We start from the raw sequence: 288,358 nt of genomic DNA, 5'->3' as shown, positions 1-288,358 counted from the left end.
AATCCTCCAGGTTACAGTTATTCCTTTTAGCCTACACCTAGTTGCAGAACCTACCACCTGTGAACAGAAACCATGCAAAGCCGCTAAAAATGTGCCTCTTCTCTGCAGCAAAAACCTGCTAGTAGAAGTAAGAACATAGCTGAGATTGCACACCTCCCTATGGCGGCTTTCGTTGTAATCACCCAATAGAGTCTAGTGTGTTCCTTCAAGCTGAGTGGGGTGGAGCAAACTGTTCCTCACCTTTATGGCCGGGCCTGTTACCTAGCTAGGGTTTTTTTTTTTTCCTTTCATTCATTAAAAAAAAAAAAACAGCATCTTTACCTGTGCTAATGGTGCCACTGAATATGAAGTACTATGATTACTGTATAGGTAACACATTGTTTGAATTGATCCAACTGTGTTTAGGAGGGAGAATTAAATGAATTGAACTTTCACGTGGGTAAGGTATACTTCAGAAGACCGTAGACTATAGGAGTCCGGCAGAAAACATTACGAGCATCTTATATTCTGATACTGAAGTGGGGATATCTTTGGATGCTTACATCTAGTGTCTGGAGCTGTGGACAAGCAGGATCAATTTTTCTACAAACCTCCAAAGGGTCCCAGGTTTGTATAAACATGTGAAATGTAATCTGGTGACTGGAGCTGTGAATAAACAAGGCAGATCTTTCTACAAACCTAAAAAAAGGCCCCAGGTTTGCTGAACAATGTGAACTCTGGAAAAAAAATACACCAGGTAGTTTAAAAAAAATCTATACATGATAAAAGGAGCATCTATGCCTATCTTTAAACAACACATTCTCTCAGTGGCTGTTGCTAGGCAACCACACTATTCCAGAGTTCAGTTTCTATGAGTGAAAAGGTGATGAAGAGTTTCTTTCCAGCCCTGTTTTGACCTCTGGGGGAGAGGTCTCTGTGGTAGAAACTGAAGAGGACAGGGGAATCATAAGAGATGGAGAGAGGAGTACCATTATAATGTGATTATTACTTGTTCTCATTACTTACTCATAGGTAGAACATATTAAATGTGGGTTCTTTGACAGAACTATACTTCCTTCTCCACAAACTGGAAAAGACATATTTCTCATGATATAAGAGAAATACTGTACAAATTTCTATACTAACTCTTCATTGTCAACAAGATGTATTCTTTAAATATAATTTACATGCAATTTTGGCTTTTAGAAATATGCATGTATTTATATAAATAATAGCTGCAGTAAAGAATTGTTTAATAATTTCTCAAATCATAATGATGAAGATTTTCAAGAAATAACATTTCCACAACAATACAGCTATAATGCTGAGATAGATTATTTGTAATAAAATTATTTTTGAAATTCTGCAGCAAGAACTAAGAGTAAAGAGACAGCAGTTGCTGCTAGCTGATTTGAATAGTATAGGTTTTCCTACCTCCATTCAGAGCACTTTCTCTAGTAAGGGGGGGGGGTTATAAAATTAATAATGTGGTGGAGAGAGTTGACAAAATTAAATTTTTCTCTCTCTCCCAGAATACTAGAATTTGAGGGCATTAAATGAAGTTGATGAACAGAATGTTCAGGCTGGAAAAAAGGAAATTTTACTTTACACGGAGAGCAATTAAAATGTGGAATTTGCTGCCAGAGGATGTAGTGAGGCTGCAGAAATAAACAGTTTTTAAAGAGGCTTAGATAGATTCATGGAGTTTGTTGGTAGCTACTAGCCACGGTGACTGGGGGGGACTTCCATATTCAGAGACACTACGCCTTTAAAACCCAGAGCCAGGATGCAACATCAGGTGAAGTCCTTGGCCTCCGTGTCCTGTTGTTTGCTTTCCAGAGGAACTGGATGGCCACTGTGAGACAGAATGCTGGACTAGATGGACTATTGGTCTTGCCCCCCCCCCCCCCAAAAAAAAGTTCTATATACTTCTTACCTAAAATTAAAAAATCCCTTTATTGCAGATTATAAACTAGTGACTGTCATGGCTGAGACAGTAAACACCTTGGACAAATTAGGAATTTCATGTCATCACATCTGTGAAAGTGATGTTTGCTTGCAAAGAAGTCAGTATCAAGTAATCAAACAAATATATAAAGGGGAGGGAGACAGAAGAAGAATACCCAGTTGACAATTTGCCATACCTGTCCAGGAACACCTAACATGTATCTTGATGAATCCAAGGCAGTTAGGGGGGGAGAGGGAGGTAAGTATGTAAATCTTTATTAATGGTCATTTAGACAAGGGGGAGATAAAAGTGTTTTACTTGCATTTATCCGTGGGGGGGGGGGACCAGTTTGGCTGATCAGACCTCTGTCATTCATTCCTTGTGCCAGCTTTGGATACAGGGCTATGCTGACAAAATGTGCAGACCGTGCCACACTATATTGCTAGTGCAGAGGTGGAAATCATGCTGGTCACATTCCTTAAACTAACAAAACAGAATTAATGACAGATACTAATGTAAAGAAGGCACTGCTCATTATTTCTGTTTGTAAGCCTTATTAGCATTATTAGCACTAATTGCATTTGTGATAAATGCAAAGCTATATCCCTGATCCACATTAAAGCAGGCAAGCTTTTGATTGGTATTCTGTGCAAAAGCAGTTTCATTGTGATAAATGAACCAGTCAACAAGAGATCAACAAAACAGTACGCTCTAAAAAGCCTTTATTAACTACAGAAATGAGAATTCCCCTCCCCAGTTAGAAAGTGTTGGGTTTTCACCTTGGGCAGGCATATCCGGTTATAGAAGACACTTTCATTGTCTCTACAGACCTTTTAGAATCACTTGATTTTCACTAGATCAAAACCTTGTTCCTAATTGGTAAACCTTATAGACAATGATGTGTTTCCAGAGGGTTGCCTTTAGCAATAGTTCATTTATCAAAGGAGAGGGAAAGGAATGGCTGAGCAGTTCCTCTCAAATAACTGCCTATTTTCCTGCTTTTTGTGAATCTGGTTTTGCAGTTATTTACTCAGCACTTTGCTCACAAGCTTATGGGCTGCCCTGAAGTTAAAATCAAGAGGTTTGCAGAATGTGAATTCTGTTGCAGGGAAGAAAACAGCCATGAGAGTGTCTTTTAGACTCTGATTCCAAGAGTATGGCTGAGATTGACTTGCCCTCAAGTCTTTACAGTAATATACTAAGCCAACTGTTTCTGTGCCATCCTAAACACAGCTACGCCATTTGGTGGCCACTGAAATCTGTGGCTTATAAAAGTGACTCCATGTTTAAGAAAGCAGAGATAATTCATATATTTGTTTTTAATGTCTGCCTCTCTGGCTAAGGCTCAAGGTAGATTACAAAATGAAAACAATGCAATAAGAACACTACAAATTCTCTCTCTCTCTCTCTCTCTCTCTCTCTCTCTGCTATCCCTTCTGTGAAGTGCAGGGCTGAGCACAGCAGTGGGATTGTTCCTGGATCTGGAGGAAGATAAACAGGTGGGAAGTCAAGTGCTGTCAACTGACCCAGTTCCCTCCTTTGTGAACAGGAGTCTGATCTCTTTCTTTTTTTATTTCCTTAGCACAATGGAGCTTAATGGTGGTACTTGTACCTCCTCTTCAAAACAAATTTTATTTGATCTGACCTTAAGAAAAGAAACACCCTCCATTGAAAATCATATGCTACATATTTGTGCCATTATTATGACTTCCAAAATCGGTGGCATGCAATTTTTTGTCCATATTTAAGTACTACTTTTAGAAGTTTCCTTAACCTGAGGGTAAATCAATTTCATGACTATGGGAGATTTGAGGACTTATCTTTTCTTTAATATTTTCATTTGAAACTTTTAGGATTATACTGCAGAGTGTAAAGATTTTAATTTCTGCTGTGCGGTTTGCCTCAGGGACAAGATGATTTCTTTTTCAAGTTCTCTTGCTTCTCTATTTTTATAATAACCAAAAATCATGAGGGTTTTTTTTTTAATTCGTTTGATCCTCTTTCTTTATATTTCATGTCATTTAGTATATTAAGCCATCTTTCTTCTCACCTATTTTAGGTAAAAGAAATTTTGAAAGTGCAATAAATACAATGCATTACTACAGCATATATGAAACTCTGTGAGGCTTTCAAAATACAAGTAAACATCTCTGCACTGCAAATAAATCATTAATTCCCACTGTACATCTATTGATTTAAGCAGTGAAATGATAGTTATAACCTTTTACTGATAAAGGAAGCCTGTTAGTAGTGACTGGCAGACCCATTGCCCAGTAATGTTCCAAAGTAAACTCACCTAGTGCCTCAATGTTTTGCAGTATGTAGGACAAAAATCAGTGGCTGCTGAGGAATAAAATTATATACCAGCAAAAAGAAACAGTATAAAATATGTTCTAATCTGGGGAGCTGGATTTGATTTTCCGCTCCCGGACATGGGGTGTTCAGTGCAAGAGATATTTAGAATCATAGAGTTGGAAGGGGCCATACAGGCCATCTAGTTCAACCCCCTGCTCAACGCAGGATCAGCCCAAAGCATCCAAGAAAAGTGTGTATCCAACCTTTGCTTGAAGACTGCCAGTGAGGGGAAGCTCACCACCTCCTTAGGCAGCCTATTCCACTGCTGAACTACTCTGACTGTGAAAAAAGTTTTCCTGATATCTAGCCTATATCGTTGTACTTGTAGTTTAAACCCATTACTGCGTGTCCTTTCCTCTGCAGCCGATGGGAACAGCATCCTGCCCTCCTCCAAATGACAACCTTTCAAATACTTAAAGGGGGCTATCATGTCCCCTCTCAACTTCCTTTTCTCCAGGCTGAACATTCCCAAGTCCCTCAACCTATCTTCATAGGGCTTGGTCCCTTGGCCCCAGGTCATCCTCGTCGCTCTCCTCTGTACCCTTTCAATTTTATCTACGTCCTTCTTGAAGTGAGGCTTCCAGAACTGCACACAGTACTCCAGGTGTGGTCTGACCTGTGCCATATACAATGGGACTATGACATCTTGTGATTTTGATATGATGCCCCTGTTGATACAGCCCAAAATGGCATTTGCCTTTTTTACCGCTGCATCACACTGCCTGCTCATGTTTAGTTTACAATCCACAAGTACCCCAAGGTCTCATTCACACACAGTGTTACCTAGAAGTGTATCCCCCATCCAGTAGGTATGCTTTTCATTTTTCTGACCCAGATGCAGAACTTTACACTTATCTTTATTAAATTGCATCTTGTTCTCATTTGCCCATTTTTCCATTGTGTTTAGATCTCATTGAACTCTGTCTCTATCTTCTGGAGTATTTGCCAGTCCTCCCAATTTGGTGTCATCCACAAACTTGATGAGTAGTCCCTCCACCCCCTCATCTAGATCATTAATAAATATGTTAAAAAGTACCGGGTCGAGCACCGAGCCCTGAGGTACCCTCCCTCCAGTCTGATGAAACACCATTGACAACAACTTTTTGAGTGCGGTTCTCTAACCAATTCCCTATCCACCTAACTATCTGAAAATCCAGATTGCAGTCTTTCAATTTATCCATCAGAACATCATGGGGAACCTTATCAAAACTTTACTAAAATCCAAGTAAATGACATCAACCGAATTTCCACGATCCAACAAACCTGTCACTTCGTCAAAAAAGGAAACCAGGTTGGTCTGACAGGACCTGTTGGAGACAAATCCATGCTGATATTCTTGGATCACCAAATTGTTCTCCAGATGTTTGCAGATCGCTCCCTTTAATATCTGCTCCATTATCTTACCCACAACAGAGGTCAGACTCACTGGTTTGTAGTTTCCCAGGTCATCCTTCCTCCCTTTTTTGAAGATCGGAATAACGTTTGCTCTCTTCCAGTCCTCCGGGACATCTCCAGTCCTTAAAGAGGTCCCAAAGATGATGACCAAGGGTTGTGCAAGTTCTCTGGAAAGTTCTTTGAGCACTCTCAGGTGCATTTCATCCGGCCCAGGGGATTTGAACTCATCCAGTGCAGCTAAATGCCTCTCAACAACCTCTCTGTCCCTGTCAACCTGCCACCCAGACACTATCTCTTGGCTACTGCCATCTCTAAAAAGGTAAAGGTATCCCCTGTGCAAGCACCGAGTCATGTCTGACCCTTGGGGTGACGCCCTCCAGCGTTTTCATGGCAGACTCAATACGGGGTGGTTTGCCAGTGCCTTCCCCAGTCATTACCATTTACCCCCCAGCAATCTGGGTACTCATTTTACCGACCTCGGAAGGATGGAAGGCTGAGTCGACCTTGAGCCGGCTGCTGGGATTGAACTCCCAGCCTCATGGGCAAAGCTTTCAGACGGCTGCCTTACCACTCTGCGCCACAAGAGGCTCTACTGCCATCTCTAGATGTGCCTAAACCCTTTGACCTGTGGGAAAAAACAGATGTAAAATAGGCACTGAGCCTTTCTGCTTTCTCTGCATCCAACAGTGGGCCTATTGCCTCCTTTACTTTATGTTTTCTCCTCACATAACTGAAAAATCTTTTCTTGTTACAGTGGGCTTCTCTGGCTAATCTTAGCTCACTCTCAGCTTTGGCCTTTCTGATGATTGATCTACAGTGCCTAGTAACCTGTAGGTACTCTTCTTTAGAGCTCTGCCCTTCCCTCCATTTCCTGAACATTTCCCTTTTCTTTCTTAGTTCCTCTTGAAGTTCTCTGTTCATCCAAATAGGCTTCTTAGAGCTCCTGCACTGTTTTGGTCTTTCTGTGATAGTCATTGATTGAGTATGGAATAGCTCTTGTTGGAGTAGTGCCCACCCTTCACATGCTCCCTTCCCCATTTAGAGATGGTTTGTCATTGCTTGTATCTGTGTGATGGTGCTGTTTCTTGGAAGTCTCTCAGGAACCAGGGCAGACCCTGCTTAGCCTCTGAAATCCATCAATATTGGGCTAGCCTGGACCATTCAGGTCAGAGAACCAAAAGGAAACTGAAACCGGTTTATATTCTGGTGTATTCATAGGTAAACCAACAAATGGACATTTTTTTTTATATTGGCAGATAGAAATACATTAAAAAGTTCCACTCAAAGGTTAGCAATAATATGGAGCTAGTCTTTAACTCTGGAGTTCAAAGAATTATAGTCACGATTTTCTCTGTCCCAATCATTCTACTTTTAAAAGCTTTGAGAATTAACAAAAGAATATTGCTTGATTTAAATGCTAGTAAAACTATATTCCTTCTTTCAAGTAAAGTTTTAAAAAATTAGTTGGCATTCAAGAAAAAAATCCTGGAAGGTCAGTGCTAAAACAAATTCACAATCAGCAATGAGGTAGACATCAAGTAAGAAGATTAACTGACTTATCAAGATGAAGAGTAACAAAAATACAGCTGGGCTTTTTAAGAATCTAGATTATTGAAAAATGTGATGTCTGGTTATTTGCGTTTTTATTGATTTAAGATTATGTCAATGTACTATTATACATGCTGTGTAACTGGGCTTGGCTTCTGAATTCAAGCTACAATGCAGTGGGTAATTCTCTTCTAGACTGACCATATTTGCAAACATTTAATACTGATAATTCTCAATTAGGCTTAATGAAATCACTGTCTTGTCTAACACTCTTTATGACTCTTGAAAATGAGCTTTAGATAATCTTGAAGTGCCACAGTTAATCTTTCCTCTTTCTTGTAGCACTGTAATTAAGTTTGGCTGTTGACACTTTTTCACCTACTTTTAGGCTTGACAAATCTCTATATTTAGGTCACCTATAATTCCTTTGCTTCTGTGCTTGCATTTATATCGCTTAAAACAGAAACATTAATAACTGCTAAATACACACACGATAGTTACAAACGAATATTTAAATTTAATCCACTTTACAATCATCTATTGTTTTAGATCCCTTGATGCAAATAATTAACTTTCACTAGAAATTTATAACTAGCATTTATATAGTACTTTCAGTGTTCCAAATCTTTATGAGGATTGCAGTCCTTACAAGAATTCTATAAAGCAGGCTGGTATTACCATTAACTGATTTGTAATGGGGACTGATGCTGGCAGAGACTGACTTGAATAAAGCCACTTAGTGGATTTATGACCAAGATGAGACCTCCAGGATCATATATTCTCAGCCATTATGTTTATCAAAGTACATCAGGCATCTTTAATTCATAAAAAGTCTAATTATGAAGAACATTGTTTATGAAAACAGCACGGAATCTTAAACACTAAAAACTTTATTATCCCATCGCCTTTCATGAGCCAGAGCCCACTAAGTCTGATGCATACAGTGCTACATTCAGTTGACATATTTCTATCCATAGCCATTTTCACATGGGTTTTCTACCTCTGCCTAGGGAAGCCACATGTCATGCTCAAGTGCATCACTATGCAATGAGGAAGCCGGAGGAGGGGGTGGAATTCCCAACAACATTGGGGCTGGCATGTGGAAATGACTAGTATCCCCAGTTTACCTCTGATCTTTCTGAAACCTTATTTGCTATGAAGATTTGAGAAAGATTGCCTTGATAGCTACCATGTGGGTGGGAATGTTCATGTTTTCTTGTTTCCAGGACAGCCAACATGGGGATAGCATCAAGAAAAATGGTTGTCATGTGGGCCAGAAAATCCAAACTTTGTTATAGAATCTTCACCCATAACATTCCTCAAGACTGCGTAGAGACGAATCTACAAGAGAAAACTGATTATTTTAAAGGAGGCAATGCTATGGATAGGCATTTAGTTTCTTTTTCATTCACACTTGTGAGAATTTTCATTTTGCTCAATTTGTTATTTTCTTTTGTTTTCTCTAATGCCATTTCCCCCACCATGTAATGTGCTTTATAAAGGGGGGGGGGACACATTTTTCTTGGACTTTGGGTATTGGTTGTTTATCTTCTTTTGATACGAATGTATGGATTTTGGTATGTATTTTAAATAATGTTACATAAAAAATATTATAAACAAGATAAAATATATATTTACAATCAGTTCCTGAACAATGACCTATGATGTACTATGACAGTAAGGGAATTCCATTAGCACATTAATAACTGCTGTCGGGTCACAACTGAAAGTCACAAGTGACCCAAGGTAACCTAGGCCCATTGGGTTTTCAAGGCAAGAGATGAGCAAAAGGGGCTTGCCATTGTCTTCCTCTGCACTGTCACCCCAGTCTTCCTTGGTTGTCTTCCATGCAAGAATTGACCATGGTCAATTTGACCCTGCTTACCTTCTAAACTGATGAGATCAGCCTAGTCAGGGCTATTCAAGCTGTTAATTAACATATTAGTGGTTCCAAAAATTCAAGTGTACACCTTGAATTGCCCTTATCCATATACATTTCTGAATTTCTGTGACAACAGCAATAAGTACATATACATATAAGAATTCAGATCTCTAGGATTCCATCTTCTGTAATAGGATTGTGAAATTAACTGTATGGCTCATGCTGTATTTATTTTAAACTCTATGTGTAGTGATAAATATTTTCATTATGGTCTGCTGAATCACCTTCTCACTTTTTTCAAGTTACTCTACGAACATTATTTTTTTTTAAAAAACATGGTTTCAGTTGACTGGAGAAGAGGTGGTATACAGAATAGATCACACTTCATTTTTAATGAAGAGATATTTTTAGTGTTTAACATGAATGAAAATGTTTATTTTTAGTGTTTAACATGAATGAAAATGTTTATGCAGTTAATTCTTGCCCACGTGGATTCTTCTTAATCTAGATCATTCAGCAAGAGAGGGCCCTAATAAAAGAACAGGAAGAGCATGAGTTCTTCCTACTATACATTAAAAAAAAGCATAAGAGATTCTATTAATGTATTACCAGATGCTTAGGTATTTGAAGAATGTAGCTGTCTGTGTCAAATGCAGTCTGTAAAATGCCTGGTCCTTGGAGCACAGAAAGTGTCTTCATCTGTGTATATTGCCAAAGACACTGTCAGAATTCGTGGGTAATAAATGATAATCCTTTCTTAGTTTACCATTTACATGCTGAGAGTACATGTCCTACTGCCAACAATAATAGGAAAGTTTGCATTTGAGAGACTCTAGAGAATACCCTTAGGGGTTTCTTAATGTCAGGAAGTTTGTTGAGAGACTGTCTAGTTACAAGCAGTTGATATTCATAGGTCTTAAGTCTGCAGAAGTAAATTTTCATCAACTGGCTTTGCTAAAGGCACAATAGAAATCAGCAAGGACTTATGATAGATATTTCATATGGGTAAAAAAATGGGAGTCAAGCCATCTTGAAAAGATACTCCACTATAGATAAAAATTTTATTTTGTTTCTATATCATGTCTAAGGCCTATGTCCTCTCTTTTCATTTTCTACCACATATACAACCACTTATTGATGTATGTTAGGCACAGCTCTAGGCATTTACTAGTCCATTAGGGCATCTGTGATAAACTTGGTCAAAGAGTGATATTGCTTCAGTGAATAATATTGCTTTAGAGCAAACAGCTGGGAAGGGAGAAGGAGAAAGTGCCTGCTTGGGAGCTACTGGTGAGTGTTGCTTTCTTTCTCGCAGTGTGTGAGGATATATAGGTTGAAGGAGAGTGTGGGCTCTTTGCATGCTGTTGTTTATTTCTTTTCTTTTTTTTTTTGTCTGTACAGTTAATCACATTAGATAATTTGCATTAGTTGGCAGTTTTATCTGGGACCAACTTCTAGCTCCACCCTCTGCCTTTGTACTGGGCTCTTGCTCACCAGAGGTGCGCACCAAAGGGCAAGAGCTAAAAGGACCTTGGATTATGGATCAAGCTGGGGGACTTTATAACTGTTCCAGAGTTTTCTGAAGGGGTTTGGTTCTTCCAATAATGGATCAAATAGCATAGCTGGTGATGGACATGAGGCTGTGACATGCACTGTCTGTGGCATGCTTGTATTTTTACATCAGGGTAACTTTAAATACACCTGCACCAAGTGCAAGTTAGTAACACTCCTGGAGGAGAAGGTACAGAAGCTAGAAGAATGCCTGTCCATGCTTTGTTTTATAAAGCAGGGTGAAGAGTTCTTAGAAGGAACTCATGGATCACTTTTGGGGGGGGATTGGGAGAGGTGGGAAAGGTGTCTCACCAATTAAAAGAGAACTAGAGGTGTCAAAAATATGGAAATGTTCTGTCCCTCTGATTCTCAGAAATCATTTCCAGGATCTGCCTGTAAATAGCATCTCTGGACCACAGGAACAAGGCCTATTCCCCAAACTCCCCTGAAGCTTAGAACATGTTTCAGAGGATGAGAGGATTAGCTCTTCTGCTCCCAGTGTATTAGGATAATTGGAGATTCACTATTGAGAGGAGTAGAATCCAAAGGATGTTGACCAGACTTGTTGTCTCGAGAGGTATGATGTGAATCTGGCACAATAATTAAGGATGTCACAGAAAGGGTGCAAAGACCTGTAATGCCCGAGGACAAATATCCCTTGCTGCTCATTCATGTGGAAACAGATGATACTGCAGGATGAACTAGAAGTCCTAATAAACAAAGTCCTAATAAGCAAACTAGAAGTCCTAAAAGGCATTACAGAAACCTGGTGGGATAACACTCACAACAGGAATAATAAGATTGAGGGGTACAACTTATTTAAAAAGTACAGAAAAATGAAGGGGGGGAGAAGTAGCACTATATGTTAATAATGTATATACTCATGAGGAAAAAGATGTGTCTGAGCATGCGAGTTCAGCTGAAAGCCTTTGGGTAAAAATAAAAGGAGTAGGAAATAATAGTGGTATTATGGTGGGGGCCTGCTATTGACCACCAGGCCAGGCAGAGGACTAGGATGAGATGCTCCTAGTCCAGATTACAAAGTTCTCAGATAGATGGGACCTAGTTGTCATGGGAGATTTCAATTACCCAGATATCTGTTGGAAGACCAGCTCTGCTAAAAATGGTAAGTCCAATATATTGACTTGTCTTGCTGATAACTTCATTTCCCAGAAAGTAGAAGGGGTAACCAGGGGGGTCTGCTATTTTAGACTTGATTCTCACCAATGTGGAAGAACAATGTGACAAGGTAAAGGTTTTGGGAGTGCTTGGTAGTCCTGACCATGTGATTTTGGACTTTATGATCTTCGGGAAGATAAAAGCTGTAGGTAGTCACAAATGCAGGCTGGAGTTTTGGAGAGCAAATTTTAACAACCTTAAAGTTATGTTGGGTGGAATCCTGTGGTCTGAAAAACTTAAGGAGATGGAAGTCCAAGAATGTTGGGAGTTTCTCAAAAGTGAAATACTGAAGGCACAATAGCAGACAATTCCCTTGAGAAGAAAAACTAGGAATAGCCTAAAGAAATCAAGGTTTCCAAAAGAAATTAGTAAAAAAAGGGACTCATTTAGGAAATGGAAGAAGAACCTTATAACCAAGGAGGAATATAAACAGATAACCAATGCATGTAGAGAGAGTGCTACAAAAGCTAAAGTTCAGCATGAGCTTAAACTGTCAAGAAATGCAAAACAACAAAAAATCATTCTTTAGTCATATTCAAAGAAAGAAAAAGAATAGGGACATGTTAGGACCACTGTGGAGACAAATAAGTGACCTGCCCTCGGATTGCTGAGCTACAGTGATCCACAAAACAGTCACCTCCAGAGTAGACTACTGTAACTCCCTCTACACAGGCCTATCCTTGTCTGTAACCCAAAAATTACCCTCACTTGGGCCCATTATGCACGGCCGCCGAAACGGCGATTTTGGGTCACATGGAAAATGCAGAGGGGGAAGACGCGACACACACCAGTTATGCATGGGGCGGGGCGCGGCGGCGGCAAAACCCAGAGTAACTGATTATGCACGCGGCGATCTGGGTGCCGCTTCTGGTTGCGCCCCGGTCACCCGGAAGCTGCGCTTTCGTCCGCGTTTCACTGACGCGGCTTTTTCGGCGGCATGCACCGAAGCTGCGGCCAGTTGCAGCCGGCTCCGTGCGTTATCAGTGATTTTAGTCGCCGCCATTCCACCCTGAATGTGCATTATTTCCCCCGTGCATAATGGGTCTCGGAGGGTCAATATCCATCCTGTGTTGAGGCAGCTCCATTGGTTGCCAATTGTGGCCCAGATCAGATTAACTTTTAAGGCCATCCATGGATTGGACCCTACCTATCTGAAGAACCATTTGTCTCCTTATGCCACCTACAGGGCTCTTCTCTCTACGGGTGCTAATCTGTGTGTAGGCAGGTAGTTGTGAGTTCTTGCATTGTGCAGGGGGTTGGACTAGATTAACTTGGAGCTCCCTTCCACCTCTATGATTCTATGAGAGTTGCAGGAGCTTGGGCAGCCCAGAGATTATCATGCAGTTAAATTCAGTGCTGCTCGCTATGTAAACATCAAGGAGTAACTTGGGTCATTTTGCATGGCTGTCCTGGATTAATAATTAGCATATACTTCTTTTCATGTTTCTATTACTTATTCTGGCAGCACCCTGAAAGTGGAATAGCAAAAGAAAGTATTCTTTCTTCAGAAGCCTTTGTTTAATTTTCTGTGAAGGAGGATAAGGAGTCTGGCACAGGAATGCGATCTGCTTTTGAACAAAGGCCTGGCAGAGGATCCAGCAGATCTTCTGAAGCAGTGACATTTTGCTACAGAATTTAAGAAGCTACAGAAAAGGAATCTTTCAGATGCTTTGGCAAATGTAACCTGTTTTTCCGGCTAACATAGCCAGAAAAGCTAACGTCTTGTGCTGAAATGATCTGAGGATTTCAGCTTGAATCCTTAAGGACCATCCCCTATTGATTCTTATTCAACAGGTAATGCTTTTATTTACTATTTCATCTGCCTTTCTTGCTGAGGCATCATGGAAAATTGTTTCCTCTTCTGAAGCAGCTCTTCCAAGTCATGGATAATCAATGAACCAATGGAATGGATTCAACTCAAAAAGCAATTTTATCCTCCTACCAAAGTCCTGCCCCAGTAGTGTTAACCTTTTCATCTCAGAAGAAAAATGTATTTTAAAATAGACAATCCACTCTTCAGTTTAGATACCTATATACATGTGGCTTCACCACTCATGTTGCCTATTTGCATTCTAAATTCATCTCCCCCCTCCCGACCTTTGTAGTACAATGTATTTGTTCCAGCTGAATCAATACACTAGTTACAGTTCGGTTTTACTGCTAAAGAGCATTGCTTGTAACCTACCATGGATTACTTGGAGACTTCTTTGATCTGTCATGCCACTTCCACTTCAAACCTCTACTCGGTTCTCTTGGGTTCCTCTTCCACTGCTTCAAAAATAGATAATTGAAGCTGAGTGACTGTTGCAGCTCAGACCTGTTCCCCCCCCCCCGCAAAAAAAAGGTAGTTCATCATTAAAAAGCTTCTTGAAGAAGCTTAGTATAAAGAATAGATGAAACTGAATAAATGGAAGAAAAGGAGGAAGAAACAGACTCTTAGTATAGTTTCTTCCTCCTTGCATTTGGTGAATGTTTAATACTAGCTGTCATAGTGACAGATCTGAAACATTAGTCTGTCATAGCATGTTACTCATGTGAGTGGCATGACATCTAGATAGGGACTCATGCCTATTATGTATTGTCTGCTTACTTTTGTCTTTAGATTCATTTCTGTGATACTGTCCTGACTCTTAGTGCCTCACTGTTCTTAGGCTGGACTAATGTAAAAAGTGACCTCAGAGCATCACAGTGCCACCCTGAATGGAGCACTGGGCTGTATCACTTCCATTTCAGGCACCTGGCCATTGTTCTTTGTTAACTTCCTAGTGCACTAAATACATCTGTGCTAAAGGCAGAGGAAACAGCAGGCTGGCAGGCCAAAATTGAAGATGGAGGACTCAGTCCCTAGAATGCTCATGTGACAGGTTAATTACAAAGGCAGGCTTGCAAAAGAACATGCTACCAGCCTTCATTTTAATAAGATGACAGTCTCCTGCTTTTTAGGTGGTCGGTAGCTTTTTCATTGTAGAATAAGAATTAAAACTATAAATGTAAAAAAAAATCAACAAATCAGAACACACAGAGAGCATGAGGCTATATTCACCCTGGCTCTCTGGAATGCCAGCTATACTGCTCTTTATGATACTTGAGGCTGAACAGGGTTTGTTTCTCCCAAATATCTGAAGAAGGTTTGAATAAAGCCATGTTGTTTGTAATGTGTTCTCTCCTGCTTACTTTAGCCTCCGATAAACAGGCTTTGTAAGCATTTCTGTTGGGTCTTGCTGATAGATAATAGTTTGGCAAAAGGTCCTCTCAAATCACTTTTGGCTCTCTTAATTATCTGCCTCTGACCTTATTTACAAATGTTTATACTAGCTAAAGACCAAGTCATATGAATGCAACTAAGCTTTCTGCTACAATGATAAGACCGTCAGAATGGATGCAAGGGATGAGATAAGCATGGTATCATTAGAAAGTAAATCTGCATTCTAATGCTGCAGCATTTTGTTTTTAACAGACCCAGTTATTTGGGGTTTAAAATTAAGTTGGGACAAGGATCTGGTTACAAATTATATGCAGAAAAAACAAACTTTCTTTTTGAGGCTGAAAAGAAAACTAATTCCAAAAAATTACTATTTAGAAATTTATATTAATAAAAAGATTAGGAAACCATTAAAATATAGTTTTACCCCTTTAATATCAGATATCGGAGACAAACTTGATGGCTGACTTACTCCTTGGAAAGAGTAATGCTTTACAAATGTCTGGTCTTCATAAAGTTAATTATATGACTGCTGATGTTCCTATATTAATCCATATGGAGGAAAAAAGATGAAAGAATTGTAGTAAATAGTTTTGTATGAAATAGGAACTAAGAATAATTTTTACAACCTATCAAGATCAATGGGTGAACAATGGTCTTAGCTTTCCAAATGTATATACTTCTTACAATATGGCTTGTATACTATGAATAAATCATAAGAGGAGCCCTGTGGGATAAGACCAGTAGTCTCTCTAAGTCTAGCATACTCTCACACAGTGGCCAACCAGTTCCTATGGAGGACCAACAACAGGGTATAGAGGCCATGACCTTCCCCTGATGTTGCCTCCTAGCTCTGGGATTCTGAGGTTTAGTGCCTCTAAACATGATGGTTGCTTCAGTCACACACAATGGCTAATAGCTATTGATAGACCTATCCCCCAATAAACTGCCTAATCCTATTTTCAAACTGTTTATTCCTGCGGCCTTTAATACATGTTGTGGCAGCGAATTCCACATTTAATCTCTCTCTATGTGAAGAAATGTGTAATGATAGCAACTATTTTTCCTTAAGCAATGACTCATTATAGGTATTGATGATAGATAACAGTTTATTAGAATTCCCACTAAATATACAGATATGGTTAAATTTGGTTAAGAAAAAATATAAGGAAGAAATATTATGTGGGAGAGAACTACATTAAGGTTTCTGGGGATAGCTGTACTGACATGCAGTAGTACAGCTAGAGTCCAGTCCAGGAGTTCCTTAGAGACCAAAAAGATATTGAAGCCTATGAGCATTCAAGTTTCTAATGAAGGAAGTTTGACTCTCAAAAATTCATATATCCCAAAATCTTGTTGGTCCCCGATATGTTGCTGGACTGGATTTTAACTATATTATAGATTTTTGATTGTGTGTATTTATTTGGTTGTTATACAATCACAGAATGACACCACTGAGATTTCCACAGTGATCAGAAATAAGCAATTTAAATTGCGAATTGAATTTAACACATTTAAAGAATAGAAAATTGCAGTATGTGCCAGATGTCATGAATGCATTTCCAGCAATAACACAATGCTCAATGAAGACTTTCTAGAACAAGGAGGCAAAAATCTTTCTCTTTTTCAGTATTTATCAGTGGTTTATGTCACTTAGCCAACTGGCCAAGATTTATAATTTACCTGGAAATCATTGACAATGTAGTGGTAATACCTATTTCTCCCACCTTTTGTAGCAATGTCCCTGGGACACTGTTTTGTATAATGTTCTGGAGTAGGAGGTAAACTATTTCTCCTAACAAAGAGGAATGGTTTAAGAAGCTAAATGATCTGCTTCATACCATAAAGTTAATTGCTTATTTAACAAGGACATCAGTAAAGAAAATTGAAGTTTGGTATTACATGATTCAGAAGATGGACCATTAAAAGGAAATAACATTTGATGTTGGTTATTGGATAAAAATATAATTTATGTATGGCTGTAAATAATATGTTGTATATTAATTGCAATTTTAATTAAAAAAATAGAAAGACATTGGCATATTCATCTTCTTAAAAGAAGCCATCATTTTTCAGGAGTTATGATACCAGGACACTGAATGTCTGGCTGCTTTTTTATTTTTATTTTAAACTCCACTATGGCAGGTTCTTTGATTGTGTGACAATGACAATCATAAGAACATGCTGCAAAAATGTTTATCCCAACTTTTATATAAATCAAGGTAGAATTATGATTATTTTAGGCCTCCTCTAGTTGTAGCTTTCAACAAAGTATAATGTATGTTGTGAGGTAAATTCTTTTGTCTATCATCATCTGTGTAGTCTTCATAGAGAACCTTGTCATGGTAGATAAGTACGTAGGTACTTCCTACTCTTTATTTATTGACTTTATATGTATGTCTTTCTCGCTAATACACAGTGTGGATTAAAGCTGTGCATTCAGCGGAAGACAACCAAGGAACCATGCAATAGGATTAGAATTACACAACAATGTGAACAACAAACTAAAGCAAAAGGAATAAAAGGAAGTGAATTACAAGGTGGAAGACAATGTAGTAAAATGTAGTAAAATCAGGTGATATCTACAAATAATTATTACAGAAGACTACAATCATAATCCATTATTAAAAGTGTCTTCCTGGACAGTTCCATTAGACTGTAGTTTTAATATTTTAAATGTCCTTTTAACCAAATGTTTTGCACATTTTGTGGACTGAAAGAAGCTTGGAAGCTTTCCTAACCTCCTCAGGCTGGCCATTCTACAGCACAGATACATAATCTCTAAAAGGGTGTGGGTATTTGCAAGGACAGCAGAGAAGAACCACCAACAATATACTCTGTCCACCAGTATCCAATGCCCATTGCTGCCCACCGAGGCCAACAGCAGTGTTTACCCACAACATTAGAAACCATTTACTCTGGAAAGGCCTTAGAAATATAATAATTTGGGGGGGGGCACCAGAATAGAAAATCAAAAGTTAATCCCCACATACAGAGAGAAACCAAAAGAGTGAGGGGAAAAAAGTGAGGGGAATGCTTAAAATATAGTGAAATGCTTACCTTACATAGACATTATATTCCGGCCCCTCTATAAGTGGATTCCCCAACCTATTTAACTCTAGATAAGGGAGAGCAACCAGCAGGCAACCAGCAGAGGGAAGGTATGGAAGCTCAAATGCGCTAAAGGTGCCTGCCTTGTCCCACCCTTGCACCAAGGACAGGAATGGATTTTTTTAAGGGCTAACATCCTGGAACAATGAATAGGTGGACAAGCATGCAGGTGATGCCAGAAATATTTTTCCCAAAGTTGTGTCACAAAGCATGCCTCTCTAAAGTCACCCCTCCCCAATGAGGAATGAGATTAATTTTTAAAAGTATCTAAACTTTTTAAAAGTCTACCCCGGAGGGAAGGACCAGAACAAATGGGATGAAATTAATTTAAAAAAATTCTGTCTAAACATCAGGAAGAAGTTCCTAACAAAGTAGTTTCTCAGTGGAACAGGCTTCCTTGGGAGGTGGTGGGTTCTCCATCTTTGGACATTTTTAAACAGAGGCTCGATAGCCATATGATGGAGAGGCTGATTCTGTGAAGGCTTAAGGGGTGGCAGGTTACAGTGGATGAGCAATAGGGTTGTGATTGTCCTGCATAGTGCAGGGGGCTGGACCATGTGGTCCCTTCCAACTCTATTATTCTATGATTCTAAGACTCATGATTCCATAAGGGTGGCCTTCAAAAAGCACTATACATCTATGATTAGATGCACAGGCATTTAAACAGAGAAGTATGAATTTAAAAAAAAATCAACAGACATCACAGGACCTTTAAAGCATGGAGAAAAGTGATTGGTTGCCTTGATTGATTGACAAGTGGAAGAGAGTCATGTTTAAAGCACGTTGCTTTCTTCCACCATTTCCAGCAGCAGTTGTGGAGGGTGAGAAGTGCGAGAAGGTGGCAGATGAAAACAACACAGCAAAAAGGTGAGGAGAGGCTTGGAGGCACAAAATATTTAGCAGTACACCATTCTGCTGGCATAACACTATTTTTACCGATGTGCAGAAATGCCCTAAGCTTTAAAATAAAACAAGGAGAAGAAGAGAAAATATTAAGTTTTTCAGAGATTTCTTCCAGCTAAACTACAGCAGTCACTAGACACAGAACCTGATTTGGGGCCGGGGGTGGGGGGCTGATTTATGCCCGAATCAAGGGTGATTTGGATATTTTTTTGCTAGATTGAATCAAACTGCATGTCTACTCACAACATGCTAGGAATCTACAAACACGTTAGTTAATATGCTGGACTCAGAACTACTACATGGGACATTAACAAGCAACAAGATGGCAAATAATGATTCCCTAAAAATGAAATTCTGGAAAAAAGGGAATCTCATGCTTTACACAAGCACCTGAAAAAAAGTGTTTTTCAACAAAGAAGATAACAGTGGAGAAGAATTCGCTAAAAAATAAAATCTCTAGTGTACATATAATGAAAGTGAATATTAAAAGCCATGTGGGTTTATAATCAAAACAAATTGAACTTCTTTGAATGTAGAGTGGTTAGGTTATAGGTAAAGGTAAAGGTATCCCCTGTGCAAGCACCGAGTCATGTCTGACCCTTGGGGTGACGCCCTCCAGCGTTTTCATGGCAGACTCAATACGGGGTGGTTTGCCAGTGCCTTCCCCAGTCATCACCGTTTACCCCCCAGCAAGCTGGGTACTCATTTTACCGACCTCGGAAGGATGGAAGGCTGAGTCAACCTTGAGCCGGCTGCTGGGATTGAACTCCCAACCTCATGGGCAAAGCTTTCAGACGGCTGCCTTATCACTCTGCGCCACAAGAGGTTAGGTTATGAGTTACTGTAAAAAGGCAAATATTATCTTCATCAGTTTGAGAAATACAAACACACTGGTGCTTGATTTAAGGAGACATGGCTCTGTTCCTTTTCTTCTGAATTACCAATGCACATACATAATGTGGTTATGCAGTGTTGAATCCTTTGATTTTTTTTTTCAAAACAAGCTGAAAACTACTGGCACACATCATAATTTTTGGCAATGTGTTCTCAGCATTAGATAAGGTTGGGAAAACACTGGTAAAGTTGTATAGCAGTAAAGAGATTAAGAGCTATGACATGTGCAATATCTGGTCTGCAAGCAAGCAATAGAATCAATTCATTTTTTAAAATGCACGCATAGCATAGTGCATGTAGATCTCATTGTGTATTCAGAGGCGGTGGGGCATCAGCTGGTGTTCACTTCATTGACGGTGCTTTTTATGCTGACATGTTGAGGATAGAAAATCTTTGCCTGAAAACAGGGAGTGCTTACTTTGTGTCTGCATGCTATTCCTATTGTCTTGAATGTGCACCCATTACAGATATGAATGTACACTGGTATCTTTTTTTCTCAAATTAGAGAATAAGAGCAAAGTTCAATTACAGTGGTAATACATCCATTCTTCGCAATAGAATTTGAATGGGAGTTGCTGATCTGGCAATCATAACAACTTTTGAAAATTACTATTCAAGACAGCAGTGATGGTGGTAGATGGCTTAAGATATTCCATAAACCATATCCCTGTAAAACCAGGCAGTTAGGTCTGAGGCATAATTGACAACTATTCTTTACTAGACCATCTGGAAGGAGAGATAGGATAGGGATCATTTCATTTTTGTTGCTTTAAAGCATTCTCGCATGACATTCAATGTCCTTGATATATTCCATCCTTTCTATTAGTGATGAATTGCACCATCCACTGCTTGCTTCCCCTTGACTGGTTTCAGTAGATCTTTTATTCAAAAAGCATTTTCTCATTACCTGTTCTTTACCACCCCACACATATGCACACACCAATTTGCTTTCATTAAGTTTACGTCATGTAGGCATATGAGTGAAAGAGGTCTTCTTTCCTGTTTTTGCTTCAATTGTGCTTCAGTTTTGCTTCAACTGTGCAGAATTTATGGTGACAAAGCGTGAATAGTACATATCTGAGGAACTGTGGGAAATTGTTTGGAGAAACCTTAGCTTTTTCCAGATCGTTTTCAGGACAGATTTTATGTGAATATTTTTGGACCAGAAGATAAAGTATCATCTCCCTCCACTAAGCTGACATTTTGGAGGCCATCTACTGCTACCTCATCTCTTTTATAGGTTTTCTCCTCTCTTTTTGGAACTCTAAAGTCGATTATGAAATGGAGTAGCCTTAACATTTCTCTTCTTTCCCATTGGAGCTGACTGGTTAAGGACCAGAGAGAAAATTCAGCAGATTGCTCACATATCAGAATGGCATCATTGGATTCAAACCGTTGGCCTCAATCATAGCCTTATTATCTGTAGATACAATGATGTGAAGTATTTTGAGTACTTCATGAAAGCATCATATAAATCATAAGCGTGATTATGAATGGCAGGCAGACTGGAGGAACTAGTCACATATATTTGCATGAATTTATGCAACTGTGCTTTCTCATATAAGTTAACTTTCTGATTTTCCTTGGAGTAAATATCCAAAAATTCCTGGGAAAGATTTTATGTTTCGGGGGAAACTTGCCAAGTCATTAAAATGTGGTATCAGCCAAAAAGGACAGCTATCTGTTCTTAATGATGATATTTTTTTTGCAATTACAGTCGTATGTTTACAATTAATTGATTTGAAACATCTGGCAAACACTTATCAAGACAGCATTTGGGGAGCTAGTGGTGCTAAACTCGAGAGAATCAATTTTATTAACACTCGTCCGATACAAGAATAATCTGAATGAAAGACAAACAGCTTTGTTATGAGATCCTGGAGAAAGTGATCGGGGCTATTTGCATTGGATGCTAAGGCACATTCCCAGCCCTGGTCACCTAATCGAGGGACAGCTTTCTGAGCTAGATGGGCTTCTTTTCTAGTCTCCAGGTTAAATACTACAGAAAAACTAAGTTAAATACATGAAACGGCTGATGTGCCAATTATTAAAAAAAGAGAATTGCTATGGATCCTGGTAGAGGCTCTGTCAGTGGTGATAACTGACAAAGTTAGCAAGGTTTGTCATATGTGACAAAGAACCTATATCAATAACTAGTCTCCAGGCTAGGAACAATGGCTGTAGCTAAATGCACACTTCATATCTAGAAGGTCCATAGGTTTAATCCTTGATATCCCCCATTAAAAGAGTCATCAGCAGCTAGACTTTTTTTGAGGACAATGCTGATGTGAAAAGGATGTATGTGAATCTGTGTGACTGGAGATTCCATATGGTAAAACTGGAATGATATTACTTGTATAACGTGTGTAGCACTTAATTACTGTGAAGCGCTGTTATAGTAGCTGCATTGTTATGTAAATTGGTTATCAGTAAGGAAATGTATACAAAGAGCAACCACAGTGCAATGGATAAGAGAACAAACTGTGTGATTACCGTGTCAGATTTCATCTGTGTTATGAATCCATTGTCACTGACTTGGACCCAAGAACTTTCTTCTGCTAAGTGAGGCTTCTTCCTCTGTCAGAAAAAGATTCCTTAAATGTTAAAAAGGAGTAATTGGCTCCAATCACTTATCTCAGTCACAGCCATTGTATCAGTATAGGGACAGTAACACTAGCCTGGTGACAGTATTTTAAAGCATGTTGGGTATTTAGGAATATCACTATAGAAACACAAAGCATTGTTATTATCAATTGCAGACAGACTGGCAAAACTAGTCACATCTATGCTTACAGAGAAAATTACTCAAAAGATGTAGCCTCTAAAAAACCATAAGCTTAAAACCAGTTCTGAGCATGAGTGTCTGTCAACCTACTAATCCAAATTTGGGAGACTACATTTGGGAGGGTGGGATTTATCTGGAATTATGCTCACATTTCTTGGAAAGCCTCTCTGCCAACAAGTAGAACTCAGACTAGATGTCTTCTTTCCTTGACATGCTCAGGTGCTCTGAGATATAATTATTTATCATTGAAGCAATTATCATAATCTTTATACAGCTAATATTGTATGCCAAATCTACTCTTAGTCTAGCCTTGTTATTTCTGGCAGTAGTTGCCATGTAAGACAGTGAGGATTAAGTAGTTTATTCATAAATTAGTGTTTAAACTCAAACTATATACACTTCAATATATATATATATATTCACTTCAAGTCTAAACATTCAGTGAAAAACAGAATGAAGCAGATCTTATTGAAGAATAGCAATACATACTTTACCTTTATTTGGTCCTTTGACATTACAGATTGGAATCTGTTAATTGTCACTACCTCCAAACAAAGGTTTTGAAAAGGACAAGCCAGTCTTGAAAAATAACATATGGAAAATTGTAATGAGAATAGTGAAACCTCCACAAAGGCCAGGGATTCTAAGGATTAAGTGCAGTATGCCATGCATGCACTGGGTCTTTTTATTTTTCTCCCATCTAACTCAATGCTGCTTCTGAAGCCTGTGTGGAGACAGATGAGGCTAACAACAGATCTCTTTCAATTACTTTTTTTTTGCTAGGAAAGCATCTAACATTAATAGTAACCTTAACATTTTTATTCCCCTTATGTTTTTGTGAATGGCAATTGAACCCAAAAGACAAGATATTATGCTGCATATTTGTGGGATATCTTCATGATGGTGTTCACTAATTTCCTATTGTGTGCATTTTACATTTAATTGAAATGGCCTATGACCAATCAATGAGCCTCTTGTGGCACAGAGTGGTAAGGCAGCAGAAATGTTGTCTGAAAGCTCTGCCCATGACGTTGGGAGTTCAATCCCAGCAGCCGGCTCAAGGTTGACTCAGCCTTCCATCCTTCCAAGGTCGGTAAAATGAGTACCCAGCTTGCTGGGGGGTAAAACAGTAATGACTGGGGAAGGCACTGGCAAACCACCCCATATTGAGTCTGCCATGAAAACACTGGAGGGCGTCACCGCAAGGGTCAGACATGACCTGGTGCTTGCACAGGAGATACCTTTACCTTTATGACCAATCAATAAACTGAATACTAATTTCCTGCTAAGTTATTCTGTCCTTGTACCTGCACTCAGATGAGTCCTATTTCATTGTCTGAGGAAGTGTGCACGCACACAAAAGCTCACACCTACAATAAAATTTCGTTGGTCTTAGAGGTGCCACTGGTCTCAAATTGTGCATAGCTGTAAGTGATGCAGTAAAGCAGTGGAGGAATGTTGATTCATGAAGGTCCTTTCCGGTAATACATTGTTCTCCCTTCTTCATGACTATGGGAGGAGATTGTCTCAAGCTCCTGCTTTTAGCATTCATACTTCATCTTTTTGAGTAAGTGCAGAAAAAGAGAGAGAAAACTTAAGTATACACCAAAAAATAATATGTGAATGCCCTTTATATCCCACATATTAAAGCACCATTCTATTTTAAAGCAGTGGTGTGGCTGAGTCAAAAAAGGGAAAAGAACTAGTTCTGGAGGGGGGGGGGATAATCCACAATGAGTTAAAAGTTCTAAAAAAAGGTGGGGGTTCTAGAAGGCCAAGGTACTTGTACCTATCCTCTTTTTACATAATATCAAGTATGAAAATATAGGAGAAATTGTATGTATGTGTGTTAATGAAAACAATGGATACCAGGCTTTATATTACATGGAGTCATCTAGTTGCTGAGAAAGTGTTAATCCTGAATGGCACAACAAAGACAAAGTCATTTATCATCAGAGGATGCACGATATGAGCCCAAGGAAGTAAGGTGAACTTTTTAAAAGTCTGAGGCTGCTAAACGTGAGTTTTATGCAATCTCTATTGCAGCCGCTAGCTCATGCCTGGCACAATTATTTGGGGTAGTTTGGTCTCTTAGTGCCCTCAAGGATGGGTGCTCAAATAGAAGTCAGTTGTAAACCAGCTGTGAGGAATTTGTGAGCTACTTTGTGGATAAAGTCTTGTTGCTCTGCTGCAACCTACCACAAGCACTTGATACAGTTAGAGAATGGAGGTCCCTTGGCTGCCTTTGAAGATTCTGTTTGATGGATCGGACAACTCTCCTTAATTGAAGTCAATAGGTTACTAACTTCATTGAAGTCGACTATTTGCCCACTCAGTCCCTGTCCATCTTGGCTACTCAAGTGACGAGAGCATTAGAGCCACCCTTTGAGAAATTATTAATCTCTCCCTGTCTACCAGGGTGTTCTCAAGGGAGCTGAAAGAGGCTGTGGTATGAAGAAACCATTATTGGATCCACAGGACCCAGCCAAATGCAGCCCCATCTCGCATCTTGTGTCTCTGGGAAAGATTTTTGAAAATGATGCCATGGACCAACTTTGGCCTTTGACTCATTTCAGTCTAGCTTCCGAGATGGACACTGGGTGGAGATGGTTCTGGTCACCCTGATGGATGACCTCCATTGCCAGCTGGACTGAGGCAGGTCAGTGCTGCTTTCACAGCAGCATTCAACATGGAGATTCATGAGCTCTTGACTCGCCGCCTTGCCAATTCAAGAATACAGGGACAGCCTTATAATGGATCATCTCCTTCCTCTGTGGCCGGGGAGAGAGGGTTGCCATGGGAGATAATCCATCATGTTTCCACAAACTCCCTTGTGTAGTTCTGCAGGGGTTAGTTTTCTCTCACTCTTTTTAACATCTTTATGCACCCTCTAGCCCAGCTGGTCTGGAGATTTGGGCTGGGGTGCCATCGCAATGCTGAAAAAGGACTAGTAAGGAGTAAAAACTGGTATAAAGCACATGACTGGGTAGACAGGGGAGCTCACACATCGACCCAAAGCCTGTATAGAATCATAGAATCATAGAATCATAGAGATGGAAGGGGCCATACAGGCCATCTAGTCCAACTCCCTGCTCAACACAGGATCAGCCCAAAACATCCTAAAGCATCCAAGAAAAGTGTGTATCCAACCTTTGCTTGAAGACTGCCAGTGAGAGGGAACTCACCACCTCCTTAGGCAGCCTATTCCACTGCTGAACTACTCTGACGGAGAAAATTCTTTTCCTGATATCTAGCCTATATCGTTGTACTTGTAGTTTAAACCCATTACTGCATGTCCTTTCCTCTGCAGCCGATGGGAACAGCATCCTGCCCTCCTCCAAATGACAACTTTTCAAATACTTAAAGAGGGCTATCATGTCCCCTCTCAACCTCCTTTTCTCCAGGCTGAACATTCCCAAGTCCCTCAACCTATCTTTATAGGGCTTGGTCCCTTGGCCCCAGATCATCCTCGTCACTCTTCTCTGTACCCTTTCAATTTTATCAACGTCCTTCTTGAAGTGAGGCCTCCAGAACTGCACACAGTACTCCAGGTGTGGTCTGACCAGTGCCGTATAAAATGGAACTATGACATCTTGTGATTTTGATGTGATGCCCCTGTTGATACAGCCCAAAACTAATATAACTAGAGAAGTATTCTGTCTCAAGTACCACATGAACTGATTTTGGGAGTAACTTCTAGACTCTCAGCTGAGCACTTCTAAAATAAAGTACATGGCATATTCATGCAGAAATAACCACATTGAAGCTCCTTGAACTCAAACATTTTAAGGCTTTAAAGCCCTTTGAATTGTGCTTGGAAGCAAATTGGTAAGATACATTCCTCACAGCTTACACAATGCAGCAACCTTGCTACTAAACTAAATCTTCAAAACAGGTCCCCGCATCATAGAGCACATTGTAGTCATTTGAACTGGAGGTGATCAGTGTGATCAGAATGGTGCACCAACCTCAACTGAAGGAAAGCGTTCAGTGTCCATCTGTTAAAACAGGCCTAATAATAGTCCAGGCCCTGGAGGATGCAAGATATCTAATAGAAAATTAGATGTTATTCTGAAGTCCTCTTACCTCAGGCTCTCCCAGCAGTTTCATGTAGAAGTTAGAATGGAACTCTGCAGAACCCTGGTTTTTTACAGGAATCATTTATAACCAGGGATGAGTTCTCAAGGAGTATATTTTGCAGCTGCCTACTTCAAAGTGATTAACATTCCCTTTTTCTCTATCAAAACATTGTCTATTCTCTTGACCCTCTACAGCTAGATGTAATAGGCATTAAATAGCAGGGGTTGATCATTGATGACATGGGAGGTATTCCTCCAGAGATGCAGCCAACTTCTCTATTTTTCTTCTTTTTTACAGTAAAAACACAACTTGGAAAAAAGTATTATTTTAAAATCACATTATTTTAGCTATTCCCTCCCTTCAGACTTTTCAACATTTTTGGAACAGTATTCCTTTACTGACTAGTGCTCTCTGTCCCATCATTCATGATTATAGCCCAGTTACAATAATTAGAGTTTTTAATCAATTTCCAACCACATTGTTCAGTAAGCTGTGAAGTACAGCTAGCATGTGAAGAGAAAGGCTGTCCTGAAAAATTACCATACCTAACTGTTTGTTGTTGCAAAAGGTGGATGGGCTTGCTAAATGGAATGAGTGAGATCACCTTCTTATCGGGCTTGAACACCTTCCTACAGGGCTTTTAAATTCTTTCAGAATGACAGTAAAATAACTGTAAGCAACTCATTTGACAAACTGGAACACAAATTCTCAGCTGAAAATGGTAAACAAAGCAGTAACAGAAACACTCTTAGCATTCAGAAGGGAAATATCACCTACTAAATGGGATCCCCCCCCCAAACAAAGTAAATGGTACAAAATTTCCTTTTCAAAAAGTGTCTGTTATTTGATCATGTGACTTTGCCTTGCATCTCTTAGAAACACTGGCTTTGAAATAACTTGGTTACTTAAGTGTACAACTCAGTATTTGAGTATAAGACATCAAAGCACTGGAGCTCTTGTTCGGAGAAATAAATCTAGTCTACTGTCTTGAGATTTGGCTTGATCTAAGGCTGCTGCGTTGATATTGTCATTTTGGGTACAGTCTTAACTGGGATCAGTGCTAGAAGGTATTGTAGAGAATGCAATGGAATAAAGAGGATGGCAGCTGAAAATTAAACTTTGTCCCATTCTGATCCTTGATGACTGGAAACTCTGGCTGGTCACCAATGGCTTTTCCTTTAAATAGTGAGCCTGATAGCCTGAATCTGTACTTCTCTAGACTCTTTGGACTCTTTCCATATGGAGAAGTGCCAACACTGATTACCCCAAAAATATTCAGCCAATTGCAAACTTTCCCTTTCTGATGCAGGTTGGTTGTGTTTCAAGCACAGATTCACCTATATGCAATCACAGTCCTACGCTGCCTGCCATTCTACCTTTTGCAGCTGAATATGCACCATCTGAGCTTCTGTGGTGCAGAGTGGTAAGGCAGCAGACATGCAGTCTGAAACTCTGCCTGTGAGGCTGGGAGTTCAATCCCAGCAGCTGGCTCAAGGTTGACTCAGTCTTCCATCCTTCCAAGGTCGGTAAAATGAGTACCCAGCTTGCTGGGGGGTAAACGGTAATGACTGGGGAAGGCAATGGCAAACCACCTCATATTGAGTCTGCTATGAAAATGCTAGAGGGCATCACCCCAAGGGTCGGACATGACCTGGTGCTTGCACAGGGGATACCTTTACCTATGTAAAATCTATTCCTACAGTCAAAAAAATCTTAAACTATTTCATGAAATTTAGTCTGCCCATTACAAGTTTCTGTCATAATTACAAGACTTATGGGTTGATGGTAGAGCATGCAAGTGTTGCCCTCAACTCCACCACCTCCTGGGAGATGGCAGCAGAACATGCATCTGCCATGGGATATGTCATCTAGATGGAGATGTCCACTCTGAACTGAACTGATTCTTTTGGTTCTGCTTGGAAATGCTTCCAGGCTCTCATGGCCAAAGCTGTTCCTTACAAGTGGGTGGTGAAAGATGGTCTGCCCAGAGTTGAGACTGTCATGTGGCCAATGAAACTACCCAAGGTGGTGGGAGGCTGTGGTGTTGAGATGCTGTTTTGTGAGTGTCATTGACACTGCTACCACTCTGGCTGTGGGGCCTGGGACCTACCAGCTGCTTCCACCTACCATCTTTGCTATATACTGATGGGCTTCCATCCTGCAGGCAACTTGGGGTGGGGATGCTGTCATGAGCAGGCAACTCTAATGTCTGCTATGAGGGCCAATGACGCAGGAGGCTCAGGGGAGGGGGGATCCTGGTTGGCTTTGACAAATTGTAAACCGCCCTGAGACCTATTGGGAGAAGGGCAGTCTAAAAATTAAATAATAATAATAATAAAAAATAATTGGATAGGACACCTCCAAGGAATACTGGAGTGATGACACAGAGGCAGGAAAATGGAAAATCACCTCCAAAGGTCTCTGGCCTTGAAAATCTCATGGGATCAGCTATGATTTGATGGCACTTTTCCCTAATGCAACCAGCTCAGGTCCTTGAATCTGATAACCTTGGGATTATTTCAGGTATACATAATTTCTTGGCTCTTTGTATGTCTCCAAGGGGGAAAAAACCTTGTTTTATTAAGCATTAATGCATTTTAATTAATTCCATATCATTTCTTCTGTTACCAGCATTTACTTTGACTTTAATAGCTTGCATTACAGCCCAGGAATTATTGAGTTCTAGTTAAGCCAATTATGCTGACATTCACCTCTCTTTAAAATATAGTCATTCATAGCTTGTATAATATTTCATTCTCTCTTACCCACTACAGACTTTGGGAAGGAGATTATCGGGCCCAAATGCTATGCCAATTTTCTGACTACAAAATCTGCAGAATAAGTATTGTGTTTTGTACAACACAATGCCCTGAGCCAACAGATGGCAATAGCATATGCTGCTACCGAATTTGTGTATAGCACAGCAGTTGGTGGGATATTTTTAACTAAAGTGTGTGGAATATGAAATGAATATTCAGGTCTCTAATCTATAGCCTATTCTTTAATATATGCTTTTGGAATACATTTGAAGCTGGTTTTGTTGTAATCAGTTGTTTATTCCAATTCTGTCTAATGATGGTAACAAAATATGTTGGGTCTCTCAACATTACAGCTGGTGCTTAAATAAATGGATAACTATATGCTAAAGAATCTGTCTTCGGTCTAGAGCTGGATTCCTGTGACATTCTATTTTCTGAATGCCCAGTTGGAACCTCAGCAGACCTTAAACAAAATCACTGAACATTTCAGCCAAGCGGAGGGCTATGTGGGGGTCTGCACAACTCAATGCACAGACTACGGATCTCCTGGATCTATTAACCTAGTGGATGTGCTTACTTCTGGTGGAGGACAACAACAACAACAAGCCTTTAATAGCATATAAAAGTACAATATAAGAAGGAAAAGTGCAAAAGGATCCACTGCTAGTGAAAACAAAGGCAAAGATCATGTAAGATATAATACATTCACGATTTCTCATGACAAGATATAAAAACTTTGCAACTGGTTCAATTATACCAGGGTTCTGGGATGTCAAAAGAAACTGAGTCTTATGTACATCCAACTGCAGTTCTCTTTTACACAGCAGTGAGTTAAGAAATTTAGCTTGGATCGAGGAATAAAATGGACAATGGAAGAAAATGTGTGTAATTGATTTTATACAGCATTGTCCACATGGGCACAACCTAGCTGAATACGGGATCTGTTGAAATCTCCCATATAGAACAGCAGAAGGTAGAGCATTAGTTCTAGCTCTATGCTGTTGTGGGATGATTAGATGGTAGAAGTACTCAGCTAGGGGCTGAGAGCTTGGTGAGATCCCCAAGCTCAATGGCGAGCAAACATTTCTAGCTTTACTACTAAGTTCCTGCAGTTCTATGTCTAATAGTCTGCATTTAATTGAATTAAATGCAGTTTTTTCAGATATCAGATACAAGGAGTCTAAAGAGATTCCTATAGATTTAATTTTTCCCTTAATGTATCTTAACCAAGTAGATGACTCATGTTCAGATAGCATAAGGGAAATTAGACTATTGGGGTCAGATCTAAAATGAATGCGAAGCCAGAACTTGATTGTTAACAACCATGCTCTGGTTTCCAATAGTCTTTGGCTGGTTTCTAGACACAGGACTGCGTAAGAGCCACAGTTCGGGGTCCCAAGGATTTTATGAAGGAAGACAGATTGGGGACTTTCGACTGCTTGGTTAAAAGCGTTGATCCAAATAGGGTTGCCAGAGAGCAGTTGGGCACTTAGTTTCCCATTGAATGCTTTGAGGGCTGCTGGCACGTACTGGTTACCACTGGTGTAGAAGAAATGTGTAATAGCCAGGGCACTAGTTTTTGCAGATGTGATTGCATATTTCCTCTGTGTAGCCCAATCTGCATTATGGTGAAAAAATATTCCCAAGTATTTGAAGCATTTAACTTGTTCAGTGTTGTTACCTCTTACATTCCATTTAAGAGGCTTCCAAGGATTTCCAAAACCCACAATTTTTGACTTCTCAAAGTTCAGAGCAAGTTTGTTTACTTCACAGAAGTCCAGGAATTGAACCAGTAAGCTTTTTAAGACAATTTGTGAATGGGACAGCACTACTGCATCATCTGTGTATAAAAGCAGTGGGATGTGAAGAGAACCAATTTTTGGGCTATGGCCAGTATTGGGGGATAGGGACGGAGCAAGGTCATTTATAAAAAGGTTAAATAGGAGGGGAGCCAAAATGCATCCTTGTTTTACCCCTTTGTTGATTGGTATTTTAGGAGTAAGGCTCCCAAGGGGGGTGAGTTTGACTTGGCAACAAGTAGAAGAATGGAGTTTCCTTATAAGATATAGGAGCCTTTTATCTTTCTTCATCTTTAACAGCTTATTCCAGAGAAGATATCTAGGGATAGGATCAAAGGCCCCCTTAAGGTCCAGAAAAGCTGCAAAGAGCTTTGTACCCTCTTTCTTACTATATTTGTTGACAAGGTGGGCAAGGATGGTGCAATGATCAAGGGAGGATTTCCCTTGATAGAATCCAACCTGCTCAAGGCCTAGAATCTTTTCCTTAGTCAACCACAAGGTAAGTTTATTTGATAGGAGTTTGGCATATAGCTTCACAACAATAGAGAGAAGGCTGATGGGTCTATAAATGGTTGGGAGCGAGCAGTCACCCTTTTAAAATACTGGAACAAGGATTGCATTTGTCCATGAGTCAGGCATTAAGCCTGTTTTGTTAATTACATTAAAGAGAGCAGCCAAAAGAGGAGCCCGCCAGTCTGGGAAGGTTTTAAGCAGCTCATGAGGGATCGCATCAGGTCCTGGCACTTTTCTAGGCTTTAGTTGATCAATACAAGCCGTGGTGGAAGACGCTTTCTCTGCTGGAAGTTGGCAGATGAGTTTCCTCCATTTTGCATCAGAAGAAGCCTCCTTTTGCCAAATCAAAGTGCAAAATGCTTCCATTAGCAGAAAAGATCCATGGGATCCACCCCATACTTTTTCCACTGGAAAAAAAAATCAACTTATTAAATTTCTAACAAGTGAACTGACTACTATTATATATAACAGATGCCCTTGTATGACTATTATTACTTGGATAACACAATGATATGTTGTATTAATTGTATCTGTATATTTAGCAGTATGAATGTATTGTCTGGAGAGCCAGCTTGCTGTAGTTGTTAGGAGTGCGGACTTCTAATCTGGCGAGCCAGGTTTAATTCCCCACTCTGCACGCATGCAACCTTGGGCTCATCACAGCACTGATAAAGCTGTTTTGACCGAACAGTAATATCAGGGATCTCTCAGCCTCACCTACCTTACAGGGTGTCTGTTGTGAGGACAGGAAAGGGAAGACGAATGTAAGCTACTTTGAGACTCCTTCAGGTAGAAAAAAGCAGCAAATAAAAAACAACTCCTCTTGAAAGATGTCATCCTGAGAGGGTGGCAGGGCATCTGCTCTGCTATCTCTGAAGCCTGACAGGGGTCAATTGCGCAAGCAATTGGCAGAAAAGAGGAGGGGTACGCAAACCCCACCTCACCTTTCTACCCAGGAAGTTCTTGGGGCCGTCTCCAATCCTTTAGGGAGTATATCTCCCTGGATTATAGGCTGTCAGCGTTCCAGGTCCAGAGGACGACTGCCATTTTCTATCTCGGACTTTCTTTTCTTTCTTTAATCTTAAAGTATCTGCTTCAACCCTACACGATGATTTACCACAAATGAACGTTTTGAACTGAGGGGAGGACATCGGCTGTGTTCCAAAACATCATTTACCGCAAGTATCTCTCGTTTTTTTTTCTCCGTCTCTCTTCCTGCATCAAAGCCCTTTGTTTCCCCCCTCCTCTTACTCTGCTCTGCCCGAAGCCACCTCGTTATGAGGCAGGCTAATTCTCCTAACTAAGCAGAAGAAGGACTCAAATCAACTCGAATTAATTGGCAAAAGCTCTTATTGTAATTGTTTTGGTTTTCAGAGATAAGAGATAAGAGCTGTGAATGGGAAGATCTCACGAGAACTCTGTGCCAGCACGAGAATATCTGCCTTAACTGACTTCAATACGTCACATGCCAGAGGATAAAACAGAGGACCTCTACTGGCCACTTGTAAAATTGTTTGAGGCCGTTTTTTTTAAAAGTCAAAAACATGTCTATGTTAAAAAGATTGGCTCACCTAATAGAGATACAAACCCAAGATTTCAAAGTATTTATAGATGGATTGGTCAAAAATATCTCCAAGGAGATCCAAGATGGCAAGGAAGAAGTCTCCAATAGGAATGATGGATCAATAACAGTGGCTGATGACAGCTTTAAACAAGGTGGAAAACCAACAGCAGAAGAGAAATCTGAAATTCATATCTTCAAGGAGATCCAAGATGCCAAGGAAGAAGTCTTTAACAGGAATGATGGATCAATAACAGTGGCTGATGACAGCTCTAAACAAGGTGGAAAACCAACAGTAGAATTGAAATCTGAAATTCTGGAGACGGAAAATGGGATGCCGGAGTTCTGCAGCCCAGATAAGGACACCCTTTTTAAAAAGACATACAGCCATCTCAAAGCAACAGTGTACAAAAATCAATCAAAAGAAATATGGATCTGCAGTGAAAGTAACCGATTTAAAGGAGCTCTTTGGGGAAAAAATTGTATTGATACTGGAGTCCAGGAGGTGCAACGGCCTCAAGATTTATCGATGCATATTCTGCGGGAAAGAGTACAACTGCACTTTCTACGCCAAAGGCCAATGGGACAGAATATAAGTCTACGGGAACGACAAGATGTAGCAAGCCTCGAGATGAGACCCCCTTAAGAAGACCGAAAGCTCATATTGTTTTATGTTTAATGTTATACTGTATTCTATATTTCTATTTTTATGAAAAAGGGGAAGCAGTGTCTCTTTCTCTCTTGTTTCTTGTTTCTTTTCCTTTGTAGGCATATAGGTAATATAATCATTAGTGTTGGAAATATAAAATGGGGTTCTCCCCCCTTATTTTTTCTTTCTTCTATTAGTGTATTGTTCTAGGGCCAAAGCCTACACTGACCTGTAGAAAATGTTTAATGTTAAGCTTTCAACTTAAATCTGAAAATATACCTGTCAGGATGGCTCTTAGAATGGGTCAAGTATAAATTGTTTTGTAGATGTATCAGAATTAAGGATAAGGAGAAGCTATAGAAGACTGAAAGCTTATATTGTTCTATGTTTAATGTTAAGCATTTAATCTAAACCTGGAAATCTTATTATTCTCTGTATTAACAACATATATTGTATCCTACATTGCTATTTTTATGAAAAAGGGGAAGCAGTGCCTTTTTTCTCTCTTGTTTCTTTTCCTTAGTAGGCATATAGGTAATATAATCATTAGTGTTGGAAATATAAAATGGGGCTTTCCCCCCTTATTTTTTTTATTGGTGTATTGTTATAGGGCCAAAGCTCATATTGATCTGTAGAAAATGCAAAGCTCTCAACTTATACCTTTCAGGATGGCTCTTAGAATGGGTCAAGTATAAATGGTTTTGTAGATGTATCTGTATTAAGGATAAGGAGAAATTATGAAATCCTTTTGTAATTTTTTTTTCTTTGTACATCTTTAAGGCAAAGCCCTACTTTCCTCTCCCTTCATCAGGGTATTGATACAGGGCCAAAACTCATACTGTTCTATAAGAAATGTTTAATGTTAAGCATCTAACTTAAACCTAGAAATATCTGCCAGGATAGCTCTTAGATTGTATCAAGCAGTTAACGTGAGGTCTACGATCTCTCAAGTAAGTTGATTAATAATAACTTTTCTTTTGTATATCTAAACAGGCCTTTTTTTAATGTAGTGGAAATGTGGATGGCTCTTAGACTCATGGCTCTTAGAGTTTTGGGCAAAAGTTTATATTACTGTGGAGTCAATGTGGGGTCGTATATACTGCTTTTTGTATCAATAACTCATGTTGCATCCTATATTTCTATCTTTATGAAAATAAAAAAATCATTACAATAAAAAAAACTCCTCTTCTTATTCTAAGACCAGTAAAACAAGCACCAAGCAGAGCTACTGTGGCTTGGGCAAACTCTGGCTATCATATTCATTAATTTAAAAATGTACCAGTGCTGTGTCTTAAACTTCTGTCTAGTGAAACTGGACATTTTGAATTTGAAGGAAGATTGTGATGTAAAAGCAGTCTTAGTCTCATAACCAAAGACCTCCTTTAAGACATCAAGCAGTCAGAGAGGATCCTGCTGGCAGTAAAGGATAGGACCTGCAGTAATAGCTTTAAACTATATGTAGAACAGTACTGGTTCGATCTCAGGTTATTTCCAGGCAACAGAGATCACTCCCCCTGGAGAAATGGGCTACTCGGGAGGGGAAACTCTCTGGCTTTAGATCCCATGGAGGTGGAAGGATGCCAGGCTCCTGGTGGGAAACAAAGAAATGCTATGTGGCAATAATTTCTAATAACAATAAACATCATCAATTAATTCATAAACTTGTCACTGTTCCTTCTTTCAATGAAAATATTTAATTGATTGCAAAATTTGCTTGAAGAACTGAAAACCTTTCGGTCTGTATGTTCTTCAGTTCAGTTCAATATCAAAGTAAATCAAAAACAGTTGTATGTTACAACCAAACATGAAAATATTGGTTGGCAAAGAACTTATAGAGGGCTTCTAAATTACTGACCCTGTCAGCTTTTCTCGACTTTTTTACTTTTGAGAAACCCCTGAAATAGTCTTCAGGCTTTGAGAAACCCAAAAGTGGTATCTTCAGGTCCTGGCTGAAAACTAGGATCCCTGCCACTGTTCAGGGATCCCAGCCTCCAGGTGGGACCTGGAGAACCCCCAGAATGAAAGCTCCTCTCCAGACTGCAGAGATCAGTTCCCCTAGAGGAAAGGGCTGATTGGGTAAGGAGATCTCTGTGGCACTGTGCTGCAGGGAGGATCAGAGATCCTTGGAGGAAAGAGCTGCTTGGGACAGGGTTTGGGGGGGGGGCTGTGTAGCACTCCTCACCAAACAAACAAACAGAGAGAGAGAGAGAGAGAGAGAGAGAGAGAGAGAACACAGAAAACAAAAGCATTCCTCCTTTCTCAAATTGCAAACCACACAATTGCCTCTCCATTTGAATTGCTCTGAGAAGCCATTGGTTCAAATTTAAAGGAAAAAGAATCCCATAACAATTGATGAATAAATAAAAAAAGACTTACACCTTCCTCCTACAACAGCTTCTTCTGCCTGTGCTCTAGCTACATCTCTTCAAGGCAATGACAATTTGTACAGCTTGGTGTAGTGGTTAAGAGCAGCAACTTCTAATCTGGCAAGCTGTTTTTGATTCCCCAGTCCTCCATATGAAGCCAGCTGGGTGACCTTGGGCTAGTCACAGTCCTGAGAGTGCTATACACACAGAGCATTCCCATTAGAGTGCTCTCAGCCCCACCTACCTCAAAGTATGTCTGTTGTAGGAAGGGAAGGCAATTGTAAGCTGTTTTGAGACTCCTGGTTGTAAAAAGTGTGGTTAAAAAAACAACTCTTCTCCTTTTCCTTCTTTTTCCTCCTCTGCCTTTATCTATTTCCATGAGAACTGTGGATATGTATAGCTTATTTTTATTTATTTATTTATTTATATTTCTATACCGCCCATTTCTTTGCAGCTATGGGTGGTTTACACAGAACATTATAACTTACATGCAACATTATGCAGGCTATAACATCAAAACAACTTTCAATAAAACATCAAAATCTACAATTATAATATATAACAATTAACAGTAACTTTGGGAGAGTCATGGGCAGGCGTCTGGGAGGACCAACAGGTGTTCTGAGTCGGTCGGCCTCAAGCAAATGCCAGGTGGAAGAGCTCCCTCTTGCTTGTCTCCAAAAATGATTTATTGGATGAACTCTATGTTCCTCCCTTACAAAGATCCAATTTGAAGGAAGAAATTGCTCAAGAAGTCAATCGGATTAAGAGAAAACATGAGACCATACAGTCATTCTCCTCTTTACCCTCTCAATTTTGTCCACATCCTTTTGGAAGTGAGGCCTCCAACACTGCACAAAGTACTCCAGGTGGGATCTGACCAATGCAGTATACAGCAGGACTACTACATCTTGCAATTTTGATGTGACACCTCTGTTGATTCTGCCCAAGACTGCATTTGCCTTCTTTCCTGCTGCGTCACACCATCTGCTCATGTTTAGCTTATAGTTCACAAGTACCTCAAGATCTCATTCACACCACTGCTACCCAGAAATGTATCTACCATCCAGTGTGCATGCTTCTCATTTTTGTAGAATTCTGCACATCCTGATTGAATCACATCTTGTTCGCTTTTGCCCACTTTGCCAGCATGTTCAGATCTCATTGAACTCAATCTTCTGGGTGTTTGCTACTCCTTCCAATTTGATGTCATCTGCAGACTTAATGAGGAATTCCTCCACCACCTCATCCAGATAATTGATAAAAATGTTGCAAAGAACTAGAGCCAGTATTGAGCTCTGTGGCACCCCACTGCTCACTGCCCTCCAGTCTCATGAAAGTCAATTTGTTTTCCCACAAGGGATCTGGCTTTCCCATATTGTTTCACCCAGGGCAGAAAAGTAGCTGGTGGAGAAGAGATGGTTTTGAGGAGCTTCCATGGGCTTCCTCTGTGTGTACATGAACAAACATGAGCCTGAGCAAATCTATGCCTGTAGATTTTAAAGCTACCAACACATGTCCCAAAGTTCTTGTTCTGCAGTTCCTAATGGGAAACATTATGACGTACATATCAAAAGTAACCTAAAAGCTTCTTAAATTCCATATCCCCTGAGAATTTGCTGCCAAACAGTCCCATTATATAACTTTCTGGTCAAAAAAACATGAGGTATGATCTGGGGCCAAGGGACCAAGCCCTATGAAGATAGGTTGAGCATGGGGAAAAGGAGGTTAAGAGGGGACATGATAGCCCTCTTTAAGTATTTGAAAGGTTGTCACTTGGAGGAGGGCAGGATGCTGTTTCCATTGGCTGCAGATGAAAGGATGCGCAGTAATGGGTTTAAACTACAAGTACAATGATATAGGCTAGATATCAGGAAAAAAATGTCACAGTCAGAGTAGTTCAGCAGTGGAATAGGCTGCCTAAGGAGATGGTGAGCTCCCCCTCACTGGCAGTCTTCGAGCAAAGGTTGGATACACACTTTTCTTGGATGCTTTGGGCTGATCCTGCTTTGAGCAGGGGGTTCAACTAGATGGCTTGTGTGGCCCCTTCCAACTCTATGATTCTAGGTACAAACATTTTCACAGATCTGAGTAATTTTAGACCAAAACTTCAGGTTCATAGAATACCTAGGATAATTACTCTTATTTATTTGTGACACAATTTTTCCTTTAAAGATATAGGTTTTATTACAAAACATTTTTTTATGAATTGAATGTTAATATAAAAATGTGTATTTTCTTATGGCTTTTTGTGATCTTCTAGAAGTATAGGGAATGTTTATGCATACAATTATATTGGAAACAAATGAGTGCTTTTTTAAAACCTTTATTATAATGGCAAACAATAAGTGCAATGTATTTTCTATTAGTCTGGAATAGTAGTGGTTGAAGTAGCACAATGAAATTTCCTGAAGTATACAAGGAAATTAATACAGTGCAATCTATTGTTTCTTTTCTTGATGGAAAACAGCTCTTTGGCTTTTCTGGTTTGCATTGTCTTTGTAAAGGCATCAGTCCAGCAAACACTGAAGCATATTCTTCTAGACTCCCACAAATGCATGCATTCCAGCTTCCCTTTGTACTGTGGTGGTTAATATTTGTATGTTCTGCATTAAATGATGGGGAATACTTGGTGCCAGGAAGACTGAGTTATCACTGGTTTGGAATTTATAACAAAACTCACTGTTGGCAGGGAAAAATATACTCAGACTGCATCCCTGGTCCCTTCAAGTCCCATGTTGTTTCAGCATGTGAAGAAAGTCCAATTAAAGATGTAATATATATTCACAAGGAAGTACATGGAAGTTGACTGACTGGAGTACCTGTGTTGGCATTGGGAACTCTAACTCACCGGTTTGTCATAGTTGCATGGCACCAGTCTACTGCTTTCAGCTGTTAGCAAGTGCATGGCTTGTCATCTTAGGAAGTGGTGACAGTTCTAGGAGAATGGATAGGCAGCTATTTTGTGCTTCCCTGGTGGTCTGTCCTCACAAGGGTTGCTCTAGAGTAGTCTGTGCTACTGTGGTGCTGATGTTATAGTCCAATCGGGGGGAAACAGTCATTGTAGTAAATCAATTTCTGTTTCTTAAAAACACACTGAACACAAGCTAGAACAGTTTCAGAATCAAAATCACTTCAGTGACAGAATCCACTTCTTCCACTGTTTTTTCTTAAAGAAGCATTACCATATAAGCAATAAAATGCAAAAATTACAACTGTTGCTACTTTTCAGACTCAGGAGCTCAGCAGAATTCATAGCAGAGATATTGTTGCAGCAGAATATATCTCACTCCTGACCAACATCAACTTTACTCCAGGAAGGAATACTCTCAGGGCAAGGTCTCACCTGAAGGTCTTATAGTTAAAGTTTAAGGAGTTGCTACCCTATCATTTAAAGATCTTTACATTATGCCTGTGGCATGGAGGGAAAGTTGAACGAAACCATCTTTACAAGATTTCAATTCTAAGTAGAACTTAAGCACAGGAACACCTGCCTGCTAAGATGACATCTACAGCACATCTTGTTAGTGCCACCCTATGATCTGGATTGGATCTGGTCAAAGGACTACACTGTTCTCATTAGTAATTCTTGCCCTCTATAACTTCCTGTAGAAGTAAGGATAACTTTGTTCGGAGAGCCAATCAGTTCAAATTGCACTCTGCCAGTGATGGCCAATCAGCTCAACATGCATGCAGACAACTCACTCCCTACCTGATTGGCCCCCCTGGAAATATTCCCCCAATAGGAGACGGCCCTCACCCAAGAATGGCCCGCCCTGGTAGTTTAGCCCCAATCAGGAGAGAGCTCTCAGTCAGTGTCGAGAACGACTAGTTTGGGCAGCGCGGGGGGTCTGGAGAAGGAGCGTGCGGACAGGAGCGGAAACCTAAGAAAGGGAGATACAGAGGAAGAGATCCCGACAGACCCTCTTTGGATACGAAACTTACATAAAGTGATGTGGGGAATCAGTTCACCAGGGGTGGGGGAAATGGTAGCACGGGGGCAGTCAGTACCAGCGGGGAGAGCAAGGGAGAAACCCAGGGCGGGTCGGTGGCGGAGAGACGCGGAGTCCTGGAAGGGCGAGGTCCGCCGGAGAAGCCCGGAGGGTGGAGACAGGGGCTAGAGAGGCTACTTAAGGAAGCGTCAATGAGGAGACGGGGTTGGAGGCATAGTGAAGGAACTAACCTGAACCCAGGAGCGGGAGAGAGAAAACCGACTCCATTCTGAGACGCTGTTTCCTAACGATAAAGCCGTCTAGTCCCGGGTCTCCCTCACCGAACAACGTGGCGGACCCGAAGCGTGGCAAAGACCCGGCGTACCCTGACAGTCAGGAAAACCTAATAATGGGTCAGCTCTCTGCCTCCAGCTTCCTGCCAGTTTCAGAAGTTTGCTGGGTAGAAGAGGGGCTTGTTTAAGAGCATGGCCTGCTGTCAGTAAGTTCCCCTGGCCTCTTTCAACTTGGAGAACATGGGTGGGGAATGAGCTGCCACCTGGAGCACCTTCTGCAGGGAGGGCTGTGGGAGTTATTGTCAATGGTGTTTCATCAGGCTAGAGGGAGGTGAGTAGCAGGGTACCTCAGGGCTCTGTGCTTGGCCCGGTACTTTTTAACATATTTATTAATGATCTAGATGAACGGGAGGAGGGACTACTCATCAAGTTTGCAGATGATTTGCAAATTGGGAGGACTGGCAAATACTCCGGAAGATAGAGACAGAGTTCAACGAGATCTGAACACAATGGAAAAATGGGCAAATGAGAACAAGATGCAATTTAATAAAGATAAGTGTAAAGTTCTGCATCTGGGTCAGAAAAATGAAAACCATGGCTACTGGATGCGGGATACGCTTCTAGGTAATACTGTGTGTGAAAGAGACCTTGGGGTACTTGTGGATTGTAAACTAAACATGAGCAGGCAGTGTGATGCAGCGGTAAAAAAGGCAAATGTCATTTAGGACTGTATCGTCAGGGGCATCACATCAAAATCACAAGATGTCATAGTCCCATTGTATACGGCACTGGTCAGACCACACATGGAGTACTGTGTGCAGTTCTGGAGGCCTCACTTCAAGGAGGACGTAGATAAAATTGAAAGGGTACAGAGGAGAGCGAAGAGGATGATCTGGGGCCAAGGGACCAAGCCCTATGAAGATAGGTTGAGGGACATGGGCATGTTCAGCCTGGAGAAAAGAAGGTTGAGAGGGGACATGATAGCCCTCTTTAAGTATTTGAAAGGTTGTCACTTGGAGGAGGGCAGGATGCTGTTTCCATTGGCTGAAGAGAAGACGACATGCAGTAATGGGTTTAAACTACAAGTACAACGATATAGGCAAGGTATCAGGAAAACCTTTTTCACAGTCAGAGTAGTTCAGCAGTGGAATAGGCTGCCTGAGGTGGTGAGCTCCCCCTCACTGGCAGTCTTCAAGCAAAGGTTGGATACACACTTTTCTTGGATGCTTTAGGATGCTTTGGGCTGATCCTGCATTGAGCAGGGGGTTGGGCTAGATGGCCTGTATGGCGCCATCCAACTCTATGATTCTATAATTCTAGGCTCAGAAATGGCCCACTGCTGGCCCTCTTGGACCCAGGGCAGCAAGGAAAACTTGTGCCCTGGGGATGTTTACTCATAAGTAAGTCATGTGAGGCTTGCAATTTGCAATCTGAGAAGGTAAGAATGCTTTGGGGGTAGGCATTACAGGGAATTGCAGCAGGGAAAATTATGCTGATGTGGGTGGCACTGGGGAGACGTAGACTTTCCATATGGATACCAGCTTGTTCTTGCTCCAGTCTTCCCAAGACCATCTGAACAAAACAAATTTGAGACCAATCGCATGGAGGATGGGGAAACTGAAGAGGGGACACAGAAGCACCATGAAACCATGGGGGCATGTGGAGGGGGGGGGAAATATTGCTGGAAATAGTGTGAACCGGAATGGTATCCATGCTCTTTGTGTCACAGGCTTGTTTATCAAAATTTACTGGAAGTTTCTTTAAACATGGAAGAAGACACTGTTTAAAATTATTCATTAAAAAAGGCTCAACTTTGGCTTTCTTCCAGTTTAATCTTTCTCTTCAAGTCATATGTAAAGCTCTGAATAGCTTCAAACATTTATATATTCCAAAATATTCTGTCCAATTTTTATCCATGTATCAATTGTGTAGCACTTTTAGGATGCAATTGTGACCTTTTTGTTGGTTTTAGGAGAGCTTAATCTAATTTAAATTAGCAGCCTGGAAGTGTAGCGTAACACCTTGAAAATGTGTGGAAATCGAAGTATAACTTTAAAATGCTTAATATGAAATTATTAAAAAGAAACACTTGACAGCAATTGTTTAGCTCCACAGAATGCACCGTGTGCAGGAGAAAAGCCAGGAGAAACTAGCAAGAACTCAGGTGCCTGAAAAACAAGAAAAGGTCTATACAGGAAATAATAAAGAAATATACTATGGTAAGGGAAAGTCTTTTAGGCAGCCTTTCTCAACTTTTTTGCCAATGAGAAACTGCTGAAACATTCTTCAGGCTCCAAGAAACCCCAGAAGCGGTACAATCATACAGAATATGATAGGAAGCATAGCTGTGTACATGCTCACCTGGGGCCCCTCCCCTTGCTTCTCAGTCCACAGCCATCATTGGCTATTTGGAGGGGGCAGGTTGACTTAACCCCATATATGGTCATATCATCAAATAAATTTTTAATACACATACACATATATTTAAATATAAAGAATTAATTAACTCCCATCCATTCCCTTTCAGGGCCATCAAGAAATCCGAGTTTCATGAATCCTGGTTGAGAAAGCCTGCTTTAAGCAATGGGTCAGGGAAAGAAGAAACATTTAACATATGGATTCTTGCTTCATCATTTTTGCACCCCTCCCTGTTGTAACTATGGGTCTTTTGTTAGTCTAATAATAAAGACAACTACTAAGTCACTTCTGGATGCTAACAAACAGAAAGCAAAATATACTGTTTCTTAGAACAAAAGGGAGCCCTGACATGTTCCTATATCAAGAAATGACCAAAAACAGTGCAGAGCTACTAGGGATAACGTTGATGGCTGTATTTGTCCACAGAAAATCCAAAACCCAAATCTATGCAATACATTATATTAAGACCAACTAAAATAAAAAGTATTACAGATTTGGGGTTTTTAAAGTTTTTACTATTATCTCAGAACTATTTTTAAGTGTTGTATAAGTTAAATCTCTCACATTCAATGACATTCCACAATCCTTTTGTCGGCTTCAGATGGTGAGCAAGAATATATAAAAAGTTGAATGACAGAAAGTCATTCCTTCATATTGGGTGGAAGGGTAGCAATAAAATGTTTTATATAAAGAGATTTTAATCCAGTAGCACTTTAGAGACCAACAATATTTTCAGGGTAGAGCGTTCAAGAATCAAAACTACATTAGGCAACTTTCCTCATACCTCAAAAATCTTGCTGCTATCTCAGGTGCTGCTGGATTCCCACTGCAGTTACCCTGTGAAATTAAAATAAAATTAATGTTGCCACTTAACTTTATGATAGCCAGTTTGGTGTAGTGATTAGGAATGCGGACTTCTAATCTGGCATGCCAGGTTCGATTCTGCACTCCCCCACATACAGCCAAGCTGGATGACTTTGGACTTGGCACGGCACTGATAAAGCTGTTCTGACTGAGCAGTGATATCAGGGCTCTCTCATCCTCACCCACCTCACAGGGTGTCTGTTGTGGGGAGAGGAAAGGGAAGGCGACAGTAAGCCACTTTGAGACTTCTTCAGGTAGAGAAAAGTGGCATATAAGAACCAACTCTTCTTCTTCTTCTTCTTCTTCTTCTTCTTCTTCTTCTTCTTTTAAAGTAATATTCAGAAAGCAATCAGACATAACATACAACCCCATAGAGTACCTATATTATCCAACAATGTCATGTGAATTACAGGAAGGGCTGATTCACATATTGGTTGATGGCCAGACCATTAAATGATTAATCCCATGTGTGGAACAGCCCACCGAAACAAAACATTGGAGCCAAAGTTTTCATATGAGCTCTGACTCAGTATTTTTCAGGAAGCAATTCATATATTCAGGTGCAAATCAGTGAGTGACAGGTCACTGATTAATGCTGTAGTAAGAGATGGACATGTGCTTGCATGAATCATCCATGAGAACTACAAATCACAAGACACAGTTATAGAAATTGAGAAAACAACTGGGAAAGAGGCTTTAAAAAAAACCTGGCTCAAATGTAAAAACTGACACACCAGGGAGAACATTTAGGAAATAACATGCTACGTTTAGGTGAATAATTTAACAACTAAAGCTTATGTTACTTTTTACAGTGGAATTCATTATAATTCAAATACTTCTCCAAATACTACCTACCCATATTAACTTCCCTGAAATTTCTCTACTTTATAATTCATTGTTGGTTTTCTAAGTCTGGCTGCAATGGAATTTTCGAACTTAGCCACTCTCTCCAAAAACCCAATTATCATACTTAATGATACACTGATGAGTCCATGAATGAATCAGGGGTGGGGGGGGGGGAGGCTACTGCAGTCAACTCAGATTAAGAAAATTGATGTGTCATGATGAGCCCATGCTTTTCTGCAGGGGTTAATTTTCACTGCAGTAAGCAAAACAAAATGTCAGTGTTCCCTGATTTTGAGATGATCTTTCAAGTATCCTTTTTATTGCATGAATCAAAAGGCACAGAGCATAAATAGCCATGTCTGGTCTTGTATTTAAACTGAAGGAACCTGCACAGTCTCTTGTGATTTGAGGAACCAAGTATGTTTTGAACTGTAAACCTTTCCCCTCAGTTACAAGATGATCTTAGGGTAGCAAACATAAAGGCTGACAGTTCAAGTTAAATCAAAATCAATTTGAATTGAGAAAATAAATCTAGAACAAGGACTACATAATTTGCTCTGTCCACAAGGACATGAAAAATCAAGAAAAGAAGTTCACCCAATAAGAGTAAGCCTCCTGAAAATTTGGAAAAGGTATAAAGTAAGACTAACCTCCAGAACCTCCCTAATGAAATCTTCAGTGGATGCATACATGGAGCAGAGCCAACAACAGAAGCTGGAAGCATTGAAGTATATAGATTTAATAACTACCCAAGGACAAATAAAGAGTCATTCACAGATAGTACAAGAAAACAAGAACTTAGACTGGCTTACGCATCAACAACTAATTTCAAGATTAAAATCAGAAATGGGGGACTTAAAAAATCCACTGAGGAAACTTGCTGAATTTGAAACACTAATTAAAATGCAAAAACCCCATTAGTTAGTCCGGATCTACAAATATTTGCTAAAAATGGAAACAGAAAACGAACAAATTAAAGTCTGCATGATTAAGTGGATGCAGAACTTTGGCTAAAATATAACTCTAGAGAAATGGGAACAACTCTGGAGATGAAACATCAAGATAACAAAGAGTCAATCATTAAGGGAGGAGTGGTTTAAGATGTTTTATAGGTGGTATATCACCCCTAAAGTGCTGGGTAAAATGAAGCCAAATGCAGATAGCAGATGCCGGAGGTGTAAAAAAACAGTAGGATTGTATTATCATATGTGGTGGAGGTGTGAAGTTTCTGGGTGTGAAAAATTCTGGGTGAATGTACACCAGGTGATGCAAAAAATGATGAAATATATGTTTCCTATGAATGCAAAATATATGTTGTTATGTTTCCTCCCTCCCAACCTACCGAAGCAGCTACAAGAAATATTCTTTTATGCAACAGCTGCTGCAAGACTAATTGTGGCGATCAGATGGAGACAACCATCTCTACCAGGACCAGAAGAATGGACAGACAAACTGAATACATTGATATCAACAGCGAAATTCATGAGCATTTTAAACGAAGAATCCTCAGAGGAATTTGAGCACCGCTGGGAATGTCTACTAAAGTGTTAAGATTCATAATGTGGTGTAACTTAAGGTGAGACTGTAAAGAGAAAAAAAACTCATGAACTCCCCCATCCATATTTGATATTTTATCCCTGTACCCCTTACTTTCTTTGTATATAAAAAAATAAAATAAATATATATATATATATATATTTAAAAAATCAATTTGAATTTATATAGGATTAAGAATGTAACAAAATGACAGCACACACAAAGTATTTGTTATCAATCATTTATTACTGAAAACAAATTGAATTTTCGTATCTGGCACAAGCAATCATGTCTACAAAAAGGAAAGCCTACAAATCTTGATAATTTATACAAATAACAGTTTTCTCAAAAAATAAAAATTTAATTTAGTAAACTTGTGCTCTTATTTTTAAGCACTGTCTGCAATATCCACCACAGATCCCTGAGCAGAGACAACATTTTAACATATTCCAAAACTGTAAGTTATAAAGCCCAGCCCTATAGTGAAATGGATGGAGGAACATTCTTCTTTTAAAACTTCCATTTGTCATTTTTGCTTTAAAAGAGACAGTCTTCAATTCTACCATGAAATTGTGCTGTGTGTCAATCTACATTGTGCAATGAATAGAAAGTTAATAAAGAACACACACATGAAACAATGAATGAAATAACAACAGGGCAATGATACCTGCATTGGATAGCTGAATCAATTTAAGGATACCACATTTATACATATTAGTCTTTGATTAATACATAGGTAATTTTTACAGGTGTTCAGAAAGATGGTGTGCTATGGTAGATAGAATTGAGTTATCACACGTCTTAACGTGGAATACAAAAAACACTGTATTTCAAGTCTTTAAAAGTCCTTTCCCCCCATATCTAAATAAAACAACTTTGAGGGCTATTCTATGGGCATAGTAAAAAGGTTGTGGGTCTTGCATGAATATCAATTAAAATGTGATGCGGAAGGGTTATGAAATCAGAACAGTTAGGATGTAGTGTTCATGACATCCATGTTTACTGAAAACATGCCAGTAATAAGGGTAAAAACAAAATGTATCCAGGCTTTGACTTTTACAAACTTTACCTATGTGACAATGTGCCAATATGATGGATTGTTGTATTTTAAGTTTCCTCAGCAGGTATACATTTACATAGGAGGTATATAGCCAGATGATTTACAAAGCACAGAATAATCTCCCCTTAAACATCAATACACAGCCTAAACATTTAAAACAGTGCATGAAAAGGAAACTAGAAGGCTGGCAACAGTTGTGAAACATTAGCTAATAATTTTGTGTGATTTTTCAAGCAGTACAAAGCAATCAAACAATATTCAATAGGAATAAAAATGTAACATACAAAGAATAAGTGAATAGGAAAAAATGATTCAAGGTGCTCCATGATATGAGGCCAGTAACCAAAAAGGTACATGATTTCTTTCTCAAAGGGCAGTCTCATCACCATTTTCATTGTAAATTACTTTTGAAAATGAGTTTCAATAGCTATTTGTGACATGGTACAAAAATCATGGGGGCATATGAGATGAACCCTTGGACATGTTTGCAGTAGCTCTTTGGAACATGGAAAAATATGCAATCACTACTTCCCAAATGAATGTTGCAATAGGTAATTAAATCGGTTTTTAGAAACCACTTTTCTACCCATAAAAGAACTCAGTAAACGCTCTGAAAGAGCACGGTGCAGGCCTAACATATTCTGTAAAATAGTATTATTTTTAATGTGGCAAATGACGCCATAACTATGCCAAATAAGCTGAAATGTTAAGGGTTTTTTTTTTTTAGTTGTTGCTACTTATCAGTGAAAATACAGAGCTGTAATATTTGGTTAAATGCTGTACCACCTTTTTAAATGCTAAAAATGCAAACCTAATTGGCAACTACTGTCAGAAACAATCTGTTTTGGTCTAATACCTTTTTCTTGAGATGCTAAGAACATTAAATCATTGTTTCTTGCTGGCTGGGTAGCATACGACAAAATCAGATACATTGCTAGCACTGCAAATACATATTCATCAACTTCACCCTTCTAATTTTTTCCAATGACATGTCACTCTTTTGAAGGCAGAAATGAAACTAAATACAAACATTATCTCTTACAGACCATCTGCCCTGTCATTTGGAATAGGCTTATGCATCCATTAGCAACTAATGTACAACTCGACCCTAGGACCCATGACACTTTGCAGCTCTAACCTAATGAATCTATACTGTGGATATATATAATCAAAGGTCAATGCCTCTGCAGCATCAGGGCCAGGTGCAATGGAAGCAGCCACATTGGTTCTTCAGGTCTACCCTGTAAAGCAGTCCGACAAGGAAGGGATCGCTGAATCCATTCCCTTCCACCACCCACACCTTTAGCTACGAGACTCCTAGTCCAGATCCAATACTGGGGCTCCATTTACTTAAGAATGCAAATTGATAGACTGTATGAGATAGGAACAAGGCAGAGATGTGAACTAGCAAATATGCGGACTCCATCATCCCTAGTTTTGCCTAAGTAGTTTATGATCATCCCTTCTGCTTCCCGTAACAATGACAAAAAAGGAAGAAGGTGCAGGATGACTTACCTTGAATTCAATCAAGCAGTGCAAAATTCAGGCTAAAAAGAGGGCTTAAAAAAAAAAAGCTAGTGTGTCAATTGTAATTCTTGGGTACATTTCTGCTTATTAGTCTCATGACAACCTGCAGCCAAGAAGATAGCTGAGAAAAAGCTTTAAAAGTATGTGCACTTTATAATGAAAGATTGCAAAATCTTAGCTAAAGTGACAAGTTTTTCAAATAGTTTTGGAAGTCTGTGAAACAGATAAGCAGTGAGTTCTAATGACACACAACATTAATACAATTTGAAAAAACATTGGGTTTAGTATACATTTTAATGAAAGAGAGCCTCAGGAAATAACCTAAATAAGTCTTTATCCTTTTCTAACTCCCATGCTGGCCAGTTGGATGCTATAAGGCATCCCCTACCAGCAATCGCTTTGAAATGAGCAATGTGAGAATGATAGATGATTTGGTGAACATGCTGAAAGGGCTCCTTCCAAATGTTCCAGTTTTAAATTTATTTCACTTTTGTACTTGTGATGGTAACTATTAAGTCCATCATGAAGCTCCTTAAGAGGGTTTCCATCTCCCTCATATTGTCAAAATTTCACACCAGAACGAAGCCCTGTAGGTTCTCCTAGCAGCAATTACATCCTTGGACAACTGCAGTCCAGTCTAATGTGAGCATCCTAGAAGTTCTTCTGAATTGCATTCCCCTTTACAAAAGTAGAAAGGGTCTAAAGACTTTCCCTCCTATGTCATGTCTTGGATGTTCTTAAGCCTTGTTTTTCCATAATATTCCAGAGTTTGCGTAGATTTGACTGTGTGATGACATCATCTGGTTTAAGACGAAGGGCATGGAGATAGTTCGCTTCAGCCTCTAGGAGTTTGCCATTAAGATGCAGAATTGCTCCCAGATTCATTAGGGCAGCTGGATACTGGAACAACAAACACACAAAACAAAACAAAACAAAAGGAAAGGAAAATAATTAAAGACATATTTTTGGGTGGGAGGTCCCATGTTATTTCTTCTGATGATATCCTTCATCCATGACACAAAATCATTCTCTTGCATTTTTTGCAGCCTGTTTTCATGGAAGCAATTTAGCAACTGGAACAAACATGGAGAGATAAGAAAGGAGAGTGTTTGCTGCACTTTGCACTTCGAAGACAGCAGGCCATAGCATTGAAAAGGAGATTCCCTGCCTTTTTTAATGAGCGTAACATAAGGCTTTATAAACTGCAACATGGCTATTCCCATTGAGATTACCAGGGGAAACTTAAGGTTGATGAGAGATGTTGTCTTTTAAACCATTCCTTTACCAATAAAGATTTTATAAACCATGAAAATAATCTTTACACTCTACTTTCTGAAGATACCAAGTTATGTTCACTTTAGGTTTCTTTTACTGGCTGATATAACACTGAACAACAAAATAGGGAACAAAATAACTCAACCTGCATACACAAGTTAGAAACCTTAGAGGTTGAGCAGCAGAATAAGCTAAATATTAAAATTCAAATATTTGTCATATTAATGCGCACATTTATAAATGTAAAAACATCAACATTAATCTCATACTGCTACACAGATCCAGAGCATACTGACCCACATATAAATGACCTGATACAAAATAAAAGCCCAATGTGCTTCAACCTCTCTTGGGGTCTTCCCCAGTGGTCTAATATTTAAATATACTCATGTAATTTAGTAAGGTGGACTATAAGGTGGTACAAAAATATAAAGAAAGAAACTCCCCCACTTGTAAGACAACACCAGCATAACCAGTGAAAGTTTGGTGTGTTAAAAAGCTATGTTTATACCAGACAATGACAAAAAAGAGAGAAAGCCTGGCAACTTGTACTAGAAGATCATACCAGCGCTCCTGAGTTGAGCAATTACCCTACAGGGCCAACAAGCAGGATACAGAGGCTTTCCCATGATAGTCCTGGTGCTCAGAGTTTTACTGTGCCAAATGTGCAGGTTCCCTTTTCTTACCATGGCAAAGGGAGAGAACTCTTACATGAATCTGTTTCATTTCATTTTAAAACAAGCCATGTGTCATCACAGTGTCCTCATGCAGCAGAAACGAGTGCTATTTACACTTCCAATTTAACACTTCCAATTTAATCCCCTTTAAACATTGCTACTGAGGAACAGGCTTGTCAGTGTCAATGTCATGTGACATTCTTTCTGTTTTTAATCAAAATATTTTGATAAGCCTCCATCATCAAGAGCCTAAACTTGAAAATGACTGGCTAAAAATATAACAACCATGGAAGAGATAAATAAAATTATAAAGTGAAAATCACTCTGAAATTTTACATGCAGTCTTTCTTTTCTGCTGCCTAACTGGTTGTTTACTTGCCTGCAAACACTAGAGGAATTACACTTTCATGGACTGAACGGGCTTCTATGGAGCTGCTCTAGGCCTGGCCACAGCTGCAGAATATGCTGGGAAAGGCTCTGGGCCCACCTGTAGTGGTGGGGAATACTGGGAGATGCTCTGTGCTTGGCTGTGGTGCTGGAGGGTGCTCTGGGCCCAGATGCAACATTGGGAATGCTGGAAGGCACTCCAGAACTGGCCACCACAGTGAGGGGAAATGGGGGGGGGGGAAGCAGCGGACAAGGCTGTCAGGGAGGGGGAGAGGCAGAAAGAGAGGGCTAGAGATTATCTGAGAAAGAAGGAGAGGAATGGGAGCAAGGGGGAGGGGATAGGATGCATCCTGCCTGCAAATTTCTTGTGGGTCCCCACTTGTGCAAATTATTTTTCAGTATTGTCAGTGTGTCAATCTAGTGTAGTAAAACAATCTTGACATAAGATGAACTAATATATGAATGCAGAAAACATCTTGATTCCAATATTGTACAGAATATCCTAAATACCATACTGCTGGCTCTGAAGCAATGTTGTTTGTAGGCAGCAAAAAATCATGTTATTTCCTTATCTGTTTAGGAAGGCTACCACAATCGAATCTTGGCTATCTCAGATTATTTTTTAGATATTATACTGGCTGACAATCGAAAGCCATTTTCTCTGTCAATGTGACCAATTAACGAGCTGCTTTTGTTGGTGATGACAGAAACATCATCCAGTTAAAGCTTGCTGATCTAATTCAGATAATCCATACATCAAGCCATGGCCACAATGCATATGATTAACTTAAATGTAATACTGTCACATAAAAGAGAAATGGATGTGGTGTTTTAAAAATAGAACTGCACCTTACGAATGGTACAGTGGTTACAGTACTGGTCTAGGAAGAGGGAAATCTGTACTCAAACCCCCACTCTGCCATAAAGCTCACTTGGTGACGGTGATCCTCTCATTCTATCCTACCTCAAACTTTTTTGTGAGAGTGGAGGCAGCAATACAGAGCTGTTATTCAGCTCTGCCTCTCTCTCTCAATCCGGGGAACCTGCTGATGGTCTCATCAGTTCCTGTAGTCAGTAATGGCCTGGATAATGACAGACAAAATTTACTCCTGAGGGACAGAGGTGCTCTGGGCTAGTAGAACCACTAGGCCCTTGAAATCTCTCCTGTCTTGGATGGCATTGCAGCCTCTCTGAAAAAAAATGATTTGCCGCTCAGTAGGGCTGCTCAAAACAGCAGTCGCCTTAGAAAATCAGGTAGCTGCTTTGGTTTGGAGTAATTTTGTCCAGCTTTGCTGGTGTGCCAGCTTTGGCCACTCCTGGCCACAGTGATCTATGTTTTAGTTACATCTAAATTTCAATCAGCTCCTGAGGCCAGTCCCTATGTGGCATGGGATATCTGAAGGACCATCTTCTCGTGTATGGTCTTATCCCACAACAAAGGCACTCCAGATTGCCCCATTGACCAAAGAAGTTTGGCAGGTGTATACGTGAGATGGGGCCTTCCCCTGGGAGCCCCATGATTATGGAACAACTTCCCCAGGAAGGTATGCCTTACCCCCTCACTCACAATCTTTGAGGCAACTGAAGACATTTTCATTCACGGCAACATTTAATTAGTTCATTACTCTTCTGTCTACTGGCAGTTTTTAATTTTTGGTTTTAACTAGTGGTTTTTATGTATTTTATTCTGCTTTGGTATTATTGACGTTGTAAGGTGTTTTCCATTTCTGTAAGAGAGAAAAGCAGCTAATAGTTTAAAAAAAATGAATCCCTGAAGAAACCTAAATTTGTAACTGATAGATATCTCATACTGGTAAAACAAAAAGGGATTTAATAGAACAGATAACTTTGGGTAATTCAAATAAATTACCTTAATCACTATAATTCACTATAGAGAGCAATATGAAAAAAGGAAAAGTGCCAGAAAATTTACACTGATGACAATCAATTCATAGTCACTTTTATTTGTCAACATGAACCTTTTCAGGTTTCTAACGGATCTTGCATTTTGGACCAGTTTCTACTTCAGGGTGAAACAACTGCTGCCACTGTGAAGTCACAAACCAGAGACATGATTTGTGTTATTCTAGTAAACACATTGAGCCTCTTGTGGCGCAGTGTGGTAAGGCAACAGAAATGCTGTCTGAAGCTGTCTGCCAATGAGGCTGGGAGTTCAATCCCAGCAGCCAGCTCAAGGTCGGTAAAATGAGTACCTAGCTTGCTGGGGGGTGGGGGGGTAAACGGTAATGACTGGGGAAGGTACTGGCAAACCACCCCGTATTGAGTCTGCCATGAAAACGCTAGAGGGTGTCACCCCTAGGGTCAGACATAACTCGGTGCTTGCACAGGGGATACCTTTACCTTTACCTTTTAGTAACCACATTATTCTGCTATTGTTAAAACAGATACCCCAGTGCAAACCTGGCTTCATTCTACATTTGGAATATTTTTCATAATATAAGGCAACTCTTAGTTTGCTCGTATGCAGCAAAACCAATCCAAACAGCCTTCCAGACAGATATTTTGTTAGCCAAATAGAAAAAGCAATGTTCAGGTTGTTTTTCACTTACCTTTTTTCTCTGCCTGCCTAGATCTGTTTGCCTCATTATAGTGAAAATGTAATTTCCCCACAGTTGCAAAAAAACACACCATACTGAAAGTCAGAAATGGGAAACAACATAGTATCTCTCCGAATACAGAATAGTTGTTTGCCTATTATATGGCTAATATTATGTATTAAACACTTTACCCAGCTTGAACATAAGGTATTATCACAGCTGAAGTGAAAGTCCAAATGACACCTTCTCCAATCAGAATACCCTGACACTGAGACTGAAGGTAGGAAAATGGCACCCCATCTGGAATCAGCTGCCCAGTTGACTGCTTAGTGGATACAGTCCAGGTTGGTGCTCTATAGCTATGGATTAGAAACAACACAGGAATGCAATGCACCTATCTGCTTATGACTCAGTGCCATCATGCCCTGTCACCTGACATACACAGAGCCTCAGCCACAACTGGTAGACTTTTTCCTACCACACATATCACCTTTTATGTAAGACAGCTGATGAAGCTTTTCAACACAGAATGCCAGTCAGCAGCCAACAGCCCAATAAAGTAGAACTCCTAAAGCCACTGAACAAATGATTCCCCCTACCACATAAAAGGGACGTCAGCGTCTTCACTCATTTCCTTTCGGAGATAGAGGCTTTATATCAAAAAGAGCCAGCTGGCAGTTCTATTGGAGCTTTATAGAATGTCTTCTATGGTTTACCAGGAATTATACACTTAATACAGAATTTCTGCATAATCACTTGCTTAGCCTTTGGGTATTGCTTTACTCCAAAGTGTCGCTCAACTTTCAAATCCATGCTCAGTGCAGGGTACAATGGTTATTGCTGAGGCGTAATCTCACCTACCAGGGTATTTCTCCTGCACTGAAGGCTCAGCAAACAAGCAAATGGCAGCAAGTAACAGATGTTTGCAATCCAAATGAATTGTCTCAGTGGTGAAACAGAACTGCAAGAGTTTTGAGACAAAGGAGAATATAAAGTAACAAGAACAGAAACAAAATGATCAATCAACTGGATGTTCAAGAACTCCTATCTTGCATGGTAGGCAGGGAGAATCAGGCAATGTGGTTTCGCTAGCCTCTTTGTCAGTGTGATGGCGAATGATGGCCAGGGAGGCTGCTTCAGCTACCCAGGCTCCCCCCTGCTTCTTCACCCAGCCTGCCAATCAGGTGCACCCTAGCATGTCCAGCACACAGGTCTTGGCTGGCAGACCTGGCAGATGGAGTTTTTCCTCAAGTCAGCCCATCAGGGATAAAGGAGGCCCTGCTGTGCTGCCTGGCCATACAATCTTGTGGCTTCACCCACTCAACCCCACCGTTATCATTATTGCTATGGTTATTCTTTTGTTCTTCTTTGCTTACATTGCTACAACTGTGTTGGCAAATCTGTGTTGACAATGGGGTCAAATCTATTTTGCAAGAAATACAGGCTGCTTCCCTCATTTTGGGGATCCCCTTAAGGGATTTTGCAGCGAGGGCTTGCAAGGAACATGGCCATCTCAGGGGCTGTCAAGGTGCCCTCACTTTCAAGTGGCAGGAAAAGACCACGCAGTGCCCCGCACCTATCTGTAATCCTGCATCCCATGGCATCCCCCTGGCAGACAAGCAGGAGGTGGTTTGTATATCAGCTGGCAGGAGGGCTGGTAAGTCCCCTGATTTGTTGCCTGCTTCTGCACCAAAACTCTTTTGGCTGTAGCCAATAAAAGTCTTGCCTGTATTCTTGCACATTTACTGGGTCTGTCTTATCGTCTTCCTGCCCCCCCCCCCCCCCAAGCTGGGTCTACAATCAAATTTGTGCACTGCAGCTACTGTTGAGTTCTAGAGATAGTGTCACATCCTGGAAATGCCTCATTTCCTATGTTGTTCTGGTGATCTGTCCCCCCCCCCCACAGCTTTTTGGCCTTCCATCTTCATTATTGATATTTTTTCTGTATTGTGTAATTGGCAGTATCTTGTACATTTTAGACTATCTCATAGTTTGTCTCCTTCTTTTTGCTCTTGGACTGTGCTAAAAAACATGGCTTCTCTTCATTCTCTTTGTAAAACATTCCTATAGTTACTTATACTACAACCAAAGTCCCTTGGAAACATAACATGGCTATTCCACTCTTCACCTCTACCAAGAGTAGTCTCTATTATAAGCAACAAGTTACTGGCACATGGGCATTCAACTTCTTGAGCATTTTTTGACAAGTGCAACACGTACCAATGTTAGTGTATTCCAGGTTTGCTGGTCAAAGTTTGTTCTCTCTCTTGTGTGTGTGCATATGCCCATGGGCACAAAATACTGCTTCCATTTATACCTGTCATGTTGAGTATTTGCTTTCAGTGCCCATTCCATACTCCCTGTCCTTTCTTAACTTATTAATGTGTAAGTTTTTCCAGTATATAGAATCTCATTCACCCACACATTTTGAACAGTGCATGATTATTTGCTGGATGATGCAATCAGCATGGCTTGGAGGGGGGAAGGAAAGCAAAAGAAAGGTAATTTCTTTGAGGTCAAAGAGGAGTAATAAAATCTCTCCAACTCTTTTAGATTGAATGCACTTACTTCATATCAGGCATGCATAGTCAGGTAGTTCATGGTGTTTTTAAAGGACAAACAACTGCTATGGCTTAGCTGCTGAATGGAATTTAATGGTCTGAAAAACACGATGATTAAATATTTTAGCTGTACCATTATGATGCTGTTCTCTTCCAAACGTAAAGAACGACTGAAGTATTTGGAGCTTTCAGTGTGCTAATTGAAAACATGCACAGAGGCTTGATAAAGAGCAATGAAGTAATAAAAGAGAAAATGAAAATAGATTTATCAGTAGGCTGCACTGCTAAGCATGAAAACTACTCATGGTGGCCCTACTTCATCATGCCAATGACCATGTTATAATGCGCTGTCAGGCCTTTTGATCCTCCTGTGGTGATGGGAAGAATTTTCACTTGAACTTTATTACTGGAGTCCCTGGCATTCTTCAGCGTGCTATTTTCTGAAGCAATCAAAATGTCAACAGCTTCTTTTTTATTGCTAAAAAGAACTGCGCCCAGCTGAATCATTTCTGAAGTGGCATTAATTTTTGACAGACCCCCAAAGTGTTACTTATAGGGTTAAATTTGGACACAGAGGTGGCCCTTGAAGGTTTTGGTGATGCCACTGTTAAAGCAGGATCTGATCTCTATCAAGCACTATCAATATGTAAATTCAGTGTTTGTGAGAGAAACATCCCATTAAAAAAAACCCAACAACCCAAAACAGGAAACCACAGAAGACAAAAAAGCTGTTCTCATGGCAGATGTAAGCTGTGCAACACTGAATGAAACAGTCTTAGTTTTGGAACAGTCTCCTTTCAATGAGTGATGAAACAGGATACCTGCTTCTAAGCTTGGATTTTCAACATGTCACAGTATTCTGTATTAGATACACTTTCTTCATAACATCAACAGAAGCTGTTTTTGCTGTTTGCAGTTGTTTTAATAGGTAGATGAATTAACAGAAAGGGAATGAATAAGTGCAAAGTGAAATCAAACACTATCATAGCAGGCCCTTAAACTTCAAATACAACAACAAAAATTTAGTCCAACAGGACCTTTAAGGCCAACAAAGATTTATTCAAGGTGTGAGCTTTCGAGTGCAAGCATACAGATATAAGGCAAAAGTAAATTGTGGCAAATTAGTAAACTGTCATAATAACCAAATTAAGCCAAATGATCATTCTTTGTTAAAAAGCTAATCAACAAATCTTTGTTTGTCTTAAAGTTGCTATTGGATTCCATTTTTGTGCTAATTCAGACCAATATGGCTACCCACTTGAATCTATCTTCAAATAAAAGTACTTCTGTTTTGAATGCTTCTGATGCACCAGTTCAGAGCATCTAATTCTTGTATTTTCTATTGACATAGCTGTAGAAACCAAACAGTGGCATCTGCATTCAAAAATAAACATTTCCCACTGTGTCTGCCTTTTAAGATTTTGACTGGGTTACACATTTTGGCTGTTGTGTGCTTCTCATATCACATTTCCAGAAGCATTGGATCTGCTTCTCTAATGCCAGTGATGTTTAAGGAACTCTAACTTCTTGACTCTTTCACAGATTCACAGAGCGGCATATGAAATGTCAGAAGGCAAATACTATCCACTTTGTTAGAAGGGAGGTGAGGTCTACATTCAACCGTCCCTTCCCCAGATGACTGATAGTGTCAAGGCAGCCAATCATCTATTCAATGCTCTATGGCCCAAATTCAACAACAAAAAACAATAGTTACGAGAACTGAAGATGGCGCCATAAAGAAAGCTGGACTTCTGTTCAGCTCTTAAGCCATGCCGAGGGTCAGGGGCTTCTGCACCTGGCTGACCTGAACAGATACGCAAATCTGCTCACCGGTCGCCCCAGGAACCGGGAACGGTGACCTGAGGGTCCTACAGATCCGTAGGGAGATAGCAAGACCTCCCTGGATTAATAGCGGCTTGTGCTCAAGGTCACGATGGCGTCTTTGTCGCAAACAACTTTACAAGCTTGAAACGACCAGCCGACCTCACATTCTTCCCAGACCATCATTTACCAGATCGACAGGAGCAAAAGCTGACAGAAGCTGGAACCTACAACAGTAAGAATTGAAAGCTTTCTGGCTTTTCTCTCTCTTCTCCCACAAGCTCTTCCCTCCCCCCCCTCAACCAATTCACAAGCGAATTCCTTCTTTCCCCAAGTGAGAGACTCCCAGCTAATTATACCCATTAACCAAACAAAGAGAGTGCTTTGAAGATTTATGGGTGAAGGTTCAGTGGGGGAATTTGACTTGATACGGAGATCGACAAACTGATAATTTGGGATCGCTCGTGCTCCCGCGAGACCTTACGAGACTTTCTGTTTACAGTTTGTGACTGCCTAGAACTATGGAAGAATTAACTAAGGCACAGCTTTTCCATTTGTTATGCAAAGGAAACTCAGAGATACTGAAAGCAGTCAATAAGCTGGAAAAGGAAATTCGTGGGACTAAGGGGGAGCTTTTGGATGGAGCCCAAGGTCCGGAGAGACCAGCTGATGACGCAGCTCAGCTAACAGTAAATCAAGTGAAACTTCAATGTCTGGAAGCTAATCAACTGGAGGGAGAGAGTGCCAGAGATGTAAAAACCCAAAGTATCTTTAAAGAACCTGGGAAAACAGATTCACAGAAGGAAAGTACCAAAAACCTGGAAGTCTATTCAGAGCAGGAAATGACTTGGATCAGCAAAATAAAAAGAGTCTATTCAAAAGCGACAGCAACTAGGAAGCTATCAGGAGATATTTCTGTGCGACCAGAGGAAGAGATCCAGATTGACAAAGGATTCAGAGCCCCCTCAAAGGCGATTACAAGCAAGAATCAAGTAAGAGATTTCTCTGGCCCTGACAGAAGGACAATCAGAAACACTCTACTATGGAAAAAAACACAATTTCATTTTCTGCGACCACCTGAAAGATGAGCTGAACAATGGAGTATTCTCCTGGCTTCCTGGGAGAAAAATAGCAGTAGCAACCTTTAGGACAGGTCCAATATATGAAGGGAACTGACTTTATATCATTTAAGACAATAATAGAATATATCCTTATAATAGATTATACTCTCCTATGTATCAACAACTACTTTGTTAAGAAAGATGGTAATAACTCCTAGATCAGGATTAATATGCGATGGGAATTGAATATGTATGTTAATATGTATGCCAAAAGAGGATGACAAACCATATTTTATAGGCATTAACAAGACAACAGTAGTAATTCTTGGGTCAGGGCCAATTTATGAAGGAGACTGACCTAATATCATTTAAGATAATAACAGAATGTATTCCTATAACAGATCTCATATGTATTAACAATCACTTGGCTAAGAAAAATGGTAAAAACTTCTAGACTAGGAATAATATGTGATGAGAACTAAATATCTATGTTAAAAGAGATGGCAAACCATATCAACTGGTCGCTTTTTCTTTACAACTTCTCTGTAAATGCTTTATATAATAATAAACAATAAAATTATTATTAAAAAAAACAATAGTTACATTCAAATATCACAATCCATGGTTTGATGAAAATGAACTCAAAAGTCTTCGGCCTGTACTCTCTTCTTTCCTCTACAAGTCAATGATTATGCCAAGACTGAAAATGCCTCAGCTTAGAACTAACTACATTGTTGGGATGCACAAATCAGTTGCATTTAGAAATTAGTGGAAAATAAAATGCTAACTGTTAAGAAACAAAACGCCATACATTGAATTGTTCAACTACTTCACCATTACCAGTTATGATCAGCTCTAAACCAGGAAGTCTTCAATGTCTATGTACTGCATGACAGGAGAGGGATATGGATGGATGCAATCAGTCTTCAAAGGCCCTTAGACTAAATAAAGTATTGTTTGGTTTGTTGTCTACATAAATCCAAAGATCTAGATTCAAGGAATCTGGAAAAAGTTTTTTATATACAGTAGTTATTAGCACTTGAAATTGTGATTGTATATGAATCCTACATCTACATGCCTCTAGTTCTTGCTAAATTGAAGCACATCTTCTTAAATATATAAGGCACAATATATTAACCCAAATCTTGGCTCCATGAGTATTGGCATAAATTACATCACTAAGTTCAGTAGGGTCAAAAATTCACCCATAGACTTAAATGCCCAAAAAGCCTATATTCACCTTTAATGAAGTAAATGAAAACAAATTTTGAACACATAAATGTGTGCCAGATCTTGTTCAGAGTTATGGCATCAGTCCTATTAATTGTGAGATGGAGAACTTGGCATGACCTTTAAAACAGTATATTGCTTATCTTGTTTTTTTGGGAGGACAATATTCTACCATAATGCAATGAAACCTCAGTTTTATAGAATGCCATCCACTAAACGTTTCTACCTTTATTTAGCACCTTTATGATGGGAATTGTGAGGGGAAAAAACACAAAACACTTTAAATAGGTTTAGTTGGTAACAGATATATCCTGTTTACATACTGGCAATACTTAATGCAAAACTTTAAAAGAATTACATATTACATGGCAGCCTGAAAAACTCAAGAGAACCTGTACAGTAGGAGCAAGTCTTTCCAATAAGTTTTTCCAATAGCTATGCATTGAATTCTGTGATACAGTTTTTAAAATGTCTCTCAGCAATTATTCTTTCAATCCATATGGAAACCAACTGCATGCTTCAAAATATTATTTTATTAGTATAATAAAATGAACTAAATAGTGACACACATTATAATTTTTTTAATACTGTAGTTATATATATAGATATTTAAAAGTAAAACACTAACGTATGTGTTACAGACCTCACAAAGTGCTCATAATTAAACTCCTCTGGATTTCTAACCCAAATACTTTCAGATTGTGCAGCATATAATTACTGCCTTCAATTGTTCAACCATTTAGAGTTAAATACAACTTCATTTGAAGTTAAATGAATTTTTGTTTATAGAAATCAAGCTGTGTTTTCATTCCAAGGCCTGCAATTTGGTCATTTTCTCATCTAGCAATCTGTTGGATTTATCATACAGAAGCCCTTTTCTACTTACTGTTGGCATATCTGTATAATCAAAGAAGCAATATGAATGAATGCCAGTCTTGCTACTTTTGGCATATTTGACATTTGACAACACAAGTTCCATGATTTGTCATGTATCGGTATATAACTGCAATCAGGACATGTTAATCAGGTCAAGTGATCATCCACAATTTTATTTTGGACACTTTTTCTTTACATAAGCTGTTGTTATAATGCTTCAGTTTTAGAGCTTTGTAACATGCCTTAAAGGAAAAGCTAGTCATTGAACCAAGTAAATGAACTTATGCACGTGACATTAACGTGTTCAATAGCAGTCTGGGTACATTCAAACTATTCTTACCAACTACTGTGACAGTCTCAACAGGAGTATTCCCAACAAGATTTTGGTTTACCATCGCTAATACTTTCTCCAAAACCGAAACAGTCAAAACACACGTTTGCAGTACGATAAATGGTAAAAACATGTACATGGGAAATGGGCCGGAAAATGGCTTGTAATTCAATTTATTTAAACCTTACTAATTAGCCTTTCTTTAGATTCAAGTGGGTAGCTGTGTTGGTCTGAAGCATCCCAACAATTTTTTAGTCCAATAGCTATTGGATTCAAATTTTGTTGTAGCCTTTCTTTTCTTCATGATGAATCTATTGTGGGGGACATAATTCAGCCAGGCCCATATAGTCTGTCCCTGTGTTCTCAGTAAGAAACAAAGGACACAGCTCAGACATAACACACAAACAAGCCTGAGGAATCATAGTATCTTCACCATGATTTAGATTTTTGATTCTGAATTGCAAACCTTCATAGTGCAGACATAGTGTGAAGGTACAGTCTGCTGTGAATTTAGAACATTCTTTTTTAACTGGGCATGCACAGAGAGAAAACATACAAGGCTAAAAATCCCATAATAGCTAAACTATGGTTATGTCTGAACCATGTCTAACATGAGAAGTTACAAGGTCATGATCAGAGCCTGCATCTCCACAGAGCCAACTATTTTAATAATGTGATCATAAAGAAGGTAAGTTGGCAAGCTCATGATACTTCACAGGGCATCAGAACAAATTTTATGAAGAAATGCAATTTGATTGGAATAAGCATCAACTTTGTGCCGAGAATGTAGCTTTATTTGAGATATATGCTGGACTAGGTGCACTCCCACCAGCGACAGCGTTTTTGAAAAAATTCAGAAACAGGAAAGCACAAAACTGAAACACAACTACCATTAGTTTGGTGACGTTAAATTGGCTGTGATCACTTATTTACAAATTAACAACTGATAAAAGTAAATTAAGAAAAATGTTCATTTACCTGCTATGGAATCTCAGCATTGGAAACTTTAATAAGGTACAGGCTGACATAATACTTTTTGATGAATTGGGTCTGAGGACTCACATTCAATGCAGTGTCACAGAGCAGCTGCAGGCAAAGGCATTTTTGAAACCTGAAGGATCCTAATTCAGCTGAGGACCCCGGGGGGGGGGGCGGAAGCTCCTGTCTCCCTTCTGCACTATTTTATCAAGCCAAAACAGACCCACGTGGAATTGTTTTCCTCTTTTAGAGCTGTATAGGCACCAAAGAATGCACATGCAATTCCAAAGTGGAGCAAATAATCCCCTCATCAGGAAAATAGTGGAGCCCCTTCTCTCCCTGCACCTCACATCAAATCAGCCCCTGCAGACTTCCAAAAATGTCTTTCCCTGCAGCCACTGTGTACATTTAAAAACTGGATCATGTAGTTTGGACCTAAGGCTTCATTTAGATGTAAGAAATAAATGCTAGAATGATTTTGTTTTGTTTGTTTTAATGACATGAAGCGACTCAGGCTTAATGAAAGAAAGTCTCAGTTATAGTTTTCCATGGGTAGCAAGCCTTGCTGGCTATTGAAAACAAATGCACAAGCTCTTCTCTTTTTAAAGAAAGCCCCCCCCCTCCCTTCACCTAGAGAGAGAACATGTGCACTCATGTTTACATTGTTTCAGCATGGTAGACAGACTAATAGCTGAGTCTGCTTTTGTTATTGATGGAGCCCTATGTTTTAGGAAAGAAAACAGAACTGTTCTATTTTGAATTTTCAGTTTAACCACAAACTCCACACACTGATGAGCATAGAACATCAGCATCCTGGGCTGATTCTACACTTTATTCCGTTGAGGATTCTGCTGAATTCAGATCGATTCAGATCGTCTTCCTCTAGGTAGGGTCACCTCGAATCAATCATGCTTGTTGTAGAGCACCCAAAGTCAAAATGTAAATCAAATTCAGTTTAGACAGGAGGGATTCATTCGAACTGGGTCTGGGTAAGAAGCTCCATTCAGACTATACCCTGCTGAAGAATCAGTGAAGGATTTCCTCTCATCTACCAACCATTTCCTCCTCTCTTGTAACCCATCTGCTTTTTGCAGATGACTGTGGGTAAAACACTTAATGGGTTATAGGCCAAAATACTTTTTACTGCTTGCCTGCTTCCAAAAAATCCACAAAACAAAACTCTGACAATTTGTACTTTTGTCTTTCTGAGTTAACTTTCCCACTAGTCATTGCTTTAAGTTCATCCTTATCCATGGTTCTCCTAGATATATTTGTGAAACTGCCCGGGGGGGTGGAGTGTGTCCAGTCCCTGGACAGTGTCTGAGCTCAAATCCAGCCCAATCAGTGTGAAGCTGGCTGCACCCTGATTGTGCCGGCCTCTATACAGGCAGCCCTCCCCAGAGCCATCGGTCGCTGCAGTAAGGCAGCAGCAGTGGGAAGGAGCTGGCCCAGAAAATGCAGCAGTAGCAGTGTTGGCAAGAGGCTGCCAATGAAGAAGCTGTCAGCGGCACAAGGGAGCCTGTGCCGGCAAAGAAGCGGTGCCGCTGATAAGGAGACCATGCAGTCGGTGAGGACGCTGCAGTGGCCATTATGAGGTGCCATTGTGAGGAAGACGGCGGTGGTAAGAGCCAGCCCATGGCAGCGCCGTGGAGACACCGTGAACAGGCACTGTTGTGAGGAAGCCAGCAGCGGTGGTGACGCCCCCATACTCAAAAGGCATAGCTGCACTGCTGGAAGGCAGTACAGGCAGCAGCATGGAGCATGGAGAGCAGCCTGCACTGCTGACAGAGCACTGGAGCCAGCAGAGGTGGAGGCTGGTCAGCCATGGCTGGCCTGGGGCCTGCCAACACCACGCCCTGCACGCCCTCAACCTGTGGCCTTCGGAAGGGCCGCTGGCTGAGCAGCTGGCAGCCTCCTCTGTGCCCCCCCCCCCGGGCCTGCTTCCCTCCCCTACCTGCCTCCCACTAGCACCCGCTGCATTTCTGCATGCATGCAACAGGCCTTGCAACTAGTATTATAATAAAGATATCTAGAGTGGAGGGGGGGGGCAACCTAGCCCTGTCTCATGCATGCAGGCAGTCCCACATTCAAAGAGATTATTCACCTAAAATTCCATGCACGGTTGCAATTTTTTTGGTGTAAGTTCTAAAAGTTAGCTCTTTTAGCATATCTTATTGCAACTGTTCTGTTGTTTATATATCTCCAGTTGTTTAACTTTTTCTCACTTATACGCTGTAATGCTATGGAATACAGATAATGCCTGTACAGATACAGCCAATACAGAGAATGAATGAATGAATGATTTGTAACTGGCAATGGCAAACCCCCTCTGAACCTCCCTTGCCTCAAACATCGTATGGGGATGGCTCTGACTTGATTGAAAAAATACCTCTTATTTGTGTCAGAGAAATTACTGAATATATTTATGGGGTCCCAAGACTGAGCAGGTAAAGGTATTTTTGCACTTGCTCCACAGAAATATGTGGGCTTATAACAGATTTGAGGCCTCTTTAAGACTATGTCATGGTTCTTCACAACTGTGCAGTTTACCCTACTGAATTTAACTGGCATGTTCAAGTGTGTGACAAGTACTCCCAACTGGGTACAAAGAAAACTAGGCATACAAATGTAGGCTGGAAAAGTTAAATGAGATATTAATTATGAATTAGCAAAGGAATTGAAAGTATATTTTGGTCTATGCTTTGATTCTCGGCACAAGCAGTGCTCAACTATACAGGTGTATAGTGCCAGCTCAAAACAGTGTTCAGCAGACACCCAAAGTGCTTGCCAGAGACCAAGCCTATAAACTGAAAGGCGAGAAAGAGAGAAGAGCTACCGAGCATGATATTTTTCCAAGCATAACACTAGAATATTCCAGTGCTATTTTAAGACCATATATTTGGTATGCAATTACAATACACACACACAGGTGGAGTTAAGCTCCAGGTCATCAGCTTTTGAACTAATTTCTTTTCCATGTAATAAGATCACATGGAGGATCTAATGTGGATTTCCAATTATATTTTTCAATTGTGGCTGATTTGACCCTTTGCTTTGTTTAAGGCAGTAATTATTTTTAATTGACCAGTTGCCTAATGCCAGAGCAGCAGGCAAATCACAATGCACTATGAAATCAAGCTTATCTATTGCATGGCTGAAGATAGTTGCATAGACAGTAAAAGGACTGACATAGCTGCCTATTTTCTATTGCAAGAAAAAAAATTGGTGGTAACATTGTCACACATAAAAAAGGGGGACAGATAATCTGTTCCTGGCTGCTAGAGCTAGTCAAAGCTCAGACCTGTTGTCATCCATGGCAGCACTAGGATTCTTGCAGTATGTTGCCAGCCCCACCCAATAAGCAGGCCACATCCTGGATCTGATCTTTGATTCAGGGGTGGAAATTAATCTGGTGATACTAAATGAAGTGTCACTGTCAGATTATTATGCCCTGAAGGCCTGGCTATGCATACCAAACCCATCCTGTGTAGGCGGGGGTTGATTTATACCCACTTTCAGAAACTTAAGTATCCAAATGGATTCTTGAATGCTCTGTAGCTATGAACAAGATCACTCCCCAATCCCTCTCAACCCCTGAACTAAGATGGCCCCCTGGTACACCAGGGAGCTGTGTAAAAGGAAACAGGAGCTGAGATGACTACAGCAAGTTTAAGGGCTGAATTGGGACCTAGCATCAATAACATCTTATAGGACACATATGAAAGCCTATGAAATGGCAGCGAGAGTCACAAAGAGTGACATCCATTGCATTTGTTAGCTCGCACCCAGCACAATTGTTTAGAGTAATCCAGTCTCTTACAGTCCTAGAAGGTCACAAAAACAATAGTCAATTGTATATTAGTTATGAGGGTTTTGCAAGTTTTGCACATGGAGTCTTGATGTTCTGCCACAATCTGCCCCAAGTCTACTCAGCAGAGAGGTGGGATATAAAACCAATAATAAAATAAATTGCCAGGAAAGTTTTGTTATATATGCCTAAATGCTCAAAAAAAAATCTTCATTATGAAGCTACAAAACTCATGGTTATCACCTTATTTAGAGTTCTTCAGCAAGGATTAGGCCTCAGAGATCAGGATGTCTTTCAGCCGCAAACACATGGTGATACTTCTGCTTACTCAACCATACACAGCTGCCAATTACAGCTTGGGAAATTACTGGAGTAGAAAAGAGCAAGAGTCTGGTAGCACCTTAAAGACTGACAAAATTTGTGGTGGGAAAGAGCTTTTGTGAGCCACTGCCCACTTCTTCAGATACAGCTGGACTGTGAGTCCATTTGTCCTTTTTCTCTTTCTAATTTCCCTTCAAAATTCTTCTTTAAGATCATGGAAGTACATTAGTTAATGAGTGGATACACTTCTAGGTAACACTGTGTGAACGAGACCTTGGGGTACTTGTGGATTGTAAGCTAAACATGAGCAGGCAGTGTGATGCAGCGGTAAAAAAAGGCAAATGCCATTTTGGGCTGTATCAACAGGGGTATCATATCAAAATCACAAGATGTCATAGTCCCATTGTATACGGCACTGGTCAGACCACACCTGGAGTACTGTGTGAAGTTCTGGAGGCCTCACTTCAAGAAGGATGTGGATAAAATCGAAAGGGTACAGAGGAGAGCGACGAGGATGATCTGGGGCCAAGGGACCAAGCCCTATGAAGATAGGTTGAGGGACTTGGGAATGTTCAGCCTGGAGAAAAGGAGGTTGAGAGGGGACATGATAGCCCTCTAAGTATTTGAAAGGTTGTCATTTGGAGGAGGGCAGGATGCTGTTTCCATTGGCTGCAGAGGAAAGGACGAGCAGTAATGGGTTTAAACTACAACTACAATGATATAGGCTAGATATCAGGAAAAAAATTTTCACAGTCAGAGTAGTTCAGCAGTGGAATAGGCTGCCTAAGGAGGTGGTGAGCTCCCCCTAACTGGCAGTCTTCAAACAAAGGTTGGATACACACTTTTCTTTGATGCTTTAGGAAGCTTTGGGCTGATCTTGTGTTGAAGATTGAACTAGATGGCCTGTGTGGCCCCTTCCAATTCTATAATTCTATGGAAGTATTGTCTAAGCCGGGCTTTCTCAACCAGGGTCTCATGAAACCCTGGGGTTTCCTGTAAGCCCTGGAAGGGTTTCCAAAATGGGTGGTAGTTAATTAATTTTTAAAATTTATTAAATATTTATCAGGTGATATGACCCTATAATAAGACCCTCTTGTGGCGCAGAGTGGTAAGGCAGCCATCTGAAAGCTTTGCCCATGAGGCTGGGAATTCAATCCCAGCAGCCGGCTCAAGGTTGACTCAGCCTTCCATCCTTCTGTGGTTGGTAAAATGAGTACCCAGCTTACTGGGGGGTAAACGGTAATGACTGGGGAAGGCACTGGCAAACCACCCCATATTGAGTCTGCCAAGAAAACCCTAGAGGGTGTCACCCCAAGGGTCAGACATGACTCGGTGCTTGCACAGGGGATACCTTTACCTTTTTATGACCCTATATGGTCATGTTGACCCCCCCTTCCAATGGCCAGGGATGGTTCTGAAGGGGGTGGGAATGGGAAGGGTATGTGTACAACTATGATTTCCAACCATATTCTGTATAGTCATGCCACTTCTGGGGTTTCTTGAAGTCTGAAGAATGCTTCAGGGGTTTCTCAATGGTAAAGAAGTTGCTGGTCTAAGCATTAAAAACTCCCCACATTTATCATCTGTTCTAATTGAATACAAAATCATGGGACTTCTGAAGGGTGATTTAAATCCTCTACAAAGGGTAAAAACCTTTCTGGACTCTTTTTAAATTGTGTTCAAACAGATGGTTTCATTTCTGAAATAATAGGCTGCAGAGAATCCTGTATTTCACTGCACTTTACTTTTGATTGACTTTAAGGAGTCCATTCAAAAGGCAAAAACAATGGCAGCTCAGGAGAGAACAAGATGTAGGCAGTTCTATATCCAGTGCTATGTTACTGTAGGACTAACAGAAGAGAACAAAAGCACAGATATGTGTCTATTATGTATACAACTGCTACTCAAGTATCCTGGCTTAATCCATGGATTTTAAAATAAAATGCACTACAAAATAATCACATGCTACTAGCCTAAGACCCTGGCAATTCTGTATAACTGCACTTCCAAGTACGCAAGAGAGCATAAGTTATTTTCTCTGAAGAACATGATTTGCAAGTATATGTAAAATAAAATTGTAAGAAATAATATCCGCACAATATTCAACTGTATATGTTTTTAATATAAACTGGCTATTTCTATAATGTAAGAAATAGGACAAAACCATAATTGTTGGGAGTTACAACTACATGTTATTATGGCAGGACTATAATAGCATGCAAATGTTTTGCAGGAAATGGAGTGCGTGAGAATGGAACATTGGACTTAACCTGAAGGTTTCTTCTCTTCAGTGGAGTATAGTCAACCAAGGTGGCTAGGTTATACCCCCTCTTGCTCCAGGCAGGGCTATGTAAATTTTGTATGGCAGAGTGAGACCACTTCTCCAGTCATAGCCTAGCTCCATTTATGTTTTTAGTCTTCCCATTAATGGTTGTAGACTACTTCTACTACTTTCTTTTCCTTCTGCTTTTGGATGGTTAGTGGATGACTTCATCCCACTGAAGAGAAGGAACTGCCAATGTTTCATTCTCCTTCAGTGAGGGGAAGTCATGCAAAAGCTAACTGACAGAGTGGGATGCATTTGATGTGGTATTCTCCTGTCTCATCCCACTACTTGCAGTAATGGCTTTCTTCCAGAGGCCACCTTAATGGAGTTCTGCTGGCCAATCCTATAATGTCCAACAAAGGTAGAAAAGGATGGCCAGGTGGCTGTCCTACAGATCTTCTCCTGTGGTATGGTTTAAACTGCACCACAGGAGAAGCTGTCCCCAGAGTTCTCTCTCCACTACATGAAGACATAACTGGGAGAACTTCTGGTGCGGCATGATTTAAATCACACGGCAGCAGAAGGTGTCTCCAGGAGAAATAAAAGGTTACTGGTTTAATAGAAGGTTATGGTTTAAACTGTGCCATATCAGAAGCTGTTCCCAGGATCTGAGCACACCTAGCTGGGATAAATTCTCCTTCAACACAGTTTAAATTGTGCCATGGGAGAAGATCTTCTTGCCTTATGCAGACCTCGTTGGGGGGGCTTCTGCGGCAGAACAATTTAAATTGTACAATAGCAGAAGCTATCTCCAGGACCCACGTGAGGTAGAGAGGTTTCTTGCTAAAACATGCATACCCAAGAGGATGAGCTGGGTAGCAGGAGCTAAGAACTCTCAGCTCCCACTGTTACAGCTGATCGATATAGCTGAATATCTCTGGATAAAAGCCCCCCCCCCCCAATCCAGCTGTTATTTGTGCTCAGCTATGCTACTAGGCAGTCTGATCAGAGGATCTGTAATCAGCTTAAATTATACCTGAATAACACCAATAAGGTATTTTTTATTCAGTTTAGCTAGTGGGCATCAGTTCAACTGTCCCAAGGGCTAGAAGGTGCTCTACTGCTTCCTGTAGCAGTCCATGCTTTTAATTCAATCCGGGAACTTCAATCATGCAGTCAGGTGGTGGCTCTTTTTGCTGGGCTGGCTCTGTTTGTTCTCGAACCCTGGTAAGTAAAGCCATTGTTGCTCCTGAAATGCTTGCCTTCCCATCTTCTGTCATGGGGTCTTAATCTATAAACGGATCCAGAGGTCCCCCCTTTTGTTGTCTTCTTCCCTTGAGGCAGGGATAGCTGGCACAACTTTTTGTTGTTGTTTCTACTAGAGCTTTGTCTAAGGTTCCTTCCCAAAAGGGCAGCCTACTGGAAAATTTCTCCATGGATATACTGGTCTTCAATAAAGAGTCCCACCTTCAAGAGTTTTAACCACAGATTTCTTCTACAATGTTTTCTGCCTGCACCACTGCTCAGAAGTAGAGTTGGGCGCTTTGGCCACCGAAGCGGCTGTTCTCGCTCAAAGCAGCCAGAGCCACGGTGCCCCTCCCCCCATGTCGCGGTGCTGGCTGTTTCAGGCACAAATGGCCGCTTCTGTGGCCGAAGTGCCCAACCGTACTCAGAACTACATAGCATGCTGGGATGCATAAGCAGCAAATTCTGCTACTTTTAATCTTTAGAGACGATCAGGTTCCGTGTCCTGAAACAGATTGTTGACCCAGATAATTATGGCTCCGGTAAAGTTTACAGGACCACTGACACCTTGATTGTGAGAGAGGATGTCTCATGCAATTTCTTGAGTGCCATCTCATCCTTCCTGTCCACTGAGTCTCTCAGGGCATTATCTCCATCTTTTGAAAGGAAGTATCCAAAAGGAAAGCAACTACTGAAGCTTCCACTAGGGCTGAATAATACAGGTCCTCCATGATTGCCTCTGGTAAGGCATAGAATTTTTTGCAATGGTCTTTAGTGAAGAACCCAAACCAGGGACAATCCATTCTCTCCTCAAGACTTCATCACAAAACTATGGGAATGGGCAAACTTATGGTCTCTTAAAACCCTCTCATGGAGCTTGGCCAATAAAAATAATTCTGGACTGTCCATCTGGTAATTCAGAGTAGATATAATCTTCTTTAGGAGTCTCCAAAAATGATCAGCTTGGGACAACCTAGATGAACTTGCTTGGGTATCAGAATCTTCTCCTGACTACTCTCATTCCTCTGTTTCCAACTTTTGCAAAGTGGCATTCCTCAACCTCAGTCGGAGTCCTCTGTGTTTCAGGGCTGGTTCCTGTTTAGAAGTGGCTCTCCCCCTCCCCCCCCAAAAAAATCCATTATGGCTGAAAAATGATCCCCTTCATCATCTGCCTCCGCCATATAGCTATTGTGTCCCCTTTTCCTACAATACCTGTGCTTAAGGAAGGGGGGCTGATGAAGATCTGGGGGCAGGGGACCTCCTAATGCATTCTTGTTGCTTCCACAATTGTTTATTGGCTGCCTCTCCATTCCCATGCTGTCCCCTGCCCTGGGTGGCTGGTTCTTGGGGAGTTTCAATGGTGGAAGTGTGGGCTGAAAGGGAGATCCCAAGCTGATCCACACCAGATTAAAAAAACAGGAAAAATGGCATGGCCACCATATTGGAGCTTTCCGCCAGTGAACCTAAGGCCTGTACAGCCTAGGGAAAAGGGCACTGCACTGTTGTCCCTGACTCCCACCACTGCCACACTCGTGTCTGGTCTAAGATGATCCTTGGAGGGTGTCACTTACTTTCCTCACTGACAAGCATGCTTCCTGCCAATCCCAAAGCTTCAAGGTCCCGTTGAATGATTTTAGACATGGTCTGCTCCATGTGGGCCACTGAATTCAACTGGCATTCTCATGCAGCATCTGGCAGCAACATGGCAAATGTGAGCTCTAAAGCTTTGGAACATCTTGCCCTGCCCATAGTAGCAGCTTCCAGCACTGGATTTCTTTCTGGTTCCTCTCCTGTGACTGGATAATTGGGTTGGAGAGGTTTTTCCCTCATTGTGGTCTCCTTCTTCTTTAATCTTGCATTGGGAGCCTTCTTGGAGGTTCAGTCTTCATCCATGTCTGTTGTTGTTTATTTTAGGCATGGAACCTAGGCTGAAATGTCCTGCTTGGAGGTGCAAGGCTATCCAAATTGAAGAGGTTTTCTCATTCTGCCCTAGGACAGTAGTAAAAAAATTACATTGTCCTTCCAGGAGCAAGAGTAGATGACCTAACCAGCTTGGATGATCTCCCCCCTACTGAAGGAGAAAATAAATTTGATTTAAGATTGGCTAAGAAAAGGCTCCCTTGTCCATCTGCTCATATAATCAAATTTCTTACCTTCTAATGAACAATCTCTCACAGAAGTCTGGATCCAGTGTACCACTTCTGTAAAAACTGCCATGGCTACACTTACATGAACCCATGATTTGGGGATCAAGGTAAAAGCACGCCTATGACATTATTAGGATTCTCTATACAGACAATGATGGAAAAATGCTTTAAAAATAGGAAGATGAAAACAATCCTTGGGATTCTTCTTCTTGAAGTTTGCAAATTTTGACTGAAGATTGTTGAACTGAATTACCAGTTGTAGAAGAAATTAAATCCTAAAGGGGATGGAATGATGGGGAATCTAATGAAGCATAATTTAACTGTATTCCCATATAGGGAGATGAGATTTGTGCCAGGACAGAAGAAAGCAATGTCAGGTTTCAAGTCTTTAGATTTAAAATGCAATAGAATATGGCATAGGTTATAAAGATAGATGATCAGTGTTGGGAGGTATTTAACTGGTGTTTCAAATTTAAACAGAACCATTTTCTGGTAATATATTCTGGAAGAAAGTTAATTTTCTTCATTAGGCAATTCCCTATAGAGAACTTTATTTTATAAACCTTCCTTTTTGAAATGTAGATTTGCCTCCTCTGAAGGTCCTTAAATAACACTTGGTTCATAAGACTCATATAATTAACTACTGCAAATACACTGGCCATATACTTGTCACACTTCCAGAAATCCTAGAGTTAAAGAATTGCTTTTCAATTCCCATCCATTTACCAGGGCTGTAAAGTAAAATCTATAATTTTCTGGCCTAAAGGTGCTGTGCTCCCATCCCCTCTTCTTTGTGTATTTGTGTGCATGTGTGGGTTGTTACGCTCTTTAAACCAAAGCTTTTTGAAGTGCTGAAGTGGAAACAGCTGTATCTGACAAGGTGCTGAAGATATAGGGTTTAGAGCTGTCAAAAGCCACTGATTGCAAGTGGGTTGATACAAGACTGGGATGGCAGCTACAGGCCATGGGATCTTCATAAGGAATGTACCAAGGTTGCAGGCTAAAAAGCCCAATATCTGGTATGCTTTTATTTGATACATCAGAGACTAGACATCAAAGTGACCTTCCTTTTTAAGAGCAGATGTGTGGGTAATTTTAGTAGCCCTCTTGTGAGATCACTTCTTAAAAACTTCAGACATTTAAAAAGAAATAGGTTCTGAAGTATTGCATCTCTCCATAAATACTGTTTCTTCCAACACAGAGACAGAATTTAATTTGAAAGAAACAAGTCATATATTGAAAAAGGTCATCAAATTGAGTTAATTTGATTCTTTCTCAGTGAAGCTAGCCTGAAATGCACTTTTAAATTAACTCCTTTCTCAGTTTCTGTGCATAACACAGCAATTACTAGTAATGTATTATTTCTGAGAGAAGAACCTTCAGAAATATTATCAAGTTGTAGTAACATAACTGCTCCAGTAAGTTTTCTTTGGGAGGCTTCTGCTGTTATCACACAGAATTAATACCTTGTCTATCCAATATATTCTGGTAACACTAAACTTTCTAGGGAAGAGGAAAATACACCTTTCTGCCGAGAGAAGCCATGAAAGTGTGATGGAATGTATTCATTTCAACCTGCTAGGACTCTAGACTTCAGCATCCATTAATTTGAAGGTGCTCAGCATGCTTTCTGAATGGCTGAACTGGAGGAATTAGCTACCATTGTCATACAGACAAATTTAGATTTCTACCAAGTGTAAACCAAGCAGGAAAATACAGTATGATACAGGGATTTCCAACATTGTGTTTGTTCTATATTATAGGTGTATATTGAAAGCAGTACAATTCTATGCTGAATTACTCTAGTCCGTCCATTCATTAAAGTGGGTTTAGACTTTAATAGTCCATGCAAATGTTTATACTATGCATCGCCTACACTATAAAGATTTGTATTTTCCCCAACTTGGCCAGAAATTAGTTTTTATATGCTGATCCCTCATAGTTTTACATGAATTCTGAAAACTTTTCTACAGTTTCTAAGACACACAAAGCAAAACTGAACATCAACGCATTTGTGCTACAGCAAAATATTTGATGGAAAAAATTTCTGGAGAATTACATTAACTGTAATGAATAATATTAACAGATTAACAGTTACTAGCAAGGTAGGAGGGAAACCTCACACCACTCACAACCTCACAAGGAATGCCATTTACCAACATGATCACTAGAGATAAGAATATTGTTATTTATTTATTTGTAGCCCGCTGCTCTTTGAAGACTTGTGGTGGGTTACACATACGCATAAACCCCCCCATAAAACCGACCAACCCCTTCTATAACAAGCATAAGATAGGCTGCCCTTACTCAACAACCAAACAGCCGACTGCTTCAGAGTATGGGGTTCACATGTTACAGCATAGCATGAGGAGAGGTTCCTAGCCCTGATCTCAACCAAGAACTCAGCAGAAGAGCTCCATTTTGCAGGCCCTGAAGAACTTTGACAGCTCCGTCAGGGCCCTCAGCTCTCCCATGAACTTATTCCACCAGGTTGGGGCCAGGACCAAAAAGGCCCTGGCCTGGGTCAAGGCAGGCGCACTTCCATACGCTAATTTGTTAAATTAGCATCTGACAAGCAAAGAGCCTAACAAGGGACATAAGGAGATAAATGGTCCTCGAGATAGGTAGGGCCCAAGTTGTGGATGGCCTTAAAGGTTAATACCAAAACTGAGCCACAACTGGCAACCAATGCAGCTGCACTTCACAGCAATTCATGCTAACTGGCAAAGAACCTCAAATACCTCAAAATACTATTTATATATAAAATATCCATTCCCACATTGAAGTGTTAGACCAAACCTATGCACTGGGCCTAGACTGGAGTAACTCCTCATAGGATTGCACTGTTAATTTTGGGTAAATAATGTAAGCACATTACTTTAACTTGTGAATATCTCCAGGAAAATACTTACATTAGGTCTCAATTCAGCTGCCATTTTATAGTACTTTTCAGCTGCTTCGTTGAGACTAGCTTGTCTATTGGAACAGAGAGAAAAAATTGCACATATGAACTTTCTCTGAGAACAGAGTCTGCAGATAAAGAATAACAAATTATTTGTTCAGACCATTAATAAGAATTAACAGTAATACATTTTAATTAGGTATGAGGGGAAGTCAAAAAGTATTGCTACTAGGATTCCAGCTCAATCATGCATGAGTTTATTCCAAACAAATCTATTTTCTTGAAGGAAACAGGACAATCACGGGGGCTTATTATGAAGAGTTTTAAGATAAATGAAAACAGCACTGGTAAGAAAAAGGTCAGGAAAGTTGCTGTGAGGAATTTTTTCCCATCACAACAATGTAGCTACTCATTCTCTGAGAGTAGCAAAGGCTTTTGGGAAACCATCGACCCTACAGCCCTGATCTTGCTCCTTCAGATTTCTTCTTGTTTCCAAAACTCAAAGCTTTAAAAGGAACATTATTTGAGTCCCTTGCAGATGCCAAAACTGATGTTTTGATATGGTGTAAACTGAAGAGTGCAGATTTCTTCAGAGAAGAGCTGTTTTTTTATACCCTACTTTCCACTACCAAAAGGAGTCTCAAAATGGCTTACAGACACTTTTCCCTTCCTGTCCCTATAACAGATCTCCTATGAGGTAGGTGAGGCTGAAAAACTACAATTAGTCCAAGGTCACCCAGCTGGCTGCCTGTGAAGGAGAGAGGAATCAAACCTATTGCTCCAGAACACAGTCCATCGTTCTTTAACCACTATACTACACCAGCTCTCAGGGGTTAAAGAGAAGGAAATATTGTCTTCAGAAGTGTATAGACCTAAGGATATGTTGAGAAACAGTAGCATCACACTTTGATATTTTTGTTTAATAAAGGCTTCTATGATTTTATAGCTATACTTTTTGATCTAACGTATAAATAAAACCACCTAAACATTAAACAATTCATGTGAATCCCTTTCACTATTCAGGTTTTTGACGTTAATTTACATTCTGAACTTCCACTTGACTTTTTGACAAGGTGAAAAGTAGATCCACAGCACATTCCAAACAACTGATACAAATTTGTATAATATATATCAGTCTCACAACTGAACTTTAGCTTCTTGTACAAACAAGCTGAAGTCATCACCCTCCACCCAAAGTAGTAAATTATTCATGCAAGAAATACACAAGGGTGTTTTTTCCTTGTTGTTGTTGTTAGGTGCAAAGTCATGTCCGACCCATCGCGACCCCATGGACAATGATCCTCCAGGTTTTCCTGTCCTCTGCCATTCCCCGGAGTCCATTTAAGTTTGCACCTACTGCTTCAGTGATTCCATCCAGCAATCTCATTCTCTGTCGTCCCCTTCTTCTTTTGCCCTCAATCGCTCCCAGCATTAGGCTCTTCTCCAGGGAGTCCTTCCTTATCATGAGGTGGCCAAAGTATTCAAGCTTCATCTTCAGGATCTGGCTTTCTAGAGAGCAGTCAGGGCTGATCTCTAGGACTGACCAGTTTGTTCGCCTTGCAGTCCAAGGGACTCGCAAGAGTCTTCTCTTTGTAATACATTATAAATAGACTTTTACTAGGTTTTTGACACGAATTTTCAGAATGAGACACTGATGATATTGACAGTTTATTAAGCTGATATAACAATGCAAACAAACTACACAAATCTGCAGAAAGGGTACAGCAGGGTGGCCAAATTGTGGCTGTTCAGATGTCTATGGACTATAATTCCAATGAGCCCCTGCCGGTGCTGGAGAGCCACAATTAAGCCACCCCTGGAACACAGTATGCTCACTGAGAAATCCCAGTGTCCATTTTCATGACCAAGACAAAACTACTCACAATATTTTCAGTGTCATTTTGGTGTTGGCTGAAAAATGTGTGACTGGCTGCTAGAAACAATGACTGTTTATTTGTTCCGAAGCTATATTCTACACACTTATTAGAGAAACTATTAAAGTGGATGTCTGTTTTATTCTATTTGTTCAGGAATTCAAGTGTTCCCCATTAGATCACCTGATCCATGTGGTGAAGCAACTTAAGAGCATGTGAACAAATAAATAATTTGAACCTTCTTATGAAGTTTGTGTCTTCTTTTTTCCTTCCGAGATGCCCCTTGTTTAAGAGACCTGTGGAATGCAGTCAAGGATGCCTCAATATATGCTCTATGGTACTCATCTAATGCACTAGGAAGAAAAATATTCTTTAGCCTAGACTGTTAGGAGACATCAACTGCAGAGAATGCCAACTTCCTCTTCCTCTTGTTACTCTCATTACATCTTCTACCTCAGTTAATCACAATGCAAATCTCAAGCTGTGTAGATAATTAGGTTTAACTATGAGATTGTAATGAGGATAAACAAAATCAGTAACTAGTGACAGTGGTGCTTCCTAGATAGTCACATGGATGATCCCAACAAATTAGGGATCACATAGTGAATTACATGATGTCACAATCCTGCAAATCAGATTGGCTGTTTGTGAGCATCACTGCACATGAACCTTGGCTTCCTTTCTAAATAGTTCTTTATCTGTTTTTTTTTTTAATATCATTGCCAACTTGCTGTCAAAGGAAGAAATGTTTTCAATGATGCTGTAAGTGTTTGGAGATAAACACTTCCGTTTTGGCTTTGACTTAGTTTGCACACACCTGACAATTCAAAGAAAATTATATCCAAGAACTGCAACCGGTTACTCAAATCCTGATTCCTGAATGCTGTGGTCCCAATCCAAATTGAGCCCCCAGGAACATGTTTTATCCTAGTGGAGGTTATGAGTGGACTTTAGAATGTGTGAATCAACTTTAAGACACCCAAACACATAACATACCTGAGCATGTGGGCTGCATTGAAAACTACATCAAACTCTGTGTTATCCAACTCCGCAGCTTTCTTTGCCATCTCTGCTGCTTCTATCAAGCGCGATTCTTCCAGCAGAAACTGACCTGAAAGACAGGACTAATCTGAACTCAAGATGCAAAGCACACAAGACACTTAATGTAAAACAGGGTCAAAAAGAAGTATTAATTGAAAAGAAAACACTATCAAAACCATGCTATGTTGGGTTTTTGGAAGTTAATTTTTAATTAATTTCTATATAACTACCGGAGACTCACCATTTATTTTATTATTTACATATTGAAATTTTCATTATATATATTTTGTCATAATCTAGTGTGAGGGTTCAGCAAAAACTAAGTCACAGAACTGAAAAACCTTGGATGTTTCATCAGCCATACTGCAAGCTGCCAAAAAAGAAGAAAATAAAACTCCCCCCCATTAGTAAGCATTTTAGTATTTCATTTCCCATCCCCACCCTTTTGCATTATTTTGTAAATTTTATATACATATACATATATAAAGTAGTGGTCAATTTAGATGCATTGAAAAGAAAACTGAAATTTATACAATTTGTGAAATTAACAAAATAAAATATTCTTATAATTCTTTTCTTCTATCCTTTCTACTGCTCTATTCTGCAATTATCAAAGGAGATGCCTATAATCACTACTAATACTGTGGATGTGAACTGCACAATTTAATTAATGCTGCATGGAAAAATCTGAACTATCACCCATCAAACCTTTATCTTGTGACCCTAAGTTCTAGTATTATGAGAGCAAAATAAATTTATTATCGACATCATATTTATTTATTTATTTATTTATTTTTTTATTTGATTTGTATGACCGCCGCTCTCGGAAACCGGCTCGCGGCGGTTCACAATGTTTTAATACAAATACAATATATTAACCATTAAAATTCCCCATTAAAACCCCATTAAAATAATGACTGAGTCACAATGATGGCGATTAAAAAACTATTCCCGTACAGGCCCACTGGATGAGCAGAAGGGAACGGATGGATAATTGGGCATAGGGTGGAACAATCTGGGGAACCAGGTCAGTCTAGTACTGGCCTCCCTCCTCCGGGGAGAGGGGTCCGATCTTAGCCCCGGGCCATCACCCGGCCTTAGACAAACGCCTGGCGGAAGAGCTCCGTTTTGCAGGCTCTGCGGAACTCACAGAGCTCCGACAGGGCCCGCAGCTCTTCAGGGAGCTCGTTCCACCAGGTAGGGGCCAGGACCGAAAAGGCCCTGGCCCTTGTCGAGGCCAGGCGTGCCTCCCGGGGTCCTGGGATCATCAGCAGATTCTTACCCGCAGAGCGAAGTACCCTGCGGGGGGCATAAGGAGATAGGCGGTCCCTCAAGTATGCAGGACCCAAGCCGCGTATAGTCTTAAAGGTTAATACCAAAACCTTGAACCTAATCCGGAAACAAACTGGCAACCAGTGCAGCTGCTTCAGCAGAGGCTGAACATGGGACCTCCAAAATGATTTAGTGAGGACCCATGCAGCTGCATTCTGTACCAGCTGTAACTTCCGGGTTAGAGACAAGGGTAGGCCCGCGTAGAGCGAGTTACAGAAGTCTAATCTAGAAGTAACCGTTGCATGGATCACAGTGGCCAGGTGTTCCGGGGGCAGGTAGGGCGCTAGTAGCCGAGCTTGGCGTAGATGGAGAAACGCCGTCCGAGCTACCTTAGTGACCTGGGCCTCCATGGAAAGTGAGGTATCCAGAATCACTCCCAAATTCCTGGCTTGGGGCACAGATGACAATTGTACCCCGTCCAGGCAGGGAAGACGCGCTTCCTGTTCCTGCTCCCTTCGGCCTAGCCAAAGGACCTCCGTCTTGGAGGGGTTGAGTCTCAGGCGGCTCCTCCTGATCCATCCAGCCACTGCTTCCAAACAACTGGCGAATTTTTCTGGGGGGAGATCTGGCCGGCCATCCATCAAGAGATAGAGCTGGGTATCATCAGCGTACTGATGACACCCAAGCCCATAACTCCGTACCAGCTGAGCCAGGGGACGCATATAGATGTTAAATAACGTGGGGGAGAGCACCGCTCCCTGTGGCACCCCACATGGGAGTGCAAAGGAGTCGGATAACTCCTCCCCCACAGCGACCCTCTGTGACCTGTTCTCTAGAAAGGAGGATAGCCATTTAAGAGCCACCCTTCCAATCCCAGTATCAGCGAGGCGGTGAACCAAGAGCTCGTGGTCAACCACATCAAATGCGGCTGACAGGTCTAATAACACGAGAATGGCCGACCCGCCCCGGTCTAGCTGGCACCGGAGATCATCTGTCAGGGTGACCAGCACGGTCTCCACCCCATGGCCAGGACGGAAGCCAGACTGGTATGGATCAAGGGCCGAAGTTTCCTCCAAAAATGCTAGGAGCTGGTCCGCGGCGGCCCTCTCAACCACCTTGCCCAGGAATGCAAGATGCGATACCGGGCGGTAGCTGGCGGGGTCCCGCGGATTCAGCGATGGTTTTTTCAGAAGAGGGCGAACCACTGCCTCCTTGAGCCGCTGAGGGAATTCTCCCGATGTAAGGGAGAGGTTTATAATCTCCCTCAGGGGAACACCTATCCGTGGGTCGCTGGTCTTAAGCAACCACGACGGACAGGGATCAAGGGGGCAAGTGGTCGCCCTCACTGACCCTAGCAATTTGTCCACTTCGGATAAAGAGAGCCACCTGAAGCCATCAAACCTGATCCCCCGTAACGGCCACGGAGCTTCTAGTTCACAAACTGTATCAACTGTGGCAGTAAGGTCACGACGGAGCGACAAGATCTTATCCGCAAAATAGCTCGCAAAAGCCTCGCAGCCAAGTTCCAATTGTCTACTATTTTGGTGCCCTCCTTCGAGGGCAGTAAGAGTCCGAACTACCCTAAATAATTGGGCTGGGCGAGAGCTAGCGGACGCGATTTCCGCAGCAAAGTAGTCACACTTTGCCGCTTTCACCGCCATCTCATACGCCCTCATAAGCGTGCGATGAGATGTTCTTGTAGCTTCGTCGCGGGTCTTCCGCCACACTCGCTCTAGCCGTCTCACCTCCCTCTTCCTCTCCCGAAGCTCCGCGGTAAACCACGGAGCCTGCTTGAGGCGAGGGCGGAGAGGGCGCTCAGGGGCTATCTCGTCAATGGCGGCCAACAGGCGGGACTGCCAGTCCTCTACCAAGGCCTCCAACGAGACACCGGAGGGCATCGGGTCCCGCAGAGCATTCAGGAATCCTTCGGATTCCATAAGTCTCCGTGGGCGGACTAAAATGCGTCCGTCACCCAAACAGGGGAGGGGTGGCATCCGTAGGCGAGCCTTCAGGGTATGGTGGTCAGACCACGGAACGATGTTGTTAGCCACCAGATCGATCTCAACACCAGCACCAAAGATCAAATCCAGGGTGTGGCCAGCCTGATGAGTGGGACCAGCAACAAACTGCGAGAACCCCAGTGTCGCCATGGCCGACACCAGGTCCAGGCCAAGTCCTGGAGCCGACGAATCCGCATGGACATTAAAGTCCCCCAAAATTAATAATTTGGGGAACTGCAATGTCCAGGCGGCCGCCACCTCCAGCAGGCCCAGCAGGGCATCGGGCGGGGCAGTGGGTGAACGGTACACCGCCCAGATGGCCACGTTCTCGACCGATTCCCACGTCAGGCCGACACATTCAACTCCTGGGATCGATGGTGCTGGGAGAGCCCTGAAGGCATAGCTGTCCCGGACTAGGATCGCCACCCCACCCCCCCTACCATGGAGCCGGGGCTGATGGAGGACCGAGAAGCCGGTCCTCCATCAGTCCTATTATGCTGCTTGACCACAACATATATCAATTTATAAACCATTTGCATGTTGCAAGTTAAGTAGCTCTAGTCTTGATAGAGCTTCCTAGGATCCTACTTTCCACAGCTTACTTGCTTCTGTTGAGGGAATGATCCATCAAGAGTTTCTTGTTGCTTAACTCATTACTAATCTATCAGCAAATTTATCCCACAATTACTAGGTCTTTGGGGGAGAGACTTTGTCAAACCCTTTCACAAGTTCAAATAGAAACAAGTTCTGATATTCTCTCTTTGGTTGCCTCTCTGATCTGTTTTCATATCTCAGATCTCCTGCATAATTTTGGTCAGTTGGCCAGTACTACATGCTCAGTAATTTTGGCCCTTTGGGAATAGTATTCAACAACAGAGATTCTACAGTCAAATTTATTTATCTTAGGGTTTCTGGTTCTATATGCCTTGACACTCAATGACTCTTTCCAAGTTGTACAGGTTACCGAGATTTTCTGCAAGAACTACCAAGCTAGACTAACATAATTGTAGTAGAATGAACACATTTCTAAATAGTGGTAATCATCAGCACCATCACCAACAACAACCCAAATTCCAGACCAACATAACACATCTACTGGGTTATTCATCAAACAGCAAATTATTATTCCTAAAATGCTTTGAACTTTTAAACTCTATTTTATTTTAAAAAATGGGAAACAAAAAAGTGATGCCAAGAACTCTTTTAGCACTGCAGGACTCCCTTATAGAGTTCTAGTTGCAATAACAGACTGATATGTATTGTGATTTATTAACTGCATGCTATATTAACCAGAATGAACAAAGAATGAAATTAAAAACATTAACCAACAAAAACTCTGCAGGTTAGGCTACAGAGAACAGCATGCTACATGATCAGTTGTAAATTTATTTCAAGTGAGTGCATAATTACAGTAATTTAATGTGAATAATCAATTTTATTATAAAAACAGAATCATTAAGTGATTTACAATTATTAGGAAAATGTATTATTCAAAGGAAATTAACTTCAAATCTCAGCAGTTATTAATAAAAAGAGTATTATTTAGTAGAACATCTTTTTTGTTTCCTGACTATTAAGTACTTCTTTTTTTCAAGAAGTTGGTTTACATGTAGAAAATGAAACACTGCAACAAGTAGACATAAGAGGTGGAAATCTGGCCTCAGAAAATTCAAATTTTATTAATGGAAAAGCTTCCTAGAGAAAATGAGGTCATTTAAAAGATACAGTACAGATAGTACTGTTGGCATAGGCATTGCCTTTATTATAAAACCATGAACAGAACTGCCAATGACTATGGTCTATTTAGAGAACACACAATATTTAGAGCTGTCTATTTAAAGATAGCTAACAGTTTGTTTAAAACAAAACAAATACAAACATGATACATTTTGGGGCATACACTAGGGACAAAGCCAGTTGAACCAATGAAGACAACAGGCACAAGCACCTACACCTGCACTGTGACCTTCCTGGGTTCTGGCCCTCCTCTCTCTACTCTCCACTCAATCTTGAGAACCAGTGCGGTGAAGTGGTTAAAGAGTAGCAGATTCTAATCTCAAGAGCTGAGTTTAATTCCTGACCACCTCCATATGCAGCCAAATTCCAGGAGGCAAAGGAAGGAGTTGGTTTCCTTTCCTTGCCTGGGGGAGATGAATGGTGGGAAGAGGCTGAGAATAGAGCAACTTTCCAGCAGCAGGGCCTTTCAGCCAGCACCTCTTCCACCCTGCAAGAAGCAGGAAGAGGAAGAAGAGGACAGATATGCCCAACAATTGGCCCTCATTGGTGGAGTGTTCTCTCCCTATTGGCAACACATGCTGAAGAAAGGCCAATCAGGTAGAGAATGCATTGTCTGCATGCAATTTAAACTAACTGGACCTCATTGGTGGATTTGAACTTATTGGCTCTCATTGACAGAGTGCAATTTGAACTTATTGGCCCTCATTAGCAGAGTGTTCTCTCCCTATTGGCTGCATGATCCCTGGGAGGACTAATCAGGTAGGGATTGAGTGGTCTGAATGAAATTTGCACTGCTTAGCCCTAATTGGCAGAGTGCAATTTGAACTGATTGGCCCTAATTGGCAGAGTGCAATTTGCAGTGGTTAGTCCTAATTGACATATTTCAATTGGAACTGATTGGCCTTCACTAGCAGAGTGGTATCTCCTTATTGATAGCACTCTCGCAATCAGGTAGGGATTGAGTTATCTGCATGCAATTTGGCAGAGTGCAATTTGAACTGATTGGCCCTAATTGGCAGAGTGCAATTTGTACTGCTTGGACCGAATTGGCAGAGTGCAAGTTGAACGGATTGGCCTTCAGTGGCAGAGTGGTATGTCCCTACTGACAGCACACCCCTAGGGCCAATCAGATAGGGGGTGAGTTGAATGTATGCAACTTCAACTTTATAATGATGATGATTATTTCCTTGTGCTTTTTAGTATTCGGTAAAGAACAGGTGGCACTGAAAGCTTTTTTGCGTTTCATTTTGATGTGATCTTTATTTAAGTAGTAGTATTGTTTATAATTATTTGAAAGACAAGTTACTATCAGCTGAAAAACTTACTAATGTCATGAGTAATCATGATATCTGAGAACAGATAAAGGACAGTTCCATAAATATGAGAAAACAAACCATTAAAACTCTTGCATTGGCTACAGACTGAGGACCAAATTAGGTTCAGGATACTGTTACTGACCTTTAAGGCCCTAAAAATGTAGGACCTTCATGCCCATGGACTTTCTCCCCTATGCCCCTGAGATGAACTTATGCTCAAGCACGTAAAAACTGCTCAAGATCCCTGGATCCAGAGAAGTGAAATTGTCCTTAACCAACCTGGTGGAATGCTCTTCCGAGTGAGATCAGGGCCCTGCAGGACTTAAAACGCTTCTGCAAGGTCTGTAAGAAAGAGCTGTGCCCTCAGGTTTATGGTTAAGGCCCACAAAAATACAAACAATAACTGGCCTCGTTACATAAACAATAACATTCAAATGCCACATAGTTAATTCCACCTAAGTTTATTCCCCCTCTCTCCCATGGGAGATAAAGTGGTGAGTCCATGGGTTTTAACTGGTTCTAATAATTAATAAAGAGCCTCTTGTGGCGCAGAGTGGTAAGGCAGCAGACATGCAGTCTGAAAGCTCTGCCCATGAGGCTGGGAGTTCAATCCCAGCAGCCGGCTCAAGGTCGACTCAACCTTCCAAGGTCGGTCAAATGAGTACCTAGCTTGCTGCTGGGGGGTAAATGGTAATGACTGGAGAAGGCACTGGCAAACCACCCCGTATTGAGTCTGCCATGAAAACGCTGGAGGGCGTCACCCCAAGGGTCAGATATGACTTGGTGCTTGCACAGGGGATACCTTTACCTTTACCTTTTAATAATTAATAATGTAATGTTTTAATGTGTTTTTAATTGTTCAATTATATTGGATAGATGTTGTAAACCACCCTGAGTCCACAGAGCAGAACAGCGTAGAAATGTGAAAAATAAGTAGATGAATAAAACACCCCAACTAGAATGAAAAATTGCAGAATAATGAAGTTATTTATCCTTTTTGACTCTTTTGTGTGCAACAATATTTCTAGAAATACCGCAGTTGTATTTCCTCTTGATTATTCTTTGAGACCTGCATTAGAAAAATTGATGCATTTCACTGACATTTATCATACATATATAAGGATGATGATTAATGATGCTGTAATCTCCAGCAGTGAGGGAAAGTCTCCTACTTATCTCGCTATATTTAATTCCCAAAAAGCAAAATAGAGATGTAGTAATTGTAGATAAACTATACATATTCCTAACCAGATATTTTATCATGAGCAGCAGGAAGAGTAAATGGGGACTATGGTTCACTTAATCAAGAAATAATGTGATTTTTAAAAATCATATGTAAACTGCTATGGATACATACAACATTTATGGGATTTCTGCCCACAGAATGTGACTTTCTTGTTCTTCTTCAGCTCAAAATGCCTTTTGAAATATTACTCCGAAGAACATCATTTCTCATTTCAGGATATATTTTGAGTTACATCTGGAAGGGGAAGGGGGAAAACTGCATTCTTCAAGCAGAAACCCTTGGATCCAAGTCATAGCTTAAAGGTATTATACTCTAAAAGTATACAAAATCGCTACAAACCAAATCTAAGAGCTGCTTGCTGCACATATTCTTCATTGTCTGCCTGCTGCCCACAACACCACTGAGTTGTTCTATTGTCAATGAGATTTCATGACCTATCCTAACCTCATTCTCTTTTGTGTCAATGTTTGAGATTCTTCATTCTACTTTCTATACAAACGTCCAATAGAAACCCTAGGCAGCCAACTTTTATCACTATGAACTGTTTCTTTTCATCTTTAGGTGCCGCACCCAGAGGTTTTTTCTCCATCTCTTTTATGTCTTATGTCTTGTATATCTGATATTGTGCAAAGAAAAAATTAAGTCCCTTTGCCTTTCCATCTGGATGACCACAATACAGTCCAACAGGCAGCCATTTGTTTTTGCAGTGAACTTTTCTCCCACCTGATTCTACAGGATGGTATGGTTCATAACAAACAAACTGTGTGTTGTGAAACAGCAACAGGGGAAGCTCTTCATCAAAATCATTGTTCTGAAAATGATTAATGAACTAGCAAGTTATAAAGATTGTATGCATGCCTGGAAATATAAGGTTTTTGTAACATTACATATATGGAAACTGATCTCTAGGTTCTCTTTATAATGGGGCTGCATTACAAATTATCATACTGGCAGCAAAGTAGCAGTTCTTTGGTGGCACATCTCCATTTGTGATTTTTGTGCCAATTCCACCTCCCAATGGAGATCCTCAAATTGCTTCACATTCTCTTCCTTGGTATCCACTGACCTGCAGAAAAACTTTTGGGGGGAGGCAGAAGGTCAGGAATGCAAAGCCTGCTCCTAAGGGTATACTGAGAAGACACCCCATCCCAAACTCTCAGGGTCCATTCCTCAAATCTCCAGATTTTTACCAACCCAGAACTGTCAACCCTAAGTAGTACAGGCTATGCACTTAGAAGCCCAACATGTATTTTCTACCACAGAGCACCATGATATAGCTTATTTGGTTATTTTAAAATGAACGATCAGGAGCTCACATGGGAAATCATATTTTAAGTTGTATCAACAGTCATTCAAGGCATGTGTAGTCCAAAACAGATGCTGATAGAATCATAGAGTTGGAAGGTACATCATAGGTCATCTAGTCCAACCCCTTGCACTATGCAGGACACTCACAACCCTATCGCTCATCCACTCTAACCTGCCACCCCCTTGAACCTTCACAGAATCAGCCTCTCTCTCAGATGGCTATCCAGCCTCTGTTTAAAAATTTCCAAAGATGGAGAACCCACCACCTCCAAAGGAAGCCTGTTCCACTGAGAAACTGCTCTAACACAGTTTTACACTTATTCTTACTTCTAAACGTACACTACTTTATAGGAACCAATTGCACAGAAACTCCACATGACTTTCCTAGTAACAGCATAAAACACTAGAATCCCAAGCGAGCTAATACTGAAGTAGTTTATAGTTTTCTCCCTTTTGATGCATTTGTGAACAGACTATTTCATAGAAATTTCATATTTTAGGCAGAGGAACAACCAAAGTTCCCAACAGACTGTCAGAACCGCCTCTCTCCAATCACCCTGTCCTTCCTTATGATCTTCTGACAAATCTGTGACAGTTGTAGCCCACTTTGGAATCCCAATTCACAATCTGAGAACTACCAGTCTCAGAATAATTAAAAGTGCTATCGCTGCCCTAAGCACAGGGCAGCCACTGTGCCCAGCAAAGGCTCTCTGCCCATTTGCAGGAGCTCCCTTAAGGGGCTGTACATGTGCATGATCACCGACTTCCCAGTTGGAAGCTGGCTGTCTCGCATGGCAGGTTGGCTGGGGAGCTCCAATAGACGTGGCTGTCTGTGGGGCTTCCTATTCATATCTTCCCAGGGTTCCAGCAGGCCTGATGGAGAGAGGGAACTTCACTGGTGTGTCACTCGGTCCCTGCGGGTGGGCCTGCTGATGGTTTCCCTCTCTATGGGACTGTAGTCTGCTGGCTGCAGCATGGGGAGGGGCTGCCTGGACCTGCCCCTTCACCTACGGGATGCCCACACGCATTCAGATTGTCAAATAAAGCTGTGTCCCTGTTTATTCCAAAAAATCATATTCTTGTGTGTGGATGGGTTTTTGGTGTACCAGTACCTGCTCTCCTGCCTAGCAATGAAACCATCATAAAATCAAATCAAGAAAACCAACAAAGGAGTATCCTTCTAACAATCAGAACACACAGGAAACCATGCACTAAAGACAACATTATCTGCCATTTAAAGTTGAGTACTATTCTATGAAAAGTGTCCTGCACTCACTAAAAAACACTGTGGATCCAAAACTAAACAGCTGTGTACATTAGTACAGCAGTCAGAAATCTGAGCATGTTACCATCAGTAGCCTAGAGCTGGATTCGGCCTATAAATTTATAAAATTACACAAAGTACAGACATATTAGGCTGTAATTGCTTTGTATAACTTTTTTTGTACAACTTCCACATACACCTACTGCTCATTTACTTATACCAATGGAACAAGAAAATGTGATTAATTAAATTGCTATACAAAAATATACTGCACAACTGTTTTTCCTCCATGCTAATTAAATTAATTCCTCTCCTTGTATTCTTTAACAGCAGGCTTTATAATTAATTTCTGAATTTTCGGTCAGTGCATGAGAAGTAGTATAGAGAAGAAATAACAAAGTGTTTGTTTAGAATCAAGTTCTATGAAAGATTTTAAAAATCCAACATAAATATGAAAACAACCTTCAGTATATATTATGTTGTTATTATCTTGTTAATCAATGGGGATTTCAATCTTGAATAGTCAAGTAATGCACTGTATGTGGAAACTTGTTTATATTCACGGAATACCATCACAACATGTTCACATTCTTCTTTTGTGCCTATGATTGATTCAGGGACCTTCATGCATACTTGTAGGTTATATACCTGACTCTGCATTCATGGAACACTTCCATACTTCATACTTCCAAAGTAGTCAGTGCTTTTAAAACTGACTGTAAATATCTGATGATGGGTAGGTAATATTTATAGTTGAAAATGTTTGTAAACAGAACCTTGGATGTCCTGGACTGATGCTACTGTGGAATATCACTAGCTCAACAATAATAAAGAGGGCCATGAACCTTTCAGCACATAAGAAATATTTCTTTCCTTTCCAATCAAGTGTGCCAACAATCTTGAACTTTAATTTGAAACCAATACCATTTTCTAAAGGAAATGGGCCTTTTGATTTACAAATTGGAATGGATAAGCAGATTTCTCTGGCATGTTTAAGTTTTCCCTCTACAGTAATAGCCTGCTAGTAGTAGTTTTTTAATCACTGATCTTAACTCTTCCTTGATCACTCAGAGAGCAACAGTAAACTAGAATATGCAATGAAGCACTGTTTATTGAAAACATACCATAATGCATGTAACAATTTCCCTTGGTTGGATCCAGTTGAATTGCCTTCAAGAAATATTTCTCAGCCTCATTTTTACGACCCTTCATAAAAGAAGAAAAATACAGATTATTGAAGACAAAGCCATTGTAACCATGCCATGTGGAATGTAGTATAAGAATAGGATGCACAATAAATACATGTAACTAATATCTCCTTAATTTGACTGAATAAGCTGGATTCTCTGTGAACACAAGGATTTCTCAGTGCTTTTCTGCTGGTTTCTATGCTAACACAAACACTGCTCAGTTCTCTCTTGCTTTGCTCATTAATCTACACAATTCCATTATTCTTATTTCTCTCATGCTAAACCCATATAATATAAATAATTATTAATAATCATTTTCATAGAATATAAATCCAAAGTAGCACCAGGTTGGGCTTACCTATTCTTTTACCTTCCTGCTTGAAGTCCTTTGGAAAAGTGTGGTAAGAAATGTCTTTTTATAATATACTAGATTCAAAGCCTGTTCATGTGAACAGGCTTTGAATGCCCCCACCCCCCCCCCCCCACCGTGGCCGCTCATCAGACACATAGAGGCAGCATTGCCCCCGGGTGCGGCGTTTCTGGGCCTGGTGGGAAGCCATCCTCCCCCCACTGATGGCACGGCCTTCCCCTTGGCCCTCTTTGAGGCCCAGGGTGTGCTTCTAGGGCCTGCTCCCCCCTCCCCCCCAGTGGTGGCGTGGTCTTCCCCTCGGGCCTAGAAGCACACTTGGGGCCTTGAGCAGAAGGCCTCCTTCTGTACTCACGGTGTCCTGCTGCTTCCCCATCACTTTCTGGCCTGTCCTGGTGAGGGCCTAGAAGCCTTTCTGGCCTGTCCTGGTGAGGGCCTAGATTGTTCCCCCACCCGATTGGCTAGAACTGCTGTCTGTCCTGGTGAGAGGCCAATCAGAAGGCGCTTCACACCTTCCAATTGGCCCCTCACCCGGATCGGCCCGACCCACTCTCCACCTACTTAGCCCTTAGCCAAATATCAATACAGCGAAAGCTGTATAAAGATGCTCTTAATCAAAAAGTATTTACCACTCAGGCTCTTGGATTCCAGGGATTCCCCTTAAATATGTTTTCTGAGCATTAAATAGAGGTCTCCAAGTAAGTTCGGCTCATTTCATTGCTAACTGGGAAAGAGGCACTGTGGTTGGTAAGGACTGGCAATGTCAATCTTCCTCATAACACAGGATGTTTTGAAGTTCAGGTTTATATACTTGGGGGTACTTGGTTTATAGCTGCCCAATTTAACCTTGTAGGTACACAACATCAGGGCTGTGGCAAAAAATACCTTCCTCAGTATTAATTAATTAGCAGCTTATGTTGTCCATGTATCTACTCATATCTGCTAGGGAGAATTGATACTTGCCTTAAAGTGCCTGCGCATATATGGAATACAGTGACAAAGGGATTTAAAATCTGAAATAAAGTAGTGAAAGGGAACAAATGGAAGCCAAATACCAATACCTATGTGAATGTTTTCCTACTAATAGCCACCTTATATTGCTAGTTTTGTGTTTAAGTTTTCTTCCCAGTCCAACCTATATTTCAATCTTGTATTCCAAATGAGGAAATCATGGTGAGTGAAATAAAGAAGAACAACAAAAATAAACACAAAGGGAGAAAATGAATGAAAAAGAAAGTAAGAGTTGCCCAACAGGACTACAGAAATAATTTGGATTACAAATACCACCATGCATTAAAAAGAAACACAGGGCACTGACCCTATCATCTTCTGGCAAAGGTTTCCTGTCGCAAAGCATTCAGTAGCAGGTTCCCAAAATTGCAGCCCCATATTGGAACACATTGCTAACATATACCTAATGCCCCTGCCCTGAGACAGAACACTTATTAGTCTTTGCAAGCTAATTATCATGCCTCATTGCACACTTAGATTTCCCAACCTTCTAGCGGGGAAAAAAAAGTTAAACTTCTCTCTGTAGTATTACTTCCATGTGACCAAAAAGCAATGTCAAATATTATTTTTCAGCTAATCAGTTCTACAGAATATATTCACAGGATGTTGTACTTAGCTTCTTCTTGCAGTTGCTATGGTATTCTGTGAAAAAGTCACTGGCCAACTGGCAGGTGGCAGAAGTCAGGAACTAGAGCTCAACATAGGGAAACTACAAGAAGCAAGTGTTCTAAAATACAAACCAAACTCATTAAGAGAATGTTCCTCTGCATGGGAGATGCTGCTGCAGGTCATCTACTCAACTTCAGAATCATTTTCCTAGACACAAAATCTGTTAAAATAATTGCATGGGAACTTGCATATCCTAGCCAAATACATTTTTTTTTAAAGAAAAGCCCCATTAAGGACAGGTATTTGAGAGTTTTTTGTCAGTTGTACAATACAGAATCTAATCCTTTGACAGAACAAGGCTAGTTCGCTGCTAACTTTTGGCATTGTCAAACTATCTTCTGTCAGACAATAATATAAATTATCCTTTTCTTGCTAAGAACTAAACAACATATGCAAGCTAAAATAGTCAGATTTACAGGGCAATATTTCAGTTTTATATCTACTCCATAAGAGGACCAAAATGTTGGGGAGTCACATATTTTAATAAATCTTTTATCAATTAAGGTAGAATCTGAACTGGACTGTTCAAATCAGTAAAACTCATATATTTTTAATTTATTATTTTATTGCATTGCATTTCTGCATGCATATTCTCCCATGATACGAATTACCTGCATGACTAATAGTATTTTCTTGGTTTTTTAAATGGAACTATATCCCAATTAGCAATTTTCTACTACGAGCTACAAGTTTGTTCTTAACATAAATGGGATATGAATATGAATTTATTTAACAAATAATGACTTCTGAGAAGTGAACAGCTGGTTACAATCTAAGGTTTAGTTCTCATCTAGCTCAGTAGATCTTAATTAATGGTATGGGCACTGCATGCTTCTGGAGAAGGAGATCCAGGACAGATGTTTAACCTGGACGAATAACCCAATCCCTATGACAGGAACATTCACTCCTTCCACCACCCGAGTAATGTAATGTGAACTCTGTGGGTTTGCCTGGAGTGACACCTGATCAGAGGGAAGGATTTGAGAAAAGAAGGTCATTGTTCCTTTAAAGGCTGTGGATATTGCCTAGATAGAAGCTATATCCATCAACCACTTAGGGTCTGTATTTCATATGTGAGAAAGAACCACTGACAGAAAGAAGAATAGGCACAAGAAGAGAGAATAGAAATGGGGGCCCCAGGAGCATATTTGGGAAGGAATTGAGCACAGTCAACATCCTATGATCTATCAGCCTGGAATCTTAGAAGTGGTGTAAATATAAATATTGCCAATAAATCCTGTAGGAGAGAAAAACAACTGTCCACTCTGACCTCCCATCATACCTACACACAGTCAAACTTAATATAGTGATTAAGTCCTTAGCCAATCAGTGTACCCAGCTATACAAAAAAACTTGCCAGGACACACCCAGATCAGATGATAAATGTTAATTCTATGCTACACATTTTTCAAACTAGGCATAATACTGATAATGATCTGTCATTGCTGATGTGATCTCATTAGCATTAATATAGCCACATGTATATATACTACATAATAGCTCTGCACAGACAACATGTCCACATATTGACTGATTGTGTGGGGAAGAAGAGTGGGCACCAGTCTGTGGGCTGTGCTCCCTGCTGCAAGCAAAAGCTGGATCATCTCCCAATATATGATCATTGATACTGGACTAAAGGCAATTTCAATCAAAGGTACATTCAAAAAAGTACCCTAATGTACTACTATGTCTGCTTAAATATTGGTTACATTCACAGTTACATCTTTTAAGTTCCCATTTAAACTGTCTGAAGAACATGACTAATATGTTTTACAATAACTTTTACTAGAGATTTAATAGGTCAGCATCATTATCAAATCTAGGAAACATTAATGAAGACTTAAATGGATACAACTATTGCAAGATCCTTAAAACAGCTAGTACTTGACTTTAGGAATGCTTCAAATGGTCACATGTTGAATTAAAATACTTTAATTCTTATATAGTTGCTTTAGTGATTATAGATACATTCACAATTTAATAAAATAATGAGCTTGATTGGTACATGTTTGGCTACACTGTCAGAAAACACAACCAAGTCTTCTTTCACAAAACATACCAATAATTCTGTGTTCAGCTTTCTCATTTCCAGTAACAAGCTTGAAATGTATGTGGTTAAAGGGTGCTAATTACAACTTTCTCTCTTGCTACCAAGAAATAAACAATAAACAATGTCAGGCAGTTAAAGAAGTATTTATTTTAAAGTGACTGTGCCTTCTGTTTTACAATTAGAGTTACAAAATTTTGGCAAGCAGACAAATGTGCTGTAATTGGATGGTAAAATGTATGCAAATTTAAATCTGAAAGTATTTTTATGGCATGTGGCCAATTTCAAAGGAAACAATGTTGGCAGATGCCAGTGCTGAAAATAACCAAATTTAGAAATTGCTGTCATTTGCAACAGATAGGCTAATGATTTGGATATACAACTTTGCTAAGGAGACTAAGGAAATGAATTCAGTGTTATACAGAAGGACAGATGGATATGAAAGAGAAAGTCCTTTGGAAACAGTAAAAAAAACCCAACCCCCTAACTGAAATAAAAACACAAATAGGACAGAAACTTGTACTTTTTCCCTGAAAAAAAAAATCATCATCAAGCATCCCTACTGCTTTAATTTAAACTGCTGTTTCCTTGACTGTTTCCACACTGGAGGCTTTGCACTGGGCTGCAGGCTGGAGTTCAAAGCAGGCTACCCTGCCTCTTCCTTGTTCTGCATGGGAGAGCCTTTGACCCAGTGCACTTCATCTGCCCCAGATTTGTGCTTCTGCATGGGAGCTGGGGCAGCAAAGTTCCCAGTGCTGAAATGCTCAGACAGGTCTGTCACAGAATCTACCTAACCTTATGTCAAAGCAAGACAAGTTAGCAAATGAATGGCAAGGACCTATACATTAATATCATTTTCTGAAGTGAAATACTATCCACTAAATTATTATCCCCTAGAAGACTAGCAATTGTGTATCATATCCTATAATCAGAAAGCATTTTTAGCCAATGATTTTGCCTTGCAGGGGGATATTGACCTAATGAGGACACTGACAACCATAATTTGGCATAAAATATTTGACCATAGCCTTTATTCAACATTGAGCGTGGCAAGCATGGGAAGAAAATCATGCCATCTTGTGGTTACCCTGCCACAAGGAAGCCCACCACAGCCTGCCCCTCAACAGGTTGCCTTGGCTATCCAGCCCCAAATCCCAGACATAATGGCAGGCTGAAACAGGGGGGAGGCAGCATGGAGTGACCCCTCTGGGCGCCAGCCTCTGTTGGGTTCTCCTGCCCCCCGGAAATGCTAGCTTTCAATCAGGCTCTGCATCCACACATCCTCTTATGGGGGCCCTCAAATATAGGGGAGACCAGCGCACAAGCTTGGCCTCCCCAAAATTGTTCCTTCCCATGCTCCACTTCCGCAGGCTGTGACAATTAATCAATAATATAATCAAATATCTAACAAAATTTGGATGAACAGAGAACTTCAAGAGGAACTAAGAAAGAAAAGGGAAATGTTCAGGAAATAGAGGGAAGGACAGAGCGCTAAAGAAGAGTACCTACAGGTTACTAGGCACTGTAGATCAATCATCAGAAAGGCCAAAGCTGAGAGTGAGCTAAGATTGGCCAGGGAAGCCTACTGTAACAAGAAAAGATTTTTCGGTTATGTGAGGAGCAAACATAAAGTAAAGGAGGCAACAGGCCCACTGTTGGGTGTGGATGGACTATTTCTAACGGTGGATGCAGAGAAAGCAGAAAGGCTCAGCGCCTATTTTACATCTGTTTTTTCCCACAGGTCAAAGGGTTTAGGCACATCTAGAGATGGCAGTAGCCAAGAGATAGTGTCTGGGTGGCAGGTTGACATGGACAGAGAGGTTGTCGAGAGGCATTTAGCTGCAAGGGATGAGTTCAAATCCCTTGGGCCGGATGAAATGCATCCGAGAGTGCTCAAAGAACTTTCCAGAGAACTTGCACAACCCTTGTCCATCATCTTTGGGACCTCTTTAAGGACTGGAGATGTTCCGGAGGACTGGAAGAGAGCAAACGTTATTCCGATCTTCAAAAAAGGGAGGAAGGATGACCCGAGAAACTACAGACCAGTGAGTCTGACCTCTGTTGTGGGTGAGATAATGGAGCATATATTAAAGGGAGCAATCTGCAAACATCTGGAGGACAATTTGGTGATCCAAGGAAGTCAGCATGGATTTGTGTCCAACAGGTCCTGTCAGACCAACCTGGTTTCCTTTTTTGACCAAGTAACAGGTTTGCTGGATCGTGAAAATTCGGTTGATGTCGTTTACTTGGATTTTAGTAAAGCTTTTGATAAGGTTCCCCATGATGTTCTGATAGATAAATTGAAAGACTGCAATCTGGATTTTCAGATAGTTAGGTGAATAGGGAATTGGTTAGAGAACCGCACTCAAAGAGTTGTTGTCAATGGTGTTTCATCAGACTGGAGGGAGGTGAGTAGCGGGGTACCTCAGGGCTCGGTGCTCGGCCCGGTACTTTTTAACATATTTATTAATGATCTAGATGAGGGGGTGGAGGGACTACTCATCAAGTTTGCAGATGACACCAAATTGGGAGGACTGGCAAATTCTCCAGAAGATAGAGACAGAGTTCAACGAGATCTGAACACAATGGAGAAATGGGCAAATGAGAACAAGATGCAATTTAATAAGGATAAGTGTAAAGTTCTGCATCTGGGTCAGAAAAATGAAAAGCATACCTACTGGATGGGGGATACACTTCTAGGTAACACTGTGTGTGAACGAGACCTTGGGGTACTAGTGGATTGTAAACTAAACATGAGCAGGCAGTGTGATGCAGCGGTAAAAAAGGCAAATGCCATTTGGGGCTGTATCAACAGGGGCATCACATCAAAATCACAAGATGTCATAGTCCCATTGTATACGGCACTGGTCAGACCACGCCTGGAGTACTGTGTGCAGTTCTGGAGGCCTCACTTCAAGGAGGACGTAGATAAAAGCCCTATGAAGATAGGTTGAGGGACTTGGGAATGTTCAGCCTGGAGAAAAGGAGGTTGAGAGGGAACATGATAGCCCTCTTTAAGTATTTGAAAGGTTGTCATTTTGAGGAGGGCACGATGCTGTTCCCATTTTTATTTCTTATTTTCTAACAAATGCTTTTTGAAGTCTCCATTTAGAAGTCTTAACTTTCCAATGTCCCCCTTAGCACTGAGTGAATCCCAAAATTGTCTCACCCCTCTACGGTGTTAAAGCCAATTCAATGGCAACAAGAAATTATGTCAGCATGGCTTTCTGACAAAATCCTCTGTGACAACAATATCCACTTACCAATGGATGACACACCATCTGCAGGCTAGTAAGATGATAATGGTTTACCCACTGTTTGTTTTTATATATCCTCACAATCATACAGCTGTTGAAGGTACTATGCAATCAATCTCTACCAGCAAAATCTAATCAATAGATTCTAACACAATGGCTGGTGAAATTAAGACCATCATGACTTATGTCAGTACACTATGGTGAAAAAGTCCCATTAAAATAAATACATTTGAGAAACAGCTTTCAAAAGACTTGAGTAATAAAAAGACTCATCTAGGAAATGGAAGGAAGGCCTTATAACCAAGGATGAATATAAACAAATAACCAATGCTTGTAGGGAGAGTGTTAGAAAAGCTATGAGCTTAGGCTTGCGAGAAATGCTAAACACAACAAAAAAGGATTCCAAGTAAGAAAAAGAGGACATGGTAGGACCCTTGCAGGGACAAGAAAGTGAAATTGTAGCAGGTAATGAAGAGAAGTCTGAACTGCTCAATTCCTACTTCTCCTCAGTCTTTTCTTGTGAGGTAAATAATGCTCAATGTGGCAAAATCATATCATGTTGTAGCCTAGGATCACTAAAGTCTTAGTCCATAAACACCTAGTTTCTTTAAATGAAACAAAGTCCTCTAGGCCAGATAAATTTCTTCCAAGGGTACAAAAAGTACTTCTGGGTGTAATTTCTGAACCTCTGTCCATTATTTTTGATAATTCTTAGCTAACAGGTGAAGTGCCAGAAGATTGGAGGCAGCAAATATTGTTCCCATCTTCAAGAAGGGGGAAAAGGTGTCTGTAGCTGGAAATTTTTTTAGAACAAACCATCAGTCTTAAGCAGCTGGAACAGATATCTGTGATCACTAAGAATCAGCATGGCTTTCTCAAGAACAAGTCATGTCAGATTAACCTTACCTCTTGTTTTGAGAAAGTTATTACCTTGCTGGAACAGGGGATGCCATGGATACAGTTTATCTTGATTTCAGTAAAGCTATTGTTAAGATTCCACATGATATTCTTTTTGACAAGTTGGTAAAATGCGATATGGATCCTATTGCTGTTAGATGGATCATTAACTGGTTGACAGATCACTCCCAAAGGGTGCTTGTTAATGGTTCATCATCCTCTTGGAGAGGAGTGACAAGTGGAGTGCTGCAGGGATCTGTGCTGGACACTATGTTGTTCAACATATTCATAAATGATTTGGATGAAGGAATAGGGGTGTTTATTAAATTTGCTAAACTGGGAGGGGTAGCAAACACAGCTGAAGACAGAATAAGGATACCGGATGATCTTGACAGGCTGGAAAACTGGGCTAAAATTTCAGTAGCGATAAATATAAAGTTCTGCATTTAGGTAGGAAAAATCAGCTACATCATTATAAGAGGGGGAGACCTGTCTTGGCAGTAGTATGTGCAAAGGTCTAGGGCTCTTAGTAGATCATACACTGAACATGAGTCAGCAGTGTGACTTGGTGGCTAAAAAGGCAAATCAGATTTTGGGATGTATCAAAAGAAGCATAGTGTCCAGGGCTGGTTCTGCACGTACTCCCCCCACCCCCATTGTCAATCCTGCTGAATTCAGACTGATCTAAACCTGACTCTTCCTCCTCCCTTGTCCCCAAATCGAAACAGACCGCGTTCTACATTTAATTGTGTGGCTGCTCTGTCCTTCCTGCTTGATTGGGGAAGCTAAGAGCAAGAAGGGGGGTGGTGGTCATGAAGCTCCAGCTGGAATTGAGGGAGCAAAAGGCTGGAGAGGGGTTTATTTTCTGACATTCATCTCCTGCCCCTACAGCCAAAGCAAGCAGGGGGAGGGGAATGGAGCATGTGGTTGCTTGTTTATTTTTCTTTTCCTGAGTGAGTGAGTGGAGGAGAATTGGGGGGGGGGGAGAGACAATCTGAAAGGCAAATCTTGGCAAATAGAAGTGTGGGCTTGGAGCACAGTCACTTTATAAATGAGGACAAAACTAAGTCTTGTGAGGAAATGGCAACCGGGAATCAGGCAGTCTTTGAACTGACAACAGGATGCTAGACTAGATTAATCACTGGTCTGATTCAGCAGGGCTCTTCTTAGGTTTTTCATCCAGAGTGAAATTCTGTGATTCTGTATATCTGTCAGTTTGTAATCTCCACAAACAAACAAACAAACAAACAAACAAACAAAAACTATGGTAGTTTGTCATTGCGGATATACCATCACAGGCAAGATATTTATTGGTCAAATGCCTAACTAGAAATTAAGCTACAGCTATGAAAAATTCCATTTCCATTTTGTGTAATATTTCCCAAATTAAATTTTTACTCCTAGATGCTTTGGTCAAATGAGAACTACTCTGCTTAACAAAGGCTCTACTGTTATTTAGGTGTCAAGGAAACAGAAAACTGAAATCCAAACATTTTCAAAATCAAATATGCTTCCCTGCTGAAAACAAATCACCATATCAAATGTGCTCTGAATCAGCCCTATGTACTACCAGTTACTGATTGGTAACTAGTTCTAAATGCATGATACCTTAAGAACTTTAGATAAGGATGATTACAGTGCAACATATGTACTTTCAAATATCTAAATTCTGCTCTTGGTAGGGGTGGGTGGCATCAAATACAGTGAAAATAGAGAGTTCGTAATACTGGCTTTCTTCTTAATCATTTAATTTTGTTGTTCTTAAGTTTTCTGTGAAAGAACACCTCAGAAAGCTATATTTTTTAAATATGAATTTATATTATTGGATATATGGGCTGTGAAAAAAAAAATCTGTGATTTTAACCCTGATTATCACAATCCCACCAATGATTTTCTTATAATACAGGTTAATTCAATTTTCCCCTAAAAGTATATTCTTACATCTGAGTAAGATATATCAAATATTCATAAAATAGCTGAGATACATAAAGCATATCCAAATGCTAAGCTTGTACAAATCTAAGCAAATTAAACACGGGCAATTCTGTAGACACAAATCATCTGTTTTAATACTGTTTTTCTTAATACGTTTAAAATAATGGCCTGTATAGAATCACACAATTCTGAAGACTCAAGGTCATTTTGTTTTCTTGGGAGGAGGTGGTAATTTCCAACAATTCTTTCTTTCTACTGTAGCCTACTTCCCTCCTTCCATTTTTCATGAAGGTCAGCACATCTACAACAGCAGCATCCGGGGCACAACGGGGGTCTGTAGTAAGAAGAGGAAAATTGGCAGAAATCACAGCTGCCTCTGAAGAAAATTTAAATGCCCTTAAGTCTATGGAATGTGTGGTTGGATAGAGACTGCTGTTGCATATGGACAGCTTATACAAACAGATGGAGCTGCCTTGATTGATCCAACTGATCCCTAGCTCAGCACTTTCTATTCTGGAGTGGCAGGGGATCTCAGGGAACTGAAAAAGATTTTTCCTAACACTGCTGCCTGGTATTTTTTGACTGCAATACATTTAAAGCATGTGCTCTGGTACTGAACCTACACTTACAAAAATGAGCATTGAATGATGTGTCTTACACAATTCTATCAACATACACGAATCTAATTAAAAGTCTTTTGAATTTTAAAATTTTGGTGCAATGAAGAATTGGCTAAAGTACCCAGGTAGAAAAAGAAGATGAAATTCCATATTGGTCATGAAATTGACTGTGTCACGTCACTATCTCATCTCTCCTTCAATTCTACCTTCCTCTAGAAAGGTCACTGTAGTGGACAAGATTTTATATTTATATTTATATTTATATTTATATTTATATTTATATTTATATTTATATTTATATTTATATTTATATTTATATTTATATTTATATTTATATTTATATTTATATTTATATTTATATTTATATTTATATTTATATTTATATTTATATAAGCTTGGTGGTAACTTACTGGTAGGTGCTGCTCCAAGTAATCTTTCTAATATAAAGGTATCTGGCATGGAAAATGTAAAATATCTAAAATATGTGCTTCCAGAGGCCATATAAAATTATACAATTCAAAACCAAAATCACAAGTACATTCCCACAAATGTCAGAAAAAGCTTTGTCATTGCAAAAGGGGAGGAGGGGACTCTTTATGCCTACTTGCTAGGCAGCTGTTATACTGCTGGTATTGTTTCAGCAATTTTCTATGGGCTAGTATTGAAGTCTAATGAAGGAATGTGTGTGTGAGGGGGAAAGGAACAGAGATAAACCACAACTCTTAAACTACTTGACAGTTTATGAGTTAGCCAACTTATTCATGGATAAATTAGAGAACAAAAACTTTTTTCATGATGAAAATATAATGCAATATACAAGAGATCTCTGGATGATATTTTCATTCTTGGGACTGGTTCAGAGGGAGAGCTGATGCAATCCAGGAATTATGTAAATTCTGTTCATAACACTATCAAATTTGAAATGCAGTTCAATACATCCAGAATTAATTTTTTAGATATTGTGGTTGATAAGCATGACATAGAGTTTCAGACAGGAATATATAAGAAACCTATGGATGTTAATTCCTACTTAGCTGCAGATAGTTTCCATCCTTTCCATCTGAAAAAGAACTTAACTTTTTTCTTTACTGTTAAGGATCAGGAGGAACTGTAGTGTGGACTCTGTAAGGGAGGCTAACATAGCATTAAAACAGCTGTCAGATAGGAGATATTCAGCCGAAATTTTAAAACATGTCCTCTAAAAGATAAAAATACAACTAGAGAGTCCCTTCTGAACCTGCAGATAAGAAAACAGGATTCTGATAGAATGATTGCTATTTTTACATACAACAGGTCATAAAATTATGTCAGAGCAACTATCTAAAAGCGTTAGCACCTTTTGTCAACCATCCCCAGATAAAAATCCCACCTTTATTCTCCTACATAAGATCTAAAAATATTCAGGATATATTGGTTAGAAGCAAGCTTTGTAACAACAAAAACGAGGCAACCACAATAGACAGAAGGGGTGTTCCTCACAGATTTTTCCCTTGCGGTCACTGCTCGGTCTGTGCTCTTCCATGCAAAAGAAACACATTCCATAATCAGGCTGGAGATAAAACATTTTATACTAGAAAATAAGCCAGCTGCAGTCTGAATGCAAAGGGCGCTAGCAGGGATCGGGAGCATCAGGGGCCGGTTCTGGAGGCGTGATGGGCCATGGGCCAAACCCTAGGGCGGTCGTGGGGCGGTTCACGAGGCAGATCAGGCTTGTCCTGGCTCCCTCCCCGCCCGCGGCGTGGCCTACCTGGAGCTGAATGTGGGTAGGAGGTGAGGCTGGTGGTGGCGCGGCAGTATCTGAACGGCATGGGTGCGTCGCGGTCTGGGGCGGCGGGGGCTGCGGCGGGGCAGATGGATGCCGGTGGTGGGCCAGCGAGCGGGCCGCTGGTCGACGTGGCTCCCTCGGCGAGTCCCGTGGCAGGCCGTTCGTGGTGGCTGTGCGGGCCGGGGGGTGAGTTGTCGAATAGACGGCTTCGTTTGTAGGCGGCGGTGGGGGCTGGGCCGTCGGCGAAGTCCTGGTGGGGTGGGGGCGAGCAACGGGAGGGGAAGGAAGCATGCTGGGGAAGCTGGGCATGCACGCAGCAGTGTGGGGGTGGGATGCTTGGGCCACGGCAGTGCGTGTGCATCGGGAACCAGGCATGTGCTTGCGGGTGAGTGTGTGTGTGCTCGAAGCGTGGGAAGTGGCGGAGGGGTGCAGGGAGGGTGGGGAGGTTAGCGGGCAGCGTGCAGGTGTGTGAGTGTGTGTGGGGGGGTTTAAGGGAGGGGATGGGGGTGTGTGGGAAGGGGTGTGGGGATGGATGGAGCAGTTGTTGTGCGGGGGCATAGTGTGGTTGGGGGTGGGTGGGAAAGGAGCAGGGAGGCCACGTCTTCGTCCCCAGTGGCCGCTTGGCCCTTGAGTGGCACTCAGAGGGGCGAATCAGGAGGCGCTTCGCGGCTCCTGATTTGCCCCTCCGAGTTTTTATCACGGACAGAGCCCGCCCTAACTCCTCCCCAATAGCCCTTAGGGCTTTATTTAATCCGCTCCGCAGGAGCGGTTAATGATAAGGTCATTCATAAACTGTTCCAGCAAATGTACAGTCCTTATAACTGAATATGTAAAAAACAGTATGTGGGTTGTACTGTCTATACTTGCATATAAGACAAGTTTTTCTGCCCTTTTTTAAAGCTGAAAAAGTCTCCCTCGGCTTATATGCGGGTTTAAAAAAAAAGGTGCCAGGCTTGACATGTGGGTGGGGGTGGGAGACAAGTATACTTAACTGAAGAAGCAGAGGCAAGAATAGATGCAGCAAGCCCTTGAGGGACAGTGGGAAGGGAGGGAAGAGCAGTCTCTACCTTCCCCCCTCACTGCCTTAACGAGGCTAGCACGAGGCTAGTACGTACTGCTGCTGTAGGAAGCTCTGAAGCCTCTGTCTCAGAGGGAGAACAGACAGCAGAAGGAGGAAACACCCTTAGAGGAAGGAATGGAAAGTGGAGAGAACAGAACATCTTGCTAAGAAGAACGGAATGGGATAAGAAGAAGGACTGGATATAAAAAGGCAAGAGGTTTCATAGGGAAAGAGGGAGGAGAAGGGTGGGAAGAAAATGAAAAACAGAGGAAGGTGGGAAGAAAAGGAAAAACAGAGAAGGGAAGGGAAGGGAAGGGAAGGGAAGGGAAGGGAAGGGAGGGGAAGGGAAGGGAGGGGAGGGGAGGGGAGGGGAGGGGAAGGGAAGGGAAGGGAAGGGAAGGGAAGGGAAGGGAAGGGAAGGGAAGGGAAGGGAAGGGAAGGGAAGGGAAGGGAAGGGAAGGGAAGGGAAGGGAAGGGAAGGGAAGGGAAGGGGGGGAAGCCCCTATCCAAACACTAGCCTTGGCTTATATGCGAGACAATAAGGTTTTCCAGCATTTTGTGGTAAAATTAGGTGCCTCGGCTTATATGCGGGTCAACTTATATGCAAGTATATACAGTACATCAAGAGCCATCAGGACATGGATATGTGAACACAGGAGCAACATATGATGAAAAAGGATAACGGCTCCCTTGGTAAAGCGCTTTGAGGAAGGTGGGCACACAGATATTTTGGGTGATTGAACAGGTGTCTGCACCACAGAATGCACTCAAGACTTTTGAGGAAAATTGAGTTATTTTGGATGTATCAGCCTGACTCTTTCATACATGGACTGAATGAGGAGATGGACTGGATGTCTGCATTTTAAATAGACTGGATGATTACATTAAACTGTCTGTTAAGTAGTTTAACACAGTGGTTTATCTCTGTTCCTTCCCCCCTCACACACACATTCCTTCATTAGACTTCAATACTAGCCCATAGAAAATTGCTGACACAATACCATGCTGTATTGCATAAGCCTAGTAGGTAGGCATAAAAAGCCCCCCCCCCCCCCTTTGCAATGACAAAGCCTTTTCTGACACATGCAGGAATGGACACGTGATTTAGAGCTGGGCAAAACCAGAGGTATGTATGGAGATATTTTTATTGAAATATGGGCATTCTGGTTTTGAACTGTATAATTTAATCATCTAAATATACAGATTTTAGAAGGTGGGCTCCAAATCAGATACCTTTATATTAGAAAGGCTAGTTGAAGCAGCACCTACCAATAAGTTACCGCCATGTTTATATAAATTAAATATATATTTAAAATATATTACATCACACACTTTTAAAATAAATGCTCATTCTAATATGTTTTGAAAATTTATTTTTTCATGATTTTTCTTTGCCACCCAGCATGCCCTTTGATTTATTACATGAGTGCATTCCTCACAATAATTTGGCCACTGAGGAAGACCCCTCGGGGTTGAAATGCATTTTGTCCATTCTATGTTGGTCTATTTTTATTTTTGGTCTATTCCATGTATAGTTAGAAATGTGATGTTCTTAAAGTATGATGGCTATGTTTTAATATGTTGAACTAGTGTACTTTATGTAATAAATATATAAAATTTTAAGAACTATTTTTGCAGCTCAACTTTTGTGTTCCTGACTGTTCTGGTTAGGTTGGGTTTTGGTTTCCGTTTTTGGTATTACATTTCATCTCAGACACAGCTATGCAGATCTAAGTGGACTTTCTGTTCGAAAACACACCACTGAATTCTAAGAAACTGTGCATGTCCCCTCTGAACTGTTTCATCTCCTCTTCTTTCTTTTAGGAGCCAGATAAAGAGTACTCCATGTTGGTCCCCCCCCCCACTACTTTCCCAAAATCTTCAGCATTGAAGGAAATATCATCTCTTCCTCATGCCTTGGAAGGGCTGTGTTAAGAATAGTAAGGTTTGGATATATAAGGTGGCCTAGAGGGGAAAGTTCAGTGACTGATTTGGGAAAGTGATCACTACCGAATAAAACTTAACAGGTATTTAATTAGTTATGACACTTTTGATGGTTGAATTAACAGAGAAAAAAAACAAAGATGTATTTCAAGCTACATAAGTATGAGTAAGTTTTCCCTGTCAAAACAATAAAAAAATTTTGGTGATGGATAACTCACCGTTAAAGCTAGAAGTTTCCCGTATGTAAGATGAGCTGGGATGTGATCTGTTTTGGAGCGTAGTGATTCCACATACCAGTGCTCTGCTTCAGGTAATCTGCTGAGTCTCATGTACGCTTCTCCTGCGGAGCAAAACAGAGACCAGAATCTGAATGAAGTTACACATGGAAAATTTGATGAAATGTAATGATTTTTATTCATTTTAAAGCCTGTCTGTTCAGATGGAATTGTTCTCACACCAAAAATATCCACCCAGCAGTTAGAATAATGGTCTGCTTCTTATTGCATATGTGTTGAGTTCACAGAACAGGATCTGATTTACAGAAAACAAAGAGTAGGGGTGCTGAACTAGACTGTGAAGAACTTGATGGCTCATAATCTTTGAACTGGGCAAGAACAGAATGGCAACCAATGACATCTTACTGATGTTTGGGAAGAGGTCAGAGCCACCAACTCATCTTCAAAGGCTGCCCAGGATTAAAATAGGTAACAAAGTAAAGTTAACAAAAATCAAGAGCATGGCAAATCTGTCCTCTCCAGAAAGGCTGTAGCATACAAACATGAACAGATAAAATTCATTCCTGGCCACTATTAAAACCTTCTTATCTGGGAATAAAGTAGGGCCCTGGTACAATACAGTGTCCACATCTCAAGATATTGAATTGCCTGTAATGAAAATTGGTACATGAATTATCATTGATAGAACTCCTCCTCCTAGATAATTGGGATTCTTTTGCTATCCTTCTCCTCCTCCTGAAAATAATTTAGATGGATATATCAGGAATATAAAATTTCTATAGATTTGTCTATTTAAACATTTCCTGAAAGGCTATGCTACCAGAAACACCATTACTTATGCCTGAATGTCTCTATAAAAATACACCCCTATTTATATGATTTTTATTTATACAACATTTTTAGTTTATATTTGTATATCTATCTTGCTTCACCAGCAGCTGTGGTCATATGTTACGAAATATATGAATCACGTACCTTGAAATTTATTTAGAGAATTAAGACTTTTAACATGTAAGTATGTCTATGTGAATGCTTTACCTCTGTATATTTATGCATGCATGTGAATCTATACACAGACACACAAAGACATACACACACAAATCAAAATGCTTCATTTCTTAATATAAATTTCAATTATATGATACAGAACAGCTCGTAACTATGTCAGTAGTAAATACAGCAACCATATTTCCTCAATCAACATCACCTTTACTAAAATACAAACAAATGGTGATTTGAAATGGAGAAAAAAGTGCCCAGCCTCAATAATTTTTTTTGTGGAAAAACATTTTTACTTCCTCAAATTGTTTGTTTTTTTGCCATCTGAAGCATCCAAATCTGGAAGCAGAAAGCTTGTAATATTTTGGAAAGTAATACTGCTTGTTACAAAAATTCTAAGCATCAAAAAAATCCTCTTATTTATACTGTCTACTTAATATGGGTTATGTGCATCTGCTCAAAAAGTGCATTGAGCTCCTTTTATCTCAGTGCTATCAGTCTTTACCTCATTAATTTTTGAAATGCTTTGAAGCAGATAGTGAAAAATAAAAACTTCCATATACAAAGTCAATTTGGCAATGTAGCTTCTAAGACATGGAAAGATTAATGGACTTCTACCTCTTGATACAAGTTGTCATAATTGTTCAGAATATAACTCTATCTCTATCTCTCTATATTTCTTCTCACTTGCCTTGAAAGCCCTTTACTGATATCTCTGAAAGTTCGCTGCAGATTGATGGCACGTTACACACACTCATATACAGATGCTTGTGTGTGAACTACCATCCTGTTGCAACTGACATATGGTGACCTCAGCAAGGGGTTTTCAAGGCAAGTGTGAAGCAGGATCAGTCTGCCATGGCCTTCCTCTGCAAAGACTGTTATTTATTTATTTTGCTATACTATCCTCTGGAATTGAAACCAAACAAATGATAACTTTATATATATCAACAGCAACAAAATACTAAGGAGAGGAAAAGAACCTAGATCTTGATAATTTGCTTCTCAATCCTTTGCCAGAGCCCATGTTTATTGTACCAGTGATTTAGATGCTCTAATTATTATTTGGATGCTTATAGAAAAGAATTCCAAGCTCATACAGTTGCAGAACCTAATGAAGAGGATGCCTGGTCTGCACTCAAATACAGACAAAAGGGATGATTTGTAGTGTATACAACCAAAAAGAAAGAAAAACCTACCCCAAGGCTACTAGCAATGTTTGCAAACATTATACAGAATAAAGAAAAATAAGATTAAAGGTCTCTTCTTTCTGTGTGGCTTTATGGTAGGATCCAACCAAAACGGATTTCTAGATATCTCCCGTTTTCAAGGTAAATTTGGCTCTGCAGTGCAGGGATGCTAGTAATCCAACTGCTCCCCAGTTGGATTACTAGCATTCCTACACTGCAGAGCCAAAGGCCGGGGTATACTTTAAATAATTTCTTTTCATAGAGGTATTGAAGTACCAATTCATTTACAAATGAGAGGAACAACCACTGAGGAAAATTTACAGCCGGTTTGTTCAATAAAGAACAGAGGAGATTAATCCAGACCACTGCTTCTTCTAAGTGGGTAGAACAACATTTTTGTGTTAAATAAGACCTCCAGGTACTTGCTACTTTATCAGATGAGGGATCCTATGGTCAGCATCTAATGGAGCATATGATCAAGCTAGGAACAATTCACACAGAGAGTTTGTTTCCAGACATACAGTGCTCCTAGCCAAGCATCCAGCAAGAAGAGCAATAATGTTAGGCGATATTATATTTTAGCTTGCACTTTTCTGGCTCCCAATTTCTTTTCAAGTCTAAGTACACAGATATGAATAGTAGATGTAACAGAGCTTTGAACTTGCCTTGCATCAACAAATGTACTGAGATTAATGATAGCTTTAATCTTTTTAAAGTGGTACATATAACAGAAAGATCAATTGTGAGACTTCTACAGCTGTCCCAATGGGAACTGGATTAGTTTTCATGTCTCTCCAGAGTCCATGTGGTCAAAACACAGTGCTACTAGTACTGACATTATAAAAAGGATTTAAAAAATACATTCATTCCTCAACAGTTTAGTTATGGTGAACAAAAAATTTAAATAATATTTCATATTAGTTATGAAGGCAGTGGCTACAACAAGACACCTTGTTTAGCATGCTAACTGAATGTCATCTTAGTATTTAAGGGGATGAGTAAGAAGGAGATAATTGTATTTTATTGCATTTCTCAGTGGAAAAATCTAAGAATATCTGGATTTGCATACTCTGACTGGAGAAGTTACATATACTTTTCTAGCTAAAAGGACTATCCCTACAGAGTCTTTTGGGGGCTTATTCCTGTGCTTTTATCGGTCAAGACTAGTTTCAAGCATACACAGTAAGAATGAAACACATTTTACAAATTTTACAAATACCCTTTGGTTTGGAAAAAATATATACTGTCATCCACAGAATAGTTAACCCAGTTTGCTTGCTATCCCCAGGTCATCAAACAGGATTTCTAAAGTTTTTTGATGGGGATGGGGTTGTCATCGTCACAGCCAATTTATGGCAATCCCATAGGGTTTTCAAGGCAAGAAATGTTCAGATGTGGTTTGCCATCACCTGCCTCTGCACAGTGATCTTGGCATTCTTTGATGGTCTCCACAGCCAACCCTGCTTTGCTTCTGAGATGGGATTAGACTAGCCCGCACTTTCTAAAGTTAGGGTATTTTTTAAAATCCTTTTCATGTTGCCTGACATCAATGATGTCCTGGAAGATAAACGAGTAATTATTTTAAAGTAAAAGTAAAGCTATCCCCTGTGCAAGCACCAGGTCATGTCTGACCCTTGGGGTGATGCCCTCTAGCGTTTTCATGGCAGACTCAATATGGGGTGGTTTGCCAGTGCCTTCCCCAGTCATTACAATTTACCCCCAGCAAGCTGGGTACTCATTTTACCGACCTCGTAAGGATGGAAGGCTGAGTCAACCTTGAGCTGGCTGCTGGGATTGAACTCCCAGCCTCATGGGCAGAGCTTTCAGACTGTATGTCTGCTGCCTTACCACTCTGCGCCACAAGAGGCTCATAACATTATTTTAAGGGCTACCAACAAATCTAGTGGATTTCTAAGATTGCATTAGAAAGGTGAATATTAAGTTTACTGAATAGTGAAACACAATTTTTAGGACTGGGATAGTAAATAGTTGTAGTGCCATTTCAATGTACTGGCTTTGTGAAAGTATTTGCTCATCCAGTTTTATGCTGGGTTATGTTCTGAGCACAAACAGATTCACATAAGGAACTGCCTCTTGCACTTTTCAGACATTCACCACATCAGGGATTCTTTAATTAACCCATAGTAATACCTTCTTTTAGACATGCATGAAGCTGGGAATTCAGTCCCAGAAGCCGGCTCAAGGTTCACTCAGCCTTCCATCCTTCCAAGGTCGGTAAAATGAGTACCCAGCTTGCTGGGGGGCAAACAGTAATGACTGGGAAAGGCACTGACAAAGCACCCCGTATTGAGTCTGCCATGAAAACGCTTGAGGGCATCACCCCAAGGGTCAGACATGCCCTCTTTTTATATTCTGTGCAGAGGCACAGGCTAGTCTGGCCTGTGCCTCTGCAGCACAGGGGATACCTTTACCTTTAATACCTTCTTTTACAAATATCTGTGTAAAATGTGATGTGGTTAATGATAGCTAAAACACTGGGGGTTGAACTGTGCAGCAGAATCCATTTCTGTGTAGTATGGTTAATGTATAAAACATTTAAGATGTCTTTAAATAAAAACCATGTGCAGTGGACAAATGATATAATTCCTTTCTGGGTCCGCCAAGATCCCCAATGGAAAATGTCTCAATGGTAAGTAATATTATTATTATTACTGTTTACAGAGATCTGACTGTGTGGTATGGGGCTCACCCACCTTCACCTGATCACATGCCATAATGATAATTAATAAATCAGGTCTCATGTCTATTAAGTAATGGGGGATTTAAAAAAAAGAAGTATGGTGGATTTTTCTTGGCTGAACGTACAGTTATTAATTAACTTTACAATCCAAATGTGTATATGGTAAATGGCCTCACCCTAAATGCTTTATTATTAATGTGTGCATGTGCACAATAAAGACAAGTGTAAAGGGATGTATATATTTTATGAGTCACATAAAAATGGTACGTATTGTGTAGCTTGGCTATGTGATTTGGTCACCTAACAAAAGCACTTCAATTTCACCTTTAAGTCTTTAATTAACCCATAGTAATACCTTCTTTTACTTTTACTTTGCTGAAGAATTAGATCAAGTTCTCAAATCTAATTTGTAAGTGTTAGCAGAGTCAATTTCCATTTATTTGGGCTAAGTAGGTCCTTATGGATCCAGGCACCCAATCAACTTGGAGTTTAGTTAATTGGTCTCAACAGAATATAAAAAGAGGGTAATTTAAGAAGATTCAACAATCAGGAATTGATACATGAAATAAAAATCCTAAATTAATCAATTTCAACCAGAAAAAAGAACAAGTGCTAGAATTTAAGATAGCAAAATCTAATAACCTACAGAAAAGAAACCAATCATGGACAAAATATGGGCACTGATCTCTATGTTGAGAACTAAAATATCTATTTTAAGCATTTGCTCACAGCAAATAAAACAGAAATCACAATTACTATGACTGTAAGTAGATCAACATTCCCTCTGGCACATACTTAAAAAAATATATATAAATTTAACATATCCAGTGCCACTATCTACCACATCGTGTTCTGCATTGGTGTCTGCATATAATGGAGTAAGTGTAGGCTAAGTAAGTCCAGTCCTATAATTAACGGTATAATTCTTAAAATCTGAATAACGAAGACATCATAATGATTTCTCATACAAAACCAACCTCACGAAAGATCTGTAGTGCTAAATCACAAAGCTAATGAGACTTATGAGAGCCAATTACTTATATTGTAGCCACCAAGAAATATGTCATCAGTGTAACTATAAACTAAAATGGCTAGTCTTATGAGGTCAAGGCTTTTCCTTCTAGAGTCCACTACTCCTCAAAATCTACTTCAGAATACCAGATTGCTAAACTAATGTGCCAGAATCCATATTAACAGTACTATGGCTTTCTGTGTCTACATACCAAGTATACACAGAGAGTAGGATGCCCTGGATACTGCTGTATCTCATAGCAGTTTGGCAGTCCTCATTACATGCAAAAAAAATCTACCGACAAGGATTCTCACCCCATATGTGGAACACAGCCACATAAGGGGCAAGAATCCTTATTCCCTGCCTGAAGTGTGGCTGCTGGACTGGCCTGCATGGGGAGCAGCACTGTGGCTGTTCCAGCCCCCCTCGGTGCCACCTCTGCAGCTGGGCCAGCTTGTGCAACTGTGGCTGGCTAGGGCTCCGCAGGCACCACCTCCGTGGCTAGTCTGGCCTGTGCCTCTGCAGCCTGTGCCTTTGCAGCTGGGCCAGCCTGTGCTGCTGTGACTGGCATGACCTCTGCAGGCACCTCCATGGCTGAGCCAGCTTGTGCTGCCATGGCTGAGCTGGCCTGCCCTGCCAAGGCTGGGCTGGCCTGCACCTCCATATCTGGACTGGCCTGCACCTCTACTCCATGGCTGGGCCAGCCTGCATCTCCGCAGCTGGGCCGGCTTTTGCAGGCAGTGGCTCCGCAGCAGGCCTGGCCTGTACCGCAGTGGCTGGCCTGGCCTCTATGGGTCTGCGGCTGGCCTAGCCTGCACCACCATACATGTCATAGAATCATAGAGTTGGAAGGGGCCATACAGGCCATCTAGTCCTGTCCTCCATGAGTGCCACCTCCATGGCTAGGCCAGCCTGTGCCAAGACAATTGTCCTGGCCTTCGCAGGTGGCACTGCCAGAGCTGGGCAGACCTCCTTAGCCTCTGCCACCACTGCTCACCACCTCTATCTTCTGCTGCACTCAAGGGGTGGGACTTACAGATGTCTTCTCTGTGAGTACTTCTATTTCACTGAGAATGCAGAAGATGTGTTCCACATCAACATGATATTCTGTGCATCTAAAGAACCAGTAGATTTCGGCTAATAACATCATGCAGCATTGGCAACTACAAATGGTCAAAATACTACCTAGCTTATTTATGAATCTGGTATATGAAGAACAGATATTCAGCTGCTTCTTGGAGAGATGCAATTACAAAAGATGTTTGTAACTAACAACCTGAAATACCAGTGGATTGATTTTAACCTTTCTCCTACTACCTTCAATGTTAAAACAAAGTGCTAATTTTCCATCTTATATCACAAAAATGGTTGATATAGGTATTACCCTAGCAGGTGCCTTGTGTGGGTTTAAGAGAAATGCAACACAACCAACTGTATGACATTATATTTCCAGGATACTGAAATACATCTAGAACTAAGACTGATTCCTAAAGCAAGCCTAATTTTGGCACTGAAGTATTAAATGTTCCAAAAGGACCATTATTTCTTTTGACCCTTAGATTTAATTGATGCCTTAAAACTAAATAAATTACCCATTTAATGCAGTTCAGTTGGCCTTTAGTCTTTGTATTACATGTCCCAATGCCAACCAAATTAATCTGTTGCCCTCAAACAGACTTGTTGAAGGTGAGAGCCAAAAGGGAAAATGTATACTATACAGAATCTTAAATAATTAGCCTGATAAGAATTTTAAAACTATCATTCTATAGTAATGTTCTTTCTTTGCATGAAAAATGATGGAAGAATTATTTCCTTTGGCAAAGGGCCAAACATATGGTTTCCTTAACTTAATTCAAGTATACCTGGCCAAGTAAATGCTAGTGACCAAATTCACTGCACAGCTTTCTGTACTGTGCACATTTTTGAATACATGAGATAAGAATGGCCATGATACCTGTAAGTATAGTACAGGCCAAAAATGTCATGCTATTTTAATAGTAAATCAAGTAGCTAATTTTTAAGTAGGAACTAGCTGGCCAGACTGGCAAGGTAAAAGCCAGTGGAAACAGGTGATGCAAAATCTTTACATAGCTGAAGTTCTAATCAGAATTTGGCAATTTGGAGTGAAAATCTTTTCTCTAGCTAAACAATGAAAACCAAAATAACAGAGCTACTGTAAATGGTATAAGGGGGGGGGGGAACCCCCAAAATTCTGAAATCCAATTGTCACTCAAACTGAATATGCCCTGGAAGTATATAAAGTACATTAAGTATAAGACTGATTTTGCTGTTACTGCCTTTATTATCTTAGAATCATGGAATCACAGAGTTGGAAGGTACCTCCAGGATCATCTAGTCCAACCCCCTGAAGGATGCTGGAAAATCACAACTACCTGCCCACTGCAGTGACCTAAATTCCATGCCCAGATGATGTCCCACCCCAAACCAGAATCCCTGGCCTTCTAATCCCGAAATAGCATTGACATTTTCCTGGGCATGCAAGAAAGGGCCACAAGAGCCAAGCACTGACACAACCATTCTGCCCACTCACTAAGAATCTGCCTAAATTTACAGAATCAGTATTTCTGTCAGATGGCTATCTAGACTGTGCTTAAAACTTCCAAAGAAACAGAACTCACCACCTCTCGAGGAAGCCTGTTCCACTGAGGAACTGCTCTAAGTGTCAGGAACTTCTTACGGATGTTTAGCCAAAAAGTATTGTGAACTAATTTCAACCCACTGGTTCTGTTCCTACCCTCTGGGGCAACAGAAAAGAACTCTGATTCATCCTCTGTGTGACAGCCCTTCAAGTATTTGAAGATAGCTATCATATCACTTCTTAGTTATCTTTTCTCTAGGCTAAACAAACCAAGCTCCCTCAGTCTTTCTTCAAATGCCTTGGTCCCCAAACCCCTCACCATTTTCGTTGCCCTCCTCTGAAAACACTCCAGTTTGCCTATATCCTTCCTCAATTGTGGCTTCCAACCTTTTCCAAAAATGCAGGAGAACTAAATTGTGTTTCCCTATTCCCAGTTGATTCTTTAATCAACCAACCAATAAACAAACAAAATAATGGTTCAAGAGATTTAGCCAATGCCGAATTCACAGCAGGCCCCAAACATCTGAACAATAAGAGTCCCAGACGGCATCTTGAGAAATGATCTTTTTAACTGTACATAACAAATTGAAATGATTTCAATATAAATCCCCAAGTTTTGCTTTTGAAACTATAGGCCTGAAACAAGAGTTTTATCAAAATATATTTTACAGTGTATTTGGATGTCTACTGCAAGGTGGACTAGAGATGCATACAAACATTCTAATTTCAAAAGAAAAGGACTGGCTGCTTGCTAATTTTTTTAATGGTGTTAGACCCATTTCCATCTTTGGAGAGGCCATCTGACGGAGAGGCTGATTCAGTGAAGGCTCAACGGGGTGGCGAGTTACAGTGGATGAGTGATGGGGATGTGAGGTTGGATGTGAGGGGTAGCCAACCTCCAGGCAGGCCTGGAGAGCTCCTGAAATTACAGCTCATCTGCAGAGTATAAAGATCAGCTCCCCAGGCAGAAAGGGCTACTTTGGACAGGGTTGTGGTAGAGAAGAAACATTTAAGGCCTTCCACACAGATTGTTGTTGTTGAATTGAAAGACTTGAGGCCTACTGCACAGGGTTGTTGCGCAGATGAAACAGGAGACAAAAGAACTTCCGCAACAGGATCCAGTTTTGTCTGCAGAATAACGCTGTGCAGTAGGCCTCAAATCTGCAGAGAGTTGCAAATAAGAAATACACATGGCTTGGCTGTGTCTAACCCCCGGCCAGAGCAGTATTTTAAGTGAGAAGGGGCTTTTCTGTGGCCTCCCTGTCAGCCAACTGTTTAGCAGGAGGCGAAAGTTGCCAGCCCTCAAAAGGAATGCCCACACCCAAGCCCTCAGACTCCCGTGCGTTGCTCTCAGAAACGCCTCCCTCCCCTCAGTCAGGCGCTGTCAGAGGCTCCCTCACAGCAGGCCTGAAGGGAGGGGGGAGGGAGCGCATTCACCAGCCTCCGGCCAGCTCTGTCAGGAATCTGAGGCAAAGTTACAGTTGGACATAACAGTTAGGACAGCCTTGGGGCGAAAAGGGCTGGCGCAGCCTGTCCAAGCCTCTGTTCTCATTCCCCTTGGTAGCCCTACTGACCTCCTCTACCTGCGGTGGTCAGGGCAGACTGGTAGCGATGTGTCCAGAATACCGCTGGGTGGGCAGGACCTGTGAGAACTTTGGCCCAATGATTGGGCCAAAGTCCTGAGTGGATATGGCCTGTCAGGGGGGGTGCCTCCCAACTGGCTAGAACTCTGGCCTGTCCGGGTGAGGTCCCATTCGAAAGATGCTTTGCGCCTTCTGATTGGTCCCTCACCTGGTCCGGCCCCACCCACTCTCCGTCCACCAGGCCCTTAAACAAACCACAGAGTGGTTACAGATGTTACTAACAGACAATGCAATCTATTTGAATTGGGCTGTCCTAAAATAAGAAACAAGAGCAAAGAAAAAAAAACACTATTTCCTTTCTTCCATTGAACATCATGGTCAGTGAGTAGGGCTGCCAACTTCCAGGAAGTACCTGGAGATCTTCTGGTATTATGATTGATCTCCTGATGACTAATATCTGCTCCCCTGGAGAAAATGGCTGATTTGGTGGGTTGACTATTTGGTTGTGCCCCAAACTAAAATTACATAGCATATAATAAAAATGCACAGATCTTTACTATGATGTAAAAGACTGGAGATTCCATTAATTCTGTTTGCATCTCTTTTTAGAGATTCATTTACTTTGTTGGTTTATTAATAGGACCTTACCTTGATTGGCTCCTGCCCCCCACACCCTTCACACCCATTCACCCCTTGCCTCTCACACCCACCTCTCCTTCCTGGTCTCTCCCCTCTCCCACTCCTTACCAGTTGCAGCAGGAGTTCTGCATCCCTCCAATGGCAGTATGCCAGAGCTCCATGGCCCAGGGCTGGGTCTCATTGCTGTGCTGGCGGTGACTATTTGCCTCCCCACTTCCCAGGCCTGCCCCGCTCTCTAGAGGGTGGAACTGCCCTGGGAAGTGGGGCACCCCTGCCAGCAGAGCTCCGAGTCTCAGGACTGGGCCTTGGACCTCAGCTGGCAGCAGCCACCATCTACTGGTGCGCTCCCTATGGCAGGACAACAGACGTTATGTCTGTTATCATTTCCGTTTGAGAGAACATTCAAGTGGGCGTGTTCCACATCAATAATAAATATGCACAATAATAAAGATGCACAGATCTTTACTACTATGTAAAAGACAGGGTATTCCCAAATATTTAAAGCTAGAAATGGTCATCTTCAGCATCTTCTCTCCTGGTGCTTCTCCTCTCCCTGCAGTGGTCAGGGGCAGACTGGCAGTGATGGGAAAAAATAATTAAACTGTATCCTATTGGGATGGAGCAACTTTATGTAAAATCAAAATATTTTGATTTTTACCACTGTCCTAAACACAAAACCTTCAATATGCTCCCCAAAAGCTGCTCCTAATGTCATGGGTGACCTTTCAATGTGACATGGCCCCAGCATCTAGAAGACAGGATCAGCAGGAATCCTATTGTCCACTATAAAAAATTCAGAAATACTTGCTCAAGAGCAGCATCAGGGTACTACTAATTCCTTCTTCTAGGTACAGTCCCCCTTCAGTGGAGATGAGACCATGGCTAAGCAGAAGAATATCTGCTTTGCATGCAGAACAACCCGATTTCAATCACTGGTACCTCAAAATAATCAGGTAGTAGGCTATGTGAAAGGCCCCTGAATGAAATACTGGATGGCCACTGTCAGAACAGATACTACTGATTCTGATAGACTGATAGTCTGACTCAGTATGAGGTCAGAATTTTTAGTTCATTTGTTCACTGCATTCCATTCTGTTCCCAACAGACTCAAAGGATTCAAGTAGATCTTTTCCAAGAGTGCAGGAAGTCACAATTGGAAGGATTAAGAGGCAACCAGTCTCTTCTGCAGACTTTCTGTTTGTAGTTCAACAGGATTCAACTTATTAAACTATATCTTTGAAGACTACTATTTGGCTCAAAACACACTGGAATGAATTACCTTCCTCATGATATGAACGATTTTTGCAGCCTTGTACTTGGACACTTATTTTACTTTGCTGCGTAAAAGCAGGCAGTCATAATGCATCCAGCACTAAATCAATCCTGATCAAAAGGCAAAAAAATTAGTGTTTTAGATTTGTCTTTAAGTAAATTTCCAAAGAAATGCCTAATATAGAGTCATACAACTCTGCATTTGGGTAACTTTGATTGTGAGCATCCCACTTTTGTTTACACAATTTTACAATTGGCTTTGTACTCACCCATCATGTTATACAAGCTCTGTGGTGCAAACTGCCTTGGCATCTTCTGTATTGCTTCTTTGTAAACAGTGAGGGCATCCTAATATGAAAGAACAGAGGGGAAATCATTTTGGGAACCCTGTGGCTCCAGAAGTAATTTTTTATATGCAAATTTAATTGAGGAAAAATTAAGAGTGGTCCTTGTTAATCATGAGGATCACACTTCCCATTTATAAAAAGAAAGCAAGAAATGAGGTGAATCTCTTCAACAATCCTACAGAGAATGATTTACATTATTAACCATCTCAATGAAGAATGGAAAAATGGAATGACTGACAACCTTCAAAGGTTCATTATCCCACATTTAAAATTTTGTGGAATTACACAAAATACAAACTAGTGTTTAACTACATATGAGTATTTTTTGTCATTTTATACTGCAATTCTAATCATCACTTAATGATGGCTTTCAATCACATATAAACACAAATTCCCATTATGCAAAGTATTATTCCAAACAACAAGGCAAGACGAATATGAAGAATAAATACATAATATAATACATGAAGCTTCACATTAGGGTTTTTTTTAAGCCATGCACAATCAGGTAAAAGTGGTCTATTCATGTCATGACTGCTGAATGACAGCTTAAAATCTACTTTGCAGTCCTATAAATGTAGCACCTCTAGTGCAAACCAAGTTTTTCTTTCCTCAATTAAAAATCAGCTACTGTGATTATAATGATCTTGGATCAAAAAACTTGTTTGATTAATCTCAAAACACAATCACTTAGAGCTAGTATCGTTTGGAAACATGATAGTTACTGGAAAGGATCAAAGTGATACTCCCTTTGAAAAAAGCAAATAACCCGAGCTGGATTCTTTTCCATATACCTAAAACAAATCTACCGCGCAAATGTTCTGTGAAGGTTATCCATATCAGTGGAAATTATTTTTTTTTATATTTAACAAGTCAAAGACTTATCAATTATTGCAATTAATTTCCTTTGGATTTAAAGGGATTTAAAGGAAAGTCTCACCTCATACTGTCCCTGTTCATGATAGAGTTTTCCCAGATTGTAAAGGCAGCTGGTGACAGAGCTTTTATGAGCATGGGGATCTTTTAAATTTTCATCAGGGATTTCTGAACACTTTAAAAATGTCCTCCTGGCATCTTCCGCCTTTCCTTGATTCATCAGTATGATACCAGTGTTTAAATAGGCAGCTATAAAATGGGGAAAATATTATTGACATAATTATTTCAAACACAGATACATTCAGTTAAATAATAAAAACTGCGACGGCTGCAATGGCGAGTACTTCCTTCAAACTTAGACTGGTCACTTGATATCTCTAATATGGTCAAAGAAAGAAATTTGCAGAACACTGGGCTACAATGAAAATTCTATACAAAACAGCATAGTAGCCATTCCACAGCAATCAAAGCTATTGCTCCCAAAATCCAGGTGCATATTAACAGCTGCCACTGCAAATGTTTAAAAACTCTACTAGCTATGACCTTTTCTTAATTTAAAAAGTGATAGCTGAAACCATTTAACATACTGGGTTTCTAAAACAGATCTGGAATGTCAGGAATTCTAACCTCTTCTCTAAGTGACAATCCATCTCCAAATAATACAATATATGATGAGCATTCCCAATCTGTGCTGGAAGACAAGTTACAATCTAGTGCCTGTTTGCAGGCATAAGGGTCCTAATAAAAAACAAATCTATCATGCCATACAGCTTGAATTAAGCTCCTCATATGTATGTGAAGAAAAATCCCTTTTCTCCCATACAGGGGAATTAATTCACTGCAGATGAAGTGACATGCCTATAAGTGGCAGGGGAGAAAATCTTTTAGAAAACAAATGCACATGCAGCATTACTTACAAGCTAAAGTAGGTCTGCTTCCAATGGCCAACTTATAGTAATGTAGAGCTTCTGAGAATCTGCTGCTTTCCTGCAGCAGCAGTCCCCTAAATTTAAAAGAGAGGAAAAAAACAGGAAGTGAGATCATTCCATAGAAAAGTATGAAAAAAATCCACGAAAAGCAGATTGACTGGTCTTACTGACAAGGTCCTGTAGAGCCTGGGTGGTGCAGTGCTTAGAGTGTCAGATTAAGATCTGGGGGACAGACTAGATTTGACTGTATCCTCACATCCAAGACAGGAATGCCGTGATCAGTTTAAAGTACTGCTAATGGAGGACAAGTAAAGGAACAGGTCCAGGCACTTCTGTCAAGCAAGCAGTGGAAAATAATGGGAGAATGAGGCCTGGAAACAGGCGAACAGAGGACTGAAGGGCACCTGGCTAGGCAAGCAGAGTGATGTCAGTGGTGAGAATGGAGGGGAGGCAGAGTGGTAGGGAGGGCACCTGGTGTGCAAAGGACAGGTGCATGGGCACAGCAGGAAGAGCATCAGGAGAAGGGGGATAGCAGTGGGGAGGGGATAGATGGGGCAAACAGGGAACAGGGAGGCAGGGGCACAGGGAAGCAGAAGGGGCAAAGGACAGGCCAGTGAACAAGAATCCGCCTCCCCATGTTGGCCTGTGTAGTTGAGGGAGGTTGTTAGTTCCAATGGAACTGAATTAAGAGAATGATGGGATCAACCCCCCCCCCCCCACCTACGCACAATGTAACTAGCAGGTTTTCCCTCTTGACTACTATGGGGCCATATATCTGTTTGCCTTGATATTGACTTGCAGGAGGGCATTTTGGGCTGGACTAAGACGTGACACACACTTATTGGGATAAACAAGGCCACAGCTTTATTACCTCCCCATGGGAGGGTTGACACAGAATAGGAGAGGGAGCCTGACCTAGGAATCAGCAGACTGCACCAAAACCCACAGAATCCAGAGGTGCCCTGGAGATCCATGCCATTCACAGCCGGGAGAGCAGATACTCTTGCCTACTGAAGTATGCCCTATAGGAGGCAACCTATGTGCAGGAGCCAACAGGCACTCATTTGGCTGCCCTCTGGCTGCCTGGCAACGAGTCCCTGGCCTCCCAGCCATGCTCGTTTGTGCTGCCTCTTATGAACACCAGGAAATCCAATCACCCACGAGATTCCCTGCCAACAGGCCCCATCCCATATGAAACCCACATCTGTGATGGAATATTAACCATGAACATCCACCTCAGACACAGCCTTGAGGCTGTTTACATATCAGATAGGGTGGGAGGGAGGGAAGCTGCTCCACAACATGCTGAGTGAAGAAGCCAGGACCCATGTGCATGGCACCTTTATAGGTGCTGTGGGTCCCGCCTGCCTATTTTTATGCTGTGCAGACTGTGTAAGTGCAACATGCATCCTGCACAAGCCACTGGGGCTGTTGTGTCCGCCTCCATCCCGCACTCCACCACGTCAACTGGCAGCTTGGGTGAATCCTTGCCACACATTTTTTTTAAGCCATCCTAATCACAAAACGAGCCTCTTGTGGCACAGGGTGGTAAGACAGCCGACATGCTGTCTGAAGCTCTGCCCATGAGGCTAGGAGTTCGATCCCAGCAGCCGGCTCAAGGTTGACTCAGCCTTCCAGCCTTCCGAGGTTGGTAAAATGAGTACCCAGCTTGCTGGGGGGGGGGGGGTAAAACAGTAATGACCGGGGAAGGGAATGGCAAACTACCCTGTACTGAGTCTGCCAAGAAAATGCTAGAGGGCGTCACCAAAAGGGTCAGACATCACTCGGTGCTTGGACAGGGAATATCATTACCTTTACCTTTAATCACAAAACATTTTTAAAGCCACCCTAAGCACAAAACATTTGAACTAGTATGTCAAGCATAAACATACTAGTTCTTTATAAATCCCAGTAAATAAAAAAGATATCAGTTAACTTGCATCCCTTATCCATTATATACACACTAACACAAAACAGGATTGCAAAACAGGGCCACACTATAGCGCTCCAAATAAACTAAACACAGATGTCATTATGGGGAAAAAAACTTGAGACAAAAATTTTGAAACTGACATTAGTTTTTTCCTAGCACGGTCCAGATATGAATGTATATACTAGTATGAACGTATATACTAGTCCTCACCACAGGACTATAACAACTTTGATGCCGCAGGCTTACCTCACTGCTATCTTTTTTTGTACTGCTGTTCACATAGCTTGAGAAGTGACAGGAAATTCTGACGCATTTTGAACTTTAGGTCCTAACATTAAGTTCTCTCTCTCTCGCTAACAAGTTGCAACTAACTCATGTGACCACATAGGGCTTTCAAGGAAGGTATCATAGAATCATAGAATCCTAGAGTAGGAAGGGGCCATACAGGCCATCTAGTCCAACCCCCTGCTCAACGCAGGATCAGCCGAAAGCATCCTAAAGCAATATGTTTAATATGTTCAAAAGTGGTTTGCTATTACCTGCCTCTGCATAGCAACCATGGGTCAAACATAGCTGCTCTTTTTCATGGATAATCACCAAACTATTTAACTCAACATTCAAGCAAACTTGAAAATCATTCCTGTCTCCATGGAACTGTTCCAGTTTATTTATTAATGTGATGTATCACAAGTAACCACCATATGGACACCTACCTCTTGTCAGGCCTATAACTTGAGGAAGAATCTGTTTGGTTTTTCTCCCCAATCAGAACCACAGAGAGTGACTGAACATGCTGAATTAAGTGAATACTTAAGTATGGGGTTGGAAATAATTAAAATAAGTGAGTCATATTCAGTTTATAATCCTCCAGTTTTGGGAAAGCTCTATTGTTTTGAATTGCTTACCCATACTGATATAATTAAGTATTGTGTTTCAGTGCACAGTATATTATTTTTGCAATATGTTTTATCACTTGAATTAAAAAAGAAACATCAGATATCTTCATTAGAGGACTTCACCTAATTTTCTTTTTTTATTAGGAGCTTTAATATTGGCATTCACTGAGGCAATGCAGATATATTCCCCCTTCTGTTTCAGGACAAAAACTATTTTACAGCTGTTTCACAAGCTATTTAAAATTCATATTAGATGAACAATGAAGAGCAGATGAAAGAACAAATATGAATTCTGGTAAATAATTAAAGAGGGGTATTTTTTTTAAAAAGAAAATATACCATGTAATAACCTTTAGCTACCAACAGTGCAGCACATGACCTACAGCTTCTAAATCAGGCAACAGGGGAGAAAGCATAGATCAGGGATAGTCAAACTGTGGCCCTCCAGAAGTCCATGGACTACAATTCCCATGAGCCCCTGCCAGCATTCGCTGGCAGGGGCTCATGGGAATTGTAGTCAATCGACATCTGGAAGGCCGCAGTTTGAATACCCCTGGCATTGATCTTTCCCATGCTACATGGTTTTCTGTGGCATACAAAATATTGAAATTAAATAAATGGCTTCTATAGTTTCAGTTCTACCTTTTAAAAAATGTTGTTAAGATGTGAACATAAGAACAACTAGATCACAGCAGGTCAGCCAAGCCAACACAAAGCCGATAAGATGGCACCACAATACTTGGTACTCATAAGAATGGCACTTCTGAGCATCAAACGCACATTTGAATACACTGAGTATGTACAACAAAACAAAATCAGAGTCCAGTGGCACCTTTAAAACCAACAAAGATTTATTCAAGGTGTGAGTTTTCGAATGCAAGCACTCTTCCTCAGACTGAGTATGTAGTTACACATCTTTCTGTGAATACAAATTGAAACTCTATGCAGAGAAAGTTCTGGGACTGTAAAATAGATGATTGATAGACTCTTAACAGGCAGGTGCTATTTTTAATTGTAATGATGTGGATCACCAGGAAGGCAGAGATCCTCAATTGAGCTTCAACTTCTCCCAAAAGGGAAAAAGACCTGTGTTCAGGACTCTTTCACAAGGAGTGTTTCTGTCAAAATTTGAAGTAATTAACCATCTGTTTAGCGCTGAGAACGTGGGTAGAGTGTCAAAAACACTCAGCTGCTAGATACGGTAAGCCAACTATTAGATCCAGTTATTCAACACACCATGGTTTTCCATGACCATCAGACTATGTGCAAAAACCTGCTTTTGCACACAACTTTCACTCGCTGGATTACAATGAAGAAACAGCCATCTTTAAACCGCTCCGCGGTATTAAATAAAAGGGTAAGGGCTAAGTGGGAGGAGAGTGGGCGGGCGCTATCCAGGATAAAAACTCAGAGGAGCGAATCAGGAGCCGCAAAGCGGCTCTTGATTCGCTCCTCCAAGTGGCACTCCAGGGCCAAGTGGCCAATGGGGAGGCGCGCTTTGAGCGCCTCCCCAATGCCCACTTGGCCCGTCTCCCGAACACGGCCCTGCAGACTCTGCACTCCTCCCGAGCAGCCATCATCGCTGCTCCGCCCTCCAGAGGGTCAGTCGCTCGAGGACAGGGGTGGCCGCCAGGGAGGAGAATGCCCCCACGCCGCTGCAGCCACGGAAACCTCCTTTCCCTTGCAGCAACGGCAGCCCTTCCCACCCCTGGGAACTGCCACTTCCCCCCCTCCGCCAAACACGCGTACATGGCCGCTCTCCGTGCCCTTCCCACCCCAAACACCGGCCTCCCCGTCCCTTCCCTTCCCGCCCCACCAATCCTTCTCCCCGCACCAACTTACCCCTGCGGACTTCCCATGCGTCGCCGCCCTTTCCCTCCAGCCTCGCACACGCCCGCGTCCAGCCTGACAGCCCTGGCCTGCCGCCGCTCCGATGGAAGGCGCCTCCGCGCATGCACCCGCCTTCCCCACTCCCTCCACACACCCTCCATGCGGCCTCCGCTGAGCCCTACAGCCGCTGCCGTCGGTGCCTGCTACACGCCACAGCCAGCCACCCCTGCCGCCGCCAGGAACTCGCCCCGACCTCGGCCCGTACTCACGGGCCAGCTGCCGTATCCCAACGCCGCCCGCTGCCTCCCTCGCCTCCACTGACATGTCTCAGGAGACCCGCCACCCGCCATGGCCAATGCGCCAGGCCCGCCCTCCCGCCACCATCCCCAGGTAGGCCGCCCCACGGCAGTACTCATGGGCCCGCTGCCGCCTCAAAACGCCGCCTCAAAACGCCCCCCGCTGCCGACTTCGCTTCCGCCGATGGCCCTCGGGAGCCCCACACCGCCCAACGCCCCGGCCCCGCTAGCGCTCACTGTATTTAGACTACAATGGGCTTATTTTCTAGTAGATGTAATAATAGGCATTGAAGCATAATACAAATGTAGATTTCATGCTGATGATTCAGCTAACCTTCCTCTGGGTGTCTCCTCCCTAGCTTCCTGTTATAGCCACCTTTCATAGAATCATAGAATAATAGAGTTGGAAGGGGCATCATGGGTCATCTAGTCCAACCCACTATGCAGGACACTCGCATCCCTATCACTCATCTACTGTGACCTGCCACCCCTTTGTACCCTTCACTTCTCCACTACCTTCCTAGGCCAACTCCCAACTAAAGTTATAAGTTCCCTCTTTAACCTTCCCTCTTTTCTTTCCTTGCAGGTGTAGCAGAGAGCTCCTGGAGGCTCAAGCCCATGCTGGCATTAGCCAGCCCAGGTCAGTCACTCCCTTGCCTCTTTCCTTTCCTTTCCTTCCCTGGTGGGTGGGGGTTGAGGATCATTCCCTCAGCCACACTTCCCCTGGAGCTGGCTTGGGGTCAAGGAGGCTGGGTCTCCCCTTTTCTTGCCACCATTCCATCTTTTCCCTGGGTTCCTGGATCCATCCTGGGGCCAGAGTCAGCTGCTTCTGGGGGGAAAGGGGACTGTGGTGTGGCCAGGAGGGGGCTAGTGCTAAAACCTGGCTCCTTCCTGGGCCCTATGGCAGTGGTTTGCTCTCTACAGGCCTCAGCAAAGCCTGGTACTGCTAGTGCTTGGTCAAAGTGGATGGCAGATGCATGAATGTCAGGACTGTTGCTCAGAGTGGTGGCTGGTAAGTGGGTGCTGGTGGATAGCAGGCAAGCAGCTTGTCCCACAGCTGGGGATTGTGGGCCTGCCTTGAGCTTGGGACCCACTTGGCTCTGCTTGGGAGGCTGAGTTGGGAGCAGCTCCTGGGTTCACCAGGTCCTTGAGTATAGGGTTCTTAGACACCTCCCCCCTTCTGTTTTTCTGCCTGTTGTGCCAGATGTTGCCTGTTGTGCCAGCCTCACCATTTTGTCTGCCTCCAGTGCTTCATCTGCCTGCCTGTCTCCTTTCCTATCCAGCAGCTCATCAACCTTCCCCATAACCCATTCCACCTCCCCATCACTCTGACTGCCTGTCTGAGCTTGTCCCCCTCCCCTTTGGACTGTCTCTAATATGGTCTCTAAATGAACAGAGTTAAGATTCATACCAAGTTCTCATGTTTGTCCCTTTAGATATAGCTTTCGTGGTTCCTCATAAACAAATACTAAAAAGTTATAGATATATCCAACATGTAGCTGTCTGGGAGCTAGCTAGCATATTGCTGCCTAGGGCAATTTTACTCTTTTTTTCTTTAAGCTTCGAGTTTCTTTTACACTGCCTGGAAACAGCCAGTTGCCCTAGGAAATGACTAAACATTTAGATGGTTAAAATGCCTCCAGTAAAAATGTATCCATCAAATAGTGGGGGTGGGGAGCATAAATCCAAAGAGGAAAATTCAAATGCACATAAAATCTGATTCTGATAAACCAAGAAATACATAGTGAAGAAGCTGATTAAAAATACAAATGCACAGCTCATATACCTAACACCAAAACAATGGCTTGGCACCATGTGAATGACCCTACACTTGCAAATTTCCCTTCTCTTCAAATTATATGGTAAGAGTAAAGTAATAACTTCAAGGCTTCATCCACACATCATTTCATAATGCACTTTCATTGCAATACAGCAATAATTCGCAACTGGAATGACGTGCACAAACAGAAATATTCTGTTGCAAATGATTGTTACAGTACAATGGCAGTACAATCTCCAACAATGTGTAGATGCAGCACTTCTTTAGTACAAAACATACTTTGCAATAACATCTAGCTTGGAAAACTGACATTTGTGCTTCTCCTACAAACAAGAATTGTAAGTAAAGACTTAAAGCATTGTTTGAAACATAGTTTGGAGTGGGAATACATTATATCTGAAAAGGAAAATTGTGATTTTCAGTGAAGCAAAAATCATGAATTGACACCAACCATGTGGGAATTGAGAATGGGATAAGAGGAAAAGCAATGTCCAGGTTCAGGTTGGTTCAAACCCTCAAAAACCATGGACTGGAACTGCATCTGAATATATTATAGATGTTTAATTGTTTAAAGCAAAGCAATTGCCAGGATATTGGTTTGCCACATAGAATTATAAATATGTTGTAGAACAGTTTAGTAAGTTATTCTTTTCTGTCTTTGCAAGAGTAGATACTGAAGGGATAGCCATATTAGAGCAATACCTGTCAATGTAACAAAACAGAGGAAATGTCAAATTAGAGTGTTCAGAAGTGCCATACAGAGAAGAGACTTACAGAGAGGTAAATGACAGATCAAGCAGTATATTCATTGATGGCTGTTTGAATGGCATCTAACTAAGCATTCTGAAGGAAAGGGAATTATGCAGCACCCACTGCTTTAAGTCTACTAACATTCTGTATTCCCAAAGCATGAAAAGAACAAAATAACCTACCTTTCAAAATCTCCAAAGTTGATGCTAGAAAAATGGCCGACAAGTAATTGTTCAGATCAGTAAAATAAATTTGGAAAGGGAAATAATAAATTATTATTATTATTGGAATTCGAAGGATTCAGGCTTAGATCCCATGGTTATCACCCATGGAATGGGCTGATTTGTGTTGATTCAATCTCCCATTGCACACCCCTTGTGATGTTCTGGGGTGCCCAAGGAGGATTTTGAGCCGCAGGTGAAGTGGGAGGAGTAGAAGTCCCATCTTGGTGACAGAAAGGCATTCCATTCCATATACTACAAGATCCAGAACTTTGCCAACAGGTAGATAAAAGATATAGTTCTTGAATTATAGATTGGGGATTGGGGATTGGGGATTCTGCCGCCTTTTGCAGGGTTTTTACAGGATTAGGGGGTTTGTGATTGGTTTTATTGGAGGTTTAATCTGTTTTTGTGTAACCCACCACAAGTCCACGGAGACTGGCAAGATATAAATCAAAGATATAAATGAATAAATAGATATATCTTTCAGAATACATTCAATAATTGCCCCAAGAAGCTCTTTATGTCAGATGTTTTAACATCTTAATCTTTATGTTCGTAAGGTTTCAGTTATCAGAAATCTGTATTAACCAATTAGTTCATACATCAGATGGTTTTGACATGTACTGGTTAAAAAAAAAGGGCATATGATAAAACTGAACATGTTGACTGCCAATGTGAGAAGGGAGGGCAATGTCATGCTCAGCAAACATAAATATTATTGTCTGTAGAAATGCTCCATAAGATTCAAAGCCAAAGTACCTTCTAGAGGCAAACCATGGAACTGAAAAAAGACCTACCCCCTACTTTGGTATGCCAATAACACAGTTATTATCCAGAACAAGAATTGGTCTCAAGCGTTATCTCAACAAATTTACTGAGTACTGTCGGGAAAATAATCTAAAAATTAACTTTGAAAAGACCAAAATGTTTTTTTTTCCAAAAAGGCATTATAAATATTCATGGATAATTGGTGGGCCTCCCTAGCAGAACTCAGAGGGGAAGGATATGACAGAAATCACTGTCAAGGACATGCAAGTTACAGGACATTTGTGGCTTTAAAGTTAAGTTTTTTAAACTGGTCTCAGAAGTAATAAATATAAGCAGCCAGTGAACTAAAAATGATGCTACCTAATTCTGCATGCCACCTTAGGGCCGCCAAGCCCTCACCAGGGGCAGAAGGTCCCTACATCCAGTCACTGCTCCTGGTCACCAATCAGTTGGCTAGCAGAAGAAACTTACTGGCTATAAGAAGTGGACTAGCCTGCCATCGTAGTGACATTGTCAGTAATGTGGTTATGCCACGTCTGGTGCACACTTCAAAAAGTAATGCCACTCTGGTATTTGGGCAAAATCTCTATGGTAAAAATGGCTTTTACCATAGAATACTTGCCACAATACCTAGTGCACACCAGAAGTGCCGTTACCACATTGCCACAACACTGGTTACACTTCTGCTTTCTACTGGTTAGTCCCCCCCTGCCCCCTACCAGTTGTCATGGGGACCTGGCAACCCTGTTTCACTTCCATAAGTAATTGGAAAGCATGTATGCTCTTTGTTGGGAAAAGTGTTGGTTTTAAAGGGTTACTGGGAAACTCATCACTCCACTGGATCACTAGGGAAATCAGCTCTTGCTACTCACTTCATAACAGAATCTGCATACATGATGACCTGATAAATGTATAGAACAGAAAGGCTCTGTCTATCCCAGAGCTTGAAATGCATGATTAATAAAAGGGGAATGCTCCTTCCCTCAAATAACAGCTAATATCATTTCTACTTCCAGGAACCAAATAAATAGCTTAATTCACAAGAAGCATCACAGATGAACCACTTTAAGTAAAAGCCATACATACTTACAAATTATAAAGCATATCAGCCATATTGCTGCGGTAGTACAAGGCATTTCTATAGGCGCTTTCAGCTTCAGAAATCTTGCTCTGGCTCTTAAGAACATTTCCAAGGTTACCCCATGCTGCCAAGAGAAGAAAGCAGTATTCAGAAAGAGCTACAATCCAATTATATACTCAACACAGAATCTGAGCACTGAGAAGTTCCTCAGGGACAGAAAACCCACACAGCTGTCTTTTTTTTTTTAATCTGGAGAATAACTTCCCACTTTTCATTACACTATATCGTTTCTTCTGCTAGCAAATGGGATACGCTTACTATAACTTAGTTATCAACATTGCCCCAAGAGGGCACACATTATCAGCAAAAGGCATCTCTTGCTGGGATCACAATTTCCTTAGGAGCACCTCCCCAGCCCTTAAAGATATGGGGAGACATGCAAGTAGGACTAAGCAGTCACAATGCTGCTACTGTCAGTGTATAGAAGCATACAGACCTTCATAACACAAGGAATAAAAACAGCAAAAATAATTTAGTAGATGATTACAAAAATATACTTCTTATATTCAATTGGGGCATGGCATGTTGATTTTTGACACCCTGCACAAGAAGCAGTATTATTTCAGTAAAGATGATTGAAATGCCAATAGGTTGTATGAGTAATGCTTAGGTATGCCAGTTGTATAGATGAAATAAATGACCATGTGAAGGATAGATAGAGGCTTCTGTTCCAAGGGAGGATGTGTTTAGTCTTTTTAGCAAAAACAAACACGAATGGCAATTAAAACAAACAAATGATTCTTATTCCAGCATAAGCTTTTGTGGATCAGAAGCAATGAAGTGCTACCATCAGAGGATCCCCCCGATAGGTGAGATCTGGCTCCCCATTCCCATTGGAGGAGAACTTGGCCCTCAGGCTGAATGGAGGTGGGAGGTTGGGTGCCTAGAATTCTCTAGGGGAGTGATCGCTGTCTGCTTTAATTGTGATAAGGGGTGTTTTATAGATTTTTATGGAAATTACTGTTTTATCATTGTAAACTGCAGTGAGACCTTTGGAGAGCGGTGGTATAAAAATTGAAAATAAATAAATAAATCTAAGTTAAAATTGATTAGAGTGATGACATTTATAACTGCTAGAAGTGTTGTATTCTTAGATCCCCCCCAATAATGAATAAGATGTGTGGCCTTTCAAATACTGCTACTTCTGAACACTGGGGAGCAAGACATGCTAGGAGGGGAGAAACTGTGACAAAACGTTACCAGTTTTGTATTACAGATAATAGTTTATTAATAAAATACACTTACACTAGATAGGCAGGAATAGGAAAAAACGGAAAGAAGATACGAATGAATACCTTGATGACACTGATGAAACACTTCATAAAATGCTGAGCTAATTAAATCCCAGTAACATTATTGTGATTTATTTCCATCTTTTTCATTTGATGGAAGAAAATGCATACTAAGCAAGACAACCTTTAATGTCTGGGTGATATATTTTATTAATGTGTGCTTCTGGTTGGGATTTTGTTGAGTTTTATTACTTATGCTCCTCCCAAATCACTTTCTCTAGCTTCCATAAATTAGCAAGTTAAAAAGAAAAAAAATGCCTCTGATACAAAGCAAGATTTCCACTTTCAAATGTTACTATTTACCGAAACATGCTTTCAAGAGTCAAGAGTCCATTTGCTTCTTTCATAATTGTGGCCCATCTTAAGTATTTCCCCTCAGGATTCCTAATTCTATTGCTCATGCAGGCATTCTTTACTACTTTGGCTCCCTTTCAAACCACTATAGTTCCACATAAGCACCCAGTGGCAGAGCAGTAACGTTTTCATTGGTATTGTATCTTGCCATGTAACATTTCACTCAATACTAAAAAATATATATAATTCAGTCTATATAGCTATCTCTCAAGTGCGGCCAGATCTGTGGATACCGACATCCACACTCAGATCCACACTCAGAAAAAGGAGATCCCCCCTAAAAAAAATTGGGGAACCCCTTTCTCTGAGCTTCTAATCCATCAGACCTCAGGGAATCCTCCCCAAAAAGGGGGGGGGTACTGTATCATTCTTGGTGTTTCTCCACAGCAATGCAGAAGTGTTGGTTTTTCATTTAAAATGCATCTGCATTGTGGCATTACCACATAGCAAAGCAAAAGTGTCTTTGGGCTCAGAGGGGGAAGAAAGTTTCAGTCCATGAGAGAACTGCTGTGCTGCACTTAGTGCTGCAATTGGTGGCTTGCTGTGATTGACAAGCCAAGTCTGACTCCCAGTCCCTGCTGGCTCGTGGCGGTTTGCAGCAAAATTAAAACACATATAAAATATATACAATATCATAAACAATAATGACAGCAGAAAACCTTTCTAAAAAATCGCCCCTTCCTCCACCCTATAATAGCAACCACCACCACACCCACATCTGGGGGGGATCTACTGGCGACACCCGGCCTATGGGGCCTATATCGGGAGGGACCCGCTCTTCCTAGCCCTGCCTTAACCAAATGCCTTGCAGCCTCATCAGGAGGCAAAAAGCCATCACAAGGCAGAAGGAAAATGTGTGAGTGGTCTCCCCATGAGGAAGGTTTACCATTCCATGTAGGCAAGCAGGAGGCCACTAACGTTTCAGCCCTCCCTGCAGAAATGGCCACCATTTTAAAGAAAGATGACCTGAAGCTCCTACGGAATTCTAGATTCATCCCTTTTTTATCAGTGACAGGAAAGATCTATGCAAGCCGCCTAGCTCTGAAACTAACTTACTGGGCAACCTCAACAAACAGCTCTGAACAAAAATATATACTTATACAGTGATATTACAAATAAAGCAGACACAGATTTTTTTTCAATTTGTTTTATTGGATGCTAATCAAACGTGCCAACATATTGTGTCAATTTTGTGATCATTTCTTCATCACCCTGGTAAGATACCTCCAAAATGTTTGGTTCACTCTAGCAAAGGTAATGTAAGAACTCGCACGGCTCCCTCTCCAAGGAATGCTGTTAAAAGTAAACACATTGGGGTGCTTCAGTGGCAAAGTCTCCAAAAACTTCATCCAGCTCGCCCAGCATGGAGGCTGTTTGAAGGCTCACTACCACATGGGAAAGGGAACCATATAGCAGCAGCCCTCAAAACCCATAGATTTTGCCACTCCACAGCTGACTCCCCAGCAGGCTGCCTGGAGGTGGTACTTACCGACAGGCAAGTGGGTTGTCTAATATGTGGATCCATCCCCATACTGTGCCAATAATCCTTGGTATGTAATTAACAAAACTGTTGTCTGTGTTTTTTCATCTCTGCACAACATCTCCCTATTAAGCCCTGGGCCTGCAAGACCCTGCTTCATTCCTTCCTCCTTAAGAGAAGAGCACCACTGGCACAATATTGCAGAGGAATACATGGGATGCTTTCAGCTATAGACTGCTGATTGCTGCCTAATATATGTTCAAGGCTGACATTTTTCAAGTAAGAGATTGCCTTGAGCACTGTTTTTCGTTCTTTTGTTCCCCCTTTCATCATGACCCACAGACTCTGCTGGCTTTTCCCAGCCATCATGATTCAATCTTTAGAGGATGACCTCTGCTTAACTCTGAAATAGCACACTGTTGCCTTTTGCCCTGACACTTTGCCTATGCGCATAGACTTTAAGCCCAGCACTGATCGCTATATGCACTGGAGATCAGGACATACTGAGAGCAGTTCAAATGTTACCCAACCCATCAGAAGGTCACTCTAAATCTCTTCCATGACAGCACTGCACAATATGAGTATAATATTTATATTGGGGTTATCATAGCATCCAGCTGCAAGCAAAAAAAGAAGATAGTATGGTATAGTGGTTAAGGGAATGAACAAATGGGGAACTTGGTTTCAATTTCACCTGTGCTCTAAATTCAGTAGATGGCCTTAGAGAGGCTATTCTTTCTCACCAATCGAATACACAGGAGTAAAAAGAGCAACCTACTGTACAAGCTATTGTAATCTAATACTATGCACTGTGAACAAAATATCCTGCTATTATTCACAATAAAGGGATCTTTAACCGCTCCTGCGGAGCGGATTAAATAAAGCCCTAAGGGCTATTGGGGAGGAGTTAGGGCGGGCTCTGTATGTGATAAAAACTCTTTGAGGGCGAATCAGGAGCCGCGAAGCCACTCCTCCCCATCGGACGCTTGGCACGGCCTCGCCCGCCAAGGGACACCTTCCCATAGCCCTCGGGAAAAGAGCAGGGATGCCGCGTCGAAGACGCAGCATCCCTGCTACTTTCCCGCCACCCCCCAACACCACACTACCGGGTAAGTCCTACAACCCCCCTCCATACCCAGCCCCCTTCCTGCCCCGCCGCCGCTGCCTCCAACACAAACACCCCCCACGCACACGCTGCCGCGTCCAGCTGCCACCCGCTAACCCACCCACGCCCTCCCCAGACCCCTTCCCGACCTGCTGCCGCTTCACGACACACAAACACCCACCCAGCCACACACTCCGAACCCCACCCGCCGCCAGCCAACCCCCCAACCCTCCCCAGACCCCTTCCCGAGCCACCACCCCTTCCCGAGACAACACAACCCACCCAGTCACACACTCCGACACCCACCCGCCGCCAGCCAACCCCCCAAACCCTCCCCAGATCCCTGCCCAACCTCCCGCCACTTCCCAACAAAAAACAACCCACCCCGCCACACATTCCGCCACCCACCCGCAGCCCGCTCACCCTCCCACCCTCCCCAGACATGCCACAACGCCCCAAAAACCATCTGCCTCCTCTACCTCAGCCCCTATCCCCACACTTCCGAACCCCACACCAACTCACCCTTCCCCCGGCCGCTCCCTTCTCTGCGCTCACCTTCTGCCAGTCCTCCTGCTCCCTGTCCCTCTCTTCCCTTTGCCCTGCTAGCGATGCCGCCAGCCAGTGTGGTTTGCCTGCTGGCCGGCAGGCCACGCGAATGAACCAGGCATGCGCGGACTCACGCGCATGCATGGTTGCTTGCCCCAATGCCCTGCCCCCCCCTAGCTGCAGCATGCATGCCCGGACTCCCGAGCATGCGTGCTTCCCTTCCCCATCACCCGCACCACCACGCCTCAAAACCGCGCCACTTACCCTCCTGAACCCACCACCTGCCCTGCAAACACAGGTACGGAGCCCTGGAACTATGCCCGCACTCTGCCCATTTTTAGAAATGGGCTTTTTTTCTAGTTTCACATAAAACCAGATATAAAAAGATTCTAAGTTTTGATATTAGAAAGAGATAATTTCTTTAATATGAATTCGCAACATGAGAAATGTTGACTGAAATAATGATGGGAAATAAAAATAAGGAAACCCTAATCACAGGAATCATACATGTTACAAAGCAAGAAGCACAGAATCTATATCCTTTTCTGAATCATGTTTTAAACTTAATTTGCTAGGCACCAACATAGTAAAATGAACTGACAGCAGAAATCCAGGCCCTCTCAGAGCTACCAAAGTTCCAAAGGCCTGCCAAATGGTGCACTTGTTCCAGGCGTCTGGTTGAGGCCAATGCAAACACATAACAATATCAACTCAGGTCACTCAGGGCAACTGTCCTTCCCCTGAATGCCTCCTCCTCCAACTGGCTTGCCTGTCTGTCCAGCAGCCAGCCAATCACCTTCCATCCTCCACCCCTGAGCACCCTCTCCTCCTTCCACTTTCCTCCAAGGCTCAGAGGCTGCAGATCCCTGCTGTGTTAGAGCTGCTCTTGCCAGTGAGTACCCTGCCCAGGGCCTTCAGCCTGCAGCTTTTCCAGCTGCTGGGGGAAGGGAAAGGCCATCCACAGAGTCCTCCCCCCCCCCCGAATCTAGCACCCATTGTATTCCTGAATGCAACGGACTTGGTCCCTATTATATACATAATAGATTAAGCACCAATGTATTTTTATTATTTGTGCTGTTGTTGTTGTTGTTTATAGTCCACCTTTCCCAGTTGGCTCAGGGTGGGTACTAGTTTTTCTGGCTGTTAAATATGCATAATATTCTCATGAACTCTAAAGCTGTTTTCCAAACTGCAGCTACAATTGCCTTTTTATGTTAAACAAAAGAGAAAAAATACCCTTCAAAAATTAACTTCATGAGAACACTAAATACGGTCCAGAGGTGACAGTACGTTGAATACATCTGGATGTCAGTAAAGGAGTATGAAATCTGCCTCTCAGAGTTTAGAGAATATTAAACTGTGAGATTTTGAGGGGATGGGTGGGATTTCTCGACATTCCTTCATGGCTCCCAAGCTAGCCAGAGTGGTGTAGCAATTAATGCTGAACTAGGATCTGGGAGAACCAGAGTTGAATCCTGATTCTGCCACGGAAGCTTGCTCAGTGATCTCAGGTCAGTCATACTTTCTCAGCCTAATCCTGTTGTGAAGCCAGAGATTCAGATCCAGAAAACGTTAATTGGCATAGAGTTGGGAAGATAAAATGCAGGACAGAATGATGCAAGCTGCTTTGGATCCACTTTAGGGCAAAAGGTGGGATATAAAGTAAATACATTGTAGATTTCTGCTTCATGCATTATATATTAAATAGTCCTGAATGGCAAAAAGTGGGGAAACTAACAATACATTTTCAGATTTGAGAGGATTTCTGGAAGAATCCTTTTTGGATCATTCCCTCAAGTTCACTCTTACCATACTGGGATTTTGACCTGAAAAATTATCGTCTAAATAGGGCTCAAATAAGTATTTTATTGACATCAGATACATGTGGTTAAATAAGACAGGTTTATTCTAGGTACCTATTCAAATGTTAAGCATTTGTTCAATTATGTTCTGAAATCAAAATTGAAGATAATTAAGATAAACTTAGATATGGTATATATGCATGCACATGCATTACAGTACTGAGCACCATCTTTAATCTTTAAATAGGACAGGGTCCTATTAAATCTTTAAATAGGACAGGGTCCTATTAAATAAAAGAGTAAGGCCACCTGGGGAGGAGTTAGGGCGGGCCCTGTCCAGGATAAAAACTCAGAGGGCCCAATCAGGAGCCGCGAAGCGACTCCTGATTGGGCCCTCCGAATGTCCATCCAGGGCCAAGCAGCTAATGGGGAGGCACACAAAGTGCCTTCCTATTGGCCCCTCACCAGGACAGACCAAAATTCCATTCACCCAGCCCAGTCTGGCTGCCAGTCTGGTCCTGACCACCAAAGGGAGAGGAGGTCAGCAGGGCTGCCGAGGGGGATGAGAACAGAGGCTTGGACAGGCTGCCCCAGCCCTTTTCGCCCCAAGGCTGTCCTAACTGTCATGTCCAACTGCAAATGGCCTCAGAACCCTGACAGAGCTGGCAGGAGGCTGCAGAGTGCTCCCCCTCCCCCTCCCTTCAGGCCTGCTGCGAAGGAGCCTCTGACAGGCCCTGACTGAGGGGAGGGAGGCCTTTCCAAGAGCGACGCAGGGGAGCCTGAGGGCCTTCTTTTGAGGGGGGGGGGACTTTCCCCTTCTGCCAAACAGTTGCCTGACAGGGAGGCCACAGAAAAGCCCCTTCTCACTTAAAATACTGCTCTGCCCGGAGGTTAGACACAGCCAAGCCATGTGTCTTTCTTCTTTGCAACTCTCTGCAGATTTGAGGCCACTGCACAGTGTTATTCTGCAGAGGAAGCTGGCTCTTTTGTCTCCTGTTTCATCTGCACAACAACCCTGTGCAGTAGGCCTCAGGTCTTTCAATTCAACAACAACCTGTGTGGGAAGCCTTAAATGTTTCTTCTCTACCACAACCCTGTCCAAAATAGCCCTTTCTGCCTGGGGAGCTGATCTTTATACTCCGCAGGTGAGCTGTAATTCCAGTAGCTCTCCAGGCCACACCTGGAGGTTGGCTACCCCTGGGTTGGAAATATTCCTGGAGGTTTGGAGGTGGGACTTCAAAATCGTACAATGCCTCAGAGTCCAGCCTTCAAAGGAGCCATTTTTGCCTGCAGTTGGTAGGGAGTCGTGCAGGACTGTCCCTCCTGGCGTATGGGTTATGGGTTATGGCCAGCCCTTATCAGCAACTGTTTGTATTCTGGGGCGCAGACAGGCAGACCAGCATCAGTCTTGTGAGTCTGGAAAGTGCAGGAAGATCTAAATAAATATTTACAGCCTGAAACTGTAAATAGAGAACAAGTAAATGTCTGGAGACACATCGTAACTGAAATAGTAACTGGCAAATAACCTTGGCCTGGCAAATTAAAAAAACAGTATTAAAAACCTTACTAAGGTCAAGACTGCTGTGCACAGACAGTCTTCCTCTTAGGGTTGCCAGCTTCCCTGTGAGGCTCGCTACCCCACCTCCCTCATGGGGAGTCTGCTATGGGGAGAAAAGGGGAAGACGATTGGAAAATGCTTTGAGACACCTGAGGCCTGCTGAGTCACTGCGGCCCATTCCCAGTTCTCTCAGATCTCTCACAACCCTACATACCTCACAGGTTGACTATTGTGGAGAGACAAATGGAAACGGTGTTTGTATACTTCTTTGAGACTCCTTTGGGTAGTAAGCAATAGGTTACAAAAATCCGTTCTTCTAAGGAGCAACCATGAAAGAAGCATGTGGGCACATAACACTTTACCAACAGTGAAAATATGGGAGACAGAAGGAACAGGGTAGACACCTGTGTACTGTGACTACCCCATGTGTATTAGGGCAGAGGGGCATTTTGGTGAATGTGGCTTAATTCACACAAGAAGGGAAAGGACGCAGAACTGGGGGGAATTGGTTGCCATGTAATCTTCCCCTAAGAAGAGTCTCCAGTCTGATTTTCCCTTCACATATCTGAGGACATGGCTCTGGAAAGCTCATCTGTAACCACTATGCCACAATTCCCAAAGGTCAGTCTTCTCCCACACTCAATGAACATTCCACACCACAGGTTCTTGACACCCATATCTCCACACCCATGCCCTCATTTGCCACTATGCCACCACAACCTCCCACACAACACACACATTCCACCCCATGCCCTTACAGACTGGACAACTCCTCCCCTTCCTCTTCCCACTGCCAAGCTCTAGCACCCGTTGTATTCTTGGAGACAACGGGCTTTGCCCCTAGTTTTAATATAAATTATTTATGCTCAAACTTTAGCTGATAAGACCAAATGCAAACACCTTTCTTAAAAAAGAAGCACTGGTCCTTTATTCTACATACAAAGAACCCAAGAAACTGCATGGAACCAGATTGTGTATTATACAGAAGGGATACATATCCAGTCTGCTCTTCTTCCTTCTTTCTCTCGACAGAATTTCTGTCTTCCAGAATCCTTAATTAACTACATCCATCCTACTCTCAAATGCTAGCACTATAATAAGGTATGACTCAGCTAAGTTCATGAGTTATTTAAAGATACCCTTAACAAAAAGCCCGATTATATCAAAATAGCAAATGGACAGGAATGACAACTGATGCAGAGGTGGGTGTCTCAATCCCCACTGCAGGTTTTCAGCAGCTAATGACTGGCAGGTGGCCTGCCTAGCTTCAGGTCAGCCTGGCCCTTGCATATGACAGTTTTAAGGCAGTGGTAGAAGATTCCTTTCAGCTGGTTCTCCTAAGTATATCTTTCCCCAGCAGTAATCAAAATTGTGTGCCAGAAGTGTAAGCGGCTCATGAAGATTATAAATAATAATAATAAGCTGTGCAACAATTGAAAAGCAGTTGGAATTTTAAGAGAAAATAGAGCAACATCTTCCACCAGACCGTGTAGCTATGTTATTAGACCATGTTGCGAACATAGCAAAGAAAAGAAAGAACTGCTAACAAGTCTGCTTATATTATTAAGTATTTAAATAGAGAACAAAAAGCACTGCCGACCAACAAAGGATTACAAAGAGGTGGAATTTAAATGGTAATACACCAGGGCAGAGTCTGCACTTACTTTTTATTCCATTGTCAATCCTGTTGAATTCAGATCGATTTGTACTCGAGTCTTCTTCTCCCCCCCCCCTCCCCATTGAAACAGGAAAGTGTTCTGCACATGGTTAGGGAGGCTCAGAAGAGGGGGCAGGAGGCAAATGGAGACTCTTTCTTTGTTTTCTTGAAGGGGGAAGAGGATCCAAGAAGTCAGAGGAAGGAGGAAAAAATCCTTTCTTTTCTTGAAGGGGGGGGGGGGGTAAGGGGATCGAAGAAAGCAGAAAATCCAAGACTAACAGAAGTTGAGAGAACTTAGGGGCTTCTCCTTTAAGGCAAGTTTGTTACATGACCACCTGTAGCCAATCATGGTTGCTCTACCACGGAGGAGAGCCCAGATTCAAAACAATGCAATGTTTAAATATATTGAGAATTAAAAGCATTCTAAGGTATCGCACAATAAAGGTAGGGTCACTCCGGATCAATCCTTCTTGCTGCAGAAGGAAAATTTAGGTAAAGGTAAAGGTAAAGGTATCCCCTGTGCAAGCACTGGGTCATGTCTGACCCTTGGGGTGACGCCCTCTAGCGTTTTCATGGCAGACTCAATATGGGGTGGTTTGCCAGTGCCTTCCCCAGTCATTACCGTTTACCCCCCAGCAAGCTGGGTACTCATTTGACCGACCTCGGAAGGATGGAAGGCTGAGTCAACCTTGAGCCGGCTGCTGGGATTGAACTCCCAGCCTCATGGGCAAAGCTTTCAGACAGCTGCCTTACCACTCTGCGCCACAAGAGGCTCTTTTAAGGAAAATTTAAATCGCCCCAAATCAAAACGGAAATCGCATTCTGTGTAGAGGGCAGGGACTGAATCAACCTGGGATTGGAATAAAACCTCCATGCAGTTTACACCCAGGCTTTCTCAACCAGGGTTTTGTGAAACTTTGGGAGTTCTTGAAATCCCTGGAAGGGTTTCCCGAATGGGTAGGAGTTAATTAATTCTTTATATATTCTTGTAATTTGTTAAATGTTTATCAGATGCGGTGACTATATATGGTCATGTCGTCCCATCCCTCCTAAAATGATGGGCCTGGAAGAGGTGGGAAGGGGTGGATGTGTACACAGCTATGTTTCCCAACCATATTCTGGGGTTTCTCGAAGCCTAGAGAATGTTTCATGGGTTTCTCAATGGTAAAAAAGTTGAGACTGGCTTACACATTTAAAAAGATGAAAAGTTGTGATAAACTAAAGCCTCTGTTCATAATATATGTTAAAGTTTTTGAAAGATGGTGAGGTCGAAATGGATTTAAGGAGATTTTGTTATTTTGGTAATGATTCATGGAATATTATTGGCATACTGTTAATACAGTGAAGGTTTATAACAGTATTCACTAATCTATTTTGTACTTGGTCAAGCATTAAAAAAATTAAAAAGGGAACAACAGAATGTTAATTATTTTAAAAGTATGGGAACATACTTATAACCAGCTCTTAGGAAGACCAGAATAGACTGGTGCCATTACACCTTCATTTTGTTGGCTTCTCTTTTTCTCATTGGTATCTCATTTTGGATACCAAAAAGACAAGACACATGAGACCCAGAAACTGAATTCTGACCATCCACAGACTGAGACTAATTTGTATAAGAATACAATCACATTATGTATTTCTTTCAAGGCAGTGTTTTGCAGATCTTAGAGACAGTACACTTTAATGAGTTAGTAATTACTAAATGATAAGCATGTTTTAATTTTACCTGTCTTCAAGTAGTGGTTGTGTTTACCCAAATATCCCTCAAGAACAGTGTAGTTCAAACGGTGTACACATCAGGGTTTTTAAATGTTCATTACCCTTTTTTTATTAGTTTTCTCCACCACTGCTTTGCTTAACAGCTTGCTTTCCTACCCCCGTTTATATTCATCCTGAATACACAATCAAAATCCACTTGTAGTCTGTTTATTATACCACCAGCATTTCCACACTGCCCATAAATACACACCTAGGAGCCACATTTATGAAACCCAAATGTATTAAACCCAGGAGAAAATAAAATTAGAATCTGTAGAAAATACCCCAAATAATAAAATACTGTTACCTTTAGCTGGATTTACTTTTATCCCTGACTTATACAGCATCTCTTCATTCTGCCAGTCTCCATTTCTGACAAAAGTCTTGAGTCCATATAAAAAAATTAATGCAACAGTGGCAAAAAAAATCAAGTTCTTCAGAAAGCGCTTTTGGGTTTTTATATAGAGGGCTCTGGTTCCCACTGTAACCAGGAGACAGAAGCCCATACTAGGTATATACAACACACGCTCTGCTATTACAAAGCCAACATAAAAAAACAGGTTTGTAGCTGGAATAAAGGGCACAATTAACAAGGAGAGAGACAGAACTACAATGTTCTCAGTTGAAGGAAGCTGTGGTCTCTGGGGCAAGTGTCTGTTAATGCCATTTTCTTCTTTAGACAGAAAGCCGGATTTCATGTCCAAGCTTTTGCATTCCATTTCTGATATAAAGTTATGACCATTGGTATTCGGCTTGCCATTTGTTATATTTTTCCCATTGCTTTCTCTCTCTTTGTTGGAGCTTTTCAAACCAGAGTAAGCAAGAAGGAGAAGTCCAGCATAAAAGGCCACTGTGTGTAGATTCCTCCAGTCACTGACTGTTTTGAGAAGAGGCACAGCATCCATGGACCAATCAAAGCTAAGGGTGTCTGGGCACAGCAATAGCCAAAGGTTTTTGGTTGGAAGGTAAAAAAAAGTCAGAGTTCGTGTTACAAAAATGTCTGAATCAGCTGCTGGGTTGTCGGAGTTGGAAAAGCTGGGAGGTTTGTTCCCCATCCAGTAGAAGCGAAAACCTAGCAGCAAAGTTCCCCAGAAGATCAGTAAACCAATGCTCAAAAGAAGTGGTAAATTCTTCCTCTGAAATGGAAAGGAGAATAATACATGTACATTACAACAACCAATATATTTAAGCTACTGAAATCACTATATAAAAGACAAGGTCAATGTTTGCAAGCTTTTAATGCTCTAAAATTCTCACCTAACAGCACACTACAAATCCCAGCCAACTTTTACAATACAGTCTACTCCTATTAATATCTAAATGTTATTCTACATTAGATACTTGATGTTATAGTTTCCTGTACACTATTAAAGTTCCTTTGTGAAGAAAGGCAATTGCTAACAACTAAGGACTTCTTAAGCTCATGTGGCTGCCCACCCCTTCCCTTGACTTTCTAGCTTGCACCAAAACACCATTCAATCATTCGTTCGTTTGATTTATTTCCCACTGCTCACCGAGGGCTTGCGGCAGGTTACAAATTTGTTAAAACCCTGATAAAAACCCATAAACAAGAAAACAGCCTCTATATAAAACCAGCAAGATATCGAAGAAACCTGGAGGAAAATCTCATCCCAATATAATCAAAACCCTAATGCCATCTTAAGGGGAGAGAGAGAGAGCTTCTATGGGAGGACCCTGATCTACCTAGCCATCTGGCTTCACCCATAGACTTGGCGGAAGAGCTCTGTTTTGCAGGCCCTGCAGAAAGGTGATAGCTCCCGCAGGGCCAGCAGCTCCTCCAAAAGCTCATTCCACAAGGTCGGGGGCAGTACTGAAAAGGCCCTAGCCCTGGTAGAGGCCAGGCGCACTTCTATGGGGTCGGGAATGACAAAGAGATTTGCACACACAGAGCATGATACATATAATCTTTGGGAGAAAACATGGTTTGTAGGCAAAAAGCAATCCCTACTGTGAGGTCTGCAAATCAGGAAAACATCAGTTTTTAACCTACAGCATGCAATGGTAAAAAGCAGCCAACTCTAATTTGGAGAACTGGGTTTGATTCTGCACTCCTCCACACAACGCCTGCAGGGTGATCTTGGACCAGTCAGCAGTTATCTCAAAACTCTCCTGGCCCCACCTATCTCACAAGGTGCCTGTTGTGGGGAGAGGAAGGGAAGGCAATTGTAAGCCACTTTGAGACTCCATCAGGTACAGAAAGTGGGATATAATAAACAATTTTTCATTGTTGTCTTCTATTATTGTTATTGTTATTAGATTTCTGGCCCACCACTCCCAAGAGGCTCATTGTGGGTTACAACATATATAAAACCCCCAATAAAAACTACCCCCTAATACATCAAAAATACATGTGACAAATGTCACATGTGATAGAAAAGCTGGGAAAGAATACAAGTCCAAGACACACGCCCATGGTCTTGTCCATATAATACACCACAAAACTCTGAAACTCTCCATCTTTTGTTTTTGTACAAAAGCCCTAAATGCAATGTCTGAGTTTATAAATGTATCATCATTGCTTGTGTTCATAAAATTTAATCATACCGTGTTCCTCACTTATCTAAGTCCACATTTCATCGCCCAGTTCTTTTCCCCTTCTCTAATATCCAAAATGTGCACAAGAGCAACTGTAATACACATTTATAATAATCACAGTTGCAATCAGCATATTGTGACTCTGCTCTTTTCTATCCCATTAATTAACACCAATTTGTATTTTGGCCTGAACATCCAATACCATTTTAAAAGGACAGATGGGATTATCTGTCTCCCTTCATTTCTAAGCAGTAGTCTTCCTTAGGCTTTTTTGCTTTGAATTTCAGCTCTTCTCTTTCCGAGGAAGGACTGGAGTACCATAAACAATCAAAAGAGCTATTTTGTCTACACTGAGCTGCTGTGTGAGATGAAAGAGTCAAGCAGAGCAAACATCCCACAAGTGCATTTTAAAAGTATGCTTTTAGTTTCTTCTTTTTTCTTTTTTAACTGTAATAGCTTGACATTTGCCTGCACTACATTAATGATATATTTCACTGTTAATGAATGCAAGGTAATGAATCCTGCATTCGGTGTTCAAGCTCCCTAGGTAGAAATTGTTTCACTTACCTTCTTCTTAAATAATATTTTTATTATTTCCAGTGCTGTCATACGTCTTAAGTGTTCACTGGGCTTTTTTTTTTTTTTTTTGCTCTTAACATGATTAATTACTGCTTTGATCACCAAACCATTTTAACCTAAAATATTCCATTAAAGTCATCTCTACCATAATAAGTTAATATTCTTAATGCAAGGCTAATACTTGAACAGTCTTGGTCTTGAGACATCAAACTATAATACATTCTAGGAACTCATGATGTACGGCTGTTGCCAATATCAAACATAGGTGTAAAGCAGGAATTGGAATCAGAAGCCCCATTCTGTATGCAAAGGCTCTTGGTATCTGGGTACCTACAGCAACCGTGCCCCAGTGATGTCACTTAGCTGCTGTAATATTTTAGGTATTTCTAGTCTTGCAAGTCTCTCTGTGACTCGTAGGAACTCTCATAGGAACCTGGCATTCTTTCTTATCAGAAATGCATGTTTCTTTTAACAGGTTATTGATTATAGTCATATCTTGTTGGACTATCCAATCATGCGTAGTAATCAGATGGCTAGGACACTGCAAATGATAGTTATAAAATGAAACACCTTCACATTTTTCATAAATGTTTTCACATTATTTGAGATGTATGCAGAATTACTTTTGTATTCATAAAATGAACCAAATAATCCAGCTTCAAACAGGAAAATATCTTTGGGAGACTATTTTTTATCCTGGTTCCAAATGTGGATTGGAGAATCCACCAAAACTCAAAACTACTACAAACAAATTTACAGGCTATGGTTGAGATTAAAAGCTGGTATTAAAGCTTCAATTAACTTCCCATTATATAAATTAAAGGTACCTTATACCCGAGACTGGGTCCATGTGTGCCTGTGTGTGTGTGTGTGTGGGGGGGGATATAAGCCTAGTTTGATTTGATCTACAGCTAAGTCAAAAGACTTTCCTCTGTTTTATTGATACTTTTTATTGTTAAAAAAAATCCATTTTAGATGTATTCTTGAGTATACTCATTTTCAATTCTGTACAATTTCCAGAAAAGGTAATCTTAGATGAAACTGTACAAAAGGGCTCATAGAGACGGTATAACATAATTCTTCTTAGGTTTTGGCATCATTTAAATTGGTCATAGTCCTTAATACAGGAATTGTGCCTTTCCTTGACAAAGGCTTGGAAGCTTCCCTGTCCAGGCTCTCTGCAAGCTTCTTTTGGGGTTGTACATTTTCCTAGGTATGAACTGTTCAAACATAAATCACAGCCTTTGGCACAGTTCTTTTTGAGCCATAATTAGCACCTAGAACACATATAAAAAGAATAGATGTTAATTAAATTTTTCATGTGTGTAGCCACATCAGTCCGAAGCAATAGGACAATGTTGGAGTCCAGTAGCACTTTTAAAAGACCAACAAAGTTTAATTGTACCCAGAATTAAACTTTGTTGGCCTTAAAGATAATGCTGGACTAAACTTTATTCTTTCATTCTCATATTATTTACTTAGTTTTCTACAAAAGTTTATTCCTTATTATTATGTGCTATATCAGTAATGTTCAAACTGCTAGCAGGGGCTCATGGGAACTATAGTCCATGGATAACTGGAGAGTCACAGTTTGACCACTCCTGCACTATAATATAAACTCACATTCAATTTGGCTGTAGTCTGACAGATATACATCAGTTTGTCCTGACAATATGACTGATAAGCACCTACAGCTGTCACACATTCACCACTGGTTGCTATGTTTCCCTGTCCCACAAACTCCCATTTCTCCAGTAACCTGCCATCTTCTGTATGCTTCATCTCCATTGATTTCTCTGATCTGGTTTACATAGGTCATTTTCTTATACTCTGTAAACCAGCTAACTTGCATAAGTTTGGATAAGTATAATATACTGAGTGTCTAATTTACAACCAAGTCAGAAAAGACTCAAATCTGCACTTTATCTTTGAAGCTTATTGGCTGTCAGCTCAATTTACTTCATGAAGACTGTGGTGAAGATAAAATTTACTCCACAGATCAAGGGCAACTGTGTACAAATGCCATAAACAATAAACCATCACCATCTTGCCGGATTATGGTGACCTAGAACTTTGTACAGCATCCAGGACAAGAATCTTATTTTTGAGATTGTGCCACCTATCCTCCCTTCCACCTTCCAAATTCCTACCATGACAGTTCAATTCCTGATGTTCTCTGATGCATCTATAACTCTGAGGCATTTGTTGAGACAGCTTGGTGTAGTGGTGAGCCGGGTTTGATTCTGCGCTCCTCCACATGCAGCCAGTTGGCTGATCTTGGGCTCATCACAGCACTGATAAAGCTGTTCTGACCGAGCATGACTGTTCTATAAGGGCTCTCTCAGCTGTGTCTGTTGTGGGTAGAGGAAAGGGAAGGCGATTGTAAGCCACTTTGAGACTCTTCTGGTGGAGAAAAGCGGCATATAAGAACCAACTCTTCTTCTGGATCAGGCATTAAACATAAATTCTTTAGCGGTGTCCTGGTTCAAACTATATAAAGTGGCCATTGTAGAATCCCTTACCTTGTCAATATATTTTGAATAAAACTTGAGAATGTTTACCATTTTAGACTACGCCATCAGCAATACTGACTGGACATTATCTTCTCTGGAGGACATGCCCAACTGCATTTTTTGATCAATTATATGATCAAGCTCTAGAGCTAAATTCTTGGTAGGAATACTTTCTGGTTTAAACTTATACCTAGATGTAGAAAAAATAATTTCACATGTTGATCTCTGTGTATCACATAAGAGCAATCTTTCTCAACAGGAATTTTGTGAAACCCAGGGTTTTTTTGGTTGGCCCTGAAAGGGTTTCCTGAATGGGTGGGAATTAATTAAATTTTTATATACTTTTTCATTTTGTTAAACATTTATTGGGTGATATAACCATATTTGGTCATGTCAATCCACCCCCTATTCCCCCAAATGGCCTGAATGGGTAGGAAGGGGAGGGTCCCTGGGTGACATGTACACAGCTATGCTCCCCAAATATATTCTGTATGATTGCTCCACTTCTGGGGTTTCGCAATGCCTGAGAAATGTTTCAGCGATTTCTCAAAGGTAAAAATGTTGAGAAAGGTTGACATAGCCTTTCTTTGGTTGCATATGCTTAAAAAAATTAGGTCCAAGATTCAGTTCAAGTAACAGCACCTCTTAACATATGTCTAAAATTTGCTTACATTTGTATATTCATTATTGTGATGGCCAATGGCTAGGTACAATCAACTTGACTGACTGGCTACCATGACAAAAATGGATAAGAAACCCTATTTTCAAAATCTTTGCAACACTGATAGGGCTTGCCATGTGTTTGTTAGAGGGGAGGTATCTCCCACCCACCCCTAGCTCACATTGCCAACACTCAAGCAGCCAGGTGATGGCATTACATTGTTTAAAAAAAAACACCTGGAAATAACATCATATTGCTCGAAGAACTGCTGTAATCACTAGAAATTTATTCTGAGACAGGTGTGATTTCATTTTCAGGTTTTCCCCCAGAGTGATGGAACTATGTAATTTGATAGTGCCCCCCCATGCCTCTGCCCCCTGGACTGCCAGTCAACCCTAGGTACTAGACTTTTCAGTATACTGCTATATAAACACAGAACAATAAAACAATAAAAGAGGCTCAAGAGAGCCTCTTGTGGCGCAGAGTGGTAAGGCAGCGATATGCTGTCTGGAGCTGTCTGCCCATGAGGCTGGGAGTTCGATCCCAGCAGCCGGCTCAAGGTCGACTCAGCCTTCCATCCTTCCGAGGTCGGTAAAATGAGTACCCAGCTTGCTGGGGGGTAAACGGTCATGACTGGGGAAGGCACTGGCAAACCACCCCGTATTGAGTCTGCCATGAAAACGCTAGAGGGCGTCACCCCAAGGGTCAGACATGACTCGGTGCTTGCACAGGGGATACCTTTACCTTTAATAAAACTTCAATATCCTTTACAGATATAGGTCACAATCATTTCTCATTCAACAGGGAACACACACTAACGTTTCATGAAAAAAACCCTATTTAACTATTATTTCACAAGCAGATCTGTAAACACCATTTTATTTCATTTTTATTTCACAGTATCTAGCACTGTTACATCATTCTGGCTGTAAATTTAGACGAATACAGCAAGAAGAGGAGTTCCTTTTAATACTTGGCAGTGAGGATTTGGATTACAGAGCTTCTGAGTCCTAATCCAGCCCATCTGCCATATGCTTTGACATGCTCATAAATCTTCCAACCCTTCAACAGTTATAATTTTCTTCTGGGAAAGAAAATTAACACAGATTTCTTCTCCCAAAGATCAGATTGAAATGTATTGCTGTATTTTTAATCAATAAAACTCTTTTGCTGGTTAACCAAATGCAAGCACTCCACACCATGCATGATGCAATACTTTGGGTCAGATCCACGTCACAGAACTCTATAATAACAACACTGCATTTAACTCCCCAGCAGATTACCCACACTGTAGTCCTTCTCAATGCAAAGCCTTCTTTTATCCAATAGCATATGGAGCTTCCAGATGGCAATATTCTTTCCTTGTTGTCCTCTCTTTATCCATCAAGGAATAAAAACCAAAGAAATATACTTTGAAGATTCCAAAACATAATACACACAACAACTCAAATACTATTCTACATTACAAATGCATCAAATGGATTGTTTCTAATACTTCCATACGTTAAATAGAAAAATATTGCAAGATTCAACTCAAATCATGGTTTACAACTATAGCTGGAAAACATGAATAATACTTCTGTCAGGAAGCCCAATCTGAATTGTCAAAGATAACAATTTTAAACCTGATCAGAAACAGCAGAAAGTTCATTGCCTGAAGAGATGGGTTAATCGGCACGTATTAAACACTTCTGCATTCTTAGCAAATCACAGTTTTCAACTTTGTTCAAATCACAAAGCCCAAGCCCCAACTTAACAGGAGCTGCCTGGAAGGAGGAAGGCGTGATACAGGCAGGCTGCAACATCAGCCATCCATCCAGCATTGCTTTGGTTAGGGCAAACTATTGTAATTATTTCTCAATCATCTTAAAGTCTTCTAGTTCCCTTAAGAGTTCAATTAACAAAAACTCCAAAAATGTTTTAAAGTGAGTTTTAACTCCTTCCTCAAAACAGGTAATGGCACCCAAGATATGTGAAACTTTGTGAAATCATAGTTGGTACTAAGTAGCTACTGAGGCATGACCTAAAGTGATCCCAGCACAAAAGAGAATTAAATGAAGCAGTGGTAGAAGATATAGATAGTGATGATTGGCAAGGAGGAGAAAATGCTGATGGGGGTTGGGGAAGAAAGACCCAGGACAAAAGAGAAGATCTATTCCGTCCCATGCTGCCACTTTGCGTCTCTTTTTCCAGCCTTCATCAGGTCACTGCTTTCTCCCCTACACATTACCACTTTCTTGCTGTGCTCTTCTAAAACATGAGTGTGTGTGGAATGTGTACTTTCTTAAACAAGCTGATTCTGCATTGAGCAGGGGGTTGGACTAGATGGCCTGTATGGCCCCTTCTGACTATGAGTATGTGATTAAACAAGTAGAGATATGTTACATATATGTTACATATGCAGATTGTGCAGAAAATGTTGGGGTTTATTTCTTGAGAAGACACCAGACATTCTGACATCATCCAATGGAAGCTTCCTAATAGTGAATTGCCACTTAACACAATGTCATGCTGTAAAGATTTTTAGAGGAATTTTACTATGCATTTTTTATAATGTACCCATCAATTATACAATTTTATATATATATATTAAATTTTGTACTGGCTCTCTGATTATGCAATTTTCTGCTGTGAAATGTTTTTTTCTTGCTATCTGTTTTATCTGGCTGCAGTGCTGTATTAAAATAAATAAATTTGAATGTCATGCTGTGTTGGGTTGCTGCCTAGAATATTTTCCAGATAAAATTATCTGCTTAGTAGCTGGATTGGAGTTGGTCTTCAGGCCGTGGAGCAGCTGAGTTTGGTTCAAATATAGTTGTCAGTCTTCCCAGATGAGGCCCTGCCTGGATCCAATACTTCACATTGATATTTCTCCCCTTGGAATCAGAGCATCCCTTTTGACAACCTTAAGTTCACACTCACCACTAGGATTGTCCTACAACAAGGAATTGCTGTATTTCTTTCTTACATGAAGAGACAGCTTTTGTCTCATACTGAGATTCCACATATAGATGTTGTAGAATAGGGTTATGATTTCTTTGCCGCACACCATTGCCCCATTTCTGCTGGTTCTCTCTTTCTTCACGGACAACGAAACCAAGCATTTCAAACAATGTATTATCCATCACCTGGCTGTCATTTAAATAAGGTTATATCATGATTGTAACATTGTCACTCTATAAGCCTGTTAAGAGCACAGCAGTAGATTTTGTTCCAAGGCAGTGTTATACTTTAGTGCAGAAATTGCTACTTGAGAAGCAATAGGATTTTTTTTTGTCTCAAATCCAGCAATTCGATATGAAAACCTTGGGATGACACTTGGAGTTCCTGTACTACTTCTGAAAGTTCAAAAGATAGTTCAGTTGTATCTTACTCCTTATAACAGGCTTTTAAATTCCATAAACAGGCTTTTAAACTTAAGATGAAGCATGATGTTTCTGACCACTTAGCTCTTTCACAAAGCCTCTTTTCCATTCAGGTGTTGCTTCTGTTCTCTCTCACAGCTTTGTAAGTTCATCTCTTGGACCAATTATGGATGGGCCAGAAAGCCCGACACGACAGCGACAGGGCTTTGGGGAAAATCCCTGATTATGCCCGACATCACCACCATCCAAGGCCTGGCATGACCCAGGCCGTTGGAAGACCCGCTCAGAGAGAGTAACATCAAGTTTAAAACAGTCACTACACACAAGTTAAGTATATATGCATTAAAATTTAGGAGAAATGAACTATTTCCCTCCATGGTCATAAAACATAGGACAAATATTACAGAAGAAATAAAGGGAATGTCTTAAGCCAAATGTCAAAACACATCCAAGAGAGCAACCTAGTTTCCTTCCAGACTTAATTATAAAGGGAAAAACACATCTCCTGAGTCCCAACACATCTATAAGCAAATTTATCATATCACCATCAGCTTTTTGTCAAAGAAACACTAAGCAGGGAAATAATTTTCTTTGAAGTAGGAAACTAGCAGATAAAGTTAATTTAATTTGAAATCATCACAGGATTCCCCTAGAACAAAGGGAATCTTACATATATAAAGCCTTGGATTTCAACCACAAAATGGATTTGGTTTCTTCCCCAGAATGACCTCTATTGCTACTCCAGCACCAGGACAACAGAATAAGGCAAGTATGATTTAATAACTCTCCCTTCTCTTTCTCTTTCCTTTTGCCTCTCTTCTTTGTCACTGTGTTTGGCCCAAAAGATTTCTACCAGTCCTTCCAAATATCATCCCGCTGCACCATCCTGTCTTTGCTTCTCTCTCTCCTTCTAGCCCACCACCACTTCTCCCCCTCTCCAGGAAACTCAGCAAAGCAGCAACTTAATTTTATTCCCAGTTTCTGCAATATTCTTAAGCATTGTCTCCAGAATTCAGACCCAGGCTTTTGTGGGCCTCCATCGACTGCTGCCTATGGCTGCCTGTGGATTTGTCTCTCTGAGGCCCATTATGCACGGCCGCCGAAACGTCGATTTTGGGTCACATGGAAAACGCGGAGGGGGAAGACGCGAAGCAAACCGGTTATGCATGGGACGGGGCACGACGGCGGCAAAACCCGGAATGGCGGCTGTCAAGGCATCGATGTGGAGCCAAGGGGAACCGAGGCGAGCGCACCGCTGTGTTGGCGACCGTCGGAGGCGGAGGCCAGGAAGGGCGGAAGCCGGGTTTGTCAGGCACGGATGGGGAGGGAGCATGTTCCCCCTTCCCCTTAATTTACTCCCAGTTCGCCTCTCCCCTTCTTTGCTGCCCTGGTTCCTCTGCCCCATAGGTTTCCATTTATATTGTTTCCCCTACTTTAAGCTTTGTATTGTATATTTGTGCTTTGTTCATTCACACTGTTTTATAAAGTTTTTGTTTTTTTCTTAGAGACCTCGCCTCCGTTCTCGTTTGTGGTTGGGGTGTGTGTTTGGGAATGGGTGGGAGGTGGGTGGCCAGCTTCTCTGCCATCCTTAGCTGCGGCGATCCCCTCACCCCCCTCCACTGTTAGCTCTCCGGCCGCCTTTCCGTCCGTGTTCCCTTGGGTTCCCCCCAGCCTGCGCTGCCATTCGTTCCGGCAGCCGCTTGAGCGGTCACGCCGCCACCGACCCTCCAGCCTCCCCGATTATGCTCGCGGTCAATTCAGCGCCGCCTCCGGTTGCACCCTGGTCGCCCGGGAAGCTGCGCTTTCTTTCGCGTTCCGCTAATGCGGCTTTTTCAGTGGTGTGCACCGAATCTGCGGCCGGTTGCAGCCAACTTCGTGCATTATCGGTGATTTTAGTCGCCGCCATTCCACCCCGAACGTGTGCTAAAACCCCCGTGCATAATGGGTCTTTATCTGGCTCTCTTTCAAATACATAAACATGCATGCACATGCATCTAGACAGTTTCTTTCTCTTGGTCCATGCCAGAACATACACAACCATCAACACTCTTGGTGGCTACTCCTATTAAAGTCAGGTTTTAATTTATGTTGAAACAGAGGTATCACAATGTAAAGCATGACCAATATGGTCTCCATCTCAACCATCTACCAGTCAGCTCATGGCTTCTAATTTTAATAAATCTAGCACCTGTCAAGAAACAGGAAGACAACAGTAACTTGTATTTATCCCCAGAGATAGGGGAATGAGATGGTTCTGAAAGGAGTACAGAAACTATTCAGAGATATAACAGTTTTGCTGAGCCTGTTAATCCTTATCCATGGTTCCTATTAATATTTGGATACTGCCCGGGGGGGTGGAGCATGTCCTAGCCCCAGACAGATTGGGCCGGCACCGACATGCCCCACCCACCCTGACTGCCCACTCGCCTCTCCTGCAGCCGGGCCACAGACGCACCTGGCTGGCAGAGCCCGTGCCTCTCTGCCACTCCACCACTCCACCTGGCCACCTGCAGCGGATAGCGGGAGCCGTCAGCAAAACCAAGGCTGCAGCAGAGAATGGGAGCCGTCACTGGCAGCTCAAAGGAAGCAGTGGAGAATGACAGCCACCATTTCTGGTGAAAAGGAGCCACTGGCAGAAAGCAGCCACCACAGGTGGTGACAAAAATGAGGCCACGAACGTGCCACAGCTGAGGAGGTACCCCTGCCACTGCTGCCAAGACCCACACAACCCAGACCACTGCGAAGCTGCGGCTGTGGTGTTAGGTGCCAGCAGTGCTGGGCCCACAGCTGGACCGGGGCCCACCTGCACACCGCCCAACGCCACCTCTACCCACCACCTTCAGGAGGGGCAGCCGCAGGGAAGCTTCTCTGCGCCTTCACAGGCCTGCCCCCTTCCTCCCATTAGTAAAGAGATAGCAGCCACATTTACCCCAGAAACTAGCCCATAAGCCACCACAATCGCCTAGCAAAAGATTTCTTTCAGCTCAATTCTGTTGATGAAATCCTACCTTCACCCCATTACTATTTTGCATTTTCTCACTCAAAAGACAGTGTGATACTTTTGAAGTCTCCTGAAATTGGTTTCTCCAGCCCATCACTCTATAGTCACATGATCTGTCTATCTAAAAACTGAGTCCTCTTTTTATCTGCCCTTCTCTCACTTGGCTCTTTAAGCCCTTCTATGGATCCTGTTCAGTTGCTAGCTTCCCTGCTCACACACCATACAGGAGTAGAAGGGTGTTTGTTTTTCAGAAAATAAGGATCTTGGCCCATCCATTACTCCCACCAAAAAGAAAATTAGAAGAATATGGAATACTACTACTAAAAACCCAGAACAACAACAATAGGATTCATATTGTCATTAATGCATGTATGCTATTGATTAGTTGATGTCTTTACTTCATACATGTATTCATGACAAAAAGATGCTTCTGATAAGGAGCAGTACAGTTTACCAATTAAAAGTGGATAGATCAAAGAAGGAAATTGCTGCTGACCAATTGATGTCTTTCCTTTCCTTTATATACTTCTAACAATAAAGCATGTTATTGTTTATTAGAATAATCTTTTTAACAACTCTTTTGGGGAACGGTCATGCCAGGGGAGAACACTGTATACACAGGCCTAAGCTATCAGGGTTTGCACTTGTAGGGATGCCTACATGTGTCAGCCTCAGATTTTGCGTAACGGCATCTGCCATAGGATACAATGTGAAGGTTAAGAGCATAAGCATTCTCCTCTACCATCCATGGAAGTGCTGTTCTGTACGAGTAGTACCTGCCCCCGGAACACCTGGCCACTATGATCCATGCAACGGTCACTTCTAGATTAGACTTCTGTAACTCACTCTATGTGGACCTACCCTTGTCCCTAACCCGGAAGTTACAGCTGGTATAGAACGCAGCTGCAAGGATCCTCACTACATCATCTTGGAGGTCCCATATTCAGTGTTTGCTGAAGCAGCTGCACTGGTTACCAGTTTTTTTCCTGATTAGGTTCAAGGTTTTGGCATTAACCTTCAAGGCTGTACGCGGCTTGGGTCCTGCATAATTGAGGGACCGCCTATCTCCTTATGCCCCCCACAGGGCACTTCGCTCTGTGGGTAAAAATCTGCTGATGATCCCAGGACCCCGGGAGGCATGCCTGGCCTTGACAAGGGCCAGGGCCTTTTCGGTCCTGGTCCCTGGTGGAATGAGCTCCCTGAAGAGCTGCGGGCCCTGTTGGAGCTCTCTGAGTTCCGCAGGGCCTGCAAAATGGGGCTCTTCCACCAGGTGTTTGTCTGTGAGGCTGGGTGGTGGCCCGGGGGCTAAGATCGGGCCCCTCTCTCCAGAGGAGGAGGCCAGTATTAGACTGGCCTGGTTCCCCAGAATGTTCCACCCTATGCCCAATTAACCATCCAGTAGGCCTGTATGGGAATATTTTTTTTCTTAATTGCCATCATTGTGACTGAGTCATTGTTTTAATGGGGTTTTAATGGGGAATTTTAATGGGTTTTAATGTACTGTATTTGTATTGAAATATTGTGAACCACCACGAGCCAGTTTCCGAGAGCGGTGGTCATACAAATCAAATCAATCAAACAAACAAACAAACAAACAAATAATAATAATTATTATTATTATTTAGATCTAACTCTTCACACTAATTAAAATACATGCACTTCCAATAATTATCACCCAATTTCATGAAAACTGAATCATTCTACTGACATCATCATAATATATTGAATATAAAAGATGCTCTTGCAGAGCACATGGCTGTCTGTTGAACCATCAGGGATCATCCTTTATCTATAAGAAGTGACCTCCAGAAATTTTGTATCAGCTCTGAAAGATGACACATCCTTTTACAATATCTATGATCAAATAAGAACATCAAGAGTATGCCAAGTGCAAATAGCATGGTGGATTTTCTTAAGTGACTTCTCCATAAATGCAGACATCTTTTTAAAAGCCTGAACCCAATCAGTTTTCTGAGACATCTTGTTACATGGATCGGCTTTTGTTGTCCTGGAGTAAGGAATTAATATGCAGTTTCTCAAAGCATTACGAAGTATTTTAATCATTTTCATCATAATATTTATAGAACTGCAAAGCAAGCACTCTAAGCTGACTGGGTCTCAAGAAATGGAGCTGAAATCACAGAGGGAACATTCTGTGAATGTGCAGCATGAACACATTTGCAACTGACCCACAGATCTTAAAGAGAGTTACACATTGATAAGAGAGTTGGCTACCAGCTTGAATAAATTAAGGTAGAAGCTAAATATACTGGCTGATTCATATGGAAAGTTATCATATAGCTATTTCTACCATGAAAGACCACAGCAACTATTTCTGCAGTTATGATTTGCTGGGGTGTTTTCACCACATCAGATTCCAAAAGTAGATTCTGAATTTGCACCTGGCATTACGTATCCGTGGTTTTCTGCCAATACTGGTCAAGACTCCAAACACGGCATGCGTTCTGCATATTTGTCAGAAGAGTGAGAGGTCCCACCTCCCATCATGCCACTCTTTTTTGGGGAGGTCAGCATATCTGCAATAACACACTTGTACCATAATGCAATTTAAAAATATCAGCCACAGCAATTTAGCATGTGAATGCTAGCAGGTCATGATTCCCCATGCTTGAATGCAATGTTGTGTTTTAGTTGCTTTTTGTTCCCTTCTTGTGCAGGGCAAGACTTATCCAACCCCCCTCATGCCACAATTGCCATGGCACTCGAATCACCCAAACAAAGGTGGGGGGGGGGTTCTCATGTTGATGTGTGCTCAATTACCATGTATGGCAGGGGTAGTCAAACTGGGACCCTCCAGATGTCCATGGACTACAATTCCCAGGAGCCCCTGCCAGCGAATGCTGGCAGGGGCTCCTGGGAATTGTAGTCCATGGACATCTGGAGGGCCGCAGTTTGACTACCCCTGATGTATGGTAAAGACAAAGCACGTTGGACACCATTACACAACTGTTTATCAGCAGGAAAATGACGAACAGTAGGATGACATGAAATAAACCATAAAACATTGAGAATTGGTCTAATATCATATTGGGTCGCAATAATGCTCTGTGAAGCAACTACCCATTTCACAGTACTATTTATCTAAAAAAAAACAAAGGAAAACTACAACTTCAGTCACATCTCTTAAATGGCATGGAATTCTGTTGGCAGGAAGTGTGATTTTATTGAAAACCACTGCAAGTCAACCAAGAGCAGGTATAGAAATGAATGAATGAATGAATGAATGAATGAATGAACGAATGAATGAATGAATGAAGTGCCCTGTTATGCCTTAAATCATGACATTGTATTAAGATGCTGGAGGGAGAGACAGGGGGAAGAATATGAAGTTCTAGTTCTTGACAGGCTTACAATCCTAAACAACTGCCAACATAGGTTCCTTTTTGAAGGAACCTCTCATATTAATAGCGGAGAAAGATCAGGCAGAAAACAATACTACATAGGTTAACTTTCTGGAACATTCCCTGAAAGTGGGCACTATTGTTATAGCAAATTAACATTGTAACATGCTCATGCTTAATTTTTTACAGAGGGAACGGGGCGGGTGGGAAGAAAGGTGGACAGCAGGTAGATTTGATATGGAGGAGGAAGCAGACTCTAATTCTGAGCTCCCTCACTGGATAACTGCAAATTGCCTTCCAAGAGGAGGGAGGGAAATCACGGTTTCTGAAGATTTAGGAATGCTAGACTTTAGGAATGCTGGAACTACATTTTTCTTGACTGTGGAAAAGGTCAGAGAAAGCCTTGTGATCTGCAGCATTTGTCTAACAGGGCTGTGCTTTCTAGCTAGAAACACACCTTGATGAACAGTGTACTTCCTAAACTGCTGGATAGCATATTGCATTTCACATACTCTTCAGAGAACCAGTTTGGTGTAGTGGTTAGGAGTGTGGACTTCTAATCTGGCATGCCGGGTTCGAATCTGCACTCCCCCACATGCAGCCAGCTGGGTGACCTTGGGCTCGCCACGGCACTGATAAAACTGTTCTGACCGAGCAGTGATATCAGCGCTCTCTCAGCCTCACCCACCCCACAGGGTGTCTGTTGTGGGGAGAGGAATGGGAAGGCAACTGTAAGCCGCTTTGAGCCTCCTTCGGGTAGGGAAAAGCGGCATATAAGAACCAACTCTTCTTCTTCTTCTTCTTCTTCTTCTTCTTCTTCTTCATTAAAACACTTTTGTTTAGAAATTTTTATAATGCCAAAAAACTTACTGTACTGTTGTAAATATCAGTATTAAGATTTAAAAATTGAATAGAAATAATCTTTTAAAACTTCAGCATCAGGTGCTAATATGCCCTTTTCCGGTTCTGCAACCTTATTTATTATTAATGGGGAAACATAGGCAAAACCATCATCTAATTTGCTCTACTAATCAGTTGAGAGTCTGTAAAAGGATATTCTCTTTTTCCCATATTTAATCAAGAATCAAAATATGGTATCCACTCATAGTAAAATATAAGACTGTAAAAGGTCTGTATCAATCTCAATCAATTCAATCTATTTTTAATACATGGGTTAAAACTGCAATTAAAAAAAACCTATATACAACACTTTTGCTGTTAATTTTACCTATCCTTTACAATATCAGAAACCAAGTCGCATAGCAACATGAGGAATAAATAACTTGCTCATCACAATTCTACATTCTGTTTCCCAAGTCACACAGTTCGACAGCAAGCTTATTTAGTATTCTTATTAATTTATATAAACAATAAAAAGTAGAATCCAAGTGGTAAAACAATCAACCAATATGAATAAAACCCTTCATCCTACCAAAATCAGTCATTCAATTACTATTTCTACCCACTCATACATAATGCTGAGCAGATGTAGCAATTAACCACAACTTCAGCATTAGCCTTATCTACATAACAAGATAAAGTCCCAAGGAATGTAAATACCAATGGTATAAAACTCTGCCTCCTGTAACTCTTATACTCTAGGAATTAATTGGGAACTTATAGGTTTGTTATTATTATTAGTATTAGTATTAGTATTAGTATTAGTATTATTATTATTATTATTATTATTATTATTATTATTATTGTATTTATACCCTGCCTCCCCCTGAAGGCTCGAGGTGGCTTACATAACCCCGTCCCCTAAAACCATAAAATAACAATAAGATCCAATAAATTTACAATAGTGGCAACAACGATGGCTTAATCTTACTCATTTGGTCTCCGCATCCTCAACTACAGGAGGGGGGGTGACACGCTCTACCGCCAGTTTGTGAGGGGGGGGCTGATCTTCTTACCACCCGGCCTCAGCTATAAGCCTGGCGGAAGAGCTCCGTCTATTTATTAAAATAAATATTAAATAGTAGAGTAGCAAAATAACACTGCAGCGCACAGACAAAACACAACTCAGGACATCCTTTTGTCTTTCCCATTCTTCCAAGTCTAGATAAACCCCCATTAAAATTAAGACTATAAAGATAAGCTGCCAGCAAAGGGGGGGGAATATATAGATAATAAAATAAATAAAAAGCTCTGTAAGGAGATCAGTCTTGTTCTCTGCAAGCTGGAATTGGAAAAACTATGAATGACGAAACAGAACCTTTTAGTCCTGGCATTATCTCTAAAGTATCAATTATGATACATGTTTAAAAAGTTGCACCTACATGAGCTGGTGAGCCTCTTGTGGCACAGAGTGGTAAGGCAGCAGACATGCAGTCTGAAGCTCTGCCCATGAAGCTGGGAGTTCAGTCCCAGCAGGCGGCTCAAGGTTGACTCAGTCTTCCATCCTTCCGAGGTCGGTAAAATGAGTACCCAGCTTGCTGGGGAGTAAACGGTAATGACTGGGGAAGGCACTGGCAAACCACCCCGTACTGAGTCTGCCATGAAAACGCTAGAGGGCGTCACCTCAAGGGTCAGACATGACTCGGTGCTTGCACAGGGGATACCTTTACCTTTACCTTTACATGAGCTGGTATAGATATAGATAGCTTAATTATTGAGCCATGTCTGGCATTTGTTTGTTGGATTAATAATTCTTTAGTATGGCTTGCTAAAGGAAAACTAGAGCCAAGAAGCATGTTTTATTGGTAACTCAAGAAAAAAAAAGCAGCACATTAAGCCTGCAGGAGGGGACACATTTTGCAGTGAATTAACTAAATGGATTTTATGTGCAAAATGTCATTTAATTCCAAATTAAGCCTCTAGAAGGTCTAAGCAGTTTTAACAATCCAGCAGTGGAAAATCATCCAATATCGAATTCTGTTTGTAGTATAAATAGCAATTTGGCTCTGGGAGTGGCAAAAAAGCTATCCAGATAGAACATAAATCCAATCAGTTGAAGTACCTGCCATTCTTGTACTAAGTCAGCATTATGTATATTCCTTCCCTTTATTACACACACACACACACACACACACACACACACACACACACACACACACACACACTAGTATAAAAGCCCATTTAAAAAATGGGCTTTGAAAGGGATGGCAGGCAGGAGGGCTTCCGCAGAGTGTGGCATGCCAACATGGCACTGCAGAGTGCAGCTGGCTGGATTCCTGTTGCTCCCTGTCAAGCAGGAGGCCTGCAAGCACAGGGGACCAGTCATGGGAGCTGGACCACCAGGGTCACCACTGTGCTCATAGTAGAGCATGGCTGGCAAGCCTCCCACCACTCTCTGGAAAGTGGGAGTCCTGGGAGTACAGTGGCCCAGCCAGTGAACTGAGCTGCTCAGGCCAGTGCAGCCAGTCTTCTACCCTCAGTCCTGGCTGACCTTCTGCTGGCTCATTCTGCAGCCTTTCCCGGCCGCTGTGAGCCTGCCCGGGGCAAAGGAGAATGCATGCTGGGATTCACCTCCTCCCCCCACCCCCGGCACAGGCAGGCTCGCCAAGGCCAGGAAATGCCGCGGCACGCCTTCTGGAGGTAGGGGGGAGGGAGTCTCAGCCAGGGCTCCTGTTTGCCCCATGAAGGCCCAGCGCGGCCTTTCTTGGGCTGGGCGAACCTGCCCAGGAGTGAGTGGGAGCCCTGGTTGGGACTCACCTCATCTCTTCTCCCAACCCCCCAGAAGGCACACTATGGCATTTTCCAGCCTTGGCAAGCCTGCCTGGGGCAGCGGGGCAGGTGAGTCCCAGCCAGCCCTCCCCTTTGCCCGGTTTGCCAAGGCTGATAAAGGCTGCACCGTGGTGGAAATGTGAAAAAGTATATAAATACTGGGCTAAAGTTCATACTATATTGCAGAAAATGTGGGGTCTTAATTTTCCACTGAAAGCTGAAAATATGCTATTAAGTATACCACAGTAGTGCCTCCCAACTCAAACTAGAACCTTATTCTTCTATGTGATGACAGCAGCAAGACTGGTTATAGCCAGAATATGTGAGATACAAGATTTACCTTCAATAGAGGACTGGCTGACCAAACTGGCGGATTTGGACAAGATGGCCAAACTGACATTGATGGTTAATGGAAAAACTGATGATGTCTTTCAAGAACAATGGGGTCCTTATCTGAACTATTTAAGAAAATAAGGGACACGGGGATAGAATGGGGTTTTATACTAAAAATGTTTGTAGAGTACAGTTTATATAATCTAACTAATGTAGTTTCTTTATATTAACATTTTGTTATATCGTAATATATTAATAAAAAATTGTAATTAAAAAAAAAAGGCTACACCAGCCCCAGTAGTGTTCAGGCTCTAAATGGCGACAGCTGGCTTTGTGCCGCTGCCATAAAAATCCTATGCTCTAAAGTAGCATAGTTTTAAGTTCTATTTTATGATCTGTTTTAAATTGTTTCACATTAAATGACCATATTCTTTTGGTCTCTTATGTATCGATTTCATATAACTTGGTCTGAACGACTGTAATAAAGTCTGATTGATTGAATGGCGACAAGTGCGTCAGAGTGCTCCTGGGCTGGGATGTTGGGGGAGAGGATGAGTGGGGCCAGCCCAACCAGAACATGCACAGTTATTGGGCTGTAGCATTCCAGGGACCAGAAGCAGCTCCACCCAGAAGAGCTCTGTGCAAATATTTATCATAGAATCATAGAGTCACCACCTCCTTAGGCAGCCTCTTCCACTACTCAACTACTCTGACTGTGAAATTTTTTTTCCTGATGTCTAGCCTATATCGTTGTACTTGTAGTTTAAACCCATTACTGCGTGTCCTCTCCTCTGCAGCCAATGGAAACAGCATCCTGCTCTCCTCCAAGTGACAACCTTTCAAATACTTAAAGAGGGCTATCATGTCCCCTCTCAACCTCCTTTTCTCCAGGCTGAACATTCCCAAGTCCCTCAACCTTTCTTCATAGGGCTGGGTCCCTTGGCCCCAGATCATCCTCGTCGCTCTCCTCTGTACCCTTTCAATATTATCTACGTCTTTCTTGAAGTGAGGCCTCCAGAACTGCACACAGTACTCTAGGTGTTCTCTGACCAGTGCCGTATACAATGGGACTATGACATCTTGTGATTTTCTTGTGATGCCCCTGTTGATACAGCCCAAAATGGCATTCGCCTTTTTTACCGCTGCATCACACTGCCTGCTCATGTTTAGTTTACAATCCACAAGTACCCCAAGGTCTCATTCACACACAGTGTTACCTAGAAGCGTATCCTCCATCCAGTAGGCATGCTTTTCATTTTTCTGACCCTGATGCAGAACTTCACACTTATCTTTATTAAATTGCATCTTGTTCTCATTTGCCCATTTTTCCATTGTGTCCAGATCTCGCTGAACTCTGTCTCTATCTTCCGGAGTATTTGCCAGTCTTCCCAATTTGGTGTCATCTGCAAACTTGATGAGTAGTCCCTACACCCCCTCATCTAGATCAGTAATAAATATGTTAAAAAGTACCGGGCCGAGCACCGAGCCCTGAGGTACCCCGCTACTCACCTCTCTCCAGTCTGATGAAACATCATTGACAACAACTCTTTGAGTGCGGTTCTCTAACCAATTCCCTATCCACCTAACTATCTGAAAATCCAGATTACAGTCCTTCAATTTATCCAACAAAACATCATGGGGAACCCAGTATCTAGAACTAGAAGTTGTTCTAGTCGATCTCTGCATGATCCATGATCTGTCTGTAGCTAGCACATCCACACTATTGGCAAGGATAGTGACTATGGTAAAACAAGGTTGCTGATCTTAATTTGCAAACACAATCCACTCTAGCTCTGGGGCTAAACTTCTGGCACAGCTTACATGTGGGTACTGAATGCTCTTCACCCAGATAAAATAAGCAATATATATGTTCGGCTGTCTGGAGCATCTTAGCACTGCACTTGGTGCACTTTTTAAATAAGATCCTTTCAGCCATAAGAACAAGAATGTCTTCTCACCATATGTTCCAAAGCAACAAGGATGAGCTAGTTCCAAGACAACCAACTCCTTCAGCAGCAAAACAGGACCTGAGGGTGAGGGTGCTGGCACACGCAGAGTCAACAACTTTTGCAGGCATGCAGCATGCTCTAGAAGCTTTCTGGCTATAGAAACCATGGCAGGTCTTGTTATGTGCAATCCCCATGTATGAACTGCACAGAAGATTGACGATTAACAATCTTAAATTGCCCTAGGCAGAAGTTATCATGAGAAACAATCTTTTTTCAAAGGAAAGCTGCATTTTCTAGTTATAACTGTGGAGGGAAAATTGCTGCCTAGTTTCTGAACTATTCTAAACTGGCCCTGGAGATATAGTTTATTGACCTCAGCACATGCAAGTGGACTCAGAAAGGCTTTAGGTCTGAGACTAATCCTAACTGAAGGAGTAATTTTTTCTTGTGTATTTTGACCCATAAAATACAGCAGATCTTGAAATAACATTTTATAAGGCCAAGACTGATATTAAGCCAAAATGAAAGATTTGATTTGATGACTATTTAAATAGAGACAATTAGCGAGGTTATACCACAATTGTTTATCTATACTTATACCACTTCAAAAGTACCAGGTTATACCATAATTTGTATCTCTACACTTTCACAAATCATTCCAAGAAGAAGCAGACTGCTGATACAGCTTTCTTGCATCTTTGTTCTTGCTTGGTTGCTAATTCTTCAACCTCTTTTGGCTCAGAAAGAGTCATATCCACCTCTCTATACTGAAAAATAGGCAACTATAGCAAGAAAAGTCAAGAACAACATATAATGATTTCATTTGCTAGTATGCAAGAGACCTACTCTGAATGTTAAAACAGAGCTGAGAATGTATTCATATAGCTATAATTTTTCTTTATCCTTCAAAGTCTGAACAGTTCTTTCTAGTCTTCCAATAAAAAACCTTGCATTCCTGTATCCACACAGTATAAAACGTTAATCTAGTTAATCTGGTAGGAGTAAGCACCCATCAGCTGTTAGGTTTAAATGGCTGCAAGCCATTCAAACAGTCCATTTTGCTCCCCACCCCGCTTCAAAATAGGGGAAGTGAAATGGACTGGTGAAATGGCTCATGAGTGCACCCATCTGCTGTTAGACTGAAAAGGCTGCCAGCCATTTAAACCTAACAGCCTGGTAGGTCTTCCCATCAGCTATAAAGTATAAATGGCTGGTTGGCAATCACGCACACACACACACACACACACACACTTTGAAATTATTCTGCCCAGCTATGGAGAAAAGGGGTCTGAAATGGCTGGTTAATGAAAATTTTGGCTCAGTTCATTTCAGGGCTGCCTCCAATCCCAGACTCACACACTACACGGAGAAAGAGAGAAAATAGTCTGGAAGTATGAGGCAAGGTATACAGAACAATGCACAATCCCTGGGATGCCCCATTTCATTTACATGCATCCCCCCAGTCGAAACCCCGGCTTCTCTGATTATGCTCAGGGCTAGCCCAACCTAGCTCTTGCCTGAGCACTTGGGAGACTGAGGCCTCCGGAAGAATCCACATTTTGTTAACGTGGGTCTTCTGAGGGCCTGGGTTGGATGAGGCTTCGGAAGGTGGCGATGTCATGCATAATTGGGGATTTTCCCCAAAGCCCTGTCGCCGCCATCATGGGCATTCCGGCCCATGCATAATGGGTCAAAGGGATCAGAATGTTTTCTATACAAGGTCAGGATCACGCAGTCTCTTCAGTGCTGGTACAGCTACAAAGAAAGCACAGCAGTAACATAGATTTGACATAGCAGGTTTCCCAACAGTTTTCTTCGCCCAGCCACCTCAGATGTGGCTACATGGGCTTTCACATTTTTAAAAAATATATATAAAGGTAAAGGTATCCCCTGTGCAAGCACTGAGTCATTTCTGGCCCTTGGGGTGATGCCCTCCAGTGTTTTCATGGCAGACTCAATACGGGGTGGTTTGCCAGTTCTTTCCCCAGTCATTACCGTTTACCCCCCAGCAAGAGCATTTTACCGACCTCATTTTACCGACCTCGGAAGGATGGAAGGCTAAGTCAACCTTGAGCCGGCTGCTGGGATTGAACTCCCAGCCACATGGGCAGAGCTTTCAGACTGCATGTCTACTGCCTTACCACTCTGTGCCACAAGAGGCTCTTTATATATATACACACACACACACTAACTAGAATATGAATAGAGAATATGATATATGATGATTCAAATATCATATTCTATGAATATGTAATATATGAATATGAATACAGAAATGCAGAATGCAAATATTTAAAATACATAAATTTATGTACTATGAATGAGAACAGTGTAAAGTTTTAAATAAATCTTAGATGTATTGAAAGACAATTTTTAACATAGAAGGTTCACATTATTTCAGTTGTATATTAGAAGTTACAGTTGTTAAAAGTTACTATTTTTATTACTGGAGATCTACTCCCCCCAGTTGTCTGGTATTAAGTAAAATATTTGAGAAGTCAATATTTCTGAGGACTAAACTGATGAAAAGGCCTTTATCACTGATCAATCATAATTGATGGTTTTCATTTGTTCCCTATTGTATGAAGTGGAAAATGGAATGTAGTACTATTACAAAAAAGAGTGAGAAAAAAACACATTAAAACTGTCCAAAGCAAATAACTAACTTTATACTAACTAAATAACTTTAACAAATAACTAAGTGTCTAATTGGAATGCTACAAGGTAAATAATCCATTATTGCAAAAAAAGGAAAGCAAATTACACCGAAGTATGTTGTTGTGAGAGAAGTAACAGAGAGCCTTAAGTATTCTTTTAATCATCCTCATATAAGTTTATGCATATGTAGCTGAGCAACATTTTCTAGTATCATTAGATAGAAGCAAAACTATGTACTTCACAAGCTGAAAAAGAAAGTCTCAAAAAGGTGGTGATGGGTTGTTAAGACACAAATATAAATGGAAAGCCTGATTCCATTTCATGGTATTGCAGTTGACATGGCAACTCATTCTTCATTAAACTAATGTCAGGAAATCAGCCAGTTAGCAATCTCATGACTTCCAACAGCAAGCTGATTCTAAAGTCAACTCCTAGAAGCTGAAGCCCCTAAAGAGTTCAATTACTGGAGCTGCAAGAGAGCGTATTGGAACCCCTAACCTATTATGCCATTACGCAAAAAGCTATTTGAATGCCAGCTTTTGGAGTAATCTTGTTTAGCTTTAAAATAAGAGATTTAGCACACCCCACCAGGGAGTGCACTATAGTTGAAATAATTTAGCTCTTGAACAGCTCACTCTTTAAAACAGTCAGGTCTTTATGGATGAATTCCCCACCCCCACCCCCAAATAGCATGCTTTTTACAAACTTCACTTTTATTAAAATACTTTTGATTGTAACACATAGGTTTCTAAATATAGTTTAACAGAGAAAATATATTTTAACAGAGAAAGTAGCTGAAATAAAAGAACAAAAGTAATTGAGTTGGGGAGAGCAGTTGGAATCAATCTTCATTGCTCTCTCTTTAGCAAGCTTGCTGAAGTGCAAAACTGTTTCCAGCACCAATGAATTAAACTGCAACATTCTTTTTTTACTCTGTGTGGTTCGGGTGCAACAAGTCAGCCATTATGAAATACATTCCGGTCTCATTAATGAGCTAAGCTTGGGAACCCAGCATTTGGGGAACATAAAGAGACGGTTTATAATGAGACTTCAGCTCAGTGGGAAGGCAGAGAACGGCAGCCTCCCCTCAAAGTTATCATAATAGAAAGTTGTTTAATGAATGAGAGACTTCTCCAAGACTTGTAAAAGCATCCTACTTCTGAAGATCATTATGTTTCACATAGGCCCACCTTCCTGAAATTTAAGATACAGAAGTTCTTTTTACTTTATATGAAAAATACGTCTTTGGACAGATTGGTGCCAGATATACATAATTCAAGGTCAAAACCACTTTAGGTGTTCATCAGGGTTTCAAGGCAAAATGATGGCTGGGAACTGCCAGCACTGGAACAGAGTACACATCACATCACAATAATATTATAATAATATATTTCCACAGTGCAAACATGGAACCTTTTGCCAATTACTCATAAACTTACAACACTGCATGTATCATTGTTAGTTTTGTTTTTACCATCAAGTCACAGCTGACAGCTGTGCCATCAAGTCACAGCCATCAAGTTATGGCAACCTTCAAGCCATTCAGAGGTGGTTTGCCACTGCCTGCCTCTGCTTTATGAGTTTGGGAGTCCTTGGAGGTCTCCCATCTGAATACAAGTCAAGGCTAATCCTGTTTAGTTTTCGAGGTCCAATGAGATCATCCTAGGATGGGAAACATATAGCTGGATCAATATCAGTTGTTGTTGTTGTTAATTGATTTATTTCCCGCCACTCCCTGGGTAGGCTCATGGCAGGTGACAGTTGTCTTAAAAACCCCAATTAAAACCCCATTAAAAGACATTAAGAATCATAACATAACATGGTGGCAGCCAATCACAAACTACTCCCACCTACCAAGGCGATAGAGAATGGGGGGAGGTGATGTATACTTCGGACCCCCCGGGGGGGCAACACTCTACCTTGCAGACCCAGCCTCAACCATAAACCTGGTGGAAGAGCTCTATTTTACAGGCCCTGTGGAAAGCTGACAAATCCTGCAGGGCCCGCAGCTCACCCGGGAGCTCATTCCACCAGGTGGGGGCCAGGACCGAAAAAGCCCTGGCCCTGGTTGAGGCTAGGCACACTTCTCTAGGGCCGGGAATGACCAATACATTTCCCCCCGCATAGCGTAGCGCCCCGCGGGGGACATAGGGCGATAGGCGGTCCCTCAAGTATGTGGATCCCAACTTGCATAAAGCCTTAAAAGTTAATACCAAAACCTTGAACCGGATCCGGCAGCTGCATTTTGCACTAGTTTGTTAACATGACAAGAAACAAGTAAGTCAACAAGTCTTCAAGGTACTGTTATTTTTTCAGCAGCTGACACATTCAGGATCAGTTCCTATGGTTCATATGATCAGCTAATAGGGAATATACATCAAGAGTATATTAATCCCCCTCACATACATTTGTGTCACGCAATTGTTTTTGCAGACATAAACAAGTCTCACTACAGAGCTGTTGTAGGTAGTGTAAGTTCCTTCAAACTTTCTGTGTGAGGCAGAAGCAGAAAGGCCTGGGTTCAATTGCTGCTACCTCTAATTAAAAAGATCTGATAAAAGTGGAAGGATTTTCACCTGAGATGCAGGAGAGCTGATGTTAGTAGACAATACTGTCCTTGATAGATCTGTGGTCTTATAAGGCAGCTTCACATGCATGTTCATGCCTCCTGCTGATGTGATGGCAGCAAGCAACTACTCTTGCTGTTCTTTCCCTATGCTGCGGCATCTCTGAGAAATCTCCTGAAGTTATAAAATGTATTTGCACATGGATACACTAATTTTTTAAGGAAATTGTATCACCTGAAACAGCTCTACAGTGAGGTCTTGTTTATCCCTGCAAAAAAAAATGTGGGACACAAGGGTATGTGAGGGGGATTAATATACCAAGGAGAAAAGCTTTCAGCTTTTAGCTGGGAAAGGTTTTTATTATACAAAAAAAGAGCATGAAAAATGGATCCCCCACCTGCAGTCTTCTGTATCACTCTTCAGGATTCTACCACTGAATTCTAGAAGGTCCATCTTGAGAGTCTTGGGCTAAGTTTGCAAAGTAGACATGGGAAGAAAGTTGTTTTTCTTCTTATTTTTCAAAGCCTGGTGTCTATCTTGGCTTTGCATATTCAACACGTATCCCATTACATATCTCAATTTAAAACATCTAAAAAATTCTAACTGAAATAGTATTGTCAACATATGCATGCCATTTAGAATATTTTGGGAGTCAATTTTTGAAATTCACTGCTTCATAGCAATGTCATGTCCTAATTTAGGAAATTCAGAAATAGATAAAAAATATGTGGGCTTCAGAGCAAAGGCAAGAGAAAGCATAGCTGTTAGGTTGCCAGCAGTCAGCCCAAGGGCAGAAACGTGGTTCTCCGTCATTAAAAATACCAGCATCCTCCATTCTTTCCCTTAGCAGGCATTCCCAGAAAAAGAAATGGTAAAGATAGCTCTCTGAGTGCTGGCATTTATACTTTCCTTGAATAACAATAATTTTGTGCCACATATTTACTTTGGACTCAGGTCATTCTTTTGCAAACATCTAAATACAACACTTATTCAAAGCATTCAAAAGCAAAAGAAACAGAAAAAATAGCAACAAACGAAAAAGAGAACTACCAACCCTAACTTTAAAAGGAAGAAAAAGAAAACTAAAACCATACAGTCCTCACTCCAAGTGCTTGGCTGATAACAGTGGTGATCAGAGATGTGTTTTCTGCAAGACACAGAACTCAGATGGACAGCCAACACTTTATTGCCTTGTTTTGTGTTTCCAAGGGGAATTTTGGTAGTTCTTAGGGTACAGCAAAGGCATAATCTCATAGCTAAAAGGAAATGAAAGTTGAGAGGTCTGGTGTGTTGAATTTTATTACAAAGAAGTCTTCTGTGGCTAAGCACATCTGAGCTCAAAAACTTAAACTGGAAGTAAAGGGTTGGAAAAGCAAAATGAGGGAGATTATTTCCATCACTTGAGATTCTAGATATTAGTGGGAAAGCCACAGTGACTGACTCACTGGAGGGCACTCAATGGTTGCATTTCAGAAATATAGAATATATCCATTTGTATAAGCCTTCTAGCCACTCTGACTAGAGGTTCTTTCTGTCCCTAAACAGACAGCATGGCTCACTTCCTGGAGACCTTTTATGCGGCCTGCAATGTAAGTACATCTATGTTTTCTGTATGAGGCATGCTACATTTTGTTTCCTAATGGGGATAAAATGCATGAACCAAGCTGTATCTCACACGTTCGAACCAAATATTATCCACACTACCTGATATGTCAACAGAAATAACAACAACAATAGAATTTGATCAAGTGATTAAGGAGATACAATACAGTTATGTTCACTCATTACTTCCTCTGTATGAGAAGGGGAGGATAAACTATTATTATTGAGTGAATGAGCTGAACACCGGGGGACAGAAGCTATTTTAATGGAATTCAATGGAATTTGGCACAGCCAAAAAATGATAGCATTGCCCCCAAGAGGTTGTTTACAAGTATAGTACTATAAATCATTACATTGTCCAAATGAAGGAGTTAAAATATGTGATACCATAAAATATGGATCTTTGGAGGCTCATTGTTTCAATCATGACTATGCTTTTAGGTGCAAAGCAGGGAAGAAAAACCTGTTAAATGGAAGGCTCTAGGATATTCTATTTTCTTTGCATTTTTAGTTCACTAATGGAGCCTCTGCTTTATAGTATCTGCTTTCCTTAGTACAACTTAGATGCATTTTTCTTTCCCCAAGGCCAGAAAATAGTTTATTTTGATTCAGCAGCTTGCTTTAATAAATCCTACAATATATTGCAGACAGGGTTGTGTGGCTTTCAAGTCTATGGGGGAAATGAAGTGAAAACGTATACTTAGTGGTAAGTAAATTAAAGTTCTATGTAAACAAAAAAGCTAAATATGCAAATATGGTTGTATAGCAAAAAGCCAGCTTTATTTATATCAAAGATACAATACTATTGTGCTACTCTTTTACAGATAGTAACAGGACATAAAAACACTTTGAATAGCTGACAAGTCCCCTGCATATGTAGCTATTTCCTTCTGTACAATCCCTCTGGGCTACAAACTGTACATGAAATATACAACTGAGCAGTTAAAATTCCCTCACGGGTCTCTCTAATCCAAACAATACACAGCCAGGACAGTGGGTGGCACTCACTAAGGAAAGAATGATGCATAACTGGTCTCACCTATATGACGTTCACACACTCCAGGTGTTAACTACAGCAATATGTGCAAGATTAAATTGGTATATGACAGACATAAATCAGACTCATTATTGATGAGACCTGCAGCTGAAGCTAACCAATTACCGCATTACCCTAAAACTTTTGTGTAATTTCCAGAGAAAAGCTGGTGCAATAAAAAGATCCAAACTACTCTCTGCACGTGACAGAGAAAGGGACTTCTACTTCATATTGTGGAGGAACAGTTCATAGACTCTCTCAAATGCACATCCCCATACTCTTTACTCACCATTTTATGTTTCTCCAACCTTAGTATTAGTTTTCATGGGGAATCAAGAAAGATGGGGTGCTAGAAACATTCGCATATGTATGTACACCTATTTCGAACCCAGTCACTGCTGCCTAATTTTCTAGTGTACAGTTTGCATATCGTAATTGGCCTCTTCTGTCATTTATCAAGCAAAGATACTCAATTTCTGCTCTATGCATCTCTGACATCCTATATTTTTTCTACCACAATGAGTGGTTTAGCTAAAAAAATCTTTTAACAATATCAGCAAAGTTCTTGTAGGTATTCAAAAGGAGAATGCTGCTGTCATTTTAAAGCAATTGAAAAAAGCTGCCAGGGCCTGATCCTGACTGACCCACAGCATGGCACTCTTGTTCCACCTCATGCAGGGGAGGGTCGAGGCCAATATTGAAATAGCCTGCTGTGATTGGGCCTTCACAACATTTTAAATGTCTTTAAAATGCTGTTAATGCTGCTTTCAATGATGCCATCACATTTAGTTTGACCTTCAGAATGCCTGGAAGTGAGTACTAGACCACTCTTACTTAAAGGCAGTACAACAAGGAGTTTCTGTGAGGATGTAGCTGACACACATTTGTACGTGAGTTTGTACATGTGAGTCAGTTGATTGTTCCAGGTCAATTTAAAAGTTAAAAACTAATGCCTTAGATTAGTGGGAATTAGAGAGGATACTTATTCAATTTGCAGATGATACTAAACTGGGAGGGGTAGCAACACAACTGAAGACAGCAACAGAATACAGGATGATCTTGATAGGCTCAAGAAGTGGGCTAAACTGAATAAGATGAAATTCAATAGGGACAAATGTAAAGTTCTGCATTTAGGTAGGAAAAACCAAATACACCAATATAAGATGGGGGAGACTTGTCTTGGCAGTAGCATGTGAGAAAAGGATCTAGGAGTCTTAGTAGACCATACATTGAACATGAGTCAGCAGTGTGACTCAGTGGCTAAAAAGGCAAGTGAAATTTTGGGCTGTATCAAACAGAATATCGTGTCCAGATCGTGGGAGGTGATGGTACCGCTTTACTCTGCTCTGGTTCGGCCTCATTTGGAGTACTGTGTTCAGTTTTGGGCACCCCAATTGGAGGAATGTTGACAAACTGAAACGTGTCCAGAGGAGGGCAACAAAGATGGTGAGGTGTTTGGAGACCAAGACATATGAAGAAAGGTTGGGGGAGCTTGGTCTGTTTAGCCTAGAGAGGAGATGACTGAGAGGGAATCTGATAACCATCTTCAAGTATTTAAAAGGGTGCCATATGGAGGATGGAGCAGAATTGTTCTCTCTTGCCCCAGAGGGACAGACCAGAACAAATGGGATGAAAATAATTCAAAAGAAATTCCATCTAAACATCTGGAAGAAGTTCCTGACAGTTAGAGCGGTTTCTCAGTGGAATAGGCTTCCTCGGGAGGTGGTGGGTTCTCCATCTTTGGAAATTTTTAAACAGAGGCTAGATAGCCATCTGACGAAGAGGCTGATTCTGTGAAGGCAAAGGGGTGGCAGGTTACAGTAGATGAGCGATTGGGATGTGAGTGCCCTGCATAGTGCAGGGGGTTAGACTAGATGACCCATGAGGCCCCTTCCAACTCTATTATTCTATTATTCTATGATTCTATGCCTTAAATGAGTTTGGAAACCAATGAATTTGCTTTGGATCAGCATCACGCCAGCTTTCTTTTTGCACAAATTACAGTTTTCCAGTTGTTGATGTGGAAACACATGTTATACTGCACTTGGGGGGGTGTATAGAGAGCAATGGAAATGACTACAGACGTGATGTATATCTGCTCTGCTCTCTGCCTCCCATTGTGACAGAGCAGCAGTCACCCTGAACAACTAGATATTTGGCAGCTGAAGGAAGCAACTAGAAATGGTGGTGGAGGGAGGCCTATCACTGGGCTGTGCTCTTTCAAACACGGGCAGAGACTGGGGCAGTGCGAGATAAAGAAAGAGCGATCACAGCAGAGTCGTCCTGGCAGTGGTGGTATGGAAAAGATGAGGTGGTGATGCTGAGGGGAAGGGGAAGGCCAGCCAAGCACTTCCTCTGGCAAGATGGCTCCCACCACGGGCCCTCAGCCGGCAAAAGAACTGCTCAGCCAGGGCTCTGCTTTGTGATAGTAGCATGCAACAGTGCATAAAGTGGCAGCCGAGATTGGGGAGACATGAGAGGGAGAGAGAGTGAGTGCAGCCAAGTGATCCTAGCAATATATTATAAATGTGGTTTTGTAATCTTCTGATGCTTTATTGAAAGTTGTTTTGATGTTATAGTCTGCATAATGTTCCATGTAAGTTATATAATGTTCAGTGTAAACCGCCCAGAGCTGCAAAGAAATGGGCGGTATAGAAATCTAAATAAATAAACAAACAAACAAATAAAACATGCAGGGGACAGGGTGGTGATGCTGAGGGGGAGAAGGGAAGCTGGCCAAGCGCCACCCCTCGCACGGTGTCACTTGACACAGGCCCTCAGCCTGCATGGGAACCGCTTGGCTGGGGGTCCGCTTTGTGATAGTGATATGTGATGGTGCATACAGTGGGGTGAATAACAGGGCAACATGAGAGGGAGGGAGACCAAGCACAGCTGTGTGGTTCTGGTAGCTGTGGCATACAGTGGAGAGGCCAGCTGCTGCTGCACCCATTCATCCTGCACCTGAGCTAGGCCCCACCTGCCTGAGGCCAGGGGAAGAGCCATGACCCCTGCTCCCCTTCTTCTGACTTCATGCTGGAATAAAGGAGGTACCCACTTCAGGAGGATAGAGTGTGTTTCCACCTAATCTATGACAATTCTAACAGCAGCACCACCACACAAAGCACATTAATTAATCTAGCACTGAGATTATAGAACATGATCAATGTTGCCAGTTTAACTGAGTCAAGAAAATAAGAAAATGTCAGCAACAGCTTTAACTGAAAAAGACAACTTCACAACCAGAGCAACCTGCTTCTCTGAATCAAACTCTTCACTGTGAAAGAAAGATCCACAACACAATTCCCTGCTTTACCCTCCAGAATCATATGTTTGCTTCTCTCAAAAACATGGGATTTAATTAGAACCATGTATTTAATGAAATGTGTGTAAATGAACAATAATTTTTACCTCATTTGAAAGAAAAAAGTGACATCTCTTTCAGGGGAAAGGACACTTTACAAATTGTGCAGTCAGTGGCCAACTCTTGGTATTAATTACAAACCTGCTGTTTCCTAATCAGCAAAATACAGGTGAATATTTTGAGCATCTGTGGTAATTCAGCTGCTTAGTGAAGGACATAAGGGAGGTATTCCTATAGTTGCCAGCTACTTTCAAGTTCCCAAACTAACTAGGAGTTCCCCAAGTTTCTTCATTGTTATTTGTGAGCCTCATGATACTAGGAAACTTTACCAAATGAAAAACACACTGTTTCTATTTGGAATTGAATGCTATAGTGCAAGGTAAATCTGTCCTGTCATAGGTTTTGTCTACCAGTTACAGAATGAAAGGTAACCTTCACTGTAAGATGAAAGTTGGTCCCTCACATACTATTTTCTCTTGAAATGTGATGCAAGCCACTGAAGTAGCTTGAATTGAAGGAAAGGTACATTGATTTCTCAAAAAGGAATCTCAGTTCTTTGTAAGGAGTCAATAGCAATTAAAGAAAGATGCTCTTCCCTTACCTATTTGATGGATTTGCATGCCTGGTAATCTGAGGGGAATGCTCTGATGGTCATCAGCTCAACTTCTTAGCTTTGCTGTTAGTTTCCTCTTATAATGAACAAACTTTGTACAACAGTCTTCTATGTTTGCTGACAAGCAACAGAGGGCAATCAGACTTAAACTTAAGTATTGTGCTAACCATGAGTTTCTCAGCATGGATTTGTCTCCCACAGGTCCTGTCAGACCAACCTGGTTTCCTTTTTTGACCAAGTAACAGGTTTGCTGGATCGTGGATATTTGGTTGATGTCGTTTACTTGGATTTTAGTAAAGCTTTTGATAAGGTTCCCCATGATGTTCTGATGGATAAACTGAAGGACTGCAATCTAGATTTTCAGATAGTTAGGTGGATAGGGAATTGGTTAGAGAACCACACTCAAAGAGTTGTTGTCAATGGTGTTTCATCAGACTGGAGGGAGGTGAATAGCGGGGTACCTCAGGGCTCGGTCCGGTACTTTTTAACATATTTATTAATGACCTAGATGAGGGGGTGGAGGGACTACTCATCAAGTTTGCAGATGACACCAAATTGGGAGGACTGGCAAATACTCCGGAAGATAGAGACAGAGTTCAATGAGATCTGAACACAATGGAAAAATGGGCAAATGAGAACAAGATGCAATTTAATAAAGATAAGTGTAAAGTTCTGCATCTGGGTCAGAAAAATGAAAAGCATACCTACTGGATGGGGGATACACTTCTAGGTAACACTATGTGTGGACAAGACCTTGGGGTACTTGTGGATTGTAAACCAACTCTTCTTAAAGAGTTGCATGAAAAATAGCAGACTGTGAGCTTGGGTTGTCAACTCTGGTTTGAGAGATGTTTGGAAATTTGAGCAGGCAGCGTGATGCAACGGTAAAAAAGACAAATGCCAAGTTCTGCATCAGGGTCAGAAAAATGAAAAGCATGCCTACTGGATGGAGGATACGCTTCTAGGTAACACTGTGTGTGAATGAGACCTTGGGGTACTTGTGGATTGTAAACTAAACATGAGCAGGCAGTGTGATGCAGCGGTAAAAAAGGCGAATGCCATTTTGGGCTGTATCAACAGGGGCATCACATCAAAATCACAAGATGTCATAGTCCCATTGTATACGGCACTGATCAGATCACACCTGGAGTACTGTGTGCAGTTCTGGAGGCCTCACTTCAAGAAGGACGTAGATAAAATTGAAAGGGTACAGAGGAGAGCGACGAGGATGATCTGGGACCAAGGGACCAAGCCCTATGAAGATAGGTTGATGGACTTGGGAATGTTCAGCCAGGAGAAAAGGAGGTTGAGAGGGGACATGATAGCCCTCTTTAAGTATTTGAAAGGTTGTCATTTGGAGGAGAACAGGATGCTGTTCCCTTTGGCTGCAGAGGAAAGGACACGCAGTAATGGGTTTAAACTACAAGTACAACGATATAGGCTAGATATCAGGAAAAAAATTTTCACAGTCAGAGTAGTTGAGCAGTGGAATAGGCTGCTTAAGGAGGTGGTAAGCTCCCCCTCACTAGCAGTCTTCAAGCAAAGGTTTGATACACATTTTTCCTGGATGCGAGACGACTCCGTCTGGGTTCCTTCGGCGGCCATGTTGGAAGCTCCGTTGTGATTAGGGATGGGAGTTCCCGGCAGCCGCACGCAGAGAAGGCAAGAGAAGGCGGCCAGGCCCACCCACATGCCGAGGCTCTCCCAAGCCTTCTCCCGGCTGGCGGAGCGGCCTCGCGGCGTCGTAGACACCGTGAAGCCGCTCCACCGGCCGAGAGAAGGCGGCCAGGCCCACCCACATGCCGAGGCTCTCCCAAGCCTTCTCTCGGCCGGCGGCCGGGAGAAGGCGGTGCGGCCGACCGCTCACCTGTGGCTGTGCGGGTGAAGCAGGCAATGGGGAGCCGCGCGAAGGGGCCAATCAGGAGCCGAGTTTTTATCCCAGAAAGGGCCCGCCCTAACTCCTCCCACAGTGCCCTTACTGCTTTATTCAGTCCGTGGCACTCCGCGCCACGGGGCTGTTTAAAGATTAGTTCTATTTCACTTCTAGATTAGACTTCTGTAACTCGCCTACCCTTGTCCCTAACCCGGAAGTTACAGCTGGTACAGAATGCAGCTGCACAGGTTCTCACTATATCATCCTGGAGGTCCCATGTTCAGCCTCTGCTCAAGCAGCTGCACTGGTTGCCAGTTTGTTTCCGGATTAGGTTCAAGCTTTTGGTATTAACCTTCAAAGCTATATGCGGCTTGGGTCCTGCATACTTGAGGGACCGCCTATCTCCTTATGCCCCCCGCAGGGCACTTTGTATTAAGGCTGACATCTTTATTTTTCCATATTCAGTTCACGCTTAATATTGCGTTTCAGCCCTGTGTTATTCGCCGTTTGATTTCACAGCTGCATCCACCACTTTGAGTGATCATAGAGCCAAGAAAAATGAAATCATCAATACATTCAATGCTCTCATTGTCAATCATGACTTTGGTGCTACTGCCAGTAGTTGTTATGATCTTTGTCTTTTTGATATTTAGGTATAATCCCATCTTTTAACTTTCTTCTTTTAGTCTCTTTATCAGGGTATTCAGATCATGCTCTGATTCAGCAAGGAGTGTTATATCATCTGCATAGCGGAGATTATTGATGTTACGACCTCCAATTTTGACTCCAATCGTAGATTCTTCCAGATGAAGCTTCTGCATACAATGCACATTTTCTACCATGGCATTAAAAAAAACCCCAAACCTGATCATACAATGCTGCAAGAGTAGTATTATAAACACACTAATCACATTTTTTCCCTTAAGGTAGAAATCTAAGATAATAATTAACAATGTGGATAATTATAAGCATTGTTTTTTTTTCTGTGTTAGGCCTGTTTTCATACATGTTACAACTGTATAGTAAATTACAGATGGTTCATTTAGCAGACTGTCATAGTGGCATCTGAAAGTAATAATTCAAAACGGTACAGAGATTTTAAAACCAGAAACCATTTTAGAGTAAGCTGCAGTAACTTTTGCCATATACAATCTCGTTATATTTGCTACAGAATAATAATAAGGCAAAGCTTAACTGTTTTAGTTCACCAGTTAAATTCTTCAGTTAATGCAGAACAATTACATCTGCCTGCATTGTGTTTTTGTAATAACTGTATACTGTAGTGAGTTAAGAGATAGCCAGTGTAATACCTAACTTACTTTAATGATCTAGAGCAATATTCTGACCTGACATGGTCTTTTGTACTTACTGCAGCTCATTTGTGTGTACTAATTATGCTGACAATGCTGCCACTCTTAAAGACATCATACATTTCCCCCCTCTTTGCTAACAGACCCACACATGAGACTAGACACTGTAAACTGCAGTGTTTTAGCTCTTAAAAGGTATGTGTCTAATAGATATTGTCACAACACATGGGATGTAGTCCAGAACCAACAAAGCAGAGTCCCAGGCTTTGGGTACATAGCTAAAGTTACAATCTTTTATTGAAGGTACATTCAGGGAAAAGCATCAGCAGTAGGCACTTACAGAACCAGGGATTCTTAAAGATGGGTACAAAGTGGGGGGCTGCAACATATATAGGTTTGGGCCCTCACCCCCAACACTGCATGGGAAAATCTGTCCACAGGAAAAGACCATTTGATCCAAGAGGGTGTACGTCATGGCTAAATCCTGTCTCATCTAACCATCATGCTACAACTGAACTACTTTTATCAAATTGTCAATCATTCTCTGACATTTGTTGGAAAAAGACAGATATTTTTCCTAAAATGTTTACCTTCCACTGAATAAATTCTAAAAATACAGCATAAAGATACATGGTTAATCAATATAATCTGTTCTGTTTTTGCTAAAAGTGCTTCATCTAAATACGTATTTGTCCCAAGTTATGCTAGTTTCACATTTCTATAATATACATTTATGCTTCTGTAAATGTAGAGAGTTCAGGACAAGTGCTAATGGATTATATCTCTAGATTGGACTTTCTCAGCCAGGGTTTTGTGAAACCCTGGGGTCTCTTGACGACTCTGGAAGGGTTTCCTGAATGGGTGGGAGTTAATTAATTTGTAATATATATTTTTTAATTTGTCCCCCAAAATGATGAATGATGGGCCAGGAAGGGGTGGGAAGGGGAGGGGCCCCAGGTGGGTGCAGGCACAGCTATGCTTCCCAACCATATTTTGCACAATGGCACCACTTCTGGGGTTTCTCAAAGCCTGAAGAACATTTCAGGGGTTTCTCAGTGGTAAAAAGGTTGAGAAAGGCTGCTCTAGCCTAACATCTTTTTTGAGTATGCAAAGACTTAGAAAGAAAATTGGCAGCTACAAGAAACTTCACAGCAGACAGTAACACTCAGAATTCTCAGCATCATGCACATATCAGTCTCTCATTATTGGCCAAGTAAAGAAAACAGCTACAGAGCTCATAAAACTTTTTACTGTACGTCCAGATCTGCAATGCTAGATTAAAGTTTTAGTCTGTGTCCAACTCCAAGACAATTAACAAAGAAATAGAATATCCATTTTAGTTTATATCTGAAACCTCACACCCCAAAGACTTGAAGTGGTTAAAAATGAGTTAAGAACAGACACAAAGCATACAAATATTAAACTGTTATCTTGAATAGCTGTTAGTAGCCAACCAAAACTTTAAGCATTTTAACACAGTTTACAAAAGATGCTTGCTTGGTCTTTTTTTGGACACTTGCCAAATAAATAATTGCATTTTTGTGAGGAAGCCACTGAGAATACTGCTCTGTTCCCATGCAGCCCTAATTTTAGGACTAGCAAATAGGTTTAGGTCTAGACCATCTTTTATGCAGGTAAGCACTGCTACTATAAGAATACCTGAACTTAAGGCCTGTGTACGGCCATATCAGAAATAAAATCTTTTATATGGATTATTGGGATTATATCTTCTTATTGTAAACCATGCTCTTTCAAATACACTTTTAGCTGTTTTGTAACACGCATCCATGTAGCTCAAGGTATGTCCTTTATGAATGGTTCTTCTGACAGTAAAGGCTTTCCCCCCTTTTTACATCAAAGTCACTGAGATTGTTTCTGCACCAGCAGCACCACTCTGGTGCACCATCAGTGCCGTTTCTTGTGTCCCCACAGGGGATGCATTTCAGCATTGGAAGTGGTCCACTGATTTCTATATCCCTGTGGATGACACATTTCAGTGGGTCACTTAGTCTGCCACTGAAATGTGCCCCCAGGGGATGCAGCTGTGGTGGAACAGTTCCACTGCACGGTGGGGGGTTGTGCAGGAAGGTGGAATTGTGTGAGAACACAATCCTGCCTTCCTGCAAACTCTCCCCCCCTAAATGCCCCATTCAGCGACGCAGCACTTCAAATAACCATGGAGCCGAGTGGGGCATTTTGTGTCCCCCTGGGCCTCCGTAGGATGAGCAGAATCTGAGCCTGGAAGGCTTACTGGATTAGGCCCTGCCCTGGAACACTTAGGGGAAAATGGAAAATATCCTCGTTCTCTTAAAGCAGGGCACCGGCAGCCTAATGCATGCCAGGGTGGAGCCTAGCAAGGATGTGCCCATCATTTTTCCCAGCTGAACTATTCACTGGATTTCAGATCTAATTGTGTTGCAGGGGGTAACAGACACACCTCAATAAGAACACTGAAACTCGTATTTCTTTTTTGGCATGAAAATGGCCACAGCCGTTTTTATTCATTGAGGCTGGCCAAGCATGGAAGCGGATATTGGTTTTTTGTGGTCAGCTGACCACAAGGCAGCCGCAATTATTAGCAGGTCCTTCAATGGGTGATGCAGGCTGAAATGCCTGTTCCCCAGATTTTGACCTGCTAACCTGCGGAAGGTGGCATCTGAGTGCGAACCCACTGGGCATTTTGCCTCTTCTGGATTTCGCCTGCCACCTGGAAATGCGAGCCCTTTAACCAGCTCCACATCCACACGGCCCCTTATGGGGCCCCCCATTAAATATGTAGGCCAGCGCACAAGCTTGGCCCCCTCCAAAATTCCACTTCCAGAGTACCATCGGCCAGCTGTTAGTTATTTGCTTAACAAGCTGAAAACAAATAATCACCAATCTTTACACATTAACATCAAGGGAGGGTGCCGCTTCAGGTGCCGAGGGGGAAAAGAGGCTGGGCACTCACAGCTCCTTTCAAGGAGCTCCAACTGGCTCCTCCCATTTCCGCCATCACACTGTGCTAAGGAATATGTAGCTCCAGCTCTCCCTGCAGCATTCCTCTTCGGGGCATCAGTCCCCGCCGCAGAAATGCCCCCCTTGCTGAGAACTCAGGTGCTCTTCTGGGAAATCCCCAGAACCCCACTTGGAGACTGGCAACCCTAATTTCACTCAGTGTTTGATGAGTAGCCAGAATAGAACCAAATGGCAGCTAAATTGTAATTCATATAACTGGCAAATTGGCTAAATCTGAGACATTAACAGGTATTAGTGCAGGGATTCCACTGCACAGTGTCCTCCTATTTCATGGCAAGAATACAAGTCCAGCAGAGCACACAGAAACCATCTGGTACAGTGTAGAACCACAGAGAACAAGGTCACCTGAACCTTCCTGTCACTATGCAGTCACAAAATGCTGTTAAGACATTCCTTACAAGCCATGCAGGGCTTTTAAACAAAGATGAGGTGATTTCCCTACAGAACTAGAAACAGACTAGCATACCAAGTTTTTGAAAAAGTTTTAGTTTTAAAATAAAATTAAGAAGTAAAACTAAAGAGCACACCTGTTCTTTGTGAACAGAAAAGCCAGATCTGAATGTTTACACAAGAGTGTTCATTAGAACATTATTAATCATTTTTTAAAATCTGTTAGCCACCTTGGTGGCCCTTGCAATTGCAGAACAGTAGAATATAAATTTCATAAAATAAAAAGTTCCAGTTTTGCTTATTAACACTGAATCTTTGTTATTCAATAAGGCCATCAGAAATGCACATGACTGTTTTTTGTAACTTTATTATCTATTGTACTTGTGGTCTGCAACCTCAGCTCTTTTGTTACAGTCAGTAATAAATGTAAATCTATGTATGAGGTTTATACTAAAGACACAAAAATAGCATAAGGAGAAATAAGAACATATTCTATCCAAAGCATTTCTTGTTTTGTTCAAAGATGCTTTTAAAAAAGTATGTAGTATTTAGCTTTATAAATATCTTTCCAATGTAAAGAGTCAGAAAATAATTTTAAAGAGCATGAACAATATTAATGTACAAGATATATTTGTAATATTTTAAAAGAATATATATTAAATAAAGAGGTTGTGGTTTTCTTTAGCCAAGTTGTAGAACTGAACATATTAAGAATGTATTTTGGATCAACTAAATTAAGGGGGAAAATGATGAAATACATTGTCATACTGATGTGTTAGAAGCTGCTGGAACCTGAATGAGCACCTTTTTGGCTCTTGCTTTACATTTCCACTGTAACATCTTCAGTATGTCTTGATGCTTTGGGCTTATGAAATCCCTAACTTCTACAACTATGGAAATTGAAGGTAGAGTAGGAAAAACAAAACTTGCAGTATTACATGATACTTTGAATTTCCTAGACTTTAGAACACCATGGATTGCCATGATTTTTAGGTCTACTCTGTTACCCTCAGGTAACACAATAAAGTGTCTTTCTGGACAAACTATAAACGGCATATTATCTACTGTGCCATACTTCTCAAATCTGTCTGAGTGTCCCTATAATTTTAGAACAGAGCAGGCTTGCTGGATAAGACTGGTGAAAATGTACAAAATAATAGGTTACTGTTCTGAGGCCAGGACTGCCTGGCAGATGGGTTTGAAGCTCAAAGGGAGATAATGCTATCAATTTCTATTTCCATGTTAGAGCTAAACAGTCATGAAAGGTAAAGCGCTATATCATACCATTCCAGAAATCTACAGTCTCACACCTGATATGTTTCTGAAGTTCTGAGAACAAATATTCAGAGGGTCTTGAATTCCACATGGGACTTGGGGGAAACAGGGAGCTTCAGCTGACTAGCAAATTGGGGTGCTCATCCTAAGCAAGCACATCATATTAAATTCCATGCCCTCTACCCCCTAGAAGGCATTCAGAATAACCCTGGATGCCTCTTTAAACCGTTGTGGGCTATAGGAAACAGTCTGCACTAGCTGCATCCATATTAGAACAACTTTCAGCTTGGAAACTCTGTGACTACTCCTCCATGCCATCCACTCTGAGCCTAGCCACTCACTGCCCTTCAAAATTACAGAAGTATGAACAGCCTCAACAGGACGCCTCACCCATAATCTGAGGGGGGAAAATAATTTTAACATATTATAATATAAGGTTGCCAACCTATGGCGTTACCTGGAGAAGTTTTATTGTGTTATGATTTTAAATGTTCAATTTATTGTTGTAAACTATCTGTTGTAAACGATCTGGAGCCTGCTTGAAATTAAATTATAAATAAATAAAATAGATTCCCTCCTCCAAATATCTCTTCAAATGTAGATAATAATCTGGTGTTTTGTAGCATGAAGGTTCTAGAAGATATCTAGATTCTAGAAGGCAAGCAAATTGGGAATAGTATTTCAAAGCAGAGCCTATTAAGGCTAGAATACATTATACATACTGAGGCTAAAGAATTTCTGCATAACCTACTCTTCAAAATACTGTGCTAACTCCCAATTAATGGCCTATTATAATGAGCAGCGCTTGTCCAGGCATAAACAAGATTATTGCCAAAGCATCCATTTAAAATTATAGCACAAAATGTCTTAATACTTTGAATGCATTTCAAATCAGGTAATTGTTCTTGTAAGCACTCCTCGCTGTATGCTATTAGCATACACTATGGCTGTACAAAGCTATCTAAAGTCTCACAATATATGATAATTTCTATGACAAGTGCAGGGAGATGAGGCTTTTGAGCATTCAATTCTGCCTGGTATGGAAGTGAGAAAGTATTCAGCCATCCTGGGACTCCAACCCAATCATGCTATATTTCTTCCTCATCCCTCCCTCTTTCTGTTTTCTGTCAGCACAACCAGGAAGCCAATTTTTAGGGTTTGCCCTGCCTGTGGCTGAAGCCCCTCTGTAACTTTGCTACTTAAAGGCATAAAACCTCATTTGTGTCTCTCTCTTTTCATACTTACTAACAAGGGGACCAACATGGTTTGTTGAATACTTTAGGGGAATAGGGATTAACTACTGCCCTCTCCTTTCTGTTCCTGGTATGCAGGGAGATCAGACTTAATGCATTAAAATGAATGAAGGTTAACAAGAAATAAAAATTACACATTGCATTTAAAACGCAACAGACTGAGCATGTTTTTAAAAGGTGATAAAAGGCTACTCTTTAATCCCTAACTCCATACATACACCTCAGATACCTCCAAGTATTTATAAATTATCCATTATAATGGCTTAGATATCATGATATCTAAGGGTTTTCTGGTGATCTCAGGAACTACCCCACAGTCAAGATATTTTCTTATTCTTTGGTGAGCTCAGAGGTATCGTCCCCTCCACTCTTCACTTTCGCCTCTTAAAGCTCTAAATTCTGACTCTATGCCTGCACAAAACAAAGCTGTACTTACCTGTAATTATTGTTCATTCAGGTGCTATGCATGATCAGGCTTCCAGAGGGTGCTGCCAAAAATTTGTTCCCACTCAGGGACCACATACTACCCCACAGTAACACTCCCTAACCTCAGTTTCTCTAGTGCCATTGAACCTAGAGCATACAGTGGGGCAGGAGGGAAGGTATGTATGCCTGCACAGAAGACAATTGATAAACAATACAGATAAGTGCATCTTTTTCTCATCTATTTTCTATGCAGTCCCACAACAGGATTCTAGCAAGTTTCTCACAAGGTGATGGGGCATGCTCTCCTCACTTGAACAGCAAATTAAGAACTGGCTTTCCCATTGAGCCTCAAATCTTGCCTGCAGATCCAAAGTGTAGTGATGTAAAAATCTGTCTGCTAATGACTAAGTGACAGCTCTGCAGATCTCCTCAAATGCACTCTATCCAGGAAAGCTGCTGAAGAAGCCATTGTCCAAGTGGGATGGGCATGAGTGTTTGATGGGCATGATAATTTGAGTGTGATCATAACACTCTCTAAAGGCCATAACCATCCATCAGGACAAGGTCTGAAATAATGCTCTGTTAACCTTTTTTTAGGGTCACTAAAACAACTATCCTTGTGAGAACCCTGAAACTCAGGGTTCTCTTGATGTAAAATAATAATTCCCTTCTAACATCTAAAGAATGCAATGAGCATTAATTCTTAAAATTCAATGAAGTTAAAAAAAAGAAAAGAAAAATGGGCCTGGAAACTACCTTAGAAAAAAGCCTAAGTCTAGGGTTAAGGATCATCCTTTCAGGAGAGAATTTCAGCAGGGAATCTGTCTGAAGAGCTGCTCACTCACTCACCCTCTTTGCTGAGGTAACAGCCACTAAGAAACACACCTTCATAGAAAGTTCTGCCAAAGAGCATACAGCAAAGGACTCAAAAGGCTTGAGCATTAACTGTGCTAACACAACAAAGATTCACAGATCTTGGAGTAGGCAATGACTATCTAATTACTTAAGAAACCTCTTAGACAATATCCCATGCAAGGGTAGCATCCTGACATGGACCCCCATTCTTATTTAAGTAAAACATTGTAACTGGTTTGTTTGGACAAAAATTGATCATTTCCACAGGATATCTGAGAAACCACTAAGGGCATGCTTGCAATTCTAAATTTGGTGAGGCCGACTGACCCATAACATCTACAGGTCCTCCTCCTCCCCCCCAGACTGAGGGATCAAACCTACTGAGGGAGTGTCAAACTTATTGTTGAAATACTGTTCTAGTTGGTATGTTATTGTTATATCGTTATATTGATTTTGATAGTGTTCTATGTAAATATTCCAAAATGTTTTATGTAAACCGCCCAGAGCCATAGGGAAGGGCGGTATAAAAATCTAAATCTGAATAAATAAAATAAAAGCAAAATTAATGTGCAGCAGCTTCTCATCTTCTAACCAATTATCCCAGCCAACAATCTCTCACAGTGGGTGCCCCAGCCCAAGAGTAACATGGCTGTAGTAAGTTCAACCTCATGTTCAGAAACTGTGAAAGGAATTCCCCCAGGATAAATTATCTACAGAACACCACCATAATAAAGAACATATGACAGGTCTAGAAATAAAAAAAATCTGTGCCTTAAGGCATGAACCCCAATTCTATAATAAGATAGAAACCAAAGCTACAGGGGTCAATCTGTAATCTAGCCATAGGCAGAACTGCTGTGGTAGAAGCCATTTATCCCAAAAGACACAGTATTTTCAGAACCAATTGGAACCTATTACATCTGAACTGTATAACCAAGGCAAAGACAGTCTGTACCTTTTAGGAGGTAGAAACTCTTTCCCATTAAGGAATCCTGCACAGTTCCAATAAATGTTACCCTCTGGATGGGACTAATTATGATTTATCTCAGTTCAAAAAGAATCTAATTTTTGACAGTGTCAAAAAATGGGTACTATGAACCAGCAATTGATCCTTGGATTCTACTACCAGTAACCAATAATTTGGAGAACAGAATATATGGCAACCCTGCATACAGAGGTAAGCAATTTTTGTTTTTATATTCCATCAAGTCATATCCAACTCACGGTGACTTTATGAACAAAGGCCCATCATCCAATCTATGTGTAGTCACTTATTTAAGTTTTTGTAAGGTCAGTCCATTTAACCAGAGCTAAATACTTTGAGTGCAGTAGTACTTAAAAACTTGCTCCTCACATGAAAAACATAAGAACTTGTAATGTTGACGGTAGATTTAAATACATAAATAGGCATCCGTCAAATCAGTAATGATTAACGAACAATTATATTTTAGTATTTGAAAAATAGAAGGAATGGACAGCATACAAAATTTATTTATTTATTCTTTACCCACAAAGAACAGACAGAGATCATGTTCATCAGTTTGGGTCATCTTCACCCCGCATCAGGAGCATTTCTTGAAAAGGGCCTCCTAAGTCATGGAAGAGACTCATAAGCCAACTTAGCTTCAACAAACCTAGAAGAAATCCTCTCAACTATAGTTGGAGACTCCTTCGGTGTTAAAAGAGGAACTTGGGAGGGGGCTGCTGTGCAATTATGTGTCCCTGAGGGGGAACAAACTTCTGGTTCTGGTGTGTGGTGCCTCCTGGAGGCTTTAAACTGTAAGAGCTATCTGATAGGAGAGGAACTGCACAGAAGATTAATGATGAACATATATTATTGACTGGAGGTGCAAATTCTGGGATATAACCACATCATGAAAAAAGAAGTGGCTACTTAAAATCTGTAGAAAATAGGTACGGTATGTTTGATTAATACTTATTCCCTGAAAATCTGCATTTCAGAATTTGAACATCAGTCTTCAAAAAGACATCATTTTCCTTATTACTATTTTGTGTGATAGTAATCTACTGAGGAGGAAATATATAAGAATGCTGTGAGAAGTCCACCACTACCCTCCAGGTCAAATGCAGCTGAGAAAAAATATATATATGCTGGCAAACATCAAAATGACAAACACAAGAGCTAGCATCATCTGCAGAGATCTCCATGAAAACTTACATTTTACCTTATGCCTCGGAGAAAGTCTAAGGTACACTTAAATGTGTCTTTCATTCATGTTGTATAAATGAAACTTGTGACATGCCATTCAGAATCAACATCTAAGAGAAGCAGAAAATCTAACTTTTCACAGCAACCTGAAATTTTATGCTTTCCTATATCCACTAGTTTCAATTATTATTTCATGAAAAATACCATGATCAGAAATTCTTGTTGCATTAGAGGAAGATTAAGGAAGACTAGCTCATAGATAATCATGTCTCAAACCCTTTCTATTCTTCCAGTTTCTATGCATTCAATGACTTCTATGAAAGATTACAGTGGACAAGGGGAGGAGGGAATTAGAAATGGAGCAGAGAACATCTAAGCACATGACATCATCATAATGGCCAAATTGTGGGTTGATCATTACATAATATATTGACTGTAAAAAGATATTATTGAATCAGTCATGTACACAGAACATTAAGGACTTGTTCAGAACTACATATCATAACTATGTTAATAATTAAATGGTGGTAGGGTTGCCAGATGGAAGCAGGATGGCAGTGAGGGAATTTGGGGTTGTGGTCTGGAGCTCCCTGAAGCGCTGATTTCACACAGAAATTATGTCAGCACATCAGAAGCAACACTCTGATTTGGGGGTAGAGTTTTACCCCCAAACCAATGCCGGCACTATGCCTTGCACTTACTCCCTCCCCCCCATCTGAAACTTACAGCCTGTTGGAAGTGGCATGGCACATTCAGGGTATAATCAATGAAGTAGTCCTTCAGATACATTGGGCCCAGACTGCATATAACCTTGAAGGTTAATAAAGGTAAAAGTAAAGGTATCCCCTGTGCAAGCACCGAGTCATGTCTGACCCTTGGGGTGACGCCCTCTAGCGTTTTCATGGCAGACTCAATACGGGGTGGTTTGCCAGTGCCTTCCCCAGTCATTACCGTTTACCCCCCAGCAAGCAGGGTACTCATTTTACCGACCTCGGAAGGATGGAAGGCTGAGTCAACCTTGAGCCGGCTGCTGGGATCGAACTCCCAGCCTCATGGGCAAAGCTTTCAGGCGGCTGCCTTATCACTCTGCGCCACAAGAGGCTCTTTTGAAGGTTAATACCAACACCTTAAACCAGATCCAGAATTCAACAGGAAGCCAGTGCAATTGCCTCAAGGCTGGCCTAACATGGAACCCCCAAGGTGTTCTTCTGAGGACTTATGCTGCTACATTCTGGATCAGGTGCAATTTCTGGATCAGAGTAAAGGGTAGGCCTGTGTACAGTGAGTTACAGAAGTCTAACTTGGAGGTGACTTGTCACATGGATCACTCTGGCCAGGTGTTCCAGGGCCAGGTAGGGTGCTAGTAGCTTCATCTGGTGAAGATGGACAAACGTTATTTGAGCTACCTTCATGACCTGCACCTTCATTGAAAGGGAGACATGAGGGATCATGCCCAGGTTCGTAGCAAATTTTACAGCCATCAACTGCACGCTGTTGAGGTAGGTCAGTAGCACTTCCTCGCCCAACCTTTTCCTACCTATACCAAGGACTTCCATCTTTTGTGGCTCTGTTTTAAGTGCCACCCACCATCACATGCATCTGCTTCCCACACACACACCAGAAATTTGCAGAGCTGCAAACATCAGCTCTGCGAGTTTCAGGTGGGGGAGAGGGAGCAAGCATGTATGATGGTGGTGGTTTGTGCCTCAACAGGTTTCAGGCATAAGTGATGCCAGGGCATGCAACAATGGTGGACAGAGCCGCAAACACACCCTGAGGTGGGTATGTTAAGTAGATACTATTCTTGATTTCTTTTCTAATTTCTCAACAAAATGTACGTTCCCTAGAAATCCTTGCTCTCCCTCCCAAAGAAATATTCTTAACAATGAATACTTTAATCAGAAAGAATCCAGATTTCTGCATGGTTTGTTTCTAATACTGAACATTTCACAGTAATGTATTTTTAATTAAGATTTTTTTTTTGTCAGTGGAACATGCAAGAGTCATTTCTAATCCAAGAGTTAAAAAAAAGAAGACAGAGAGAGAGAGAGGGAATTTTGTACTGCCTTTCCTTACATTGTGGTCAATGACGTAAATAAATAACCTAATCTCTAATCTCTCTGCCTTTCCTTATTAGATACACACTTTTCTTGGATGCTTTAGGATGCTTAGGGCTGATCCTGCGTTGAGCAGGGGGTTGGACTAGATGGCCTGTATGGCCCCTTCCAACTCTATGATTCAATGATTCTATGATTCTCTTAATTGTAGCCATGACATCTATACCATTAACCAAGGATAAAGCTGATCAGGTAAGTTTTGAAAACAAATATTAGAAACTTGGTTAAAACATCTGTTAACCATGTTAATGTAAGTAAGGATAGGGAGCATGAAAGAGGAGTTAGAATATGAGCCTACTTCTAATTATTAAACCATGGTTAAGAGACCAGAAATTTTGCAGTTGCCTCTTGAAGCTTCAGTGTCTAATTTCTGAATATATCTTTCTGTTCTTCCATACTTGTTATATCCACTTGTCTAAATTTTGGTTCAAGTGACTTCTGAATAGGACTCTGCCACCCACACTAACTCACAAGTGAGGTCTACTCTTTATAAAGGTTAAATAAGAATGGAACAGTCCCGAGCAGACATGTGACCTACCTACTAACCACTGCAGTTACATGGTTTGTTTCTAAATAGCACCTGTTATTCTCTGGAAGAAAGGAGGCTGTGGGGCATAAATAAATGCAAATATTTGTTCAGACTTTCACACGTTTATAATGAGATATAAATAGTGGAGAAATTAATGTTCAGCTGAATAACCCCAAATGGAAGGAACTCCGCATGGGAGTGAGCAGTTGTGCTTGCAACCTTTTATTTAGCCCTTCAAAGTATAAAAAATCCACAGTGCACACAAATGCCATGTTTAACAGTTTAGTGCACTTGTGCGTGCACATTTGTCCCCAAACACTTATGGCTGGATAGGGGAACTGGCAAAAGGTCAGGCCACATTCTAAATCCAACAATCACTTACTATGTAGCGGGTTGTTAGGAACTAATTTTTGCTAGGAAGCACTCATTTTCTAATTATGATTACAAAGAGCTGCACTGAATGCTGCAAAGGGATCCTTATGAACTCAGCAGTTTCTACCAATAGCATCTCCAATAAAGACTGGGAAAAAATCCACATAGGGACCCTTAAAAATACTCACTGAAAAGAATTTCCACATTCTGCCCAGGGGGATGTAACTTTAATTGCTACTGTAGTGTGAATTTTATATTAAAGTAAAAAGAACAGATGGTAGCCAGGTACTGCAGCAGTTAGGATGCTAGGAGAGGGCCTGGACCTAGAAGACCAGAGTTCAAATGATACTTAGCCATGAAGTTCACTGGAGGAACCGAGCCAGTTATTCTTTCTCTCCTGGCCTAACCTACCTATAATGGTTGCTGTGATGACAAAATGGGTAGAGGAAGAACTATGCTCATGACTCAAAGCAGCTTGGGCAAAGGCTCTAAAAATATATGGACAGAAATTCATTGTATAGAAAGGTGAAAGTAAATGTACAGTACCTAAGCTCATTGACTTCAGTAAAAGAAAGTCATCCTGCTCATGCCACCTAGCATATTTCCTCAAGGACAAAGACTAACTGGAACTCTTTCTAAGCATCTGGGTAGGTAAATTATTCTACACCGAGCTCCTAACTGCTACTGCAGAATTTTAGAATCAGATCACAGATTTAAGATTTAAGGAGGCATTTTAAAGGACATTATTTTGATATGACGTTCCACAATAATTCAGGTTTGTTTCATTTAAAGACAAAATAGATGGTGACCATTAGCCATACCATTCTTGACACAGTATGCTTCAGCTTGTATTCAGACTAGTGTTTTCATAAATTAAACAAGAGAAGAAATGATTTCTTGAGTTTGTGAAGTTTTTCTTCTCCTCAAAACATTCATACAAATTTATCTGCTAGCAATATATGTGGCATACATTCCGCTCTATTAACAATGATTTGCATATATTATTTATATTTACACACAATGGTTTGTGTATATATTTATATGACAATGCTAATTTATCACATATCCAATAAAATATAATGTTAATGCTTTTTAGAACTAAAATATTATGATGCAGTCTGCCCCCATTTGAAAAAAAACAAGTGGGGAAAGGAGGAAAGATTTCAGCTTTGTAGGCTAACTGGACAGAATCCTACAAAGTTGATTAAGGCTGTGTTCTTAGATTGTGATTTACAACTGCAGAGGAATTAATTTTCTGAATTTGCATAATTTCACTCATTACAGCTTCTTCAAAACTCATTCCTTTACTGAACTTTTTCTTTGCTTATTGTGATGGTATAATTTATGAATGAAGGTTCAGAAGAAAGAAAGATTTTATATCAATACATTTCATGATTTCTCAAAGTAATACAGGAAAACCTGAATCTGGGATAATGTTAAATGGTTTGCCTAGGCAAAGGCAAGTAAGCTTCATAAGAACTGGCCATGAGTTTATACATCAATCTCTAAGAAAGCTAGATACATTACAAAACGGGGAAAAGCTGTATCACCCAATATTGTTCAAAACACACACACACACAAAATACTTAGCATAACACAGGAGCATGCGTACAAAGCATCAACTTTATGAAAAATAAATTGAATTGGATCAATTAAATTATATTTCACTGCACGTAGTACAAATGTACAAAATTATATATGTATATATATATATATATATATAAACAATCACAAGGGCTAAAGAATCATTTAAAAAGAACTATCCTATGTTTAAGCACATAAGTACCTAAACCCAATATAAAGACAAATGTCAATTCATGTCATGTTATGTAAATACAGGAACATAAAACCCAATTCCAAACATGTTTTGGCAATAAGCCTTCCTCAGTGGCATAATTCAAGCTGAGCAGATTTTACTCACCTTGTTGATAGCAGGAATGATCTGGTGCATTTTCAGCCTGTGAAATACAAAGACATCATAAACTGCTGAAACTGCTAAAGCTGTCACACCTTGCTCCTTCCACAGCATGCTGCAGGTGGCACACACACCTGTACCCAAGAGCCAGCTCCAGGTTCCTTCTGCATAACTTCTTTTGCAGCAGTGTTTAATGTAACACATTAGGGCAAGCAGGAAAAAAAGGCAAGCTCCAATATCAGCCCTCCCCACTATGCCTGCCACTGCTTCAGTATGGATGGGATGAGAAGCAAACAGCAGGCCTGCAAGCAAGGTCCAATATCCATCACCAAACAGTATTCGGGAAAAACTTGTAAAAAGACCGGTGACTGCAGCATGTAACAGGACATTTACAAGATGGTAACTCCAAGGATCCATTTCTCCGATAGCATAGTTGAGGCGAAAAGAAAGCGTACAAAGAGGTCGATATGATTTATGGCTCCCACTGTGGGTAAGAAGAGTGCCCCAAAAGTCATTGTAGAATATTTGAGTCCACGGTGTTTCTGGAAGAAGGTCCTGGTTTGTCTTGATAGCTCGGCTGAAAGCAAACACAAAAAGAAAGAATCAAACAATGTGATGACCAGAAACGGGACTTCTCAGATAATCATTGAAATTATGGTATGTAGACAGTCATATTAAGGAATTAATACAAAGCCTAACTACTTCTTAAGATTTAAACTCTACCAGTTAGGACTATCTATGAACTTTTTGGGTCCATTAAACTAAAACACCCTTCACTGACATTCCTCCAAGTCAAAACCAGAAACAACCACTGGCAAGTTGATGGGTTATAATTAAAATGTAACAGTAAATATGAGAAACTGACATACTTGCTGAAACTAATAATTCCTAAGAAGATTCAACTAAAAGACCAACTGGCCTTTTACACACCTATTTTAATTAACATGACAGAATAATAACAATAACAATAACAATAACAATAACAATAACAGTAACAGTAACAGTAACAGTAACAGCAACAGCAACAGCAACAGCAACAGCAACCGCAACAGCAACAACAATAATAATACAAGACACCATCATATCTATACACATTTGGAAATTGGAACAATTCCAAATTAGATGCATTCACATCTAATCAGTTAGGTTTATTAATAAACAGAAACAAGCATGATTTAAGTAATTTTATGTATTCGGACTTGGAAAAAAGAATTCTAACAAAGTATCTAACTCTCTGATACCAATTATATGGGGTGAGGGGGCCAGGCCAGGGCTTGGAAGCAGGGCCAATTCCTGCTTGTGCACAATGTCGGCACAAGGCCTGCCCCCTCTTAGCCCTGGCCCACTTTAGGGCCTCCAACGTCCTGCGGTAAGGGAACACTGATTTTTTTTCATTCCTTTTTTGTTGTGGCCACCATTGGCAGCCATGCCAGGCCAGATCCATGCATATAGGGAAGGTCCAGCTCCTCCCCCACTGACAGTGTCCCAGCAGGGACAGAAAATGCCCTGTTCAGCTTTGCGGTGGTGTGGAAATGAATGAGGCATTTTTTAAAATGTCCATGAAGGTGGGATTACATCGTCATGCAATCCTACACTCGTGGAAGTAAACTCCCTGTTCCATGCCACCACAACAAAGTACAGCAGAATCTTTCCATACTGAAGTTGTATATGACATGCACAACTCTGGTGCAGACCGTGTGCATTGGGGGAATTAGTCTGCCATTCATACATGGAAAGCGGGTGGAGCATGAAAGTGGCAGCAGCCTGGTGTGGCCACTGCTGTGCATAATCAGTATGAGTAATGCCTAAGTCGTTGCAGCAAAATGTCCTAAATGTATATGAACACATAGTAGCTGAAGAAGTGTACATGTACACAAAAGTTTATACACAGACTAAAACTTTGTTGGTCTTTAAGGTGCCACAGGACTCAAAAACACTGTTCTGCTGCTATCCATCTGAATATCTTTCAGCTTAGTTACTGAGAAAGTGTACAGTTATGTTCTGAGGTGCTACAAGAATTTCACTATAACCCAGTTAGAGTAGCTCTTCTTGTGTTCAACATTCCTACTCCTCAGTAAATGGTGGCAGCTATTTGAGGGGTGACGGTAGAGGAGAGAGGACTTAAACCCCACAGTAAACCTAGAGTAACTAGATGACTGGCAAAGGAAGGGAAACTCCTGAGAAAAATCTATTAATATCTATGCTGGAAAAAGCATCATCATGAGTGCTGAAAAGCTTCTTCTACATTAGCTCAGAAATCCTTAAAACAAATGTGAAGTGTGCAAATATTACCAAACAGATAAACAGGTGAAGCCACATTACTTTCAATGCTACAACAACAGAGAGAGCTTTCTGGAAAACTGGGGAGATAATTTTGGGTTTCAATCATGTTCAAGAAAGAGAACAACCTTGTTTGAATTAGGTTGGAGAAACTGGCTTTGCAAGAGCAGGTAACAATGGGGGCTCCAGTTATTTTTACTGGGTTATTCCCTTCAGAACCTCTCAAATAATCTAGTCCATAATAAATGGAAAGTTGTTTTATTAGAAATATTTTAAAGGAAACTTACACACATACATACCATAGGTTCCTGAAACTTATACACAAGACATTTAACTAAGGAAAGACAGAGTTGAACAGGAATAGTTTTAAGGAAGCAGCGGAAACTATGGTTACCATCATGACCTACAGAGGGAAGAACTGCAGATCCAATGAAGTGACCAGCATTCAGAGAAGGAAAAGGAGTAGCCTATACAAAATCAGGTGGAGTCTGTAGGATGTTCAAAGAATACATACACAAAGACTCATGCTTGGTGTTTTGCTTTTATGGAAAAGTTATAACCTCAGGCTATGGCTGATGTGATAGCACCTGAAACACTTCACTGGATGAGATTTCTTTCTGTATGATAAAGAAACTAGACAGCATGTGACAGGCTGGAATGAAGACAATACCCAGGCTGGATCCTTGGATGTTTCCTAGGAACCAAACAATAACTATGACTGCTCAATCAGGGGTAGAACCACAGATGTTAATATGTCTTGATTACCCCTAGATTTCAGGACATGAGACTTCTAAGGTGGGGAAGACTATTAGTGATTGCAAATTTAATTATGCGGGTATAAAGGTAAGGAGAGATTGGGAGTTGATGGGATTAGAAGAACCGAGAGCCTGTTGTCCCAAATATGAATTCCTTTATTGGGTGGGAAGAGAAGTCCATTAGTGCAGTGGTCCCCCAACCCCCAGGCTGCGGCCCAGTGATGGGCCGCACTCCCTCTTCCCAACCCCCTGCAGCGAGAAGCTCAACAGGCCGCAAGCAAATCGGCCACCAAAGCAGCCAATTAGCTTGCGGCCCGGCAAGCTTCTTGCTTCGGGAGGGGGGGGGGAAGAGAAGCTTGCTGGGCCGCAAGCTAATTCGCCTACAAAGCTGAAATCTTTCCTCCTTTCCCCACTTGTTTTTTTTTTCCCAAACGGGGCAGACTGCATCATAATATTTTAGTTCTAAAAAGCATTAAAATTGTATTTTATTGGATATGTGATAAATTAGCATTGTCATATAAATATATACACAAACCATTGTTTGTAAATATAAATAATATATGCAAATCATTGTTAATAGAGCGGAATGTATGCCACATATATTGCTAACAGATAAATTTGTATGAATGTTTGGAGAAGAAGAACTTCACAAACTCAAGAAATCATTTCTTTTCTTGTTTAATTCAGCCAAGGGAGATTTTTCTTTGATATGAATTCCAGTATCAGATATCTGTGGCATGAATTATAAAGGTAAAGGTAAAGGCAGCCGATTTGCTCGAGGCCTGCAGGGGCGGGGAGAGGGAGCCCCGGCCACCGGGATGCCAGCAGCGCAAACGCGCATGTGTGGACTTGCCACGCATGCACATTTGCGTCTGGCAGGACCACAAATGTGCATGTGCGGCAGTTTTGCGCATGCGCATTTTCGCCCCTCCAGACACAATTGCGCATGCGCGGCCAATCTGCACATGTGTGTTTGCGCCGGGGCTGCTGTGCGTGTGTGGGGCCCCAGGCTGCCCTCTCCCCCCACCCCGTCACAGCGGTCCACTGCCGCCGAAAGGTTGCGGACCGCTGCATTAGTGCACCAGCCTCTGTGATCTCAATAATCTCATATAGAGAGTCCAGGTAAGGCCTGGAAACCTAACATCTGGCTGAAGTCCATGTTTTCTGTTTGGGAACAGACCGTGAACCTTTGCATTTATATCTATTTGCCAATTAATCCAATGCTCATGTCCATCCAGACAATACACAGCAAACTAATATTTGAGATATTATGGAAGGGCATTTATGTTCATGCTGTCTATAAACTATTCCTCAAAGTGAAGAGGGATTTGGCTATTAACAACCTAGCAAAAATTAAAATAAACTCTTGGTAAGAGGTAGAATGACATGGGTCCACTAGTGGGGAGAGCAGTTGATGTGGTATGCACTCCAAGATAGGTGCTTTGAAACTTTTGCTTAAACTGTTTGCCCAGAAGTGCTTCATTTATGCTCCTAGCAGAATTAATGAGCAACAGATTCATTTCATGCAATTTGCCTCATTTCAAGATACTAATGTGATGATTTATAGGCTACAATCCAACAAGAAACATCATGAGTATTCCCACAAGGTGACATGATGGGAAAACACAGACTTATTTAAATTTCATGTTTTGCTAGATCATTTACAACTAAAATTCATTTTTTTCTGCTGAAACAAACTCTCAATGCTCTTCAAAGCTATAACGCATTATCCAGTATTTTCAGTTTAGAAATTTAACTGTATTAATGAATTGTTCTCTGCACATTTGTTTTAAAGAGTGGGGGGAGTCAGTGTTGTTTAAATTGCTGACTTTGCAAGTTATACCACTATTCTGCAAATACATGCTAATACAAAGCTCAGCAGTTTCATTGTATGAAGCACATTGCTATAATGCTTTTAGGCACATTTGCTGCTGTAGATCCCTTTTGTCTGCATATATACTGAGGTTAGGAAGAGGTCAGTAAAAATACTATTTTCAGTTTTTGCTTAGGTTGTTTATCAACTTTGTCTCCATTTGTGTTTCATTATAGTGTGATTAGGACACAACCAAGCTACAAAATCTGAGTCCCATCCATACATTTTTCCCCTCATACCCTTTATTCTAATAAGAATTCAAAATGCTCTGTTTGTGATGTCATATCCTAAAACAAAAATCTCTGGAGCAATGAGAGATCGAAGAGACAACAGGCAAAATGATCAGAAGACTCAGGGAGTATTACTGGTTCCCATAACCGGAGTACGGCTTCTGCTCTCAAGGTTCTTTAGGCTTCACTCTCAAGAAAGGCTAATCTGGTGTAACACAAGCCATTGTGGTAATGTTGTCAGAGGGGCTCAAAAATACAAGTATGAGAGTCTAGAAGGATTAGTTTCTTAATGGTTGTTACCTTAAGGCAGGGGTAGTCAAACTGCGGCCCTCCAGATGTCCATGGACTACAATTCCCAGGAGCATTCGCTGGCAGGGGCTCCTGGGAATTGTAGTCCATGGACATCTGGAGGGCCGCAGTTTGACTACCCCTGCCTTAAGCAAACCCTCCCTAGGTTGCCTTTTGCTTTTAAAATTCTAAACCAGATTCAGAGGGTCCGGAAGCAACAGGCCTTTCCATCCCCATCACTAGGATCAGTCTCATTAAGGCAGGAATTCACTGACAGAATGCAACATCAAATTATATGCAGGCTGCTGACCCCTTTGCCAGTTGGAGCACAGTACACTTGCTTTCCCTATGGGAAAAGCAGGACAGTAACAAGCAGGAAGGAAAAAGTTCCAACCAGTTTCCTAGGGTAAAGAGAAGCACTCCTCTACAGGAAAAGATTATGGCTATTGCAGTGCTAGACACCTAGACCATAATGCACTAGGTCCTTTTCTACCCTGTTAAATGAGTAATTCCTACTGCTCTGATTTTCTACTGGGAATTCAAGCAAATAAGACATGATTCCTCAATGAAGCATCTGGCAAAAAGCTACAGAACCACTAGTTTACCAGCTCTCAGAGCAGTGGCAATTCAATTTGTAAGAATAAGAATTTGAAAATCGAACTTCTCCTGCTTGCGATGACAGCTTTCCCTTAAGTCCAGAACCTCCTGTGATTGCACTAATGATCTGTTCTCAATTTAAAATGTGTGCTATTGGTATCATTGCAGTTGGAAGCTCAGAGCATGGCAGCTGATTGGATAGCAACTACTACAACACGTTCATGATCATGGGCTAATTTCAGATCAGTTACCTTTTGAGCATAATGAGTTGCTATTGCACTAACTGTAGGGGTGCACATTTGAAGATTACTAGGCTAAAATTCCTAGTTCTACATTTGTAGTTATCCCTGATCCGGAAACTGGTGCAGAATGCAGTAGCCAAGGTTCTCATGGGAACACCTTGGAGGGCCCACATCCGACCCACACTCCAACAGCTGCACTAGCTACTAGTTGACTACCAGATCAAGTTTAAGGTTCTGGTAATCACCTTCAAGGCCATAAGCGGTCTGGGGCCTGAGTATCTGAGAACCCTCTACCTATGCTCCCCAGAGCACTGTGCTCCACCAGCACCAACAAACTGGTGATCCAAGAAAGCTCGTCTGTCATCAACCAGAACTGGGGCTTTCTTGGTCTTGGGCCCCACCTGGTGGAATAAGCTCCCAGATGACATCAGGGCCCTGTCAGAGCTAAAATAATTCCACAGGGCCTGCAAAAGGGAGCTCTTCCACCAGGTTTTTGGCCAGGGCAAGTGAGCAAGACACTAACCACCAACCCAGGGGCTCTCCACCATTCACGGCACTAACAGAAAAAAACAGAATCACAGTGCAGAAAAGCTGAGTCACCAATTGTTGAATGTTAAATTATGAACTGTGTTATCCAGTAAAAGTTCTTATTGTTAAAGATGTTATTATATATCTAAGTCAAGATGTTTATTGTATTGCATTGTAATATGAAAGTTCCTAATGTGAGCCACCCTGAGCCAAAAGGGAGGGTGTTATATAATTAAAATGTAATATAAATAAATTCAACTTAGAATTCAATTAACATAAACACAGTCCCATTTGTGAGTAAAACTGGTAAAACATGCAAGGTTAGACTACAAGAGTACTAAGTCATTTAGTTTCCCTACAGTGAACATCCTGGTAAGAACTGGACAACCAAGGGAATAAATTCTTTTGTAATACTTTTTTACCAGATGAACTATCTTCCTTACAGATGCAGAGGGACATAGCTGGCTGAAGAATTTTTAGGATTTTCCTTTGGACAAATGAAGTTTTATGTAGCCTCCATATTTATTTATTTATTTATTTATTATTTATTTTAAAACAATCATTAGCTATCTTCCTTACAGAGCTCAAGGTGACATATTTTACATATTATATATGTAATATTATATATATTATATATTATATATGTAATATATATATATTACATATTATATATATCATAAAAATTAGCATTCTAAAATCACAACTCAGGACTGGTTGTGAATTTAACCAAATACAGTCAATAAAGGAGAAAACAGTCCTTCAGATATCCCAGTCTCCGGGCATTCAGGTTTTGAAGGAACTGGGGTCAGGAGTGTATCAGTAGCCTTTGTAATTACTGTAATATCATGGTCCCATTATGGCCCTGACCAACAGTATAACTGCAGCATTCTGCATTAGGTGGCAATTAGAATCATAGAGTTGAAAGGGATCTCCAAGGATGCAGGAAATGGTCACAAGAGCCAAACACTTAAACAACCGCTTCTGGCCACGGACTTACAATCTGCCTAAGTTCACAGAATTAGCATTTCTGTGAGGTGATTATCTAGCCTCTCCTTGAAAACTTCCACAGGAGAACCTGCCAATGGAAGCCCATTGAGGAACTGTTCTGTCAGGAAAGGGATGAAGGATGACCGGGAAACTACAGACCAGTGAGTCTGACCTCTGTTGTGGGTAAGATAATGGAGCAGATATTAAAGGGAACGATCTGCAAACATATGGAGGACAATTTGGTGATCCAAGGAAGTCAGCATGAATTTGTCTCCAACAGGTCCTGTCAGACCAACCTGGTTTCTTTTTCTGACTGAGTAACAGGTTTGCTGGATCGTGGAAATTCGGTTGATGTCATTTACTTGGATTTTAGTAAAGCTTTTGATAAGGTTCCCCATGAAGTTCTGATGGATAAATTGAAGGACTGCAATCTGGATTTTCAGATAGTTAGGTGGATAGGGAATTGGTTAGAGAACCGCACTCAGAATCATTGTCAATGGTGTTTCATCAGACTGGAGGGAGGTGAGTAGCGGGGTACCTCAGGGCTCGGGGCTCAGTTTGGTACTTTTTAACATAATTATTAATGATCTAGATGAGGGGGTGGAGGGACTACTCATCAAGTTTGCAGATGACACCAAATTGGGAGGACTGGCAAATACCCCGGAAGATAGAGACAGAGTTCAACGAGATCTGAACACAATGGAAAAATGGGCAAAAATGGGCAAATGAGAACAAGATGCAATTTAATAAAGTTCTGCATCTGGGTCAGAAAAATGAAAAGCATACCTACTGGATGGGGGATACGCTTCTATGTAACACTGTGTGTGAACGAGACCTTGGGGGTACTTGTGGATTGTAAACTAAACATGAGCAGGCAGTGTGATGCAGTGGTAAAAAAGACAAATGCCATTTTGGGCTGTATCAACAGGGGCATCACATCAAAATCACAAGATGTCATAGTCCCATTGTATACGGCACTGGTCAGACCACACCTGGAGTACTGTGTGCAGTTCTGGAGGCCGCACTTCAAGAAGGACGTAGATAAAATTGAAAGGGTACAAAGGAGAGCGACGAAGATGATCTGGGGCCAAGGGACCAAGCCCTATGAAGGGACTTGGGAATGTTCAGCCTGGAGAAAAGGAGGTTGAGAGGGGACATGATACCCCTCTTCAAGTATTTGAAAGGTTGTCATTGTTCCCATTGGCTGCAGAGGAAAGGACATGCAGTAATGGGTTTAAACTACAAGTACAACGATATAGGCTAGATATCAGGAAGAAAAGTATCAGAGTAGTTCAGCAGTGGAATAGGCTTTTCCATCCCAAACCAGAGGTTGAGAATCACTGTCTTAAGGAAGACATTAATATTTCACCCACAATTTAAGACCTTCCGCTACAAGGTACCCTTTTTAATTTGCATTTTCGGATGTTTACTTTTCCATTGTTACCCAGTACTAGTGAAATGGCAAAGTTAAAGCAGCACAGGAAACTGCCTTTTAAAAATCACATGTGCTGGTTCCTGTATAGCTGCTGAAGAACACAGCTTTGACCCCTGAGGCTTTTTCAGTTCTCTGAAACACCAGCAACAACCAAAAAAGGAAAAAGAAAAGAAAAGACATGTGGGTTGGGAAGGCACTATCTGAAACTTTTGAAAGAAACCTTAGGAAATTATTTTAAAAATTAGCTGTTGCTTCCAGTTAAACATTCAGGTTTCAGGAAAATAAACATGCTGTAATATCTGGTGAAGGAAAAAAGAGAGAGGTCACAACCCTAAACCAAATACAACTTCAAATCAAAGAAATAACTTGTTTGTATTTCAGAGTAATTCATGCCAGAAAGATTATTCTTGGGAGCAGTCACCAGCAGAGCAACTGAAGCATCAGGAGTTCAGCACTGCTGTTGTCCAACTATCAGGGTGCTTGCTACACCTGCAACTTACTACTTAAAACTGTACATGTGTGATTAATCTCTTCTCCTCTTTACATCTTTTTTTTAAATCCAGGAGCAAACTCAACAAAGAACACTGGTCAAGCTTATTTCCACTTGCTAATGTAGACACTCTCTAAATAACATTTGTGCTTCTGTGAGACACTCCCAGGAACCAATTCTGGGATAAAGCAACAACTAGTGCTGTGAGTTCTCTCACCTGGCTTTTAACTCAAATAATGTATCTTCTGGGTATAGTCTACTCATTAGTCTAGACCTGCTAATGGGCACAATAAAAGGAAACTCTCTATGGGCCATCTAGTTAAGGACTGTAATCTCTACTCTCTTTGAAAGCCAACAGTGTCACAAGAAAAGTCATCTGTCAAAGTCCCAGCTTCACTGGCACTTTTATTTTCTGTCAGCCAGGGATAACATTTGCAGACTCAATAAGCAAGATTACCTTCCACATCTTAATGCCTGTCCGTTTCCCAACTCCCAGGTGAGAGTGTGCTTGCTTGTATCACTGCTAATGAGCTTTTTTAAAAAAAATATTGTGCATTACCCAAATGTGTTAAATTATTAAAAATAGCTATTTGATAAAGATAATGGCAAACGACTTTTTATTCCCCCAACAAAATAAGGCAGCATCTATTTAGAGAAATGTTAACATTCATCTGTGTATGTGCACATTGCCTGAGGCTTCTATTCAAAAAGAACTAGCTTCAAATTGGGAAAAGTAGAAAGTTAATCCTCAACTGCTTGTATGGAAATAATTGCTGATCTGTTTCCATGGTTCAAACAGAAAAGCAGGGCAAGTCTAAAGTCAACAGGCAAGCCTACCATTCACCAGGCAAGCATATCATGATCTAGCTGCTCCCATCCCTGTCTCTCCCCAATCTAGCCGCAGTCATTCATGCCTTAGACTAGGAATGGCTAAACTGTGGCTCTCCAGATGTCCATGGACAACAATTACCATGAACCCCTGCTCGCAGAGGCTCCTGGCAACTGTAGTGCATGGAGGGCCAGTTTGGCCACTGCAGGCTTTTACTGAACTACTGGTAACTGTTACTCTGAACTACTGCTGAAATAGTAACAATAACTTTTCTGACTTTTTCAGACATGCCATTCCATTCCATAAGGTGGGGGCCACAACAAAGAAGGCATGTGTATGGACAGTGGTGCTTTTGCCCATTTGCAGGTTGGCACCTGCAGAAAACTGCTCCACCGGGTATGATGGAGCATAGGGGAGAGGCAGTCTCACCCTTTCTTCTCCCTCTATGGGGCCGGTATTAACACCGACTAATATGCTGAACACAAAACTGATGTGTTGAAACTGTTTTGTACTGTTTCATATTTTTAATTAACTATATGCTTCTACTGAATATTTATGTATTTTGATCTTTAGGCCAATGCATTTTATATCATGTACTAGATTTCAAGTCCATTGTACTTGTAAATACAACAAGTGCCTTTGGGGCCTGGGGGAAGCCCTCCTCCCCACCCCCCCTGGGGAGTGTGGAAGAGGACTGACCTTTGGGAATTGTGGCTTAGTAGCTACAGATGAGCTTTCCAGAGCCATGTCTTCAGACATGTGAAGAGAAAATAAGACTGGAGACTCTTCTTTGGGGGAGATTACATGGCAACCAATTCCTTCCAGTTCTGCATCATTTCCCTTCTTGTGTGAATTAGGCCAGACACCAAAATGTCTCCCTGCCCTAATACAAAAAGGGTGTAGTTCACAGGTGTCCACTCTGCTCCTTCTGTCTCAATTTTTTCACTGTTGATAAAATGTTATGTACCCAGGATTCTTTCATGGTTGCTCCTTAGAATAATGGATTTTTGTACCCTGTTATTTACTACCCAAAGGAGTCTCAAAGTGATTTACAAACACCTTTTCCCTTCATCTCCCCACAATAGACAACCTGAGAGGGATGTGGGGCTGTGAGAACTGAGAATGGGCCGCAGTGACCCAGCAGGCCTCAGGTGTCTCAAAGCAGTTTCCAATCGTCTTCCGTTCTTCTCCCCATAGCAGACTCCCCATGAGGGAGGTGGGGTAGAGAGCATCCGGAAGTCTCTTAGAAAGGGTTTTGATACTGTTTTTTTTTTAATTTGCCAGGCCAAGGTTGAAAAATCACTTCAGTTCCCATGTCTCTCCTGCCATTTGTTTGTTTACTATTTACAGTTTCAGGCTATAAATATTTATTTCTATCTTTCTGCATTTTCCAGACTCACAGGATTGATGCTGGTCTGTCTGCACCCCAGAATACAAACAGTTGCTGGTAAGGACTGGCCGTGGCCCATAGCCCAGGAGGGACACACCCGCACCACTCCCTCCCAACTGCAGGCAAAAATGGCTCCTTTGAAGGCTGGACTCTGAGGCATTGTACGATTTTGAAGTTCCACCTCCAAACCTCCAGGAATATTTCCAACCCAGGAGTAGCCAACCCCCAGGTGGTATATGGAGAGCTCCTGGAATTACAGCTCATCTGCATAGCATAAAGATCAGCTCCCCAGGCAGAAAGGGCTACTTTGGACAGGGTTGCGGTAGAGAAGAAACATTTAAGGCCTCCCACACAGGTTGTTGTTGAATTGAAAGACTTGAGGCCTACTGCACAGGGTTGTTGTGTAGATGAAACAGGAGACAAAAGAACCTCCACAACAGCATCCAGTTTTGTCTGCAGAATAACGCTATGAAGTAGGCCTCAAATCTGCAAAGAAGTTGCAAAGAAGAAATACACATGGCTTGGCTGTTTCTAACCCCCGGCCAGAGCAGTATTTTAAGTGAGAAGGGGCTATCAGAGGCTGGTGCAGCCTGTACAATCCTTTGTTCCCATCCTCCTTGGCAGACCTACTGGCCTCCTCTCCCTGCGGTGGTCAGGAGCAGACTGGCAGCAATGTATTCAGATTGACCCTGGATGAGCTGGGTGGGCAGGTTGGGTGGTGTGAAGCTCTGGTTTGTCCTGGTGAGAGACCCCGCCCACTCTCTGCCCACTTACCCCTTAGCCTTTTATGTTTATACAGCAACAGCTGTAAAAAGATCTGCGCACCACCCCCAAGACGACCTCATTTTGAGGGATGATGTTGAAGGTCAAAGGCCATGAAAGGCTTTGTATGTCATTGGCAATATCTTAAACTAAGCCCGGTAACTGATGGGCAGCCAATAAAGTGCCTGCAGGATGGGAGTAACATACATTTAGCTCCTGATAGCAGCCAAGCTACATCAGTCAGCACCAACTGAAGTTTCTGAATTGATTCTGATGGGAGACCAATACTCTATGCAAACAGTAGTCTAATCTCAATGTTATTGTAGTGCAGATCCAGGTGGCCAGATCAGCCACATCAAGGTAAAGGGTCATCTTCTAGGGTAGGCAGATTAGGAAGAAAGCTTTTTTTAAAAAAGAAAATGTTTTTTTTTTGCATCTGTAATAACCTGCTTCTGTGGTAATAACACTGGGTCCAATATAACTCCAAGATTCTTAACTGAATCAAGCAAGTGTTAGTTGTACTCTGTCAAAAGTGGAAGCTCAATGTCCTTCAAGTTCTCTGTCCACTCCTTGTCTTTTCAGGGTTTCATTTCACTTAAGTCAATTTGCCACAGCAGCCAAATAGGGATTAGGACCGCTAGTGCATCAACAGAGGCTTCTGAAAAGGATATTCAGAGCTAGTTATAATCTGCATATTTATGATAACAAGTCTCAAAACTCCAAATAAGGGCTTTCATTAGAAATTGAAATGCACTGGGAACAGAACTGCATCCACAACAATTCACATCCACAGCAATCACATCCACAGCAACTTTCTGAGGTCAGCAAAGAAAGATTTGAACGAGTTCAGGGTGTATCACCTGATACCTGCTCCTGCCTCCAAGGGCTTCAACAACATGGTATGATCTGATGTAGCAAAGGCTGCAGATAAATCCAAAATAGTAACAAAGAGGCATAGCCATTTTCCACACTCAGAGGGAGATTGTCAAGTAAAGCAAGCACAGCCACCTGTGTCCCATAGCCCAGCCTGGAGCTAGACTGAAAAGAGTCTAGAGCAAATGAGTTATCCATGAAGACTAGAAGTTGGTCCACTACTGCTATCTGAATCACTTTGCCCAGAAAGGACAAGTTAAACAACAGGAGATAATTGGCAACACTTTTTCTCCAAGGATCATTGGTTTAGCGGGAAAATAACTGCCTGTTTGAGTGGCTTAGGGAAGGTGCACTGAGTGACTAATTTATAAGACATATATAATGAACACTATGCTAAAATTAAGATTACAGTAATCTGAACAAACATAGCATATTAGACATGATACAGAGTATAGATAGAATCTAGAAATATAATACTACATCAGTAGAAAACAATGCAGTGGCAACTAGGACATATATTCAGCAAACAGTGATACAGTCTACAGTCCCTTTCCAATTATAAAATGCCTTTATGAACCATTCAGTTACAGTGTAGCCTTATTACCTTTGTAGAAAAGTCCTCCTGAACAACAGTTTGTAGATTCCAGGAACATGGGAACCCTCCTGACCTTTTCAGACAGGCTATTCCATAAGGCAAGAGCCATAACAGAGAGAGCATGTGTATGGGCAGTTGTTGATCTTACAATTTATTTTGCTGGATTAAAGAGGATGAGAAGAAAAAGACTTAGTTTTTATACCCTGCTTTTCATTACCAGAAGGAATCTCAAAGCGGCATACTACCCAAACGAGTCTACACCACTATACCAAGCTGACTCATGGAAAGTCAGAGTATGTGACATTTGCTTTCAAAATCTTACATGATGAGAAGAAAAGAGGTGGCCAAACAGTCCCTAACCTGAAACTTTATTTACATGCAGCTACATTTGTAGCCGTGGCAGACTGGATTATGGATTCAATGCCTAGAGAGTCTTAGAGAAGGTGGGCCTGGAGGTAGATCTACATAATATTATCTGGCCTTCTTTGAAGCAGAAAAGGAAGAAAAAAGTAGATCTTAACTCCTGGTCATCTGGTCTTTTGAAAGTTTGGCACAGACATAAAAGCAGACTTTCTTCCACACCCTCTTTGTTGAAATCTCTGGTAGAAGCTTATTTCACGAGAACTCAACAAAAAAAGGATAACTTGCCTTAAATACAAGTACTTTCTATCTAAGGCAGGTCAATTCAAAGATATCCAGACACTAAAAAAAAGAACAGGTGGAAATATACTGGCTAGAATATACATTCCAGGTTTAACTCAGAATTCACCACAAAGGTGGAACTCGGTCCTCTACCCTCAGAATTTGAGAACATTTTACTTCAATCCAAATCACATTTACAAGGTCAACTATATAACCTGTTGGTAAAGTATGAAACTGAAACAGAACAGGTTAAGACATGCATGATCAAATGGATACAGAATCCTGAAACCAATATTTCTATAGAGGTTTGCGAACATTTATGGGTTAAAGTGCCTAAACTGACAAATAGCCAAACATTAAGAGAAAACTGGTATAAGATGTTTTATAGATGGTATGTAACACCAAAAGCTACTGCAAAGACGGCAAAAGGTGGTGGAGGTATGGGAAAGTTAATAAATTCTGGGTAAAAGTATATGTAATATTAGAAAAGATGTTTAAGGTTAAATTCCCTATGAGACTAGAACACATGCTGTTAAGTCTGTTTCCAGAGCTACTTCCTTCACAAGCCAGAGTTTTTTTTTTCTTTCTATACAACAATGGCAGCAAGACTAGTTCTGGCTAAGAATTCAAAATCCTCAGAAATACCAGCTATTGGCTTATGGCTCGACAAAGTTGCTGAACTTTCAAAAATGGCAAAACGTTCTTCCATGGTTAACAAAAAGCTAATGGAAGACTTCCAAGAACAAAAAGCCCCCAAGACTCATCTAAAGGGGGCCATTGCTGCTGCGTGGGAGGAGAGAACTCCCAGCCCTAGCATTCTGGGTCGTGTGTGTGGCTGAGCTAGGCATCAAATAAATGGATGGCCTGACATTGCTCGGCCTCTTTTCCCCCTCAGGGCGCCAGAAGACACGAAACCCACCCTTCCTCCCTGCTTATGAATTGTTGGTCTAATTGTTAGATGTTGGATTGTATTATTGTTTAATTGTCACACCCGGTGGAAGTGTAGCATGAGAAGGATCAATTTTGGGGCGGCCAAGCTTGCGTGCTGGCCTCCCCTAGATTTGGGGGGCCCCTTAAGGGACTGTGTGAATGCAGAGCCTGGGTGAAGACTTGCATTTTCGGGGACAGGAGAACCCAGCAGAGGCTGGCGTCCGGAAGGGTCACTCCATGTTGCCTCCCCCCTTTTCAGCTTGCCATTATGTCCAGGATTTGGGGCTGGATACCCAATGCAACCCGTTGAGGGGCAGGCTGCAATGGGCTGCTTTGTGGTCAGCTGACCACAAGAGGGCAAGTTTCTCTTCCCATGCTTGCCACGCTCAATGTTGAATAAAGGCTGTGGCCAAATATTTTACGTCAAATTATGGTTGTCAGTGTCCTCATTAGGTGGTCAATATCCCCCTGCAAGGCAATGGAGCTTCTATATGGAATATCTTGTTACATAAACAATCAAGAAGATTATTGGGACTGGGGGGGATAGGGATGGGGAATTAATGTACTAAATGTAATCAACCATCTTTCTTTCTTACTATATATTATAAAATACAAAGATTTTAAAAAATCTTTGCCTATATGTACTATTTATTATGGCAACTCATGACCTTTTTATCCACTTCTCCCCCCCACCTCCTCATTTCTACTGAATGGATTCGAAATGCAGAAACAGAGAGCCAGCTTGGCATAGCAGTTAAGAGCAGCAGCTTCTAATCTGGAGAACCAGGTTGGATTCCCCACTTCACCACATGCAGCCAGTCCAGTGACATTGGGCTTGTCACAGTCCTGTTAGAGCTACTCTCACAGAACAGTTTCTCTCATATGGTGTCAGTTGTGGGGAGCAGAAGAGGCGATTGTAAGCAGCTTTGAGACTCCTTTGAGTGTTGAAAAACAGGGTATAACCACCAATTCTTCTCCTCCTTCTTACACTTCTACACATTAATTTTTTATTCACCACTCTTCTTCAAAGATCAGATCAGCATATCTGTTCCTGACCTCCAATTTAGCCTCATAAAAACTCTGTGGTTTAAGCTAAAACTCATTGACTGGCCCAAGTTTCATGACTGAGTACATATGCATGATCCTAATCTAGTTTTTGCTATAGTTGGCTCTAGTCCAAGAAAGCTTATGTTTCTAAATTTGTTAGTCCTGAAGATGCCACAGAACTCCCTTTTGGATTCTTCTGTGTAGCCACAAATCTACTGTCTACTGATGGGCCGGAATATCAGCATATTCCTTCACACTATGCTTCTGTGTTAAATGAATGAGAACACAAACAATATTCAAAGACTGACACCTCAGTATCTGGGGCTTAAATTCTAGGAAGTGACTTTAAAAAATGAAGAATAAGTTTATCAGGCTAAAGCATGATTCATATAATCAGGAGATTGACTAAACAGTTACACTAAAGTCAGTTGATATGGGCAAAAATAAACAAAACTCAAGCCAAATTTACAAAGAAAGTCAAAGGTATTGTGTCATTCACAATGGCAGCAGTTTAAATTATTTCAGACTCACTGCTGGCTTTAAAATCTACATGTGTACTTATATTCTGGTCTTGTCCCTCATGCTGGTCTGATAAACACAAACAAAAGTTCCAACAATAAAAATTAACATGAAAAAAATTGTCCAAAGTATGTAACTTTAAAAAGACGCAACGTTGTCATTCTCTCATTGCATTTGCACTGCTTTTCAAATTTTAATTCTTCTGAATTCAAAATCAGACCCATTCAGAAAAAAATGAAATCCTACTCTCAAGTATTCTACCTGCCCAAAATGCCCTAACAACTTAAGGGGCAACCTTCAGTTAACAGTTATCACCTTCTCTCGGGTACTAACTTGGAGGCCGAGCAAAAATTAACAGCTATTTTCCAGAAGATTTAGCTTTCCTAAGGATCATGTGGGTGAAACATGAAGCTCTTTTACAACCCTCCTAAAAACCAGAGACCTTGGTAAACCACTTTCCTCAGTTCCCTAGCGCAATATTAAAAGTACATCCACTTCTCACACAGCAGCAGCATTGACTGTTTCCATCTCCAGCTGTGAAAGCATCCAAATATCACAAAAGGTTGTGCTAGATTAAGGCACTCATTTGTTCTCTCAACTCTAAACCATAAATTCTCATAAAGAAAGAGACATGACAGGAAGCAAAGCATTAAAATTAATGAATTAAATAAGATGAGAAGGGAGAGAGGGAATTGTTGGAAACCTCCATGATGCAAATATTTCAGTGTTGCCTGCATTCAACCCCTGATACCAGGGTAACAAGATTTAGATGCAGCAGATTTTTAAAAAGCTTACTTTGAAGTAATAAATGCCAACATAAAGCAGGATTACACCCTTTTAAACCCACTGAAGTCAATGGGCTCAGAAGGGTGCAATTCTGCTTAGGATGAGATAGACAGTTTTCTAATAGAGACAGGAGTTTATTTAATGTGCATATTAAGGTGAAAAGAAAGGATTTGCTTTAAGTGGATAACTGTTTCTCAGCAGTCCCATACACACACAAACTTTGACAAAATAAATGCAGCACTTACAGAGTAAATTTAAAGCAATGTGACATGATTCTGGCCTGTGTCAAGCATTCCAAAGGAAAAACATATCTGAGTTCTCAGTCAACCACTTCAAAATTATAATTGACACAAGGATCAATCACATGGTTTAGATAGATAATATAAGGAATTTCCATATCAGCAGCCTCAGATGAACAAGCTATTAAGGCAGCTTCTGTGTCATAAAATCATATGAATTAAATCAAAAGAGGTTTAAGGGGAAAGCATGCACACACAGGATTTATAAAAAGTAGTAAGCTATATCATTTAATTGAATCAACTGACAACATTAGTATGCTCTCTTAATAGCATTTTGATTATTATTCTATTATTCATGACCTGCATATAGTTACTAGGAAATTCTCCCATAATTTCTCTTGTTAAAACTGACCTGCTTTCAATATAAAAATTTCACACTGTAACAAAACTATACATATTCATGAACTCTCATTATCTCAGTTAAGAATAACCAACTGAAATGATAGAAGTATAACTGAATTTTTAAATATTTTATCTACCTTTAACTCCTTTTACAATTCACAAAGATACCAGAATACAGCTTGGATGTTACTACTCCAACAGTTCTGTACAATTTCCAGAGCTACCTTACTAAAACCTGCTACACTTTTGCCAGATCACAACAATTCACACAAAACAAGCCACCTTCCATTACCACATCTACATATTAGATCTCTTCGCTTGTCTTCAGCTACATTTTCATTGTGCGCATGTAATCCTCCTATATCCCAGAAGGTCAAGTATGATCAAGAGTGAAACAGGCATACAAAAAGGGCAAAGAATTAACCTAGCTCAAAGATAACAAAACCCACAACACATTGTACTCCTAAGCAAAAATATGTCTCAACATCTGCAGTGTGCAATCAAGCAGGCAACGGAGGAAGCACTGAATAAATGGAAGAAGATTAATGCTCTCCACCAGCTGGAAAAATTTTGGCGCATAGCCTGCTGTAGCAGCAGCAAATTTTCCAGAAGCTACTGGTAACACAAGAAAGTAGGATATGGTGCCGAGCTGTTCAGGAAGGATTGTCATGTGTGCAAAACCAAGCAAATAAAACTTACTTGTTTTATGCAGACATGCCCTTTGAGTTCTAAAAAATATGACTGGTTCCACATAATTGTCCACCTTATGTTGTTGGTTTTGTTAGGTCCGAAGTAGTGTCTGAAGTCGTGTCCTGAAAAAGTTATTTCAGGAGTTCCTCCACAGTCAAAAGGTTGAAAAAGGCTGATCTAGATCATTTGTTTTTGTTGTTAGTTGCAAAGTCATGTCCGACCCGTCACGACCCCATGGACAATGATCCTCCAGGCCTTCCTGTCCTCTACCATTCTCCAGAGTCCATTTAAGCTCTCACCGACTGCTTGACTCCATCCAGCCACCTCATTCTCTGTCGTCCCCTTCTTCTTTTGCCCTCAATCGCTCCCACCATGAGGCTCTTCTCCAAGGAGTCCTTCCTTCTAATGAGGTGGCTAAAGTATTTGAGTTTCATCTTCAAGATCTCACCTTCTAAAGAGCAGTCAGGCCCGATTTCCCCTAGGACTGACCGGTTTGTTCACCTTGCAGTCCAAGGGACTTGAAAGAGTCTTCTCCAGCACCAGAGTTCAAAAGCCTCAATTCTTTGATGCTCAGCTTTCCTTATGGTCCAACTTTCGTGCCATACATTGCAACTGGGAATACCATAGCCTTGACTATATGCACTTCTGTTCGCAGGGTGATGTCTCTGCTTTTTAGGATGCTGTCTAGATTTGCCATAGCTTCCCTCCCCAAGAGCAAGTGTCTTTTAATTTCTTTGCTGCAGTCTCCATCTGAGGTGATCTTGAAGCCCAGGAAAATAAAATCTGTCACTACCTTCTTTTCTTCCCCATCTATTTGCCAGAGGGCCGGATGCCATGATCTTCATTTTCTTGATGTTGATGTCCACCTTATAGTACAATGTCATGTCCCCTGGTCATGCCATGTACAGTTCCAGATTGGCCCGCTGCCTATGGATGCCTGTGGATTCTGAGGGCCGGACAGACCCGGACAGCAAAGCCTAGACCCAGACAGCGCCACCCAGATGGCTCTTTCAACTTTATTTAAGAGCCAGTGGTAAAGATAATAGATTATATAGCTTAGATGTAGAAGGCCAGCTATGATAGACCCATACACACTTCCCCACTCTAAGGTAAATTTTTCCCTCCAAGCTAAAATGTTTCCCTCACAGACCAAGCCGGCTGTCACGCCCCCGCTGCCAACTCCTGTCTCCAAGGGTTGCCAGAGCAACTGGAGCTGGCAGCTGAGACGGCTCTGGCTGAAGAGGCTGAAGAAACAGGGGATTCTGACAGGGACGCTGGGGAGGGCTGCTCAAAACAGCTGGGCCCAGCATATGAGAGATCATGGACACTGCCACAGCAGGAGTCTGAATCAGATTCAGATGAATCAGCCGAGCAACTCAGACAAAGCTGTAGAGTCGGGTTGGCAGAACAGCGGAGGCTGCAGGCACGCTGCCAGAATAGATGGGGCCCAGCTGGAATCACTCCTGGGGAGGACTGAGTGAGTCATTCCCCAGGCGCAATTAATTAGCTGGGCTGCTTTTAGGAGAAGCAACAGCAGCCTTCAGTGTGGATGTAATCTGTGCAACTAACCCTCTGGACCAGCTCTGCTCCAGTGAACATCTGATCTCTGGCTTCACTCTTGACTATGACATTGGTAAAGTGAACTGGCTTTGTTTGACTATTGGATTCTCTGGACTTTGACCTTGGGACTGCTTGACTATTCTTTGCCTTGCTCTGCACTGTACTTGTTTAACTCTTGGTGACTTGGACTGAACTCTGACTTTGCTCCGTTGGGCTAGCTGCCCAGGCTTTTCCGAGACAGCTGCTACTGGGTGTGGCCAGCTAGGGCAGCAAACCACCTCTGTAGTGTGGTTTCTCTGCTATAAAATTATGCTGATTATTACGCCCTGTCACTGATGGATCTTCAGTTTTTTCTTAGTCTTGGAACATTTAGAGAAAGTGCAGAGCCCTCTTTTATGTGTGTAGTAACACTACTGTTCCTTGGATGTCTCCCATCCATATACTAGTCAGGGTCAATCCTGCTTAGCTTCAAGTCTCACAAGATCAGGCTTGCCTATCCAAGTCAGGGCAATAGTCTACAGTGGTCCCTAACCCCCAGGCCGTGGACCAGTACCAGTCCATGGCTCAGTCAGTACAGGGCCTCAGCTCCTCCTCGTCCTCCTCCCTGGCTGCTGCCTCAGGAGCTGCCCTGCCACTCTGCTGCCAGCTCACCTTTGGTGCTCTCCGGCAGCTGCCATGGCTGGGGCTCCCCCTTGAAGTGGCACTGTGCAGCTACTGCTGGCAGCGCCCTCCAACGGGTGGTGGGAAGTCAGGGGCGCTGGCGGGAAAGGAAGGAGAGCAGGGGCTCAGGCAGTGGCAACATCCCTTGGCAAAAGACTACCCCCCTCCCAGCCTCAGTAAAATTGTCAAGCGTTGACTGGTCCCCGGTGATAAAGAGGTTGGGGACCACTGGTCTAAAAGAAACATTAAGTAGAACTAAGCAAAGGAAATAATTTTAAAATAGGACAACTACAGGATATACATATTCAGGAGAGATCACAGATGGTAAATTTCAGAGCATGCAGGTCTGTATTCCACTGCTAATCAATGGACTGTGGAACAATCTCTCTCAGGCTAACTTTATCTCCACCTTTTTCCATCCTTGTCTCTCATCTTATGCTTGTAACACCCTCCCACCCTCATGTGAAAATTCACCATTTCCCTCTGTTTCTCTCATATGAATTAATCATCTGATTTGTTCTCCCTGCTATATTCAACTTGACTCATAAGCAGACACACATACTGTGCATGATGAGGCTTCACCATTATAGAACATTCCACAATAGAAAATTTATCAACCCATTCCCTCCTACCCCTGAATTTAGAGAGCATAACCAGATAGATCAATCTTAGCTCTAACCAGTTATCTTGCATGCTTAATGTTAGTATCTTCTTCTACTGCTCTGCATTTTTGCTCCTCAAAAGCTGATATTACATGGTCATCATGATGTTAGGTGCGACAGCCACAGCCAGCTGATCTTAAATAACAATAGCTTATCTTCCTTTGTTTTCTTCCTTTCCTTACTTCACACTAAAACACAATAGAAAATGGAAAATAATATTCATAGGTATACATGTGTTTATTTCAAAACATTTAATTATTTATATTTTGATTTTTTGCCCAACATGAACAACTTATACCATCCTTTTCCGTTTGGTCATTTTATCCTAACCACCACCCTGTGAGGTAGGTTAGGCAAAGAGAGAGTGACTGGCCCAAAGTCAACCAGTGAGGTTCCATATCCAAGAGAAGGGATTCAATCCTGGATCTCCCATATCTTAGTCTCATGAGCTAAGCACCACACTATTTAACATTTATTCTTGTGAATTGTGCAGGATACAGCTTATGATCTGGAGAACGAAGCTGTCCTATTACATGACACCTCCCTTTAGGTTTCAGCATGTTTTCATCAATGAACTATCTTTTTTACTTTGTCAAAAGCCAAAAGAAAACAGAAGTTTGGGGTCAGTTATGAAAGTAGAACATTACAATATGTTCCATGTTACAGGACCGCCTTTTCCGCTATGCCCCCCAGAGAGCTCTAAGATCATATGATCAAAATTTGCTCAGGGTGCCCAATCTCAAGGAAGAAAAATTGGCCTCGACCAGGGCCAAGGCTTTTTCAGCCTGGAACATTCTGCCTGGTTAGATCAGGGTCCTCCATGATGATTTTAAGTAATTCTAATGGACCTGTAAGGCAGAGCTGTCCCACCAGGCCTGTGGCTGAGGCCAGGAAATTAACGTCATCAATTTACTGGCCTCCCTATATGAAATCTCAGTTGAGAACCACCAGGAGAAATGCACCCAAATCCTCCCTCAGAAGGACTGTAATGTAGAGATGGCTCTTAATCTAATTAATTTTAAAACCTATTTTAAATTTATATAATTAATGTTTTATTGTTTAATGAATTGGATTTGTTTGTATTTAATGTTTTGATTTTGCTGTTATCCGCTTTGTGTGCCAGGGAAGGGTGCCCTATAAGCACAAAGTTTATTTGTTTATTTTACTCCTTCACACCATGACCCTGATTGTGAAGGTTTTCAGAATTATCTCTTGGGTCTGGGGACATACCGAAGAGCACTATGACTGAAGCACCTCTAGCTAACCCAAACTGAATAAAACACAGAAAATGTTTATTTATTGTCTTTGCTTATTGAAGGCTTAGGAGTGTGATGAGTAAACAGAATTATTATATAACACATCTATCCAAGTCTTTTTTAAACTGACAGATGCTCCTGAGTTCTTCTGAAGGCCTCCTACTCTCATGAGGTGGTAGAAAGCCACAACTGACTGTTTGCTTTGGGTAAGAAATGACTTGTCGAAGAAGCAAATGGTTTCTAGGAAACCTGCCAAGCGACACCATGCTGTCCAGAGGCAACAAGCAGTGGATCAGTTATTTAAAATAAATACAATATTTTGCAATTTTTGTAACCTATATCCTCAAGAGAGGGAAATTCTTTATAAAATAACAGTTAATGCTGAAAATGTGATAGGTACAGATTGCTATTTGTTTCAAACTATAGGCATCATGCTAGAGAACCAATACCTGATTAAAAGTTGAGTCCAATAGCACCCTTAAGAGCAACAAAGACTTATTCAAGAAGTGAGCTTTTGTGTGCATGCGCACAAAAGCTCATGCCTGAATAAATCTTTGGTCTTAAAGGTGCTATTGGACTCAAATTTTGGTGTGCTACTTCAGACCAATATGGCTACCCACTTGAATCTATCAATACCTCATTAGTCTGTGATTTTTTTTCAAGCCACCAAAATAAAACCCTTTAATGGGATCCCATTATTGTAAACGCTTTCAGTTATGCCCACTGCTTTGGGAAATATTCCTGTGAACTGGGCAGGAACACAATCATTTGAGAGACAGGGTAACATGATACCCCCTTCTTTATCCAGACCTATTTTTGCTTGTGATAGGGCTTGTTTTGCTTCCATCTAGCATATACAATCCACTTCCAGCATCTAGCATATTTATTTACGTGGTACACTGGTTGGAAGAATGCCGATGTCTCCTGTGCATGCTTATATAATTTTTCAGAAACCTGACTGACATTTCATGGTAATATTTTTCAAGTTCAGCTGACTTAAGCTTGTTTAATGGGTCTTGAAGAAAATATATGATCAACTTTAATGAGAATTTATGCAAAATGCTAAAAGAAAATATATACCATTGATTACCAGCATGGTGTAGTGGTTAAGAGCTGCAGCTTCTAATCTGGTGAGCCAGCTTTGATTCCCCGTTTCTCCACATACAGCCAGCTGGGTGACCATGGGCTAGTCACAGTCTTAATAGAGCAATTCTAACAGAACAGCCCTGTTGGAGCTCTCTCAGCCCCCCCTACCTCACAGGTTATCTATTGTAGAAAAATGAAGGGAAGGTGATTTTAAGCCACACTGAGACTCTTTCAGGCAGTAAAAAGCAGGGGTATAAAAAGTAACTCTTCTAATTAGATGTACGGTTTATTTCCTAGTTATTCCTATTTCGTGAGCCCAATTTCTCCCTTTTCCATTTATATAACCCCAAATTTCCTCTTTCACAAGAACACATAAGCAACTGAGTCAATGTATTCCCTGATGTAACTCATTTCTCACTTGACCATTAAACTAATTCTGTTTTCTAGTATTTTGCTACATTCTATATTTTTATTATTTTTTTATTATTCTCTTGTTACTTAAGGAGAAGGAAAGGAGAATACTGTAAGCAGCTATGGGTCTCCAACAGGGAGAAAGGAGTAACCACAAAGTCTGTGTCTGTGCATACATACAGTCTTTGGAAGAAAAGTGAGAGAGTCAGACACTACCCCCGAGAGAACAAGAATAGTTATACTGAATTCTAGGAGTCTTAAGTCAATGTAGTACAATAACCGCAAAAGAGAAATAAGGAAGTGTGTGGCTTTCCAAAGGGATTACAGGCAGACTCTCAAATAGATCCTGACATTTCTTTCATAAAATTGCTTGCTTTGATTGATACCCCATTAACTGAATGTAAGGTATCCTCTAACTGCACTGAGATAAACTGAAAAGAATAATTATACTTACAGCAGGATTCTGGTATTAAGTAATGTTTTTTCTATTATAAATGGTCTTTTTGTACACAACATTCAATACAGTAATAGCATGCACTGGTTTTCAGCACTGTAATTTAGTAAATTACTGTTTCTGATTCCTAAAATATTTTGCAGCCCTAAGACTGCAGATATACTCTACTTAAAGTAGCCTTTTTTAAGGATTTCTCCCTCCTTCTGAACATGTGATTATCTACAAAGTGCTTTCACCACCTGCTTTTTAAATTGCAGTTCCAATAGTAGCACACTGCACAGTTTTATCATTTCAGGCCAACTAGGATATATATATATAAAGTTGTAAACTAGACACATGATGAGAGTTTCTCTTTTGTCAATTTATACCACTAGCCTTAAGTATATTTCTTTACAGCTCTGTCACCCTTGTTTTCATGAACTTTATTCCCACAGAATGTTGTGTGGCAGCTACAAGAATGAACAGTGATCCACAGGGGAATTCTGAGCAACTGAAATACAGTCCAATAGCACGTTTAAGACCAACAAAGATTTATTCCAGGTGTGAGTTTTGAGTGCATGCCCAATTTGCTTTTACCTTATATATCTACAGTTATGATGGTTGTTCATTTAGTCTGAGGAAGAGTGCATGCACTTGAAAGCTCATGTCTTGAATAAATCTTTGTTGGTCTTAAACGTGATATTGGGCTCTATTTTGTAGAGCTACCCACTTGACTCTACCCACTTGAATCTAAGCAACTGAAGGCAGACCACTGTTTTTGTCTCAGCCCATCTACAATACAGAAACAATACTACCTTCCTGACTTGATATAAAAAAATTGAGATATCTGAAAGTGTGAAAACTGTATGTGGTATAACTTCAAGAATATTCACATATTTAGGCCTTAATACACAATAAAAGTATAGTTGTTACATGACACAATAAAAGTATAGTCGTAGACAATTCCTCAAGATTAACTTTAATATGGGTGTTCCATATTTGAACCTAGAAAATTCTTTTTCCAAACGTACATGGAAATTATGTGAGGGGAAATGAGATACCTGCCTCCTTCCAATTGCTGTACCATGTATGAACACCATTTAATTGAATTTTTTATTGCTCTTTGAAAGCTGTGTTTAATATCTCTCCAGAACTGAATGCTCATTTACTATTTTTTCCCAATTTGTCAACAGCAAGAAAAGCTATCCTTACCCACATTTATGTGCTGACTGGAAAATAGTAAGATGCTAGATGTTCCCAAGAAGATATATGAGAACTATATCGTAAAGACTAAAACATGCTTAGGACAGCATTCTTTGATCACCTGGATAAGGCATTGCTCTGAAGTAAGTTCTATTGGGACTTGAAAAGAAATGCATTCAGGTACAAGGTAAAATGATGTAAGAGGTGATGTTTCTTACTAGAAACACCATATAATTTTGGCATTTGGTTTAAAAACAATATCCTGAGTTAGTATTTCTGAATGAAGCACTATAATGTACCCCTGCAGAAAACACTACTTGAACTGTCAATTCTCAATTTAGCTCTTCTTTGGATACTCCTCTCCACTCCCACCTGGAAATTAAAGCTGTGGTTTTTGATAAGGAAACAGAAAATAAAAAGCATGCAGGAAAATCTTTCATATTGCTTCTGTTTGTTTTCCTGTCTAAATACATCCTTTGGAAAATAATCAGGGTTGTCAATTGCAAACTTCTTTCAAGTCAGTGAAATGATGTCATTTCATATATAAACAGATGTGGGAATTTTAAGATTCGGGGACAGCAGAGGATGGGTGGGTCAGACAAAGAGGAAGCAACACAAATGGTATGTCAGAAATCTTCCTGAGAAGCAGAACAGCAATTTCCCCTAGTCTGTTTGTTTAAAATTAAAACAACTAAAAATCAAAGTTATAGTAGTTTTTTGCTCTTACTGAAAAATCCATTTACATGCATGTCAAAATATGTAGTAATGCAAATCCGAAAAATAAAGGCAGGTACCGTTATCCTTTTGCATTTATATTTGCTTCTGCCTGGTTGCTATGGTTAACTGGCTAAAGTGAACAAACTGAAAGTAAATCCTGAAAATAGATTCAGCTGAGTAGCCATGTTAGTCTGAAACCATAGAACAAAGTTTGAATCCAGAAGCACCTTTAAGACCATTGACGTTTAATTCAGGGTAAGAGCTTTTGTGTAAATGCACAGTTCATCGCATTCACTGAAACAGTTTTTCTTAAGCCTTACATATAGTTGGGAAGGGTAGTTGCCAGAAAGGGCTAGTTAGTCATGATGCGTAAGTAACGGGGCAATAAATATCATTGAGACTGGGTTAAAGCAGTTGTTAATGGCAGCAAATTAGCATACAAATATGAGTTAAAGAGATGTGAGAACTAAGTTTGGAATCAGTTGCACCTCCAAGACCAACAAAGTTAAATTCTGTATATAAGTGAGAACTGAGAGACTTAATATGTGTAGAGATACATTGAAACAGATTTCTTTGTGAATTACAACTGGGGTGGGAGAGGTTAGTTCCCAGCACGGGCTAGAGTCAAGATGCAAAAGTACAGGATTGGAATAATACAGCTGTTAAGGTCTGTAAATAGCAAAACATAGCATATAAAGATTGATCATAGAATCATAGAAACATAGAGTTGGAAGAGGCCACACAGGCCATCTAGTCCAGCCCCCTGCTCAACGCAGGTTCAGCCCAAAGCATCCTAAAGCATCCAAGAAAAGTGTGTATCCAAGCTTTTTTTTTAAGACTGCCAGTGATAATAAAAGAGGTAACCACAAATATGAGAATAACATTTGACTGCAGTGACACCTTTAAGACCAACAATATCTAATTCTGTGTATAAGTGAGAACTGAGTAACTTTGGATGTGTAGTCAGCTAAAAACTCAATATATCTGTTAAGATCTGGTGGTTCCACTGTCCTGAGCAATCTCCCAGTCTAGTCTGTTTCTGAAATTTCTTTTAGAATTGAAAGGGTTGAACTAGCTGACCCTGGAGGTCCTTTCCAACTCTATGATTTTTTGCAGAACAGTTCTTTGAGGTCCCATACTCTGGGAGGCTGACATGTTCTCCTACAGGTATCTTAGTTTTGTCACTCTTTATATCAGATTTGTGTCCATTTAACCTTTGGCTTAGGCTTTTACCTGTTTGCCTTATGTAAAGAACTGAAGGGCATTGTTGGCATTTAATGGTATACAAAATGCTATAAAATGAGCAAGTGAATAAGCCTGAGATGGCATCACTCATGTTGTTAGGTTTAGTGATTGTGCTCTCTGTGTGTGTGCGTGGCAGGAAAGCTGGCATCTGGGTTTATTGAAAGTTCTGGTACCAGTATCCATGTTCAAATTAGATGTTATGTTGCCTAGCAGGAGGACATGTTTCAGCCCATGGAAGAAAGATGTGACACAACAATCTTTTAGGAATAAATTAGGCCATGGCTTTATTACAACTCCAACAGGAACATTGGTGTGGCATGAGGAGGACTCCAACTAATACGGTCATTAGACCATAATAAGCCCATGGTCCAGATGGCTCCCTGGGGCTTCTGCCTAGGCTTCAGACTGAAGTGTGGATCCCCTGGCCATCTAAGACACACACACACACACACACACACACACACACAGAGGAAGATGGCTTAGCAGGGACCCAATGAGCGTAAGCCTCTGTCTGGCTCCCCAAACCACCTGGCAATGCAAGCCTGCCTTCCCAGCCAGGATGATGCCCTGCTCACATATGCACCACTTCTTATGGAGACCCCTAGAATGGGAGACACTGATTCGCAGACCAGCCTCTCCCCAAAAGATCCTCCTATGCCAAGCTGTGACAGCAAACATATATAATAAAAACAAACAACTGTTTAAAAATTAACTAAAATTAAACACAAAAACATGCTGCATAGAGTGGGTGGGAAGCTTCCAGCAGCAGCGACGGGGAGGGAAGAGGCTGGGCATATGCATGCAACCCCTTTTAAAGGTGTCCATGACACCTACACCTCCCTTTGCCCACCGGCTGCACCACACTCCTCATCGAGCTTCATTTCTGAGGCTCGTGAACAGCATGTCAGAATGACACATCTCTCTAAAAATTCAACTTGTGAACCTGCTTTTGTAAAATTTTTGGAAACCTGATTGTATTTTGAATGTAACTGTCTACCTGTTGATGGAGGCTAGTTGCTATGGCATTTTATGCCACCTATAATTCAACTTGACTGGCTTTAAATTAGTTTCCATGCCCAATTCAAACAATAGTACTGAGATACTTTTATAGGGTGTTTTTTAAATTTTCACCTGGTTTCACATGTGAGCTGCCTCAAATAGCATTCACACACACGTGCCGCATACATCACCCTCAACTGTTGCCATGAGGGGAGGTGGGAATTATAAACAATGCTGTTCAAAGCAATGAAATGTAAGAAGTTCTGAACAGGACATATTTAATGTCCAGGTTGATACAAGATAAGCACTCACAGCAGCAGGGATTCTACAACTCGAAGATGAGGACCTTCTAAAAAGATTCTGTTCATGAAACTTATGCATCTTCCACTCATTAAGGACTGCTACCCAAATTGGCTTTTACTGGCTTCCTACCTAGAACATCATGTAAAATTAATCTCAAAATTTGTAAGCTTAAGAACCACTACATTTTTCTGGTTCTATTACGAAAATATGTCCTGGACAGCACTCAGGAAGAGTCCTAATGATTTTGCTTGGTATTTTAAAATGGAAATTTCCTTCCAGGTTCTTCCTCCCAGGAGCCTCTGATCCACCTTGCAGCACGTCTGCATTCATTACCATGTAACTGAATTAACACCTCCTGCTCTCAATTTTTAGAAGCAAGTACAGATTTTTCTCTCTCTCTTCCTTCTATTTTTCCTTTCTATTTAGAACCTAATGGAAAATGTCAAAAGCTTGAATTTTGTGTCACTTTGCTCCTAATCTTTTTAAAAAATTGAAAAGTAGTTCCAATCAAAGCAAATAAAGCCATACCTAAATGAAACGTACAAGAGCAAGCCATAGTTTGCTGCTGATTATATAGCAAACTACATCTTGTGTTAAATGTGGGCACCTTAAACAAAAAAAAATACTGTTCTGCTAATTGGGTTTTTTTGTGTGTGTATTTCTAGCAGCAATAGTTAGTGATATCATCTTGCTAAAATGTCAGGATAGTTAAAAACCTGTTAAGTGCATTAGAACTGAACAGAACTGGTTATCCTAACCATAATAATTGTGGGATTGTGTGCCAGATTACTCACAGCCTCCCCTATTTGGCAGTAAACTCCCAATAGGGAGTGGCCACTCCACCAATGAGGGCCAATGGCAAGTCTCCCCCATGCCCATCTCCGCTCTCCTCCTCCTGCTCCTTATTGCCACCTCCAGGCACTTAGGAGGCGGAAGAGCCAGGAGGGGAGAAGAGGACATTTGTGGTGCCCTTTTTTCTGTTTAACTTCCCTACCATTCTTTCATTATTTTTTCTTCCTCTTTTCTCTTTTTTTCCTCCCTCCCTTTTTTTGTCTTCATTTCTTCTACCTTTTCTTTTTTCTTTTTCTCCTCCTTCCCTCTCTCCCTTTCTTCCTTTCCTTCTTCCTTCCACCAATTTTCTCCAGAGGAACTGGTGCCTGGAGGTCAGTTGCCAATCCTGAAGATCTCTAAGACCCCACTTGTAGGTCGGCAACCCAGCTGGCTGCACATGGAGGAGAAGTGGGGGATCAAACCTGGCTCTTGAAGTTTGAGTCTGCTAATCTTTAACTACTTCATCATACTGGATCTCAAGATAAAGAGGGAAGGAGGGCCAGCAGCCAGGAAGGCCACAGTGCAGGTGTGTTCCTACAGCCCAGGGGTAGCCAGTGAATGCTGTCAGGGGCTCATGGGAATTGTAGTCCATGGACATCTGGAGGGCTGCAGTTTGACTACCCCTGATACAGCCCATTGTATTCCTAGGTACAATGGGCTTTACCTTTAGTGTAGAGTAATGCCAATTTTCAGGACAGCAGTCAGCCTCTCATGGATTTCTAAATGCTGCCTTTTTTATGTCAGAGGTGTATCAGTTATTATTAAATGTATAAACTGCCCTTCCTAGTGGCTCAGAACAGTTTAAAACAGCAATAGGAACAAACAAAAGTACAGTAATTGTAATGATTTTGTGCACAAACTGATTCAGTTCTCTATGTGGGCAGCAAAAGGGCACCGATGACATGATTTTATGCCTCGTACTGGAGCATGGGCAAGTGAATAAATTTTGGTGTGGCTAATGCAATCAGGGTCCATTGGAGTTTCCAAGCAGTGTCTGGCAACCAGTGGGAAGGCTGTGAATGGGCCACAATGACACTGTTTGCAGCACTACATGACTTCTAGTAAAAACCCACAAGGGATTCAGAATTGTTGAAAACACCGTTTCTGGCATTTTCTAGAGCTACCCTCCTAGAAGTGCTAAATGTAGTGCTACCATTAAAAATAAAAAGACTTTTTTCTGCTGCTGCTTAGAGTGGTGGCAGGCGACAGGAGGTGGTGGTAGGGAATCCCCCACCCTCAGCAGGGGGATGAGAATTTCATATCCCACAGATGTATTGCCCAAATGTATATAGGGAGAGAGTTAGATCTGTAGGATCAAGTCTTTGGGCTACTCTCTCAGTTAAGTTTCTCAGTAATGATTGTGAGTAGCTGTTTTAGATTAGGAGACCATTTATAAATGCGAAAAAGACCATAGAGAAAAGACTATTGTCCAGAACGAGTTGTAGATGACATTTCAGAATACTTTTCACGGAAAATTCCAGATGACAAATGGTGTTTTGTTCAATAAAATCAGAGTCCAGTAGCACCTTTAACACCAACAAAGATTTATTCAGGGTGTGAGCTTTCGAGTGCATGCGTTCTTCATCTTGTTGTGTTCAATTGGTACTAGGCTACTCCAGGGCAGGTGCAACAGAATAATATAGCTTTTTAGATTATTAAAAATATTATTAAAAATATTAATAATATTAAAATAATCTTTTTATATTATTATTTAAATAAGTAAAATATTGCCTCTACCAATCATTTATATTATCAGCAATGTTTAATTAGTAAAAGGCCTCTTCATTTTACAGACATTGATTATTATATTTATATACCGCCCTCCCTGGAGGCTCAGGGCGATTTTACATCAGCGCTTGCTCTCATAATACCTTTTTCAAGTAGGAAACTGGATGTTAGACCAAAATACCTTTCTGAATTATTATTATACAATAATAATGATGAATATAATGCACAACTTACTCAAGGTAAGAGGACAAAGTATAGTGGAAGAAAGGAAAGTACACCTTCTGAAGCTATGCAGATTGTAAACCTACATTTTAAATTGTACTTTATATACAACCACTTACTAGTACAAATGGTGAAGAAACACTAATATATATTAGTCATAGTACTTAGTCATAGTACTGTGATGTGCTGCTGTGGCACAGCAAGTTCTGTACAGCTCTATTCCAGTTGCGTTATTTCTGTTCTGGCAATAAGCACAACACACAGGTCTGTTATGTTGGTAGAGGAGAATGCTTGCCCAGCACTGTGGACTTCTGCCTGAAACAACTGCAGACTTAGATTATCTCTCCCCCCTCTTTCCAAAGTTTATCTTTTTCCTAGCTTAAATAATACTTTTTACACAGCTGCATGAAAAATTATTTAGAAAGATTACATGTGTTTGGACATATAAATAGTAATCATATCTAAAATCTCATCTCATGAAATTATAATTTATTCAACACAAATCAACCCAATATCCGGGAACATCTCATACAGATAACAGAAATTCCCAACATAGTACCCGTCGACCTCTTTCCTGGAGCCCAAGTGTTTTGAAAAGCGGCAGGGGCTTTTGCCCAGCAGAGCTTCTGATTGGCAGTGAAGATAAAAAGGTACCCTGTTAAACTGCCTGAAATGTTGATGCTGAATTATGCATAACCTAATTCTCTGCCATTTTGTGCTTGACTCCATCTCCTGTAGCAGCCATTTTGCAGGTGGCTCTACCTTCTAAATCAGCAATTCACTATTTGTGCCAAGCACCCTGTCTCAAAATTCTAAAGTTATTTGCTGGGAATGAACAATAAAAACTCATATGCCTTCCTTTTAAGGGTTCAGCTTTTTGTCACAGAGGAAAACCGAACAAGCAGTTAAATCTGGCAGGCAGTGTCACTCAATTAAATGAAAAACTACAATCTTCACTGTGACTACACAGTGACCACTGATTCAATTAAGTCCCCCCCCCGTTAAAATCAGTGTAAAGCAAAACTTTCACACATGATTAAAAATATCAGTTTTCAGAATGTCAGAAGGGAAGCATGACCTACAATGCTGGACAGTTGTGTAGCTTTCTTAAAATGACATCATAGCCCCAAGGATTTTAAACCATGTTTAGGAAGAGGCCATATAACATTAAGCCAGATTTCAATAAGGAGAGAAGCAACCTGAAAGAATGACCCTAGAAGAATATTATGTGCTGTTTCCATTTTAAACTCTGTAAGAGGCCCAAGGAATATCTGTCTGTATAAAACGCATAACCAGTTTTTGAAGCTGGGGCAGGGGGGTTGCAGAGAAAATCTCAGACGTAAGTGAAGGAAAGCTATATTCAAGAGAAAAGGAAAAAAATATCTTCATTCTTAAAGTATTTGACAGTATGAAACAGTAACAAAACAAAAAGCAAAGACTGGTTAAATAAATAATGTCTGTATTTGTTTGCCACGTGCAAAAATCCACAATGTGTGAAAATTGCTTCCCTTTTTACAACTGTGGAATTGACTAGGTTATCATCAATATGAATATGACAGCTGTCCTTCTCCATAGATTGACACACTGTTCTGTATTAAAAATACAATTCTGAAATCATGGCACCATCTTTACATACGTTTAAGGTAAGAACAAGAACGTTTTTATATAATTAAATGTAGATTATACTGAAAGATTTTGCAACTACAAAATTTCTCATCCTAGCACATCAGCTTTTCCAACTCAGAGATACAGATTTCACATAATAAAGCCCATAGCTCCCAATTAAGAAGGGAAAAAAAAAAGGTTTTGGACTATTCCTTGAGTGCAGTTCTATACACTCTCAAATTTCATCTGCAAAAGCACCTGGGCCTCAATGGGAATGCCATGACATCCCAAGTCACGCATGATTTACTTCCTTAGCCAAAGCACTTTCTGTCCAACAAATAATTGGCATATAAAATCGACATGGGTGTAAGTAATTTGAAACCTGTTTATGTATAATAACTTGCAAACGGAATTCCTCTCTCATCACATTCTTCCTCACTTTCTCTGCTTCAAAAAGAAAAAGGCAACTCCCACAGAAACATTCTCCTCTCCCTCAGAGTGTGATAAAACAATGCTATTCTTACTGCAACGGAACTTTGAGTATTCTCAAATACTATTTAACAGAGAAAATGCAGCTGGGAAAGAGGCAGTAAGGAAATACACCATTTTAACCAAACTGTAAGAAACCTGGACAAATATTGAAATTCATATTTTTATCCAAGAGCTAAATTCCTTTTCCTAGTGCCTCAGTATGAACATTGTATTTATTAGGTACCACATTAACTTACCAGAACCTGAAATAAAAATGGGAGATGAAGGAAACAAGTCAAAGCTAAGAGGATAGAGTGTAAAGAAAACCTTGCTTATTCAGGACCACCAGTGTTTTCTTTTGGTGAGGTTCTGATTTCAAAGCCTCACACTGGTAAACAGTGCACTAATTAGCATTAGACAAGCCCAAGCTCAAACAAAGAGACAAGGGTCAGTGGAACCAGGATAGGGTCAAGTTTTCAAAAACCTATGGGACAATAACAGTCTCCTTCTAAAGAACTGGCTCATCCCTAACAAGTAGAAACCAACCCTTAACCTCTGTCCTTCTCCCCCACCCCCATCTTCTGATTTCTAAAAGGAAGAAAAACAAACTGAAAAACAACATACTGCTATTACTAATTGGTAATACTGCTATGAACACAGAAAGCAAACAGAGGCTAAGCCCTACTAAGTGTCCACCCAAGAGAAAATTAAGGGACACAATTAGCATAAATCTTCTCAATGGCATACCTTGATTTTAGGAAAGACTATTTAATTTCTTCCCCATGTTAAAATCAGGGGGAAAATCTTTAAATGATATGGAGTAACTAAAGGTATACTTTTAAATAGTATATTAATATTAAAAGGCACCTTCTTAAACAGAGATTATTCCTGAAATCTTGGAAGAGTTATTTTTACAGTTATATATAACATCATTCTGATTCTTTGTGGTTGGCCTTGCCTTCTGTACCAGCCATTAAATGGCTGCACCCACTAGGGTTGGGCGTGCCGGGAGAGACCCTAGCACCCCTGGCTGCGCCGGAAGAGATCCTAGCACCCACCACTCAGGGTAAGAATTCCAACAGTGCCTGCAGACATAGAAGGCTGCAGGACACTGAAATATGGGAATTAAAGCAAGAAGATGTTGTGCAAACAGAAATGCAGTATTTACATTTCTACTTGCATATAACTGGAATTAAGCTTTTAACTTTATCCATTCACAATGGAAAATTAAATGCTGCCAACTCCAGAGTGCAGTAATAGTCTACTTATTGGGAATTCAATTCTATAATATTTAATGCCTAGTTGTAATTAAAGAGTTACTATATGAGCATTTCTTTTATGACAAGATCAACTCCACTATTATCTGGGATGGAATGTTACATTATATTATTGACTTGGATCCAGTGATACACAAGTAGAAATACAAACTGAAAGCAACATTCTGCATGCAGAGTACCTGGAGCAACTCCTGGTACTTTCATCTCCACTCATTACAGCAGCTAGAAATTGGTTGCACATAACCTTGAGCATAGGAGCCTCTTGTGGCGCAGAGTGGTAAGGCAGCCATCTGAAAGCTTTGCCCATGAGGCTGGGAGTTCGATCCCAGCAGCCGGCTCAAGGTTGACTCAGCCTTCCATCCTTCCGAGGTCGGTAAAATGAGTACCCAGCTTGCTGGGGGGTAAACGGTAATGACTAGGGAAGGCACTGGCAAACCACCCCGTATTGAGTCTGCCATGAAAACGCTAGAGGGCGTCACCCCAAGGGTCAGACATGACTCGGTGCTTGCACAGGGGATACCTTTACCTTTACCTTTAACCTTGAGCATGCATAAATGCACATGGTAATAGAATGAGTTTGACTCAACACAAGGGCAGAATATGCAGGTGAGTAGAGGGAAGTCCATAGGCTCCATTGGTACTAGTTCATTCTGGAGTCAACCAAACACCTGGTGGAAGAGCACCATCTTGCAGGCCCTGCAAAACTGAGTCAGTTCCATCAAGGCCTGGGTTTCAACCAGCAGCTTGTTACACCAGGCAGGGGCCATGGTCAAGAAGGCCCTGGCCCTGGTAGAAGAAAGACCTTCTAATATATTGGTGGGCTGGGGACCACCAATATATTAGTGTTCGACAATCTTAAGATCCTCCTGAGGGCCTTATACTGTGATTCTCAATACAACTCTATACAGATGTAATAAGAATTTCAAGGATTGATTCCCAGGACTTGATTAAAACACAAAAATTGTCAAACCAATATCCACTGCTCAATGCTTATTCCAATTAACACCAGCTTATTTGTCACAAAACAAAATTCCCTGCAAGTATTTCACTTGCATACAAAGATAATTTCAATACATCTGCTCAATTGCACAATAAGGATCCACAGAAAGAAGCAGTCCCATTCACACTGAGGCCTGCCAAGGGGGGGGGGATTGTTAGGTAAATCGTTGCTGTTATTACGGGTTGGGGTTTTTAACTGTTGTTTTACTATTTTAAAATGTTGTATTTCCTATTATATGTAAGCTACCGTGAGCCAGTTTGTCAAGAACAGTGAGTAATTAATCTCAAAATAAATAAAAATTAAATAAAAAATCAATTTTGATGGCTATGCCATTTGTGCAACTGGGTTGTTCGAACATCAGTTAAAGAAAGTAGTACTGGATTGAAGAAAGTAGAACACGCTTGTGCTGAACTCCCTGTTGAACACCATTGTTAAGTTTTAATGCTATAAATTCAATTACATGATGACACATGATATAAAATTGTTTAAATTCAATACCTTCCATAATCTGAAAGCATTAATTCCCCTCAATATCTTGCATTAGTCATTATTATTATTATTATTATTATGTTACAAAATAAATTACAGTCTACAGCCCGGTAGCTTCTTGCTGCAAGAGGGGGGAAGAGGCAGGCATGGCCGCCGGCATATCGGCGGACACAAACGTGCATGTGCGGAGCTGCCGCGCTTGCACGTTAGCGCCCCTGGTGGTGAAAACGCGCATGCGTGGCAACTCTGCATGTGCGTATTAGCGCCCCTGGTGGCGAAAACACACATGCATGGCGCCCGGGCCACCAGCTGTTCCCCACCCCCAGAGGCGGTCCTCAACCGTAAAAAGGTTGGGGACCGCTGGTTCCCTACAATGGAATTCAGGAATAAAACAAGATACAAACTTGCACTGTATAGCTTTAAGCTACTGACACAGTACAATGCAACAAAGCTTCTCATGAGTTTGAGCACTCAGAAAGTCTTTATTGCTTTCAACCAAAGGCCACTGCAAGATACCACACAGAATAAACCCCAGAATTAACAGCATTAAAACGTTTGGACATTAATTGACTTAATATATGGTAATTTTTAAACAATCTTTGGAAATATATCAGATAAGTGCATCACCACAGCAATTTGTGCCACGTCTAAATTAGCTTTTCTTCAGGTATTCATAACTGCCAGTACATTTTCAAAAACATAAAATATAGAGAGATATACACTGGGCTCTGCACTGGGACAAACAGCTCAGTAACTGTGGTGGACCCAGCAGTGCAGCCCCGGAAGAGTCTATAGTAGTAGCTGCCAAAAAACCCGGGGGCCACACTGGGCACAGCAGCAGTGCAGCCTGCCTAGGCACAACAGTGACCATGCAGCATGGGAGCTGTGTTGGGCCTGCCTGAGAGTTGCTGTAAAGTCCAGGGTCTGTGCTGCGTTCAGCAAGATAGTGAAAGGGAAAGATGGGATTCCTACCCTTGCAAGTCTCATGGGCTCCCATGTACATATTCTAATAACTAACTTAGCCAAATCTGAGGATACTTAAATCCAGTGACTGTGATTGTAAACTGGGTTAAATCCATCCCCCACCTCCAAATGAGATTCATCCATGCCTGCCAAGCTGCAGGGAGGCAGGCAGGAAAGATCCTGGTCTAATTTCTGTTTGGGCCTGCCTGAGAGTTGCTGTAAAGTCCAGGGTCTGTGCTGCGTTCAGCAAGATAGTGAAAGGGAAAGATGGGATTCCTACCCTTGCAAGTCTCATGGGCTCCCATGTACATATTCTAATAACTAACTTAGCCAAATCTGAGGATACTTAAATCCAGTGACTGTGATTGTAAACTGGGTTAAATCCATCCCCCACCTCCAAATGAGATTCATCCATGCCTGCCAAGCTGCAGGGAGGCAGGCAGGAAAGATCCTGGTCTAATTTCTGTTTGGGGGTAGGGGTTCCATGCAGGCTATAGAGGAGAAAGCAAACAGACAGCCAGGAGGGCTGCCACTGTTGCAATCAGGGGTCAAAGCTGCCAGCCAAGGGACAGGCAAGCCACTGAGGAAAGGTCTGCTCATTTTATACTGAAACTCGCAATGAGCTAATTACTCTTTTCTGCTGGATAATCGTCACTCAAAGTTGGAAAATACCAGGCAGTTACTAGAAGACGGAAACCCACAACATATAGTACCAGTAACAAAGTTTCTTGCTATAGCTTGTAAAACTCGACAGCTGATAGTAGATCCAGGGCTAGGATAAAAATTATGTAATTTTAAACTTACCTAATTATTTTATGGTTTTTATACTAAATAGAGTTTGATATATTTCCCTAACATTGCAATCTAAGTCCTTGATTGTAGACTTGTTCGTCTTTGACAGTATAATAAATATCTCTGATGGGGAAACACAGAGAAGGTTAGGTGGAAGGCAAAGAGAGAGAATAGTGATGGGATGGGGGAGCAGAAAGAGAGCAATATGTGGAAGGCAGACATAAAGAGAGGGATAGGGTGCAGACAGGAAGAGAAAGAAATGTTGATGAGGTGGGGTAGAAAAAGAAAGTGGCAGACATGGGGGGAGAGAGTAAGAAAATGGGTGGCTGGAGGGAGAAAGAGTGAGAGGCGGAGAGAAGTATGGGGAAAGAAAGGGAAGCAAAGTTGTGGGGGAATGGGATAACTGCTCCCATAAGTCTATCCTTGTAACATAATTTGAAAGATCCTCTCATTTAGGAACTCTAAAGACATACTAAGGCAAAGCTCTACATTTAAACAAAGAAGCAGACACCTGTTCCACCTAACCCATCCCAGCCCAACTAAGTCCTAAGCAGAGAACAGGAAGAACTTGCTCAAGCCCCACAAGGAATAAGAGGAGACACACCAAGGCTGCCCAGGCCCTATGCGATACAAGGAGATGGCACACAGCCCTCTTGAGCCCTGTACAGAATGAAGAAGATGGCATTTCACCTACATGATCCCCGTGTGTCTCAAAGATGGAGACACCAACCAGTTGAGCAGGCTACCTGCTGCTCCCTCCTTCCTAATATAGCTGGAGGGGTTGAGCAGGGCAGGCAGACCACTTCTTTCTCCCTACATCCTTTGGGGGACAGGAAGTTTTCCAGGGCCTTTTTCCCCTCCAGGGGATGGAGAGAGGAAGCAACATTTTACTTACTCAGTCAGCTGCCTCCTTCCAAATACTACATAGGGTTCAGGTGGGCCAAGTGAGCTAGGTGCAGTCCTACTGCCACTATTACAACACAACACAAAAAAATCTTCATTTTTCTCCAGATTAGAAAGAACTCAAAAGCCAAGCACTGGTTCCTAGGTTACGTTACAACAAACATTCATACCTGATATCCAGCAAAGGAGCGCATTTAGCAAGCCTAAGCACCAGGATTCATTCTCAAGGGCAGTTGGCTTGGATCACCCTCTAGCTGAAGTTTAAACAAATTTGTTGGCCTCAAGTCAATCTATTAAATAAAGTGTTGCATACCACAAAAACCACAAAATGGTTCTGCAAAATCTACCAGCATACAAGAGACTCACAAGCCTGAGTTGTAAATGATAAATATTCAACCACTAGCACTCAAATAGAACAGCAGGGGTTCATCATGTGTGTGAGCGATTTTAATGCAGGAAAAGAAACTTTAGTTTGGGAGTCAGACAATATCTCCTAGTTTTCATATATGTTATGGCAAGCAGAAATGTCCTGCAATGCTGCCCAAAATTATCCTGACAATATTTCATTTCATTAATTTGTTATAAAACTATATATTTCCCTCATCTCACTTGTCTTAAGAATCTAGCTAGGAGAAAAAGAAATAACTTTCTATTTGTTTCTGTAGCTATTCAAATAAACAGTGAAAAAGCCATTATACCCTGCAACTATAAAAAAAATAAAATTAAAAACAATTTTAGTATTTTTAAAAATATTTTGCCATTCCTGTCTTTTGCAATATATTATATTTGTGAAACTGAAAGAGGATGAAAGGTTTATTACTTCAAGGAGAAAAGAACTTAAAGTCACAGTTGGACTTTTAATGGTGCATTTTATTAACAGTCAAACAATAAATGGCCCAGAGCCGGGTTGTTGATTTTTTTTTTTACGAGAATCACATACACAGAAAGAAAATCCTGCAATAGTTTTGGTCAGAATTTTTGGTTAATGGCAACCAAAGTTTTGGGATCTGGTGGGGCTGAAGCTGTTCATAAGATTCCAATAGAAATAATCTACGGAATCATTTTGTTTGCAATTAATCAATTATTTTGTTTGCAGTAACTGTTCAAAGTAACTGTAAGCAATGCCTGCATCAGGAGGACCTCACATCATAAGGCTGGCTTCATATACTGCTGGATACTGTGATACTGTCCAGAGAAAAATGTCGGATAAGTGACTGCTTACAATGACATCCTATCCAGTGATCCAATGGCATCTGGATCCTGTGTAAAGAAAGATAACTAAAGACAGACTTAAAGAAGAAGAGTTGGTTCTTATATGCCGCTTTTCCCTATCTGAAGGAGGCTCAAAGCGGCTTACAGTCGCCTTCCCTTTCCTCTCCCCACAACAGACACCCTGTGGGGTGGGTGAGGCTGAGAGAGCACTGATATCACTGCTCGGTCAGAACAGTTTTATCAGCGCCCTGGCGAGCCCAAGGTCACCCAGCTGGCAGCATGTGGGGGAGCGCAGAATCGAACCTGGCATGCAAGATTAGAAGTCCGCACTCCTAACCACTGCACCAAACTTAAATTTATTAATAGTTACAATTTTCTCCAGTCTGCCCCTTGTTCAGCAAAAAAGGGGAATTGTGGGGGAAATGGCTGCCAGCTGTTTAAGGTATTCAGAGCCTTGAGGTGGCAAGAGGCGCAACCAAACCAGCCCAAGATGTTTAGGCTACTTTTCATTCTTCCTTAAAGATACATTCAATTGGGCATCCATGGTAGTATGCATCCTCCAGGAGCACCTTAAAGATCAACAAAATGTTCCAGGGTATAAGTCTTCATAGTCAAAACTCACTTAAAGTGAAGTGAGTTTGCCACAGAACTTCACCACAGGAAAGTTATACCCTGGACAATTGTGTTGGTCCTTAAAGGGCTACTGGGCATGCAGTTTGTTTTTCGTGTTTGTTTTTCCACTGTCTTTCACTCTTCCCCCCCCCTCACCCCCCAAAAGGAATGTTAAGATCTATCGAGCAAAACTTGCTCAGGATCGCCATCCTGAAAGAGATTAAACTGGCCTCAACCACGACCAAGCCCTAGTCTGGTGGAATGTTTTAACAGTGAAATTAGCACCTTTTAAGACCTTGCAGTCCCTACAGGGAGAGTCACTGCCCAGTTGAGGCTTGAAAATAACGCCCAAAAAATCTGCTGGCCTCCCTGCCTACAAATCCATGTAATTTACCATTGAGAATCCATTTCGCGTGATTCCCCACTTTTATCCATGGAAAAGGAGGTGACTGTACAATTGATTGATTTAATATTACTGTAAACTATATTTTAAAATTTTAAATATTTAAATTTTATTTGTATATCTTTTGTATCTTTGACTCGTGATCTCCCCCTGAGCTCTCAGGAAGGGTGGAACACAAAAACAAACAAACAAATTACATTTTTATTCAGCTTGTAAACTATGTTGGGTTCTTCATTGGAGAAAAATGCAAGATAAGAAATGCCCTAAATATATATAGTGATGCTAGGTACACTTCTAACTAGACTGAAAATATATAAGAAACCACCCACAGTCATGCAGCAAACCATACCAATCCCATCCTGGTAAAAATTCAGAGAACAGTTGTTAACCAGTTGTTTTGCTGCATAATCAGGTCTTAAAATATCTGCTTCTCTACTCTACAGGTGACTGGTTATTGCAATCTCTTGGCTTTACCCTACTGACCTACGTTACAGACTAATGATCTCTGTAAGAATCTGTGACAGCACAGTGGAACTAATAGTTTTTCTGGAAGGCAATGGAAGGAACTGTTGTCGCTAAGTAACTGGCTAAGAGGCCTGCACTTGAGATTTCCATCACTTTTCAGTTCTAAGTAACTAATCTAATAGAACAAAAAAGTTTTCTGCCTACGTTTGTTCCTGTACTAAAGCAAAAGTTACTTTGGCCAGCTGAGAAGAAAGCTGATTTACTTAAATATGTATTTTCCTACAATATAAAAATATTATCTCTTTGATAGATGCATTCCTGGAGCTTCAAAGAAAACTCTGCCAAGATTAACAGTTTAAGTAGTCAGAAACATATAAGGTGAACCAGTCAAACACATTTTCAGATATTAAATCCTTATGCCAAAAGTAATGCTTATTCTTTTCATAGACTTAACCCTCCCCCACCCTTGTTATTAATTGTTAATAACAATATTAATAACAATAATAACAATAAACGTTTACTATTGCAAATTGCAATGTTTTGTTGTTACACAATTGGATTATATGTTAACTATCACAGCCTGTGGTTTGTGGTACATGGGATGGATCAGTTCAGGGTGGCTTAGCCTGCGTGCTGGCCTTCCCTGAGGTTGGGGGCCCTCATAACGGACTGCATGGATGTGAAACTTGGAGAGCGCTCACATTTCCAGGTGGCGGTTGGCAGCCCACAGAGGCAGACACCCATTGGGTTGCAACTGGTAGCCACCTCCCATGGATCAGCTGCCCTCTTGAAGACGGGGCTGCCTTGCAGTCAGCCGATCACAAGAGGGCATGATCCCATCCTTAGTTTAGGGCCATACTCACTTGTTATAATAAAAGGCTGTGGCCAATTTATTGCCAAAAGTAGATGTGCTGGTGTCTCTATTGAGGTACATCAATAACCCCCTACAAATTTCTTCCTCCAGCTGGATCAGTAACCAACAGCTGGCTCTTGGCACTATTCCAGTGCCTGAATGCAATGGGCCAATTGAATCCATCCAAGATGTAGCACATGTAGCTGGGAAAGACTGAGGCAGCTACATTGGTTGCCGGGCCCCACTTACCTGCTTATGTCCCTCAGAGAGCTCTTCACTCTTCAGGTGCAAATTTACTGGAGATCCCTGGCTCGAGGGAGGTTTGCCTGGCCTTCACCCAGGCCAAGGCTTTTTCAGTCATGACCCTGACCTGGTGGAATGAGCTCCTGCACAGTTCCACAAGGCCTGCAAGAGGAAGCTCTCCCGCCGGGTCTTTGGCTGAGTCCAGGCCAGTTAATATCTGGGCTTCTGCTCAAGCACTTAAGATCTATGCTACTCCCTATTAACCCCCCTTCCCCAAGGCGTTAGGCCTTTTCTGTGAATGGGTAGGAGAGGATTTTAGCCATGAGCCATGAGCCATGATTCTAGGATGTAATCAATATATTGAAAGTTTCTTTCCAAATCTTGGCAATACATAAAGGGATGAGGTGAGTAACACATTTAATAAATATAATAATAATATCCATTTTTTTTCTCCTTAATATTTGCCAAACTGGCCTAGGGGTAGAGTTGTCCGAGGTGTCCAAGCGCTGAAATGGGCCAATCAGAAGAAACAACAAGTGAGGGGTGACATGATACAGGCTTACAAAATTGTGCGTGGGATAGAGAAAGTAGACAAAGAAGTACTTTTCTTCCTTTCGCACAAAGAAAAAACTCATGGGCACTCAATAAAATTGATGAGCAAAAGGTTTAGAACCAATAGAAGTATTTATTCACCGAAAGAGTAATTAACACATGGAATTAACTGCAGTAGCAAGTGGTGGCAGCTACAAGTATATCTTCAAGAGGAAATTGGATAAACATATGGAACAGAGGTCCATCACTGGCTATTAACACAAGACACAGATGGAACACTCGGTCTGGGGAAGTGATGCTCTGCAGTTGTGGTGCTTGGGGAGCCATAGTGGTCCCACTGGTTGACCTCCTAGTAACACCTGGGATTTGGGCACTCTGTGTCACAGAGTGTCACTGGCCTGTTGTAGCACAGCTTCTCTTATGTACTCACAGAACACAATCTCCCTTTTCTCCATGTTTTACAATTTAACATTTTTCTCCATTTCCTTTGCTTATTTAATTCATCTTTTCAAAAGGCCAGCACTAAAACTGGTACCACTTGGTGCCAGTCACTTCCCCACTCTCTTTCCATCTTCTACTACAAAAACATAGATTTGAACAGGCAAGTTTAACATGATACTCAATGCCAGCATTTTGTAATTGTTAATATATAAAGAAACAGTCTACCATTTTCCCCAGCAGTCAATGAAGCTGGCACCAGCCTCCTCAGCAAGTCATTCAGCAGCTATCAATAAAAACATTCCATACACAGATTAGGGCTCTGCATTTGACATAAGTGAGGCTGAAAAAATACCCTTAAAATTGCCTAGTTTTATTTGGGCATATTTTACAATACTGAAGATCAGTTGGGGCAGCTGCTTGGGTCTACTGAAAGCCAGTACTGGAATCCAAGTTTTCTCAGAAATGCCAAAAAAAATTGGACCTAATAGATCTGAATGGAAAAATACATTTTTTTTCACTCCTCTAACATATATCTGTCTTGCTGATGCTTTTATTAGAGAAAGAAAACAGGACATGCAAACATTTCTCATACTTCCCATAGGAATTCTAGGCTGAAGCACAGAGGAAGAATGCAATTTGCAATTTGTTAAGCTTAGTGAAATATTTGTCCTATGAGATCTTCTTACCACGATTTTTAAATTTCTGAAATACACTGTCAGTTAATTATCTTCTACCTTCTACTATTCTACCTTCTACTATTACAGAACTCCTTTTAAAAGAAGTGCAGCACACATATACCTCATTTTACCATGCAAATTATCTCCTTGTCTGTCATTAGAGATAGAGAACAGTATTAGAATAAAGCTCTTCTCTTCTTCCAAAAAGAACCAGATTAAAATAACCCAACAGAGAGACAGAGCAGCATTAATACTTGAGAAGCAAGCATCTAGACACCCTTTTTTGCTATACATCGAACTAAGACCACATTCTGCCAGACTACACCAATTTTTACAGAAGTAGTTATTTACCTGGAAATTGCAATCAGATACTAATAGCCATTAAAACATCAAATCTTTTCATATCTTAATATTCAAAGTGTCAAATTAAATGCCAAGCATGTACTAATTTTACATCAGAAATTTCAACCCCTAATTTTACCTGACCTTTCCGTTCGCTAATAAAATATTGTGTTATTTTAAAAAAATTTAAATCCCTCAAATATACCATTTAAGTTGTTAAAACACACTTCTGGTCCTTTCCTAGAGTTCCTGGGGTGAGCAAACAGTTAAAATATCATATTGTGACAGGGTTGGAGAGCTAGAATTCACCAGCAAGGAAGAAAGCACTCTACTAGGGTGGCTCACTCAGCAAAGGAAAAACAAATGGATGGAAACTCTTGCTTCTGAGAAAGGGATGTGGAAGCTTAATACAAATCCCTTTAGGAATTCTCACAGGTGCTATATTTGTTTTTGACCCAGTCACTATATGTCTAATACTTAGGCTGCAGTCCTAGGGACACCTTTCTGGAATTCCACTGACGGATGTTGGACTTGCTTCTGAGTAGATCTGCTTTGTATTATTCTCATAATATACATACTGGCCACACTCAATTCCATCAATACGGCACAACTCTCTAGTCTTCCACTAGATGAAAAAAGTGGAAACAATTATGTTCCCATGCATACAGTCCAGTGGTTCTGGTCTGACCCTCTGGGGTAATAGAAAACAACTCTGCTCCATCTTCTATATGACATCCTTCAAGTATTTGAAGATGGTAATCAAATCACCTCCTAGTTATCCTCTCCCCAAGCTAAACTGACCAAGCTTCCTCAACCTTTCCTCATATGCCTTGGTCTCCAAACACTCACCATATTCATAATGCTCCATGGGACATATTCCAGTTTCTCTATATCTTTCATCAGTTGTGGTGCCTAAAACTGAGCACAGTACTCCCAAGTGAAGTCTAACCAGAGCAGAGTAAAGTGGTAACATCACCTTACATAATCTAGACACTATACTTCTTTTAATACAGCCAAAAATCTGATTTACCTTTTTAGCCACCCACTCAAACTACTGACTTATGTTCAGTGTATGGTCTACTAAGACCCCCAGATCCTGTTCACATATACTACTGCAAAGACAAATCTCTCCCATCCTATTGTGATACATTTGATTTTTTCTATCTAAATGAAGAACTTTACGTTTATCACAACAGAAATTCATTTTATTCATTTAGCCCAGTTTTCTAGCCTGTCAAAATTATCCTGTATTCTGATTCTGTCTTTTGGTGTATTTGCTACCCCTCCCAGTTTACTGCAAATTTAATAAGCACCCCCTCTATTCCTTCATCCAAATAATTTATGAATAAGTTGAGCAGGGACCAGGACAGATCCCTGAGGCATATCACTCCGCTCCAAGAAGATGACAACCATTTACAAGCATGCTTTGGGTGCAATCTGTCAACCAGTTCTTGATCCACCTAACAGTAATAGTATCCATACCACATTTTACCAACTTCTCAATAAGAATTTCATGTGGAACCTTATCAAAAGCCTTACTAAAATCAAGGTAACAATGTTCACTGCATTCCCCAAACTAGCAAGGTAACAACTTTCTCAGATATAAGGTTAGTCTGACATTACCTGTTCTTGAGAAAATCATGCTGATTTTTTGTACTTGCAGCCACCTGCTCTAGTTGCTGAAGGACCGATTACTTGATTATTTTTTTTCTAAAAAATTTGCCAGCTATAGACATCAAGCTTAAAGGTTGGTAGTTACCCGGATCATCCTTTTTCCCCTTCTTGAAGATCGAACAACATTTTCTGCCTCCAATCTTCTGGCACTTCACCTGCTCTCCCAGAATGGTCAAACAGCAGTTCAGAAATCACTTCTTCAAGTTCTTTTAGTACCCTTAGATGCAATTTATCTGGCCCAGAAGAAAGAAATTAGGTGTTTATGGACTACCCCTACAGTGATCCTAAGCCACAACTCCCCCCCCCCCCGTGGAATGATTTTGCCACACTGAGCATGATTCCCCTCACAAGAGAAGACTGAGGAGAAGTAGGAACTGAGCAGTTCAGCCCTGTTACAGAGTCACTTTTTTGTCCCTCAAACGGTCCTACCATGTACCCATTCATTTTCTTACTGTGAACGTAACTGAAGAACCCATTTTTGTTATTTTTTTCCATTTCTTGCTAGCCTAAGCTCATAGTGAGCTTTAGATTTTCTAACACTCTCCCTGCTAGCCTTGGTTATTTGTTTATATTCCTCCTTGGTTATAAGGTCCTCCTTCCATTTCCTAAATTAGTCTTTTTTATTATTCAGTTCTTTTGAAACCTGTTTATGGAACCATCCTAGTTTTTAGATACCTCCCAGTTTTCCTTCTCAAGGGAATTGTCTGTGATTGTGCCTTCAGTATTTCACTTTTGACAAACTCCCAACCTTCTTGGACTTCCATCTCCCTAAGTATTTCTGACCACAGAATTCTATCAAACATACCTTTAAACTGGTTAAAATTTGCTCTTATTAAGTCCAGCCTGTATGTGTGACTACACACAACTTTTCTCTTCTCCAAGATCATAAAGTCCAAAATAACATGGTCACTAATATGGTTGTGTGCTTCAGTGTCCAAAACAGCCAGCGCCACCGCGGGAGGGGGAGGGGAGGCACTGGTGGCAGCGTGCAACCCAGCGCCTGCACACAGGCGCAGAGCTCTGTGCCTGTGTGTGTGTGCCGACTGGCACAAACGCTGGCGCCATCCCTTTTCCCCACGCCATCGCACTAGTTTCTTTGGCCTTGAACGGCCACCGAAGCATACAACCTTCATCATTAATACTAAGTGTGCCCAGAACTTTTAGCTCATCAACCAGTTCTTTCCTATTGGTGAGAATCAAGATTAAACCAGGACCCTGGTTGCCCCTTCCACTTTCTGGAAAATGAAGTTGTCAGCCAGACAAGTCAAGAATGTATTAGACTTTTCATTTTTTGCAGAGCTGATTTTCCAACAGATATCTGAATAACTGAAATCTCCCATGACCATTAGGTCCTGTTTCTCTCAAAACATTGTAATCTGGTCCAGAACCATCTCATCCAAGTCCTCCACCTGGCCTGAAAATCTAAAACAGACCCCCACAATAATACCACTATTATTTCCTAATCCTTTTATTTTTACCCAAAAACTCTCAGCTGAACTCTCATGTTCAGACACATATTTCTTCACAGGTATATACATTCTGAATATTTAGTCTACTACTCCCTCCTTTATTTGTCTGTTCCTTTTAATTAAGTTGTACACAACTGTTCCAGTTGTGAGTGTTATAGAGCAGGGGTAGTCAACCTGTGGTCCTCCAGATGTCCATTGACTACAATTCCCATGAGCCCCTGTCAGCATTTGTTGGCAGGGGCTCATGGGAATTGTAGTACATGAACATCTGGAGGACCACAGGTTGACTACCCCTGTTATAGAGTACCCTGGCTTGATCTACAAGCTGAGTGTCCTTTAGCTCTCACCCTTCAATGCATGCCAAAGGCTCTCGCCTCTGAGGAGCAAGAGCTTTTATAGCACAAAGGCCCACTCAGCAGAGGGTGAACTGTCACCTAATACAAATTAGCTAGTATGATTAACTGTAGGCAAGGAACAGACCATCAAAAAACAAAAAATGAAATACTCAAACAGACCACACTCTCCTGCAACCTATATACCCTCACACACTGTCCTTACATTCTGTAAGAAAGAACACAACACTCACGAGTAGCTCCTGAGCTGGCTGCAAGCCAGGCAGCGAACAGGACACAACTCTTTTATAAAATACTCTATTACAAACTGCAATAACTTGGGGGGGGGCACATGTACATAAACTACTTTAGTGACCAGTTGAGCTTTGTTGCACCAAAAACAAATAAAAAGCCAAGCAAGACAAAAACTATTCCAGTATTAGAAGATTTTGTTATCAATTAATCAGCTCATTCTTCTGGAACACACATGTTTGCAAAAGATGAAGTTATATTAATGGCATGAAACACTGAAATACTATTTTATTAAAGTGATAATTAATCAGAGGAGGCAAAAATTTTGTAGCTTTTGCTCTATTAATTGCTAATCTCTATTACTGAACCAGAGAAATATGCTATATGGTATGTCTTCAACTAATTCATTCATCATATGGCCCATCATACTGACTGCTAGAAATTGATTTTAATGTACTTTTACATAGGAATGAAACATGAGAAGATGTGTATCTGCCCCCCACCCTTACAGAAAGGAGAACAGCTGTGAAAAGCTATTTGTTTAAAGCACAGATTCTTTTCCCATCTGTGAAAAGAACATTAGATAATCTGAACTCATATAAATTACTATAGAAGGATGTTGCTTATCTTTTCCAGTGTTCAAAAACAAATGACATTGTTTAGGTTTTATATTAATACTCTTTACAGCAGTTAGCTTATACAAGGTTTAAACTAATTTGGACAAACACAAATTTTTATTACAACATTTAAAATGAAGGAATTATAAAAGTTTTATTGACACACAGCCACAGAGTGCTTAGTAGCAGATTCCAGTTGATCTTTAGCATGCAGTTTTAAAGAATATTTACTTAGAGGTAAATCTTGTTGAGTTCAATGCTAGTGTAGTAAACACACTTAAAATAATGCCTAAACACCTAGAAACAAAAGTGTTAAAAAGCTTCCAAAGCTATCATTCGCAAAATCCATAAATAATTGATCTTTTCAGGAAGAAGTTACCGGGAAAACACAAGTATGTCTTGTGGGCAGATCACAAGGAAGATGGCTTAATCACTTCTGCTCCTGCCTAATCTCCTCTTTGAATGCTTCTTCCTATGATATTCATTTCCTATAATGCTTCTTCCTATTATATATATTTCCAATGCGCAATAAAACATTTAAAGCAACGGAGCCAAAATTAATGCAGCTCCTTATAAATCTACTCCAAATAGTTTACAGTAAAGAATCTAAAAACCATTTATTTCATTGCTAGCGTAATAAATGCCCAAACTGAAAACAGAATTCAAAGAATTTGGACACAACTACCATACTTTTTCCTTGGCATGGGGGAATCCAACACACCCACAAAACGATATACAAATCTGAAACATCACCATTTCTTTTGAACCTCAGCATATGAATCTCTGAAGATAACTGTCCATCTCTATCTATAGACACCTAAAACCAGCTCCTAAACCTGAGATAAGCAAACAGGGTTCCAAAATCAGTGAGCATAAGTGGACTTAGGTTTAAAACTACCATTATTTTATTTTTAGAAAGCCACATTCTACTACTTAAGGGGATTTAGGAAAGGACATATAACGAGGGACAGCATAAATTCTAATATTAATAAACACCATACATTTTCTCTAGAACTCTTAGTTCTGGGCTAAATTTTACAGCATCTGAAGTGAGCTATGGCTCAAGAAAGCTCATTTTGGAATAAATGTTGTTAGTCTTAAGGTGCCACTGGACATCTGCTTTCCTTGACTTCCAAAAGCCATCAGGAAACATGTGTTCAGTCCTTTCTGCTCCACAAACATGAAGTGTTTCAAGAAAAGCAGTGGTAAAACCTACAATAGATTTCAGTTCAAACATAAAACATCACAAAAACAAACTCAGCAGTCAATTTGCACTTTTCCTTTGGGAACGTCTGCAAACACCACTTACCATAACTCTTGACTGTAACCCTATCAACTTTGCCTCTGGGAACTCTGATAATAAAGACACTTATATGCTGGAAGACTGCACTCTCAGGCCCCTGTTCCCTTTGTCACCACATACCTCATCAGGCTGCAGAAGACTTCTCATAATAGTTACTGCAGCATTTTACCATCATAATGGTCTCACAACAGGTAGCATGTTCATTGATGCCCACTTTTCACCCATTGGTTTTTTTGGTTCAACTGGCTATCAAAAACTGTTCTCTGATCATTCCTCATTCATGAGGAATAACTACAATCCCCAGTCCCCATCACAAATGGAGTTCAGCAGGTTACCTGCATCTATCAGCATGGGGTAGACATGCACTGAGTTAGTCATTATAGCATGTGAACAACTCCAAACATCTAAGGTCTCACAGACCTGTTATTGCTCAATCTTGGGTGGGTGATCACCACTTGTCTCAGCAACCCAAGATTGTTCTCTGATAAGACATTCACAGTGCAAAACTAAGAACACTTTCCAGAGAGCAAGTTCCACTGAGTAGACTTTTGTAGGATTATGAATATGTCTGCTTAGCATTACACTGCCAGTCTTAGAATCACAGAGTTTGAAAGCACTTCCAGGGTCATCTAGTCCAACCCCTTGAACAATGCAGGAACTCACAACTACCTGCCCACCTACAGTGACCCTAATTTCATGCCCAAGTGATCCTTCTTGTGGCTAGTAATCCTTCAGAAGGCTTCAATAGATGCATGTAACATTGCAGATAGTGTCATGAAATATATCAGCCCATTAGTCCATCAAAGTCAGTATAGACTAGACTGGCAGCAGCTCTCCAAAGGCCTTTTATATCATCTGATGATCATTCTAGGTAGAGATTGAATTTGAACCCTTCCTGTATGCCAAGTAGATGTTCTACTCACTGAGCTACAGCCTCATCTCTAACAGCATTACAACAACAACACGAGATATTGAACATTCATAATTTCATTTCCCTGCTGCAGTCTCTAGGTTTTGGCTAGAACACAACAAACTACCTCTGCTTCAGTTAATACTTATGGGAAAATATTGCAAATTGGTTATTCTGCTGGCCATCACACACACTCCATTAGTTTTGGCTATTTACCATAATATTGTTGCTTTGTGCAGCAAGTGATTAGTTATTCACCCTTCAAGACAAGAAAGTTTGTATTTTCAGACTAGCATTCATAAGTAACATATAGGTATAATTAATTTCTTGCTTGACAAGCTGTTTTTTACCCATTGGGTAAACAAAAGCTATTTCCATTCGCTGATCCTAGAAGCTGTAAGGAGAAAAATGCAGGTAAGGAAGGACACAATAATATTGGAAATGCAGGTGTCTAGATTTTGGGGGGGGGGGGAGGTGGGATGCAAATTTAGCAACACAAGGAAAATTTAGTATGACTTGGCTCCTGAAAATGGGGAAAACTAAGTGAAAAATTGTAAACACTTAGGGAAGGAAACTTAGATTGTCACATAGCTATCAAGAGCATTGAAACATCAACACAAAAGAAATTAGGAATCCTGTTTGAAAACCCAGCACACTGGATATGAGCTAGGTTTTTTTAAGGTATAGAAGATCCTGTCTCAGTGCAGTGGACTGGATTAAAGGAATGCAAGGTTTCCTTTCATGTAGACAAAGGCAACAATAAGAGATTTAATGTTCTTAAGTGACACATATGAACAAGTAAGAAGCTTATAAACAGAGCCTTCTTTCTGAAATCACCATCTCATAGAAAATGTAAAGTTTCCACAAAGCAGATGCTGACATGGTTACTCTCCAGCTACAATACCAAGTATAGTATTGTAGTCTAACAAGAGACACTTATTTCCTAATTATTCCAGGCAACACGTTTTTAAAGTCAATATTTATGGCAGAAAGAAGTTACTAGACCAAAATACAATGCTTTCAAGAGAAGAACAAGGGTGTGAGAAACCAATATGTCCCCAGACCAGCCTTTTCTTAACCTTTTTACCACTGAGAAGCCCCTGAAACATTCTTCAGGCTTTGAGAAACCCCAGAAGTGATGTCAGCAGGCCAAATCTCCCTGCCTTGCCTCTAGAAGTCACATGTCACCAGAAGTAACATTACCCAGATACTCCCACCACCTGTGACATTATTTCCACCACTCCCCAGTGCCAGTAACAGCTCAGTAGCCTATTCTGCTGACCCAGGAAAAGGGCTGGGAAGGTATCCACGCCTCCATTGCCCCCTGCCAACTCACAATGCAGTTAAGTTAAAACGAGAGTATTTACATCTTAGACACCAGTCAGTAACACATGCAAAGAGCATTGGCCAACAAGGATTTTTATGCCCTTCACTTGTAAAAGGGTATCCTTTGCTCTATCTTGCTCTACATGAGCTACTTCAGGGGATTCCTTCCTATATGCAGTTCTTGGTTAGTCAGCTTTGGCACAGTTATACTACATTCATTCACCTTTACCATCTGTGTCCTTCAAAGATCACTTTCCTGGGAGCAAACCGCACTGAATAAACTTGAGCAGGATCCTGAGTGGACCTGCTTAAAATTTCTGTCTAGGACACTTAGTAGAAATATTGCTCAGAGTTAATTATATTCTACTGGAGGAATACAATTATCCAGGTTTCCTAACCAAGAAAAAGAAAGATGACACCCAGAGTACTAAAACAACAAACAGCAAAAGGTACACTTATGTAACAAAGAAAGTAAAATGTTTATACAATCAAACTCAGAATTCTCAGTGTATGAGGAAGGAGAAGGCACCTAACTTGCCACTTCTCTGCCAATCACAGTTTGATATTTAGTAAGACAGTGCCTAGAGACAGGATGTCAAAATTGCTCATATCCCTCCTACTATTATGAGAACTGATGTGCTTTTATTATCCCATTGCTTCCCTGATGACTATTAATGTAGAGTTGGAAACTCAAAATAAGACCTGGTACCATAGAACCAGTGACGAAAATGACTGCACGGATAAAGAAGACACCACAAAAAGAGAGAGAAAAATAAATTTGTATTGATGGCAAATGTGCAAAATTAGCATGTATCTGTATTGGTTTTATTAAGTTCTATTAGTCCACTCAAAACCTCCAAGGCAACTTTATAGAAAACTAGCAGGGAAACCCACTGTAACCAGGAATGCAATGGGCGCTAGGACCCAGGGGACACCAGCAGGGGCAGATCTCTCTCTAAGCAGGAGCCATAGGAAGTAATCAGGGATCATTAGTAGCAAGGAATCAAGGCTTTTGCAGTTTGGGGCAGCTATCTCTGTCCATCTCTCTCCCTCCCTCACAGCAGGAGCCCTAGCAGGTAGTCAGGTGTTGTATGCGGTTTGGCAGGGCTCTCTGTGTTTCTCTCTCAGGCGTCCGAGAGCAAAGTGGCTAGCAGCCAGGGAAGGAGGGCAGGAGCTGTAGGGGCAGGGCCAAACAGGGTGTGGCCAACTTTGCTGGCGGCACCCTGATTGGCCCTATTCCAACTCAGAAACCCGGACTCATTCCACCCCCCAGGCTGTTTCACAAATATTAAGAGGAATAACGGATAAGGATAAAGCATAACATACAGCAACTGAAAGAAGAAATGTTGTTGTTAGTTGTGAAGTCATATCCGACCCATCGCAACTCCATGGACAATGATCATACAGGCCTTCTTGTCCTCTACCATTCCCCGGAGTCCATTTAAGCTCACATTGACTGCTTCAGTGACTCCATCCAGCCACCTCATTCTCTGTTGTTCCCTTCTTTTGCCCTCAATCACTCCCAGCATTAAGCTCTTCTCCAGGGAGTCCTTCCTTCTCATGAGGTGGCCAAAGTATTTGAGTTTCATCTTCAGGATCTGGCCTTCTAAAGAGCAGTCAGGGCTGATCAGCTGCAGTCCCCATCTGCAGTGATCTTGAAGCCCATGAAAATAAAATCTGTCACTACCTCCATTTCTTCCCCATCTATTTATCAGGAATTGAGAGGGCCGGATGCCATGATCTTTGTTTTCTTGATGTTGAGTTTCAAGCCAACTTTTATACTTTTATATATAAGATGCTCTGGTATTCCCATCTCTTTAAGAACTTGCCACAATTTGTTGTGCTCCACACAATCAAAGGCTTTAGCATAGTCAATGAAGCAGAAGTAGATGTTCTTCTAGAACTCCCTAGCTTTATCCATGATGTTGGCAATTTGATCTCTAGTTCCTCTGCCTCTTCGAAATCCTGCCTGTACTTCTGGAAGTTCTCAGTCCACATATTGCTGGAGCCTAGCTTGAATAATGAACATTTTTTAAAGAGTTAAAACCCCAAGCACAATCAGTTTTCCTCTAAAATATTTTAATCAGACTTGAATTATGGTCAACCATCCTTTCTCATACACATTGAGCAAGCTGAAGCAATGACATTCCAAAAACTTAATCAGCCTACCCTTATTGTGGACATCTGATTGGCACTCCTCAGGATCAGTAAAGTTGACTCCCCTGTTCTGCTTGCAATTTATTTTATATTATTATTTTTGACAATGTCACCTCGAGGTGGCTTATAGCATAAAACAATAAAAACAGGATAACCCATAAAACCCATTAAATATTAAAATAATTAAATACAATTAAAAATGGTGATCTAATCAACAATAATTCTCCCACAGCAACTCAGCTACTCCCAACTGGAACCAACAGTATGGTCCTGATAATATACTGAGTCATGGTCTCCCACATTCAATACAGGAACACACAGGGTAGGGCAGGGACTCGTTTGTAACTCTGGTCAATCCCCCTGGCCTCAAACAAATGCATGGCAGAAGATATCTGTCTTGCAGGCCTTGCGGAACCTATATAGATTCATCAAGGCCCTTAGATCTTCCAGGAACTCATTCCACCAGGTTGGGGGTGGGGTCAGGGCCAGGTGAATCTTTAGGGGGGCTGGGACAATAATGAAGTGGACCCACAGAGTGGGAGCCGCAATTCAAACAACAGGGGTTTGTAATGGCATGGATCAACATGAAGGACCCATCTTACTACTGGATTGTTTAAATAGTCCAATCAGTTTAAACCTGGGGGACTTACATGGGGCCAAACACAGGCTTTGGCAGGAACCCTGGACTATATATAAGTTTGGGTGGTGGGCTGTTGAGTTCAGTATTTTGAAGTGGTCTCAAATAAAGAGTTGATGTCCTACTCCACGAGCAATCCACCCCAAAAACAAAATGCTGTTTTAAGAACTTTCTGCACAACTGCCAGATGTTCCACTGCACCATACAATATGGGTTCAAATAGGTTTTTAAAACAAAAATTATTCCAAGGTTAACATCATTTCAGTAACACCAAAAATAACACACTGCAATCTACTTTTTAAAAGAGTAGCTGTATTACTTAGCCACAATTCTATATTTGTAAGAAGACTTATGAAATAGAATAGTATTTTGCTTTAAGAAGCAGGAAGAGCGCCAAAAATGACAGAAGTTTTACAGTTTTTTTCAGAACATTCTGTGCAAATAGCACACAAATGCCTTAGAAATCTTCTTCAACCTTGTTCTTTTTGTTCAAGCTATGTAAGGTCAAAACAAGATTTTTGCTAATGCAACGTTTTTCTTTAAAATCTAAAGTGCTGTGAACAATACAGAAATTAGAAGCTGGTAAGCCAATTTCATTTAATAGTACAATTGGCAGTGAATTAAATATTCAGAAACTTTTCCCAAAAAAAGTGTTATAGTTTTCTCTTTAAAATCAAGTGATCTCTCTAGAAGTACTGCCTTAAAACAAAGATACCCATGGAAAAAGAGCTCTCAATTCAATGCAATAATCCATCCATTAGAAATGGACTTGGCTCTGCCTCATCCTATTGATTTTAGGGCAAAACCAGATGTGACAGCATCCCTGTGTCTGACATAAGGATGCCAATACCATTTGAAAGACTAACATGAGTGATTTAAAAATGCCTTGAGGGCCCAATCCTTATCAAGCCCACAGCAGGGTGAGATAAGGTGTTCTTCTCTCACTGAAGCCTTTTGAAGCACCAATACAATTGCAGAGAGGATATTCCAGGATCTGAACAAATGAATTCCTCCACACAGCACTTTTAAAACAGCTGCATTAGGCTTTAAAATGAAAGCAGCACTCTTGCCATACCTAGTTTGTTCCTTAGTTCTCAGAACACCATGTTGGGGTAAAGAAAATGGATTTGACCCCTGCTTCAGCCTTGTTGCCTTGCTGCCAATCAGATTGTTGCCAGGAAAAGACGGGTGCTTTCACTTCTGGCCACCATTCCTGGCCCCCCTTCATCTTGTCTGCATGTGAGTTTCCTTCTCAGTAGGTGGTATGTGAATGAACAACTTTGCTGGAGGTGCTGTTGTGCATTCCCCAAGCCTGCTGTCCCCCTGCCTGGCAAATGACAAGTTTACTGGGGCACAGGTACTCAGCTGTGGATCATCCTAGAGTACATTGGTTCCAGGACTCCTGCTGCTTTTGCCACGTGACTCTTGCTGGGTCTTTCCTCCCTATCCTCTGGTGCATTGAGGGGACATGGCAACATCAGCAGGCAGTGGTTGTCTGTACCTATGTATGCCACTTAGTGAGACATCAGCAGGTGCCTCAATCAGATTTCAGGGGCTGATAGGGACTCACTCTGCCAGCCTTTCTCAACTTTTTTACTGTTGACAAACCCCTGAAACACTCTTCAGGCTTTGACAAATCCCAGAAGTCATGCTGAATACAGTTGGGAAGCATAGCTGTGTACATGCTCATCCAGGGCCCCTTCCCTTCCTATCATTGGCCATTTTGAGAAGGAGGGTCAACATGACAATATATGGCCATATCATCTGATGAATGTTTAACAAATGCATTCTCTGTCCTGGACCCCACCTGGTAGAATGAGCAGATCGGGCCAGGGACAGTGGACCTGGACGGGCAAGGCCCCGGGCAGTCTCCTCCTAGGAGGCTGTTTGCCAAATATATAAGGGAGCGAAATAATGTTAAGGATAATTAACTCTCACTCATTCAAGGAAATCCTTCCGGGGTCATCACAAAAACCTGGTTGAGAAAGCCTGATTTATAGGTATCACAAATGTTAAGACATTCATAGACAATTCTCAAATATTACACTTACTGTTTTTCTAGTCCCAAATCCCACATTCTATTAATAATTCTGGTTCTGTTTTTCATCAGCCCTAATACAGAGGGTAGCAAGCACTAATACACTGAAACATATATTTAAAATATATATAAAAATAACTCCATAACACAAATAAGAGATCTGACAGAATTTATTCAGTTGTTACAAATGGGTTAATGCCACTATTTTAAAAGCACTTTCCTGGAACAAAACCCCATTGAACAAACTTGAGCAGGTAGACCTGCTTAACGTTTCTTAGCTACATTTTGCTAAAAACAAGTAAAATAATCTTTTAAAAGGAAAAGATTTTCCAGGTGAGCCACTGCAACTATGACCCATAGTTTCCTAACACTGGGTGAATACATTCTTGGAACAGTACCCAGCTCATGAAGTATAAAAACACTAAGAAAAAGGGGAGAGTATATAAAAAGGTAATGAAGGCAGAGACCACACTATAACTGTTATACATTTAACAAGTTCTCTGTTCACTTGTAATGCAATTGCTCCTTTGACCACTGAAATACTAAAATGAATTTTGTTACACATTGTGGGAACATGCTTCTAAGTTTCAAATTCAGAAACCAATTCAACCTCCACCCTCATATTTCAGAGATGGAAAAATACAAAACACAACTAGGTGGTAACTCACTGGAAGAGTGTGTGTTGTGTGCCATCAAGTTGCCTCTAGGTGATCCTATGAATTAATGATTGCCCAAGTGTCCTGTTAGTAACAGTTGTGCTTAGGTCTTGCAAACTGAAGGCCACAGCTACTTTTCTTTAGTCATTCCATCTCATGTTGGGTCTTCCTCTTCTCCTACTGCCTTCAACTTTTCCTAGCATTATTGTTTTTTTCAGTAAGTCATCTTCTCTCTCTGGAAGGTTTGTATATTGAGCACCAGTCTGGTGTAGTGGTTTAGAGCAGCAGCCTCTAATCTGGAGAACTAGGTTCTATTCCCCATTCCTCCACACGTAGCCAGCTGGGTGACTTTGGGCCATTCACAGTTCTCAGAGCTCTCTCAGCCTAATCTACCTCACAGTTCCTGCATCTATTTGCTAAAAGGCTAGGAATGAAGATTTCTCATATATTGTGCTTCAGTAGAAAACAACTGATTTTTTTAGAGAGCTCCTAAGCATAAGCTAAACAAAAACAAACAAACAAAATCAGTTGTTTTCTACTGAAGCACAATATATGAGAGATCTTCATTCCTAGCCTTTTAGCAAATAGATGCAGGAATTGTGAGGTAGATTAGGCTTTTTTTTTTTAGAGAGAGCTCCTAAGTAAGCATAAGCTATGAGCCTCTTGTGGCGCAGAGTAGTAAGGCAGCAGACATGCAGTCTGAAAGCTTTGCCCATGAGGCTGGAAGTTCAATTCCAACTTCCAGCCGGCTCAAGGCTGACTCAGCCTTCCATCCTTCCGAGGTCGGTAAAATGAGTACCCAGCTTGCTGGGGAGTAAACGGTAATGACTGGGGAAGGCACTGGCAAACCACCCCGTATTGAGTCTGCCATGAAAACGCTGGAGGGCATCACCCCAAGGGTCAGACATGACTCGGTGCTTGCACAGGGGATACCTTTACCTTTAAGCATAAGCTGCTTCAAAATTTGTATACAATATTTTAAAAAACAATGTGAGTATATGCTGGAACTTTAAGAGCTAAAATTATTAACAAAGAAATTGCTTTAACACGGATGTTCTCCAGAAAGGGTTGGGGGAAATTATAGAAGGCAGTGGAGGGGTAAACTCTCATTAACCTAAGAAGACATGGTGAGTTGAACAGAATCACTGTGCTCTTTGACAGTGCTAAACAATCATTATGTGCCCATCTTGACCTACAATTCAGACTGTCGTAATTCTATGCAATTTATATTCCAAACACTGCTTACTAATACAAGATAAATGCAATAGTTCTATGGGGGGGGGGGCAGAGCTTATGCGTGTTTTAATTCCAGAGCTCCTTACTGTCCAGCCTCTTCTCTTTTCCCCATTGGGAGCCACTCTCAGGATGGATCAACCTCATGTTGTGTATTCTTCCTTTCCTGCTGCCTTCAACTTTTCCTAGCTTTATTGTCCTCTTCAGTAGGTCTTCTCTTCTCCCACTGGAAGATTAGAATGTCAGAATGAAAGCTGCTGTGCCCAGGTAGTTCAATCTTATCCCCTTTGTTTCAGGAAGGATCCATTTTTAAACATGAGCTCTGGCTATGTAGCAATACACAAACAGATGTCTAAACTTCTGGCTACCATTTAAAATTGAACACCCTTTTAAAGTAGTAGCCTGCAAAAGAAACCTCTAGATGCTACTGAATTCATTCATGTATTATTGAAAGAATTTTCACATCACAAAAACTCTTTCCAAGTTACTTCTGCCCACGCTCATTTAAACAAACAAAAGAAATTAGCATGGAATGTGTTCTGAATGCATTGGAGGCTAGAAGCTAATTACCCCTTACAATGAGCAGCAACTGTGAACTGAATGACAAGCTTGCAACCCAATTAATTTTATTATAAAACAAGTCATAAAATTGTGTTACAGTAGCTCCTGTCCCTTACTTCCAATCCACTTTCTTAACATTTATACTTTGATACAATATATCACACAATTTTCTATGTATATTCTCAAAGTATTAAAGAACATTATATTTTGTGATGGTTATGTCATCAGCACTGATGAAGACAGGAAAAGCTCAAATCTTTACTAAGATAAATAAAGGGCCTCGTAATCATTACTCGTAACGTACTATTAGTGCAACTCTGCCAAAGCACTTCATCAGCTATATATGGCTAGCCTGAGCACATCATTTCTTAAAAGCTAAACAGAGTTGTCCCTGGCCAGTATTTTGGAGGGAGACCACCAAGGAATACCAAGGTTGTGGCATGGAGGTAGGCAATGGCAAAGCACATCTTAAAACCGCCCGCGGCACCACGGGCGCCGTGGACTAAATAATTCGTTAAGCGTGGAGTGGGAGGAGTTAGGGCGGGCTCAGTCCGTGATGAGGAAGGGTGCCGATTGGCCCCTTCCTCTGGACTGACAATCAGAAGGCCCAACTTAGCCCTCTGATTACCCGCCTGTGGCCAACGGAGCAATCGTGAGCAGCGCGCAGCGTGGCTCGCGGTTGCTCCCTGCACGCTGCCCTCCAGACTCGCCGCCACGAGATCTCCGGGCCCAGAAGAGGAGCCACACTCGCCACCGGAGGCCCCAACATTGGCAGCGGCGCAATCACCACACCCGGCCGAGGAGCCACGATTCCCATCGCCCGAATGCCGCTGCCCCCAGAGACTCGAACGCCTGCTGCGGCGCCCACCCGCACTGTCTTTGCGCCCTCAGGTAAGCTGCGGCGTGCCCACGCGGTCCAGGACTCACGGCTAGAGTCCGCTGTATTTATACTACAGCGGGCCTATTTTTAGTCCTAACATATTTTGCGTTAAAAATCCATGAGGGGCTCCATTTGAGTGCCCCCCCCAAAAAAAACCTGCCCAATCTGTAAAGGTCTCTTTCAATAGAAGAAGAAGAAGAAGAAGAGTTGGTTCTTATATGCCGCTTTTCCCTACCCAAAGGAGGCTCAAAGCGGCTTACAGTTGCCTTCCCATTCCTCTCCCCACAACAGACACCCTGTGGGGTGGGTGAGGCTGAGAGAGCCCTGATATCACTGCCCGGTCAGAACAGTTTTTATCAGCGCCGTGGCGAGCCCAAGGTCACCCAGCTGGTTGCATGTGGGGGAGCGCAGAATCGAACCTGGCATGCCAGATTACAAGTCCGCACTCCTAACCACTACACCAAACTGGCTCTAGATAATTGGAAGTTGACTCCAGAAAATTATTTTCATGACGGAGACTGAACAAAAGAGCAGATGAGATGCATAATGTATTGGGGGATGAACAAAAACTAGAAGTATTGTCAACCAATAGATTTACATGGATTATGACAAGAGCTTGGATAGCCTTTGCCAGTGCCTTCTGTCATTCTCCAAGAGCAAAGAAACACAATTTTCTTCTTCTGGTACTAAGAAAATAAATCCTGTTACCATCCCTAAAAGGAGAAGCAGTAGTATTTGCAGCATGCTGGACTGAATTCACATTTTAATAAAATAAGATATTGCCATATAGAGTGTTTAAGTATTCATGTAATTGCATTTAATTACATAGCCCCTTTTATAGAACGTAACTAGAACTTAAAGGAACTGTTCCCTCACTCAACAAATATTGTAAAACTTCCGCTCCCTAGATAGTAAGACAAATCAAATAAATACTGCCTTCGCACTACATGAGGTGTGCATTCTTTATAACACATTGGAACAAACCATATAAAGAAAAAAGCCTTTCATGATATATATATATTCAACTTGCACAATACACACCAGAGAAAAGAGGCCACATAATATTTGTTTAGATTTTAATCTACGGTATATTTCTTTGAGCTAGTTTAATGAAAGAACCTATGTATCAAACTAGCAGAATGTACACAGGGACCAAAATAATCAGACTTGCTAGTCAGCACAATTCCAGATTCAATGACAGATTATTTTATATAATAGGCATTCCTAAGTAATAGAACAATCCTATTTATGAAAGATATGAAATCTGATGTCCTATCAAATATTTTATGTAACAGCTTCTTCATATCAAATTTTTCCTGATGAACTATTTTTTTACTTATTAAGAAACATTCTCTTTCTTCAAAATAAAGGGTTTTTTTTAACAGTCATCAGTACATGCATACAATAGTTTCGTTATAATAAATAATCCCAGTTTTTCATGTTGATGTTTTCAACTTCAGCATTTGCAAACTATATCATATTAAGATGGTTATGTGTATTAGCTATAACCGTGCAAATACAATTTTATCAGTTTTTATTTTCATAATACATTCAGGAGAAAAAATATTTACGTATTAATGTATATTAAGATACTAACAAAGCCCATTTTACCTAACAATACAATGGGTGCTAGGCCCCCACTTCCCTGCCCCAGACAGGCCAGCCATGGTTTCCCCCCACACACCAAAAGGCCTGCCAAGGGCTGCGGAGGCCTCAGGGGGGCCTTTTCAGGGTGGGGGTAGCACTAGAAGGGAGAGTGGCCAGAGTTGTTTGGGGCAGCAATAGCACTGGCAGGGGCTCCGTCCCTTCTCCTCCCCTGACCCTTCGCCCTCCCTTCCAGCTCCAGCCACCTGTCTACCTTACCTGTGGCTGGCACTCTTTCCATATGGAAGAAGTTGGAGGGAGACGTGGCAAAGACGTGGACAGAAGGTCATGCACTGGGTGGGTGGCCAATCAGGGATGGCACAGCCTACCTGATTGGTAGGTAGGTAATGAGTCCCAGCTCCTCCCAGCACCCTCTTACCCTTTTATTAAGAGGGATTGACAGGCATGAATTAGACATGTAATCAAAATACCGTTTGTTTGTAATATCTCAGGCTGTCATACTTTGTTCTCTCACTCCCATCTAGGACTGTCAACTCTTGGTAGGGAAATTCCAGGAGATTTTTAGGTGAAGCACAAGGAGGCTACAGTTTGGTAGGGGAGGACCTAGGGGTGCATAAGGCATTTTATTTTTTATTTACAATATTTGCTGGCATATAAGACTACTTCCCCCCCCCCGAAAAACATGCCTCCAAGTGGGGGGGGGTCGTCCTATACGCCGGGTGCACTTCAGTTGGGATAGACATAGCTGCCCATAGTGGCCCATAGTACTGTAATGTAATGTAACAAACTCTATTTTTTGAGTGGAAATGTTGGGGGGTCATCTTATACGCCCAGTCGTCTTATATGCCAGCAAATATGGTAATTTACAAGATTTCTAGGCTGCCCCTCTCTAAAATGTTCTTTGGGGGCATTTTCTCCAGTAATCTCTTTAGTCTAAAGATCTGTTGTATGTCTAGGAGACCTCAAGGCCCCACCTGGAGACAGCAAATTTACTTCTACCCTACATTACAGCTCGAAATTTGGAATCTCACTTGAAATAATACTAATAGAAAACAGTGCTTTTAAGCCGGAAGTTGTAGCTTTAAAAGTCTTTAGTATTACATGCTATCTGATTACTGTTCAGTCACACAAGAAGTTCATAAATAGTTCCAGAAAGAAAGAGAGAGAGAGAAACCATTAATTTCACATTTAGTTTTGCTATCATTTGTGCTCAATTTCATTTAACTGGAAATCAAAGGGACATTATTTACAGGAGAAAAATGATTCAATTACTTTTTTAAAGGCACCGTACGCGAGATCCTGGTTTTATAAATCTGCAACAAGATTACTAGGAAACATTCAGACTGCCAGAAGAGAAGAACAGAAGTGTACATGGCACAAATGAGGTGTTGCTACATTCCTAGTAGGGTTGTGCGATTCGGCCGCCGAAGCGGCCGTTCCGTCCGGGCGCAGCCAGCGCCGCGCCACGGAGGGGGGAGGGCGGTGCCGGCAGCGGCGTGACAGCGGGCGCAACCACGCAGGCGCAGAGTTCCGCGCCTGCGTGGTTGCGCCCGCTGTCACGCCGCTGCCGGCACCGCCCTCCCCCCCCCGCGGCGCGGCGCTGGCTGCGCCCGGACGGAACGGCCGCTTCGGCGGCCGAATCGCACAACCCTAATTCCTAGTATTCAATAGTTTTAAATTCTATGTGGTTTTTTTACAAAGCAAATATTCCTCTACTAAAAAATTAGCATCTCTTTATAAAAACAGGCTGCTTGTTAAAAAGATATGAACTAACGTTATCCAATAGCTTTTCCTCTTCCCCCATTTTTTCCTTCTCAGTTAACAACCAGTTTAGAAATAACTGTCCCCACACACAAATTACTACTACAGTTTCCATAAGTCAGGAGTCTGATCACTGAGCCTACACAAAGAAAGAACTCATCCAACAGTGCCATCTTACTTATTTCCATTTTTGAGAAACAATCAGAGAACAGCAACACCAGAAGCGGCCACAGCTTATTCAGTACAATGAAGAGGTCTCATCTCTGCCAAGGAGTACATTTCCTGCTCCCTGGAGGAGTTTTCAATAAAGATACTGACTCCTCTTAATCTTTTCGTGCTTAACTTAGTCTGTTTTACACTTCTACCACTATCACCCCTTCACCTGACTCACGGTAATCCAGTTTGGCATTAATTTTGAGCTCTTCATCACATATAAACTCTACAGGCCAAAGTATTTTCATGAATATTCCATTTGGGGAATCAAATTCAAAACCCTAATCAAATCAATCATCACTTTGAACTGTGAGCAGTTTTAAAGGAACTTCAAAAGGCAGCATGCATGCCAGGTGCTGACTGAAATTGCATGTTAGTGTAAAGCATATTAGCTAGTCCAACATCACCACCTTAGAAATTGTACTTTGCATTTCTAGCAGGGTTTATCATCCACCAAAGAGTGAAGAGTAAAATGAACACCACTCATGAGAAGACACATAGAAGATGGAACAATAGATAAATCAAGTCTCACTGATTTGAAAAATGAATGTCATTGCCTAGGTTATGCAGTAGATCTTCAAAACAGAAATTAAAGTCTATTATTGCAGATTTACTACAGCAGCTCAAGGTAAAAGCTATAATTTTTCAATCTATTTCTGTTTCAAAGCAGTGACTGGAAATATATGCTGGGGGGGGATTCTGCCAACCTTGAGGTGGAGGACTGGAGATGTCCCAGAATCACAACTGATCTCTTGATCAAGGGTAGTCAACCTGTGGCCCTCCAGATGTTCATGGACTACAATTCCCATGAGCCCCTGCCAGCAAACACTGATTGGAAGAGTGACCTCTAAGGCATTATACCCTGCTAAAGTACCTCCCCTCCGCAAGCTCTACCCTCCCAGTTCTGCCCCTAAATATACAGCAAGTTCCTAACTTAGAGCTGGCAACCACATGTTGGAGAAAAGGTAAGTAAAAGATCAAATGATGACCATCTTCAGCTATATCCACTCTGTGCCTATAATAATCTTTTGCAGGTAGACAAGTTACAAGATGACATAACAAAAGTGCAAACTAAGGAGCTTTCCACACTCCTTCAAAATTGCACAATGGTTGCCAATTGAAATCGCTACTAATTTGCCGTTATGCACAATGTCGTTGACAATCTGCAACACTCCTGAAACCAATCTGCAAAAAGCGCTTCGTTGTAGCGCTTTCAGGAAAATCCCAAAAAGTGGATTCACCTTCCGGAAAGCACTACACTCCTGCAACCAATCTGCAACACTAGCGGGAAAGTTCTGTGCGTTACCACTGTTGTGGTTTCTGCAAAGTCCCTCCCCCTGGCTCTCTTCTCTGATCTTCCGGCGAAGCGATCGCCATTTTTTTTTCTCCGAGCGAGCGGAGATCAACACACTGGCAAGCCTTCGTTTACCCAGTGAGGCTTCCCCGGCTGCAGTCCCTCTGTTTAAAGTCACTAAGCACAAGCAACACAGAAGCCCGTTTGCTGGTTTATTTTCCCTTTATTTTTCACACTGTTTTCGGCCGAAAATCGCGCCCGTGAGGGGGGCGATTTTTTTTTCACTCGGGGGGAGTGTGGCAACGATGAAACGGCAGCTCAAACACCACCTGCCAGCTGGATGGGTCTCTCCGTTGCAATGAATCAACGCAGATTCGTTGCAACGGGTGTTTTTTTTTTAAACCTTTCTTAAAGGGAAAGGGGCTGTTTGGGAGCATGCTAACGGCCGCCCATTGGCTGCTTGACGGCCAGGGGAGGGACGAGCTCGGCAATAGCGCTTCCTTTCTAGCGATTTTTGCCGAGACCGGAAGCCTGTGGGAAACGATAGAAACGCAACTGGATTCCACTACAAAGGCAGGTATGCATAACGACGAATTCCACTATTTAAAATGGCGATTTTTCGTTCAGCAAACAATTTGCTACATGGATCCCGGTGCGGAATGGCCCTAAGTGTTTATAGCCCAAATGGTATGGGATTATCAGAAGATATTCATATTTCTAAAACCTCAGTCCACAAGTAACTTATTAAATACATGGAGATGTAGCCAGAGGAACTATTAACTGAACTGTCCAAAAAATTAATAAATGTATATTTTTTAAACCATGCCTTTGGACAAACAAACCAAGAAAAACTTTTCCTCATATCTGTGTCCTTGGAGGCAAGGCAGATCAAAACAAGGGACCTGTGCTTTACAGGTGTGGCACCTCTTCTGTAGAACAGGTTTTCACCAGCATAGGGTTTAGATATTTTCTAGGACTAAGCCATTACAGTTCCACAAGGCATTTGAAACGGTAATTCATATCAGTGGTCCCCAACCTTTTTATCACCAGGGACCGGTCAACGCTTGACAATTTTACTGAGGCCCAGGGGGGTTGTCTTTTGCCGAGCAACATCGCCGCCACCTGAGCCCCTGCTCCACTTGTTTTCTCGCTGGCGCCCCTGACTTCATGCTGCCCACTGGGGGGCACAGTCAGTAGCAGCTGTGCAGTGCCATGCTGAGGGGGAGCCCCAACCATGGCAGCCACTGGAGAGCACCAATGGTGAGCTGGCGGCAGAGTGGCAGGGCAGCCCCTGAGGCAGCAGCTGGGGAGGAGGACGAGGAGGAGCTGCGACCCAATACCGAACAATCCACAGACCGGTACCGGTCCCCAGACCGGGGGTTGGGGACCACTGGTTTATATAACTCTTTGCTATGGTTTTATCTACAGGTTCATTATCTCAGAACTCGTCTTGGCCCAAAGCTGCTAATGCTTTCAAACTAAGTTTATACTGTGGTTCCTAACTTGCTATAATGCTGATTTTTGGAGGATTGTGAACTGTTGTAAATTGTGTTTTATCACTGATTGACTTTACTGTATTTTAAACGGATATCTAATGTTTAAGAAATTGTTACTAAACAGAACGCACCACTAACATATTTTAAATGAACAATAAATAATTTCTAGAAAAAATATATTAGGATATCACTATATGTAGATTTAATCCAATTGCTCAGGAAAGGCCACATTTATACTCGCAGTCTGAGTCACTAATCACAGTTTTAGCAGCCAAGTATTTTCTCCCATCCTTACAAATATAATAATTGCTTAGTTCATTGCATACTTAATTTGTTTTTCCAAGGGCAAGTTATAAAGACGACAAGCAATCATCCTCCAAAGTAACACAGAGCTACTAATATCCAACTGTTTATATCACCTCTCACAGGAACCAGATGTAAAGGGTTGTTATGAAATTCTTTCCTGGGGCTCTGTTTTCTTCACCATTCTAGTGAAGAAACTGGAATATATTCCATGTGTTAAATAAAAATGCCTCTCAATGACAACAACAAAAAGATTTTTTCTGTAAGCCAATTATTAGATCAAATCTGTACTAAAATTGCTTTGTACTGAACTGAACACCATTGCTATTTAATTTTTAATTATGATATTTTCCCCTGGATTTTTCTCCCACATAGTCACTAAGCATACAGGGCAATACATCAGATTGCAACACAATGCACCATAATTTTAAGTGTAAAAGACATTGCAAGAGTGAAAAAAATACAGAACACTGTTGTCCTATGCATAGCTCATTCACTACTGCCATGAATGTTTTCAGGGTGTTCTACTTACATATTGTAAATAAGTAAGTGAAAATAAATTATTTCCAGGAAAAATATATCTTCAATTCATTTTACTGTAACCTATTTTTTCTATAATATGTTTGTTTCCTTTATTCATTTTTAGGTTTACAGAATTAGACTCTTAAGCCTTCCATATTCCAATAGATCGGTGATACTCAGTAGCTCAGGATCCACATGTGATTCTTTCACATACCACCTGCCCAGCGTTTTAGAACAGTAGGCAAGGGTCTTGCCTAACAGGGTTTGCAGAAGGCAGGTAGTTTTCACCTGAAGTAGCTACTACTGAGGGAAGGGTTAAGTCGCAAGCCTCTCTGAGGCAGAGACCTCAGGCCAGGAATGGAAATTAAAGGTGGCTCTTTTGGTTGATGGCAATGGCAAATGTGTTGCCGCCCCATACGACACAATGGTTAGAGACTCAGCATTCAGTTTTGACAGCATTCACTATGGGTAGTTGTAGGAGTACACTGTGAATTCTTGATAGCTGACCCAGGAAAACCTACTCAATACTACTACAAAGAACACTACCACTTTGTTTCAAAGTTTCAGACTAATTTTTCTTGCACTTTCCCATCTCCCGTTTTGATAGTCTAGTTTTACTGTAGTTTGCTAGAATAATCAGAACACACGCATTACTGACTTCTAGAGAAATAGAGCAAACAAATCGAAGTAGGTCAAGCAAATGATCAACTGCCTTTCTGGCAACTGTGTACATTCTGTGCTGTGCCTCCTTTTGAAGCTTTAGTGAGAAAAAACAGATTAGAACAGGTATGATAGATGGCTTGGGAAAGACTTTATCTTCACAATACTTCCTTCTAGTGTGTGGCTGATGACTCATATATGACTATTCATATACACAGATGAAATTGGCCCACAAGTTTGTCACTTACTCCGTCTGCCTCTCAAAAGCCCGATGCGCAGTGAGACACCACCTTTGCTTAATATCTCAGGGGAGAGACTTCTGATAAACACAAATAATTTTTTTTTTATTTAGATTTTCATAGCGCCCTTCCATACGGCCCTGGTAAGACAACCCAAAATGTACAGACACTATCCTTGCATGAAAGAACAGTTCACAGAGTTGCATATGCAGGAGGGAACTTCCACAGGGTATTTATGCCCTCCTAGCTTCTATCTGGGTCACACTGCAAGTATTTGAACACTGCATTATTCCACAAGCCACTGTTAACAGACACTGCTTATGGTGGGGGCTCTGAGAGACATGGAGCTATTTCTGCCTCTACAAAATATGCAAGATCCTCCCATTCATAGTTTATGGCCTGAGTCATACCACATGTGTTGTGCAATATGTGCCCCAGCTAAAGAGCGGCAAGAATGGATTTTATAGACACCCTGTGGTGGTCATGTAGCTGTGAGTATTTCATGTATGCAACAGCATAGGGAAATAATTTTGTAGATATTCTACAGGCCTCCGCTACAGAGCCACATACACAGTAGTAAGCAAAATTCAGCCTGTATCTTTGAATAATCAAACTGTATGCTAGCCATAGCAGCTGATCAAACAAGACCATTGCACCTCATACTGTGACGGGATCTGAACAAATTTCTTATATGTGCTTTTCCAAAGAAGCCCAATAAGGCTTACAAGGGTTCCTAAAGTGATTTCTGAAGGGGGCAATCACTGAGCCAAGAGCAGATTAAGCCACATAAAGCATTTTTAATTATAATAGTTTATATTAAACTATCTCCAGTATTTTACCAGATAGTTGTTTTATCACAGAAAGAAAATTTCAAATGCTTGGTTTGTGTTTGTATAGTCTGAAACAGCTGAGCCATATTATGTTTGGATATATAGCATGGTTCTGAAAACATAGTTCTAGGTAACATCAGATAATTTAAAAATAAAAACATACAAAAATCCATACTGGATCAGACTACCTAATCCAATATCCTGTCTCACACAGTGGCCAACAAGCTATTCTGCAGGGGCAACAAAAGGGAACTTCTCTTGGGTCAGAAGTCAGGCCTGTGGTTTACCAAGGAGCTCAGAGACCTAAAGAGGGCTGGGGGAAAGTCTAGGATCACAGAGTTGGAAGGGGCCACACAGAGTCTAGAAAGACTCTGACAGAAAATATGTACTGAATCCTGTACTAGAACCCACTATGAATCTAGTGATAGCATCAAATCAAAGAAATACTATTGCTCTGTGATGGTTGCATCAGCTAGCTTATTTCAATATATCTGATGAAGTATGCATGCACATCAAAGCTTGTATCCAGAATAAAACTTAGTTGGTCTTAAAGGAACCGCTGGACTCAAACTTTAATCTTTGAACCATCCCTATTGTTCAAGGAACCTCAACATCTCTTGCCTCGGGTACAGAACATTAACTGTGATACCTTACCAAAGTGTTCTATGTTGCTGAAAAAAATAATACTAATACACTCAGATCTGTATGTAAACTTTAAAATAGGCCATTCACATCCTGATTTCTGCCCATCAACTTTTTGTTAAAGGCAAATGAACAAGGCAAGACAGATCTTTTTTCCAAAGTTGGTCCTGTACATCAGCGGTCCCCAACCCCCGGTACGGAGACCGGTACCGGTCTGCAGGTCAGATGGTACCGGGCCACGGTTCCTGCTAGTCCTCCTCCCTGGCTGCTGCCTCAGGGGCTGCCCTGCCACTCTGCCGCCGGCTCACCTTTGGTGCTCTCCAGCGGACGCCATGGCTGGGGCTCCCTCTCAGTGTGGCACTGCGCAGCTGCTGTTGGCAGCGCCCCTCAGCGGGTGGCGGGAAGTCAGGGGTGCCAGCGGGAAAGCAAGTGGAGCAGGGGCTCAGGTGGCGATGTCCCTCGGCAAAAGACTACCCCCCCGGGCCTCAGTAAAATTGTCAAGCGTCAACCGGTCCCCGTTGATAAAAAGGTTGGAGACCACTACTGTACATGACAGAAAGTTCACTGTATGCTTCTTCTAGTCATACATTGCATTCTGGCCTTTAAATATACCTGAATGAGACTTTGGAAATCATTTGTTATGATCTTACTGCAAAATAACCTGTGTTTGATTACACCTGCTCACACCCAGGAAGACCTTTTCCCCAGATTGCTTCCCTTCCTAATCAAGCCAGCAAGGGATAATTTCCCTGGAACAAGAGCTAAGAGAATAGTATCTAGGGAGCCATATCAATATTTTGTATTAATACTGGCAGTGATCCCAGGATGTCTGAGCATCAGCAAAGGAAAGCCTTCTTGTACAGGTTTAAGGGTTTCCTGTGCTGAACTGAGAAGCCTTATAAATTACTTAGCACTTATTATGCGCCATCAAGAAATTAGCCAAGGACAAAACATGCCTAACCATGGACTGCCATCTAAATTGTTACAGTTTGCAAATGAAGGAACTTGTTTGCATCAGAGGTCTTTGTAGCACTTTCCTTTGGATGCTGCTGGATGCCAAATTACAGTCTCCTAAGAGAAACCCTAGCAACTAGTGCTTTTAAGAATCACGATGGGGGAAAAAAAGGCAAGTATCAAAGAAACTGCAACTATAGCATTTTATGCATTTTCCCAAGTAATTATTTACATATGCATCAGTATGTAACAATTTGTACTATTTCACAAAACATTAGACTTGCTAACCACTACAAATGCAATATTCATTTACATTTCACATATCCCTTAAAAAAAAACCAGAAAGTTCCTCTTATCTAAACCTCACATTATTAAGCAAGCTTTGTTCCAACAGTTTTTTCCAGCCAAGACATAGCATGTTAACAATATGATTTCCTATGTAATTTTTTTGTCACTCCTATGGCAAAAACCCTATAGCCTTCCACCAAAACAGAAATCTGTTCCACATAATACATTTCTTGTAAGGGCTTGGAGGAGGAGCATGTCTCATGGCTTAACTCCCACTCAGCCCTCAACACCCACTCAGGGCAGCTGTGCCACCGCTGAGTGCCCCCTCTTCCAACCAGCTTGCCTGCCTGTCCAGCAGCCAGCCAATTGCCTTCTGTCCCCACCCCTGACCACCCCTCCTCCTTCTACCTCCCTATGAGGCTCAGAGGCTCCAGATCCCTGCCCCTGCTGGTGAGTTCCCTAATAGCTTCCTGCAGCCTTCCTAGGTCCTGGGAGGAGAGGGAGGCTGTACACAGAGTTCTTCAACTCCACCCCCGTATTCCTGAATGCAAAGGGCTTGTCCCCTAGTATCAAATAAATACACCAGTAGAAATCCATCTGAAGCTATACCCAAGCAATTTCAATGAAAGAAAGAAGATGCTTAAATATCTTTCATTGAAACCCTTTACATGACTAAGGAAAATGTATCAATATGAGTGGCCTGGATTTTAATAGTCCATAGCATTGTGCAAAGCACTTTATACTGATGTAAGACACACTTCCTCTAGTGGTGGAGGCACTGGCACCAATGTAATGGGCTGGGGGAGGCCCAAATGTAAAGTTCAAACAGACTTTCAGCTCTCAGAAACCAAGGCTTATCATTTCCACTTTCTGTGCTTAACATTAACACTTAACTATGTTGTTGAGCACTTAAACTGTGAATCATAAGAAAACAAATGGGTACGCATTACATGCCTTCGTGGAAGGAAAAGGCCTACCTTGATTATAGTACCAAACATAGACTATGAATATATTCAGCATTATTTTATTATATGATCAATGGAGTGTTTTATTAAATGCTTGTTGAACATGCTGCATGAGCTTGTTGATATACAGAAGGCCCAACTACAATTTCCACACATTGGCTAGCCTGAAGACACATGACTATACCCACAAGCAATGCTAATGACAATTATCTGATTACCAGCACAGTCTGCTTCCACTGGCACTGGTCTGCAGATCAATTTTTTTCCAGTTAAGCATTTAGTCCTAGTGGCTGATGCACTGGCCTTTAAAGGTTTTTTTTATTATTCCAGTAATCATCAGCCAACTGCATGCATCAGTTAAACATTTTTACATAGCTTCTGTTACATTCTACTATTTGCAAGTACTGTAAGTCAAAGAAGGTCTCCCCAATTTTTTAGCAGCATGAGTTTCCTGTGTGCAGCCTAAATGTCTGACAGTTCTATGTAGGATCTGTATTTCCAAGGACAGAGTTCAGTAAACTCTGTTCTCTACCTTCAGATCATCACATACTTCATATTTAGTGTGTTCATCCTATTTATTTAGAAAAGGTACATGACATTTTACAGTGACCCACTAGAAGTGGTTCACAACTAAAATGGCACACAAAAAAAGCCATAAAAACCTAAAACAAACAGTGACTAGCTTGAAATGATAGCAGTCCTAATGCTAGAAGTAGACTATAAAAACTATTTTAAAAGATGGAAACACTTAATAGCTCGAGTAAAAAGGAAATGTTTTGGCTTGAAATGTAAGATGGGCACCTGGCAAGCTTCAGTGTGGAGGACATTCCAAAGGCTGGGTTCTAGCACTTAAAGAGGCCCATTTCTGGTCGCTACATGCACTCCTCTGTAGAATGGGGCATGGAAAGCAAGGCTTGAGATAAGGATCTTAACCGGCAACTGGACAAGGTGGCCCTTCAAGTGCTTTCACTAAAGCCATTCAGGGTCTTAAATATAACCAAAGTACATCTAAAGAGTCCCAGTGGGGCCTGTATGTTTTGTAGGTCGAAATCAGGGCTTGTGATAAAAGCTCCTTCACAATCTAGACAGCTGTTTGATAGGCACTAGGACTAAATGCTTAACTGGGCAAAAACCACTCCAGAGATATAATAAGTTTGATTTGATGACATTGTTGTAGGCACAATACTACTCTTAGCTGTATCCAGTCCCATAAACCCAACCTTTTTATCACCGGAGACCGGTCAACGCTTGACAATTTTACTGAAGCCCCGGGGGGGGGTAGTATTTTGCCGAGGGACGCCTGAGCCCCTGCACCACTTGCTTTCCCGCCGGCACCCTTGACTTCCCACCACCCTCTGGGGGGTGCTGCCAGCAGCAGCTGTACAATGCCACGCTGAGGGGGAGCCCCAGCCATGGCGGCCACGAGAGCACCAAAGATGAGCCAGCGGCAGAGTGGCAGGGCACCCCCCTAGGCAGCAGCCAGGGAGGATGAGGAGGAGCTGCAGCCCGGTACCGACTGATCCATGGACCAGTCCCGAGACTGGGGGTTGGGGACCACTGCAAGTTTTTATATCTGCCTAACTATTTCAGCATCCCGAGGTCCTTCGTCAACCAAGAGGCATTCTGAGTACCTCAGGAGGGAAGAGGGTATTCTGGAGAAATCTTGTCCACAGCCTTTAGTCATCTCTGCATTCCATAGGTTAAGCAGGGTTGAGAGAAAACTAACCAAGCTGACCAGAATACCCCAAGATGATGTAAGGAAACTCCAGCTCCAATCCTTCCTAGGATGACCATCTACTTAAGCACTGTTTCCTTGAGAGTATGTCCATCTCTCATCTTAGCTTTCACCTTCATCCCTTCTGCTCTCAGCAGGCCTACCACTTCAATACATATTATTTTTCATGACAAAAGATCTATTCTCCCTAAACTAATCTATTCTCCCTAAACTAATTAATCCTAGGAACTGATAGACTGTATTGCTTACTGAGGGATGCTGAGATGACAGAGTTTAGGTCATACTAAAATGAATGCCCAGACACAGCAAAACTGGAAAAACGTAAAAAGTGACTAAGGTTTTGTCATAGTTCAGTAGAACATCCAAAACTAAATTTTACCCTGGTCTTTCTCCCAATAAAATCTCATAGGATTTCTGTTTTAACCCCAAACCCCCTAAATTGATATTGCTCATTTCCATTTTGATCACAGTTCCTACTTCAAATCTAAAAAGATAAATATTTTATAATAGAATCTCATGGTAGTGGATTCACTAAATTTAAATATAAGGGGTTTATTTTAAAGGTTATCAACACGATTACATTGAACATTGATCATGGAATCATAGATCTGGATCTAGTACAGAGCAGCAGTAGATTACAAAAGACAGAAAGGACACAGCAGTTATGTAGGTAATACTACAATGATTCTACAAATATGTACAACTCTACTGCATCACACATAAGGTTTTATTTTATCTTATAAATAAGGACTGAGCTGAACCTAGAAGGTATTTTGTTGTATGTTTTTGTAGCAGCTACATAAATCAGGAATTTTCTCTGCTGACAGATTTCTCAGCCCATGATACATTTCTCAGCTGATCCATGATCTCACTGTTGGATGTTAGACAAGCCAAGATACTCTGTGTGTATACCTCAGCAATGTATACCCACACCACCATTCCAATTTAACTTCTTACAACTTCCCACAAAGAATACAAGAAATTATAGAATTCTGTTGGATATGACTTGCTGCCTTTATGGAATGACATAGTACTGGGATGGGAAGGTAGGACCCGATCTACCTACAATGTCATACGGTCTACCTATAATGCATAGACAATATAGGAACCTGAATAGGGTATGAGATTGTGGAATATAATGGCAAATTCTGAAAGCACTTATGATACTACAGAGAAGCAAAAAGTCTGAAATTAACACCAACCAAATACAATATTGTAAGCACATTAGTTTACAGGGGTTGGGGGACTGATAAGCATATAAATAAATACATGTTAACTCAAAAATACACCTGGAGATTCAATAAACCCGAAACTGTAATAAAGCTGCCCTTTGGTAACACCTTTTTGGCATGTGATTGGTAACCCAGAAAGTTGGATTACTATCAACACAACTCTTCAATGCAGTTTTTTAAGGTTATATCCCAACAAAGTGGTATAAACAGTTATAAACAGTTTCTCTAAAGCATTCCTTTATGAACCAGATGAAATGTGGATGGCCCAAAAGCAAAGAATTCCAACAAAGGTAAGCAGCAGTAGGATAGACTCACCTTACCACTGTACATGGCATGGATGTGGGTCTCCAGACTCTTGAAAAATTAATGTTAATTTCAAATATGAAAATATATTACAGTACTATTTAGAAATATTATTCATTACTGCCTTTTCTCTTTCCCCCTTTTTTGTCTTCATTTATTCTTTATTTAGTCTCATGTTATGATTGTAGTGTAAGTATTAGGAAAGACCATAAACAGGAATTGTTGCCTGTACATTTCAAGAAAGGATTTAATGGGGGAATATTCCAAAAAGGTAAAAACTCTAAAAATTATTTTAAAAGCTACACAAAGTGCTACATGAACAGTAAACATTATATTAATGTTTAAACACAACAATCAGAGAGGCAAATGAAGCCAAGCATAAGCAAATCCAATGAGCTTTGAGGGCATATAATAATATTACTCAGAATTCATGAAAAGGTTTCAGAGCAGTGGTAGATGAATAAAATGCCTATCAACACTAATTTGTAAATGTTATAACAAAGACAATGACAAGCAAGTCACATGCTATTAAATATGCATATTAGCATGAATTCCTGGCATGTCCATCTATAGTGAACAAATCACTTACCCTTAATAAAGACTATAAAAACCATTTGGTTACAGAAGTATTAGAAATGCAATATGGACCATTTTTTACTTCCTTAAAGACTGATTGGCACTTGTGATTAAAAGTGCCACTTGCTCAATTAAATTTTATCATCACTGCCTTGCACTCACATTTCTTGCAAAATCTGTTCCAAATGTAGACTTTTCCCACTTAGTAAATTATTTTCTTTTAATAGAACTGGTTATTTTCAAAGAACCATTTAGTGTGATTAAAAATAAAATGTACTATGTAGATTAGAACTGATTTGATATAGTGTCTGGACTCCTACAGAGTAGAGAAAAAGTTAATTCCCTCCATTGTGTCTTTGAATCTTCCAATTCGAATGACTGCCATTCACTCTTATAAGTTAAAGCGCTGAGAAACAATTGTAGCAAGGGTAAAATTTGTAGCCTTGGCACCGAGTGCCCAACTCTCACCGAGAGAAATGCCACAAGGGATTCCAATAGGAATAGACCCTCAGAAAGGCCTTTGAAAAGTACAACTTCTCCCCCACACATCCTATCCATTCTGAGGTTAACTATTTTATTATAAACATTCAGTCCTCTATCAAAAACTTACAAAACATATAGAAAATACCTGCTTTAATTAAATTTGGCACCCCCAAAAATAAATCCTAAAATTATCCATTTAAAAAAAAACAGATTATAAATTTTGTTTTTAGCTCAAGAAGACTGAGAAAAGAAAAAATTTTATCATGCTAATTTAACAACAGCCTTTATTAGCAGACAACCGCCTTTATTATCAGACTTTTAACCTAATCTAATTTTTCTCAAATCAAATATTTCCACTGTTAAAAAGAACACAATAGAACAATGTTCCACCCCCAATCCTACATTCAAATCTTCAGAAATCCTTAAGCCAGTGAAACCCATTGAAACTGAAGAAGCTTGGATGGGAATGCAAAATGAGGCAGGCAGCTCAGGCACAGCTAATCGTATGAGAATTGCAATTATATGGTGGGAATTGCTGGGAAAGTGTAGCATGAATCCAGAGAGAGAGGGGGGGTATACTTGTAACTGCAACAAACAACTTCTGTGTTATATAGAACTAACCTTTTTTAATGAAACAAAGATATCACCAATAATTTAAAGATGAAGATCCTTTCACAGCTCTTAAATTACAAACTACCATTATTAGCAGCTTGGGGGGGGTTACGGGGGGTTTATTGAATGTGACTTGTCATGAGCCTCATGGAAGTGGCGGGCTATAAGTCCAATTAATAAAATAAAATAATCACTGTGTATTTTCAGCAAAGTTTTAATGCTGCAAGTGAATGTACTTGAAGTATCCATCTATGCATTTCCATTTTTCACAAGCCCATATATTGTCACTGGCCATATTAAGAACTCTCCTATACCCTAGGTCAGTGGTCCCCAACCTTTTTATCACCAGGGACCGGTCAACGCTTGACAATTTTACTGAGGCCTGGGGGGGGGGGTTAATCCTCTCCTCTCGACCTAACACTCTCCGACTCTGGTCGCTATGGTAACGTTTAAACACCCCTTCAAAATAAGATACAGATACGTCACAAAAACAACAGTCATATCCTGAAGCTCAGGATCTTAACCCCCTCCCCCCATGAACCAGTTACATAGGAAACAACAACAACAAAAACTGCAGGGACACCACAGTATTGAACACCTAACCTGCTCGTTTTCACATCAATGACTTCTTTCATGTGGAATTGAGCTCACTCATTCATGCCTATGGCATCCTGTCATTAAATGTGACAAATCGGTGGAATAAAGTTAGGAAATTTTGGGGTTGGGTTTAAAAACATACACATTCACTGTCTGTCCCCCTCCCCCAAACAGGCTCTGTGACTTTAACAAGGGCGTGACATGCAGAAATTCAACAAGTGACACTTGAACTTTAGCCACTCAAGGGGAGCAACCAGAATGGGTTGAATTCCTGTCAGTCTAGGCTAAGTCAGGGAAGTGTTCTGAAGCAGGTGTTTGTCTTGTATGATAGCCATGCCCTGTGCCGGCGCAAAGTGGAGAGTTGGCTCCCTTCACCTTGTCATTTGCAGATCCTGGCAGCTCTCACGGCACACATGGCAACCATGTTTTCCTCCATGCCCAAGATCTCCAATCCCTCTCCCCCCAGCACATCAAGCCCCTAGGACACATCAAGCCCCCAAGACCGCTCCTCCCAGCTACGCAACACAGGGCAGACTCGTGGCAAGCAGCAGCTCCTGGCACTACTGGCCCCACCCACCCTGAGCAGCCAGTAGCTCTCCGGGAGAGTGGAGGGGGGGGGCTAGGCTTCCCTGCTGGGGATCTGGGGTGGGCATGAAGAATGCAGCCCCAGAGCAAAGCGTGTCTCCCGCTTCGGAGAGGGGGGGCGGCTGCCTCTAGCACCAAACTCACCTTGCCCCCGCCCCTCCAGCAGCAGCAGCCACTTCTGTGCCTGCCTCCTCTCTCCAGAGAAGAGTTGCGCACTGGCAAGAGCGGTTCACAAGATACGAAGACCGCAGTCCCAAAGCAAAGCGCATCTCCCGCTTCGGAGAGGGGGCAGCAGCTGCCTCCAGTGTCACACTCACCTTGCCCCCACCTCTCCAGCAGCAACACCAGCCACTTCTGCGCCCACCTCCTCTCTCCAGAGAAGAGTTGTGCGCTGGCAAGAGCAGCTCACAAGCGGCAGGGAAAAGAGCAGGAGGAAGAGTGGTGGCCCGGTCCAGGTCCGCAACCCGGTGGCTGACAACCACTGCCCTAGGTGACCTACAGTAAGCTAAATAAGATTCTACATTTCACCCTTCTCCTTGACTAGAGAATTCACAAATGAGCCCTATTACCCCTGCAAATCCAGTCAATGATAAGAAATCTCCAAGGGGAAAAGTACTGAGTCACAGAAGCAGTTCTCTCTAGGGGTACTTCCATGGATTTAACTCTCAGACTCACTACCAGCCAGCTGTCCCTTAGTACAGTGGTCCCCAACCTTTTTATCACTGGGGACCACTCAACGCCAGGGACCACTCATCGGGGACCACTCAACGCCTTTTACTGAGGCCCGGTGGGGGGGGTGTAGTTTACTCCTCTACTCTCAACCACTGCCCTAACGCTCTCTGATCGCTATGGTAATGTTTAAACATCCCTTCAAAATAAGATACAGACACGCCACAACAATGAACATAAGGAACATTTTATTTTCATGGAAATTTTAACTCATGACAATGACAAATCAATGGGAACCCTGAGCTTGTTTCTCTGCAATGAGATAGTCCCATCTGGGAGTGATGGGAGACAATGACACACAAAGTGTGTTGTAAAGGGCCGGGGGGATGAAGTAAAGGGCCGGTGGGGGGGGAGAAGGCGTCCTTCAGGGCCCACCTCCAATTAGTCGAAGGACCACATGTGGTCCGCAGCCCACAGGTTGGGGATCGCTACCTTAGTAGATTAAGCTAGTCTCCAAGGTAGCACCATATACCTTATGAAAAAAGGCAGTAAACACTATTTTCTCCTAATCTTTTCAAAATATGCATAGAGGGCAACAGTTAGAAAAGGCTAGCAGGATCCCTTTAAGATTACAGTGGCTTGAACCGGGCTTCAGAGATGTAGATACTAGGGTTGTGCGATTCGGCCGCTTGGACAGCCGTTCCCTCCGGGCGCAGCCAGCGCCGCACCGCAGGGGGGGGGCGGTGCCGGCAGCTGCGTGACAGCAGGCGCAACCACGCAGACGAATCCCACCACCCAGACTCTTCTCCCTACCCCCCAGCCCCAGCTAGGGTTGGCAACAAACCAAGACAAAAATGTCCTGCATTTTTACTAGATGTTTAATCTGTAGAAATGACCAGAGAAAGCTTTTCAGGGCATGGAGGTAAATAACATCCCGTGGCAAATAGTATGACACTAAGCCTCCTTTAAACTGTTATCTTAACAGTCGGTATCTTAAGCTGAGGCTAGGGTCCTGATGGGTTTTCACCGGGACAGCTTGGAGAGCCCATATCCAGCCTCTGCTGAGGCAGCTGCATTGGTTACCGGTTGCTGCCCGGATCTGGTTTAAGATGCTGGCCCTCCATGGTCTGGGACCCACATACCTGAGGGACCGCCTTTTGCCCTATGTCCCCGGCAGGGACTTGCGCTCTGTGGGGACAAATCTGCTGGTCATCCCCGGCCCCAGGGAAGCGCACCTGGCCTGGGCCAGGGCCAGGGCCTTTTCGGTCTTGGCCCCTACCTGGTGGAACGAGCTCCCGGAAGAGCTACAGGCCCTGCGGAAGCGTCTGGTGTTTCCACAGGGCCTGCAAGACTGAGCTCTTCTGCTAGGTCTATGGTTGAGGCCGGCACGCAGAAGAAGATCTGCCCCCCCTTGCCATTAAGCCCTATTTGGGCTATTAAGGGCAGATTAAAGGGAGAGATCAGCCCCTCTGTCCACCCTGAGGTTTTTAATAATGATTAGTATGGGGGGTTTGCCCGCCGAATGAAAGGATGATTTTTAGTTAATTGGCTAGCTTGATTGAAATTGTTACTTATTTTATTGGGGTTTTTATGTATTGGGGTTTATATTGTTAGCTGCCATGAGCCCTTGTGGGAGTGGTGGGAAATAAATAAATAAATAAATAAATAAAATCATAGAATTGGAAGGCCACCTAGTCCAACCCCCTGCTGAATGCAGGATCAGCCCAAAGCATCCTAAAGCATCCAAGAAAAGTGTGTATCCAACCTTTGTTTGAATATTGCCAGTGAAAACATAGTAGATGGTTTGAACAGGGACTGGACTGTGTGTTGGGAGGGAGCAAATGGGAGTGTGCTGCCAATATTGTATAATTTTATAATGTTTTATGGGTCTCTTATCTGTAAACTGCCTTGAGCTGGTATGGCCAGGAATGGCAGTCAATACATTCAAATAAATAAATGTATAACTAATTAAATGTCTACATATCTACCTATATACATACATAAAGCTGACAGCCCCTTATAAAATCCTCTTTCGTACATGCCAGTATTTGTATACAGATAATGAATTTTGAAAGACCATCTCCTTCATTATGTTCCTATGAGTCGACTACAGTTGTCAGACAGCTCTCTATTGGCTATCACAACACTTAGGGTGGCCTGTCTGGTATCAACCAGAGCCCAGGCCTTTTCCATCATGGCTCCAGGTTTGTGGAATGGACTTTGTGATGAGGTAAATTGGTCCCTCCTAGGAGATTTGCATGGTCTGGTTGTTTGGCAGGGCTTTTGAAGGGGTTTGAATGAGAGGCATATTTGAAGGGTGTAAAGATTGGAGGTTTGATATTTTATTTGTTTTAATAGAACATGTTTTAACTAATACTGTAAACTAACTTGAACTACAAGGAAGGTCAGGTATAATAAATGTTAATAAATTAAAACATGAACAGATATCTAGGTGTTGAAGTCTTTGGCACAATATTTAGCAAATGGGTTCAAAGAGGCCATGGTCAGTTATTTTAAAATATGTAGGGTAACAATGTCAAATTATTATTTTTTCGCCCAATCTCAGTTCCTGCTTTGAAAACAAAAAACCCTATCTATACATATCTTCCTTGATGACCTAAATCCATTTTCTATTTGCTCTAGACTTGATACTTAATGCCCAAATATAGAACACTATCAATACCAGTGATATATATTTATGGACAGCACCAATTCACCTATGCTTATACTAGCAGCCACTTATCCCCACAATGAAAATGCAGGATCCCTGCAAATTAGTGCAAAAATAGCTAGTAATTAAAAATAATTAAAACCATAATTGCTTATCCAGATTACAACTGTCAAGACTTCAGTGGGGTGAACAAAGCATAGGACTTTCAGAAGTCTGCCACACATCCTAACTAGCCAGAGAGTCAAAGTTCAATATACCCTTTGTTCAGCAACAGCTCTATGAATAGAGAAAGAATCCTCCTCTCCAGCCTCCTAGTCTGCTATAATGCTTTGTAGTCTCATGCGGAAAATCTTGGTTCAATTACCTATCAGTCTTTGCTTCCAATACCAGCTGGGTCTGGGAGATATACAGATGTAGTTTTCATGGCTCCTGGGAAGGAGGAGGGCTTCAACGAATTGGACAATTACTTGAGAGGAGTTAAGGCACTCTACCAAGAGAATTCCATAGATGGTTACCTTCTACCAGAAAAATAAAGGCAAAATATTGATTTTCAAAGTGTAATGCAAGATGTGTCTTTATGATTGACTGTCATTATGACTGGTACTTATATGCATGATCTCAGCCATAATACTGATTTGCTAGGCATCTTAGTGGCTAGAAAACATGCCATTGTTTTGATAAGCACCTTACAAGAGAAAAATATTGACATGTGGTACTTTGCCAATATGAATAATTTACCTGATGCAAAGCAACTTGTTCCTGGGAGGAAACATTGTAGAAATTGAAACGCCCCATAGCATTACTATAGCAACACCAAACCCTGTCCAAAATTCATTTTTTCCAAAGTCCATTTTAAAAAAATGCAAGTCTGCTCATCCAGAAAGGATCACACTAAAGCTATAGGAGTAAAGTAGCTAGCAGACAATAAAAAATAAATTTCTATTATCCCTTCCCTTCCTAGACCACCATCAGTTCTAATCAAAGCAAAATTCACTGTAAAATATCTTTTGGGTACAAAGGTACAATGTAGAACTAACTTGTTAGCAATGAGCTGAAAACCAATAGCACTGCATGGTTTTCCATCAACATGACAATCTGCCCACACAATCTGTTCAAGCCTTTGAAAAGAGATAAGAAGAACCCACATGGCCAGTCATGGGAATGAGGGGACACAAAGAGTTCAAAGCCTGCAAAACTTCAAAGGTCAACAAGTAAACCTTATCAGGAAGTGTTTGCTAGTTGGATCAAAATTAGTCAAAAATCCAGAAGATCAGTGGCAAAAGATTTAGAGCACTGTCATTTAAACTCCATATTGAACATCTGCATTTTTCTTTTCCTTTCAGTTTGTTCTGTCAACAACAAAAAGTTATTAAAAGGAGTTCGCCAACATTAAATTACCAAAGGTGCCAATGAAACATAGTCAGTATATAATATCTGTTATCCAGTAACAATCTATTAAATGAAGCCTAACAATTGCAATTATCTTCAGACGTTTTAGCCAGTGACAACAAAAACTGTTTTCCAGCTATAAACCATGGTACAAAATCACATATTGTTTGAGGGAGCAATATATATCTTGAATAAGAAGGAAACCAAGATGACCTGGAAGACATGAAAAACATCCGTTCTAATTCTTCTCTTTATAAAGCTCTTTCTAACATCAACTCTCAGGAAATCCAAACACTGCATAATAATATTTGATCTGACATTTATTAAAACAAATCAATATGATGGCATAAATCCTATAATTATAGGATCATCTGATGCACTACCTTACACATTGGCAAAAACAATACATTCTCCAAGGTTTCACCCATGAATTAAGAATCTACGCACAGAAATTCAGTAATCATGTATCTGTCATCTAGCTTAAAGAGCTACAGAAAACAATATCAAAGCCTGTGCATTCCATCTGCAGAAGAATTTGAGATCTCAGGGATACTATCTTACAGCAGGGCTTCAGGGCAACAGAAAAGGTAATATTCGGCTGGATTATGTTGATGTGGACTTAAGTTACTAGACACAAGTTAAAATCTAACATTTGTGTGCTGATCACACAAAGTTTTGACTTTGCCTGAGCTGATTAAGAAGAAGAGTTGGTTTTTATATGCTGCTTTTCTCTACCCGAAGGAGGTTCAAAGCGTCTTACAATCATCTTCCCTTTCCTCGGCGAACCCAAGTTCACCAGCTGGCTGCATGTGGGGGAGTGCAGAATCAAACCTGGCATGCCAGATTAGAAGTCCGCACACCTAACCACTACAACAAACTGGCTCTCTAAATTGCATTTTGATTCACATTTTACTGCACCTTTCTTCAGATATCTGTGCAAAACACTATATGGGTCCCCAGCAGGCCTTCGATTTTTGCACTACCGAGTTTCACAAATTTGATACAAGTTTAAGTGATATTTATATATTGTTGTTGTTAGGTGCGAAGTCGTATCCGACCCACTGCGACCCCATGGACAATGAAATCCTCCAAGATTTCCTGCCCTCTACCATTCTCCGGAGTCCATTTAAGTTTGCACCGACTGCTTCAGTGACTCCATCTAGCCATCTCATTCTCTGTCGTCCCCTTCTTCTTTTGCCCTCATTCGCTCCCAGCATTAGGCTCTTCTCCAGTGAGTATACGCAGAGACAAATGTCACACTGGTTCAGTAATTAAAGCTGTTGCAACCCAAAGTGGAACAGTCAACCCCTATCCCTTCATCTATAATTCCCTAGTTCAGAATGTGAAGCAAATTCATCTCTCAACATTTTATCATCTCCACAACTAGGTCTTTTGCCCATGTGCCCTAAAACCTAGATGATTATACTTCCTTGACTTCTTCTATAGCTACTTATAATACTTCATCCCATGACTGTGCTCTTATCTTGCTTACCATCTTAGCTTCTATGCTAAGCCTACATCTTTCCTGAGCCTACATAATTATCTAAGTCACCTTGTCCCACAAGAAGGCTTTGGGTAAACGTCAAGATGAAAATACACAATACTGGGGAGGAATCCTCACTGCCTAGGGTAACAAGCCACCATCAAACCCTCCAAACTAACCTCAGCTGAGAGACCAAAGATCCAAGTCTCCAACCCTAATCAATATTCATCAAGAAGTCAGCCCTGCAAGATAGGGACACTTAGAAATAGAGTTCTGTGAACAATTATTTGGTAGTTGTAATAGGGCAAAATAGGCCAAGATTCTGGATTAAGACTGAAGCGCCAAAATATAAATAACACCACAGAGGCATAATTAATATATGTGTTATTACAAGAAATGTACAAAAGTACAACTACAAAAGCAGTCCAAAACAAGCCAATCAGCCACGCCCAGCATTTCTTAATGTAAGTGTGAAATTCCTTCTGGAGCTTTGTCCTTGAAACTCCCAGTCTCATGGTCTCACTTGTACCATGTCACCCTTTATCTCTTAAAACTGCAAGTCAGTATGATATTAATTTCACTGGAGCCTTCAGTAACTTGACTAGGCCAAAATTTGGTCTGATCCAAAATTTGAAAGGCCAAGAGATGGCTAGATAAGGCCAATTTATCAACTGTAATCATGGATTACAGTTCAAGGCACCCTCTTTCAGCTCTTCCAAAAAGCCATACCGAATGCCTACAGAAAACTTAAACCATGTTTGTTTTAAGCAGATTACCAAGATACACAGCACTGTTTATTCAAGCACACATGCTGGTTTATCACCTGCAATCTGTTACATTTGCAAGAGATCCCACCTACCCACTTTGCTTTGAGAATATGAGCTCAAATGTCGAAATGGAAATGGAAAATCCTGCTGTGTAGACACAGCCAGCATCTATGGCATTAGAGATCCTGGTGGAAAATACACATGGAAATTAACAGTCACACACAAAGCAAGAGACAGATGGCAATCAAATTTCTGATCATTTATTTACCCTAATTCTTCAGTATGCATTTATCAGTTGCTAGATTACATCACATGTGAGAAGCCCAAGAGAGCTGCTGACCATATGGACTCCATTTAATTTTCACAGGGCAATAACTTCAGAAAATTCAGATTATGCATGAAAACACCTTTGCAGGTTTTTAAATAAAACACATTTTACAGGAGAGAAATTATATTTAAAAATAAATTGTTAACATATTGCAATATAGTAGATTTCTCATAGGGGGACTCTAAAATAATAACAGGAAAAGACCTGATAGCTGAAGGTTATTATTTTACGTGCAATTATTAGAAAGCTTTAAGGCAGATAAAAAAGCACATAGTTTTGACCAAGTTAAGAATGGTTTTGAAATAGAATTATCCACAGCCTGGGGCATGGGGGAATATTGCCACCTATCTTTTGTTCGGTTTTATGTAGGGTTTAAACAGGGGTTATAATAACGGGAGCTTACATTAATTGTTGTTGTTGTTACCCACCACAAGTTGTTCCTGAGAGTGATGGGATAAAAATCCAATAATAAATGACTAAACAATGAGAATATTATTGCCAAGATGTATAAAATGCTGTTGAAATTTGAGACATAAATTTCATCATACAAATTATAAAAACATAAGTTTGCCCACAATTTGTAACTGTAATAACAATTATAAAATGTGACTTCATATCTACACCAAGGCTACACCAAGTCCTTTCTGCAGAAAGGCAAACTAAATGCCATCGATAAATATTACATTTATATTTAAATAAATGTGCCTATAACTAAATTCTCAATATGTATGCTGTCAATAAATTAGAGAAACTGTGATAATTTAACATAATTTAACATTCAATAAATTCTGTCACAGCTAAAAAAAGGGATATATGTTATATATTCTAATCTTCTACTATTATAACACATTAAAGGCAACATGCAAGTAATTCTATACTTTAGTTCCTGGCAATACAGAAAGGGAATGGGCCATGGCTCAGTGATAAAGCATTTGGTTGGAATGCAGAAGGTCACAGGTTCAATCTCCACTATCTCCAGTAAGGATCCAGTCCTGGGTAATGGGAAAGATCAGGTGAGCCACAGCCAGTCTGAGTAGACAATACTGACAATGATGGATCAACAGTCTGATACAGCATAGAACAACTTCAGTCTTCACTGATCCATCTACACCAGGCAAAGCTACCAGCAACTTACCTGGCCCTGGGAGATCTTTTCACAGTGATCCACGCCCCAGTTTGGATTACTGTAACTTGCTCTGTGCGGAGCTACCCTTGGCTCTGAGCTGGAAATCACAACTGGCACAAAATGCTGCAGCTCAGGTTCTCATGAGGACCCCCACAGATGGCTCATATTTGACCTGCCCTCTAGCAACTGCACTGGTTGTCAGTTGAATTCCAGATAAGGTTCAAGGTCTTGGTACTGACCTGTAAAGCCCTACTTGCTCTGGGCCCTGCATACCTGAGGGACTGCCTCTCTCAATATTATATTATTATTATTATTATTCTTATTACTATTATTACTATTATTATTAATTAGATTTATTTCCCACCACTCCCCATAGGCTCGTGGCGGGTCACAATAGTCTTATCCCCATTAAAATACCCATTAAAAGACTTTAAAACAATCCCAACATGGTGGAAGCTCTCATTATTCCTATCCCCTGCTATCAGAGTGGCAGGGAGGGTGGGGAGGAGATCTAACTTACTAGGTCCGGGGTGGGGGAATGCTGGCACTCATTCGCTGACCCCGGCCTCAACCAAAAACATGGCCCTTGCCCCAACCTGGAGGAATGAGTTGCCAGTTGAAATTTGGGCCCTGATGGAGCTGTCAAAAGTTCACAAGGCCTGCAAGATGGCAGAAGTAGCTGTGGATTTCCTGCATTGTACAGGTTGTTGGACTAGATGACCCTCGGGATCCCTTCCAACTATGTTTCTATTTCTCTTCACTCAATGAGTAGCTAAATTATGAAATTCACTGAAGGTAAATGTAGTGAAGGCCAAGAGCACAGATGTCTTTAAAAGGGATTAAAAAGGGATTAGACGCTTATGGAAGAGTGGTTTATTATTAATGATAGGGAATAAAGGAAACCCACAAAACCAGAGCTAGTTAACTTCTGAACAGGAGAAGGTCTTATCTTCCATTGCAATTCACTGTGTGAAACAGAATGATGGATTGAACTAAGACTCCTGGATTGATCCAGCAAGGTTGTTCATTTGCTCTTAACATTATTTGCATATTTACAGCCCCAATGATCCTACTTCAAGGTAAAGTCTCAGAGAAATATAGCCTAAGTAATGTGTACTGCAGTCTTTAGCGGAGTTCAACAGACTTAGAAGGGTGCAATACTGTTTAATATTTCAAGGATAGACTGCAATATACATACATTTATAGAAAAGGATTCCCAGTCCAGCCTAGAGACATAGGAAACAAGTATGCCATTTTTTCATGATTTTTGTACACTGTGTGTAGCATTCAAAAGCAGAACAAAAACATCTGCTAACAAAGGATATGTACAGATTCAAATGTGTAGCCGTGCTGGTCTTAAGTAGCACAATAAAATCAGAGACTGGCAGGTTTGTTTCTCCTTGTGTTTTTGTAAACTGCAACTGAATTCCAGGGGAATTGATTGACTGTTTTGACAAAGAATTATCACTGGCTGTATTTGGTTGTGTAACACAGTTTACTGATGTAACAGAATTGATTTTTGCTATATTATTCCCTGTCATGTAAGGAGTTCATAGTCTGACAAAGAGTGCTTGCACTCGAAAGCTCACGCCCTGATTAAATCTTTGTTTTTTTTAAAGGTGCTACTGGATTCTGATTTTAAGGATATGTATGTTATCCTTAAGGGATGTTGACAAACTGGAACATATCCAGAGGAGGGCAACAAAGATGGTGAGGGGTCTTGGAGACCAAGACATATGAACAAAGGTTGGGGGAGCTTGGTCTGTTTAGCCTAGAGAGGAGACAACTGAGAGGGGATCTGATAACCATCTTCAAGTATTTAAAAGGGTGCCATATGGAGGATGGAGCAGAATTGTTCTCTCTTGCCCCAGAGGGACAGACTAGAAAGAATGGGATAAAATTAATTAAAAAGAAATTCCATCTAAACATTTGGAAGAAGTTCCTGACAGTTAGAGCGGTTTCTCAGTGGAACCGGCTTCCTCGGGAGGTGGTGGGTTCTCCATCTTGGGAAATTTTTAAACAGAGGCTGGATAGCCATCTGACGGAGAGGCTGATTCTGTGAAGACAAAGGGGTGGCAGGTTACAGTAGATGAATGAATGGGATGTGAGTACAGGATGTTGGACTAGATGACCCATGAGGTCCCTTTGAACTCTATTATTCTATGATTCTATAATTCCATGTTACCAAAATGCAAAAAATGATGTTTGGGACTTATGGAAATGTTTTAATGCTGATGACTGATACGTGCAAAATAGGAAACCATGTGCATGCACTAAAGGATTCTATTAACATTAGAATATTAGTTCCTCAAAGCCATAAATATGTAGGAATAATATATCATCCCAAGATTAAAGGTGCATAATGTATACATTTCCTCGAGCATTTGGGAGTAGAAGGGAACACTTCAATGGATGCTTAAAACCCACAGGCAATCACTTCTCTAATGTGTGACCTTTAGTGTTGTGGACACCCAAGTAATGCATCAATACCAACACTCATTACTTCCTATTATGCTTTCAAAAATTCTTTCACAAATTTAAATACAGACCTAAAAGTCAAGAATTCATTCTGTCTGGAAATGATACCTGGCCACATGAAAGTTATTCAAGTCTGTGAATAATGTTATTCTATGCCAGTCTTGCACATTGTTTTTCATCACTTTTTTATCATTACGAAATTGATTTTGCTGTAAGAAAGTTTCATGATACCACTTAATCTTAGACAACCTAGTAAAATCCAGAAAACAATTACAGACACCTTTATATAGTGTAGTAATCTTGATTGCCACATGAAGAAGGAAAATAAATTAATGCCACATTTAGTAGCCCAGGAACCTGAAGAATTTAGTATTGTTCCTGAAATGATCAACAGCTACAAAAAATAAATGTGCCATTTTTAACCCAATGAGATTAGAAGGATGATTCTCAAAAAACAAATGTGCCATTTTTAACCCAATGAGATTAGAAGGATGATTCTACCTTGAAAACATCATTCCACTTTGCCAGCTCAGCTCACAACTTCTGCAGTCACAGTCTAAGCAGGCTCCCAATGGTCAGCATTATTCAGCCACTGCAATTTTAAAATGTAGGTCTAAAAGTTTTATCTTGGATTTGCAGTGGTGGACCAGGGAAACATTGACTAGCTTGCAGTTTTCTTCTATCGTTTCTTCCCACAGTAATTGAAAATGCTCTGATTAACTGACCTACAGCACAGAATAATCAATATTTCCAGATCACACATGCCAATTAATTTCTAAATTCAAGAAGTGTTTATGTCTTTAGCTATTAAGTGAATTAAACAAACCTGTATGTTAAAATGTCATCTTACCTTAATGCTACCCACATAATTATTTTCCCATCCTAAGCAAAGAGTCTACAATTAACTGCTAGTAGCATTTTCTAACCATATTTGGACAGAAATAGGTCATACCACAAACAAAGCTTGACTTTTAATCTCATTTCTGTGTTGCCTTTCTCCACAATGCCTCTCTCCTCCAGTGTATCCTCACAAAGACTCTGACAGATAGGGTTGAGACTGTGTGACTGGCCTCAGGTCACCTAGGTAGCTTCCAATTGGGGATTTGAACTGGGGACTCCCAGAGCCCAGTCTGACATGCTACCCACTGCGCTACACTTTTTAAACTACAACCTTGGTAAATTTAAAGCAGAATAGTAAATTGTTAGTCTGTGCCCTCAGACAACCTAGTGTCCTCCTTAAAATAGAGATAGTATTCAGTCCCGCAAGCACCTTAGAGATCAACAAGATTCTGGGTGTATAAGCTTTCAATAATCAAAGCTCTCTTTGTCAAATATCTGGGCTTGAATCTAGCTTTCCTATTGCAGACCATCAGTGTCACTGAAAATAGCTCATTCTCAAATGTTTGGACACCTTAACAACCAGATGCCCAGACTTTTTCTAGACATAGCAGTATTATTCCAGCATTTGTATATAACATAGCATGAGGTTATCTACCATCTGTCACAGAGCTAAATCAGATTTCTACATTTTTATTCTGTTTGCAAATATGCCCAGCAGAGCACATCCATTAAAACAACTTTACACAACCATTAACACACAGCTAATGAATTAGAAAGCAGTTACAATTAAGTTAAACACTTGAAGAAGAAAAGACTTTACCCTCTAAGCCTGGGAAAAACTTACAGTTTTGGCAGCTGATTGTTAATCTGCCACTGTTAAAGAATGAGACAAGAACCACAAACTGGCATTCAGCATTTGCACAATACAGAGAATCAGTAACTGCTAACTATAGCAGGCACAATGCAATGTCAAAGAAGGGGGTAAATCCATCAAGATTAAACAAGTAGTAAAGCCAAATACAGACAAAGTATCACCTGGGGTAACTTGCTCAAAGTAGTTGCAGATACTTTCCCTTCCTAAGAATCTGTTGGAAACTTTGAAACATGTTTTCTAGCAATAGTTGATTCTGCCAAGACTGGTCTCTTTTTAGCTTTTGGCAGCTCCCCTTCACCCTCCAACAAATCTAAGAGAAATCAAGACCTTCAGAGGCTCAGATTTATTCTATTTGCTGACAACAATGTAACCTAATGGATATACTTAGGCAGAACTGCTGATGTACCATTTGTAGATCTATAGCCATCACAGGTTGGACTTTTTAAGATACTATAGTGTCAAATTACTCCCATGTATGAGAATTCAAGGAGCATTCTGTCAACTCAAAGCCAGCCTGCTGAAAAGTAGCCCAGCATAACCCATAAGATTCATTCACTTTCCACACAGGGAAGGGCCAATGAAAAGCTGTCAAAGTAAATCTATGATCACTTTTTGGATGGTTTAACATCAATGGAGCATGCAAACACCCCAGGATGGCTCATAAGCCTAGTCGTGCGTGAGGTTCTCCTTAATATATTTTAATTATGCATCTATTTTAATTGTAATCGGATTAAGTCACTATGAAAAGGTAGAATTTTCCTCAAATTGCTCATGGAGCTTTTCAGCAATTTCTAACCATATGCCTGTTCAGGAAAATAATTGGTAGACACCAGCCCAAGTTTGACATTCTCTAGAAATCAATGCTGTTTCTGCTACAACACACTTCAGCTCTTATTAACAGCCCAAACTCACCCAAATGCAAGATACAAGTTCAAACCCTGGGGCTTCATCTTTGCTAATTAGCATAAAGGAATGTTGAACATACAAGCCCAAGGAACACAACAGAAATGCTTTCACAAGTGCTGCCCAGCAGATCTTCAAAGGACCATGCACACATACAAACATGAAAACATTTAAACATAGTCAGTGAGGGTTTCCAGCCAGCACAGTCCCGGTAACATTAAAGCAGCACCTGTCAGTCCAAGGCATCATTTTAAGTGAGGATAACTAACCGGTTTCCTTCAGAATGTATTTTCAATGTTGGAGCTCCCCCTCTGAACATGATAACTACAAACAAGAACATGTGCAGAGTTTCTTTCACTCACTGCTCAGTACCTGCAAGGAGCGCTGACATCTCTTTAGTGTGCCCGGGGAAAATGTTAGACCCCAATTTCTAGTCAAGCTTCCAGAAAAATTAATTTTAGGAATTAGGAACATCCTTACCACTTGGCTATACTGTCAGTGCAATCACATATATGCCTACTCCCACTATGTGCAACATAACTTACTCTCAAAATCATGATGTTGAGAAATGCTGCCTCACCTGTCAAGAAAGTGTCCTGTGCTCCAGGAAGGAACAAGAAGACACATCTATGCAGAAAAGCAAACAACTGGGATAGGTGAGGGGGGGGTCTCCTTCCCAACCTAAAAGAAAGAGGACACCATACACTGCCAGAACTATTCCCTACCCAGCAGTGATTTCTGGTTCCCAAACTTATGGACTTGCTACTAATGGTATAGAAGGGCAGATTTTTTTTTAAAAGAATAAATCAAAAACCTGGGGCTGCTTACTTAATTATGACAGACTAGCTGTGCTCTCCCTCTGCTCAGCTGTATCAGTGCAAGCAAAAGTAACTTGACGGCAGGGACGGTTCTGCTAAGTGCTGGGGTCCCTCGACAGGACTTTTGCAACGTCTCAAACCACCCCAGTGAGGGGGAAGGAATGAAAAAGACAGAACGGGGGTGAAACTCCCTATCTGAAACCCAGGAGGGGTGTGGCGGGCGGCAGCGTAACCCCTCCTCAACAGGTGACTGGCGGAGGGGCAGAGGTGAGAAGAAGATGGGGAGTCACGTCAATCCTAGCGACTGCCCGGCGAAGGCACCGCGTTGGGCGCGACAGCCTCAACTTCCCAGCTGCCCGCCTTTCGCACACAAACCCCGCCGCGCCACCCCCAACCGCCGCCGCCTTAAGCAAGAGGCAAGCGCAGCACGCTGCCGCTGCCTTTGCGCGCCCGCCGGTCCGCCAGCGCCCACTCCTCCACCTACCTGTCATCGTAGCAGAAATCCGCGCCGAGAGTATTAAGATACAGGACGAGCCCCAGGGCGCCGCTCAGCAACTCCGCGATCATCTCTCCTCCGCCACGGCTGCCGCCCTCGTCTCTCGCCGCTGCCGCCGCCCGACCGCGCAAAGCATCCACCGCGCGCCTCCCTCCAGCCGCCCTGCTCCACTTTTGCTCCCCGGCCGCCGCTTGGTCAGCGCCTCCGGACGCCCCGCATGGCCGCTCTAGTTCCCCCTCCCCACAGCCACACACACACACACCGCACTTGGCCAAGCAGTCAGTCGGCAGCGGGAGGAGCCGGCGGCAGCTTTTATTGTTCCGTCCGCTTCGCTCGCTCGCTCCCTTTACCCCATGACTGGCCGGGGCTTGCACCGGAGAGCTCCTGGCGCTCTACCTCGCGAGGCCGCTCTGCGGGAGCGAGCTCAGCTGCACCCCTGGCACCAACGCCGGGCCGTCTCGCTCCGTCCCCACGACCCGGCTGCCCGGAGGCCCCTTCGCCGCTGAACTGAGAGCGCCACTGCCGAGACTCGGAGAGCGCCCGCGTGGGGCTCTCCAAGCTCCCATCGCGCTTGCGTGCCACCCCCTCCTCGGCCCGCCCCTCTCTCCTCCCCTTCTGTCACGCCCGCCCGCCCGCCTACCGTCTCTTTCTCTCGCTCGGGCGGTCCCGCTCCGCCCGCCTTTCCCTTTCAGTTTCACCCCGGAGCCCACGGGAACGGGGGGGGGAGGGGGGCGTCGCTGGGAGAGCGCTGAGGAGGAGGAGGAGGGGGTCGTGGATCGGGAAAAACGCAGGCTGCGATTGGCGCGGGCTTTGCTGCCGACCCTCGCTCTCCTCTAGCTCAGGAGCAAGTCAGGTGGAAGCATCACCACGGCGAGCCGCTCGTGGGGGCAGGAAGCGGCCACTGCCATTGTTCAGCCTGCCTGTCGTCTACAGTCATCGGGCACCCCTTCACCTATTCACACAAAGAAACACAAATCCTCCACAAATGCCACATGAGGAGAGGGCTTGATGGAGCAAGCTTTGGCTTGTGTGTTAAAAAGTTTAGTACAGGTGGCCAGAAGGGAGGTGTGTGCAGACTGCTCCCTGGAGAGGAATTGAAATTATTGCTTTTGGGAAAGCGAAAATGACCGGAAGGCCATGTGTGTTACAGAATTAAATACACAAAGGGGGGTTTCTGGGAGGCAGGGTAGCAATACACTTTACAGATGACCCTAATGGAAGCTGGAGCTAGTATTGATCTCTCAAAACAAGGTTTGTTTGGGGAGGGCGTTTTCCCCAGCTTTTTCTCCACTTTCGGTTAACCAGCCATCTGCAATAAAAGTGTTTCTTCCAGTGGCACAGCACGCCAGACTACGGGAGCACAACATGCCCAGCTGCATGTGAGAAATCCAGAAGCTTTTAACAATTCTCATCCCCCCATTGTTATTTAACACAATCCCCTCCAGACTCACCAGGCATTAAGCACATT

General features: G+C 41.3%; 1 protein-coding gene across 2 annotated transcripts; it reads right to left on the bottom strand.

Moving 5' to 3' along the window:
• Nucleotides 1–46,573: 46,573 nt before the first annotated feature.
• Nucleotides 46,574–287,465, bottom strand: TMTC2 (transmembrane O-mannosyltransferase targeting cadherins 2). Of its 2 annotated transcripts, none has more exons than XM_077338949.1 (12): nucleotides 286,879–287,465; nucleotides 192,090–192,660; nucleotides 141,063–141,891; nucleotides 129,150–129,264; nucleotides 119,571–119,656; nucleotides 118,718–118,902; nucleotides 117,700–117,778; nucleotides 105,418–105,539; nucleotides 89,562–89,643; nucleotides 78,250–78,364; nucleotides 75,390–75,453; nucleotides 46,574–49,835 (listed from the first exon to the last, which is right to left on the bottom strand). In XM_077338949.1, the coding sequence occupies exons 1-12, from the start codon at nucleotides 286,959–286,961 to the stop codon at nucleotides 49,656–49,658; spliced, it is 2,511 nt and encodes an 836-aa protein (XP_077195064.1). In that variant the 5' UTR covers nucleotides 286,962–287,465; the 3' UTR covers nucleotides 46,574–49,655. The 2 variants fall into 2 exon arrangements, with proteins under 2 accessions (XP_077195064.1, XP_077195065.1); XM_077338950.1 differs by lacking the exon at nucleotides 286,879–287,465 and having other exon boundaries at nucleotides 192,090–192,126; nucleotides 192,218–192,356.
• Between the last annotated feature and the right edge of the window lie 893 nt (nucleotides 287,466–288,358).

The sequence above is a fragment of the Paroedura picta genome, chromosome 5 (genome assembly GCF_049243985.1).
Source record: "Paroedura picta isolate Pp20150507F chromosome 5, Ppicta_v3.0, whole genome shotgun sequence".
In the NCBI taxonomy this organism is placed as follows: Eukaryota; Metazoa; Chordata; class Lepidosauria; order Squamata; family Gekkonidae; genus Paroedura; species Paroedura picta.
This window is presented reverse-complemented; position numbering and strand designations above follow the sequence as displayed.

Excerpts from the sequence above, each read along its gene's own strand:
- TMTC2 (XM_077338949.1), bottom strand. The coding sequence starts at position 286,961 with ATGATCGCGGAGTTGCTGAGCGGCGCCCTGGGGCTCGTCCTGTATCTT. Across the intron at positions 119,657-129,149 it reads GCTGATATGCTTTATAATTT|GGGACTGCTGCTGCAGGAAA; the intron begins GTAAGTATGTAT and ends TTTTAAATTTAG. Across the intron at positions 105,540-117,699 it reads GAGCTTGTATAACATGATGG|GAGAAGCGTACATGAGACTC; the intron begins GTGAGTACAAAG and ends TTTGCTCCGCAG.